This window comes from Tachyglossus aculeatus, chromosome 2 (genome assembly GCF_015852505.1).
Source record: "Tachyglossus aculeatus isolate mTacAcu1 chromosome 2, mTacAcu1.pri, whole genome shotgun sequence".
Classification (NCBI taxonomy): domain Eukaryota; kingdom Metazoa; phylum Chordata; class Mammalia; order Monotremata; family Tachyglossidae; genus Tachyglossus; species Tachyglossus aculeatus.
The window spans coordinates 34389131-34631069 of record NC_052067.1 but is presented as its reverse complement, the minus strand read 5'-3'; the positions used below and the strand labels follow the sequence as shown (position 1 = coordinate 34631069).

The 241939-nt window shown below is 44.4% G+C and overlaps 2 protein-coding genes across 2 annotated transcripts; one reads left to right on the top strand and one right to left on the bottom strand.

The window, feature by feature from the left end:
* The first annotated feature begins 62944 nt into the window (after positions 1-62944).
* Positions 62945-118501, top strand: PIK3R4 (phosphoinositide-3-kinase regulatory subunit 4). Its single transcript, XM_038766524.1, has 20 exons — positions 62945-63029; positions 71596-72370; positions 78111-78244; positions 78378-78960; positions 81895-82029; positions 86654-86875; positions 87753-87926; positions 93002-93147; positions 96078-96281; positions 98922-99120; positions 100945-101144; positions 102026-102236; positions 105046-105211; positions 108551-108715; positions 109228-109439; positions 112426-112557; positions 114497-114597; positions 115626-115714; positions 116562-116670; positions 117937-118501. The coding sequence occupies exons 2-20, from the start codon at positions 71641-71643 to the stop codon at positions 118105-118107; spliced, it is 4083 nt and encodes a 1360-aa protein (XP_038622452.1). The 5' UTR covers positions 62945-63029; positions 71596-71640; the 3' UTR covers positions 118108-118501.
* Positions 118502-119578: 1077 nt separating this feature from the next.
* LOC119921851 (collagen alpha-6(VI) chain-like) lies at positions 119579-194529 on the bottom strand. The gene is made up of 36 exons (XM_038741859.1): positions 194463-194529; positions 192960-193550; positions 191632-192252; positions 189555-190115; positions 186728-187285; positions 185633-186208; positions 183394-183963; positions 177422-177765; positions 177204-177282; positions 174317-174471; positions 174008-174100; positions 172942-172995; positions 170221-170292; positions 170092-170118; positions 169895-169939; positions 169748-169801; positions 169290-169352; positions 168405-168470; positions 164969-165022; positions 159002-159037; positions 158719-158781; positions 157172-157234; positions 149865-149927; positions 147094-147156; positions 146779-146829; positions 145730-145765; positions 145059-145121; positions 140372-140434; positions 139297-139332; positions 139164-139200; positions 138395-138406; positions 135665-136158; positions 129701-129797; positions 124972-125643; positions 122686-122779; positions 119579-120171 (listed from the first exon to the last, which is right to left on the bottom strand). The coding sequence occupies exons 1-36, from the start codon at positions 194527-194529 to the stop codon at positions 120102-120104; spliced, it is 6663 nt and encodes a 2220-aa protein (XP_038597787.1). The 3' UTR covers positions 119579-120101.
* Positions 194530-241939: the final 47410 nt, after the last annotated feature.

Sequence of the window (241939 nt, the reverse complement as noted above, 5' to 3'; positions counted from 1 at the left end):
TCTAACATACCTACCTTGCTAGTAACCTCTTGTGGATCCCTCATCCTTTAATTTATTCCAACCCCTCTTTAACCTTACCTACTGATATTTTATATCAACACCATCTTCCCAGAGCAATAAACCCCATATACTTACCACATTCTGTCTGCCTGCCTCTAATCAATCATATTTATTGAGCGCTTACTGTGTGCACAGCACTATACTAAGCACTTGGGAAGTACAAGTTGGCAACCTATAGAGACGGTCCCTACCCAACAGTGGGCTCACAGTCTAGAAGGGGGAGACAGAGAACAAAACATATTAACAAAGTAAAATAAATAGAATAGATACGTACAAGTAAAATAGAGTAATAAATACGTACAAACATACATACATATATACAGGTGCTGTGGGGAAGGGAAGGAGATAAGGCAGGGGGGATGGAGATGTTTCCATCCAACAGTGGGCTCACAGTCTAGAAGGGAGAGACAGAGAACAAAACAGAACATATTAACAAAATAAAATAGAATAGATATGTACAAGTAAAATAAATAGAGTAATAAATATGTACAAACATATACAGGTGCTGCGGGGAAGGGAAGGAGGTAAGGCGGGGGGTATGGGATGTTTCCTGTTTTACCACCCTCAATCATCAGTGAGTGTCCCTTTATCCTGGGATTGAGAGATTCATGAACAATAATTCACCCTGTCCACACCTTTCCATCTCGCATGGACATGTAAACTTCAATCATGTCCCCTGTCCTTTTTAAAGCTATTCTGGTGAAAATCCAGGTTTAAAGTGCCAAACCAGTTTAAATAAATAAAAAAAAAAGAACTCTTGCAAAATTGAGAAATCTTGTGATTCTAAGAACCACACGCTAACGTTAGATCCTTTTGGGAAGAGTTTAATAAGATTTCCTTTTTTAGCAAAATGTTGATTTGAACTTTAGAGAGATACAAAAGTGGAATCTATTCTCTTTAGAAGCTAACTGTGCAAAATTACAACTAGGGCATTTTCTCATAAAAAGGGCAAATCGCATGTCATTCTTTTAAAAAATATATTATCGGGTAAAGCAGATGAAGCCAGTGTCTAGTAACTTGCAGCTAGAATTGCTCGAAATCTGCTTGGTTTCCAGTTTCAAAGGGGCTGAAGAGTAAAAAAAGTCTAAGCAGGAATGGAAATCTGAACAGACGGTCACCAGGAAGCAGCAGGTGGTTTATTTTTATAGCATTTTGGGAGGCCTACCTGAGTGTTTTTACAGGTTCAAAAAAGGAAAACTGCTTAATACCAAACCAACACACAAGTATTATCTTCCTGAAGCCACAATTATGCAAATTAATATGCCTTTGTCATCTAATAATAGTAATGATGGCATTTATTAAGTACTTACTATGTTCAAAGCACTATTTTAAGCACTGGGGAGGTTACAAGGTGATCAGGTTGTCCCACGGGGGTGAGTCAGCCAGTACTGCCTTAGCTTGACATCTAAGTGGCCACAGTGGCTGTTCAACCGGTTCATTGGAACTTGTCCCCACTGTCGCAAGAGGCCCCGCACCCCTCTCGTAAAATAACAATGGACAACATTTGGGCGGGCACCAGCATCTTGGCAGCCCCGGGCAAATTGGCTTCCTGTGACCCTAGATGGGGTATGGAAGGACAAGGGGAAAAGTGGTTATGTGTGAAAGTACTTGCTGCCTCATGGAAACTGGGGAAGATGAGGCAGGAGAAGGACCAAGAAAGTAGAGTAAGGGGTATGAGGGGGCGGAAAAAAATCTGGAGCAAAATGCCTGTATGATAGTTAAGGGAAAGGAAAGAATGGAATGGGTTGAAAAATTGAAATTAAAGAATGGGAAGAATTTGTCTTTTGGAATACCAGAGAAGAAAGAGGGAGTTCTCTTCTCCTTATGCCCTCCCCCACACGGAGATGGGGTGATTTAGGAGAATTTGCTCTTTAATGCTCATTAAACCACCCTCTCCCTGCACAGAACCTTGGTATGGGCTCCTGGAGTCAATGTGTTGCAGATTCAGATTAGTAGATGGTAAGGTAAGATTTCATCATAATCATCAATCCTATTTATTGAGCGCTTACTGTGTGCAGAGCACTGTACTAAGCGCTTGGGAAGTACAAGTTGGCAACATATAGAGACAGTCCCTACCCAACAGTGGGCTCACAGTCTAAAAGATTTCCATCTTCCTTCCAGGGCAAAAATTCCCTCCCTCTTCAACACCCCTGCAAAAATTGCACTTATCTATGATTCTGATATGAAATGGAAGGAGGAGGTACAAAAATCCAAGACAATCACTAGCATAAGATGGTTGCATTAACATTCAGTTGTGAATATTTGAGCCCAGAACCAAAAAGTAGCCTGATCGTTAGGAAGTTGATATCAACTTTTCTTGCTTCCTGGTGATGGGCTGGAAATTCCAGGGCTTCTGGAAGAAGACAGGTTCTTGCTAAATGGGAGCAATGTAATAAAAGTAGTTTGGACAGAGCAAGAGAGGTTTGATTGGAGCACGAGTTTCCAAGTATCTTTGGCCCTTATTCTTTCCACTCACATGTTGATAAAAGTATGTGGCAGAAACCATTATGGTCTGACCAACTAGGGTTTTAGCTTAAACTATTGAAATTCTATTAACTTAGTTTAATATTACTGCTGGGCTGTCATATTAGAAGTATGAGTCATGCAATGATATGTCACGAGTTACCTCAACCAAAAACATGGTCATGAAACTTCAAAAGGAGCAAAACATTTGGGGTGTGCTGAAGTACATGCATTTTACAATTCCAGTTTCTTAAAAATAAAAATGAAAAAAGAGAGAGGAATTCTCTGCCTTGACTCTAGAGTGTCTGGGAGGTGATTGTGAGGATTCTTTCCACCAGCATTATTTAATCTACTCCTCTCTATTCTGTCTTGCCTAGATTACTGCCAGAGAGCAGGATGTAGCAATAAGCTAAGGAGATGTCTTCCTCCAGAATAGCTCAAGGTTTCACTAGGAACTCTAAGGCTTGACCAGGGAAAGGGTGTTTCAATGGAAACATCAGAATTTGTTTAAATGGTCATGCAGGGAAGATAGGCCTTATCAATTTTGCTGTTTGGGAGAGAGTAGGATGACCTCATGTGTTTAACAATCTTAAGGGAAAGATCCATCAAAACTTTCATAGAAATGCAATTTGGAAAATAGTTTTTAAAATTATTCCTAAAATTTGCTTTGCTTACTTTTCAAAAACCCACTTATTACCCAGCCCATTATTTTTCTTTACTCTCTCCTCCTCATTCCATAAATGCAGCTTTTTTAATGCTTCATCCCCACAGCTCCCTGCTGGCTTCCTCCCCAACACTTGTAGGCTCTCCTCCTTACTGCAGTTTTGTGTGTGGTTTTTTTTTGTTTTGTTTTTAAATAACTCCTTCCCTCTACCACACTTTTCTCTTACAGCTGCACTTCCCGGGATCCCCAAAGTTGCAAAGGTGGGACCAAAAATCAGCCACCAGGCTCTTCCCAGACTAGCCACCACCTCCCTCCAGTCCAGTAAGTAACTGCTTAAAATGAGATGAGAATGAGGATTCCATACCATAAAAAGAGATTGGCATAGTGCTTTCTTTAACCTAAGGCCCTGAGGATGAGAAGAGGAGACTCTGAAAACTAGATTATGCTAGTAAGCCAGCTTGACTTAAAAAAAAAAAAAAGTGTTTCTAAAAATAAACCAATACCTAGTTAAAACAGGTTGTATTGCTTAATGATTTGTAGAGAACGGTGTGAGTTGAAAAAGTAACAGGAAGGTATAATTACTAATACAGACCAATATACCCCTGCCCAAAGTCTTTTAGCATTAAAAGCCAAGCACACCAGTACAGGCATGAACAGAGCAATAATGCTGACCAGATTTAAAACATTAATAGCCTAATGTTGCTCTGCCCCATCCTCAGAATATCATTTACAATCAGACCCTTAGAAAGAAGTTTTTTGAGAAAAGTACTGTAGGTTTACACATCACCACATCTGTAATCTCTCGGTAGAGTGAACATTTGAGATTAACCCACACATGGGCTGGGCCACTGAGGAATAATAGGGGAATCATCCAACTGTACAATCCTCTCTGATTCTAAACCACTGTGGCACATTCTTGCGAACCACCCTCAGACTCGGTGCGCTGACCTTGCTACATAATGAATGAGGGCTATTGAAGCATAAATATTTATTCTGACAATCCCCAAAGCAGAATGAGTTCACCACGCTCAAGGTTTGTCCTCATTTTTAAAATCACCAAGATCCAGGATTGGAAGGTTTCTTGGTGTTTGCAACACTCTGTATCAGGAGGTAAATGAACCTGTGCTGTATTAGTATATATTTTTAATTTTTCACCTGAAGTGCATTAAAAGGAGTGGAATAATAGCATCCTCCTCCTAAACAGAATTATTTTTATCTTCCAAATTGTAGCACCAGCAGTTTTGCTTCATCTCATTTTAGGGACATATTTTCTATCTGCTGACCTTTCATTTACTTGGAGTATTTGGTTTAGTTAGCACAAATGTGTTGGAAAAAAACCCAAAGCACCCCTCCACCCCCCGCCCCCCAAAAAACCTAAAAGAGCATTGGAAACCAAAGTGGTGTGAGGTTTTCAGCTATTTTTATGGCATTAAAGACCTTGATAGAGAACAGAGAGGAAAAAAAAAGCCCCTGGAGTCATTATGGCAGATTTCTGAATCTTTCCTCCTTTCACCCCACCGCCTCACCCCCAATCCGTAATTATGCCTCCTAAATTAGTCACATACTTTTTTGTCATTAAAATAGACCATTTATTTTAACAATTTGGTACGACTAAAATAGTCTATTTAAAAGCTCTTTTATATTTCAAGTGTTCAAATTAAGATACATCCTCATTAGTGTAAAAATTATTTTGAAGTGAGAAATGACCAATCAGATCAATTATAAAAAAAACTAGACACAATCTAGGGTACTATAAAGCTAGAACCTACTGTTTAAAAATCGTGTTTAGATGGGGTAATGGGTAGTTAAAAAGTCTAACCCGAAATTTCAACAGATTCCTGCTTTGTTTGGCTTCCAAGTGATCACTGTGACCCTAGGAAGACCTGTCATTCACACATGGTGGGAGAGCCAGGAAAAAACAAGATCACCTCCACTTGTACCTCAGACATTTTTACACTTGCATTCACATGTGCACACACAAACTTTTGAAAATTTCTAAGCAGCTGTCCTGATGAATAGATTCACTATATTCAGCTATCTTAAAGGCCTTCAGATAAAAGTAGATATTAGTCAATAAACCAGCCTAAAATAAAACAAAAGCATTTGTTGCCCAAGTGCAAAATGACTCCAGAATGTTTGCCTAATTTCAAACTCAAATGTACAGTGAGTTTTACTAACTTCCGTAGCAGAAACTTTCACCTAAAAAGGACAATTTTGTCAAATAGAAGTCACATCGCTCCTACAAGACTAGGAAAGCAACAGCCATATTTATAGGAAGCCAGAATATCTCACGCTTACCCATAACATTCCCATTTCACGTACAAATAAACCAATTTGTTTTTGAAGCAATTTGAAAAGTTACCTTTTCTTCAGTTCGCTGATCTCTTAACATTGATAAGTGCTTCCTAATTGCATACAGAGGAAGCTTCATGCGATAGAAGTTAGTTTGATGCATTAGGTTTTCCATAACGAAGAAAGACAATTCTCATTCATTCAAGGCCTTTATAGCCTTGTTTTGTGGGCTGTTTCAAGAACACACAAGTTCCCCAAACTCTAGCTCAGCTCCTGAGTGGTACATTTGAAAATTCCTTCCTCACGAACACTGCTGTAAGTGTCCTCTTCTGCCGTATGACTGGTGAAACCAGAAGATCAAGTACAGTGTCTTGAAGCAACCAGGGTTGAATTGCCACAAGGACAACATGAGCTGGAAGGAATTTAGGGGCAGCCCTACAGAAAATGAGCTACCCAGCTGACAGTAATATGACAAGCCTATTTGTAACGAGAGCATTCTGCTGCAAGCTATATTAATGTTAGATACCTGATGACTTTCTACACCCACAGAAAGCTTTTTTAGTTCTGGAGAGGGGATAAGGAACTTGTGATCTTTCCTCTATTCCTCTCACCCCCCCCAGCTCTGTTACCTATACCAGCTCTAAACTGTTAATTTAGTCTCATGGAGAGTCACTTTAGGTGAATTTGAAGCGTAACAAACCACTGTATTCATTTCTGAGTAACCTACTGGTTCATACCGCTGAAAGTCAGCTAATGCTCGTTGCTACCTATTAGGCTGCATGAGCAGTAACTGGGGACTTTAATTGAAGAAGAGGTGTAAAAAGATTTTCCTTCAAGTTTCACTACTCATCTTTTCATCGCTAATCCATTAACTGAATCCAAGAATATTAGATTTCCTTTGGCTTTCTGCTGAGAAGAGAAGTGAAAGCCACTTCTCACTTTTTTTAACCTATTTTTTTTTTTTAAAAAGAGTCCTTTGCTCTTGAAAGGGCATGAGGCTTGTATTAGAAGCAGCGTGGCCCAGTGGAAAGTGCATGGGCTTTGGAGTCAGAGGTCATGGGTTCGAATCCCTACTCTGCCACTTAGCTGTGTGACTTTGGGCAAGTCACTTAACTTCTCTGTGCCTCAGTTCCCTCATCTGTAAAATGGGGATTAAGACTGAGCCCCCTGTGAGACAACCTGATCACCATGTAACCTCCCCAGCACGTAGAACAGTGCTGCAGCGCTTAGAACAGTGCATTGCACATAGTAAGCACTTAATAAATGCCATCATTATCATTAAAGAGGGCAAGGGAACCATACTTAAAACTCTAATTTTTGTATTTTAGTGTCTTTCTCCTCTTCTAAACTCCTTGTGGACTGGGAACATGTCTACCAACTCTCTTGTCAGTCATTTGAGTACTTACTGGGCACACAGCACTGTACTAAGTGCTAGGGAAAGGACAATCCAAAGTTAGAAACATTCCCTACCCAAAAGCTCACAGTCTTGAGTCCTGTCCTCTGCCAAGTACAGTGGTTGGGATGCAGTAAATTCTCAATAAATGCCACTGATTGATATTCGTTCATTCACTCCATTGGATTTGTTGAGCACTTACTGTGTGCAGAGCAGATATGCAATCCATACCCCTGTCTTGGGACATGTCTAAAGGGCTTGTGAACTCAGTATCACTGTATTGGTTTCCTTATCCTTACTGTTTCAATTTGGCAGAAATTGATTCATTTGGTAGAGACATTGAGTCATTTCTAGCAAAGTTTGACAGCTATGTAGAAACACACCAGCCTAAAATAATCAGGCGTTGAAAATTGGTTTTAACATGGAGGCAGAAATCTATTCTTTCTCCCATCAAATTTAATACTGCCTAGAGGTATAGAACCCGCATTTCAGGCTGAGCAGCTCAATGCAGACAGCCATTCTGGCATTCCTGGCTCAAACCCCTGCTTTCAGTGAATACGTTTGATGTACTTAAATGAGTGCTGGGCTACAAATGCTCCAGCCCATCTGTCAGGATGGCATCGGGCCCAATCACAAGGTGATCTTCTAGTTCCACTCACCAAGGCCCAGCTGCCAATCCCAAGTAGTAATATATAACATTGCCAATGACATCTCTTCAGGAGGCATTTCTCTCTCTCTCTCTCTCTCACACACTAACACAGCTCACTCCAAGAGTGCTCCATCTCTCATTCCCTCTGTGTTAAAGGCGGGACACTGGAACAGTAAATAACCGTGACCAACCCAGAATTCTAAATGTAGCTGCTTTGGGATACATTTTCCATAAATCTGTTAGCACGTGGCCTAACAGAACAAAAGACTTGGAGAAGCAGCATGGCATTGAGGATAAAATGCATGTCTGGGAGCCAGAAGGATGTGGGTTCTTATCATGGCTCTGCCACTTTGTCTGCTGTGTGATCTTGGACTTCACTTCTCTGAGCCTGTTACCTCATCTGTAAAATGGGAATTAATAACTGTGAGCTCCATGTGGGACATGAACTATGTCCAACCTGATTAGGTTGTCTCTACCCCAACACTTAGTACAGTGCCTGGCACATTGTAAGTGCTTAAGAAGTATCATTATTGAAAAAAAAAAAAAACCAAGAGAGAGACTTGTGTTCATAAAAACTCTGGCCAAATGTAAGCCCCCGGAAACAAGAGGCTACTCAAATTTAGAAGAGTCAGAGTACAGGAATCATCTTCATGAATTGTTTCCTTAAAGAATCAACAAAAACAGGGTTTTAAACATTCTTCTAGCTTCACCCAGCTAAAAACCACTCAGATTCATGTTAGGAGCTTCAAACCCTTTCCAATGGAGAGTGACAAACCTGACTTCTGAGAGAATGGTTCTGATATTATCATGTCGGTTAAAACAGAACAGGACTCGTGAGGTCCCTAAATTTCCCACACAGCAGGACTTTACTAGGAACCTTTCATCTGTACTTTTCAGCAAAATCAATCATTTGAGCAATGGCAATGTGAAAGAAAGATGCAGTAGTGCAGAGGGGAATTTTGTAAAGGTCAAATGCTTTTCCCCATATTAGTGTGCACTGAAAAGATAGTTCTGGGAAAAACTGTCTACTTTGAAATGGTGCACCTGCATGTATTCTGGTTCAGATCTGGGGATCATTTAGAAACAAAGTCCAGCCTAACTTTACAGGATACCTGGGAAAAAATTTCCCTTGAATTAAAAACTACCATGTCTTAGCAGTCTACATGCAGGCTATTAACATAAATAGAAAATGAGAAGTGCTCTTGAAGAACCTATTGTTATGGGAAAAGTTGCATTATAGTAATCATTGAGTCAATAGGTATTAATGTAGTAGGGAAACGTTCAAAGAGCTCACCGTGATTTACATTTGTCTATGTAAATTTCTGTATTTCCTCACAAGCAGAGTGCTTTATGTCCTCGCTACTCATTGCTACTTTTCTGTGTTCACTATGGTAAATTTGCAAACACAGAATACTATATGGTACACTACACTCACTGTAAATGATAGCAGCATGCCTTTACTGAAATCACATATATGCACTATTGTGCTTTCCTACACAAAACACTTGAGACAACTTGTAGGCTGTCATTCTACAACAGATATTTGTGTTATGAGAAACATCTTCCCTAATTCTTCCATTGAGTTGCATCCATATGTACTGAAGACATCTATTACAGCATATCACTGACTGCTTATCAGTTGGGATTGAAATCTGTCAGGTTGGTTTTAGTATTTGGAGTCCACTTCTGGACACCCATCACTATACAGACTCCCCCAACCACCCACCCAAGCCACCAACTCCCTTTCCAGAAATCTAGGTTATATATTCTATGTAGTTTTGGGTTTTTTTTACCATTCTTGCCAAGTACAGAAAGGTAATTGGTGGATTGCTACCCTACATGCATCTTGTAATCATAAGTCTTTTTCCTAAAATTTTAAGGGGCCTTAGCAGTGTGCAAACAGTAGTCTCCTTGCGGAGACAAAATAACCCTTGCCGAAGCATTAGAACTCAGTCATCTAACCGTAGAATCAGAAGACCAGAACCCTGGGTAGGTTTTCCAAAATGTCCCAAGTGTGTATCCTTGGACAAATCAATATCTTTACAACCCAGCTACCACCATCCAGGGCAAAAAGTCAACAGGAACAGCATCCTGGATTTCTAATCATGGGAGTGTATTAAACAAGACAAGCTTTTAAATACAGAAGATGGCAAAGTGATTGGACTATTATTATATTAGGGTAGTCTCAAGTATTATGTACCATTTTGTATTCTCTCGAGATCCTATGATCTTGGATTAAAAAAAAAAACCACCGTGTTCTGATTTACATCCCCTTGAGTAACATGTCAATCACCTCCATTCTGTAAATACATTTGTACTTAACATTTTGAAGTGCTCAGTGAAGGGACACCAACCAAATTAGGTTATGGTGGTATCTCCTGTAAGCACATAATGCACCTTTAGTCAAATATTTCTGTCAAATGGCTCAAGGAAGGGGTAAAAAAACATAAGGTCCCTTTTAGCCTTAGAACATTTCTTTGAGATTTTTGCTCTTATGCCACTATCACATTTACTCTAGGTGTCATTTTAAAATGTATTAAACACTTTTTTTTTGCCAGGTGCCATATATAATGTTTGGAAGAACATGGACCTGCTTTCAAGGAGTTTATTATTTAAGAGCCAGAGGATGGGAATCCCCATAGGAGTTTCATTTTACTGGGCGTGAAGTGAGTAAATCTTTCATTATTTATGTCTTTCTGGGTGGGAAGAAATGGCAGGCATGGAGTACAGAAGAGGAAGAAAGGAGAAAGATAAAGAGGGAAGCCGTGTAGGGGAAATAACAGAATCAGGTCAGAAGAGGAGGATGCTCATTCTTGGTCAAACCCCCCCTCCCCAAAAAACAAACAAAAAACAAAAACAGAGAACTTTCCTGAAAAATGACCCCTTAAAAGACAAAAGCACCAATTTAACTCCTGTCCTAAGGGAAACATCAGAGGTAATTCCAGTTGCCCAGGTGTCTCTGTCAGGTGGGCAGAGAAGGGTTTGGGTTGGGAGTAGGGAGGAACCAAGTAACCAGGTGAGGTGATTAACAGCACTTCATACATTTTTCTTCTCTTACTTATAGCTGTGCTAGCCTGCTGTCTTTCACGTTTCCATTTTGGCTGCTGCTGGCCTAGTAAAACTGCTATCGATGCCATTAAATGCAGTAGAGAGGAAGCAGGAGGGAGGGGAGGTAGTGAGACTAGGTGTGTTTAGTGCGGCTCAACACAGCGCTCTTCTTACCCAACTGTGAGCCCAATGTGATTACCTTGTATCTACCATAGTGCTTAGAACAGTGCCTGGCACATAGTGAGCACCATCAAAAAAAAGAATACATATATAATGTACCTCTGAAGAAGCCAAAGGCATTTCATGAAATTTGGCTCTTGAAACCAGACATTGTGGTTGCCCATCCACTAGTGCAAACAAAAACTCATTATCTTTGGCTTTAAAGCACTCAATCATCTTGCTCTCTCCTACCTCACATCACTTCTCTCCTACTACAATAATAATGACAATGATGATGGCATTTATTAAGCACTTACTATGTGCAAAGCACTGTTCTAAGCGCTGGGGTATATACAAGGTAATCAGGTTGTCCCATTTGGGGCTCACAGTCTTAATCCCCATTTTCCAGATAAGGGAACTGAGGCCCAGAGAAGTGAAGTGACTTGCCCAAAGTCACACAGCTGACAAGTGGCACATCTGGGATTCGAACCCATGACTTCTGACTCCAAAGCCCGGGCTCTTTCCACTGAGCCACGCTGCTTCTCTGCCCTAGTGCCAGCTGAGCTCTCAGGGAGTCTCGCTTCACGCCTCTCCCTTTCCTCCGACAGGCTCCGACGAGCCCATGATCATAATCACTGGGGTATTCGGTAAGGACTTACTATGTGCCAGGGACTACACTAAGTGCTCCGGTGGTTGGGTAGGGACTGTCTCTGTTGCCGAACTGTCCTTTCCAAGCGCTCAGTCCAGTGCTCTGCAAACAGCAAGTGCTCAATAAATACGATGGAATGAATGAATCCAGCCCGTTGTTGGGTAGGGATCATCGAATTGGACTTTCCAAGCGCTCAGTACAGTGCTCTGCACACAGTTAAGCGCTCAAATACGATCGAATAAATGAATCCAGCCTGTTGCTGGGTAGGGATCGTACAACCCAGTCCTCACACTTCGCTCCTCTAATGCCAACCTTCTCACTGTACTTCGATCTCATCTATCTCGCTGCCAACCTCTCACTCTCGTCCTGCAACACCCACCCTCCTCATAACCTACAGACAATTACTCTCCCCACCTTCAAAGCCTTACTGAAGGCAAATCACCTCCAAAAGACCTTCCCTGACTAAGCCCTCCTTTCTTCTTCTCCCATTCCCTTCTATGTTGCCTTGAATTTCTCCCTTTATTCATCCCCCCTGCTCCCAGCTCCACAGCACTTATGCACATATATGTCATTTTATTTATATTAGTGTCTGTCTCCCCCTCTAGACTATAAGCTCACTGTGGGAGGGAATGTCTGTTATATTGCACTCTCCACAGCACTTAGTACTCTGCACACAGTAAGCACTCAATATGATTGACTACAGAAAACCAGAATCCAGAGGCCACACATATACTATTTAAAGCCTCAAACCAGCCACCCTGATGTTTTTAATTGCTCTGTGGGCAAAGAGCTACTGATAGACCTTGTCCTGGTTTCTAGCTTTGGATAACCAGCTGCTTTGCTTTGTTCTGCATTTCATGGCTGAAAAACTCAGGCACTTACTGGGGAGGGCTGGACTAAGCAGCGTCTCTGCCTGTGGCAAGCATGCCAAGCTCCCATGAAGTAAAAAGGAGGGAGCTTGGATTTTTACTGGGAAACCTCCCTCACCCAGAGAGCAAGATTTCCATCTCAACAGTTATTGAGCTAATCCATCTTTCCTTGGGATGGCTGCCAAGTTCTGTCTTCCCCTGGTCATTACTGTGAATTGTTATCAGATTGGTATTGAGCTGACATTCTGTTCCTCTCATCAAGCCGCCATTTCGCTGTCGTTGCCTGCATCTTAGACAATCATAGCCCATTTCTGCATTCAGGTACCTGCATTCGTGTCAGACCGTGTTTATAGTTTCTCAGCTCTTAGCAATTCCAGCTGGCACTGTATTGGGAAAACCCACAGAGAATCAATACCCCAGGTCAGTCTAAAGCTTTGGTGGTTACATTGGCCCTCTTCCTACCTCTAAAAATTGGCAAGGCAATTTTCAGATAGGATAGATTGTAGCACAGTGGAGCTGAGAACAGGGAGGGGAGAGAGTAGAGGCTATTTAGTTGGCTACTTAATCACTTTGCCCCCTCTTAGCTCACCACTTTCTTACTACAACCCAGCCCACACCCTTTGTTCCTCCAACGCTTACCTTTTCACTGTACCGCAGTCTTGTCTCTATCTTGCCGCCAACCTCTCGTCCACATCCTGCCTCTGGCTTGGGACGCCCTCCCTCTTTATATCCAACAGAGAATTACTCTCCCCACCTTCAAAGCCTTATTGAAGGCATATCTCCTTCAAGAGGCCTTTCCTAAGGCTTTCTTTTCAAATCCCTTCTGCATCACCCTGCCTTGTTCCCTTTATTCATCCCCACGGCACTTATGTACATATCTGTAATCTTATTTAAAATCCATCTCTCCCTCTGGACAGTAAACTTGCTGGGGTCGGGGAATGCATTTGCTATATTGTGCTTAATACAGTGCTCTGTACACCATATGTGCTCAATACATGTTATTGACTGACACAACAGAAGGCATCTTGACACTTCCAGTGGGACCCTTGGGGCTGAGATTCCCCTTGGAAGCCATGAGGAGCAATTATATGCCTATGGCTAGAGAATCCCTAGACATCTTGAAGGCCATTACCCAGTTGCTCCCTGCCTCAATTCCTCCTCCCCCAGACTAAAACCTTTATCCACATGTGTAGACCTTCACCAGTTACTGCAGCCAATACCACATTTTTACATCTGACGAGGTCAAGAAATAAGACCACTAACTGCTCACCATTTTACACAACAAAACAGTCAATAGCACTTTACTGAGCAATGAGTTAGGGTCTTCCATGCATTAAATATGGATTTAAAAAAATGAGGCCCCTGCATTCAGGCCCTAGAGGAACCCAACAGCCAAGATAACATGGGAAGGCTGTTAGCAAATAGATTCATCACCTTTCATTTCCTTTCTTCCCAGATTTTTAAGAGCAACAATGACTCAACTCCATGGAGTACATGTAAAGCTTACAAGTTTACTTTCCCTCAATTATTTTCATCACTGAATACCCAGCACCTGCTCAGAATGAATTTAAACAATAGGGGAACACCAACAGGTCCAGTTGCTATTGTAAGGACTCACAGAATGAAACTTTAATCATAAACAAAATCCAGCAAACTTACTTCTTCTGGCAGCTTTCCCTGTTGACTCATGGCACTTCCTTTCCTCCTCCTCAGGAGCCGACTCTCCTCCAGCCCCTCCACAAGAACCATGATTTCCCTCTGCCAAGAAGAACTAGCTATGACCTAAACCCCTTTTCCTCTATACAGGGCAAGAGGAACATGAAAACATTAATGGGAAAAAAATAGATGGCTAACTCAAGGAATTGTCAGAACAAGCAGAATTGTTCTACCCTGTACTGCTTCCTTTCACTTTCTACGGAGTAACCAAAGGCCCAACTGAGGCAATCTTTAGTCTGTGGGGTTGAGGTGTGGGTTTCTAATGATTGGCTCTTTACAAAGAGTGTGTGTGAGAGGGGGGTGGTAATTGAAAGCAGATGGCTGATTGGGCCAAGGCCACCTCCACAGGTAATCCAAATTCCTAGGTAAATCAGACAACCCCCAACTTCAAACCCACCTCTCCTCTTTACTACAGTAATAAATACTGCATTTGAAGGATTCCAAAAGAGAGAGCAACAATTTGAGAGGCTTTCCTAAAAAGGCTGCTACAGTATTTATTCAGTGCTGGGAGAAAATACACAGGTGAGAATTAAACACAGTTGCCATCCCTGAAGGAACAGATTCACCCTCAAGTTGGTTGGGGACGGACTGCCAGTCTCACAGTCTTTTTCAGCCATATTCATCATTCATTCAATTGTATTGAGCACTTACTGTGTGCAGAGCACTGTACTAAGCACTTGCCCAGGTCCCAAAGAGCACTGATAACCTCATTACTTTTAATCCAAAGACATGGATGCTAAATATGTAGATTGGGGTGTTTTTCAATTCCAAGGAGCATTGATACCAGTGTGCTGTAATCTTAGGTGTATCAAGTAGTTACTTGGGAAATTCTCATACCAAAAAAAAAATCATTTTTTTTCTTAATTTGCTACAGAGAAAAGTTCTGTATTAACCAAGTATTTCCTCTACCTCCACCTCACTTTATACTAAGCAGAGAGCCACAGCAGGTGACTTATATCTAAATTAGAGTTAAGTGTTTTCCTGCAGACTGTAGCTCAGCCATGCTCTCTCATCATCTCCCTTAATAATAATAATAGCATTTATTAAGTGCTTACTATGTGCAAAGCACTGTTCAGGTTACAAGGAGATCAGGTTGTCCAATGGGGGGCTCACAGTCTTAATCCCCATTTTACAGATGAGGTAACGGAGGCACAGAGAAGTTAAGTGACTTGCCCAAAGTCACACAGCTGACAGTTGGCGGAGCCGGGATTGAAACCCATGACCGCTGACTCCAAAGCCTGTGCTCTTTCCACTGAGCCGCGCTGCTTCCCTTGACAGGTAAGATTCCTTAATGACCTCTGGCTGAACATTTTCAGGGTTGAAATGGGAATGGGATAGTCTTAGGGCAGGGTCCTTTGATTGGTGGTTCATTTTCATTTTCCCTGATGGGCAAGGTGAGCAAGGTCATAAACCCAATGGGTACGTAACATCTTTGTGCTTTGCATTTAAAGGCAAAGAGTTGCAGGACGCATTATCTGGCATAGACCCAAGAGAATGAAAAAGTACCTTTTACCCAAGTTGCAAGTGTCATTGTTCACAGTGCTCCCCAATGACGGGATTTTGACTATTCTTTCACTCTCTGGTAGCAGTCAGTTCCTTCAAGCCCCTTCAGATCTGTGGGGAGTCTCTAAAATTCAGAATCAGCATCGCACAAACTGGAGAACGTTCTCTGTTTAATTCCAAGAGTGTATTCTTTCTGTTGCTGCCATTTCCCAGTTATTACTGTCTATATAGTATAGCCCCAGCCTCTATTGATAGATACACTGTGTGAGGAGTTGGAGTGATTGGGGTATCATGGCAGAAGGGCCCTCCCCTATGTTCCACCTGACTCCATCGTGTCGTGTTTTGAGTGCACACATCATCACAGAACTATGCCATAGTTATCATTTTGCAGGTGAACATCTCACTTCTGCCCCTGCCCCGTAACTGCAGTGATCTCACAGCTGCCCCTCAAACCGAGCACTCCCAGCAACTCAGTTCTGAGTCCTTGGCGCCCCACTAGTGGATCACCTCCTTCCTTCATCATCATCAATCGTATTTATTGAGCGCTTACTGTGTGCAGAGCACTGTACTAAGCTCTTGGGAAGTACACGTTGGCAACATATAGAGACAGTCCCTACCCAACAGTGGGCTCACAGTCTAAAAGGGGGAGACAGAGAACAAAACCAAACATACTAACAAAATAAAATAAATAGAATAGATATGTACAAGTAAAATAAATAGATAAATAGAGTAATAAATATGTACAAACATATATACATATATACAGGTGCTGTGGGGAAGGGAAGGAGGTAAGATGGGGGGATGGAGGGGGGGACGAGGGGGAGAGGAAGGAAGGGGCTCAGTCTGGGAAGGCCTCCTGGAGGAGGTGAGCTCTCAGTAGGGCCTTGAAGGGAGGAAGAGAGCTAGCTTCCTTCCCACTGTCATCTTGGATAAGGGCACCGGTGACACCATCTTTGAGAAGGGCCAGGCGACCGTCACCTTTAAACGGTCTCAAGCATCATCCCCCTCTGTGTGACTCCCTGAGACAACAGCGTACCTCTCTCACCATCTGAAGTTGGCCCTATATTGCACCTTAGAAGGGACAGTCCTAGAGAAAATTAGAGCAGTGGTTGCTTTTCAACCTTTCTTTTTTGAGAATGCGCTGCCGATGATATGTGACACCCCTGGAGTGCTGGGGTACTATTTCATGAAAGCACAACTGAAGAGATCACCCTTATCCTCCCTTAGCAAAACAAAGTCTAAAGTAATTTGCCTATTGTGTTTGAACTATGTCCCGTGGCGGGCTGAGAGAAGGACGAGTAATGCTGACTGGAAAGAACTGTTCTAAAAGTCACGTGGACTTTTTCTCCACCTGGCACGTTAATCATAATAGCCATTCTAATCTTCTATTTTTCCTTTTGAACTAGCTCAAACAATTGTTGTCTTTCATGCTTACACATTTTAGACTCCTACAGTTATAGATCTGAAGCCTTTGCTTGTGTAGAAATTTTTAAAATTTCTATTTCTGTAAAACTCTGTGGATACACTTCCAGAGCGATTGCTGATAGAGGTGGGGTGTTCTGGGGAGAGATGTGTCCACGGCGTCACTATGGGTAGGAGACGACTTGACGGCATGAGACAAGACATAATTTTTTTTTACTCTTTTTATCTCATGCTTGTGGAATCAGGGTACTGAAAACAGTATTTCAACTGTGCCCTTGCCTTTGTCAGAAGAGGGGAGAAAATATGACTGAAAAAGATTAAAAAAGAGATAGAAACACTTTAATTTTGTTTCTCCGCGGAATCTGAAGAAGAGCTCAGTATTTTTTGTCCCTTCTTTATTTCACAGTAAATTCATCATATAACTTGTCATTGAAGATGACTGTTGGACTATTTCAAAAGTTCTGCTTTCCAAGAATCTTTTACATCCTGTATATTCACGTGTTTGAAAACAAACTTGGGTCACTGTGTGTGCCAAACTCTCAAACTTCATCTGCTTTGTTTATTGAGCTACCTTCCTTACTGGGAACTTCTTATCTTTTTTCTGTTTTCAGAAAGGGCCAAGCTATTAACTTGTAGCCACACCGCAAACAACACCAATAGGGCTGGTTCTGTCTTTGCAAAACACTGTGGTGTAGCTTGCAACTGTTCACGTTAAGAATGTTCTCAATAATGTATCAGATATCCGTGGATATTTTTGATCCACATTTAATTTTAATCCCTTGCTTATTCAAAAAATGTAAGAATGGAGTTTCTTTTTTAAAATACTTTTTTTAGGAATATTAGCTTTTCAGTTACTGATGGAATGGTGCTTTGAGTACCTCGCTCCCCAAACTTCTCCAAATGAAATGAAACGTGATGACAACTGTCCTGTTTTTACTGCCATCCTGAGCCAGGATATGAGTAGCACCATGTGATACTGTTGAGTAAATCTCACGTGGCCTAACAGTTCCCAGGCGACACAATTCTCTGTCTGACACCTTAAGAGCTAAAAGAATAAAGGCATCTCAGCTAATGCATAAGAGCAATCTGGGCAGAATAAAAAAGTCAGCTCTTTGCAGTCACCCAAACACAGAAAAATGGCCAAGTGGTCTTCCTGATTTACCTGCAATTCATTTGCTAAAATCCATCAAGCAGTCAATCGATGGTATTTCGTTGAGCGCTGGTTCTGTGCAGAGCACCACAATAGGTGATTGGGAAAGTATAATACAGTAGAGTTGGTTTGTTGAGCACTTACTTTGTGACAGACACTGTACTAAGCACTGAGGTGGATACAAGCAAATCGGATCCCTGTCCCATGTGGGGCTTTCAGTCTCAATCCCCATTTTACATATGAGGCAACTGAGGCACAGAAGAGTGAAGTGACTTACCCAAGGTCACACAGCAGATAAGTGGCAGAGCTGAGATTAGAACCCATGACTTTCTGATTCCCAGGCCCATGCTCTATCCACCATGCTATGCTGCCTCATATGATCCCTGCCCTCCAGGAACTTTCGGTCAATGAGTGGTCACCCCGGTGTATACTTTGCATCCTGACTCCTTGTCCATGTTTTCCCTCATTTTATCTAACATTTTAGTGTTGTTTTTTTTCTAATAATTTTCTATTATAATTTGGGTACAAGCAGGAGCCCTCGGTACAGATTCCTATTAAACTTCATAAGCTTCCAAGCCATTCCTTAGTTCACTGATTTTTTTGATGTTGAGAGGTTTTTTTAGTTATTTATTAGTTGATTATTACGTGCCAGGTACCCTACTTAACTCTGGGGCAGGTACAAGCTGATCAGGTTGGACACGGTCCCACAAGGGGCTCACGGTCTTAATCTCCATTTTATAGATGAGATAACTGAGGCCCAGAGAAGTGAAGCGACTAGTCCAAAGTCACACAGCAGACAAGAGGCAGAGGTGGAATTAGAACTCAGCTCCTTCTGACTCTCAGGCGCATGTTCTATCCCGTGGCGCTGCAGCTCCTTCTATTATTCTAGAAAGTTATTCCACCTTTCTCTGCCTGAAGAGAGAAGAGGCATCATTCACCTGCCGGCATTCAAAGAACTGGAAAGAATAATTTTGAGGTCTCTTTCAACTCTATGACACTTCACTTGCTTTAATGGGATTTTAGTCTGAGGAAAGGATGCAGTAGCAAGCTCACACTGTATACATGGTGTATTGTCTTCCATGTACATCCATGATGGATCACTTGGTAGACTTAGGTGTGCACCCCAGAGGGGAATAGGGTGTGATTGTCCTGGGGTTTTCTGAGATGCACTCCCAGATTTGCTCATCCCAGGACTCTGACTAGGCCTGAGAGTTTCCAAACCAGGGAACCCCCCGCCGCCACCAAAAAATGGTAAATTTCTGACCTATTTTCTCTTTGAAGTCTGATCCCTCCCAGTCTTCATTCCCCTTAAAATCCCTGACCCTCTGCAGTACACTGTAACCAAGACTGATCCACTAACTGCAGGACATCACCGAGTAACCAAAGGGGTTAGGTTCCTGGAGGAAAATGGTTGAAATCTTCACTTCTCAAAAATGTTGAAACACTTTGGACAGGCCAGCAGACCAAATATGGACATCTTTCTTTGGTAAGGAAAGAGGGGATGTTTCTGGGGAAGTTAGGTGGGATTACAAACGCCTGACATATGCAGGTTGTGGAATTCTCCATCACTGGAGAGGAGACTTTGCCCCGGCCCTGACCCTGGGGCTTATGCAGGCAACATCTCACAGCGTCTGCACAGGTTGGGTAGGGACTGTCTCTATATGTTGCCAATTTGTACTTCCCAAGCGCTTAGTTCAGTGCTCTGCACACAGTGAGCGCTCAATAAATACAATTGATGATGATGATGACAGTCCAAGGTGGAGTCACTCCCCACCCCACTCTCCATAGGATCAAGCAGGACACTGCCCGCAGAGAGGACTTTGACCCAAGATTCTTTGAGCTGTGTTACTTGCCCTGTGCCAGACTGGAAACTTCTGCAAGTCAACTTCTCCCGATCGGAACTGATCAATCAATGGTACTTATTGTGGGCTTACTACATGCAGTGCACTGTACTAAGCGCTTGGGAAAGTACAACATGACAGAATTAGCGAACATGGCCCCTCCCCACAGCAAACTGATCTGGAGAAAAGGAGAACACTCAGATTGCTTCACCATGGCGATCCCATCCCAAATAACTCCGGCTAATGACTCTGCAGACACATTTTCTCCTTAATATCCTATCTTTGCTCTTCACTAGTCATTGTGGCATGTATAGCCATAGAGTTTTCTTGGTAAAAAATAAGAAGTGGTTTACTATTGCCTTCTTCTGAGCAAGAGAATTAGGCAATAGAAACTTGAAAGCAAAATCCTGGTTTAAGCTTATTGTGGGCAGGGAACATTTCTACGAGCTCTCTATTATTGTACTCTCCCAAGGGCTTATTGCAATGCTCTGCACAGAGTAAGCGTCAATAAATACGATTGTTTGATTGATTTCACCACAGACTAACCATAGTCGGGTGTTGGCCTTTAACTTAATCTGGGTAAACTCAAAATTTAGCAACATCCATTTATCTTTTGTCTTCTGGGGTAGGCCCTTTTCATGGCCGTCTTTGGCCCCAAGCCCCAGCAACTCTGCAGTTTTGAAGCAGAAAGGCAAGTGTGAGAGCGATTTGTCCCATGTCTCCTTTATTTTACCTTTTTCTTCATACTTCTCCTGACCTCTCTGACCTCTTCTTGTCCCCATCCACCCCTGGAATCAGCTAGGCTCATGTTTATGACACCAGCTGAGCGGGCCAATCCTAGAGTATTTTGCAGAGCATACTCTGCCTCATGTCAGAAAAGCTGTCCCTCCTGCTGCCAGGTATGATCCATGTTTGGGCTGGCCTTGAATGGGTCATCTCATGGTTAGCCCTGCAAGTGGTTCAGAGGATAATCTGGAGATGGGGTTCAGATCAGGTGAGCAGTATACAAGCCAGGAAGCCGAAACTTTGCCTCTCCCTGCTGGCACCAATTTGTGGATAGATTGGGAACCATAATGATCAGTTGAGACCTCTCTTCTGATGTCTTGGTGAGCTCAGTTATTTTCTTAAGTTGAGGAAGTGGGTAAAGAGCTTGCCATCCGACTGGTTGTTTGGACTCATCCATTTATGAGACATAGTGGATAAATTCAGTCCTAATCACGAAGGCCTACACACCAGGTTCAATCAGAAGGACCTGGGTTCTAATCCTGGTGTGGGCAGGGATTGTCTCTCTTCATTGCTGAATTGGACTTGCCAAGCGCTTAGTACAGTGCTCTGCACTCAGCAGGCACTCAATGAATACCGATTGATTGAATGAAAAATCCTGGCTTTGCCTCTTGTCTGCTGTGTGACTTTGGCCAAGTCACTTAACTTCCCTGTGTCTCAGTTACCTCATCTGTAATCAATCAATCATATTTATTGAGCGCTTACTGTGTGCAGAGCACTGTACTAAGCGCTTGGGAAGTACAAGTTGGCAACATATAGAGACAGTCCCTACCCAACAGTGGGCTCACAGTCTAGAAAATATGTACAGTCTGTACATATTTTACAGTCTGTAAAATATGGATTAAGACTATGAGCCCCATATGAGACATGGATCTGATCTGATTTGCTTGTATCTGCCCCAGCACTTAGTACAGTACCTGCTATATAGTAAGTGCTTGAGAAATACCATGAAAAAAAATCTTTCTTTCACCCTAAGGGGATGAACATCATCCATATTTTCACAAGTTGTCCATTCATTCAGAGTGCTCCTCTAAGTGGCTATTGTTAAGAGGAGATTGGGTTGGGAACATTTTTCTTCAGAACTTCCTTCTGGGGCCTTCTCCCACATAGTTCCAGGCTACCCTGAATTTCTACCTGAACCTTTCCCAGAATACTTCTACATTGAGTCGTTCTCACACCACATTAAATAAGGCGAGTCTTAAAGGTTTTGGCTCCAGGATGAACCATTATAAAGGCTGGATTTTGTTTTCATTTCCATAATATTGCATTCTTCACTATTCCAACTTTGTCTAGCCCTCTCATTCACACTTTGGAATGGAGAAAAATGAGGAGAAAAGAGCAGGAGTTAGAAATATTAACGGAAATATTCAATATATTAAAGAAGCAGAAGATGCACCTCTCCATGAGTTCAACCTGGCACTGAGAGGACAGTAAATGTTTCCTGTGTCTGCTTCTATTTCATTCCAAATTCTTCTCTTGGCTAGTCACCTCTTTTTGGTGTCTACATCGCAATTTGAATATGTTACAGCAAAACTGCATGAACGATTCACATGGTTGAACCTGAAGGGTCAAATTCTAACTGGTGCTTAGTAATGGGCATAATTCCAACCTTCAGCTGGTTTGCTCGATTGCTACCATGGCAGACTTTTAACACGCATTCCCATTCTGACAGGGACCAAAGTTGCCCAAGTTGCCTCGTGCATCCCTTGCTCAAATCCCATTTCCTTAGAGCCGTCCAACTCACATGTGCACAGACGTGTGTACGTCTCTTTAGAGACGTAGCGCTGTGAAGCGGCGTGGCTCGGTGGAAAGAGCACGGGCTTTGGAGTCAGAGGTCATGGGTTCAAATCCCGGCTCCACCGATTGTCAGCTGTGTGACTTTGGGCAAGTCACTTAACTTCTCTGTGCCTCAGTTACCTCATCTGTAAGATGGGGATTAAGACTGTGAGCCCTCTGTGGGACAACCTGATCACCCTGTAACCTCCCCAGCGCTTAGAACAGTGCTTTGTACATAGTAAGTGCTTAATAAATGCCATCATCATCATTATTATTATTATTACCTATGAATTGGTCCTTAATGCTGATGGAGCATCCCAGCATTTTAAGGTCTGCCACCTGGAGATCTCCAGGAACTTTAGAAGTAATAAATTCTCATAGGACTACTGTCAAGGGGTTGGTTCTCCTGTCAGTTTGCAGTCACCTGTAGAACCAGAGGGACTGACCATTATGGATAATGCAAAATGATGGGTGAGTCTCAGTCCTGCCATGCCCAGCATGTTGGAAAGTGGAAAGAGGCGCAAACGCAGTGCCGACCTCTGTGTCTGCAAAGCTTAATACTGTGTGTTTCACAGGCCTTGAAACTGTCTTTTCCCTAGTGCATCCCTCCTCTGCCTCAGCAAAGCATTTTCCTCAAAGAGCCGAATCAGCCCAGCGGCAGATCTGTCCCCAACGGGCCTCCATCTCTGGCTGTGAAGTCCCAAGCAGAGGTATGACTGGAGTGTGCCCCAAGGGTAACAATAATAATAATAATAATAATAATAATAATAATAATAATAATGGCATTTGTTAAGCGCTTACTATGGGCACAGCACTGTTCTAAACGCTGGGGGGGATACAAGGTGATCAGGTTGTCCCACGTGGGGCTCACAGTCATCATCCCCATTGTACAGATGAGGTAACTGAGGCTCAGAGAAGTTAAGTGACTTGCCCAAGGTCACACAGCAGACACGTGGCGGAGCCGGGATTCGAACCCATGACCTCTGACTCCAAAGCCCGAGCTCTTTCCACTGAGCCATGCTGCTCAGGGGGGTAGGGAGAAAGGGTGTCCATAATCCCTAATAATAATACTGGTATTTAAGTGCTTACTGTGTGTCAAGCACTATTCTAAATGGTGGGACAGACACAAGCTAATCTGGTTGGACACATTCTCTGTCCCACATGGGGCTCCCAGTCTTAATCCCTGTTTTCCAGATGAGGGAACCAAGGGTGGCTTCAGTACTGCTGCTGTTCCTTTACCTCCGGAGGCTGCTCCTACTCCGAGCACTCCATGAAAGATCATCCTTTCACCATCGTTTTGTATTAGATAACAGTCATCACCATCGTCTCCTTGCCCGTGTTCCCACAGCATTGCCGGACCTTGGTACTCAGGATAAAATCTTGCTTTCTGCCTCAGGCAGAGCAGATGGAACTGATCTAGTTGATTAATGACCGGGCAGCGTATCAGTATGGTGTCCATGCTGCACAGCCATATGACCATGTTGTGAAGACAACAACAACCCAGTAGGCTGACTCTCCTTTCTTTCTAGGGCCAATTTTCCAGCTCTTCATTCATTCAGTCATATTTATTGAGCGCTTACTGTGTGCAGAGCACTGTACCAGAGCTTTTCAAATGCTGCCCTGGCCATGTCAATGCATCTTAGGATGCCATCATAAATAACAGCATTTTGCAAAAGCCCATTGTCCAGATAGTTGAATTACCTGATAACCGTAAGCAGCACATCATCGATGGATACCACTGTAGCAGGGTTTTGGTTGGAACAATCAATCAATCAATCAATCATATTTATTGAGCACTTACTATGTGCAGAGCACTGTACTAAGCGCTTGGGAAGTGCAAATTGGCAACATATAGAGACAGTCCCTACCCAACATTGGGCTCACAGTCTAAAAGGGGGAGACAGAGAAAAAAAAAAACCAAACATACTAACAAAATAAAATAAATAGAATAGATATGTACAAGTAAAATAAATAGAGTAATAAATATGTACAAACATATATACATATATACAGGTGCTGTGGGGAAGGGAAGGAGGTAAGATGGGGGGACGGAGAGGGGGACGAGGGGGAGAGGAAGGAAGGGGCTCAGTCTGGGAAGGCCTCCTGGAGGAGGTGAGCTCTCAGCAGGGCCTTGAAGGGAGGAAGAGAGCTAGCTTGGCGGATGGGCAGAGGGAGGGCCCTTTTCAGACTATCATCACAAAGCATTTCATAGCTTGCACAAGACAAAAAGTAGAGCCAACAGGTCTCCAATTTCCCTCATTTCACCGCCTTCCCCCCGACCCCCGTATTTTGTGCCTTCACTTTTTCCAGGTTGCTTCTTTACGGGCTAGGTCTAGATTAGCCATGAATTAATTGGCACTATTTCAGTGCCTTGAAGCCCTACCACATTATAAAAGCCAGAAAAACATTGCAAAACCCAAAACCCGAACACGGCATCTCGTCACTCTCTCTGGCTGTGCTCTATGACAGATTGAATCAGATTCCCCCATCTTGGGAGCAGTGCTGGAAGGGAGCCGGAGTGGGCCGGCGCTCAGCCCCAGTGGAAGAAGAAGTGGTGGTGGTCGTGGGGCACCTGGGGAAACCACGGTTGGAAGGAGGAGTGTTGGTTGCCGAGCCTCGCCCTCCTGCTTTCTGTTGGGGGACCAACAACTGCCACTGCTCCCCTCCATTCTTACTCCACCCTGAGGATCTGGGCTCCGTGCCCGGTGTTTTCTTCAATTGTTGGCCGAGTGCTGGTTCGGATCACTCACGACTGCAGCCACTGCTTCCATGCCCTCCACTCCCCCGGAAAGCCCCTGGGGTGGTGGGATGTCGGGGGTGGCAGGGACATCCAGGTTCCCCTTAGAATTTTTTTTTACTTTCAGCACAGCACATAAGTGATAATAATAATGACATTTGTTAAGCGCTTACTATGCGCAAAGCACTGTTCTATGTGTTGGGGAGGTTACAATGTGATTAGGTTGTCCAGGGGGGCTCACAGTTTTAATCCCCATTTTACAGATGAGGTAACTGAGGCCCAGAGAAGTTAAGTGACTTGCCCAAAGTCACACAGTTGGTGAAGCTGGGATTTGAACCCATGATCTCTGACTCCAAAGCCCGGGCTCTTTCCACTGAGCCACGCTACCTGATTCCTAAATTAAGCAGGATTAGAAGCTGCATTAATTCCTCCGGACTGCTGGGATTATCATTTAATTCCCTGAAGTAGCAATTTACCCCAAGGGAACACAGCATGACACTGTCAGGATGACACTGACCAGGCCACAGTCAAAACCGTCCTGAAGGGATGTAGGTAGTAGCAGGTGACCAGAGGATTAGGAACATTTGGCACTCGGAGATTTCCCACCTCCACCACGAACTAAGACTCAGTAAATTTTGTTGCTCTTAATCAATCAATCAATCAATCATATTTATTGAGCACTTACTGTGTGCAGAGCACTGTACTAAGCGCTTGGGAAGTACAAGTTGGCAACATATAGAGACAGTCCCTACCCAGCAGTCTAAAAGGGGGAGACAGAGAACAAAACCAAACATACTAACAAAATAAAATAAATAGAATAGATATGTACAAGTAAAATAAATAGAGTAATAAATATGTACAAACATAGATACATATACTTTATAAGAGAAGCAGCGTGGCTCAGTGGAAAGAACCAGGGCTTTGGAGTCAGAGGTCATGGGTTCAAATCCTGGCTCCACCAATTGTCAGCTGTGTGACTTTGGGCAAGTCACTTCACTTCTCTGTGCCTCCGTTACCTCATCTGTAAAATGGGGATTAAGACTGTGAGCCCCCAGTGGGACACCCTGATTACCTTGTAACCTCCCCAGCGCTTAGAACAATGCTTTGCTCATAGCAAGCGCTTAATAAATGCCATTATTATTATTATTATTTATAATAAGGAATAATTATGGTGCTTGTTAAGCATTTTGTACGTGTCAAGCACTGTTCAAAGCACTGGGGTATCAGATTGAACACAGTCCCTGTCCCACATGGGGTGCACAGTCTAAGTAGGAGGTAGAACAGGTATTTAATCCCCGTTTTATAGGTGAGAAAACTGAGGCACAGAGACTTTAAGTGAATTGTCCTATGTCCCACAGCAGCCAATTGGTGGAGCCAGGGTTAGAACCCAGGTCCTCTGACTCCCAGACACGTGCCGTTTCCATTAGGCCATTCCGCTTCTCCAACCTTATCCCTACAATCCTTAGACCTCAGCCCTGCTGGAAGTCCAGTGGAAAGATCAAGGAAATTGGGAGATCCGGCTTCTAGTCCCTGCTCTGCAAGTAAGGGAATGCCCACTGCGGCTGTGCCATCACTGCTGATGTTTTCTGACTGAGCAGCGAAGGACAGGGGAGACTGCCTGATGCTTTACACAGCAACACTCTGCTCTGATCACGTCAGTCATAAATGGATCCTGCAATGTGGAAAAAAACCAAACCTTTGCATGCACTGCAAATTTACTGGTTAAACTCTGTCCCTTTAGAGAACATGATTGTCATAGATGAGAGGGTGTGAAGGGCACAGATCAAACCACTATCACTACAATCAATTTCTTCATGCCGATTCTCCGCCCTGAAGTCTCAGGGCTGAAGTTTGTCTACCATTTTGAATGCTCCTGTTACATCCTGCAGACCTCACAACCGCCTTAGGGAGAAAAGCTTCTCCCTAAGAAGAGGTTCTACTCTTCCCATTTTGCGGATGAGGAAACTGAGGTGCAACTGAGTTGGTCTCCTGGGCACAACTGGAACCTGGTCACTCATCGTGAATTTTTAGTCTAGGGTTTAGTCGCTGAGCCATATTGCCATCTGGTCAGATAATATATGAATCAATGGGCAAAACTGTGGACCTGAAGTCTCCCGATCCAACTCTTTCTTCAGCTAAATATGCTTGAAAACATTCCGGAAAGATCCCTGTCCTCTGTGGGAAGGAATTTCAGTCTTTTCCTTAGACGAAATCTCGAGTTGCAATCGCAACAGATAATTCAGACAACCTCCCCTCAAAATATGATTTTGGCCGAGTTATCCCGGTAACCCAGTAGCTCCTACTCCCTCCCCACTGGAGCCCTGAGGCTTGCAGAGGGCCCAGAAACCATGGAGCCTTCCAACCCTCACCCCCACCACCTCAGGAGAAGACGCTGCTCCTGACGCCAACCCATTCAGACATTTGCAACATTGGGAAGGCTGTGTCTGATGAACTCTGGGCTGGCCTGCTGCATCATCATCATCAATCGTATTTATTGAGCGCTTACTGTGTGCAGAGCACTGTACTAAGCACTTGGGAAGTACAAGTTGGTAACATATAGAGACAGTCCCTACCCAACAGTGGGCTCACAGTCTAAAAGGGGGAGACAGAGAACAATACCAAACATACTAAGAAAATAAAATAAATAGAATAGATATGTACAAGTAAAATAAATAAATAAATAAATAAATAGAGTAATAAATATGTACAAACATATATACATATATACAGGTGCAGTGACAAAATACCTGAAAGCACCTCCCTTATCCATAATGCACATTAGAACTTAGTGTTTTTACCGTCGTTGTTGTCTTATGTTATTTCAATCTTTCCCTGTGAGTCTGTTGCTTTTCCTCCACATTTTTAGATCCCGAGTCCCTCTGTGGACTATGGCCTGCATTTAATTCATCCTCTGAGGTCTTCTTGCCCAACTCTTCATCCGGGTGCCTACACAGAACAGACTCTCAAAATACTACTGAATGAATGAATGAACTCAACTGGAAAAGCTTTATCAGTCTTTATCGGTTGTCTTTGCTCCCAGCTCTCTCAAGAAATTGGTGTTTAGCCCACCCCGCAGCTGATCAAGTCAGTTAGTGCCATTTATTGAGTACTTTATGCAGAGCACTGTACTAAGGACTTGGAAAAGTATAATAGAGTAAGTAGGCATGATTCCTGCTCTCAAGGAGCTTTATAACTCAATGGATCTTTCAGTCAGGAAGGTTCTCCTTGCTAAATCCCTTACGTTGCAGTTTCATCTTGTTTCGACCCCATTCATCCGTCTAACCAGACAATTTCCAGCCAGACCACCAAACGTCTCCCATCCCTGCACTTACCTCCCACAGCCGGAATTTTCATTGCTTTTTTTTCTGGAAATCAGTAGGCATTCACCCTCTCTTCCATGAGTTGGGTGGCCTGCTCTCCCTCTCTCTCTCTCTTCAGGTAAGGTTCTTGTTAAAGGGTTGGCTGATGCCTCTTTTCCCTTCTTTGCGCAGGCAGGTAATTCTCAGTTTTAGCAAGCCCTCCCTTCCTAGCTAGGAGAGAAAATAGAGCCGGCATTCAGCATTGAGGCTTTAATTTTTTTAAGAGTTCAGTGCCACAGAGCAGCTGCCTGGATTTTTTTCAGGGTGCAGTGTGAGAAAGGAATATGCCTAAATGACTGTCATCACCACACAAGAAGATCTAAGATGAACACTTTTGTCTCGATTCCCAGAAGAGAGAGGCAGGTGCAACAACAGCAGCAGCAGAAGCAACAACACCAGAGGCAACAATTTGTTGGGGATGAGAAATAACAAGGTTTGTCCCTCCAATTTTAGCATTTGATCGCTTTGTCCTTTTTCAGTATGTATAGAAATGATCCAACTTTTCTCTTTCTGCCTTATTTTCTCAGGGCATTTTAGGAAAACTTCAGCTCCAATTATTCAGTGATTTACCACTCTCTCTTTTGCTTTTCTTCTTCCTCATTTTCAGAGTACAGTCTGCTAACCTCTTGCTCTGTTGTCTCAAAGCAATTTCCCTTATCATCCCAAAGGAGCTCAAGCCCTATCTTCTCCGGGTGCTTATGATTCCGCCTTAAATAATCATTTTTCTGGTTGATCTTTTTTTTCAAAATGATTTCCCTGCTCCCAGTTGGAGAAAGGTGGGTATATAAATGTGATATGAGGCTCCAAACTTAATAATAACTGATTAAAAGAGCAGTATATGCCATTCTCCTGAATCATTATTTGGCTTCTTAGGTAGCCAGGAGCTTTGGCGCATCTGTCATTTATTATTGCCATTTCCTGCCTTTGTCATAGGGCTAAAGCTGAGGACTGCCTATTTCCTGTCCAGAAATCTCAGCAGTACACTTCGTTTAAAGCAGACATGAGAAAAGTATATGAAGAGCGCAAACATATATTTATATTGTAATGACAATCTAATATATTTCAGGGGTTTCTTTGTTCTTTACAATGAAAGTTTTTAAACATACAGGGTCACTGGGGCTGACCCTTTCCATAAAAAATGTTTCTAATGAATGTAGAGGCTGTGAAAGGAATGAGAGGGCAGCCCTGGAATCGAAACCGCCTATTTTTGGTAGTTGGGGTAAAATGGACAGCTCCCCAGGGCTCACTGCTTACAGAATATTCTGGACATCTGTCGATTAATCAATCAATGTCATTTATTGAGCACTTACTGGTGCAGAGCACTCTATGAAGCGCTGGGGAAAATACAATGCTGTAAAATAGGTTGATGTGATCCCAGGTTCCAGGATGGGCCATCGTAAGCCACCAATTCTGTCAAATGCCCATCGCACCCTTTAAGAAGTCGGCCAATACTAAATTTTCCCTTCCCCAAGTCAGAATCATTCACAGTGGCAGGTGATGATGGAGAGCACTTGGGAAGATGGGCAAATGCATGTTCTGGGAGGAAAGGGTTTACATTCCTTAGTTTCTAGTTTCCAGGGTTCACCAATTCCTTCAACTGGCACTGCCCAAAGTAGATTCATTAGAGGTAGAAGCGGACTATGTTTCCATCTTAGACTGTGAGCCCACTTTTAGACTGTGAGCCCACTGTTGGGTAGGGACTGTCTCTATATGTTGCCAACTTGTACTTCCCAAGCGCTTAGTACAGTGCTCTGCACACAGTAAGCGCTCAATAAATACGATTGATTGATTGATTGATTGAGCTCACCCCCCCACTTCATATCAGCATCGTTGTCAGCAATGCCATTAATACAACAAGCAGTCCTATAGCATTTCTGATTTGCACACCATTAAATACAGGCATAAGAAATAGCTAATAGACATGAAACTTAAAAGTGATTCTCCTTTATTTTGAAGGGGGAATAAACTCCTTAAAGGTGTTGTAAACCCATATATATCACCAGCTCATTCTAATGAATTATCATTATTAATATTGTTGTCATTATTATTATCACTGTATTTGCTAAGTGCTTATTATGTGTCAAGGACTATTCATAGTACTGAGGAAGATACAGGTTAATCTTATTGAATTTATTAAGCAGTTATTCTATTTCAAGCACTGTGCTAGGCATTAGGGTAAATAGAAGATAATCAGATGAGATAGTCCCTCTTCCATATGGCAGTCAGGATCCAAGAGATAGGGAGAGCAGGTATTTTATCTCCATTAGAGAAGCAGCTTGGCTCAGTGGAAAGAGCCCCGGCTTTGGAGTCAGAGGTCATGGGTTCAAATCCCAGCTCTGCCACTTGTCAGCTGTGTGACTTTGGGCAAGTCACTTCACTTCTCTGTGCCTCAGTTACCTCATCTGTAAAATGGGGATTAAGGCTAAGAGCCCCACGTGGGACAACCTGATCACCTTGTAACCTCCCCAGCGCTTAGAACAGTGCTTTGCACATAGTAAGCACTTAATAAATGCTATTACTATTACTACTAAAATAATTAGTACTTACTAGTAATTAGTAGTAATAATTACTACTAAAATGCTATTACTATTGCTATTACTATTGTTATCATTTTACAGATGAGAAAATTGAAAGAGAAAGAAGCAAGGTCACTCAGCGGGTCAAGGGGCAGATTGGGCATTAGAACCTATGTCTCCTGACCCCAGGGCCCATGCTCTCTCTGCTTAGGCCTTAGAATCAGCAACTCACTTCTATTCTAGATTATAATATAATCTAGAATGTAATATAGATTATAATCCCTAGATTATAAACTTCTTTGAGGGCAGGAATCTTGTCTATCAACTCTGTTGTCCTCTCCCAAGTGCTTAGTTCAGTGTTCTGCACAGAGTAAGCACTCAATAGATACCATTAATTGATTGCCCCTTCCTCCCCCAGCTCTTGTGAAACGTTGCTAATCCTGTTTAAAAAAGGGAAAAGTTTCTACATCTTGCTATGGGTTACACATATATGAGAACCAGAACCCGCCATTAGACTCTTGTACCTGTGTCTTCCATCCACTGATTCTCCCATCAGACCAAAGATGTGGTTTGGGGGCAACCCCCAGAATCAGAGGCTTGTTCATTTCCCTAGCCCAGGCACCACCTGGGCACTACCGATTCCATAATGATTTCTAATAATAACAGTGCGGTATTTGTTAAGTGCTTACTATGTGCCAGGCACTGTTCTGAGCCCTGGGATGGATACAAGCAAATCAAGTTGGACACGGTCAGTCCCTGTCCCACGTGGGGCTCCCAGTCTCAATCCCCATTTTACAGATGAGGTATCTGAGGCACAGAGAAGTGAAGGTACTTGCCCAAGGTCACACAGCAGGCAAGTGGTGGAGCCGGGATTAGAACCCATGACCTTCTGACTTCTGACTGTACTCTATCTTAGGCACCAGTTCTCTGGGAACCAGAGTGAGACCTCCAACTTTGATTCATAAATTCTTTTAGACTGTGAGCCTACTGTTGGGTAGGGACTGTCTCTATGTGTTGCCAACTTGTACTTCCCAAGCGCTTAGTACAGTGCTCTGCACAAAGTAAGTGCTCAATAAATACGATTGATTGATTGATTGATTCTCACCAAAATGCCACTGTTGCCACAAGCAAATTAACCCAGAGAGAAACCAGAATTCACCAGTCGGGTAAGCAAGACATCCCATTAAGCCAGAGACCTATGGCCCTTTTTCATGCTTCAGACTCCTTCAGAGAGATGCATAGAGCTGGTAGAGTTTCTGGACAATCTCTCCCTAGTCACTGGTTTCATAAAATATTTCATTCTGCAAGATATTCGATTAAGTGCAAGCACTAAATTGACAGCAGGGGTGTTAGATATAGCAAAGTCTGGAGAAAGAAACCCGTGTCTATGGATCAGAAGATCTGAGTTCCCCTCCAAGCTCTGCTCATTGCCTTCCTTGTGACTTTGAGCAAATCACTTTAACCTGGCTCTGTTTCCTCAACTATGAAATGCCTCTTTTTATGGTATTTATTAAGCACTTACTATGCATCAGACACTGTAGTAAACACTGGAGTAAAAGGTAATCAGGTTAGACACAGTCCACGTCCCATACCTGATTAGCTTGTGTCTACCCCAGTGCTTAGGACAGTGCCTGGGACATAATAAGTGCTTAACAAATGCCTTTTTTAAAGAAAAAAAAAAGAATCCACCATGCTAGCTCTCTTCCTCCCTTCAAAGCCCTACTGAGAGCTCACATCCTCCAGGAGGCCTTCCAAGACTGAGCCCCCTTTTTCCTCTTCCCCTCCCCACAGCACCTGTATATATATATATATATTTGTACAGATTTATTACTCTATTGTACATATTTACTATTTATTTTGTAAATGATGTGCATATAGCTTTATTTGTTCTGATGATTTTGACACCTGTCTATATGTTTTGCTTTGTTGTCTGTCTCCTCCTTCTAGACTGTGAGCCTGTTGGTGGGTATGGACCGTCTCTATATGTTGCCAACTTGGACTTCCCAAGCGCTTAGTACAGTGCTCTGCACACAGTAAGCGCTCAATAAATACGATTGAATGAATGAATCTTAATCACAGTCTTAATCCCCAGGCAACTGAGGTACAGAGAAGTTAAGTGACTTGCCCAAGGTCACACAAGCAGACGAGTGGCAGAATTGGGATTAGAACCCAGGTCCTTCTGATTCCCTCCCAGGGATGTTGTGAGGCTTAAATGGGCTAACTGATGTGAAAGTGTTTTGATAAACACAGCAGCGCTATACAAGTTCATAGATGTCTTGGGAAACCCATAGAGCTCATGAAACCTCCTCCAGGAGGCCTTCCCAGACTGAGCCCCCTCCTTTCGCTGCCCCCTTCCCCCTTTCCATCCCCCCCACCTTACCTCCTTCCCTTCCCCACAGCACCTGTATATATGTATATATTTGTACATATTTATTACTCTATTTTACTTGTACATATCTATTCTATTTATTTTATTTTGTTAATATGTTTGGTTTTGTTCTCTGTCTCCCTCTTCTAGACTGTGAGCCCACTGTTGGGTAGGGACCGTCTCTATAAGTTGCCAAGTTGTACTTCCCAAGTGCTTAGTACAGTGCTCTGCACACAGTAAGCGCTCAATAAATATGATTGATTGATTGAAACAGGTGACCAGTGCAGGTTAGGACTACAGAAACCTGGAATGTCGGAGCAGTGGGAGAAACAACAACCTCTAAGGCACAGCCAGCCACTGCTGTCATAGAGCCAACATGCACATAGCTCATTTTTCCTCTATCACCCTTTCTTCAATCAATCAGTAGAATTTAATGAGTGCTTACTTTGCACAGAGCAGTGTACTAAGTGTTTGGGAGAATAGGACAGGGGATGTATCTGTTTATTGTTATAGTGTACTCTTTCAAGCGCTTAGTACAGTGCTCCACACACAGTAAACACTTAATAAACACGATCGAATGAATGAATGAGTGCAACACAGTCGTGTTGGTAGACCTGATCCCTGCCCACAGAGGACTTATTTCAACCACATCTCTCTTCCTCTGCCCTTTCCCAAATGACAAAACAACCAAAATAATGTTTCCGGTGCCAATCTCCTCATCTGTAAAATGGGAGTTGAATAATACCTACCTCCCTACCACGAGTGCAGTGTTTTATGGATTCATTTATTAATCGAACCCATACAGAAATCTGTAAACTCTTTGGCTCCTTAGAGATGTGTGCTACGTAAATTCAAAGCATTACTATTTTGTATGTCTGAAAAGGGATTTCAATCCCTTTTATTAAAGTTCCTATAAACACAGAGTATATTATTTTCCAACTGGAAGCAGCCTTAAGAAATTCATGTTTAACAGCTTTTGAATTCCTTTCCCAATGAAACATGCTGTTTGGAGACTGGCGGGGTGAGCAATCAGGACTCTAATAAAGAAGCTTTGGACAGTTGTGATTTCAGAATGACATCATCCCTAGATGCTGGAAAAATAGCTTCAAAATTTCTATTTGATAATTCTGCAATAAAGAACGCCCTAAGTTTGTGGATGCACCTGGCCTTTCCTGAGCTTCTCCTTTATTTTTTCCAATATTGACAGTAGGGTCCCGACTCAGTAGGCAAATTCTTTTGAAAGCTCTATCTGCTGCTTATTAGTTTATGATTTTATTTCTAAGAAAGCTCTGCAGTAACATAAAATGTGCTCAAATGCTGCATCGCAGATTGATTCAAACTCATCCAGATGCATAAAATCAAACTCAGGAAGGCAATAACCACCCACATTAGTCTCCAAACAGAATAAAGATTATTTTAGCAGCCAGGACCTTTTATGGCAAACAGAATCTGAAAGAACAAATAATTTACAGTATATGAGCACACACCACAGCATTCTTATCGCCCAGTTCCTTGCATCCTATCTCTGACTTAACCTATTGGTAGGAAGGACTATTGAAAGAGGGGAACATGGTAGGACTGGTGGAGGTTAGCAGGGATGAATCTTTAAATCTGTATGCACAGCACACTTTGTGAACAGGAGCAGAAACAACCAGTGATTTTTGCACGAGGAAGTTTCATCTGGAGAATGTGCGATTCCAAATGGTAAGAGCCATGTCATTCTAATATGCAGCTTTTATAGCTGTACCAGGAAAGGGCGGCTTTGTGAAGATGCAATAATTCAGAAAGGAAAATGTTCAAGAGGTGGTGGAGGAAATAAATGGTAAGGATGATTGCAGTGGCTTTGAGCAGCTGGAAACTTGAGTGAGGTCAACTCTAAGAGGTTAGGTGGTGGAGGGAAATTATTATGCTTGCCTTTCCAGGATGCTTAATTTTTGTCCTAACGATTCGCACCCTGATCTCTGCATATCAAAAAATGGCCAGTGCAGGCTGGCATAGCAGGCCTGAACGGCCCCCCAGCCTCCTGGGGTACCACAGTGGGAATCATGGGGATGGGGTGAGTCAGGGATAGAGTGCATTTGCAATAGAAAGGAAGCTTCACCTGGGCTGGCCGGATCCATCTGTGGCAAGGAGGGGAGTGCCTCTTTTCTGAGCACCAGTTTGTTGAGAAGAGGCTGTGTGTGCCAATTCAGAAATGCTGCTGATGCCTAATTTCACTGCAGACAGGGTGTGTTGCCAGCAAGTTTTCCCACCCCAGTGTTCCAGCAAGGAAAATTAGAGCACAGGGAGGTCAAGAGACTTGTCCAAGATTATCCAACAAGCCTGTAGAAGAACTGGGATGAGAGTCCAGGCCTCCTCTTGACTCCCACTCCTTTGCCAAAAGTGCCAGATTCTTCTCCCTCTCCTCAACTTAAAAAGTTTTTAAAAATATGGCCGATTCACCCACCTTGAACTTAACCAGTCTGTCTAGACTGAAGAGCATGAGCAAGTCAGAATGCTTACAGTATCGTTGCCGTCCCCTCCCGAAAGAGTTTGAAATGAAAGTGGGAGTACGGTAGTCTTGAAAAATGCTAAGGCTCTGCCCATTTCAGCCAACACTGCTAATATTGAGACCTAAGCTTTGCAAACATAAATGCCGACCTTGTGAGGAAATGTTTCATCCTTTAGATGATTTGAGGCGGATATGACCCCTGCAGCCTCGTTCCCAAAAATAGTTCAGATAAATCCCATCATCCAAGAATTGACTGGATCGAGGCATATTTGAATTAATGGAATTTTTGCAGAGAAGAGGAATGAATGAGGTTGAATCTACCCCTGGAACAGCTCCTTTCTAAGGGCTGGGAAACATGCAGTCATCACTGAGGCCATCTCCCCAGCCTGGGAGACTTTCAAGACTTTGCAGATGTAGCTTCTTCAGCTCTAGCCTCAGCAGAGAGAGGAGGTAAAGGTCTGGCAACCGGGCAGACTGCTTCTGGAGAAAGGACATTTCTGGAGGTACGCTGGACAAATGGGATTTAATTGCTTATTTTGAGCACCGTATGTGCCTAGCACTGAGGCAAATTAAAGTGACTCATCCTTGTCCTCAGGGATCTTTGTTTTGTGGTATTTGTTAAGTGTTTTCCGTGTGCCGGGTACTGTACTGAGCCCTGGGGTAGATACAAGCTAATCAAGGTGGACACGGTCCATGTCCCACATGGGCCTCATAGTCAAAATCCCCATTTTATAGATGAGGTAGCCGAGGCCCAGAGAAGTTAAGTGACTTGGTCAAGGTCACCCAGGAGACGTGTGGCAGTGTCAGGATTAGAACCCAGGTCCTCAGAATCCCAGGCCCATGCTCTTTCCACTAAGCCATGCTGCTGGATCTTACAACCAGAAATATACAGACTAATGAAGGATTCACCAATGAACATGCCCCCTGCTATAAAAATGCCCAAAGGGAGTACACAGGCAAGAGGGCAAACAAAATTGAAATATATCTGTGTGTTGCAGCATTAGCATCACTTTGTGGTTTGAATGAGGTAGCTACTGGTGTTTGGATAGCGGGATAAAATTGCTACCTTCAACTGAGTCAGGGAAGAGACGGCATCATTTCAAAAACTATTTGAGCGGTGGAAGGGGTCCCGAGTTCAAGGAGAGATATGCATGAAGGGAAAAGCACCAATATGTGAATGATCAGTAGGCTTGATGGGGAGAAGTGGGAGAAGCAGAGACAAGGAAAATTAGGTAATCTGGCGAAGGGCCTGGAAGCTGAAGGTAAGAAACTTGGTCCTGAGGCACAGCAGGATTTTCAAGTGGATGGTGACGTAGCCAAACCTCAGAGAGGTTCTCTCTCCACTGGGACTCAGGGTTGAGTTTTTCTGGCCGTGAGCCTTAGCTCACCAGATGGAGGAATAGGAAAATGGCAGGATTGAGGTGGCGGCAGGGACATTCTAATCAAAGGAGAGAGATACTGGACGTCGATTCACGAGTCTGGAAATGTAGATCTGAACTGCGGTGAAATGGAGCCCATTATTCAGAGGAAGGAACTGCCACATGCAGCTTCTTGCCTGGGATGGGGAAGCAGCGTGGCTCAGTGGAAAGAGCCCGGGCTTTGGAGTCAGATGTCGTGGGTTCGAATCCCGGCTCCGCCACAAGTCTGCTGTATGACCTTGGGCAAGTCACTTAACTTCTCTGAGCCTCAGTTACCTCATCTGTAAAAATGGGGATTAAGACTGCGAGCCCTACGTGGGACAACTTGATCACATTGTATCCCCCCCAGCGCTTAGAACAGTGCTTTGCACACAGTAAGCGCTTAACAAATGCCATCATCATTATTATTATTATTATTATTATGGGGGCTTGGTTCTATCCAAAAACCTGGATGTTTGTCAAGCCTGAGGCAAAAATGAGCCCACTGTATTCCGATTGAAGGTCTCTCATCATCATCATCAATCGTATTTATTGAGCGCTTACTATGGGCAGAGCACTGTACTAAAGCTTATTTACTGCTCTCATCAGAGCAGTAAATAAAGCCTCAATTCAAATTCCTATAAGAATGAAAACCATTCCCCATGACTGAATGGAATTCTTATGATAACGTGAGCTTCCACTCTTCCAAGGCTCACTGAGCTCTCCTCCTCTAGACTGTCAGCTTGTTATAGGCAGGAAATGTGGCTGCTGATTCTGTTGTGTTGTACTCTCCCAAGACTTGGAACAGCGCTCTGCACATAGCAAGTGCTCAGTAAATACCACCGAGTGATCAATTGATCGTGTGATTGATTCTTCATTGAGATTTCTCGCTGAAATGCAAAGAGCAGGGTTTTGTAGACTTTATCAGGAAAAGACATCTCTCAGTTGTGCCTCTTTTATTTTCCCTTTAGGCTTAAGCCTACATTTGTTTTGCCCAAAGAAGGTATCACAGTGTTAACTGCATCTCTCGCCATCCAGTAATCCCCCAGAGCAGATTTTTGGTTAGCAACTAAAAAAATGTTCTTTAGAGAGGGGCGATGTTTAGAGCAGTGCGTATGGGCAGGGAATGTTTTGGCTTATTGTTATATTGTACTCTTCCAAGCACTTAGTGCAGTGCTCTGTTCACAGTAAGCACTCGATAAATACAATTGACTGACTGACTGCTATGGTAGCCCCTTAGAGCTAGGCGCCACTTCCCCATGCTGGAGTCCTGCACCAGCCAAAAATCTGGGGTCTGGCCTAGCATGACGTGATCCTGGGTGGGCCTGAATTGGCCTGGTGCAGTTGGGGCCCCTTGACTGTGGGCCCATTCCTGTCCTACCTCCTGACTTCTGAGATGAATGACAGGGAAAGAGGTTTAACTACATGCTATATTATCCATGCACAATTGTCCCTATTGGCTCCTGAGGCTTCTGTGCCTGCATCATCATCATCATCAATCGTATTTATTGAGCGCTTACTATGTGCAGAGCACTGTACTAAGTGCTTGGGAAGTACAAATTGGCAACATATAGAGACAGTCCCTACCCAACAGTGGGCTCACAGTCTAAAAGCCTGCATAATATATCCTGCTTATGTCGTAACACTATCATCATTGGACTTGCCTTTTACTACATCCCACATCTCCATGAAGCCTACAATTATGACGATCCTGGGCCATGCACATCAGCCCCAGCTTGGCTTGCCTTTTTACGGGCAGGGTCCTCTTCCTGGGCCTTTACTGTCCCCAACAGAGTCCCTGAAAGGTCCTATAAATGACCTAGGCCAAGTCACTTAACTTCTCTGTGCCTCGGTTACCTCATCTATAAAATGGGGATTTTGACAGTGAGGCCCATGTGGGACATGGACTGTGTCCACCCTAATTAGCTTGTATCTACCCCAGGGCTTAGTACAGTACCCGGCACATGGTAAGCACTTAACAAATACCACAAAAAAAAGGGTTGAGGTTTTCCAGCCATGAGCCTTAGCTCACCAGATGGAGGAAACACAAAAGGCAATGGCCTCAATAACAATGGGGAATGAAGTATCTTTCTGTCTGCACTACTTCATCAGTTTTCTCACTGGTCTCTTTGCCTCCAATCTCACCCTTCTCCACTTGACTGCCCAGATCATATTTCTAAAGCATCTTTACTCCTCTGAAACCATTCCTCTTTGCCTCAAGCAGAAACACTTGCGCACTGGCCTTCAGGCCCTCAGTCAGCTCTGTCTTACTCCTGCTAGCCACTGTCTTCTCTCACTTCACCCCAATTTACACACAGCTCCTCTCAAGCTACCTATTTTCGGGGCCTCATTCTTGTGCTCCCTCCACTGAATTCTTGCTCACAACCTTCTCAAGAGCCCAGGCTTGGGAGTCAGAGGACATGGGTTCTAATCCCGGCTCTGCCACTTATTAGCTGTGTGACGTTGGACAAGTCACTTAACTTCTCTGTGCCTCAGTTGCCTCATCTGTAAAATGGGGATTAAAACTGTGAGCCCCATGAGGGACAACCTGGTGACCTTGTCTCTACCCCAGCACTTAGAACAATTTTTAGACTGTGAGCCCACTGTTGGGTAGGGACTGTCTCTATATGTTGCCAACTTGTACTTCCCAAATGCTTAGTACAGTGTTCTGCACACAGTAAGCGCTCAATAAATATGATTGATTGATTGATTGATTGAATGGCACATAGTAAGTGCTTAACAAATACCATCATTATTATTTCTAGACTGTGAGCCCATTGTTGGGTAGGGACTGTCTGTATATGCTGCCCATTTGTACTTCCCAAGCGCTTAGTACAGTGCTCTGCACACAGTAAGTGCTCAATAAATATGATTGATTGATTGATTGTCTACCCTGCTAGAAAGTAAACTCCTTGGAGAGGAACCCCCTTTACTTGTCTTTATTATAGTCCCCCAAATGCTTCGGACAGTGCTGTGCACAACAAATTGTATTAATCAATAAATTAGTTAATTGAAATGTTTATAATGGCAGCCACCTGGGCTTCCCCCCCCCCCCCCCCCCCCCCCCCCCCCACCTGGACTCAACGCTGGCTTTGGAAATGCCAGTGAGGAATAGGTGAGGAAACAGACAGAAAATCTGCTCCTTTTAAATGTGCTGGAGTGCCTTTTCCTATTCTGGTCTAGAAGGTACTCCCTCTGAAAGCTCCTACCTATTTTGGGTTTTTCTGAGGGACCAGAGTACATTATGATAGCCTCCACCCTCTACTAGGCCATGGGGAATATGGCTTTGTTGGTCAGTCTCTGCTGTAACAGAGAATCTGGGAAAGAGTCTAAGGAGGCTTTTTCCTATGCAACCAGAAGAGGTATAACAGCTCTTTTCCAAACTCGAAGGTGAGAATACTTAAGGGGAAACCTACTGTTTTGGTGTGCAAGGGTGACTACACTGCTGCTTCCTTAGAGTAAAACCTATTTGTGTGTTAGGAAATAACCTTCCTGGGGGTCAGTAAGCCAAGGAGAACTTTGCGAGTGATGATTTCCAAAAGAATCTTCGGAAGAGCTCCGTCTCACAGGAGGGAGCGTTTTCCTCACAAAAGATTATCTCCCTTGAGTCTTTCTAATACCAAGACCCATAAATTTAGTTTATGTGGCGGACATCCTGGAAGCGTTTTGAGAATTTCATTTTCCTATTTAAACTGACACATTTCTACAATGATCTTTGCTTTATGTTGAGGGTTTTTTTAGTGTTTTTCTTTTTTTTAGTGATTTTATTTTAAGTTTCTAATGAATTTTTGGAAATGAATATACATAGAAAATAATGGGCCCTGGGATAAAATTTAGCAAAAATGTTTTCATTAATAGTGTATTTGGGGATTTGTTAAGTATTAAGACACACTATAGCCATAATCGCTCACTGAAAGTAGAATAGGACTGACTGTACAGCCACTTCAATGTGCAGAGGTCATGCCCTCTCAGTACCCTGTGACTCCAGAAAAGGAAAAACAGTATTTGGAGGGCCAAATGATGGAAGATCTATTTATAAATTATCAAAAAGATACCGCAATTTGGGTAAAAAAACAGCTTTCCTTGCAAGCAAAGAAAAAAAGGAGTCACATCAGTATATCATTTTGTGCTTCCGTAAGGTGACGCTTCCCTGAATTTTGTTCTCTTTTTTCCAGACCAGATTTTTTATTTCTCCTGTTCCAAGCCATTCTAATGATGATGTGCAGCCTAATTATTTTCTTGTCATGGCTGTAACCGTTGCCCTTTATCCCTGTTTAAACTTGACTTCATTTACATTTTTTTAACTATTTCCAGGTGAATTGAATCTCAGTTGTGCTTCCTCTGACTGCTCTGAAAGCAAAAGGTGTCCCTTAAGGAACCCAATTTGAGTACCAAAGAAAGGTAGCTCTATAGAGGACATGATTGATGAATCAAAGAATCCAAACCGATTTACCTTCGATGATTGGTTTTGTGCTGTATTAACTACCACCAGCACTGGCCAGGTCTTCGTTAGGCCCCACAGAAATGCCGAGCTGCATTGTGTCGTGGCCTATCCATTTTAAAAGGGATGTGGAGAAACCAAAGACGGTGCAGGCCAGAATAGAGGATCAAGCTGATAAAATGGAAAATAGGATCAATGAGAAAAAATGATAAGATTTAGCATTTCTTAATTTGGAAAAGGCAGTTATTTCTCCTGACAGAATATGAAGCACTGGTAGAAGGAGGTAAGAAATAATAATAATAATAATAATAATTGTGATATTTGTTAAGCACTGCCAAGCACTGTTCTAAGTGCTGGAGTTGATACAAGATAATTGGGTTGGACACAGTCTGCTGCTTTCCAGCTTCATTTAGGAGAGAAAAAGGTTTAAATGGTGGTTATGTCATTTCTTAAGTGCTTACTATGTGCAAAGCACTGTTCTAAGTGCTGGGAAGGTTACAAGGTGATCAGGTTGTCCCATGTGGAGCTCACAGTCTTAATCCCCATCTTACAGATGAGGTATCTGAGGCCCAGAGAAGTTAAGTGACTTGCCTAAAGTCACACAGCTGGTAAGTGGCTGAGTCAGGATTAGAACCCACGACCTCTGACTCCCAAGCCTGGGCTCTTTCCACTGAGCCACGCTCTGCCACCCACAACTGACAACTAGATTTATAGTATAACTTGATTGCAGGTGTTATTTTAATTCATTTATTTATTAGCTACAAGCAGTATGTTAAAGAAGCTTTATACTACGTGATTCATGTCCAACCTTTTATTCCAATATGTTCTGCTGAGAACAAAGGACGAACCTCAGTCCTGACACTTCAGCGCTTAGAACAGTGCTTGGCACATAGGAAGCGCTTAACAAATACCATTATTATTATTATTAGTATTAGTATTAGTATTAGTATTATTATTCAGGTCTGAGGCTCTGCCTGAAGGAATGGGTTGTAGTGCTAGTGACTTGTGCGGCATCACTCGAGCTCTCTAACCCCTGCCAGTGTAGTTTCCACTAAGGCATGGAGAAAAACTATCATGTAGGCGGGTAGTAGCGCCACACATTTTCAAGAGTCCACAGGGTTTTTTTTAGGTGAAGGGCCTTGGTCTCTAAAAGAGATGTAATAGTAATTGTGGTATTTGTTAAGCGCTTACTAAGTGCCAGATCCTGTACTAAGCACCAGGGTGGATACAAGCAAATGGAGTTGGACACAGTCCCTATCCCACATGGGGCTCACAGTCTCAATCCCCATTTTGCAGATAAGGTAACTGAAGCCCAGAGAAGTGAAGTGACTTGCCCAAGCTCACACAGCAGGCAAGTGGCGGAGGTGGGCTTAGAACCCACGACCTTCTTACTTCCAGACCTGTGCTCTATCAGTTTCGCCGTGCTCCTTCTAATCCACCTTCTAATTTGATATGAAAAAGTAAGGCTAGTTCAGAAGATACTACCCAGCCAAATATCATAACACTGCAGGCTGGACTTAATTCTAATTTGTCTTCTACATACATATCATTTTATACAAGCTAGAAAACCTACACTCCATATGCTGCCTCTCACAGTTTAAAACCTAACAATACTTATTAATAAAAATGTTGGATTTTCTTATGCTAAATCCCAGTTTCCTAACCTTTATGTGGCCTTCCTGGATGTAATGGTTCCATTCTGAGGTTTTTGGACAGGATCACTGGACTTTAACCTCTTCTCCAATATTTCAAAGGCTTCCCTTCCTTGACCTAAAATTGTTGTCATATTGGCTGTCCAAATTGGTGTCCTGCCCCATCTGCAGTTGTTCAGTTGATTACCACTGGTTCATCTCTGAATCCTGTTAGAGTTTCAGCAGAGCTCTTGCTCCTTGACACTTTCTCCCACGCTGAGCTATCACAACCATCGTCTATCAGACGGGGGAACTGCTCAAGAAAGGTGCCAGCTGCCTCCTATTTGCTTGTCTGCTGCCTGATTTGAGTATCGGCCCAATATTCCTTCATGAAGCAGGATGGCCCGGTGGAAAGAGCACAGGTCTGGAAGTTAAGGGACGTGGGTTCTAATCCTGGCTCCAGCATTTATAATAATAATGATGGCATTTGTTAAGTGTTTACTCTGTGCAAAGCCCTGTTTTAAGCCCTGGGGGGGATACAAGGTGATCAGACTGTCTCATGTGGGGCTCACAGTCTTAATCCCCATTTTACAGATGAGGAAACTGAGGCCCGGAGAAGGTAAGTGACTTGCCTGAAGTCACACAGCTGACAGTTGGCGGAGCCTGGGCTAGAACCCATGACCTCTGACTTCAAAGCCCGGGCTCTTTCCATTGAGCCACTCTGCTTCTCACTTCCCCGGTGATATTAGGGTAAAGTACATCCCTGATCTATTTAAAGGGTTTTACTGTTCATTTTGATTATTTTAAAGGAGGTGACTGCTATCACCTATTTTGGGGAAATCTACAAAGAAATGACTGTTGTTTAATATATCAATAGTTGTCATAACTTCTGTCCTATCCCCAGAGTGCACTTTCTGAACCAAATCAGTGTTTCTAAGTTACAAGCTTTTCTTTCCTTTCTGACTCCCAAGCCCGTGCTCTTTCCTCTGAGCCACGCTGCTTTATCTGCTGTGTGACCTTGGGCAAGTCAGTTAACTGCTCTGTACCTCAGTTCCTCATCTGCAAAATGGGGATTCAATACCCATTCTCCCTGCTGCTTAGAATGTGAGCCCCATGCGGGACCCGATTCTCTTGGATCTACTGCAATCAATCGATCAATCGATACTGCTTACTTTGTGCAGAGCACTGTGCTAAGCACTTGGGAGAGTACAATACAACACAATTAGCAGACGTGTTCCCTAACCATAATGGCTTAACCCAGAGCTTAGTAAAGTGCATGGCATACAGTAAGTACTTAACAATAACTACGATAATGAGGGGAGCATTCTTTTTCCAGCAGGGAGCATTCATAGTTACTCTGACTTTCCAATACAGTTTGCTTCAAGAGGAAACTGACCATATCTTTAAAAATAAAACTTGTAACTCCCAGAAACTTTAGGAGATTAATCATTTAATTGAGCTTTATGCATGGCTTGCTAGAGCAGCTGTAGATAGAATAGGAAACTGATTTATTAATTCAATTTTCCTTCCAACAGCACATGTGGCTGTGTGCTCTGAATAGCACCAGCGATGGAAAAAAAAATACTGTCAGGTCTTCAAAATCGAAAACCATAAACAAAGATACACTTTTTGCCTTGGGTTTTTAAAGACATTTTAAAGACATGGCTACAGAACTTCCAAAAAAAACCCCCCTTCTGTCTAGTTGTCTATACCCAAATTGTGAGCCTGCATTGAGTTCTCACAGTATAGATCCTGTCATTTCTAGTGTCGTGGCCAGTTATTCTCTTCTGTTCCTTAGGAATGTCTGTTGCTTTTTAAGGTAACATAGGAGTTTTGCAAATAAAATCGGCCACAAGCTCTAATTTCTACACATTTCTAATTAGTTTGCTGACCCTCTTCCTCTAAATTTGCTAGAGAATCAAAGAAGTTGCTCACACAGAGTTTTCTACTGAAAACCCAAATGTGCTCTAATCCTAATTTCATCCTTGCTACCCCTGGTTACAGCATCTGGCTCCATAGACACGTATCTAACTTTCAACATTTAGTAGCGGCTGGACGGATAGTGTAAAGAGAATCCAATTTTCTAATTCCAAGAGCGGCCCACATCTCTATCCATTTGCCAGGTTGGGAAGAGGGAGTTGGACTTTCCCAGTCCAGGCTAAATTGGCTAATAAACACACTTACATTTTATGATTCGTCGGTGGTGCTGTCCTACTAGTGAACTGAAATCTCCAACTCATATTGTTTTAATCGTTCATTTTGCAATTTAAGTTACTTTGTACCTTTAATCCAGTTCCTTTATCTCCTTACTTAGTGACTGGATTTGTGTGGGCAAACCACTTAACAATTTGAAGAAAAAAAATTATAATTATTGCATTTATTAAGTACTTTTTCTTAGTTAAGTAGGGCTAAGAAATCAGAAGCAGTCCCTGTCCCTCATGAGGCTCACCGTCTCTTATCCCTATTTCACAAATGAGAAAAGTGAAACCCCGAGAGGCTAAATGACTTGTTTCAGGGCACTCAAATCCTTTATTTCTGAATGCCAGAAATAGCTATAGCCTCATCTTTAATGCAGTGAAGATTTTGAATGGCAGCTTATACATCTCAGCTGCTATCTACCTTAGTTTGCCTGTGCAGAAAAGGGTCTTTTGTCTGGTAAGTGCGTCTCCTTTGTGGGAACCTCATGATTAGGCCTGAAATCCTTCTGATTGACTGTTGCTGCTTGTGGATGCTGGCAGCTTTGTGCCACTCCCATCACCTAAGGGGCTCAGAAGTTTTTTTGTGGTCCCTCTCCCTTCTCAGCTCTTATTTCATTTTTCTGCTTTGTATTTCTCTTCCCAACCACTTCTGCCTCCTTACCTTTTCCTACTATCTTCATGACCTATAGCTCTTTATCTCCTCCCTTGCTCCAGTTTGCATACCACAGTGATCTCAAATCCCCATTCTTCTCTACTCATGTCTTGGCATATCCAGATCCTTTTCTACTTTGTACTAATCACTGGGGTCTCCCGATTTAACCATACCCCTCCTATTCCCAGTTCCCTCCATGTTTGTTCCCAATTCTTTTTGCTCATCCCAATGTCCTTATCTTCCTCTACTGTCATTCCTTCTCCCACATTACTGACCCTGCAGACCAAATTCCCAAGCCAAAGAATCCCAGAGATCGTTTATGTGCAAAGTTGTAAAATTCATTCGTTCAATCATATTCATTTGAGCGCTTGCAGTGTGCAGAGCACAGCATTAAGCGATTGGGAAAGAACAATGCAACAGTAAACAGGGACAATCCCTGCCCACAACGAGCTCATAGCTTTGAGGACTCCAATCTCAGGTTTCCGTATTCATATTGGCCTTTGTGACAAAAACAAGGTTTTATTCCAATTAGCACTCATGGGACAATAACTTGGTTTCCATTCTACATCATAAACTAGCAGAAAAACTACAGTGCCCTTGCCCATTTCCAATCTTTATTTCTGGCCTTGAGGAACTCTGATGCATTAGGAAACTCAGTGGCCCTAGCCATTCGACACATAATGCCTCTTCCAAAGCTCCTAGACTTTGTCAGAATCTTCATTGCCATTTTCAGATTTCTTTCTCTGCATGCTGTCCAGGGGACAAGGAGACATCTAGTCTGTTCATTATGGTCTTGAGAGGGGACTTCTCTGTGTTAGTGTCCTCAGCTGAAAAATGGAGAAAACAATGCTAGGCTCCCACTGACCTACCTTAGAGTGGAAGTGTAAAAGTGATGATTTGAGCTCTTCGATGATAGCCTCCTGCCAAGTACAAGGTGGAGCAATTATTGCCTTTCTGATTGGAAATGTTCCACACTGGAACTTCTCGTGCCCATGGGTGTCTGCTGACTATCAACAGGCAGGGACTTTCCTTCTTTTCTTTTTCTTTCTTTGTCCTTCCTCTTTATCTTTCTTCCTGATTTGGGATTTTTTATGCTGTTGATGCCTCTGGCCCCACATTCACTAGCCTGACCACACGACTGAAATCAGAATGGCCTAGTGGAAAGAATATCAGTCTGGGAGTCAGAGGACCAGGGTTCTAATTCTGGCTCCACCACATGTCTGATGTGTGACCTTGAGCAAGTCAAATCTTCCTGTTGTGAGATCTTGGGCAAATCACTTACCCTCTGGTGCACCTCGGTTTCCTCATCTGTAAAATGAGACTAAATAAATTGTTTTTTTTCCTCCCTTCCTGTGAGCACCAGTGGGCTAAGAACTGTGCCAAATCAGATTGCGCATCACGTGTCTACCTCAGCTCTTAGCACACTGTTTGGCACACAGCAAGTGCTCAGTAAATAATAATAATAATGATAATGGCATTTATTAAGCTCTTACTATGTGCAAAGCACTGTTCTAAGCGCTGGGGAGGTTACAAAGCGATGAGGTTGTCCCACGGGGGGCTCACAGTCTTAATCCCCATTTTATAGATGAGGTAACTGAGGCACAGAGAAGTTAAGTGACATGCCCAAAGTCACACAGCTGACAAGTGATTGTTATCATTATTATTTTGTGGGTTATATAGAGGGTATAAAGCTGTATCTCGTTTAAAAACATTTTTCTTTTCAGATTCTAGTCCGTCGGTGGGTTTTAGGTGAGAATTTGCAGGCTAAGTCTGGATCATGACCCCCCAGAAAGCCAAAATTCTCCACTACCAAAAAGAATCAAAACTTCTAAAAAGTCAGTTTGATGGGGATAATTAAACAGTGCAGGTCAAATGCAGGGCACAATCCATACAACCCCTTAAATTTTTCATCAGTGTAAACTCTGAGAAACATTGTTGAAGCACTAAACATTTTTTTTCCGTCTGCGAATGTAGCTGAAGGAGAAAGTTTACATTTTTACCCTATCAACAACACCCTTCTGTTTGTTAAGAGCGATGTCAAGAAAGTCATTGAGAAATGCTAAATAAGCTGTTGTAGTCATAAGGAGGGGGTAAAAATACAGCACTAGCTATGCTGAAGGGAATTCAACATTTCTGCCATTCAAAGATAAGGAATATTTTTAAAACAGGTCCCAAATGTTCTTTCCTCTCAATGTAAAATTTTAGCATCCAGGACCAAGACATAATAGAGTGTAAGCTTTCTCTCTCTCTCTATCTCTCTCTCTGTGTGTGTGAGTGTGAGTGAGAGAGAGAGAGAGAGAGACCCATTTCCATTAGAAAAATCCATTTTTCAATTTTGGATAGGGCAAATCAGACTCTTGGGGCCACTAACATTTACAGGGAAAGCACCATGCAGCCAGGATCACAGTTGTGGAGTCACACAGCATTAGCCCCTGGCCACACCCTGTCCTTTAACTCAGAAGTCGGCACAAACAGTATCTCTTTTTCTTTTTTTCGGCTCCCGGCCCTGACCTCTGGGCTCATTCCCAACCTCAGTGGGTTTTGGAGAGTAGAATATACCCTCCTGGGCAGAATTGCAGAATCGCCATCACCTTCCTAGACAATAACCACAGCCAAACCCTGGACTTGCCAGGGTTTTTTTTTCTTCTTGTTGGTCTTGTTGTTTATGGAATTTGTTAAGCACTTACTAGGTAAACAGTGCTTGGTACAAAATAAGCCCTTAGCCACTACTACTACTAATAATATTACCACTATTATTATTATTGATATATTCCAGTCACTGGACTAAGCGCTGGAGTAGATGTAGCGTGACCAGGTTGGATGCAGCCCTTGCCCCACATTGGGTTCACAGTCTACTAAATCCCCATTTTGCAGCTGAGGCAACTGAGGCACAGAGTAATGAGGTGACTTGCCCAAGGTCACCCAGCCGTCAAGTGGTGGAGCCAGGATTAAAACCACTGGCCTTCTGACCCCCGGGCCCGCGGTCTATCCACTAGACCATGTTGTGTGAGTTTGATTCATTCATTCATTCAATCAATCAATCAATCAATCAATCGTATTTATTGAGCGCTTACTATGTGCAGAGCACTGTACTAAGCGTTTGGGAAGTACAAATTGGCAACACATAGAGACAGTCCCTACCCAACAGTGGGCTCACAGTCTAAAAGGGGGAGACAGAGAACAGAACCAAACATACCAACAAAATAAAATAGGATAGAAATGTACAAGTAAAATAAATAGACAAATAAATAAATAGAGTAATAAATATGTACAACCATATATACATATATACAGGTGCTGTGGGGAAGGGAAGGAGGTAAGATGGGGGGATGGAGAGGGGGACGAGGGGGAGAGGAAGGAAGGGGCTCAGTCAGGGAAGGCCTCCTGGAGGAGGTGAGCTCTCAGCAGGGCCTTGAAGGGAGGAAGAGAGCTAGCTTGGCGGAGGGGCAGAGGGAGGGCATTCCAGGCCCGGGGGATGACGTGGGCCGGGGGTCGACGGCGGGACAGGCGAGAACGAGGTACAGTGAGGAGATTAGCGGTGGAGGAGCGGAGGGTGCGGGCTGGGCAGTAGAAGGAGAGAAGGGAGGTGAGGTAGGAGGGGGCGAGGTGATGGACAGCCTTGAAGCCCAGGGTGAGGAGTTTCTGCCTGATGCGCAGATTGATTGGTAGCCACTGGAGATTTTTGAGGAGGGGAGCAATATGCCCAGAGCGTTTCTGGACAAAGATAATCCGGGCAGCAGCATGAAGTATGGATTGAAGTGGAGAGAGACACGAGGATGGGAGATCAGAGAGAAGGCTGATGTAGTAGTCCAGACGGGATAGGATGAGAGCTTGAACGAGAAGGGTAGCAGTTGGGATGGAGAGGAAAGGGCGGATCTTGGCAATGTTGAGTTTATGTACTCCAACAGTATTTGTCCAGAATGGCAGAGAACATTTCCTTGAGTTCAAATGTTTTAACTTTTTAGTGGTGGGTAACTTGATTGCATTATTCTCCAAACTGAGCCACAAATATTAGGGCCCTGGCAAAGGTTCCTAGTAGCCCCAGGGATAGCTCAGCCATATAGACATAGTAGACAAGTGGCTAAGAGCACACTTGTGACTCCTTTCCAACTTCTTCTTCTCGCCTTTCATTCATTCATTCATTCAATCGTATTTATTGAGCGCTTACTGTGTGCAGAGCACTGTACTAAGCGCTTGGGTAGTACAAGTTGGCAACATATAGAGACGGTCCCTATCCAACAGTGGGCTCACAGTCTAGTCGCCTTGAGATTCAACTGCCCCCTTTGTCCCTTCCTTTCAGCTAGGGGTTAAAATGTCTTCAGTTGACCCTGAGCAGCACTCTGTGATTTCCTCTCTTTCCTCCTGCCTGTGTATTGCACCCTCTTCTCTCCTATGTACTTCTGGTGGAATAGATCTGGGTCAGACTGGATGAAGTAGAAGGACTAGATGGGGAGAACACAATCAGGAAGAAACAGCTTTTGGGGTTAAAAAAATCAAATTTTAACTTGAAAAGTTTGTGAGTAGACTCTCTTTCTTCTTTGGCATATTGAACTATTTCACCCATTTGCATGTGGCCTTGGGGAAATTCAAGTGGAGAGTTTTATTCTAGAGGATAAGAGAACTAGGTGGGACATCAGAGATTTGCCTCCCAATAGTATCTCCACTGCAGCTTCACTTAGTAATTTTAGGGAATTACCGTTCCAGAAATCAAGGTCTCCATTTTGAAATGGTGATAAAACCTGAAGGAGTGTTGGGAAGGTAAGCAAGTTATTGGCTGAGTTTGGAGTTCCTTGAAAAGGGCTATGCATAAAATGGAAACCATTAATACTCTTTTCCTCGATTTAAGACTATGAAGATTCACATGGTATTTCTCACCACATATTTACATTCTCAAGATAAGGATTTACATCTGGATTTCCTCCACCAAACAGCCCTCCCCCACTGTCACTTTTTCCTTTCTTCTTGGTCCAAGGTCATTTGGCTAAACCATCCATTTTCAGTGTAGGGAATACACGTAACTTCATTTTTTTCTTTTTTGTACCCACCCCCTGTATGATTCCCAGGTAGTTAAATAAAGGATAGCCCTTTGATTTAAAATTAGAAAGTAGAGTTCTTCACCACTTCCCTGCTATAAATTGTCATCAAGGCACGAGGGCCAGGACTACTTATAGCACTTCTTAATCCACCTTAAAGCACCAGTGAAAAATCAATCAGCCAATCAATCAGTTGATTGTATTTATTGAGCACTTACTGTGTGCAGAGCACTGTACCAAGTGATTGGGAGAGTACAGTATAACAGAATTGGTAGACACATTCCCTGCCCCTAACAAGCTTACAGACTAGAGGGGGAGACAGACATTAATATAAATATATAAATTATGGATAGGCACGTAAGTGCTGTGGGGCTGAGGGATGGGTGAATAAAGGAAGCAAATCCAAGTGCAAGGGTGATGCAAAAGGGAATGGGAAAAGAAGAAATGAGGGGTTAGTAAGGGAAGGCCTTTTGGAGGAATGTGCCTTCAATAAGATTTTGAAAGTAGGGAGAGTGATTGTCATATTTACTGGGCACTCACACTGTACAGAGTAGTGTACTAAGCAATTGGGAGAGTACAATGTAACAGGGTTGGTAGGCACATTCCCTGCCCACTCAAGCAAGATTAATAGAAAGTGACAGGATCCCAAAGACTCAGTATCGAGGGCAGAGTTTCGAGTCTTTGAGATGAATGGATTTATCTGCCCAAATCAGAGGCTATAGGCATCCCCACCTTCGAGATTTCATTTTTCATTCATTTAATCATATTTATTGAGCACTAACTGTGTGCAGAGCACTGTGCTAAGCGCTTGGGAAGGACAATTCAGCAACAAATGTATTACCACGTATGCCGGAGCAGTGGCAGAATTGGCAAAAGCCACCCTGAGTGTTATGTGGCAAATCTCCTTTTGTGCTTGCTCTCACTCGTCCTTTTAATTTGTTTCACCCTGAGCAATGATCATAAAATACGATGAGAACTTTGGGTAGAGTCAGTCTGATTTATCATTCATCTTCAGAGATGGCTAACACACAAGCAGTGGATAATTCTGTGATTCTGCTTTGGCCACATTCTAGAAAAGGCATTTAAATGATCAAGCCGTGGCCTGGCAAAGCTTCGTTTCCGAAAACATGGATGTGAAAGCAAAGCTTTCCACTGTTCTGGGGTTTGTTTTTTGTAGCTCTAGGCGGCCTAGGAAGTGGAAATGGAATGAAAAGAACTTTCCTCTTCCTCCCATAAGAAATCAAGCAAATGAGCCACAGTTTAAAATCAAATCACTTGCTCTTAAGATCACATTCACCCTCAGGCCCAAGATCAACTATATCACCCCCAACAAAGTCTCGCCCGCACCAATAAGGGAAGGAGCTGAAAGCTGGCAGCAAGAAATCCACATTCTTCTTGTTTATTCTAGACTAGATGAGAGTAACTCCTTCCTCGTTCAACCGCTGCCAAGATCTTGCGGCCAGGCTAGTATCCCCGGGAGAGGAACGGCACATGTCAAGGCCATAATGAAACGTTTCAGCTCAGAGCCCCTGATGTTGTAATGAAGTCATCAGTAGGGAGTGGGGAAGCGCTTCATACTATGTCTGTATATATGTATATATGTTTGTACATATTTTTTGCTCTATTTATTTATTTATTTTATTTGTACATATCTATTCTATTTATTTTATTTTGTTAGTATGTTTGGTTTTGTTCTCTGTCTCCCCCTTTTAGACTGTGAGCCCACTGTTGGGTAGGGACTGTCTCTATATGTTGCCAATCTGTACTTCCCAAGCGCTTAGTACAGTGCTCTGCACATAGAAAGCGCTCAATAAATACGATTGATGATGATGATGATGATGATGTCTGGAACTATTTACAACCATGGGGAGTCACAGGTAAGTTAAAGCGTTGAAGGACTGCCAGCACTGTTTCGTTTCTCCTAGTCCTTTTTGTTGACAGATATTCCATTTTTTAGCTTCAAAAGGTAGAACTGATGACAGTGGAAGTTTTACATAGTGATGCCTGAGGAATTTTGGATAAAATAGGGTCAGAACGGAAAACTGGATGTTTTCGAAGACGGATAATTCGTCTTTATTTCTGGAATCGATGTTAGCAGTGGAAGGAAAAAATTGCCCCTCGTTGCTATGATTTACTGCCCTCTTGTGGAACCTATTCATGAAAGAAAATGAGAGAAATAATAATAATAATAATAATAGCATTTATTAAGCACTTACTATGGGCAAAGCACTGTTCTAAGTGCTGGGAAAGTTACAAGGTGATCAGGTTGTCCCACGGGGGCTCACAATCTTAATCCCCATTTTCCAGATGAGGTAACTGAGGCACAAAGAAGTTAAGTGACTCGCCCAAAGTCACACAGCTGACAAGTGGCGGAGCCGGGATTTGAACCCACGACTCCTGACTCGAGGGGATTGATGCATTGAATGTGTTATTCCCTTCTCTCCCAACTCCACCCTCTCGTCCTCATTAACTATATTCCTTGGGGAAGTGAGACAGGAGAAGGGTTGGTAGTAGAGCTGAGAGTAGAATTCGGAGTTCTTTGTGTTTGAGTCAATGGGTGCTAGTGTTCTGAAACACTGTGCTTTTTAAAATAATAATAATAATAATGTTGGCATTTGTTAAGCGCTTACTATGTGCAAAGCACTGTTCTAAGCGCTGGGGGGATACAAAGTGATCAGGTTGTCCCATGTTGGGTTCACAGTCTTAATCCCCATTTTGCAGATGAGGGAATTGAGGCTCAGAGAAGTTAAGTGACTTGCCCAAGGCCACACAGCAGACATGTGGCGGAGTCGGGGATTCGAACCCATGACCTCTGACTCCAAAGCCCAGGCTCTTTCCACTGAGCCACGCTGCTTCTCACTAGTCTCTCTCTCACTAGTCCCTTTGTACACTAGTGAGAGAGAGAGAGAGAGAGAGAGAGAGTTATGCTGGCCTTGACAGTATTATGCTGTCAAGACGATTCTGGAATTCTACTCCTTCAATTCTTAAAATACAAGAAAAGTAAATAGTTGACAAATTTCTCTCCCCACTCTCCCAGGTTTGTCTTAGCCAACTAGTGGTACTGGGGAGAGGGTTTCCCCACACAGGTGCCCGTGTTTCATAACTTGTCAGCCGTGTGACGTTGGGCAAGTCACTTAACTTCTCTGGGCCTCAGTTACCTCATCTGGAAAATGGGGATGAAGACTGTGAGCCCCATGTGGGACAACCTGATCACCTCCCCAGCACAGTGCTTTGCACATAGTAAGCGCTTAATAAATGCCATCATTATTATAACTGAATTCAACAGGACTTGACTTAGTCCAGCCGACTGTGTGTGTCCCTGTTGTGGGGCACTAGAGCTATATTTGTACTCTCACAAGTGCTCTGCACACAGTAAGCGCTCAATGAATACGATTGATTGATCGATCACCAGGTCAGAAAGTAAGATTTCCCCAACTAAGCCCTCCTTTCCCCTATTTCCTCTCCATTCTGCGTCGCCTTGGCACTTGGATTTGTACCCTTTATTCACACTGCCTTCAGCCCCTCAGTACTTATGAACATAACCACAATTTATTTTAATGTCTGTTGTATTATACTCTCCCAAGTGCTTAGTACCATTCTCTGCACACAGTAAGCGCTCAATAAATACAGTTGATCGATTGTGTCCATATTTGTAATTTATTTTAATGTCTGTTATACTCTCCCAAGGGCTCAATAAATACAGTTGATCGATTGTGTCCATATTCGTAATTGATTTTAATGTCTGTTATACTCTCCCAAGTGCTTAGAACCATTCCCTGCACACAGTAAGCACTCAATAAATAGTTGATCGATTGTGTCCATATTCGTAATTTATTTTAATGTCTGTTATATTATACTCTCCCAAGTGCTTAGTACCATTCTCTGCACACAGTAAGCGCTCAGTAAATACAGTTGATCGATTGTATCCATATTCGTAATTTATTTTAATGTCTGTTATACTCTCCCAAGTGGTTAGTACCATTCTCTGCACATAGTAAGAGCTCAATAAATACAGTTGATCAATTGTGTCCATATTCGCACTTTATTTTAATGTCTGTTATATTATACTCTCCCAAGTGTTTAGTACCATTCTCTGCACACAGTAAGCGCTCAATAAATACAGTTGATCGATTGTGTCCATATTCGTAATTTACTTTAATGTCTGTTATATTATACTCTCCCAAGTGATTAGTACCATTCTCTGCACACAGTAAGTGCTCAATAAATACAGTTGATCGATTGTGTCCATATTCGTAATTTATTTTAATGTCTGTTATACTCTCCCAAGTGCTTAGAACCATTCCCTGCACACAGTAAGCGCTCAATAAATACAGTTGATCGATTGTGTCCATATTTGTAATTTATTTTAATGTCTGTTATATTATACTCTCCCAAGTGCTTACTACCATTCTCTGCACACAGTAAGTGCTCAATAAATACAGTTGATCAATTGTGTCCATATTCGTAATTTATTTCAATGTCCGTTATATTATACTCTCCCAAGTGATTAATACCATTCTCTGCACACAGTAAGCGCTCAATAAATACAGTTGATCGATTGTGTCCATATTCGTAATTTATTTTAATGTCTGTTATATTATACTCTCCCAAGGGCTTAGTCCCATTCTCTGCACACAGTAAGCGCTCAATAAATACAGTTGATCGATTGTGTCCATATTCGTAATTTATTTTAATGCCTGTTATATTATACTCTCCCAAGGGCTTAGGACCATTCTCTGCACATAGTAAGCGCTCAATAAATACAGTTGATCGATTGTGTCCATATTCATAATTTATTTTAATGTCTGTTATATTATACTCTCCCAAGTGCTTACTACCATTCTCTGCACACAGTAAGCGCTCAATAAATACAGTTGATCGATTGTGTCCATATTCGTAATTTATTTTAAGGTCTGTTATACTCTCCCAAGTGCTTAGAACCATTCTCTGCACACAGTAAGCACTCAATAAATACAGTTGATCGATTGTGTCCATATTCGTAATTTATTTTAATGTGTGTCTCACCCTGTAGACTTTAAGCTCCTTATGGAATGGGAATATGCCTTCTAACTCTGTGGTATTGCACTCTCCCATATGCTTAGTACAGTGCTCTGTGCACAGTTAGCATTCAATACCTATGATTGATTAATTGAGAAGCAGCGTGGCTTAGCGGAAAGAGCCCGGGCTTGGGAGTCAGAGATTGTGGATTCGAATCCCGGCTCCACCACTTGTCAGCTGTGTGGCTTTGGGCAAGTCACTTAACCTCTCTGTGCCTCAGTCACCTCATCTGTAAAATGGGGATTCAGACTGTGAGCCCAACGTGGGACAACCTGATCACCTCGTGTCTACCCCAGTGCTTAGAACAGTGCTTGGCACATAGTAAGCGCTTAACAAATATAGTTATTGCTATTATTATTATTATTAATTGCCTGATAGCTTACTGCACTGATGCTTTCACAGTCTTGAAAACCGGTGGAGCATCCAGGTAGTTAGGGGGAGAGATTTCCAGGCTCAATTTTTCTGTTTTGTTTCTGCGAGTCAAAGCTCAACCCCTATCCAGTACTTAGAGGAGCAGCATGGCTTAGTGGAAAGAGCCCGGGCTTTGGAGTCAGAGGTCATGGGTTCAAATCCCGACTCTGCCAATTGTCAACAGCTGTGTGACTTTCGGCAAGTCACTTGACTTCTCTGTGCCTCAGTTCCCTCATCTGTAAAATGAGGATTAAGACTGCGAGCCCCCCGTGGGACAGCTTGATCACCTTGTAACCTCCCCAGCGCTTAGAACAGTGCCCTGCACATAGTAAGCACTTAATAAATGCCATCATCATCATTAGTACGGTGCCTGGCACGTAATAAGCACTTAACAAATACCGTAATTATTATCAATCAATCGTATTTATTGAGCGCTTACTATGTGCAGAGCACTGTAATTATTAGAACAGGGAATGTCCCAGGAGTCGAGGGGAGGGGATTAGGGGCTGCTGTGTAGATGATCTTTAGAGCAGGGAGAGGAGTAGGAATGGCAGGGAAGCTGTAACCCGGATTTGCATCACTGCAGTGATGCAGAAGGATTAGCAATTGCTAGACGTCTCCATAACAAATCATCTCAGTTCTTTGCACTATCCCCACTGCAGTTCAGTGTCTTCAGAGACCCAAGGAACTCCAGCATCCTCAAAGATCAAGCAAAGGGGAAGGCGAATGATTCTACACAGCTTTCTGTGAACTGTTGAACTGTTTCCAAAGTCTATTTTTTCATGCTTATAAATAATTGAAGAGAACAAGCCGGCAGCAGTGAAATTCATAATCGGTTGTCTTGCTCCTTCTATGAAGAAGGAAATAAAAGCTAATACTTGGACTTCATGGTTGAGGTTGAAGCAGCGGAGATTGATTTTTAGAGGTCTGGGGACATTATTTATCTCTTGTTCATCAAAAGATGGCCCCCCAAAACCAAACTGCTGATGCTATCAGTAGGGAATGGGCCCGTCTGAGCAATAATTGCATTGTGTGCGGCTGGCGATGCATGTTGCCGTGCGTTACCATGGAGGAGCTGGCTGGCTTTATAAGCAGGCAGGCTATTAAATCGGTGATTTATTTCTGTACCTGGAGGATTGCAGAGATAAAACAAAGAGGCAGCGCACGGAGTTTTGCGTGACATGCCCCACACTTAACCGAAGGCAGGTCAGTTAAAGATCCCGCACACTGGGAAGCTCTCCAACTATAAGCTCGCCCGTTGCAATTAGGGCCCCCGTTTGCTGGCCTCCTGGTTGGCTGCCCCTTTTCCCCTGCTTTAAAACATTGTTGCCCCAGTAATCTGGACCTAACTTGGCCTTGCGTTGTAGTTAAGGTTTGAAATCCGAGGCGTCTGAGATGAAGTGCTTTTTGTTGCAGTGCCAGAGTGTTTCACAGTTAAGGGGGTGGCTTTAAATGAGATGATTATTTTAAGCTTGTCACCCCTGGCAATGTGCCCAGCTGATGTTCGTTCTCTGATTTCTGAGGCATCACATTTTAAATGGTTTCTACAACTCATTGAAGTTGACCGCGGGCAAGGTTGAAGACGTAAGATGAATGAAACTGAGGAAACAAACTTGTTAAAGCGTAAACGACAGGTTTACAAAACTACGAGGTCAAGAGTATCAAATGATGGAATTTCAAAATATGGCTCGACTATTCCAAGGATGATGATGATAATAATTGGGGTATTTGTTAAGTACTGTATTTAACAGCATACTAAAAGCTGGGGTAGACATGAGATAATCAGGTCAGAGACAGTCCCTGTCCCACATGAAGCTCACAGTCTAAGAGGTAGAGAAAACAGGAATTTCACTCCCCCCATATGTCCCCTGCACCACACTCACACCCACACTTTAGAGAAGAGGAAAATGAAGCACAGAGCAGTGAAGTGATTTACCCAAGGTCACACAGGAGGCAAGAGACAGAGGCGGGTTTAGAACTCAAGTTTCCTGACTCTCAGGCCTGTTATCTAGGTCATACTGCCTCCAAAACAGCCAAGCCAGACACCTGGCTGCATTGGGATGCCCTTCTTTTCTCAGGGGAGGTTTGTAGGCCCTTTCTGAATCCTTGTATTTACCTGCTTGGGTAATTGACTACCAACAACTCAATCTGAGGCGGTGAAGATACCGGGAGGAAAGAGGGAGCAGAAGGCACGGAGCCCTGAGACTTAAGCCCCTGGAATTTTTCATTGGCACCCTTTGGATTCTCTGGGACTCTCGAATCTTGCCCTCAGGTAATGCTTCCTCTGAGTGACTGCAAACCTCCAGGTACACACACAACAGACACAACAGACGACCCAAAAGCCCATATCACCTAGGGAATAATAACACCTAGCATTTGTAGACGACTTTTTTATTTTTTTGCAAAGCATGTCCACGTCAATAATCTTTTTTTTATCCTCATTGCATCCCTGCGAAATGGGAAGAGGCAGGTATTCATTTGCTCAGTTATATTTATTGAGCACTTACTGTGTGTGGAGCATGGCACTAAGCGATTGAGAGAGTACAATATTTATTCATTCAATCGTATTTACTGAGCACTTACTGTGTGCAAAACACTGTACTAAACACTTGGGAGAGTACAATATAACAACAGACACATTCCTGCCCACAATGATCTCACAGTCAAAATACAACAATAAACGGACACATTCCCTGCGCACGACTAGCTATCTCATTGCCATTTTACAGATCAATCGCATTTATTGAGCGCTTACTGTGTGCAGAGCACTGTACTAAGCGCTTGGGAAGTACAAGTTGGCAACATATACAGTCCCTATCCAACAGTGGGCTCACAGTCTAGAAGATCATGGCAGAGAGAGGCTTATTGGTTTGACCAAGTTCACATGAGGCGAATGGCAAACCCAAATCTCCAGATTCACAGCCCCAAATGCTTTCTACTAGCCCCTCTCACCTTCTTCTACAGATAGTTTTTCCAGAGCTGGTAGAGGCTCCCAAGAATTATTACTTTTGGGAATGAAACATTACGGAACTTTGTTCCTGGGTAAAACATCTTTGAGAAAAGTCAGTCTTAGGAGCAGTACGCTCCCTCCATTTAGAATGGAGACTTCTTGCAAATGGTTTAACGCAGCACGGTTGCCATAGCTGGAATTTAGTCCAAAAGTATCAAAATTGATATTGTCGAGAAGATACAATACATTTAAAACATTGAAATGAAACTTTAAAAAAATACTTCGAAGGCTACGACGTATAAATCCTTTCTGCTTTCATACATCTTCTCGAGTTACTGACGGGGGAGGTTCAAGAAGCTGTGAAGCTTCTCCAATACCTAGAACAATTCTATTTTTTATTTTATTTGTGAAAGCTTTGCTGGGGATCCAAGTGGAGAAACTTCCCTGCAGTCATTGTAGAGATCATGTGCTCTAGTTACCTCCTGAGAGCACAGAACTGAGAGTTAGGAGACCCAGTTTCTAATCTTGGATCTGCCGCTTGACTGCTGTGTGACCTTCGGCAAGTCAGTTGATTTCTCTGGGCCTCAGTTTCTTCATCTGTAAAATAATAATAATAATAATGGTATTGGGAAGAATGTCTCTGTACTCCCACTCGTACTCCCACTCGCTTAGATTGTGAGCCCCATGTGGGATGAGTACCGTGTCCGATCCGATTATTTTATATCCACCCCAGCGTTTAGCACAGCACTTCATTATCATCATCATCAATTGTATTTATTGAGCGCTTACTGTGTGCAGAGCACTGTACTAAGCGCTTGGGAAGTACAAGTTGGCAAAATATAGAGACAGTCCCTACCCAACAGTGGGCTCACAGTCTAAAAGGGGGAGACAGAGAACAAAACCAAACATACTAAGAAAATAAAATAAGTAGAATAGATATGTACAAGTAAAATAAATAAATAGAGTAATAAATATGTACAAACATATATACATATATACAGCACTTGACACATAGCAGACACGTAAATACCACAAAATATTCCAGGCCCCTGATGAGGGGATCTCCCATTATAAAGGACAGAGTGGAGCCTTGATCCAGTCACAAAGACTTTGAGATTGAGGACTTCTGTGAAGGAACTGATCATTCGTTCATTCCTCCAATCGCATTTATTGAGCGCTTACGGTGTGCAGAGCACTGTACTAAGCGCTTGGGAAGTCCAAGTTGGCAACCTATAGAGACGGTCCCTACCCAACAACGGGCTCCCAGTCTAGAAGGGGGAGACAGACAACAGAACAAAGCATGTGGACAGGTGTCAAGTCATCAGAATAAATAAGATTATATTGCTAGTGGTCTGCACAGCATCATTCGCACTCACGTCTCTGACGGTTGTGCTCCTGCTGAGGCAACGGATGCAAAAAATGAATTACGGGCAGACGTGGACGCAACCATTTTAAAAGGAAAATACATCTGAGGGCAAAATGACCCCAGTATTATGCTGCGGTGTAGTGCCGGGTATAAATACTGAGATCTCTTCTAGACTGTGAGCCCACCGTTGGGTAGGGACTGTCTCTATATGTTGCCAATTTGTACTTCCCAAGCGCTTAGTACAGTGCTCCGCACATAGTAAGCGCTCAATAAATACGATTGATGATGATGATAAATACGATTGATGATGCTGCCAGCGTTAGCCAGTTATTTTCAGGATTCCTGCTGGGCCTAACTATCTTTCATACATGTCGACCTAGGTGGTTCTTTGTTCAGAAACCTTCACGATTGATTCTCGTAACCCTCGAAGCCATTTTCTTGCTTCTATTTCACCCGTCGGCTGAGGTGAGGTGCGGGTTAGACCCGATCTGCGGGGTGTCACCCCGACTGGAACAGCATTTGGCAAAAGAATTGAAGAATTAAAGAATTACTAAAGAATTGAAAAGGACAATTTTCAATTGCCGGAGCAGGGGCAGGCAAAAAAGTGGCCACCCACGGCTCAGAGCTCCCTTGTCACTGGGGCTCCGGGGCAGAAGCAGCGTGGCTCAGTGGAAAGAGCCCCGGCTTTGGAGTCACAGGTCGTGGGTTCAAATCCCGGCTCTGCCACTTGTCAGCTGTGTGACTTTGGGCTAGTCACTTCACTTCTCTGAGCCTCAGTTCCCCCATCTGGAAAATGGGGATTAAGACTGTAAGCCCCCCGGGGGACCACCTGATCCCCTTGTATCCCCCCCAGCACTTACAGTGCTTTGCACGTAGTAAGCGCTTAACAAATACCATTATTATAATATATATATATTTATGTATTTATATCCCCTTTAATAAAGGGAATGAAGACTGTGAGCCCCCGGTGGGACAACCTGATGACCTTGTAACCTCCCCAGCGCTTAGAACAGTGCTTGGCACAGGGTAAGTGCCTAACAAATACCGTTATTATAATATATATATATATTTATGTATTTATATCCCCTTTAATAAAGGGGATGAAGACTGTGAGCCCCCGATGGGACAACCTGATCACCTTGTAACCTCCCCAGCGCTTAGAACAGTGCTTTGCACGTAGTAAGCGCTTAACAAATACCATTATTATAATATATATATATTTATGTATTTATATCCCCTTTAATAAAGGGGATGAAGACTGTGAGCCCCCGGTGGGACAACCTGATCACCTGTGCCTCAGTTACCTCATCTGGAAAATGGGGATGAAGACTGTGAGCCCCCGGTGGGACAACCTCATCACCTTGTAACTTCCTCAGCGCTTAGAACAGTGCTTGGCACATAGTAAGCGCTTAATAAATGCCATTATTATTATTATTATTATTATTATTATTGTAACCTCCCCAGCTCTTAGAACAGTGCTTTGCACATAGTAAGTGCTTACTAAATGCCATTCCTATTATTATCATTATAATTATTAAATGCTTAGAACAGTGCTTGGCACATAGTAAGCGCTTAATAAATGCCAGTTATTATTATTATTATTGAATGATTATTATTATTATAGTAGGAGGCCCCGCCCACGGGCATTGACGAGGGCGTCGCGCCTCAGCCCCGCCGGGGCTCACGTGGGCCTCCTCGTTCCCTAGCAACGGGGCGCGCGGGCGTCACGTGGCCTCCTCGCGCCCTAGCGACCGGGCGCGTGTGCGCACGCGCGCGGGGCGGGGCCTTCCCCCCCGCCCTTCCCCGTGACGCCACTTCCGCCCGAGTCCGGAAGTCGGGCGAGCGCGTGACTTCGGCTCGCGCTGCCCGACGCCTGGGCCTCGGCTCGCGCCCGCGCCTGTGCTCGTGCCCGCGCCCAGGCTCCCCCCGACCCCCGGGGAAATCCCGCCCCCTGCTGGACAACTCAGAGCAGCGCGCCTGACGGGTAAGACCGGGGCGCGCTCGGGGACCGGCCCTCTCTGATCAATCAATCAATCATCATCATCATCAATCGTATTTATTGAGCGCTTACTGTGTGCAGAGCACTGTACTAAGCGCTTGGGAAGTACAAGTTGGTAACATATAGAGACAGTCCCTACCCAACAGTGGGCTCACAGTCTAAAAGGGGGAGACGGAGAACAAAACCAAACATACTAACAAAATAAAATAAATAGAATAGATATCAATCAATCAAACGTATTTACTGAGCGCTTACTGCGTGCAGAGCACTGTACTAAGCGCTTGGGAAGTACAAGTTGGCAGCTATGACGGCCCCTACCCAACAGCGGGCTCACAGTCTAGAAATGACGCCCATTAGGCCTCTCCCAAGCGCTTAGAGCAGTGCTCTGCACACTGTCACCGCCGAATAAGTACCACTGAATGAATGAACAAATGATGATGGCATTTATTAAACGCTTAGTATGTGCAAAGCACTGTTCTAAGCGCTGGGAAGGTTATGAGGTGATCAGGTTGTCCCACGTTGGGCTCACAGGCCTAATCCTCATTTTACAGATGAGGGAACTGAGGCCCAGTGAAGTGACTTGCCCAGAGTCACACAGCTGACAAGTGGCAGAGTGGGGATTTGAACCCACGGCCTCTGACTCCAAAGCTCGGGCTCTTTCCACTGAGCCAAAATGCCATTATTACTATTATTCATCTTCTAGACTGGGAGGCCCATTGTGGGGTCGGGATTGTCTCTCTCTCATGCCCATTTGGCCTCCCCAAGCGCTTAGAACAGTGCTCTGCACACTATCAGCGCTCAATAAGTACCATTGAATGAATGAACAAATGCCATTATTACTATTATTGTTCATCTTCTAGACCGGGAGGCCCGTTGTCGGGTCGGGATTGTCTCTCTCTCATGCCCATTTGGCCTCCCCAAGCGCTTAGAGCTGTGCTCTGCACACTGTCAGCGCTCAGTAAGTACCATTGAATGAATGAACAAATGCCGTTATTACTATTATTGTTCATCTTCTAGACTGGGAGGCCCATTGTGGGGTCGGGATTGTCTCTCTCTCATGCCCATTTGGCCTCCCCAAGCGCTTAGAACAGTGCTCTGCACACTGTCAGCGCTCAATAAGTACCATTGAATGAATGAACAAATGCCATTATAACTATTATTGTTCATCTTCTAGACCGGGAGGCCCGTTGTCGGGTCGGGATTGTCTCTCTCTGATGCCCATTTGTCCTCCTCAAGCGCTTAGAGCAGTGCTCTGCACACACTCAGCGCTCAATAACTATCATTGAATGAATGAACAAATGCCATTATTACTATTATTGTTCATCTTCTAGATTGGGAGGCCCGTTGTCGGGTCGGGATTGTCTCTCTCTGATGTCCATTTGTCCTCTCCCAAGCGCTTAGGGCAGTGCTCTGCACACAGTCAGCGCTCAATAAGTCCCATTGAATGAATGAACAAATGCCATTATTATTAATCTTCTAGACTGGGAGGCCATCTCTGTTGCCCAGTTGTCCTTCCCAAGCGCTTAGAACAGTGCTCTGCACACAGTCAGCGCTCAATAAGGACCATTGAATGACTGAACAAATGCCAGTATTACTATTATTATTCATCTTCTAGCCTGTGAGCCCGTTGTGGGGTCGGGATTGTCTCTCTCTGATGCCCATTTGTCCTCCCCAAGCACTTTGAGCAGTGCTCTGCACACAGTCAGCGCTCAATAAGTGCCATTGAATGAATGAACAAATGCCTTTTTATTATTATTCATCTTCTAGACTGTGAGCCCGTTGTGGGGTCGGGATTTTCTCTATATGTTGCCGATTTGTCCTCTCCTAAGCGCTTAGAGCAGTGCACTGCACACACTCAGCGCTCAGTAAGTACCACTGAATGAATGAACAAACACCGTTGTTATTATTATTATTCATCTTCTAGACAGTGAGGCCCGTTGTGGGGTCGGGACCATCTCTCTCTATTGCTGATTTGTCCTTCTCAAGCGCTGAGGGCAGTGCTTTGCACACAGTCAGCGCTCAATAAGTCCCATTGAATGAATGAACAAATGCCATTACTATTATTATTCATCTTCTAGACTGTGAGGCCCGTTGTCGGGTCGGGATTGTCTCTCTCTGTTGCCGATTTATCCTTCCCAAGTGCTTAGGGCAGTGCTCTGCACACAGTCAGCGCTCAATAAGTACCTTTGAATGAATGAACAAATGCCGTTATTACTATTATTAATAATCTTCTAGACTGTGAGGCCATTATGGGGTTGGGATTGTCTCTCTTTGTTGCCAATTTGTCCTCTCCCAAGCGCTGAGGGCAGTGCTCTGCACACAGCGCTCAGTAAGTACCATTGAGTGAATGAACAAATGCCATTACTATTATTATTATTCATCTTCTAGACTGGGAGGCCCGTTGTCGGGTCGGGATTGTCTCTCTCTCTTGCCGATTTGTCCTCTCCCAAGGGCTTGGGAGAGTGCTGTGCACACAGTCAGCGCTCAATAAGTACCATGGAATGAATGAGCAAATGCCATCATTATTATTGTTAATCTTCTACACTGTGAGGCCTGTTGTCGGGTCGGGATTGCCTCTCTCTGTTGCCAATTTGTCCTCTCCCAAGTGATGAGAGCTCTGCACACAGTCAGTGCTCAATAAGTACCATTGAATGAATGAACAAATGCCATTACTATTATTATTAATCTTCTAGACTGTGAGGCCCGTTGTGGGGTCGGGACCGTCTCTATCTATTGCCGATTTGTCCTTTCGAAGCGCTGAGGGCAGCGCTCTGCACACAGTCAGCGTTCAATAAGTACCATTGAATGAATGAGCAAATGCCATTAGTATTATTATTATTCATCTTCTCGACTGTGAGGCCCGTTGTCGGGTCGGGATTGTCTGTCTGTTGCCCAGTTGGACTTCCCAAGCACTGAGGACAGTGCTCTGCGCACAGTCGGCGCTCAATAAGCCCCATTGAATGAATGAACAAATGCCATCATTATTATTATTATTATTATTAATCTTCTAGACTGTGAGGCCCGTTGTCGGGTCGGGATTGTCTCTCTCTATTGCTGATTTGTCCTTCTCAAGCGCTGAGGGCAGTGCTTTGCACACAGTCAGCGCTCAATAAGTCCCATTGAATGAACAAATGCCGTTATTATTATTATTATTATTCATCTTCTAGACTGGGAGCCCGTTGTCAGGTCGGGATTGTCTCTCTCTGTTGCCGATTTGTCCTTCCCAAGCGCTTAGGACAGTGCTCTGCACACAGTCAGCGCTCAATTCATTCATTGTCGTATTTATTGAGCGCTTACTGTGTGCAGAGCACTGTACTAGGCACTTGGGAAGGACAAGTGGGCAACATATAGAGACGGTCCCTACCCAACAGTGGGCTCACGGTCTAGAAGAAGTACCACTGAATGAATGAATAAATGCCATTATTATTATTTATTATTATTATTATTATTATTATTATTATTATTATTAACCTTCTAGACTGAGGGGCCCGTTGTGGGGTCGGGACCGTCTCTATCTATTGCCGATTTGTCCTTCCCAAGCGCTTAGGGCAGTGCTCTGCACACAGTCAGTGCTCCATCAGTACGATGGAATGAAGGAACAAATGCCATTATTATTATTATTATTATTGTTATTATTAATAGTAATAATAATAATAATCTTCTAGACTGTGAGGCCCGTTGTGGGGTAGAGATGGTCTCTGTTGCCGATTTATCCTCTCCCAAGCGCTTAGGGCAGTGCTCTGCACACAGTCAGTGCTCCATCAGTACGATGGAATGAAGGAACAAATGCCATTATTATTATTATTATTATTATTATTATTATTGTTATTGTTATTATTCATCTTCTAGACTGTGAGCCTGTTGTGGGGTAGGGATTGTCTCTCTCTGTTCCCAGTTTGTCCTTCCCAAGCGCTTAGGACAGTGTGCGGCACACAACGCTCAATAAATATTCATTCAGTCGTATTTATTGAGCGCTTACTGTGTGCAGAGCACTGTAAATACGATGGAATGAATTGAATGACCAAATGCCGTTGTTGTTGTTGTTATTATTATTATTATTATTATTATTATTATTATTATTATTCTAGACTGTGAGCCCATTGTGGGGTCGGGACCGTCCCTATCTGGTGCCGATTTGTACTACCCAAGCGCTTAGGGCAGTGCTCTGCACACAGTGCTCAATAAATGCAATTGAATGAATGAACAAATGCCATTATTATTATTATTATTATGAGCCCATTGTGGGGTCGGGGTCTGGTGCCGATTTGTACTACCCAAGCACTTCGGGCAGTGCTCCGCACACAGTCAGCGCTAAATAAGTGCAATTGAATGAAAGAACAAATGCCATTGTTATTATTATTATTATTAATAATCTTCTAGCCTATGTGTGTGCCCATTGTGGGGTAGGGACCGTCTCTTTCTGGTGCCGATCTGGACTTCCCAAGCTCCTAGGACAGTGCTCTGCATGCAGTCAGCGCTCAATAAGTACAATTGAATGAATGAACAAATGCAATCATCATCATCATTATTATTATTAATAATAATAATCTTCTAGACTGTGAGCCCTTTGTGGGGTAGAGATTGTCTCTATTTGTTGCCGATCTGCACTTCCCAAACGCTTTGGACAGTGCTCTGCACATGGTCAGCGCTCAGTAAGTGCAACTGAATGAATGAATGAACAAATGCCATCAGTATTATATTATTATTATTAATCTTCTAGACTGTGAGCTCTGGGTAGGGACCGTCTCTGGTGCCGATTTGTCCTCTACCAAGTGCTTAGGACAGTGCTCTGCACACAGTCAGCGCTCAATAAAGATGATGGAATGATTGAAGAGCCCAGGGTAGACTGTGAGCTAGACTATTACTCTATTTATTTATTACTCTATTTATTTATTACTCTATTTATTTATTACTCTATTTATTTATTTATTACTCTATTTTGCTTGTACATATCTATTTTATTTATTTTATTTTGTTGGTATGTTTGGTTTTGTTCTCTGTCTCCCCCTTTTAGACTGTGAGCCCTCTCTTGGGTAGGGACTGTCTCTATATGTTGCCAATTTGTACTTCCCAAGCGCTTAGTACAGTGCTCTGCACATAGTAAGCGCTCAATAAATACGATTGATGATGATGATGATGTGAGCCCATTGTTGGGTACGGCCGTCCCTATATGTTGCCGACTTGTCCTTCCCAAGCGCTTAGTACAGTGCTCTGCACACAGTAAGCGCTCCAAAAATACGATTGAATGAATGAGTCAGAGGTCATGGGTTCTAATCCCGCCCCCACCGCTTGTCTGCTACCTCGGGCAAGTCACTTCACTAGAGAAGCAGTGTGGCTCAGTGGCAAGAGCCCGGGCTTGGGTGTCAGAGGTCATGGGTTCTAATCCCGGCTCCACCACTTGTCTGCTGTGTGACCTTGGGCCAGTCACTTCACTTCTCTGGGCCTCAGTGACCTCGTCTGGAAAATGGGGATGATGAAGACTGGGAGCTCCAGGTGGGACAACCTGATAAGCTTGTATCTCCCCCAGAGCTTAGAACAGTGTTTGGCACAGAGTAAGCGCTTAACAAATACCAACATTATTATTCTCTGGGCCCCAGTTCCCTCATCTGTAAAATGGGGATGAAGACTGAGCCCCACGTGGGACAACCTGACCTTGTAGTAATAATAATGGCATTTGTTAAGCGCTTACTATGTGCCGAGCACCGTTCTAAGCGCTGGGATGGATACAAGGTGATCAGGTTGTCCCACGTGGGGCTCACAGTCTTCATCCCCATTTTACAGATGAGGGAACTGAGGCCCAGAGAAGTGAAGTGACTTGCCCAGAGTCACACAGCTGACAAGTGGCGGAGCCGGGATTAGAACCCACGACCTCTGACTCCCAAGCCTGGGCTCTTTCCACTGAGCCACGCTGCTACCAACCCCAGCGCTTAGAACAGTGCTTAGCACATAGTAAGCGCTTAACAAATACCATAATAATAATTATTATTATTAAATAAACCTTCCTCCCCACCCCACCTTCACCCCCTCTGCCCACCAGGCACCTTTCCAGGGGAACCAGGTTAGCGTCTCCCCCAATTCCCCATGGTCACCCACACTGTCATCCTGTTTTCACTTCTCTAATCTTCCGGACAACCAGGTTTAAAGGGCTTGTAATAAGTGTGTGGGTGGGTGGGGGTGTGTGTTCGTTCTAATCAATCAATCAATCAATTGTATTTATTGAGCACTTACTGTGTGCAGAGCACTGTACTAAGGAAGGAGGCAAATAGCAGTCAAATAATAATACTAGTATTTTGTTGATAATGATGGCATTTTATTAAGCGCTTACTATGTGCAAAGCACTGTTCTAAGCGCTGGGGAGGTTACAAGGTGATCAGGTTGTCATCATCATCATCATCAATCATATTTATTGAGCACTTACTGTGTGCAGAGCACTGTACTAAGCGCTTGGGAAGTACAAATTGGCAACATATAGAGACAGTCCCTACCCAACAGTGGGCTCACAGTCTAAAAGGGGGAGACAAAACCAAACACAGTCTAAAAGGGGGAGACAAAACCAAACATACTAACAAAATAAAATAAATAGAATAGATATGTACAAGGAAAATAAATAAATAAATAGAGTAATAGATATGTGCAAACATATATACATATATACAGGTGCTGTGGGGAAGGGTAGGAGGTAAGATGGGGGGATGGAGAAGGGGACGAGGGGGAGAGGAAGGAAGGGGCTCAGTCTGGGGGGGCTCACAGTCTTCCTCCCCATTTTACAGATGAGGGAACTGAGGCACAGAGAAGTGAAGTGACTTGCCCAGGCTCACACAGCTGACAATTGGTGGAGCTGGGATTTGAACCTATGACCGCCGACTCCAAAGACCGGGATCTTTTCCACTGAGCCATTCTTATTCTCTAAGGACTGACTATGTGCCAAGCACTGTTTTTCTTTTTATAATTAGTAATTATGACATTTGTTAAGCGCTGACTATGTGCCAATCCACCGTTCTGAGCGCTGGGGGAGACACAGGGTAATCGGGGTGTCCCACGTGGGGCTCACAGCCTTCATCCCCGTTTTACAGAGGGAGGTAACTGAGGCACAGAGAAGTGAAGTGGCTTGCCCAAGGTCACACAGCAGGCAAGCAGTGGAGTCAGGATTAGAACCCACATCCTCTGATTACCACTCTTGCCCATAAACTACACTACTTCTTGAGTCTGGGATGATTGGAGCTTGCAATTAGTTCTCACATTCATTTCGTACTATTTTATTTCTGTGTTCAAAAACACAGAACCCTGGACCAGTGCAACTGTGGAAAGGATGCTGCTTGACCTGATATATACCCATATTGATTATTATTATTATTATTATTGTTATTATTATTATTACTACTACTACTAAATGCCATTGAGTCGTTTCCGATTCATAGCGACTCCATGGATATTCTTTCTCCAGAATGTTCTGTCCTCTGCCTTAATCCGCAACCTTTCTAATCATCATCATCATCAATCGTATTTATTGAGCGCTTACTGTGTGCAGAGCACTGTACTAAGCGATTGGGAAGTACAAGTTGGTAACATATAGAGACAGTCCCTACCCAGCAGTGGGCTCACAGTCTAAAAGGGGGAGACAGAGAACAAAACCAAACAAACTAACAAAATAAAATAAATAGAATAGATATGTACAAGTAAAATAAGTAAATAGAGTAATAAATATGTACAAACATACATATATACAGGATAATAGTTCTAATAGTTCTTTTGTTATCGTTGTGATGGTCTCTATCCATCTAGCTGCTGGTCTGCCTCTTCCATGTTTTCCCTGGACTTTTCCTAGCATTGGTGTCTTCTCCAGAGAATTGAGGCCTCAAAATATAATCCAAGTCGAGTCATTTGGCCTTCCGAAGACCACCGTGCTTTAATTTGCTCTAAAATCCATTTATTCGTCTTTCGGGCAGTCCGCGGTACCCGCAAAAGCCTTCTCCAACACCGCATTTCAAAAGAATCGATGTTCTTTCTACCCTGTTTTTTCACTGTCCGGCTTTCAGACCCGTACGTTGTCACTGGAAGTACCATAGACTTGACAATTTGTATTTTAGTGGCATTTCAAACCGAGCCCGTGGCAGTTGATGGCGTACGCTCTCCTGGCCTCGAGTGGTGTTAAAATGGTGGGCAAGAGAGGGAGGGAAAAGGGAACATAAACTATCTGTGGTTTATTTCTACATTTTAAAGTTTCTTTTCGGAAACTTTTTCCTCAAGAGGGACGTCGACCTACATAGGAAAACCACCTGAGAATTAAGCTTAAGTTTAGAAAAAGTTGCAGGAACCTCCACTTGGGCCTCAGGACCCCTGACTGTCGATCTCCTCTCCCCTAGGACAGTTCAACGACATCCAAACGGCACATGACATTAACAGTAGACTAGGGCAGACACTTTGGCTTTTATTCTGTGGTCCCAAGTGCCCGGAACAGTACTCTACACACGGGGGGTCAATGATGACTGAATTCAGCATCGTTTACTTCCCGAGATAAAAGATACCTTTTTTTTCCCCCATATTTTTGTAGATTTTGCCCTCTGAGGAGACATTCGCGGCCGCAAGTGTTGTCATCATGGGGAATCAGCTAGCCGGCATCGCCCCCTCCCAGATCCTTTCAGTGGACAGTTACTTTTCAGACATCCACGACTTCGAATACGACAAAAGCCTGGGGAGCACTCGGTTTTTCAAAGTTGCCCGAGCCAAGCACCGAGAAGGCTTCGTGGTGGTGAAGGTCTTTGCCATCCAGGATCCAACCCTACCTTTAACTAGCTACAAACAAGAGCTGGAGGAGCTGAAAATCCGGCTTCATTCGGCGCAGAACTGCCTGCCCTTTCAGAAGGCCACAATGACCGAAAAGGCGGCCATGCTCTTCAGACAGTACGTGCGAGACAATCTCTACGACCGAATCAGCACCCGCCCGTTCCTCAACAACATCGAGAAGCGGTGGATCGCATTCCAGATCCTGACCGCCGTGGACCAGGCGCACAAATCGGGGGTCCGTCACGGGGACATCAAGACCGAAAACGTGATGGTCACCAGTTGGAATTGGGTCCTTCTCACCGACTTTGCCAGTTTCAAGCCAACTTACCTGCCGGAGGACAATCCGGCGGACTTCAACTATTTCTTCGACACTTCGCGGAGGAGGACCTGTTATATTGCTCCCGAGCGCTTTGTTGACGGCGGCATGTTCGCCACAGAGCTAGAATATATGCGAGATCCTTCAACGCCGCTGGTAGATTTGGCAAGCAGCAACCAGAGAACAAGAGGAGAATTGAAGCGTGCGATGGACATATTTTCCGCAGGTATTCAAGTAGGATCACCCGGAGAGGAATACCGAATGTGTTTTTATTTTTATACTGAGAATTGAAAAGCCTTAATATAGGCTGTAGGTCCGTAAGTCACCTAGTAGAGTTGTATTTTTTAATGGTATTTGGTAAGTGCTTATGCTAAACACTGGGGTAGATACAAGATCATCATCATCATCATCAATCATATTTATTGAGCGCTTACTGTGTGCAGAGCACTGTACTAAGCGCTTGGGAAGTCCAAGTTGGCAACATATAGAGACAGTCCCTACCCAACAGTGGGCTCACAGTCTAAATGGGGGAGACAGAGAACAAAACCAAACATACTAACAAAATAAAATAAATAGAATAGATATATACAAGTAAAATAAATAAGTAGATAATCAGTCTTGCCCCACATGGGGCTCACAATTGAGTTGCTCCTTGGTTCCCAAATGACCCTGTTGATTGTGTGGGAGACTATCTCGGAGCGTGAGTGGTGTTGAGAGAGAATCTGTTGCACGCCGAGTCCCGGAAAATTCAGAAGATCACCTCTCCGGACTCCTTGCCATTCAGCTGGCAGTAAACTCTAAAGTTTTTCGAAAGCTACTTTCCCTATTAACCAGTGTATTCGTTTGTATTGAGAAGTGTATTCTCCATTTACTCTGAGAGTGATTATTTCTGTTGCAGTGCTTGTTTTAGTTAATAATTTTAGGTTCAGTCCTCCTGTTTGGCATCTACAGCATTGCGAGGGACTAAAGTGTTTCATAAATAGGCAGGTCATCACTACGCTCTAGTCTGTAGCAATATTGCCCCATAAAACGCCGTTGCATCTGGGCTTCCCCATCCCTAAAATGTGGAAGAGTCAAGCTTATTATCCATTTTAATGTGACATGTTTTCTGTGCCTTTTTATTACACAAGAGGCAATTAGTAGTAGTAATAATCTTAAGTGTTTACTGTGGGTGGAGCATTGTACTCAGTCCTTGGACAATTTATTACTCTATTTATTTATTTATTACTCTATTTTACTTGTACATATCTATTCTATTTATTTTATTTTGTTAATATGTTTTGTTTTGTTCTCTGTCTCCCCATTCTAGACTGTGAGCCCACTGTTGGGTAGGGACCGTCTCTATATGTTGCCAACTTGTACTTCATCATCATCATCATCATCATCATCATCATCAATTGTATTTATTGAGCGCTTACTGTGTGCAGAGCACTGTACTAAGCGCTTGGGAAGTACAAGTTGGCAACATATAGAGACAGTCCCTACCCAATAGTGGGCTCACAGTCTAAAAGGGGGAGACAGAGAACAAAACCAAACATACCAACAAAATAAAATAAATAGGATAGAAATGTACAAGTAAAATAAATAAATAAATAAATAAATAAATAGAGTAATAAATGTGTACAACCATATATACATATATACAGGTGCTGTGGGGAAGGGAAGGAGGTAAGATGAGGGGGATGAAGAGGGGGACGAGGGGGAGAGGAAGGAAGGGGCGCAGTCTGGGAAGGCCTCCTGGAGGAGGTGAACTCTCAGTAGGGCCTTGAAGGGAGGAAGAGAGCTAGTTTGGTGGACGGGGTACTTCCCAAGCGCTTAGTACAGTGCTCTGCATACAGTAAGCGCTCAATAAATACGATTGATTGATTGACAATCAAAAGCTAGTGCTACCTACCCAGTTTATGTGACCACTAGATTTCTAGGACCTTCTTTATTCCCACTCTCATCACAGGGGAATTAAAATGGAGTTTTTCAGGGATTCTGAAAGACTTGTTTGGCCCATTAATATCACAGCTGAGGCACTCTTAAAAAAAAATACCTGGGGTATTAAGAGTACAGATGTTTATGAAGATTCACTGTCAGTTGTTTCTAAGAACAAGACCTTGGAACCTTGATCATCTGTTCCCCTGGAGTTCAAGGAGGGTTTTGGAAAAGAGATTATCTTATTTTTTTAGCCCCAGATTATGACTGATCTAATATGTCATCCATAGGACTAGAAGATATTTCTAGCTGCTCACTTAAATGCACCAGACACTTGAGCTTAACTAAATCTAGGAAATCCTGCTCATTTGTTTCTAAGAACAAGACCCTGGAACCTTAATCATCTGTTCCACTGGAGTTCAAGGAGGGTTTTGGAAAAGAGATTATCTTATTTTTTTAGCCCCAGATTATGACTGATCTAATATGTCATCCATAGGACTAGAAGATATTTCTAGCTGCCCACTTAAATGCACCAGACACTTGAGCTTAACTAAATCTAGGAAATCCTGCTCATTTGTGTTTCTAAGAACAAGACCCTGGAACCTTGATCACCTGTTCCACTGGAGTTCAAGGAGGGTTTTGGAAAAGAGATTATCTTATTTTTTTAGCCCCAGATTATGACTGACCTAACATGTCATCCATAGGACTAGAAGATATTTCTAACTGCCCACTTAAATGCACCAGACACTTGAGCTGAACTAAATCTAGGAAAATCCTGCTCATTTGTATTTCTAAGAACAAGACCCTGGGACCCTGATCACCTGTTCCACTGGAGTTCAAGGAGGGTTTTGGAAAAGAGTTTATCTTATTTTTTTAGCCCCAGATTATGACTGACCTAACATGTCATCCATAGGACTAGAAGATATTTCTAGCTGCCCGCTTAAATGCACCAGACACTTGAGCTGAACTAAATCTAGGAAAATCCTGCTAATTTGTATTTCTAAGAACAAGACCCTGGGACCCTGATCACCTGTTCCACTGGAGTTCAAGGAGGGTTTTGGAAAAGAGTTTATCTTATTTTTTTAGCCCCAGATTATGACTGACCTAACATGTCATCCATAGGACTAGAAGATATTTCTAGCTGCCCGCTTAAATGCACCAGACACTTGAGCTGAACTAAATCTAGGAAAATCATGCTCATTTGTATTTCTAAGAACAAGACCCTGGGACCCTGATCACCTGTTCCACTGGAGTTCAAGGAGGGTTTTGGAAAAGAGTTTATCTTATTTTTTTAGCCCCAGATTATGACTGACCTAACATGTCATCCATAGGACTAGAAGATATTTCTAGCTGCCCACTTAAATGCACCAGACACTTGAGCTGAACTAAATCTGGGAAATCCTGCTCATTTGTTTGTATACGATAGTCTTTATTTTGTTTCTGAAATACAAGCTGTTAACTGCCTCAGTGAAACTGCCCGGATTCCCTGGAAAGACAGGGTAAGCTTTCCACCACCTCATTTACGCTGCTTGTAACAAAGCAGGGAAGGAAGGGTGGTGACTCTGAGGGGATTTGGGTGTCGACACCTAGGATTGGCACGTGTGGAACAGCCATGACCCGGGGAGGTCGGGGGTCTTTGCGCTGCTCGAGCCCCCTTTTCTGCCCCTCACTGTGGTATGGCAGAGCCCATCCCTGCAGGACCTAGGGGCCCGCAACAGCCTGGACCCTCTAGCCCGGAGTCTTTATCATCATCAATCGTATTTATTGAGTGCTTACTGTGTGCAGAGCACTGTACTAAGCTCTTGGGAAGTACAAATTGGCAACATATAGAGACATTCTCTGCCCAACAGTGGGCTCACAGTCTAAAAGGGGGAGACAGAGAAGAAAACCAAACTAACAAAATAAAATAAATAGAATAGATATGTACAAGTAAAATAAATAAATAAATGAATAGAGTAATAACTATGTACAGACATGTATACATATATACAGGTGCTGTGGGGAAGGGAAGGAGGTAAGATGGGGGGATGGAGAGGGGGACGAGGGGGAGAGGAGGGAAGGGGCTCAGTCTGGGAAGGCCTCCTGGAGGAGGTGAGCTCTCAGGAGGTCCTTGAAGGGAGGAACAGAGCTAGCTTGGCGGATGGGCAGAGGGAGGGCATTCCAGGCCTGGGGGATGACGTGGGCTGGGGGTCGATGGCGGGACAGGCGAGAACGAGGTATGGTGAGGAGATTAGCGGCAGAGGAGCGGAGGGTGCGGTCTGAGCTATAGAAGGAGAGAAGGGAGGTGAGGTAGGAAGGGGCGAGGTGATGGACAGCCTTGAAGCCCAGGGTGAGGAGTTTTAGACAGGACGAGTTAGATCTCAGGGGGACTGTGGCCTTTGAGATCCAAGAGAAAGACTTGGCGACTGCCACCGCTTCTGTCCCGAGCCGTGCCCCCACTTAGGGATTCTTGTGTTTCTCAATGTTCCAGGTGCCTGTACATTGTTGATAATTTACTGTTCTTTTCTATGCATCTGTCCTCCCCCACCTAGATGTGGGTGTCAGGGATCACATCTGAATTGTTTATTACTCTATTTATTTATTTATTTATTTATTTATTTTACTTGTACATATCTATTCTATTTATTTTATGTTGTTAGTATGTTTGGTTTTGTTCTCTGTCTCCCCCTTTTAGACTGTGAGCCCACTGTTGGGTAGGGACTATCTCTATATGTTGCCAACTTGGACTTCCCAAGCGCTTAGTACAGTGCTCTGCACCCAATAAGCGCTCAATAAATACGATTGATTGATTGATGTAGCAGTTCAGGGGAAGCAGCATGTCAGAGTGGATAGAGCCCGGGCATCAGAAGGTCATTGGTTCTAATCCCGGCTCTGCCACTTGTTTGCTCTGTGACCCTAGGCCCACTGTTGGGTAGGGACTGTCTCTATATGTTGCCATCTTGTACCTCCCAAGCGCTTAGTACAGTGCTCTGCACACAGTAAGCGCTCAATAAATACGATTGATTGATTGATTTCCCTTTTCTGTGTGTCAGTTATCTCAGCTGCAGAAATGGGGATTGAGACTGTGAGCCCGACGAGGGACAGGGACTGTAGCCAACCCAATTTGTTTGTATCCACCCCAGCGCTTAATGCACAGTATGTGCTTAACGAATACTACAAAATTAGTATTAATGTACTCAGTATTAATGTGTACTAAGAGACACATTCCCTGCCCACAATGAACTGCAGTATTCACTGAACCCCTACTATGTGAGCCCACTGTTGGGTAGGGAGTGTCTCAACTTGTACTTCCCAAGCGCTTAGTACGGTGCTGTGCACACAGTAAGCGCTCAATAAATACGATTGATTGATTAATTGCAGTTCATTGTGGACGGGGAATGTCTCTTATATTGTTGTGTTGTAATCTCCCAAACAGTACAGTGCCATGCACACAACAAGCGCTCAATAAATATGATTGATTGATTGATTCATCGAGCTAAGCAACTGTAAGCGTCAGGTGCTCCTCCAAACTTTTCCTTTTTACATCAACACTTTGAAGGTTTTGTCCTTCTTTGATGGGGTTCGGTTCAAAAGTTGTTGCCCGGTGTAGAACTAAAAACATTGTTTTCATAAACAGAGCTGGAATGGATCTCAAGAGATTATCTAGCACCCAACTCTTCCCAGACAAGTGAATGACTAACCCAGATGGCAGTTTATTCTGTAAAAACCCCCAAAAAACAAATTTAGGGGATGGAGGTGCCATAGCATCTCCAGGTAGCTTATTCTAGTTATCAGCCTGATAGTTGAGAAGTATTGTAAAAGTCAAGTTTTTCCATTGTTTCTCAGTTTTTCTGTAATTCGTAGAATGAGAAAGATCTAAGAAAGGCTGGAAATATTTTTCCATCCGCTGGTTTGGGCTATTTGTAGCCTTTCATTTGATTTTACAGTTCAAGTTTTTAAAAGGTTTTCATCGTTCTGTCTTAATGTGAACAAGATGTGCTTAATGTCTCGTTGCCGCCTTTATGACTGTTTTTCATGGACTGTTTCTTTTCTGTGATGCTTCCCAGGATGTGTAATTGCTGAGTTGTTTACAGAAGGTGTACCACTGTTTGACCTGTCTCAGCTTTTGGCCTATAGGAATGGACACTTTTCCCCCGACCAAGTATTAAATAAGATCGAAGATCACAGCATCAGAGAACTGGTAAATGTCGGGTGTGCTGTAGAAGCATTGCTTTGCTACTAAGAATTTTAGCCTCCTTCTATACAGTTGCTCAACTGTATTTTATTTGCAGTTCTAAAATCTGTCCCTCATTCTCTTACTTCTCCCGGTCCAGGTTACTCAGATGATTCGCTGTGAACCAGATAAACGTTTAGGGGCAGAAGATTATTTAAAGCAGCAACGTGGCAATGCCTTTCCCGAAATATTTTACACTTTCCTTCAGCCTTATATGGCTCAGTTTGCCAAGGAGACATTTATCTCCGCAGATGAGCGTATTCTGGTCATCCGTAAAGATCTGGACAACATCATTCACAATCTCTGTGGGCACGACCGAACTGAAAAGGCCGAGGGCGAGACCAAGGAGAATGGGCTGGTTATTTTGGTGTCCGTGATAACGTCCTGTTTACAGACCCTCAAGTACTGTGATTCGAAACTTGCTGCCCTGGAGCTCGTTCTTCATTTGGCCCCCAGACTAAGTGTGGAAATCCTGCTGGACCGCATGACGCCTTACCTTCTGCATTTCAGTAACGACTCTGTGCCCAGGGTGAGGGCAGAAGCTGTGAGGACGCTGACCAAAGTTCTTGCCCTTGTCAAAGAAGTGCCACGGAACGACGTCAATATTTATCCGGAGTACATCTTGCCGGGCATCGCACATTTGGCTCAGGATGAGGCCACGATCGTCAGGCTCGCTTATGCTGGTAAGAGTTGACCTTGCAACTACTAAAGCGTCTTGTAGATTTTGAAAAGTAATCGCTCAGCCTTCGGTTAGGACTCTGATTTCAGTGGGCATTCCAGGCGAAAGTGAGGGTCCCGTACAGTGCGAGATACCTTTCAGATTTTGAGAAATTTATTGGTAACGGTTGGAATATCTCTTGGCTCAACTCCGTGTTAGCCTGCTGCTTTTGAATGTTCAGCATCCCGGGTGATAGTGATCGTGAGACTCTTACCAGATAAAGATTTGACAGAAGAATTTGACTTTCACAATTTAAATTTAACGCAGTGGTCCCAAGAAGTTTATTTTATAGGGTCATTACAGTCTCACTTCAAGTGCTGGAATTTTGTGGAGTCTCGGATTTAAGCTAATAAAAGGCAGCTGGATGTAGTGGTAGAGAATGATTTGTTGTGACTGGCAGTTTGATAGTGAAGCACGCTGACTTGCCTATGACTCAAGGGTCTCCGTCCTCCAGGCTCTTTCGGGATTAAGCCAGAATATACCAAACTCTGTCAGTCTGCTCTACCTGGCATTAAGGCAAGTGAGTTTTGAGTCCAGCACAGTCCCACACTTGAAATGAACTCCGGAAATGTTTCTGTCTACATGGGAAATGAACTGTTATTAATGCTAATCAATTGTTGCAATGCTTTAAATCATAAAGACTGGGTTTGAGAATTTATCCCAAGATCGTGTGCCTGCAAGCGCACAACTAAATATCTTCGAAAACACGATGGTTTAAACAGTATTTGCCCCACTGATTCCTATAGAAGCCTGGGGACAGCGAGGCTCAGTGGAAAGAGCCCGGGCTTTGGAGTCAGAGGTCATGGGTTCAAATCCCGGCTCCGCCAAATGTCAGCTGTGTGACTTTGGGCAAGTCACTTACCTTCTCTGGGCCTCAGTTCCCTCATCTGTAAAATGGGGATGAAGACTGTGAGCCCCCAGTGGGACAACCTGATCACCTTGTAACCTCCCCAGCGCTTAGAACAGTGCTTTGCACATAGTAAGCACTTAATAAATGCCATCATTATTATTAGTGGTAGTATTATATAAAGGATTTTAATCTTGGTTTATGTCCTGCATTCAGTAAATAACAGTATTCTTGGATTTAGGTGCTTTGGTGTTCCCCGAGAAGAACTGCAGGGGTATTTGTAAATACGAGAAGCCAAGAGGAATTGAATCTGCTCAGTGGCTATTTTTTGAGCACCTGCTATATGCAGAGCACTGAAATAAGCATTTGGGGGAGTGCAGTACAACAGAGTCCATTGCCATTGCAGTCTTCTGAGAGAGGGAGACATTACTGTAAATTGCAAGTAGGGGAATAGAGATTAAGGATGTTTACGCTGTGGGCTTAGGCTGAGTAACGAAGAGCTCGAGAGCTACACAGCCAAGTGCAGAGTCGATGCAGAGGGGCGAGTAAATGGGGAAGTGTTGGACAGGAAAACCTCTTGAAGGATTTTTAGTAGGGTTTTGAAGTTGGGGAGGAGTAGTGTATTGTTGGATGCGAAGCGGGTGAGAGGCGATGTAAGCAAGGGGTTGGCGGTGAGGCGGATGAGAGGGAGGTACAGCGAGAAGGAGCAAGGGTTCTAGGAAGATGAGAGGTGATGGGGCCAGAGGTAGAGGGATCGATTTAGAGAGCAGGTAGGATATCCCTTCTTGAGAAACAGTGGGGAAGGACAGTAGAGTGAGAAAGTTTACATGTGAGAATAAGTAAAACAGATCATTTTACCCCAGAAAAGTACTTGATCAGGTCGGGGATTAGGGACACTGGTGGTTTCAGCAGGGAGTCAAAAAATTCTCAAATAGCTTGGTAGGGGCTGAAGGTTTGGAAGCTGAAGAGGAAGCCATAGGATAGTTGCCTTGTAGAAAAAAACAAGTGAATTTTAACAGGTGGACTGGTAATGGTAAACATGAATTGATAAATGTTCCATAATGTGGATGAGAAAATAGATGGTTATCCAACTCAATCTCAGGGAAAGGCGACCCCCCCGCCAAAAAAATGGAAAAAAAAAAGCACGGGTAGTCCAAAAACCCCTCTTGCAGCAGAGTTTGGTAGCCTTTTGGCTTGGGCTGACCGCTGTGTTCTGCATACAGGCTCTGTGACCGTTGCCCCCAACTAATGCACAATGAGTAAATGTGGTTACGTGCAGCCAAGTGGGCAGGGGGTATCGGCCCTTCCTGCTGCAAGTGATGAGGGACCCGGAGGGGAATGGGTGGCTGAGCCAGGAAACCGCAGCCTTCTCCAGGAATGTTGCAGTTTTGAGCCCAGCTGACCATCACGGGTTCCACTTACCGCACAAACCCTCGTGGCAAAGGCCAGTCACCTCTCAGCTCAGGCATGGCACTGCCTCCTCTTTCCTCTCAAGTGGATAATCCGCAGCCAGATCAACAAGATTCGACTGTATAAATCCTAGACCCAAGTGATGGAAAAATATAACACATATGTACGTTTATAGGTATATATTCCTCATTGTAGAGGTGCTTACTGTGATGATGGCATGGCTGGCCAAATGGGAGAATGAGTTGGAATTCTTCCTGGAGGTGGAAAATCTCCAGGAGGGCTTCGAAGGAGGGATGGGATGTGGTTTGGTGAAGCCTAGTGGGGAGGGCTATCCAGTTCCGTTTCTCAGAACACTCACTGGACAAGAACCTTCCCCTTGGTTGTTTGGCCGCGAAATGATGCGCCGCTTTTCTCAGCACGTGGAAGAAAAGAGCTGCCGCTTGGGTCATCCATGTGTATTAGTAGGAAAGAAAAACAAGGCAAAGAGAGGATGTTGCATTCTTGGCGGTGGTAGAACCTTTGAATTAAGGGACAGTGCTATTGTGGATCAGGTGCTTTTAGTAACATGCCACTTTTGTAAGCTCTGAATGTTTCTACTAGATTTTCATATCACTATGCATCCCCTTATGTTTCATCTGACAGAAAACATAGCGTTGTTAGCAGAAACAGCTCTCAGATTCCTGGAATTGGTACAGCTGAAAAATTTTAATATGGAAAATGACCCAAACAGTGAAGAATTAGATGAAGTAACACACCCAAGTGAAAATTATGACACAGGTAATGTATTTCATCTTTAAATTTCCTTGTTTGACTACTGTTTGTTAATTAGAACCTTTCCTGCATTTGAAGTTGGTCAAACCCAGAAACGAAGATGAGACGGATTGGACACAGAGTTCCCGAATACCCTGCATGGCTTTCTCTTTGTTACCGCTCCTGGGTTAATTTGTTGGAAAATAACCATATTCTCCAAAAGTCAATCAATCAATCAATCAATCGTATTTATTGAGCGCTTACTGTGTGCAGAGCATTGTACTAAGCGCTTGGGAAGTACAAGTTGGCAACATATAGAGACAGTCCCTACCCAACAGTGGGCTCACAGTCTAAAAGTCCTACCCACCATCATCAGGATTTTGATATGACTGTTTGTTCAGATTTGAATTGCACTTCTCTGATAGCAGATTAATAGTCTGTATAATAATTTTATAATAATGGAATACTTTATAGTATATAAAATAATAATTATATGTAATTTTAATCTATCCGAGGTGGGACGTCGTCATGTGGTATATTTCTTCCATACATATATCCTAGTAGGGTCTCCATGATGATTATACCACAGCAATCTCCCATGACGACTGTCCAACCAGCAAAGAAGGATGATGTACAAACCTGAACAGGAGTTCAGTTTGTCACTGTCAGTTCCGAGCTAGTACTGCCAGATGGGGGTCACCTCTTGTGACAGGAACACTTTGTGTATGCAATAACTCTATGAACGATGTAAGATTTAATCGGAAAACTGTTCAACTTTCAGTTTGCCTTCTCAAAGGGAAAGTATTGAAGAAAGGAAGTGGTAAAAATAACAATAATGGCATTTGTTAAGTGCCTACTGTGTGGAAGCCCCCTCCTTCCTCTCCCCCTCCCCCCCCCATCCGCCCCACCTTACCTCCTTCCCTTCCCCTCAGCACCTGTATATATGTATATATGTTTATACATATTTATTACTCTATTTTACTTGTTCATATCTATTCTGTTTATTTTATTTTGTTAATATGTTGTGTTTTGTTCTCTGTCTCCCCCTTCTAGACTGTGAGCCCACTGTTGGGTGGGGACCGTCTCTATATGTTGCCAACTCGTACTTCCCAAGCGCTTAGTCCAGTGCTCTGCACACAGTAAGCGCTCAATAAATACGATTGATTGTTTGACTGTACTAATCACTGGGTTGGATACAAGCAAATTGAATTGATGACACAGTCCCTGTCCCACATGGAGCTCGCAGTCTCAATCCCCATTTTACAGATGAGGTAACAGAGGCCCAGAGGAGTAAAGTGACTTGCCCAAGGTCACACAGGAGACAAGTGGTGAAGCCAGGATGAGCGCTAGTAACTTTCTGACTCGACCCGACCCCTGTTCACTAGGCCATGTTACTTTGCTCTGTTGAATTATTTAATGGTGGCGTGGATTCCTGCAACTAAACTTTTTTGTAATGAATCAGTCAGTCAATCAATCGTATTTATTGAGCGCTTACTGTATGCAGAGCACTGTGCTAAGTGCTTGGGAAGTACAAGTTGGCAACATATAGAGACAGTCCCTACCCAACAGTGGGCTCACAGTCTAGAAGGGGGAGACAGAGAACAAAACCAAACATACTAACAAAATAAAATAAATAGAATAGATATGTACAAGTAAAATAAATAAATATAGAGTAATAAGTCATCATCATCATCATCAATCGTATTTATTGAGCGCTTACTGTGTGCAGAGCACTGTACTGAGCGCTTGGGAAGTACAAGTTGGCAACATATAGAGACAGTCCCTACCCAACAGTGGGCTCACAGTCTAAAAGGGGGAGACAGAGAACAAAACCAAACATACCAACAAAATAAAATAAATAGAATAGATTTGTACAAGTAAAATAAATAGAGTAATAAATATGTACAAACATATATATACAGGTGCTGTGGGGAAGGGAAGGAGGTAAGATGGGGGTGATGGAGAGGGGGACGAAGGGGAGAGGAAGGAAGGGGCTCAGTGTGGGAAGGCCTCCTGGAGGAGGTGAGCTCTCAGTAGGGCCTTGAAGGGAGGAATAAAGGGTAGGTTTAAGATAACTCTAGGATGGGTTCGACCTGATTAGTGGGCTAGTGGACCCAGCGGTATGTCAGTCTCTGGTAATGTCCACATTATAGAGTGGCTGAGAAAGAATCGGTCAGAAACTTAGCTCACCGCAGGACCATATCTAGTTAGTTTTCATTTTGTGGTCCGTTAAGTAGAAAACAGGCCCTAAATGGGACAAAACCAGTAGCGCCGCGAAGATCTGTCTTCACTTTTAAGCCCTGCGGATTGGTCTTATCAGCCACGCTTGAAGGCACGGCTCGAATCTCCAAATTGAAGGACTGCTCTGCGGAGTCGTGGCCGAGTGCTGGGGAAAAGTCCCAGGGGGCGGGGGAATCCACACTGCCTTGGCTCTCACCGGGGTCTCAGCCGTTACGAGTGCAGGAGCAGGGGATGCAGCAGCTACAGGAGGATGGTGTTTTTCATTTCAATCAATCAATCAATCGTATTTATTGAGCACTTACTGTGTGCAGAGCACTGTACTGAGCGCTTGGGAAGGACAAGCTGGCAACATATAGAGACGGTCCCTACCCAACAGCGGACTCACAGTCTAGAAGGGGGAGACAGACAACAAAACAAAGCATGTTAACAAAATAAGATAAATAGAATAGATATGTTCAAGTAAAGTAAATAGAGTCATTTCAAGAAGGAACTTTTATTTCTCTGGCGGTAATAGTGATGAGGTTATTGGGGGTTTTAAAAAACATTTCTCTCACCTGTGGACTAGTGAAAGACCATTGGCCTGGGAGGCAGAGGACCTGGTTTCTAATAATAATAATAATGATGGCATTTATTAAGCGCTTACTATGTGCAAAGCACTGTTCTAAGCGCTGGGGAGGTTACAAGGTGATCAGGTTGTCCCACGGGGGGGCTCCCAGTCTTAATCCCCATTTTACAGATGAGGTAACTGAGGCACAGAGAAGTTAAGTAACTTAATAATAATAATAATAATAATGGCATTTATTAAGCACTTACTATGTGCAAAGCACTGTTCTAAGCGCTGGGGAGGTTACAAGGTGATCACGTTGTCCCACGGGGGGCTCACAGTCTTAATCCCCATTTTACAGATGAGGTAACTGAGGCACAGAGAAGTTAAGTAACTTAATAAGAATAATAATAATAATAATGGCATTTATTAAGCACTTACTATGTGCAAAGCACTGTTCTAAGTGCTGGGGAGGTTACAAGGTGATCAGGTTGTCCCACATGGGGCTCACAGTCTTAATCCCCATTTAACAGATGAGGTAACTGAGGCCCAGAGAAGTTAAGTGACTTGCCCAAAGTCACCCAGCTGACAAGTGGTGGAGCCGGAATTTGAACCCATGACCTCTGACTCTAAAGCCCGGGCTCTTTCCACTGGGCCACGCTGCTTCTCCTAATTAGGGTTGTAATTTCGGCCCCTCCACGTGCCTTCTCTGGGCCCCAGTTTCTTCATCTGTAAAATGAAGAATTATTAGAATTAATAATTAGAATTATTAAGCCCTTGATGTGTGTAAGGGACTGTACTAAGTGCTGGGAAAAAATATACAGGTGGCAATTTGATACGATCCTTGTCCCTCGAGGGGCTCAAATCTACAAAAGGGGCTCATGATCTCTGCTCAGTCTTGCAAGAGCTATTAATTATTGATAGCAGGATAATAATTAGTTTTTGCCCCATCAATATGGTCAGAGCTGTAGTGTCCATGGTTACAGCAATTACTAGTATGTGGCTGTAACAATGTGTCTAATTAGACCCTGAGCCCCATGAGGGACAGGAGCAGTGTCCTACCTGATTATTTTATAGTTACCTCAGTGGTTTGTGTAGTGCTTGGCACACAGTAAGTGCTTAACAAAAATTATTACTATTATCGTTGTTGTAAATCATCATCATCATCACCACCACCACCCTCTTTTAACCCACAGTTATTTGATCAGATTGCTAGTGGGATTTAAGGGATTCAGTTATTAGTAATAGGGTTTTCACTGACAGTTTTAAGTGAGGTTAACTTGCACGAATTTTTCAGAGCAGGTATTATCCCAAATTCCCGAGAAGCCTAATTAGGTTAGTTAATCTGGGTAAAATTCAGAAATGGTGTGCCCATTAACCGTGTGCCATTATTGGGGGGAACACAAATGAGCCCTAGTCATTTTAAGCTCGTGTACTCTGCCTTGGGTGAATATTTTTCTAAACGAACATGGAAGATTTTCGGTTAAGTCTACAATTAAGTGAATTCAAAGGTGCCTATAATGTGGAGGGGAGGAAGTGATAGTTCTATAATTATGGTAGTTTGAGTTTGTTGGTCATTGTCGAGTAAACAACCTTTCCGCACTTCCCCATGGTTAGCTTTTTGATCCTTATCAAAAGGAACTAGGTTGCAACTGAAGGATAGTAATTGTATCTGAGGTGTTTGTTGATCAGTGGGTGGTTACCCTTTCATCTGAAGTGGAAGAAGATGACCCTGGCACTCTCCCAGTTCTTGCCAACCCCAAGACGTATTATTTAGATTGCCCCCCAACTAGGTAGAGGCAGGGAGTAGGCGGTTTTGCAATCATGAGACCGGGCTAACTACTGACATTTTTTGGCTTTTTCCAGAGCTCCAGGCCTTACATGAAATGGTTCAGCAGAAAGTTGTCACTTTATTGAGTGACCCAGAAAACATTGTGAAGCAGACACTAATGGAAAATGGAATAACACGTCTCTGTGTGTTTTTTGGACGTCAGAAGGCAAATGATGTACTGCTATCCCATATGATTACTTTTCTAAATGATAAAAACGATTGGCATCTCCGCGGAGCTTTTTTCGACAGCATAGTTGGTATGTTTCTGATTTCCGCTTCGTCTTTGAAATTCAGTGACGTCTATATTGTAGATGGTATTTATCAAGGAAGTGTGATGCAATGCTAGTAGCCAAACGAAAAAGCTTTTGCTATACTTAAAATTTGCGGTTCTTATCGTAAAAATGAGATACTTTGTCTCACTCTCGCACACCGAAGTACTCCTAAGTAATTCGTATTCATAGAGAATTGTTAATCGCTATTATTCCCAGCAGTTGTGTTTCAGAGAGTCCATCTTGTGTGGTAATGTAGAATAGTAGCCCAGTGTGAAATGGCCGGAGATTCCCAAGAGAGTAATTAATGACTGAGACCGACATACTATTAAGTTGTTTAATCACAAAGGGCACTTTTACCCAAGGTTTTCCATCTGTGCTTTTCGTCAGGGTTCAAAAACCTGGTCATTAATGTGGTCGGGTTTCCATTTGAAACCAAACCAGCTAAGGAGGACAGGAAGGATTTGTGCATTTCCTATCAACTGCCTCCCTCTCCTTTCCTCCTTTCAGAGAAAACAGTGCAGAGCAGAGTCTAGCTCAGGCTAAGAGAACAGTGGTTAGTCAGGGAAGACTTCTTGGAAAAAATATGATTTGAGTAGGGCTTTAAAGAAGGGAAGAGTTTAGGCTATTTGATGTGAAGGGGGAGAGAATTCCAGGCCAGAGAGAGGACTTGAGCAAGGGGGTGGGGATGAGAGAGAAGAGAATGGTAGTATCTATTGAGCACTTACTGTATTCAGAACACTGTACTAAGCACTTAGGAAAGCACAATACAACAGTTGGTAGGCTCATTCCTTGCCCACAACTGACAGTTTAGAGAAACATTGAGTAAGTTGATGTTACTGAAACCCTGGTTATATTGTTTTAGGTGTTGCTGCCTATGTCGGCTGGCAGAGCTCATCCATCCTGAAGCCTCTGTTGCAGCAGGGCCTTAGTGATGCCGAGGAATTTGTTATCTTCAAGGCTCTCAATGCCCTCACTTGTATGTGCCAGCTAGGGTTGTTGCAGAAACCCCACATCTACGAATTTGCCTGCGATATTGGTAAGTTCCTGTCTCAAAACAGCACGAAGTTAACAGAGATTGGTAAGCTTCCGTAAAACCTTTTGGAGCTTCAGTTTCAGCGCCCCTGCCATATGTGGTAATGCGATTGCTAGTTGGAACATTTACCTTCTGGGGTTTTAGTTTCCCGATGGAATCAGTGGTGTTTATTGAGCGCTTCCTGTGTTGTAAAGTGCCAAACTAGTATTCCTAGTTTGAAGATGTATGTTCGTAACTTGGTTAAATGATAGAAATGAGGGTTTTCCTCTAGTAAATGTAAAGTTAAATCAATTTATTGCATTTAATATGTTCGGTGCGTGGTCAGAGCTATCTTTTTTTTTTTGCTTTCTGTGCCATTGGCATTAATTGGAAAGACACAATATTAACGGTTCTGCTTGTGGTTCCCACGGCTACCATCAGTTATCCCCCCATCTCCCTCCTGCCATTCCCCTCCAAACTGCTTGCGCGAGTTATCTACACCAGCTTTCTCAAGTTCCTCTTCTCTAGTTTTCTCCTTGACCCCCTCTGATCTGGCTTCTGTCTCCTTCACTCCACAAAAATTGCCCTCTGAAAGGTCACAAATGATCTTGTTCTTGCCAAATCCAGTGGCATCTACTTCATCCTAATCCTCCTCAACTTCTCAACTGCCTTCGACACTGTAGACCATCCCCTTTACTGGAGACATTATTCATTCATTCAGTCGTATTTGTTGAGCACTTACTGTGTGCAGAGCACTGTACTAAGTGCTTGCGAAGTACAAGTTGGCAACATATAGAAACGGTCCCTACCCAACAACAGGCTCACAGTCTGGAAGGGGACAGAAGACAGACAACAAAACAGAACAGGCCAAAGTCGGCTTTACTGACACTGTCCTCTCCTGGTTCTCCTCCTATCTCTCTGGCTGTTCATTCTCAGTCTCTTTCACAGGCCCCTCCTATGCCTTCCTCTCCTTAACTGTGGAAGGTTCAGTTCTGGGTCCCCTTCTGTTCTCTGTCTGCATCCGTTCCCTTGGAAAACGCATTCTGTCCCATGGCTTCAACTACCTCCATGCGGATGATTCCCAAATCTGCATCTCCAGCCCTGATCTCTCTTCATCTCTGCAGCCTCACATTTCCTCCTGCTTTCAAGACATCTCTAACTTGGATGCCCTGCGCATACCTCAAACTTAAAATGTCCAAAACAGAACTCCTTATCTTCCCACCCAAACTCTGTCGTCCTCCTGATTTTCCCTTCACTGTAGACAGCACTACCATTTTTCTTGTCTCATAAGCCCGTAACCTTGGTGTTACCTTTGACTCATCTAGCCCATATATTCATTCTATCACTAAATCCTGTTGGTTCAACCTTTACAACATCGCTCAAATCCACCTGTTCCTTTCCATCCAGACTGCTACTCTGTTAATCCAAGCACTTACCCTGTTCTGCCTTGATTACTCTATCAGCCTCTTTGCTGACCTCCCGGCCCCCTCTTCCTCCCCACTCTAGTTCATACTTCACTCTGATGCCCGGATCATTTTTCTACAAAAATGTTTCCACACTCCTCAAGAAACTTCAGTAGTTGCCCATCCAGCTCCGCATCAAACAGAAACACCGTGCTTTAAAGCAGTCAATCATCTTGCCCCTTCCTGTCTCACCTCGCCACTCTCCTGTTCCAACCCAGCCCATACACTTTCTCCTTTAATGCCAACCTACTCATTATACCGCAATCTCGTCTATCTCACCACCAACCTCTTGCCCATGTCCTGCCTCTGGCTTGGGACGCCCTCCCTCTTCCTAGCCAACAGTTACTCTCCCCACTTCAAAGTCTTATTGAAGGCACATGCCTTCGACACTGTGGACCACCCCCTTCTCCTCAACACGCTATCCAACCTTGGCTTCACAGACTCCGTCCTCTCCTGGTTCTTCTCTTATCTCTCCAGCCGTTCATTCTCAGTCTCCTTTGTGGGCTCCTCCTCCCATCCCCTTACTGTAGGGGTTCCTCAAGGGTCAGTTCTTGGTCTCCTTCTGTTCTCTGTCTACACTCACTCCCTCGGTGAACTCATTCGCTCCCACGGCTTTAACTATCATCTCTTCGATGATGACACCTAAATGTACATCTCTGTCCCTGCTCTCTTCCCTCCCTTCAGGATCGGGTCTCCTCCTGCCTTCAGGACATCTCCATCTGGATGTCTGCCCGCCATCTAAAACTCAATATGTCCAAGACTGAACTCCTTATCTCCCTCCCAAACCCTGCCCTCTCCCTGACTTTCCCGTCACTGTAGACGGCACTACCAACCTTCCTGTCTCACAAGCCCACAACCTTGGTGTCGTCCTTGACTCCGCTCTCTCATTCACACCTCACATCCGATCTATCACCAAAACCTGCCGGTCTCACCTCCACAACATCGCCAAGATCCGCCCTTTCCTCTCCATTCAAACCGCAACCTTGCTGGTTCAGTCTGTCATGCTATCCTGACTGGATTACTGCATCGGCCTCCTCTCTGATCTCCCATCCTCCTGTGTCTCTCCCCACTTCAGTCTATACTTCACACTGCTGCCCGGATCATCTTTGTGCAGAAACGCTCTGGGCATGTTACTCCCCTCCTCAAAACTCTTCAGTGGCTACCAGTCAACCTACGCATCAGGCAGAAACTCCTCACCCTGGGCTTCCAGGCTGTCCATCCCCTCGCCCCCTCCTACCTCACCTCCCTTCTCTCCTTCTCCAGCCCAGCCCGCACCCTCCGCTCCTCTGCCGCCGCTAGCCTCCTCACTGTACCTCGTTCTCGCCTGTCCCACCGTCAGCCCCCAGCCCACGTCCTCCCCCTGGCCTGGAATGCCCTCCCTCCGCACATCTGCCAAGCTCGCTCTCTTCCTCCCTTCAAAACCCTACTGAGAGCTCACCTCCTCCAGGAGGCCTTCTCAGATTGAGCCCCCTTTTCCTCTCCTCTCCCAGTCCCCCCGCCCTACCTCCTTCCCCTCTCCACAGCACCTGTATATATGTTTGTACAGATTTATTACTCTATTTTATGTGTACATATTTACTATTCTATTTATTTTATCAATGATGTGCATCTATCTTTATTTCTATTTATTCTGATGACTTGACACCTGTCCACATGTTTTGTTTTGTTGTCTGTCTCCCCCTTCTAGACTTTGAGCCCGTTGTTGGGTAGGGACTGTCTCTATATGTTACCAACTTGTACTTCCCAAGCGCTTAGTACAGTGCGCTGCACACAGTAAGTGCTCAGTAAATACGATTGAATGAATAAATGAATCTCCTCCAAGAGGACTTCCCTGACTAAGCCCTCATTTCCTCTTCTCCCACTCCTTTCTGCATCACCGTAATTTGCTCCCTTTATTCACCCTTCCCTCAGCTGCACAGCACTTACATACCTATCCGTAATTTATTTATATTAATGTTGTTCTCCCCTTCTGGACTGTAAGCTCACTGTGGCCAGGGAATGTGTCTACCAACTCTGTTATACTCTCCCAAGTGCTTAGTACTCAATAAATGTGATTGACAGGTGGTGATATTTTTCTGTCATTAAATGGTTATGTTCTTGATCTCCAAAGTACTGGGACATTTTCTTTTAGTTTGTTTATTCTAATAAAATACTGATGGAACTTAAATTTAATTGGCAAGTTTTTTAATCTGGTGAAATCAGTCAGTGGCATTTATTTAGCACTTACTGTGTGCAGAGCACTGTACTTAACATTTGGGAAAGAACATTGGTAGAATGTTCACTGCCCACGAGGAGCTTACACTGTAGGGGGGAGATAGATATTGAATTAAATAAAACAGCGTTGAAACATTTTTGGCCTTACAGAATACAATTCATTTATCGTAAGAGTAATATGAGAGACCAATTGGCCTTATGCCTAGGGAAAAGTGGGAAAACATTCTTCTTTAATTTTCCAAGAAAAATTACAAAAGCTGAAATCAGCAACACTTAAAAGGGGTGAGTTTCCATTCATTAATTTCCCTGGTGAGGAGAGATGATGATGTAACTTTTATATTAACTGCCATGGTTGGTCATAGGGAACAAACATTACTGGGATTAAAATCTCACAAGGTTTCTATCCCAGATCTTGAACTACCACTTAAAACAAATTGCCAGTATGTGGGATGGATAGCGGTATAATAAACTCAGTTCCGAATTGCGATGGGGTTGAGGAGGAAGAAACAGCAGGAGTGGTTTTTACCGTGACCAAAGTATTATACTTTTCATAATGATTCACAATAATCCAGTGTAAAGTTAATACAGCAAAAACCTCATGAAAGTGCTTCACTTTGGATAGAACTAGTTGTATCCGTCTATCTACGTCATGTTCATTGAGCACGTACTGTGTGCAGAGCACTGTACTAAGTGCTTGTTCTCCCAAGAGTGCAGAATAACAGAGTTGGTAGACACAGTGAACTTATAACTTATAGAGTGCAGAATAATAAACCAATTCTAGAGCAAAATGTCATTGAATAATGGTTTTTTCCATCTGGAGAATGACCCCACAGTGGGATGTCATCCTCATATCTGGATCTTGAGCCCAATGTTTGACTGAAAGGTGTCATTCCTGGGGCTAGAACATTGCTGTTGGCCTTAACTGAGGATGGGTGTTGAAGGGAAAGAGAGATGGTCAAGTAGGGGAGAAGTTGTTTCCTTAATAACAAGGGCCTTGTTGGTTTTCATAGTTACACTGTTAGTTCTAGTTGCCTCGGAGAGGGAGAGATCATGTCTAGATCAGAACCAGCTTGCCGCTCTAATGTTTGAGCAAGGAAGATATTTGCTTCTGTTAAATAGTCTCTTGCTGCCATTGAATTGATGATCAGTTTTACTTTTCTCCATCCTAATGCCATTTTAAAAATCTCTAAAGTAAGTGAACCACGTTTTATGAATAATTAAGTGGACATAAGTACAGAAAATTCTGGCAGGGATGGTTAAAAAAAATACTGTTGACTTAAGCTGTAAATGATTCTGTGGGACTGCTCCTGGGACCGAGTTATCTTCATGGGAACAGGACTGGTGAAAATTTTGCTTGGGGATAGATTTTCTTTCAACTAATTTCAAAACATGATTATTAATTCTTAATGTTTTCCGTTTCAGCACCGTTTCTATGCCATCCCAATCTTTGGATACGCTACGGTGCGGTGGGATTCATCACCGTGGTAGCTCAACATTTAAATATTGCTGATGTCTACTGCAAACTAATGCCCTTTCTTCATCCTTTTATAACTCAGCCAATAATACAGGTAAATATTGCTCGCCCATAGAACTCTAGTAGTGATACTATTTATTTAAGTGCTTAGTAGGTGCAAAGCATTGTCCTAAGTGCTGGGAGAGAGAACGCAAATGAGATATAAACAGTGACTCCTGGTCCTCACGGGGCTCCCTGTCTAAAAATAAAGGAGGCAGGGGGTTGGGGGCAGGCCCCGAAAGATAAAAGCAAAATATAAATGACAGACACAAGATGAGCAACAGGATTTCAGACTCCTCTTGGCTCAGACCGTCTCAGCGGGCTAAGTGTTGAGACGGCTTCACGCCGACACTGTTTGAGACATTTCCAGACTGGAGCGGGGACTGATGGGCGGTCTGGTCCAGCGCTTAGAACAGTGCTTGGTACATAGTAAGCGCTTAACAAATACCATCATCATCACAGAGATGGGGCAGCCTTGCTCCCATGTGTTTGGGCCCCAGAGATGGAACGAAAGGGGTGTGGTGGAGGATTCACGCTGTCGGCTATGGAAATCATTCAGTGGGTTCAGACATACGTGTAAGCCCATTGTGGGTAGGGATTGTCTCTCTTTATTGTTGTATCATACTTTCCAAGGGCTTAGTACATTGCCCTGCACAAAGCAAGCGCTCAATAAAGACGATGGAATGAATGAGTGAATGAATGAATGTGTTTGTTTTGGCAAAAGTGAGTGTTGTAGATTATGCTGAAGTTCAGTTGGGTCACAACCTTCTCACAGCAAGATTAAAGGGAGATACCCTGCTTTGAGCGACCAGAGGAGCCCGATGGTGAATACGGCATTGTAAAAGCATAGATATTTAACAAATCAGATTACAGAGTATGGTGTTCTCCCGCCCAGTTCATTTTTTGATGCACTGTATTTATTACCTTGAGCCAGTATTTCGTGATATAACAAAGTGTCCAGTGTGAGAGGGAGCAAAAAATAACTGCACAGTAATTCTGTGGTATCTGCAGCGGAGTGGTTGGAGAAACCCCAGAGAATGAGGTGAAACCACAAAACACCATCCACCCAAACCCAATGGCAAGGTTTATTCAGCGTCTCGAGCTCCTTCAGGCATTCTGGCCGGCGGGAATGGCTAGTCAACCACGGAAGAGGTGGGGCTGCAGGTTCTGGGCAACCAGAGAGACAACAGGGCTTGTGCAGGGAGCGCAGCACCCCCAAAAATATAGGTGTAACCAGCTGGGAGTAAAGAAACCACACACCAAAAATCCACGAATGCAAACAGCTACTGATGGTCGGTATATTCATTCAGTTTTCAGGGTGAGAGACATAATTGGCTTTGGCAGAAATCTGCATTTACATCGAGTTAGGAAAACAGTCTCAATAATGGTTTACAGTTGGACCGCTGACTGGTTAGGTGGTTGTTTCGGGCACCGAATGAACCATTTTAGCACTTAGTAATCTTAGGGCCTGATTTTATGTACGAGAGAGGTTGCCCACTTGTTCCAGTTTTTGAGAATTTAGTCCTGTCTTTGAGAAAGCCCAAAGGATCAAGCGTAAAAATTGCTTCCGGAGATGAAGGGGCACTGCCAGTGAACCTGAGATGTATCATTCACACCATTTGAAGCCCTGGCGCCTGTTAGCTCAAGAAAGACTTCCTCACTTTTTCCCTTCTACCCCTAATTTTTATGGCATTAGAGTGAAACTCTAGTTGGATATCCTTGGGAAACAAATCTTCTCAAACAGTGTTGGGTGCCCCAGCTGACTGATTGATCCCTAGGCAATACCGTGCTTCCGTCAAAACACTTTCTTCTTTGATATGTGTGCAAGGTTAGGGACTGCACAGTGTCTTTTGTGAAGAATGGAAAATGGAAAGAATGTTTATGGCAACCTTCTTTTACACTTAAATTTCTGGAGAATTCCATGTTCAAATTTGCCGTGTTCCACTGGATTCATCCATTCATTCATCCAGTCGTACTGAGCGCTTACTGTGTGCAGAGCACTGTACTGAACGCTTGGGAAGTACAAATCGGCAACATATAGAGACGGTCCCTACCCAACAACAGGCTCACAGTCTAGAATGGATCCCATTCTTCATGTCCCTTTTGTTTATTGAACCTTTCTCTTTGATATATGCATCCAAGGCAATATAGTGGAGAAGGAAGTTTAGGAAATTAGACGTGGAATAGAATTCATTTGTAATTTTCTTTGACGTTAGTGTAATATAGGAATAAATCAGTTGCATACAAGATTTATTAGTGAAGTTGGCACAACTATTCCCTCTTTCCCCAAATCTCCCTTTTTTGCATTTACGTTTCCAGTATCTCTCTAAGTCAGGAAGCAAGTGAGTGCAGAACAGGGAGAAGAGAACATTTGTAAGCCCTTGCTGTTACTGTACAGGGCTCCCCAAAGAACCTTTCCTTATATAATTTAGCTCTAACTAATGAATCCATCACAGAAGGGCTGAGGGCTCTAAGGGGAATTAGCACCACCAGATCCAGGCAGGAGGGCAGAGCTGCCCCCCGTTTTTACTGGTTATGTTAAGTCAGAATCTTCTTGGCTCTGGAAAGTTTGAGCAATGGACATTTTTGAAACTTGGCAAGTCATCTTGACATTTGGGTAAGTTTTACCAATTTATGTAGCAGAGATAATTTAGAGATTTCTTAGCCAAGCCATTCCTTAGTAGAGTTCCAGATTCCAGCTGACAAATAAACCTGGCAGTGAGGATACCGGTTTCACACCCAGAGAATCCAGCTGCTGTCTATTAAAAGGAAGGGATATTTCTCCCTTAGTTGTTTAAGGGCTCGCTAATGTTTCCAAAGAGTGACAATAGACCTGTAAATGTCAATTGCCAGCCAAGGCCTTTTGTAAAATGAAAATACCCAGTAAATCCCCAAGCATTTTATTTTCATTGGACTAGTCAAATTCATTATTTCTGTGTGCTCCCTGCCATACTTGACTTCTCATCTTTCTCTTTCCAATTGCAGATTGATAAGGAAATTGTTCTACTGAGTGTTCTGAAAGAGCCAGTAACCCGCTCCATATTTGATTATGCTTTGAGGTCCAAAGACATCACCAGTCTTTTCAGACACCTTCAGATGCGTCAGAAGAAGCGCGTTGGAACTGTTTCTGACTGCCCTCCTCCAGAGGATCCTGCCATTGCACAGTTGCTCAAGAAGTTGCTCTCACAGGTTTGATCACTTCAGAAAACCTTTTGTCTAAAGTTAAACTCGATTTCAAAAGTTTTTTAGGCTCAGTAGCCAGAGCAGTGGGATGTTAAATCGCATTCACTGATTTTTGCACAGTTGCTCAAGAAATTGCTCTCACAGGTTTGATCACTTCAGAAAACCTTTTGTCTAAAGTTAAACTCGATTTCAAAAGTTTTTTAGGCTCAGTAGCCAGAGCAGTGGGATGTTAAATCGCATTCACTGATTTTATGGAAGTTTGTGACAGGAGGAGACATCACTTTTCTCTAACTGTGCGTTACATCATGGGACTTTCTGTAAGGCTTTGTTTGGTAGGAGCAGTGTGGCATTATGAGTGGAATGCTGAGACTTGGAATCAATGGGATTTTATTTTCCCAGCATCACTTTTAACTTGGGGTGATTCCTTCCCACACTATTTGTCCGCTGGGCTCTTTACAGAAGAGGTAATGAATACTCTCCTGGTAGATGAGAGGTGCTCATGATAAATGCTTTGAATTCTTTGGATAAAGGTGCTAAATAAGTTTGAGTACAAGGAGTAGCTGTTACAAGCACTTCGTACGTAAATAATACCGTGACTGCTACTACATCTTTTAATGTTATTTTTTAAATGATATCTGGTAGTCCTGACTTCCTGTTGCATCTGAAAATGTGGCCTGCTTAATGAAGAGCAGAATTTACTGCCACTGTAAAATCACTCACCGTGACTGTGGTGATCCCTTAGTAGAAAAGGAAAGAAGAAGTCTTTTAGACTGTGAGCCCACTGTTGGGTAGGGACTGTCTCTATATGTTGCCAACGTGTACTTCCCCAGTGCTTAGTACAGTGCTCTGCACACAGTAAGCGCTCAATAAATATGATTGATTGATTGAATGTCTCTTCAATACAAAATGAAAAGTAGTCTCAGGTTAATGTTAGAGCATGATTTATTCACAGGACATCAGCTGAAGGTCCCCATGGGATATATTTGAGTCTCTCTACAGTTTGATTTAGTATATTCATTCTTAACCTAGTAACTTTGGTAACCCTTTATAAGGAGTAGTTATTGTATTTGTCTTGTTTTTGCTCTTTGCCCCGTTACCCAGATCTGGGCTAAGATCCTGAATTACCTTAAAAGAATGGGCCTTTTCCTTCAGTGGACTCAGAGACCAAACTTTAGTCCTGCTGGAATAACTCAGTAGTTGGAATGAAGTACGGGTTTTTTTTGGTGGTTTTTTTTTATAGTGGTATTTGTTAAGTGTTTACTATGTGCTAGACACTGTGCTAAGTGCTGGGGTAGATACAAGCTAATCACGTTGGACACAGTCCATATCCCACATGGGGCTCCTGTTCATAATCCCCATTTTGCAGATGAGGTAACTGAGGCACAGAGTAGTTCAGTGACCTGTCCAGAGTCACACAGCAGACAAGAAGCGGAACTGGGATTAGAAACCAGGTCTTTCGGACTCCCAGGCCGAGTTTTATCCACTAGGCCCTGCTGCTTCTCATTATATACTGTTCATCAGAATGCATAGATATCTATGTACGTCTGTGTATTTTCCATTCTTCCTGGCATAATTGAATTGCCCTTCATTTCGTTCCGAAGCCCACTGGGTGGGAAGTAAATTTCTCTTTGGGGTAGTATCCTGCATGTGGTTCACATCCAAATGCTAATTGATGATTTCCTTTTCTTTGCTTCTCTCCTCTTCGCTACCCTAACATCTGTTAAGCTAGACTCATTTTTGTATTACCCCCTTCATTTCTGCTGCCTCTTGAGCACAGATGGCCCCAATCCTGATTCCTTATTCCTAACCTTGCACATTGTATCCCGACTGGCATTTCTTCATCTTTTCAGGCCATCTCCTAAAATCCAAATTTAGGTCTCATCCTTTCTTTTCACCTCCTCTCAACTTCTGTCGGTCTGCAGCATCTTTGTCCTCCCAGTTCTCCTTAATCTGGGGATCATCTCTGATTCCCTTTTCTGTTTCACCCTCCACATGCAGGGCGTGACCAGGACTTGCCATTTCAAGGATTCTTCCTGCTGTTCATCTCTTCCTCGCCATTCACTCTGCTGCAGGTCTGCTTAGTTCCTCATCACCTCACACTTGGTTACCTGACATAGTTATTGTTACTATTATTTTTATTGTTAATTGCCAGCTCCCCTACCTGAGTCTCTTCCCCACTCCAAATCCATTCAAAGTTAAGCACCGTGAGTCTTCTTCCTCAAGCAGTGTCTGATGTCTGTGGCCTTCTCAGAAACCAGAAGTGGTCCCCAGTTACCCGTAAAAAACTCTGAGCATGGGCCCCCTCTTAACTTCTTGCCTCCCCCCTCTTCCCTCTCTTATAGATCTGTCCTCCCAGTATGCTTCAACCCAAGCCATTTTACTTCTTCTCATGAACACTCCATCTGCCTCTTTGCCGTTGAATATATCATTCTCCCTGATTGGGGCTGCCTTCTCTCCTTGCCCTTCCCAACCTCACCTTTAAATTTTTTTCTGAACTCACCCTCTCCAGATCAGCCCTTCCTGCTTCTAGCCTTGCCAATTTTTTCACCAGCCCCTTAGCATTTGTTTCTGATTCTGCCTGATTACCTCTCCAAATGCTGGTTTTCGTGGAAATATTAAATAACGGGCATTTTTATTTGGTTGTAGGGAATGACAGAGGAGGAGGAAGACAAGCTGTTAGCCTTGAAAGACTTTATGATGAAATCCAATAAAGCTAAAGCCAATATCGTGGACCAGAGCCACCTTCATGATACTCAAAAAGGTGTCATTGACTTGGCCGCCCTAGGCCTAACCGGGAGACAAGTTGACCTTGTTAAAACCAAGCAAGAGCCCGACGACAAACGGGGTTGGTATAGTCTCGCTTATTTTGGCTTACTGTTATTCGTGGTTTGGTAAGAGAACATTTTTCGTCTCTAGACTGTGAGCTCGTCTCTAGACTGTGAGCTCATTATAGATAGGCAGGGACTGTGGTGTTGTTGTATTGTACTTTCCCAAGTGCTTAGTACAGTGCTTTGCACACAGTAAGTGCTCACTAAATGCGATTGATTGATTTTCAACCCATCGAGGTTTTAAAAAAGTGACATTTGACATAACCACAAATATAGGGCTTTTTAACCAAGTAAGATATTCGTTGTTTGCTTGCTTTATGCAGTATGGGGCTTTTCATCTGAAAATAATCACGTTTGAGTCCTGGAACCCCACCCGAGGTCCACAAATAGCCTCTGGAAAATGTTTTCTGTTTCTGTCCTAGTGGGTAAATGTCCAACAGGTTCATTTGGATACTTCAGTTATCACTCCCAGAAAGAAAACATAGGAGTGGGGTTGCCATTCTGTAGTCCCTAAATATTCTTTCTCCAAAAAATGTTCCCGATTATATCATGGGCATAGTGGATCGGGACCGGGTTTTTCTCGGAATCAAACCGTAGTATTTATTAAGCACTTACTCTGTGCAGAGCCCTGTACTAAGCGCTTGGAAGAGTCCATTATAACAGAGTTGGTAGACACTTTCCCTGCCCACAACGAACTTGCAGTGTAGAGTGGGAGAGAGACATAAACTTTTAAACACATAAATGCATTTACAGGTTCAGGGAGACCAGATCCTGGAGAACTGGCCTGGTTTAGCCCAGAGCTGATACCAGGCAAGTTTGGAGTAGGGTTTTGCCTTACCCTCCTTCTCCTGCTGTTTGTCCACTGCCAGCTAGACAGAAAAGGGGAGAAAATAAATATGTGTTTACCTGCTGCAGGAGCCTGGTCCTCAGCAGCTGTTAACACTAGAGACATTTTAGCAATCAATCAATCAATCAATCGTATTTATTGAGCGCTTACTGTGTGCAGAGCACTGTACTAAGCGCTTGGGAAGTACAAGTTGGCAACATAGAGAGACAGTCCCTACCCAACAGTGGGCTCACAGTCTAAAAGGGGGAGACAGAGAACAAAACCAAACATACTAACAAAATAAAATAAATAGAATAGATATGTACAAGTAAAATAAATAAATAAATAAATAGAGTAATAAATATGTACAAACATATATACATATATACAGGTACTGTGGGGAAGGGAAGGAGATAAGATGGGAATGGAGAGGGACGAGGGGGAGAGGAAGGAAGGGGCTCAGTCTGGGAAGGCCTCCTGGAGGAGGTGAGCTCTCAGTAGGGCAGTCACACCTCCTTTGGCCCCCGAAGAGCTCTTAGTTGTGACTAGATGTTTCTCAGTCGTTTGCTCTGCTCCTCTTTTCTGTATCCATTTCTGCAGAGTGTAGAGGAAGTTCCTGAATGCAGCAGGCACAGGGTTAAGTTGTAAAATTCAGTAAGACTCCAAGTCAATCCCGGATAATTGAAAATGTGTGATTCAAAGCAGTTGGTACTCCCCAGCTGACCCGGGAGCTCTGTTGTTCTTGAATCGCAATATTGGGTAATCTGGTCCCAGTTCATTCAGAATCCAATCTTTCTCGTTGCTTGGATCTTTATTACAGAGATTTTTATTGCTTAATATCTTGCGTGCCAAAACCGTGTCTGTCTGTAATAAAGGCGCCACAGCCAAGGTCTTTTTCCACTTTGGAATGCAGTACCACAGAAGTAACTATAGTCAGATGATTTCCAAGTGTGTATTTTATTGTATTAGCTCTCACTTTGACACCGTTCAGTTACGTTCATATTTCTGGTCATAGCTAGAAAACATGTAAAGCAAGATTCAAACGTGAATGAAGAATGGAAAAGTATGTTTGGATCATTGGAACCAGCTAACATTGCTCAGCCACTACCAAAAGGCCACGGACCAGCTAGTGACCAAGAAGCAATTCAGACAGGGAAGTCTTTTCGTTCTGAGTCGTCGGTCGGCCTGTGCGTTCCTCTGTCGTCATCTCCTCAGGTAGCTGGACAGTCATTCATTCATTCATTCATTCAATCGTATTTATTGAGCGCTTACTTTGTGTGGAGCACTATACTAAGTGCTTGGAAAGTGGCTCAGTGGAAAGAGCACGGGAGTCAGAGGTCATGGGTTCGAATCCCGGCTCCGCCACTTATCGGCTGTGTGACTTTGGGCAAGTCACTTCACTTCTCTGGGCCTCAGTTACCTCATCTGTAAAATGGGGATTAAGATTGTGAGCCCCCCGTGGGACAACCTGATCACCTTGTATCCCCCCAGCGCTTAGAACAGTGCTTTGCACATAGTAAGCGCTGAATAAATGCCATCATTATTGTTATTATTATTACAATTCGGCAGCAAATAAAGACAATCTCTCTGAGCCCACTGTTGGGTAGGGACTCTCTCTGTATGTTGCCAATTTGTACTTCCCAAGCGCTTAGTACAGTGCTCTGCACATAGTGAGCGCTCAATAAATGCAATTGATGATGATGATGTATTTTGTAATATGGGGCAGCCTTAGTTCTGCTGGTGTTGACGTTAGTTTTAGAACTCTATAACTAAACTCCTTCCTCTCCCTCAGGCTTATATAGCAGTTGTAACAGTGCGTTTCTGGGAGATTTGTAGTAAAAAAAAAAGAGACAAAAGACTCATTATTGCTGTGCTGTTGGAACTTATTAAAACTCTGTGAAAAGTAGCTTTGTAGAGAAATCACCCTGTGTCAGAAGAAGAACTACAAGGGAAGTAGTCAGAAGCCATGATGGGGGAGCATGTCACCCCCCGCCACATTTCCAACCCTGGCAAAACGCCTGGGGGAGGGGACTTACCTTAAGGAGTTGAGAGGAGAGGAGGAGGAAGCTATGATCTGTTACCTGTGTGATTTTCAGGCCACTGAAGTGGCAGCTGTCCACGCTCGGAAGCCTCAAGTCCAGGTTTTGAGCAGTACCGTTTTGCCATCCAGCTACCAAATCCGCATCACGACTTGTAAAACCGAACTTCAGCAGCTAGTGCAGCAGAAGCGCGAGCAGTGCAATGCGGAGCGGATAGCCAAGCAGATGATGGAGAATGCGGAATGGGAGAGCAAACCACCCCCGCCGGGTAAGGACCACACGGTCATTTCAGTCCACCCCCTTGTTACTGAAGGACAAATCTGGGGGAAGTTGTTTTTAAACAGTCAATTCCTTTACCACTTTTTGGTGGGATTTTTTTTTTATTTTGCTCAATGAGAAAGCTAAAAAGAGAATTGATGTGATTCAGAGTAGAAATAAATCTCTGTTGCCATTTTCCTTTAGTTTCAAGGTACCTTGAGAACATTAATAATAATAATGTTGGCATTTGTTCAGCGCTTACTATGTGCAAAGCACTGTTATAAGCGCTTGGGGGGATACAAAGTGATCAGCTTGCCCCACGTGGGGCTCACAGTCTTAATCCCCATTTTACAGATGAGGTAACTGAGGCTCAGAGAAGTGAAGTGACTTGCCCAAGGTCACACAGCAGACATGTGGCGGGGCCGGGATTCGAACCCATGACCTCTGACTCCAAAGCCCGTGCTCTTTCCACTGAGCCACGCTACATTAGCCTGCTCCCCGCTATGCAAAGCCTGCTACCTCCTCTCCCCTCCTCCTGCTTCCCCTTATGTGATCGTTCATCTAGCGTGGCTCAGTGGAAAGAGCCCGGGCTTTGGAGTCCGAGGTCACGGGTTCAAATCCCAACTCCGCCAGTTGTCTGCTGTGTGACTTTGGGCAAGTTACTTCACTTCTCTGGGCCTCAGTGACCTCATCTGTAAAACAGGGATTAAGACTGTGAGCCCCCCGTGGGACAACCTGATCACCTTGTAACCTCCCCAGCGCTTAGAACAGTGCCTCGCATGTAGTAAGCGCTTAATAAATGCCATCATCATTATTATTATTACTGTGGCTGGGTGTAAGGAATGGGAAAGAGAACAGCCAAGAAATGACAGGCTTTGGGGAGCGGTGATACAGTCTTAACTTGAAAACTGTCACGGCGCTCACTTGAGGCCTCCTGTCCATTTCCCATCTGTGGATGCAGCCCTTGGGGAAACCTTGGGGAAGACACTGGTTTTAAACAGCCAGCTATTGATTTTTTATTAGCAGAGCACATCTTCCTCTTGTATTGCTTCAGAACGACCCAGCGCTCCTGGCTCTCTCAAGCCGCTCCCTGACGGTTGTCGTGCTGGGCGCGTGTTCTGGTTTTTCTCCTTTCAAATTAAGAATGATTCCTTCCAGACCATTCTCTGGGTCAGTACCTTTTAAAGCATTCTCCGTGACTTTATTAGTACTGGAAGGAAAGCAGTCAAATTTTATAATTTAAGAAGTGGGCCCCTGCAATGTAATGGGTTTTTTTTTACCCCTCAATGCCTTTATAATGGGTACGTAAACGATTTTTCTCCAGAGGGGAAAATGTCGGTCTACCCTGGCACCTTGATTTGATGACAGACTTTCTTGCTTGCCTTCAAATCCAGTGTATTCACCTCAACAAACACAACTTAGCTGTTCTTTCCAGAAGTCTGATCCAGAACCTCGGGGGAAACAAAAGAAAAGATTTATTCTTTATCCCTAGCGTAGGCAGCTCAGCCAACGTTGGCGATTGTCCCTATTTTTTTCTCTGTTCCTTAGTGAGAAATGATGTATTTCTCAAAACATTAGCGTTTCCATATGACTAACTAAAATGTGTGCTGCCAAAGCAGGGTGATCTTTAGGGGGCCTTTTTGGTTGTAGTATGTGTAACTGGCTGTCAGTGTTGATATCTCAGGGTTATCTAGCCAAAGGTAGGCATGTCAAATCAGTGACATCTTACAGATACTCAGGCACTGAGTTCGTAGGATGTTATTTGAAGAATTGAATGAAGGGTTGGACTATTCTGTAGGGCAAGAAGTGGAGATTTTGTGGCCATGAGTCTCCCTCCTACACATTTTTCTATTTGCAAATGGCACTTGTCAATTTAGTTTTACCACCTACCTAGAAAATTCATTCATTCATTCAGTCGTATTTATTGAGCGCTTACTGTGTGCAGAGCACTGTACTAAGCGCTTGGGAAGTACAAGTTGGCAACCTATAGAGACGGTCCCCACCCAACAGCGGGCTCACAGTCTAGAAGGGGGAATGTGGTTTCTAGAGCCACAGTTTGGGCCCCTGAGAGATAACAAAACTATATTTTATCCAACGAACCTTTTCCTTCCCATCTTTTGTCTTTACTGCCTGCAAATTTGAGGGGCATTATGAGACTGGAGCCTAAAACCATGTGTATCAATAACAATAATGGCATTTATTAAGCGCTTACTAGGTGCAAAGCACTGTTCTAAGCACTGGGGAGGTTACATGGTGATCAGGTTGTCCCACGGGGGCTCGCAGTCTTAATTCCCATTTTACAGATGAGGGAACTGAGGCACAGAGAAGTGAAGTGACTTGGCCAAAGTCACACAGCTGGCAAGCGGCAGAGCCGGGATTTGAACCCATGACCTCTGATTCCAAAGCCCGTGCTCTTTCCACTGAGCCACACTGCTTCTCTTATAGCAGTGGTGTGGGGCCGGTGCCCTGTTGAAAGTGGTGTTGTTTTATAATCGTTTTCCCCAGTTTAAGTTGGCCTGGTGACTTCTGTAGCCCTCTTTTTGGGCTGATCTTGTGGCCAGTAAACCTTGTGTTCATAAGGGTATTCTTATAGTCTCAGGAGAGTCATAAAGCATATATAAGTGCTGTGATTTGGCCTTTCTTCTTGGCCGTGTTCTCACTTTGTTTTCCTTATATTGGTTGCTCAACTCCTGGATCTGGCGAGTGACTTAAGGATTAATACTCTCTTACTCCCGATCGGGAGCAGGGGAGAAGGGGAAATCTTTTCTCTGATGGATGGGAATGAGCCCCCAAAACCAGATGTGCTGCTGTTTCCTCAGGTTGGCGACCTAAAGGACTATTGGTTGCACATCTTCATGAACACAAATCCGCAGTAAACCGCATCAGAGTCTCTGATGAACACTCCCTCTTTGCAACGTGCTCCAATGATGGGACTGTGAAAATCTGGAACAGCCAAAAGATGGAAGGCAAGACCACTACTACCAGGTACTGACCTTAGAGAGGTAGGGCTTCCTGCCAAGGAACTCGAGGAGCTTGAGCCCCACCACAAATCATAAAAACTCTCAGGCATTTCAGGGCTGAAATCTGGAAAGTTCTTTCAGTGGGAATGCTTTTAAAATGCCTTTCCTACAAACTGATGACTGAAAGCTGCCCTGGGTGACTGTCCAGTTTGCTGTCCTGAAACTCGTGAAATGAATCATCAAAATTAAGAGATGGAAAAGATGTAGGCCCCAGCTGCTCATCCCTAGGTAATATCATGCACACACCATGGCATCTTTTAGAGTTCCAGTCCCTTTTGAAAATCCCAGATGCAGGGATTTTCAGTCATTCTATTGAGAGACTATTTCAGAGCCCAATTTCTTTGCTGACGGTTTTCCTGACATTCATCCCACTGTCTTGTTTTTTTAACTTCACCCTTCATCTCAACCTCGTGCGGATCTAAATGATTTGAGGTCTCTTAGTTTGTGTTCAGCCCGAGTAATGTAATTTACTCTTTAGCTGTGTCGGACTCTACCTTTCTCATTTTTCTGTACTGGCCTACGGTTTTCTGAGTCCCGACACCAAAGCACCTGAAATGCCATTTTAATCTGTCCCCGGGAGATGGGTCTTATTCTCAAGCTGATACAATACCTTTAGTCTTGGGCTTTGAGAGGAAATTTTAGCTGTCTCATTTCACACTGACTTAGCGAATAGGAACCTGCCAAAGCTAGGCATCTTTTGGCGTTATTCAATCAATCGATCATATTTATTGAGCGCTTACTGTGTGCAGAGCACTGTACTAAGCGCTTGGAAGTACAAGTTGGCAACATATAGAGACAGTCCCTACCCAACAGTGGGCTCACAGTCTAAAAGTCTATTCAGTCTATTCAGATCAGTAAACACCTGGTTGAGCTGTTTCTTGTGCATTTTTATTTAAGCTGGTTTTACTTCTGCCAACTACTGTCCTTTTGTTTCCTTTCCATTTCTGCAGATGTTTTGTAATCCCAACTAATGTAATATTTTATCCACTTTGTGCACACCGTGAGAAATGGAGAGTTGGTCTCTCTGCTTATTATTTTGTATTTTGGGCCACCCGCAGCATTCTGTTCCTTATTTAGTGGAGAATTGCATAAGGATCTGAACCCACTGGGTATACAATTTAAATGAGACAGAAAAACACATAAAATAGCAAGGCAGGAACTGAATGGATGCTAGAGTGTTTGGAGGTTTTTGAGGCCATCTTTATGGGAAAGCAGAGGATGAGGAGACTTCCAAAAGAAGTATAGTTGGGGAACAGAGAGGCTGCAGGCAGGGAGGTTAGCAAGGAGGCCGATGCAGTAGTCGATTTGGGATGTCCCAAATGCCTGGAACAACAAGCAGACTGTTTGGGTGGAAAGGAAGGTGTGGATTCTAGACACCCGACAGGATTTGGGGAGACTGGACATGGGAGTTGGAAGAGAGAGCGGCGTCAAGGATAGCACCAAGGTTGCAGGTTAAGAGATCTCGAGAGCAAACTTTTCCAGATCAAGTATTTTTCAGACTTCCTTACTGTGAGCAGGAGTCGTTACACTTGATATGGTCCAGCAGCCTGGTGAGGTGAGGGATGGGAGGAGGCCAGAGCGACCTTAAATCGAGACTCTCTCAGCCACAGTGATGTGGAAAGGAGATAGAAACAGAGTAATAAAAATGATGTTGGGCAGCAGAGGAAGCCACAGGATGCAGGGGTAACAGGAGCCCTGATGTAGGGGTGGAAAAGTGGGAAAAAGAAGGAAACCAGAAAGTAGTCACACTAGGAATCTCCACAGAGGAACACGATAGCCATGATGGGAAGAAAATAACCACCATGGAGGAGTCTACATCTTCAGCTGACTCTGCTGTGCCGTGAAATAATCCATTTCACGCCCTAGGCCCGTTTAAGCCATGGAAAATAAATGTTGTCTCTAGCTTTAGAGAACAGGCCACCTGGAATCATGGAGGGGGCACAGATCCCTGCTTCCTTCCTCTTCCCACCTAAACTCTGTCTTCCACCCTCTTATTAAAGTCTCGTGGCAAATCTGTGAGTCCATCATACAGGAGGAGAGGAGAAAGGGGAAAGGGAGGGGAAGCTGTTTTGCTGGGCCCGCGTCCCAGCCCAGGCTCATTTCCCAAAGGCTGGAGGGCAGATCTGTGGCAGCGGGGCTGAGCAGGATGCAGTTACCCCTCTAATTCAGATGGCTTTTATTGCTAAAAGTAGATCAAAATCTAAAAATTGTAGCTCCCTGGATTCAGAGTAATATGGTACAGTTTAAATTGGTAACCAGTAACTGGAAAGAGGGAGGATTCTTATTGAAATAAAGGTAATGTAATGTTCTGTTTTTACTGTGCTAGGGAGAAGCCCAATTTGCCCGGTGGCTGCAGTTCCTCCCTGTTAGTGAGAAAACAAGTAGTTTGGGAGGGGCTGCTAGGCAGGGCCAGCTTCACACAGGGAAATATTTGTCACCCTCCTTTCTGTTCTGTGTATGTCATTACATTATGCTGCTTGTGTGTGCTTCTGATGACATAGTGGGGTGACAATGCGCCGCTCCACCTCCCCCTGCACCCCAAAACCAAGGCCGGTGAGAGTCTTCTCAAGTCCCTATTGATTCAGAGTTACTTCCTATGAGTGGGGGCCACTTTCAAATTTTTCAGCATGACTTCCCTGTGGTTGCCGCAGCTCTGGAGGGGTACCCTCCCGGTTACCACCTGGAAGCCCGCCCTGCCACTCGGAAACCGTTTACTGCATTGCGGCAATCGTGTCTGCACTGTCTAGGCAGCAGTGCACTAAACAGTCTGGAAGTGATTTGGAAGAGATAATGCCTTTTTCGGGGTCTGGTCTACTATCAAGGAGGACCTGTAGGCTCTGGAAGAATTACAAGTGAACACTAAGAAGTTTAAAGACCCCAAAGTAAAAAAAAAAAACCCCAAAAAACCTTGAAGTGAGTTTTTGGGTTGCAACTTCAATGTGCCGAGATCGAACAATAGTATTTTTTCAATCAGTCGGTGGTATTTAGTGGGTGGTTTGTGCGTGCAGAGCACTGTACTAAGCATTTGGGAGAGTACTATACAATAGAATCAGGAGACATTCCCTGCCCACCGGGAGTTTCCCACTGGATTAAGCGCTTGGGGTACAACACAACAGAGTTGGTAGGCGCGATCCTGCTGTCAAGGAGAGTGTACACTCTCATGGGATATTTCTGGATAGTTTCATTGTGACTTTTCATTGTGCTCTTGGCCGTTGTGATTATTTAGCAAATATTGTCCATATCACTAGATGTGGTAAAACTTCATACTGATCTTGCCGACACTGTTTCATGTTCCTTCTTGTAGGTCAATCATAACATACTCTCGCATCGGAGGACGTGTCAAGACGCTTACATTTTGCCAGGGCTCTCATTATTTGGCCATAGCGTCTGACAATGGAGCCATTCAGCTTCTTGGGATCGAGGCCTCCAAGTTACCTAAATCTCCAAAAATACATCCGCTGCAAAGCAGGTATCGGTTTCCAGATTTTAACAACTCCTAAGAGCATTCCCCCCCACCAGGCTTTGTGGCTTCTGGGCATATGAAATGAACAGACTTGCTCTTCCATCTCAAAATCAGTGACATGCACTGTGTCACTCAGTTCTTTTTGCTTCCGATCGTGTCAAGAAATCAGGTGACTGTGAGTCACATGAATTCAGGCTCATTCCAGTTTGGAATAGGCTTGAGTAATTTAACTATCAACAGCATTTTTGATCTGAAAATTGGAAACCACAATCCTGCCTTGGAGGATTAAAAAAAAGCACGTTTTTGATTAAGTAATGTCAGTCTTCTGTCTCCTGGCTATAAACAAAGTGAATGCAATTGATGGGAAGAGGGATTTTTATGCACATATTTTTCCACCCCATGCTAGTTAAGTGAATTCCTCGGGATACGTTTATGGTGCTGTGAAATGGAAAAATCACTCTATAAAAACGTTCTGTGTGCGGGCCTCTGACAGTTATCTCGTTTACTCATCGATTTAGGCTTTTAGACCAGAAGGAGGACGGGTGTGTTGTAGATATACATCACTTCAATTCTGGAGCACAGTCAGTGCTGGCCTATGCCACCGTGAATGGTTCCTTAGTTGGTTGGGACCTCAGGTCTTCAAGTAACGCGTGGACGCTAAAGCACGACTTGAAGTCAGGCCTCATAACGTCATTTGCCGTGGACATCCACCAGTGCTGGCTGTGTATCGGTAAGCTCACTTGGACTTTTCCTGGCTCTCCTTCATTTCAGGAATCAATCAATCAGTAGTATTTGTTGAGAGCTTACTCTGTGCAGAGCACTGTACTAAGTGCTGGGGAGAGGAGAGTAGAATAATTGCCAGACGTGTTCCCTGCCCTTAGCGAGCTTACAGTCTAGAGAATCCACGCCAGACTTCCAGCTAACTCACTCTCAAGTTCCCATCTTGGTAGAATCCCACCGTTGTGCCCAAATCGCATTTTAGCTAATAGCCTCATCACTCCTCCATCAACCTGCATTTACTGGAGTTGCTAATCAGCACTGAAATCGACTCGTATGAAATCCTCTTCCTCTCCCTTTGACCCCCGTCGTCAGGTAGAGGTGGTGAGCTACTAGAGACATGGGAAATAGGGTAGCAAAACTGAGAAATATCAGGACACGGGCCCAGCCCCTGTTCATCAGGAAAGTCCACTACTCGGGCCAGAAACAGTTACGCACTCATGGACGCATGCACACACACTTTCTCTCTCTCCCTCCCTCCCTCCTTACTATGTGTCAAATACTGTCCCGCATGGGGCTCGCAGACTAAGAGAATGTGTATCTATCCCTGTTTTACAGTTGAAGAAACTGAGGCAAAGAGAAGTAAGCAACCTACCCAAGGTCACACGGCAAGCAATTAGTAGATCCAGAAAACCCACGTCCTCTGATTCTCAGGCCCGTGCTTTCCACGAGGCAGTGCCGCTTTCCTGATTGTGGAGTGAATCCAAGGCCAAATCTGGCCATCCCCAAGCTATCAAGTGGAGGCAGAATGAGGTAGAGAGAAGTCGTGGCCAGCAGGGCTAGGGGGACATCTCAAGAAAAGAATGGGAAAGCAAGGCAGCCGTGTGCCTTTACTGTAATCAGGAGCTGATGTTGAAAGGCAACTTCCCAACACTGCGGGTAGAGAGAGAGTCCAGTACTGGCTGAGTGAACAAAGTAGGGACATTTCCGTTTTAACCCGAGAGGCAGCTAAGGTCTGAGGTTTGGAGGGATTTTTACCTGGTCCCACAGTTTGCTGGGGATAGAGCCAGGATTTGAGCTTAGATCTTTTCCTCTCTAATGCTTTGTTCCCTGTCCCCTCAGCATGATCGTTAGCTATTCCCTAACTGCCCTCCATTGCATATCATCTGGATCAGCCATTTGCCATCATCTCCTCGGCCATACTGTTATTTTATGATCACTCCCCGTTCCATTTTCTGAATCGAGGCAATGAAATTAGTAAGACAAAGTCAGCGGCCCCTTTCTTTCCTGCCCCTTCTTGTTTTAGTTAGCTTGTTTCCTTTCTAATCACTCTCCTTGTTCCAGGGTCCTTTCATCCTGCTTTTTAGTTCATGTCCAGTGATCTCGCTGGCTCCCTTCTGCTTCTTTCTAACATGTTTTTTCTCTTTCCCAGACCTTTTAAGACCGTTTGCACTTTGCCCCCTCCATCAAAGGAATTTTAACCTGCTGAAACCTTCTGGGTTTCAAAACTTAACTTTCATGTTGCCTTTTCTTTTTCCGTCTCATGCCTGTAATGGTTCTGTTCATCTGAATTGTCTTAATTTAGAAACAACTCCTAATTTCTTTTGCTCGTTTCCCTTTTGGGTTGCATGCGATACCGAGGAAGTTGTGGTTTAGTAAGATCTTCATGCAGCTTCTACAGGGGAGCACCAGCAGTTAAACGCAGTAGCACTAGATGCCTATCAGAATTCAGGCTCCGTTCATAAGGCACGAGTCCTGCACTGGAGTTATTTCCTTTTATTCATCGGTGTTTTCTTCCCAATCTTTCTCAGCTTTTGCATGAGTCCATTTATGTCTACTGACTCCCCTGTTAGATTGAAAGTTATGTGCAGAGAAGACAGCTTTTACACGTGCTTAGAATGGTGCTCAGTAAAAACACTGCTGATATATTGTAACACCGACTCCCAACCAGAGGAGTTGCAAAACCGCCCGACATACATCCTGACTCCTTCAAATTTAGGAAGTTGGAGCCCTGGCTAGATAAGTTATAGACTCCGTATTCCCAACCGTCAGCTCTCATTATACTAGAAATCCTGAAGCCTTTGGGATTCAGACCTAATCTACCTAGTCTTTTAGACTGTGAGCCCACTGTTGGGTAGGGACTGTCTCTATATGTTGCCAACTTGTACTTCCCAAGCGCTTAGTACAGTGCTCTGCACACAGTAAGCGCTCAATAAATATGATTGATTACCACCAATTTGCTCGTATCACCCCAGTGCTTAGTACAGTATCTGGCACATATTAAGTGCTTAACAAATGCCATTATTATTATTATTACCACACCCTTCTTTGTGGAATTTCCAATAAATGCCCATTCCGATTAGTGAGAAGCGGCCTGGTGTAGTGGAATCAGAAGGTCGTGGGTTCTAATCCCGGCTTCGCCACTTATCTGCTCTCTGACCTTTGGGCAAGTCATCTTCTAGACTGTGAGCCTGCTGTTGGGTAGGGACCATCTCTACATGTTGCCAACTTGTACTTCCCAGGCACTTAGTACAGTGCTCTGCACACAGTAAGCGCTCAATAAATACGATTGAATGAATGAATTTTACTTCTGGACCTCAGTTACCTCTTCTGTAAAATGAGGATGGAGACTGTGAGCCAATGTGGTATTGGGACTTTGTCCAGCCAGATTTGCTTGTATCCACCCCAGTCCATGGTACAGTGCCTGGCACATAGTAAGCACTTAAGTACCTCATTACTGATAAAACGTCATTTAAAATAGACTTTTGGAATGGTTCCGTAACTAATATCCTGCATTTCTTATGCAGTTGGAGCTCCTTTTGATCCTGTCCAAGGAAGTGGAGAGCCAGTGTCTTAAAAAATGACTTCCATCTATCTCTGCAATGCAGCTAGCCTTTCCATTATATTAATTCAAAGCAAGTACCAGGTTTTTGGGAGCGGAGGAATTGTGACTAGCAGAAGGTTCAGTAATCTTTTGTGCTTTTTCCCCGACTTACAAGGAACAAGCAGTGGTACTATGGCCTGTTGGGACATGAGGTTCCAGTTGCCGATTTCCAGCCACTGCCATCCTTCAAGGGCTCGGATCAGACGCCTCCTGATGCATCCTCTGTATCAGTCTTGGGTCATTGCAGGTAAAGTGACACTCTTCCTGTCCAAGAGCTTGGGAACTGGGGGAAAAGTGATTACGTTGCCACCACTTTTGTTTCTTTTCCTTAGGGAACAAATGCTTAATTGTGAAGTAAACTCTTATTTCAGTTTTAATGTAGAACTACTCTGTAGTAGTTTTAGAGCTGCTATATTTGGAATGACCCACAAAGACTTCCCTTGTAGACTTAAGATTATTCTTGATCCTCCCTTCTTTTCTTGCAAAATTGGGTAAAAGTGAATGGATAGGTCAGGTACCTTTGATCTGATTACTACTTTTTCCCAACCAAAAGAAGTAATTGCCAATTAATCGGACAGCTCTTTGGCTGCTTTTCATTAGAATCAGCGGCACTCTACCGACTCGAAGTGTCTGGCCATCTGCACATTAAAGCCATACTTATCCTGGCGATTTTGGACTAATTAGGTAGCATTTCCAGGAAAGAACAAGGGACAGGCAAGCGGTGTTCTATCTCCCGTCGAACCACGTGAACTCAGCCTGCCTTTCCGATACTTCCAGAAAAGTAAAGTGGAGGCTATAATCTCCGTCGGCCCCCCTAAGGGAGGGGAGGGCCCCAATAGAGGTCCCCCTCAATGCTGAGACAAGGTAAAATCTAGTAAAGTGCTGTAAACTCTATGCTGTTCTGACCGAGAGTGGACTCAGTGGATATTTAAAACCACGGGTCCAGGTATCCTTGGTGGTCTGTCCAAGTACTTTCTGGCAGATGTGGTGGCCGTTACGGGAGCCTAGTGGCTCCTGCCACAGCAGCGTTGCTCCCAACTGATCCGATGAGAAGGCCAGGAAAGCACAGCTCCAGAGAGTGGTACAGGAGCCTGCTGTGGGAGTGGTTTGTCTCCCGTGCTCCGCTTCTCGCTGGAACCGTCTCTCACCTCCGAGTCTCCGAATAATCCCCCGTGTGAGTACGGAGGAGGCAGAGGGAGAGAAAAGAGATCATCAGGTGAGACCCTGAGACCACCGCAATTTGATTTCTAAAATAGGTGAAATCCCCGGGATAAAAGAACTGAATAGATTTGTCATTCAGCTCCCAGAAAATGACAATCTCTGAAAGTGCTTATTGAGTTCAAATGGTGGGCAACCACGCTGGAATAAAATGAAATGATACGGGCTAAGTCAACCATGCTGGAATAAACTAAAATGATATGGGCTAAGTCATGCTCAGAGTTGGGGGTTTTGAGGTAGAGGTTTACCTTCTGGCCTGGATAACAAGGTTTTGGGGTCTCTTCTCGGTCTCTCAGTCTTTTTGGCCCAGCGTGACCCTAAAATCGCCAGTTTCCATGATAAATTACCTTCAGTGATGTGCATCATACTAAAGGAAAAAGCAGAGAGGGCCCTAAAGGACTTTGGAATGCACAGCTGCATTGTCTATTCCTCTGCTTAACACACATGGCCCAAATCTAGCTTTTGGTACTAATATGTTAGTGGACAGGTTTTTTTTAAAGCCAAGGAACATTCTGGAATGGTCTAATGCATCCAACCCCTGAGGGAATGTGACTTACCCATCCAGAGTCTCTTTTTTGTCCTTAAGTTGCCTTCAGAGCAAGAGTTCCCAGCCTTTTTGGGCCCTTCCCTCCTCCGTCCAACCGCCGTCTAGCTGGGCGACTTTTCTTTCACCTACAGCCCCGCTACCACCGTGCCAGCCCATTTCTCCAGCAGAGAACTCATGGTCGGAGACCGGCTGTAACGACTTACTGATCGGGAGGGGTGGAATATTAAAAATCGTCTGTCCGTTTTATGCTCGGTCAGTGTCAGTGCAGGAGCATTGAATTACAGAGTTGGAAAGGAGCACCATTACAAAATCTGTTTCCGAATCCGAAGTGCTGACTTGCTCTTTTGGCCGAGCGGTTGCCTGAACGTCTCAGCCAAGTCATCTGCTGTGTGTAATTGTGTTGGCGGTGCTTTCCCTGTAGCTGTTCAAGGCAACAATGAAGTGTCCATGTGGGACATGGAAACCGGTGACAGACGATTCACCCTCTGGGCCAGTAGCGCCCCACCTCTTTCTGAATTACAGGTTTGGCTGCCTTATTCTACTTTACGTTTCTGGTTTTTTGGTGGGGTTTTTTGACTCTAAAACCAGTTATTTCCCCACCTCTCCCCGTATGAGTCCGATGGCCTACTTATGATCTCAACTGGGCTCGTGGGCCACGTTTATTAGAATAAGATGTCGGCAGGGGGGGGGGGGGGGGGGCATTCCATCTTGCGGCTTGCGATTTCCTCATTTCCTTGGAGCTCTGTGGAGGTAATGTGATCTCCTGAAAAGAACAGGGATCGCGTGCTTGAGACTGCAGCTCTGCGCATCTGGCCTGCCCTGTGACCTTGGGCAAGTCACAAAATATCTCCCTGCCCCAGTTTCCTTATCTGAAATGAAGAACGGTGGTTCCTCCCTCTCCCCTCTCATTCTGACCTTAGTAGCCCAATGAAGAACGTAAAAGTTGCTGTGAGAAATAAGTATTATACAGATTTTAATTGTTTTTATAAATATGTGGCTGCCGGTTCAGGAAGCCTGGACAGCATCACCTAAAGTAAAATTGGAATTTCCTTTTAACAAGTAGTCCATCTCTGTCTTGGAGGACTTATTGACCCAGTTTTGCTTTGAGAAGCAGTGCACACAAATGCGGGTGGTCTTTAGCTTTCCATTTAAAGGAAGTTATAGTATAGTGCTCTCTTAATTTCTCCATTTTACCTCGGGACTTTACCAGGGCAGATAAACTAAGATAAGCAGCCAGAGCAGATGGGAGTTGTCTTCCTTTGAATTGTGGTCTCATTTGCAGACTGCCCTGCAGTGAGAATGGAATGAAATGCCTGCAGCACAGAGAGTTCAAACCTATAGGGAAATTAGAAGACAAAGGGAAAACGCGTGCTTGCATATTTTATCTCCCATCTCTGGAGGCAATCAATTTATAATCCGATGTTGCTTAGGGTCAGGTTAACCCATGGCACCAATAATAGTATTCTCCCAAACCAAGTTCCCGGGTTTTGAACTAGCAGCAAGCCTGCAGTGGCAACACTAACCCGCTCCGTTTTACTGTCTCCGGCCAGCCGTCCCCACACAGCGTTCACGGGATATACTGCAGTCCTGCCGATGGGAACCCGATCCTGTTGACGGCAGGCTCCGACATGAAAATAAGGTACGGCTCTTGGGAAGAGGAGGGAGCAAAATTAAAAGTATTTTCCTGAATCTCTTTTGCTGCTCTAACCGAAGGGATTGCATTTTTACTAAGCGCTTAGTACAGTGCTCTGCACACAGTAAGCGCTCAAATATGATTGATTTTTAGATACAGCCTAGCTTTCGGGACGTGCTTGAACTTACGATCGTGGGCCTCACTTTCGACTGAGATCCTTGTCGGCTGGGAACATCTCTACCACCTCTCTTGTTTGCTCCCAAGGGCTTATTCAGTCAGTCGTATTTATTGAGCGCTTACTGTGTGCAGAGCACTGTACTAAGCGCTTGGGAAGTACAAGTTGGCAACATATAGACAACATGTGTGTTGCCAACTTGTACTTCCCAAGCGCTTAGTACAGTACTCTGCACACAGTAAGCGCTCAATAAATATGATTGACTGATATAGAGATGGTCCCTACTCAACAGCGGGCTCACAGTCTAGAAGTGCAGTGCTCTGCAAACAGTAAATGCCCAAGGACCATTGATTGATTTCAGACTCATGATCATAAGGCGTTTGGCAATGTGATGCTTGTCCCAAGCGCTTAGTACAGTGCTCTGCACACAGTAAGCCCTCAATAAATACGATTGAATGAATGTGAGAAATGCAGATTTTTGGACATCTGGTATTCTGCATAGTAGTCTCTTGCTGCAGTCTTTTTTCCACAGTGTTTCTAAGAACTCTCAAAGCTTTTTGATACCCTTTTAGTAATGGGATGGGGAGGAACATATTTCTACATTAAAAATCTAAGACAAGTTGCACACTTATTTTCAGTGATTTTTGGAACTGATCAACTTTTTAAATCCTCTCTTAGATTTTGGGATTTAGCTTACCCTGAGCGATCCTACGTTGTTGCAGGAAATACAGGCTCCCCAACGGTGTCGTACTACAGGAAGATCATTGAAGGCACCGAAGTAGTCCAGGTATAGTATCCGTCGTGCTGTTTTCCTTCAGGTTCTGTAACTAAAGAACTAACAAAATACCTCTCAATCACTGAGGATGCATTTAGGGAAAAAAAATTATCGGGGCTAAAAGCAGGTTGTTTAATGTTTCACATACTGGTTTTTCCTTTGTATTTTCCTTTAGAACCCTCTCTTCCCTTCCCTCTATTCCCCCCCACCAAGAAAAAAATGCCTAGATAGGTGTCTAAAAGGATAAGGTTTATTAGCTTGAAACTCGTCTCCAACCCATTCAGTCACATGTAGAAAAAATTGACATCTCATGGAATTCAAAAGGCAAGAAGAACCAGCTGATTAGGAAGCAACAAAATTCAGCAGGTAAAAAATATCCTCCCTGTACAGTTAGTTCCGCCACAACATGCATTTTGGGTAGAACAGTGCTTTGCACATAGTAAGCGCTTAACAAATGCCATTATTATTATTATTATAGAACATTATTGAGGAATAAGGGACTGTCTGCATACAGTGGCAATAAGGTGCCAGAAGAATTGGTTTTGCACATTGCAAAAGGCGTCAGCTAAGGCTTGGGTTCTGTAATGAGAGTTTCTTCAGGAACACAACGCCCCATGCTAAAGCAGAGTCAGCTGAAAGTGATGGTGGTGGGAGAGGCTTAAGTAAGCCCACAGAAGTCATTTTAATGGGGTTTGGGGAAAGTGGAAGTGGGAATCTGGGGCCAAGAGGAGTTTAACCTCGGCACCCAGAACCACCCGACACTTGGCAAAGGTCTTTAAAATGTTTCCGGAAAGGATAATGGCAAAATGTATTCATTTGTACTTACACAGTTTTCTTTTGTAGCCAGTTCTGCCGTAATGTGTGTTGTCAGTAGGCATCTTGGTGAGGAGACTGTTGGGGAATTAGGGAGCAGTCATCTGACAAGGAAAGCCCCTTGGGCTCCAGGGCACTGAGAAGTACTACAGCGTAGGGCTCTGCAAGAAGACGGCCTCTGCCACAGGGGAAACTCAGTGTAGCTGCACATCTTTCAAGCTCAGGACCTCCATAATCAAAAAGGCGTTTTGCAGTTTCGCAAAATTAGTCTGGCTTCTAGGTTGGTTAAGCTCATAAAAGCATTTTACTTCCCCAAGTGCTTAGAAGTACAGTGCCGTGCACACAGTAGGTAGTGAAGAAAATTCCGTGGATTGAGTGAATACTGTCAATAATGTAACAATAGCATATGAAATATTCCTCTCATCATCCAACCCCTGTCCTCTTGTCTTCCCGGTCACCGAACAGGAAATTCAGAACAAGCAGAAGATCGGGCCCTCGGACGATACCCCACGGAGGGGTCCGGAATCTCTACCCGTTGGCCATCACGACATCATCACCGACGTCGCTACGTTCCAGACCACGCAAGGCTTTATCGTAACTGCTTCTAGAGATGGGATCGTTAAAGTATGGAAATAGAAAAACTGCACTCATTTGTATAGCTGTAATAAGGAAATAAATATTATATTGCATTTTTTTCCTAAAGGCGTAATCCTGTGATATAAAGTCGAAGGCAGTCTCCGTAGGGCTTATCATTTGGTTGACCTACTGACTGAACTCAGTGTATTCTATTATTACTGGACATGCCTTCCGGGGCTCTTCCTCTTTCTTTCTGCTGGAATCACAAGGAAGGTAATAGTTGCTGGGAAGTTTTAGTTCCTAGCTCATGAAGGTAAGGCTCTGGTTCTTGCAATAGTCATGGAATTTTTTTTTTTCCTCTGAGAAGACAGCTGGAATGAGATTCACATTATCATTCATACATTCTGTTAAGCACACTAAGTGGTCCCCCAAAATAAACTCCATTAGAACTCTTTCTTTCAGTGGTATTTTTTGCACGTAATGCTTCCTCCCGAGCAACTTGCTCATGTGGTTCATTGGCTGAGAGCTATAACGCCTGCCCTAACTGCTTTGCTTTTGAAATCGAAGGAGCACATAGCTACAGTTGGAAAAGATCATATCTGATAGTTTTGCTGGATAATTTGTTACCTTACGTTTAAGCCGAGCTTCCGTGTACAACTGGGTAGAAATGCCTATATAGACCAAGGGATTTCCTGACTCAGGTAATCTTAAGGAAACATAAAATGACTACAAGGAAGAAAGCACGTTATGAAGTAAGATGCTTAGGTTGTTTCTCTCTGATATTAATCATTCCCCTACAGCTCAGCGATACATTGCACCTCAGGTGCTAAAATTACCAATTTGATTCTTGACCTGAAAATGAATTTTCTTGAACAAATGAGAACCCATTACCACATCAAGGTTTTAAGAACGACTAACCATATTAAGATCACATTTACTCACAAGAATAATAATGATAATAGGGCATACAATGTGCCAAGCACTGATAAAACCAAGACATCTGTATATGAGAATTGTCTCATTTGGACAAAGCTCTGATTTCCAGGGGCTGCTTTAGGTGTCGATTAGAGCAGAATTGCAAAACTGACAGACAACCCCCACCCTCCGGGCTATCTTCTCTCTGGGTGTAAATCCCACCCAGAGAGCAAATGTCACCAAGGGCCTGATTTAACAACTGGTCCCTAGTGACCTGATGGCAAGAAGCGCAACAGGAATAGATCATGTTTGTCTTTCCCGGATGTCACAAAAATGAAAAAGCAGACCTTAAAGATGCAATATAACATGGAAAAGTACCCATTCATTGCTGTGACATTAGAGAGATCTACCTGATTCGCTCCGTGGTTGTGAGGGAGTTGTGCCTTCATACAGGGAAGAGTTTTAAGGTAGGTCAAGAAGCCAGGTAGCAAAAAGCACCTAAAAATAGTTTCAGGTAGTGTCTGTGGGTATTTAAAAACAGTGTGATGTAGTTAGGAGTAAAGTTGGTGTAGAGAATACAGAATGGAGGGAATGGACAAAATACTGTTCATAATTCTTAGGTACTTACAAATATAATGTGATTTATTTTGCTACTTTATCTTCTTCCCATTTATACCCTTTAAGTATAAGTCCTACATTTTAGAATTTTTATCCATGCATATTTTGATTTCCTCTTTCACCTTCTTCCTGTGGCAAGCTGAGTTCCTTGCTAGGTAAGATGAGGGGTGACACGGAGAGTAGATCTTCCTGATCATCCATTAATACTGTTCATCAAAGTGTAGTTCAGCTCTGGTTTTCAAAATGCAGGAAGTAGTCCACATGAATATTCTTGCTTTCGGCCATTCTGAAAACTCAGATGATAAGATGTCCAGGTTTTGGAGCTGGCTGCAAAAAGGCCCTCACCCACAGGGTCTCCATATGATTAAATTATACTTGTGCTTTCTGCAAGATGAGGTTTGAAGGCAATTTATGCCATTTTGTTTCCAGTTTGAAAGATGCAATGTGAATTTGTGGTTAAAACTTCAATGTTCAAGTCGGCATCGGCTCTGTCTCTTTGCACATACTCTTGGGCGATGCATCTAAGAAACAAGTTTAGCGTTCCGGATGCCAGATTTTCTGAATGCAGATCCATGAGATCCTCGAACAAGTCTACAGAGGGAATAACAATGATAATAATTATAATTACAGTATTTGCTAAGCGCTTACTACGTGCCAAGCACTGTTCTAAGCATTGGGGTAGATACAAGGTAATCAGGTTGTCCCACGTGGGGCTCACAGTCTTCATCCCCATTTTACAGATGAGGTCACCGAGGCCCAGAGAGGAGAAGCAATAAGACACCTTTAGAGTAAGAATCCAGCCATATATCGTGTAATATGAGTAAACGCTAAGTGATTTGAACCATCCCTAATGTATTTTTTAATGTAATTTGGGGCCTTCACTAATTTAAGTTAAGCACCAAGATTAGTAAATATCCCAATCAGGTGCATAGTAATATGCATTGTGAATGTGTGGCTTTCAAAACACAATTAATGCTGTTTGATTGTCCACTTTATGGCTTATCCAGGCCCTTTTCAGTACCTCTCCTCTTGTTCCATTGCCGCTCATATGCTGGGCTGAGAAAAAGTACAAAATTCAACCTCATCCCGTTTGCTACAAATGAGCATCTCTGGAAATAGGTTTGTTGGGGAAGAGGGGCAGTTAGCTTTCACTGTTGGACTTCCAATTTGAAACTGAATTTCAAAGCACATCTGCTAGCTTTAAGAGCTAGCACAACTATATTTGCCTATATTTTCCTGTAATAATAGTAATGGCATTTATTAAGCGCTTACTATGTGCAAAGCACTGTTCTAAGCGCTGGGGAGGTTACAAGGAGGTCAGGTTGACCCACAGGGGGCTCACAGTCTTAATCCCCATTTTACGGATGAGGGAACTGAGGCACAGAGAAATTAAGTGAAATTAACTGTAGGCCGCAGAACCTTCCGTTACCATTGTCGTCCTCACTACAGATGCCCTTTCTGCCCAGAAGACAAACATTTTGGAAATTGGGTTTGGGACAGGTACATTATTCATACGTTGGTTTGTTACTGTTTTCATTTTTCCACTTATTTCCACTTGGCCCTATCCTTCACCCATCTTATGGTTCCCTGACCAGGTAATTTAAGAAACAGGTGGCTGCTTGAATTTGATTGCCTCAGGGACTGATCAGTGCTCTCACTAAATGGCTTCCCAGGAATTTCACTCCGGCTGGCCATCTGTCTCTGAGGTTATTCAACGTCGGATACATTTCCCCTGGCTTTTATCCTGACAAGAACCCGCATCCTCCTGGATTTCTCTAAAGTTCAGAGGTAAGAGAGACAACAACTGCTTTAGCTGTTTCACGTTGTTGCTAAGTCACTGCTGTCAGGTGTGATCCTACTGCTCACATGCATGCCTTGCTCCTGCCAGGCCACAGAGGAGGAACTTTTCCACAACACAAGTAAGGAGAATTAGAGGGTCTGTGTCTGTCGTCTTCTGGGGCAATCAGTTACCACATTTACAGTTACATGACCAGCGGGTTGATAGCCCGAGGGTGCGGTTTCATCTCAAATCTTGCCATCCTACCAGAAGTTTCCACCAAATTGCCAACCCTCATGAGATGCACCAAACGCCCTGAATTTGGACAAATATCCTTAGGCACAATGTGGCGGTGAGGCCACAGCGGGGTTGCCCCAGGACCCTGGAACAGATTCCTCCTCTTATGAATTCAACAGATCAGGCTAGGATCCTTCTGCCTGCTCCTTCCTCTGGGTTCAGCCCTACACGAGGGAGGCTAGAAATACTTGCAGTCCCCCGGAAACACCAGTTTCCCAGTTTTCCAGTTTCCAGGATAATCTGACATTTGCCTTGAGGAGGCATTTGCTGCTGGACAGCTCCCTGCTGTCTGGTGAAAAAAACTTTCTGAATCCAGGGGCATTATGCTACATTTCCAGAGGCTTTGGCAAGACGGAGAAACTCCTCTCCTCCGGCCGATTCCTCGGTATGGGCCGGGGACTGGAGATCGGGAACAACCCCCGGTTCAAGCCCCACAAGACACACTTCTAACCAACACTAATCATTCCAGAATCACAGAATCATTAACTAATTCACTAATCACAGAAGCAGCTGTGGCTTAGTGGAAAGATCATGGGCTTTGGAGTCAGAGGTCATGGGTTCGAATCCCAGCTCTGCCACTTGTCAGCTGTGTGACTTTGGGCAAGTCACGTCACTTCTCTGGGCCTCAGTTCCCTCATCTGTAAAATGGGGACTAAGACTGTGAGCCCCATGTGGGACAACCTGATAACCTTGTATCTTCCCCAGCGCTTAGAACAGTGCTTTGCACATAGTAAGCGCTTAGCAAATACCATCATTATCATTATTCTTATTATTATTATTCCCAGAGGCAGTAATGAATGAGCGGCACCCGCTTCTCCAACCGCTTGCTCGGAGAAATAGGGCCGAGATGCTAGAACTGGAAAAATGGGAACAGCAGAGACAAAGTCACAGCAGCGTACGAAAGACAAGGGGTTGGGGAACAGGAAAACATGCTTCCCTTAGAATCCTGGTGAGCATTCACACCCCCGTGAAGTAGCTGTAGAAAAGTAAGAGTCATTGGAGAGCATCAGGAAGGGGGTTCCCTCACTTACAGGGTGTTTTGTTGTTTTAGAGGGAGCTTCAGGTCGGAGCTGAGTTGAGCACATTTTGTCCTGAAGTGATTCGGTGGGTACTTGTTGATCTCACCTGATGGAAAAACATGGTACGTTTAGTCAACATCTAACCCTAACATCTAATCAGTTGGGGAGCAACCTGGTTAAGTGGATAGAGCACAGGCTTTGGAGTCAGAGGTCATGGGTTCTAATCCCAGCTCCGCCACTTGTCAGCTGTGTGACTTTGGGCAAGTCACTTCTCTGTGCTTCAGTTCCCTCATCTGTAAAATGGGGATTAAGATTGTGAGCCCCACGTGGGACAACCTGATCACCTTGTATCCGCCCAGCGCTTAGAACAGTGCTTTGCACATAGTAAGCACTTAAATACCATTATTATTATTACTATTTTTATTAACCCCACCAACCCCACTGCCAAACTTACTAAATGAATAACATAGCTCATCCCTTATTTCAGCGAGACACAGAGCCTGAGTGGGAAGGGTACACGCAAGTGGAATTTCCACGAGTCGTCTCGTCTTTCCAGGAGGTTTTGCCACAAGGTCGTGAGATCTCTGGGAAACCACAAAGCCCCTTTGGCTTCTCCAGATGGACAATCACATTCACCCCCTTCTAGACTGTGAGCCCACTGTTGGGTAGGGACCATCTCTATATGTTGCCAGCTTGTACTTCCCAAGTGCTTAGTACAGTGCTCTGCACACAGTAAGAGCTCAATAAATACGATTGATTGATTGATTCACCCCCTCCTTTGTCAGCTGGGAAAAGTGGTCAGAGTCTGTTTTCTATGTTATTCTTAATTTCCATTGATAACACCTTGATAACTGTTTTTAAACAATGTATTTCTGGAGATGGTTCAAGAGGGTCACACCTTAGCTCACTTCTCGTTCCACTTTCCTGCTGCTCCTAGTTAGTGATTCTTTACAGTTCCTTCATAATCTCCTTCCCCTTCTACCCTCAGTCCCTACTAAAGCTTCAGTATCTTCCCCAGATTTTCTCTTTGGCAATGACTTCCTCATCCCCCATTTCCACCTTTCTACCCCTCTTCCTCCCTCAGGTACACAGCTACCTAAAAGCAGGATTTCACCCAGAAGACAACTGCAGGCTGTACAGAATAATAATAATAATATTTGTTAAGCATTTACTATGTGCCAAGCACTGTTCTAAGCACTGGGGTAGATACAAGGTCATCAGGTTGTCCCACATGGGGCTCACAGGCTTCATCCCCATTTTACAGATGAGGGAACTGAGGCCCAGAGAAGTGAAGTGACTCACCCAAGGTCACCCAGCAGACGAGTGGCAGAGCCAGGATTAGAACCCATGACCTCTGACTCCCAAGCCCAGGCTCTACATCAGGTTCAGAGCCCCATTTTCCGCCTTACTAAGTTGATATACGTTCGACATGTAACAGACTTTTCACCTAAACTTGACAATCAAAGAAACAGGTGCAGATAGGGACACAAAAATGCCCAAACCCAAGGCAGTTCATTCATTCAATCGTATTTATTGAGCGCTTACTGTGTGCAGAGCACTGTACTAAGCGCTTGGAAAGTACAAGTTTGCAACATATAGAGACGGTTCCTACCCAACAGTGGGCTCATAGTCTAGAAGGGGGAGACAGACAACAAAACTAAACATTTCATTCATTCAGTCATATTTATTGAGCGCTTACTGTGTGCAGAGCACTGTACTAAGCGCTTGGGAAGTACAAGTTGGCAACATAATAATAATAATAATGGCATTTGTTAAGCACTTACTACGTGCAAAGCACTGTTCTAAGCACTGGGGAGGATACAAGATGATCAGGTTGTCCCAGGTGGGGCTCACAGTCTTCATCCCCATTTTACAGATGAGGTCACTGAGGCACAAAGAAGTGAAGTGACTTGCCCAAAGTCACCCTTCTAGACTGTGAGCCCGTTGCTAGGTAGGGACCATTTCTATATGTTGCCGACTTGTACTTCCCCAGCGCTTAGTACAGTGCTCTGCACATAATAAGCGCTCAATAAATACAATTGAATGAATGAAGTGGCGGAGCTTTTAGTCCCTTTTAGACTGTGAGCCCACTGTTGGGTAGGGACTGTCTCTATGTGTTGCCAATTTGTACTTCCCAAGCGCTTAGTACAGTGCTCTGCACATAGTAAGCGCTCAATAAATACGATTGATTGATTGAAGCTGGGATCTGAACCCATGACCTCTGACTCCAAAGCCCGGGCTCTTTCCACTGAGCCACGCTCAATTCACCCGAGGAGAAACAATTTAAAAATCACTCACGTCTGATGGAGTTTATAAAGGATTTAATGAACTTCACACCGTATCCATGGTCGGGCTTGTGAACTCGGCCAAGCTGGAGCAGGTGATGATCCAGGGGGTGGCTGGCTAACTCTTCCAGTTCCGTGGCATTATGGATGGGGCCCAGGGAAAATACAAATATGGCATAGCCCCGACACTTGGCCCTCAGAGACTCGATCTTTAACGCTTCCTTGTCCCGAGGGCTCGTTTCCCCCGCCGATATCACGAAGATGACTTTGTATTTTCGGGGGTTGGGGGTCCTCCTGAAAAGGTTATTCACCGTCCACTGAAGGGCATGGCCGACAAAAACATCTCCGTCCAACGGCCGCACTGATTTTTGGATGTGCCTCTTCATTAGGAGTTTACTGTTGTAGGTGGTGAAGTTGAACTCGGTCTTCACTGGACTCTCCTGAGTGTTGGGTGCGAAACTCGGCGGAGAAAGACCGAGCACCGCTACCCGGTCGCCTGTGGCGGAGGTCAGCGGTTCCGTGGCCACGTCAAAGTTGTCGAACAGGACGCTCAGGAGACCTTTAACTTCCTCAAACTCAGCCCTTCCCGCATTCCGGGAGCCTTCGAAGAGGAGCGCGGCGTCTATGTACGACTGTCCGGGGAAAGGTCTGTCCTGTTCACAAGACGCATCTGGTCTGCATTTGTCTACAAAGAAACAATCGAGCGGGTCGTGAACCCAAAGTACGGATAGGACGGGGCGGGGGGATGTCTTAGACCTTTGAAAATCGCAGAGCGCTGATGTCAAAACATTTGGCTTCTAAATAAGAAACAGAACTATATGCAGAATTAAAACTTAAGCATTTCTGTTAGGATCTAGTGTCTCGGGAGAACGGCGGCGTTAGTGAAGCTTCTCTGGGGGCATGAACAGAGAGGTTGTGATGTCTGACTCCGTGGCTCAGTGGAAAGAGCCCGGGCTTTGGAGTCAGAGGTCACGGGTTCAAATCCCAGCTCCGCCACTTGTCAGCTGTGTGATTTGGGGCAAGTCACTTCACTTCTCTGGGCCTCAGTTCCCTCATCTGTAAAATGGGGATTAAGACTGTGAGCCCCCCGTGGGAAAACCTGATCACCTTGTAAACTCCCCAGTGCTTAGAACAGTGCTTTGCACATAGTAAGCGCTTAATAAATGCCATTATTATTATTATTATTATTATTATTATCCCATCCATACCAAGAACTCAATTTCAACTCTAACTTCTGACCTCTGTCCCTATGGATGGTAACTGTTTGCGCAGAGGACTTGAACAAGAGCCAGCAGATTTAAACAATTCACTCATCATTTTAGGTTAGCAGGAGCACCTGGGAATCCCGAATCCCAAGAGTCAGAATAGAGTCGAGTAGAAATGGAATGCCTTCACACAGCAACAGCAGCCCAGGGCTTCTCCCCATTTAACCACAATGTCTTTGGCAGTAAAATGGTAACACTGGCTAGGATTTCCTCAAACTGGATTCAGTGGCTAAACCCCCAAAGCCTAACTCTAGAAACATGAATAAACTAAGCAATTCTTGTTGAGGAACAGGAAAATATAAAATGCAAACAAAATGGACAAAGAACAAAGAAAATGGGAGTAATTTTAGAAATAGTCAGGATGTGGAAGGGAAACTCACGTTGGGGGCGGTGGACTGTGGGCCCCAAATGTTTCTAGGAATGCAGTGCTAAGCGCCACTGCTCATTTATGGCACAGTGTGACTAGGACTACAGGTCCCTGGAAAGCTTGGAATATAGTCAGCCCACCCTTCCTCCCTCCCTTTCTCTCTTCGTATGTCCGGCCTTGGGCCTCTACGTTCCCCAAGAGACATCTGCCCCTCGAGGTGGCTTCAGTGTGAGAAGCAACATGCCAGCTTTCTAAGATTTTAGCAGAACGGAAACTGTTTGTGAACACGTACACACTTTGTTGAAGACATAGATGAATAAGAAGGTACTCTATTGTGCAGGCCCAGTTACAGGGTTTATCCCTTTAACGTTGTGTCTCTGTTTTAAAACAGTAGGATTCTTTTCAGTGGTACTGGCTAGTTTAATTATGGCTAGTGGCAGCCAGAATTCCTCCCATTTTATGAATCTGTAAGAAGCAAAAGGGCCAGAGCCAAGAAAATTGAGCCAAAATGCATCCCCATATGTGCAAGTTTTTCTAATTCTGCAGCATAATTATGGTTACTGAAATGATGGTAGTAATATATGCAGGGTTGAATTCTCCCAATCAGAAAGAATTGGAGGCATAATCAGCTAAACTATTAATATAGAATGAGAGAGAAAGAGGGCACACAATAGAAAAGGACAGAAGGAATGGTAAAAGCAGAGAAAAAGAGGTAATGAGGATGGGTCAGAAAGCTAGAAGTGGTGTAGACAGGAAGAGAGAGCACATGTTGAATTTTTGCTGGGAAACTAAAAGCACTTTACAGAAATTAAACTCGACTCTTCCGGCACTCCCTAAGAGGCAAGCTCATTTTTGTGGGATTACGTGGGGATAAAACCCTTATACGGCATGGCAATCACCGCTCTCTGTGCTCTATTACTGAGCTTTCATGTCCTCATTTTACAGTAGACGAGCACCAACCTCATCACTTCACAAGGATTAAGGCAAGTAGTGTTATCTGGATTTTAGGAATGAAGGAAAAGGCTTATATCCAGATGGAGCCTCACATGGGCGAGAAACCTGGAGTCCACAGACTGATTTGGTGGCTCAGTGGAAGTGCTGGGAGCTGAAATAGGAGGAGGTTGGAACTTCCCTAGAGTGCAACTTGTAACTGCTCAAAGGGCTATAGGCTGGGGCTGGGCAGGTGACGATTTACCCACTCTGTGCCAGCCCTGGCGTCTGCCCACTGCCAGGGGAACCCACAGACTCTCTGGTGCTGGGGCTGTGTTTTAAGTAACTTACTCAGGGCTACACACATTGCAAATTGATCATAAACTCCTGCTAGACACCGAGGGTGGGAATCTCACCAGCTTACTCTACTGCACTTTTCCGGGCACTTAGTTCAGTGCTCTGGACCCAAGAAATGCTCATTTCTTGATTGAAATCAAGATTCAAATTGATTGGAACAGGAAGGATGCCTTGATTGAGAGAGTATAGGTCCGTGCCCATCATTGCCCTACTCTCTGAGCTGTTAAACAACACAATAGACTGTAAGCTCCTTGTGGGCAGGGATTGTGTCTACAATTCTGTTGTATTCTCACAAGATCTTAGTACAGTGCTCTGCTCTGCACACAGTAAGCACTCAATAAATACCACTGACTGGTTGATCATGCAGGTGAGAAGGAATTAGGCAGGGCCTGTGATTACCAAGAAGCAGCGTGACTTACTGGCGAGAGCACAGGCTTGGGAGTCAGAGGTTGTGGGTTCTAAATCCAGCTCAGCCACTTGACAGCTGTGTGATTTTGGGCAAGTCACTTAACTTCTCTGTGCCTCAGTTGCCTCATCTGTGAGCCCCATGTGGGACAAACTGACTACCTTGTATCTACCCCAGCCCTTAGAACAGTGCTTGGCACATAGAATTTAAATCTTTTTTAAGCGCTTAGTACAGTGATCTGCACACAGTAAGCACTCAATAAATATGATTGATTGATTGAATTCAGGCAACTGAGGATATTTTTCCAGCTCCTGAAGGCAATTACTTGGTAGTATTTAATCAATCTAGACCTTTACTTCTCCAGAATCAGAAGCACCTACTGCTGTGCACTTTTGAACGGGAACCACGTGATTCCTTTCTAAAGTCTTTTAATCACATCACAAGACATCAAATTCATTCATTCAGTCACTGGCCTTTACTTTTTTAATGGTATTTGCTAAGCATTTACTATGTGCTAGGCACTATATTAAGCCCTGCGGTAGACACAAGCTAACCGGGTTGGGCACAATCTTAATCCCCCATTTTATAGATGAGGTAACTGAGGCAGAGAGAAATTAAGTGACTTGCCCAAGGTCACACAGCAGGCAAGTGGCGGAGCCGGGATTAGAACCCAGGTCCTTCTGACTCCTATGCCTGTGCTCTATCCAGTAGGCCTCACTGCTTTCTCACTCTACTGGGTGCTTACTGTGGGCAGAGCACCGTGCTTAGTGCTTGGGATAATGCAATAATTTGAGGAAAGCTGTCGCACTTTGTTGGGCCGCATCGGACCGGAGTGAACGCACTGCTAGTGTTACTTTTATCTTAAAAGAGGCTGAAGGACATACTGAGTGAAAAACTATTCCAAATAGGAACGTTTATGGTGGGTAGTTTACAGAATCCTGCATATGAGCTGCAGCTTTGGGAGACTCGGGGGCTTTTGGGTTCCGTACAAATAGGCTGCCACGGCAAAAAAACCCCATGTACATACTGCAGGATCTATATTTTTAAAATCAAGCAATCGATGGTATTTATTAGGCACTTACTGGGTGCAGAGCTCTGTACTAATTGCTTGGGGAAAAAAACCAATACAACAGAGTTGGTAGACGCAATACCTGTTCACAAGGAGCTTACAGTCTGGAAATGCGATGAGGTGATAAACCGTCCTCTGATGTAACGTGTCCCCCACCTGCCCGCAAGAACTACACACCTCAGAGATTTAATTCAGTGCCACTCAATTTGCTCCGGGTTAGTTTAAAATGCCCAGGGAAATCTTCTCCGGGTGGTTTGTCACCACTGCCAAGCTGTCTCTGCCTGGGCCAAAGAGTAACTCCGTATATATGCGACTCTATGAAAACAACTGGCTTTTAATGGGTCTTACCATAGCAGAATGTGCACCGTTGGAGTCTTTTTAACACGGGCTTGTAATCCGATTCGGGTGGAACAGTTATCACCTGAAATGTGCCAGTATCATCAATCTGTGCAGAACAAAATCAAGAGAGAGTGAGATTAGCAAAAATGATCAGCGTCTGAAATGGAACAGTTCTTTGAGATCCCGGGAAGAGTGGGGTGATAGAAAGAACAAATGTTTTTACGAACCCTTCTTCCAAGGAATTCAGGAAACCCACGTTCCCTCCCCTCCCACCCCCAAAAAGAGAAAGGGAGCAGGGGGCTGTCCCGATCCCTATAGCCTCTCCTCCTCCCCTTCCACCAAAACCCCTTGCCTGCTTGTGAGAGAGCCTGTGTGGCCTCATTGAAATCACACCTGGGCGGGAGGGGAGGCTGCTGGATGCAGATCAGAAATGGTCATTCTACGGTTTTCACAAAGCCCCCTGTTCTTTTCCCATCTGAGGCTTTGTTCCACCACCCTCAGTGGGATCGAGAAAGCTCGCCACCAGACACCACGAAGTTCTGCCGCTCCTGGCCCACACCCGGCTCCACTCCTGAGCCTGCCCACTCACTCTCCCTCCTGCCAGGGTCTTCCCTGGTTTTTGCTCAGAGTCCTTTCCCAGCAGCCGTGCATCTAGTCAGACCCATCCGATTCCCCACTAAACATCCCAACCATGCAAGGTGGTTGGCAGCAGCAGGACGTTTAACATCAGAACCACCGCCTTCCTTCGGCCTGAACGGAGAAGATGGGGGGAGAGAAGGGTGGGGGAGTGGAATGGAGTCGGATAGGAGTGGAAGAAAAAGTGTGTGTATAAGTGTGTAGGGGCGGGCGGGGGGACTGGGTAGAAAAGGAGCTAGAATGTTGATTAGAGGATACGCCTGTAGCGGACAGACGAGGCCTTCTACTTCATCAATCGTATTTATTGAGCGCTTACTATGTGCAGAGCACTGGTATCTACTCCACCTCTAAACATACAGCAATCCACTGACTAAGTAATGACCGCCTCCTTTCCCAGCTGGGTGCCTTATTTTTCTGAATGGATTTCCTAGAGTTACACACCCTATCATTATAGTTGGCACCACGACCACTGGAAATACGCAGAAAACACATGCCTTCGCCACTTTACTCAAAACATTTGATAATCATCAGTTACTTCCCACAACAACTCTGCAAGGATTAGGACAATATGTCACAGGCAAAACCACATTTAGAAAGGGCTGCAGAAAGATGCTTTTGGTGTTTCCAAAAGGACTGAAATTGGGATAATCACTGATTGCCAAAATGGACAGCACTCAGGTCTGGCTACAGCCAGGTTACTAAATATTTGTCTCAAGGGAAGCTACCCTAACTTCTTACAGAGAAGCAGTGCGGCTTAGTGGAAAGAGCACGGGTTTGGGAGGCAGAGGTTGTGGGTTCTAATCCCAGCTCCACCCAGTTGTGTGACTCTGGGCATGTCACTTAACTTCTCTGTGCCCTCAGTTACCTCATCTGTAAAACGGGAATTAAGACTGTGAGCCCACGCGGGACACCCTGATCACCTTGTATCTACCCCAGCGCTTAGAACAGTGTTTGGCACATAGCAATTACTCAACAAATACCATTATTATTACTATTATTACTACTCATTGAGTTTTAAAGTATTCTTCACTTTCTTTTGAGCTTGGAAAGGACGTATGGCTATCAGATCAAATAAGGAGAGTGTGGGAATTATGATTGTGAGGAAAACTAAACTGCATAAATCTGCATAAATCTGAACCACAGAACGTGGAGTTCTGAGGCTCTCCACAGAGAGAACCTCCTCTGAGTCCACAATGTGGAGCCGTTAGAAAATGGCATGGATAGGTGCATTGCTGTCCTTCCTTTCTGAAGAGGGGTCATCTCTTGCAGACTTTCCCCTACTTAAGGGGACTTAGGGGCCACCTGGTTCATTTTCGTCCGCTACCCTACACTACACAATTCCAAGATAATAATAGTAATTGTGGTATTTAAGGGCTGACTCTGTGCCATGCGTTATACTAAGCTCAGGAGTAGATACAAGTTTAGCAGGTTGGACACAGACCCTATTCCACATGGGGGTCACAATCCCCATTCTACAGATGAGATATCTGAGGCACAGAGAAGTAAAGTGACTTGCCCAAGGTTACCCAAGCAAACAAGTGGCAGGATTAGAACCCATGACCTTCTGACTCCCAGATGCATGCTCTATCCACTAAAACCTGCTGCTCATTCTCAGTTACACTCTGCTCTAACTGGTGAATCTGTTTCTTGGATAATCCACCTGTTGCCTCCTTTGCCTGCTCCAAACATTTGATAGATGGCTGACCCACAAACCCTGCTGAAAGGCTCACTTAAGGATAAACCTTGGCTGCGCTCAGGGATTGATCCCATCCAGAGGTGCTCCGAGCCTGCTTTCTGCCACCCCTGTCTTGGCCAGGCAGTCCCACTCCTGACAGCTTCACGCCAAGCTGCTGAGCTCTTGTTGAAGATGGTGCTTTACTGTATCTTAAAATCCCTGATTTATATCCCTAATTCCTAGCTCACGTGTGCTTCCTTTCTGTTCCCCATACAGCCGCTGCTTCTTTTATGGTCCAGCCCAATGGAAAGCATCTGGGAGCCCATGAAATGACCAACGCTAGCCAGATCCATCTGGAGGTTGCGACTGGCTCCGTAAGTTAAGGAGGGATCTGGAAACACAGATTTCAGAAAAAGAGCACACAGGTGGGAGTTGGGATAGGTTAGGTGACCTCTCTAGGTTCCTTCCAGCCCTGGGACTCTACATTCCAACTGGGGTGTCGACAGTTTAGGTTGGTCTGTGCTTCACAGTGACATTCTCAGTGATGTTCTAGCATCAGTGAAGCCACAATCCCACTTGTCTGTGAGGGGTATCGAATGCCTGGTTTGGCCTTAGGACATTTACAAGGGGTTGGAATACCTCCTCATTGCTCTCCTGGGGAATAATATAGACTTTCCCCTGCATAAGGGGACTCAGGGGTCACCTGGTTTGTTTTTGTCATCAATCAATCGTATTTATTGAGCGCTTACTATGTGCAGAGCACTGTACTAAGCGCTTGAGCACTGTACTAAGCGCTTAAGGGCTTAGGGCTTAAGCCCTAAACCACACCCTAAACCACACCATTCCAAGATCATTCAGAGTTAACTCTGCTCTACCTGATGAATCTGTTTCTCTGACACTCAAGCTATTGCCTCCTCTGCCTGCTGCAAACATTTCCTGACGGTAGGACCTCTCCGCCCCTGACTAAAAATCCTCCTCACCTTGGACGCTTTAGATGTCCTCTTCCCCACTGTGCATCAACCTAGTCGTTGAGTTTTTAGACTGTGAGCCCACTGTTGGGTAGGGACTGTCTCTATATGTTGCCAACTTGTACTTCCCAAGCACTTAGTACAGTGCTCTGCACGCAGTAAGCGCTCAATAAATACGATTGATTGATTGATTGAGTTAAGGTGGACTGTGATGAGACCTCAGATGGGGAAGAGGGAGTACTGACCTACAGGGGCCCTTTCCCTCTTTGTTGATTAAGATCAAGTTTCGTGATGTCTTGAACCTGAACTCTAGCCGTTTGGCAAATGGGGTTCTGACTGAGAACTGTGAGAATTAATTTTCCTTCTTGCCTAAGCCTTGAGGGGAGCTGCCGTTAGCCCATTTTACAGAACTGAAAAGAATCACTAATATTAAGGATAACGCTCTTAGAGTAAGTTTTCCCTCTAAGGGCCTCGCAGTCCACTCTGCAAAACTGAAGCTTGAGAAATCCCTAGAAAACAGAGAAGCTAGGTTTGGCAAGTGTTGAAAGGTCTTAAAACTTCTGATCAAAGTTCTGCCTGATCTCAGATGTTAGCAATTATTAGGCAGCCCTTTTCATTTTCATTATTAGATGATTTATCTTTAAAAAAAACTCTTGTGAGTTTACACTACGGCGATATTGGTCACAAACAATTTCCGTATACAGTTATGTTACAAAAAGCCACACTCAAGGGGAAAGTCCACACACAGCTAGTGCAAATGTACTAGCAGTAGAATAGCAGCTGCCAGAGAGATCCCGAGAGTACAATCTGGGGCCAGAGTGAATCTGTGAAGTTTTCTGCCAACAGCCAAATCCCTTTTCAGTGCTGAGTAATGGCCCTGTAACGTACGGCTGTACCATAGCTGGATTTCCAAGAACCCCATTCCCTGTCACCAAGGAATGCTGGCATATTGTCCGACAGTAACGAACAATGCTCCTTTGACGGCTTTGGGGGATGCCTTGCACCTGATGCAAAAAAAATTCTATTATGCTTTCCTCAGCTTTGATGCATCAGGTCTTGGAAAGAAGTATATGAGTTATTGACTATCCCAGGAGTCTTAAAAATGTTGTCCTAAACAAAAACAAGCAATAGATTTTGAAGGCTTGGTGCCATCAGACTTTGCTGTACTGCAAAACAAAAGCCAACGTTTAAGTCTAACTGAAGTTTTCATCAAGGAGGGTTGGGTTTTATGAGAACCCTATAATAACAATTCATAATTGTGGTAATGTGGCAGAGAAGCAGCGTGGCTCAGTGGAAAGAGCATTGGCTTTGGAGTCAGAGGTCATGGGTTCAAATCCCAACTCCACCAATTGTCAGCTGTGTGACTTTGGGCAAGTCACAACTTCCCTGGGCCTCAGTTCCCTCATCTGTTAAATGGGGATTAAGACAGTGAGCCCTCTGTGGGACAACCTGATCACCTTGTAACCTCCCCAGCGCTTAGAACCGTGCTTTGCACATAGTAAGCGCTTAATAAATGCCATTATTATTATTATTTGTTAAGCGCTTACTATGTGCCAAGCACCGTACTAAATTCTGGGGTAGAAAGGAGTGAGAACAGGTTTTGCATCCCCATTTTACAGATGAGGGAACTGAAATACAGACAGGTTAAGTGATTTGCCCGAGGTCACCATAGCAAGCAAGTAGCAGAGGCGGTGTTAGAATCCCGGTCCTCTGACTCCCACGATCTTGCTCTTTCCACTAGGCCTTGCTGCTTCTCTATTATATCAATCAATCAATCAATCGTATTGATTGAGCGCTTACTATGTGCAGAGCACTGTACTAAGCGCTTGGGAAGTACAAATTGGCAACACATAGAGACAGTCCCTACCCAACAGTGGGCTCACAGTCTAAAAGGTGCTTGGTGGGATATCCCAATCAAGCACCAGTGAAGTCCCTCCCCAGGCTGAGGAAATCCCAGAGGGGTCCTGGATGAACTGAGAATTGGTCGAATGAACAAAAACCTGGAGCAAGAACTCAGATATGGCTCTAGGCTTCTGGGATGAGAATCATTTAAAATGAAATGGCTGTTTTCAGAGAAGATGGAAAGCAACTGGCCAGCCCTTTTTAAACAATCTCCCTTTGTCTGCCCTCTTCCCTGCTCTCAGGCTGCCTGGATCCTCGTTTCTGTTGCCTGAAAACTGGCCAGCCTGCGAGCTGTTTCCATCATCACTTAAATACTTCATCGAAGCATTTACCAACCCGGATGCTGCACAAAGTTAGTTCACTGATAAGGGCTTGTCCTCTGGGAGTTTGCAGTCTAACCCAATTCCTCTTGTATTCTCTGCGGTCTACTCTAAGACCTTTGAACACATGAGCCTTTCTGCAGCATCAAAATTTTTAGATCCAAATCAGGGAAATTCCGCCTGATGCTTCTTTTTAAAAAAATTAATATTATATGAGCACAAGGAAACTGGTTGGGACTGGAATAAGCCAGGCTGAGGGTCCCAGCACAAAAAATAAACAGTAAATAAAATAAATAAATAAAAAATAAATATTCTTAGGGTACTGACCGTAAGAATATCTCCAATACGCCGTCTTTGGATGCTCTGCCAGCTAAAGATAAAAGCTGTTTTGAAGACTTTAAAGCCCATAGCTCTTTTCAGAGGTTGGTTTCTCCTCGAGGGAAAACACTAGCAAAATGACCAATTCTCTTACCATGAAGGCCTTTTTGACAGCAGGCATGTTGCTGAAGGCGATCACAACCGGAATGATGTCAAGGGCGCTGAACTCCAGGGTGGCTGTGGTGATCGAGGACAGGTCAGAGGAGGGGCCGTGGCTGAAAACCGTGGTGACCTTCCTCACGAGCGGTCCTCGGAGAGTTCGCTTGAAAACGTTCTTGGCCACAAACCTCATTGCTTTGCCAATTTCCCTGCCATTTGATGAGCTCCCATAAGGGATGGCTTTTATTTCCCTGAGAAGCTGATTCTTGGTAGGGGAGTCTGTCAGGCGGATGTGATGTCTGATATTGGAATCGTAGGAAACGACGGCGACTCTCGTTCCCGCCGGACAGTTGCTTTCCCGGATTTTTGTGTCATTCACAATTGACAGAATCATGTCCTTCATTCGCTCAAATGACTGCTCCGTAACACCCCGGGACAGATCTAGGGCGAAGGCCAGCTCCGTAGGATGCACGGGACATCTGGATTTTTCTAAAAAGGGAAAGAAGTGTGTGATGTGGGGTTGATCTTTTTTTCCATTCTTTTCTATTCATTTTGTGCATGAAGAAATAAGTTCTGAATCTACAAGCTTGGCTCTATCTCTAGATGAAGTTCAACAAAACAAAACCTGTATAAACTAGCCATTTATTTATTAGTCTTTTAAAAGATCAGAAGTATTTGAAACAACAAAATGACAATATAATTTTATATCTCTTCCCTTATTCTTTCAAAGGTGGGCTATGGATGGATTGATCGATATCAGTATCTGTACCTCTGAAGTTCGATTCAACTGACTTGAATCTCTGACTCGGTAGAGAAAGATGGAGAGGAACATGAAAATTAGGAGTTATGCTGTGAAACTCTGGTGAGTTGGAAAAGGGTTGGAAAGGCAAGAAGGAAAATGACACCTAGAAACACAGTGCAGAGGAACTTTTTTTTGCAACCGGAGAAGTTCCAGTGATTCAAAAAACCAATAGTAGAAGAAACGATGATGCAAGAGTAGTTCCAAATGACCCACGTTTTCCTGACATAATTATTGGGTGGGGGGTGGAGGGCTTCCTGAAGGGAGCCAGAGAAAGATGTATCCATGAATTCAGGAGGGGTAGGAGCAGAAACAGGACTGTAAATCATTACCAGGGGACCCATACCAGGTAGAGAGGATGAGACAGGAAGAGCGTAAGTGGGTTGGGGAGATGAGGGGGAATGGTTTATGGTGGGGAAGAAATGGAAAGGAGGGCAGAGAGCAAAGCGGGACAACTGAACAAATGAAGGACCAAATTTGGTCAGGAGACCAAATATACATGGTGGGGGGGCTGTGGGGACCCTACATCTCCATCTAACTCATTCATTCAATCAATTTTATTGAGCACTTATTGTGTGAAGAGCATTGATACAGAGCACTTGGGAAAGTGGGATACAACAATAAACAACTCCAGCCCTGACCTCTCTCCTCTGCAGTCTTGTATTTCCTCCTGCCTTCAGGACATCTCTACTTCGATATCCCACCAACACCTCAAATGTCATTCATTCATTCAATCGTACTTATTGAGCACTTACTGTGTGCAGAACACTGTACTAAGTGCTTGGGAAGGACAAGTTGGCAACATATACAGTCCCTACCCAACAGTGGGCTCACAGTCTAGAAGGGGGAGACAGAGAACAAAACAAAACATATTAACAAAATAAAATAAATATGTACAAATAAAAGAGTAGTAAATACATACAAACATACATACAGGTGCTGTGGGGAGGGGAAGGAGGTAAGGCGGGGGGATGGAGAGGGGGAGGAGGGGGAGAGGAAGGAGGGGGCTCAGTCTGGGAAGGCCTCCTGGAGGAGGTGAGCTCTCAGTAGGGCCTTGAAGGGCCTTCTGTCCAAATCAGAACTCCTCATCTTCCCACCCAAACCCATTTCCCCCTCCGACTTTTCCATCACTGTAAACAGCAACACCCTGTCTCACAAGGGAGGCTGCAATAGCATTAAGTGAGTTAATACTGGTGTTCCTCCTATGGATTAACCAAAATTTTCCTCTTGCAGTGAGTCACACCCACTAGAAGTGGATAAGCAGAGTGAATTTAGAAGTGGGAAGGGAGGAAGAGAAAGAGAAGGGATAAAGGATGGGACTTTAAGACAGAAAGGGAGGGAGAGAGGGGAAAATAAAGAGGGGGAAAAGACCAGAAAAGGAGGAGGAAGTGGGAAAGATAACTCTATTTTACTTGTACATATTTACTATTCTATTTATTTTGTTAATGATGTGCATGTAGCTTTATTGCTATTTATTCTGATGACTTGACACCTGTCCACGTTTTGTTTTGTTGTCTGTCTCCCCCTTCTAGACTGTGAGCCCGTTGTTGGGTAGGGATCGTCTCTATATGTTGCCAATTTGTACTTCCCAAGTGCTTAGTACAGTGCTCTGCACACAGCAGCGCTCAATAAATACGACAATGAATGAATGATCGAAAGAAACATTGAGAGTTCCTAAAATTCAACATTTTGTAACACCAAGTGAATAGCAAGATTAGAGCAAGGAAAATGCCTATAGCTTTAAGAAATTGCTATGCAGCTCAACACATAATCTTTAATTTGAGGCAGGATTGAGCAGCTAGAAAATTGGAGTTCAAACCAATTCCATTTAGCTGCTATTTCTACCTAAAACATCTTTCCAGATGTAGGAAACCACTTCAAAATTTTATGTGAAATCAAATGTGTTCTAATTGGGAGTGTACTCACCTTGTGAAGCGGCTAAAAAAAAGAAAAAAAAAGATTTGGTGTTAATTTTAAAATAGGAGAACAGAGAACTAAAATCATTTGAAAGTCTACAAGCAGCAAAGATGCTCCTCAGCTTGTTTTGAAGGCCAGGTACTACAAGGTTCTTCTGTCAGGTTTACAGGCAGCAGCAGGGTTGGGAGAGTGAACTCAGCATCCTGTTTCATTAAACCACATTTAAAGTCAGAGAAGAAGGAGCAGGACGCTGTGGGAGGGATGACAGGATGGCCAGGAGCCCAAAACACAGGAGTCCTATGTGATGGGGGGAGGGAGGAGTGGGAGGAAGAGGAAGGGGAAGGAGATGCTAATTGAAAGGAACTAGAGGCATCAGACCACCCTGAAATCCATAGATCCATAGATAGGGTTGAAATATTTTTTATAGTTTCACAGAAATACACACAGAGCACTGCAGTGCTTCTAGCCACAACACACTATTCTGTTGTACTAATATAACTCGACTACAGCAACTACTGAACCCAAGAAATATTTATCTCTTGGGGAAGGATTCTGAGTTCACCTCTCGGGTTCCTTGAATAAAAGCTCCTGGATTCAGCTGAAGAGACACCATTCACTGGTGCTCGGCTGCCTGGAATACATGCAGTTACATCTGCCTTGAACCCCCTTTCCTGGGCCACTCTGAATTCCATCCTGCGAGCCGCTACTGGTTGTGACCCCCAAGAACACCACCGTGAATACAACCACCCGGTGGGCTAGTTCACGGCTTGGTACTCACGGCTGTGGTCTCGCACATACTGAAGGAGGCTACAAGACTGTAAAAATCAAAATAAGAGAAGTCAGTACACACAGCGCCCAGGGCTGAAGATGATGGTCTCGCAATAAACGGGCTGGATTCTAGAGCTACGTACAGAAAATGAAGTCCGTCCTTTTGCTCCTTTCACGCCCTAGAAAAACAAGTGTGCAGGTTTTCGGGCTGATGCAGGGCACGCCCCCTCAGCTCCCCACCCCTTAGTCCCCCATCTCCATGCTCTCCCCATCCCAAACCCACCGACCCTCCATCCCCGTGACCCCCAACTCCTCATCCCCCCAGCAAGGCACAAAGACTTTGAATGGTCAGAGATGCACAGACTCAAAGGGTGGAATTGTACTTTCTAACCTCTCAGCGCTGGAGACACAAGAACCTCACAAGAGGGCCCAGAACCCCATGTGAATGGTGTGACTGTGAGAGCTTGCTCTCAGGTGGTTCTTGGGCCCTTCTTGGGGACTTCTGGCAGGGACAGAAGTCAGGAGAGGGTCTGAACCTGCAGCCAAACCCACATCTGGAACAGAGTAACTAGAAAAGCCGGAAAAGGCGAGTGGAAGGCCCCTCTGATAAGCCTCAGAGCAGTGGGAGGGAGCATTAATCTACCCCTTGGAAGTGTTGTACCTAAATGATCAGCCCCTGAGCTAAGAGTGCCAGAAAATGGACCATGTAATGTGTCATCAGAAAAGGGACACAATGTTTTTGTCTGGGCTGTGGGGAAGAAGGAAGAAGTGAAGCCAGCATATCTGAGCTAGCTGTGCCTTGGTGCACTGCATAGTTTAACTTGGCTAAGCAAAGACATGTGTAGAAATGGAATGCATTTGCTGCCTTCCCCAAATTAATACAAAGAATTCCCACCTATAGCCATCTCTCAATTATTTCTGGAAGTTAAGCAGGATAAATGAAATTCTCATATAATCCAGGCCCCTCACTTTAGCTAACAGATTTTAGTCTCCTACTAAATATCCACACCTCCCACACCCAGAGATTCTTGTAGCATCCCAATGGACTGATTTGAGATTTCCTTTACTCTCCCTGACTGAGGCCACCGGTAGTGGTGAAACGACCAATTTTTAGGCCGCAGGTGGGAGAAGTCAGGATAGGAAGTTTCCAGATAACTGAGAGTTGACTGCTTAGGTTTTTCATGTGAACAAGATCTTGAATAGCTGACATCATCCTACCCTACGTCCTGAAGGTCCCACTGTTCCAGGAGATCCTGGCTCCCCAGGTAAACCCACGGAACCCTAGAGACATTGACATAAATTAAAAACCATATGCAGTTACAAATGAATATACGTTATGGTTCAGCTTTGGATTGCAATCTTTGCATTTTTTAAGGTTTACAAAAGAGTAGAAGGATTTGTAGTAGGGCTCAACGATTGCAACACCATACTCTTTTTTTTTTTTTTTTTTTGAGTCTGAGGGATCCCTAGTGTCTTACCTCACTCACGCCACTTTTAAAAGTACACCAGATAAGAAGGAGGAAGTACTTCCTGCAGTTGGCCTGCTATAGTTAAGCAGAGATATTTGGGAAGGGGGGCAAGGGAGAGATGTAGCACATGTAGCACGCTATTCACTACAGTGGGGTTACTTTGGCTTCCTGACAGGCTAAAATTAGCAAGGGTCTCCTCTCCTTGCTCTCTATCCCTCTCTCCCTCCACTTTCAAACCATTAGTCTGCTTCATCACTTAATTGAATTGACACATTAAGAACTTTCTGTGTGCTAAGTCCTGGAATAGATACAAGGTTATGTGATTGGGCAGAGTCCCTCTCCCACATGAGGCTCACAACCTGCATTATCCCCTTTTTACAGAGGACTAAGGCCCTGAGAAGCTAAGTGCCTTGCCTAAGATCACACAGTGAGCTAGCAGAAGAGCCAGGACTTGAACCCAGTTCTTCTGACTCACAGTCCTTCGCTCTTTCCACTAGGTCCACGCTGCGTCACTGAGAGAATGATTTGGCCCAAGGTCTGGGGCCCTTCTGACAGCCCCGAGGAGCCCCTAATGCTAACTGAAAGGAACTAGAGGCATCAGACCACCATGAAATCCGTAGATTTCATAATCTAGAGAAAGACAGGGTTGAAATTTTTTTTTTATAGTTTCACAGAAATACACCACAGAGCAGTGCAATGCTTCTAGCCACAACACACTATTCTACTGTACTAATATAACTTGACTACAGCAACTAGTCTCTGGACCTCAGGGAGGTTCTGGAATCCTTGGAGCAAAGAAGTTATCTCAGCCTGGGGTGTGAGTTAAAGCTAGCCTCCTGGGGAACTCCCTCCCTTCTCAGAAGAACCCTGCTGCTGACACCAGAAGGGCCGGGGCAGCCTGGTGCACCAGCAAAAAGAGAGCCACAAGCAGGGATCATGCCTACTAATTCCCCTGTACTACCTCATACGCTTTGGGCAAGTCACTTAACTTCTTTGTGCCTCGGTGACCTCATCTGTAAAGTGGGGATTAAGACTGTGAGCCCCCGTGGGACAACCTGATCACCTGGTAAGCTCCCCAGCGCTGAGAACAGTGCTTTGCACATAGTAGCGCTTAATAAATGCCATCATTATTATTATGCTTGGTACAGTGCTCGGCCAAAAAGGAAATGCTCAATAAATGCTACCAATTGACTTTGACTGAGAGGTTTTCAGAGCAGATCAGAAGAGAACCCTTACCCGTCCAAGGTTGCCTAGGTTTGGAGTACATTATCTGGGTGGCAATGGATTGCACTCCCAATCCCAAGCAGTACTCCTGGGGGTGTCAGCAGTGCAGAGGTAGGATGCTTTCTACGACGGCCAACGGGCTTCCCCTTACCCCTGCTACAATGTTCTGTTACTCCAACACTCACCTTCTTACTATCCCTTGAGCTCTTGTCTATCTCACTGCCGACCCCTTGCTCACGTCCTCCCTCTGGCCTGGAATTCCCACCCGCTTCATCATCATCAATCGTATTTATTGAGCGCTTACTGTGTGCAGAGCACTGTACTAAGCGCTTGGGAAGTACAAGTTGGCAACATATAGAGACAGTCCCTACCCAGCAGTGGGCTCACAGTCTAAAAGACTAATGGCATTTATGAAGCGCTTACGATGTACAAAGCACTGGGGAGGTCACAAGGGGCTCACAGTCTTCATCCCCATTTTACAGATGAGGTCACTGAGGCCCAGAGAAGTGAAATGACTTCCCCAAAGTCACACAGCTGACAAGTGGTGGAGCCGGGATTTGAACCCATGACCTCTCACTCCAAAGCCCAGGCTCTTTCCAGTGAGCCACGCTTCACATCCAAACACCTTCAAATCACATCTTCTCCAACTAAGCTCAAACTAAGCCCCCCCTCCCATCTCCATTCTGGGTCTCCTCTGCACTCGGATCTGTACCGTTTACTTGATGTTCACTCTTGCCCTCAGCTCCCATTTATTATTATTAAATAATAATAAATTTATTATTTAAAATAAATAACCATAATTTATTTTAATGTCCGTCTCCACTCTAGATTGTAAGTTCCTGGTGGGCAGGGAAAATGTCTACCGATTATTTTATATTTTACTTTCCCAAATGCTAAGTACAGTGCTCTGCACAAAATAAGCACTCAGTAAATACCAATGACTGATTGATTAACCCCCAGTGAGCCTCTGGTTGGTTGCAACCCTGGATTAAGACACAGCTGATGCTGGGTCATTTGGAGTACATTTTACCACACATTTTCAAGACAAAATACTGAACCATCATTCTAAAATTATGGGAGGCATTTCGGAAACCGAAACAGAATCACCCAAATTGGGTTTTAGGCAAAAGTCTGGTTTTAGAGGGAGGCTAACCCTCCCTCTCCATTGTAGTTGTCCAGAGACCTGTAAAAGGCTGGAGAGATGAAAGGCAAACTCTGCCCTGCTAGGATTTGAACTTCTTCAACAGTGGAAGATAACACATCTCAGAAATTGGTAATACACTCTTGGCAAAGAATTGGGCTTTACATTCCATATGTTTAAGTTACGCCCACGTTAAACACATACATACACACTATAAATAACAGGCTCAGTATATACTCCCTGAGTAGTCAAACCTTCCTACAGAATACTATAATGTAAAAAAAACAAAAACAAACCATGAAACAATCACATTAATTACATTTCTCTCAAGACTGACACAACTTGGAATATTAAGATAAAGATTTGGGGGAAATAAACTAGGGACTGACGAGAACTGAATGACTGAAGAGTAGTTCAAGGTGAGAGGCAAATTCAGAAATCTTTCTTGCTCTACCCTGTCCTCCAACGGGCAAATTCAGCTTCTTTACTCAGCTCCCCTGAAGTGAAAATCCTGTCCTTTGAGAGGATGGAGCAAGACCCTCAACTTGAAAATAAGGCACTTACAGTGAGATGAAATGGAGGAAAGGACGGTAGTGGGGGGGGAATACAAATTGCAACAAAAGACCAATGATTCCGACGGTCAAGAAGATAAGAACTTGTTGCTTCCCTGTAATTTGCTTGGATATCGGAAGCATGGCTAACTGTTGTTAGAAACCTACTGTGACATTTAGAGAACCTTTTGATCCTGTGATGACATTTACTTTTCAAGGCTAAACACCTATTTATGAAGCTAGGGAAGCAGTCCAAATATATTTCATCATCATCATCATCAATCGTATTTATTGAGCGCTTACTGTGTGCAGAGCACTGTACTAAGCGCTTGGGAAGTACAAGTTGGCAACCTATAGAGACAGTCCCTACCCAATAGTGGGCTCACAGTCTAAAACGGGGAGACAGAGAGCAAAACCAAACATACCAAGAAAATAAAATAAATAGAATAGATATGTACAAGTAAAATAAATAAATAAATAGAGAAATAAATATGTACAAACATATATACATATATACAGGTGCTGTGGGGAAGGGAAGGAGGTAAGATGGGGGGGATGGAGAGGGGGATGAGGGGGAGAGGAAGGAAGGGGCTCAGTCTGGGAAGGCCTCCTGGAGGAGGTGAGCTCTCAGTAGGGCCTTGAAGGGAGGAAGAGAGCTAGCTTGGTGCATATTTCAGTGCAGATGGTGTCTAACCAGGGTTGCTGTCACCATTTCTCCCAGTCACGACATGAACAGAGCTGTCCCTCAGTGTATGAATCCACACGTGTATGCCCCCTGTCATGTGTGGATGTGGGCACCCATGTCTGGTGCCTGGTTTAAACCATGTCATGGTTTAGCCTGTCTCCCTCTTTGGGGGTGAGGGGAGTCTGTTCCTATCAGTGTATATCCATGTGTGTAAGGGTGTATTCGCACATGTGTATGTGAGTGTAGATGCATTGTGACCTTCTACATGTGTCCATCCATTGGGCAGATGGGCCTAGTTCAATCATGTTCTCACTGGATTCTTGGCCTGGCTGGTGATAAGGCAGGCTAAGCTGCACTACTGTTCATCTGCCCCAGCATGAGGATGTTTGGTGGGCTGAAATTCACTGTGGGGACCAGGCTAGCACTGATGGGGGCCTAGCCACCTCCATTTGACCCCAGGCCCTGCCCCTTCTTTCTCCTTTTGTGTGCAGGGGTGCACAGACCTTGTGGCCTCTTTGCCCTGAAGCAGCCCTGTGCCCTGCCTCCAGATGGGTCCACAGTCAGGGTGGAAGGCAGAAGGAGCGGTCCCCCACTTCTTGTTCATCTGTGCAACCGAGTCAGCAAACTACGGCTTCTGCCCCACGAGCCTAAGCAGGCAGTTTCATTATAAAAATTCTCCACTTTGAACATAACGTTCTGAAAATACTCAGGTTGTCCTGGAGGGCAAAAGACAACCAAAATGACTTCTAAATGCATCAGCAAAAACTCCCCACCAAAGGAAATGGGATTTTATGAAGGTAATTTATAAAACGTAGGTGGTAGGAAGGCAGCTTACCGTTCTTCCTTCATATCCCTTTGGGCCAGGCTCCCCTGGAATGCCAACATCACCAGCTTTCCCCTAATTAGGTGTGTTCAAAGAGAAGATGTCATCATTTAGGGAATGAATGTTGCAATTTATTTTTGCAGTCAGGCATCTTATTTTAAAGCATATCTAAGGGCACTCGGTCCAATTTCAATAAGCTAAGAGGCTTTAATGTGCATTTTTATTCATGAAAGATGTACTTCCATAAACCCAGAAAGCTTAGAGAAAATAAAGTTTGTCACCAAAAAACTTCAGCAACTACCCAGGCCTAAAGGAGATGGTTAAATTAAACAGAAAAGAAAATGTGATTAGCAGGAATTCAAAAGCCTTTAAATGTTCCTCATTCCTCTATAAAAAGGAAAGAAGTTCAAAATAAAGAAAATGCCAAGTAAACCTAAAGAATCAAACCAAAAGGACTTCTTTGGTCTCTCTAACCTACTATAGGAGGTTTCCAACTGAAGAAATGTGTGTTGATTTGATAAATCAAGTGTTCACAAAAATAGGTTTCTCCTGTGTAGCTGGTAGTCAAATGAATGAAGGCAATACACTTTTCTACTGGCCCAGCATACATTGCAAGATTTAGACAAGTACTTTGATGACACTTCCCAAGAACTGAAAAGGAGTTAATATGAATTATATACTACCTTTGGTCCACTGTCTCCTGGGAATCCTTCTTTTCCCTGAAATATGCAAGTAAGAGATGAAATTGATACACACACGACATATGTACAGCTTTATTGAGTTGGCATTGATCTTTCTGAATCCCAGTAAGCAGTGAGCCTATCAGTATAACCATGGAGACTGCACTTCGGTGTTTCAAAAGCAAATGGTAATTAACAGATAAGCCTAATGGGCAGGCTTCAACAAAATGTCATGAGGATGGGCAAAAAGATGATTATTGCACGTGTGGCCCAACCACAATGCCACAGCTGGCATTCCCCGGGGTAGGGCACCTTTTGACACTGTGGCAAGCATACAGTAGTGGTTGAATTTGCTGCCAGCCAGAATAAAGACCATTAGGGAGCCTGTACAATCTCAACTTGGGCATTCTTGTAGTCTGTACTACAGTGAACCCATTGATTAAAAAAATAAAATGGTGACTAACAAGAAACACTTCAGAAAGCCTGGAGATACTCCCACTCTTGACAGGACAAAAATTATTAAGACTAGATCAGGGGAAAAATAACAAGAAACAAATCCATATCAGGCTCAGTAATGCTGATCCCACCATTTAAGGATGCTAAAATTAAGCATTTAAGAGGCGGAAATATGAGTCCCTCTTTAAAGCAAAGGTCCATATTGAAGAGAAAAATCTGGGATGCTAGAGAGTACATCCGTACCCATAAGCTTAGATGTCAAGGAAAGCAGCCATCACACTATTCCTTCAAATGTCTTTGTTGGAGAAAGACACCATGGATGGGAAGGAATTAAATTGTTCTAAAAATATGATTCTACCTGTAGTCTTATAAACAACCCTCCCGCTCCTCCCCACCACCCTACACACCCCTGCCCAAGGAACTTTACTTTGAAAATTTCAAACTTTAGCTCAACCTCTTCCACAATCTCTCTTACCAAGAAATACCTTGAAAATATTTCTGTTTAAACTAATTGCTTTCATTTTTGCTCTAAATGATGCCAAAGTACATCAAAATGAGGAAAGAGGTTTCCAGTTGGCTTGTAAATAGAAATTTACCTTTGATCCTTTCTTTCCAACTCCACCATATCCCACGTTGCCATCTTCTCCCTATGACAACACATTTAAAACATGCTTATTTTACATGCAGGATTGCTTTTGGCAAGACTGTTATTAAAAAAAAAAAAAGACTGGTCAATAAAGCCTCTCTCCCACCGGCAGGAGCTTTCAATGCATCCATTTTAGCCAACTCCTGCAACCATTCTTTGCTCAAATCAAGTTCTTCACAAGTTTAGGACTTTGGCAGTTACTACATTGGCAGGTCGCCAACAGGATTCCTCAAGGTAGAAACAGAATAGGTATAAAAATTCAAACCCGCATTCCTCGTTGACCAGGCAACCCACGGCCTCCTCTCTCTCCAGACTCCCCAGGCTCTCCCTGTTAAAACAGAATAAAAAGACATCAGATCGGTGAACAAATCCCCTGTTGGCACTCTGTTCCAGAACAGAAACCAGAAATAATCCTACATGGAAGTGTAGAACTGACTGTGGGAATGGAAAGAGAACGACTGTCTTGTACGCTGAACAGAAATTATTATTCCCTAGCTTCCGAAGATACATTATAAATTATCTTCAGTAATCCATCCCTCGGATAACTAGCCAAAAAGGCTCAGGTACACTTGAGAAAATGACTCGATATGACTGAAATGGTGAGATCATCCTTGTTTAAAGAAAAAGAAAAGCCTCTTTTCATCGCCAACTTCAACTGGTGACTTCAAAGATAAGCAAAACAAGTATTTATCCTTTGGGTTGGAACTGTGCCTAGCTATCCAGTAGCTTTAGACTTGACAATTTAGTAGAATTTGTGTAATGCTAGCACAACTAAAAGACCTTGGTGGCCTGCTGAAAGACATAACATGTGTTTAGCTCGTAAATTAAGTGCTTAGTGCAATGTTCTCCGCCCTCTAGACTTTTAGCTCATTGTTGGGAGGGAATGTGTCTGTTATATTGTTATCATTGTACTTTCCAAAGCTCTTAGTACAGTGATCTGCACATAAATAAAAATGAAAGTGCTCAATAAAAGTGATTGATTGATGTTTTGCACACAGGAAGAGCTCATTTTATCACTGACTGATAAATTGCCTACAGAATATGTTGTTTATTTGGGACAAACTTTAGTTTAAAATGACAAAAGAATGGTAGAATCAATGATTTTTGACAGACCAAATAAAATCAGGCTCATTTAATAATAATAATAATGATGGTATTTGTTCAGCGCTTACTATGTGCCAAGCACTGTTCTAAGCACTGTGGTAGTTACAAGGTAATTAGCTTGTTCCACATGGGGCTCACAGTCTTAATATCCATTTTATCTTAATTCCCATTTTACAGAGGAGGTAACTGAGGCACAGAGAAGTTAAGTGACCTGCCCCAATTCACACAGCTGACAAGTGTGTGAAGAACTAGAGAAGCAGCGTGGTTCAGTGGAAAGAGCACAGGCTTTGGAGTCAGAGGTCATGGGTTCAAATCCCAGCTCCGCCACTTGCCAGCTGTGTGACTCTGGGCAAGTCACTTAACTTGGCTGGGCCTCAGTTACCTCATCTGTCAAATGGGGATTAAGACTGTGAGCCTCCCGTGGGACAATCTGATCACCTTGTAACCTCCCCAGCGCTTAGAACAGTGCTTTGCACACAGTAAGCGCTTGATAAATGCCATTTAAAAAAAAGTGGAAGAGCTGGCATTAGAACCCATGACCTCTGACTCCCAAGCCTGTGCTCTTTTCACTAAGCCACGCTAATATCAGGGGGATTGATTGATCTTGGTATTTTTTTAGTGCAATTGTGCATGGGAGGACCAGAAAGCATCAGGATGATACTATGCAGGGAGGGATATTTTCCCCGGTACGATTAGGTCCTCATGAGACCCTCCCTGATTCCCAGGGAGACAAGCCCGATAGACACCTGCTACCCGAGGGTGCTGGCTGCCCATCCACCTTGAGGACTCCCAGGGTGGAAATGGGGTGGAGAGGCAGATCTGGAGACTGGAAAAGCCCAAAAAGTGATCTGTCAGAATGCTGAATTCAGCTCCCTCAGATTGGACTCTGAGGCAGGACCTTGCCTGGATGCTGCAATCCCTCCTGGTGTTGGCTTGGCCACTGAGGCTACAGTAACCTAAGAAAACTCTGGTCAAGATCAATTTTTCCACTAGAAAAGTCCTTTCAAAAACGACTAGCACCTCCATGCAGGTGAAGCCCTAGGTCTCTCAGCAGGGGACAGAGTATTAGCCTAGCAATATTGTGGTGGGCTACAAACAGCCAAAAGGCATCCTTGTGTCCCACTATCCTGGAGATCTGTTTTAGAGCAGATGGGTGATGGGCCACAAAGTGAATGTCATACGGGTCTGGTCCTGGAGATGAGTCTCATCCTGCAGATGAGGGAACTGAGGAACAGAGAACTTAACTGACTTGCCCAAGGTCACCCAGCAGATTAGGGAAGCAATGTGGCCTAGTGGATGGAGTGAGGGCCTAGGAGTCAAAGGATCTGGGTTCTAATCCCAGATCTGCCACTTGCCTGTTGTGAGATCTTGGGCAAGTCACTTAGGTTCTCTGTGCCTCGGTTCTCTCATCTGCAAAATGGGGATTCAGTACCTGCCCTCCCTCCCACTTAGAATATGAGCCCCAAATGAGACCTGATTATCAGGTCCTCTGTCTCCCAGGCTGCCACGATTTCCACTAGGCCACACTGGCATGGATGAGACTGGACCTGAAGGCCAAGATGGTCCACCACTGACTTAATAGGCCCGAGATTACTGTTGGGACCAAAGTCTCGGGATCCTCTTCAATCTAATTCCACATCCCAGAGACATCTCTGGCTTCCTGCAAACCCTCCCCACCTCTGTTAGGCCAGTGTGCTTTGGGATGGCAGGTATTTCTGCTTTTGATAACAGTAAATGGCTGCTACAGTTACAACCTTATGGTCGTTGTAACAGAAGAAGAAACAGTCAGTCACAATCAACACTGGGAATCTCACACAATAGGATCCAGAACCTGGCGTGATGAAACATCTTGGATAAATTGGGGGTTGCAAAGGGATGAGGTAGTGGGTTAAAAATTCAGGAGTTCCCAGAATTATAACCGATGAGACTTACTTTATTTCCTCGGGGTCCTAAGCTTCCAGGACTCCCTTTGGCACCCACTGGCCCTGAGGGACCCTGAAATGAAAGCCAAAGATGTCAATATTAGAGCAGAACATGGAGAAACTCTCTCAAAACTTTGGCCTTCTGCCCTTCTGAATGAAAATGAACCACAGCTGGAGAAAGAATTAGGACAACTTTAATCCCTCTCTGGAAAGGGCATCGTTGCTGTTGTGAAAGGAAGAGTGCATAAGTTAAAGAAATTGAAAGCTTCTTCATGCCACCAGTTATGTTAACTATCAGGTTTCCCCATAGTTTCCCTGCTTCAGTGAGCTAACGGGGTGATTGTCTTCTAAGCCTAAGACAAACTCCAGAAACTAAAACATGCCTTAGCCTTTCAAGTTATTGGTCTTTTGGAACGCAAGCTTAATCTAAATGAATTAAAAATAGCACGAGTTATCAAACTCAGTTCAGAGTTCAGGCAAATGTCTTTGTTAATAAAAGTTGAAATCTTATTTTCCCTTTGTGATCTCAGCAGGCAGGAAAGCAACATTCTATTTTGACTAAGTTTGTGAAAATAACAATGGTAAATAGCTGTAACACCAATGAATTAGAATCCTTTCCATGTTCTTTTTTCCATAGTTGTTTTACTCCAAAATTAAATACAGACATCGATCTGTTAGTGCCATACATTTTTAAAGGGTCCAGTCCTTCCCTGGGAGTTAGAAACATGATGAATCTGCTTCCACTCCTAATACTGATATATTCCAGTTTGGCATTTATAGTCTCATTTTTGGTTTTATTTAGAATATTCCTTAAAAACTGGAATGTTTCATAAAGTGAAAATATTCTAAACAAAAGTTACTATGGAAAACTTTACAAGGGCCTCAAATTATTTGAGTGCAAGAAAAGCAATTTAAATGATTCAATTTTCTCCTGAAAAAAAATAGGATCTCTAGCCCTAAATGCTGACAACCATCGTTTATTCCTTAATCTTACATGAACACAGATTAACCTGTAATACTTGGTTATTTTGAAGGTGGATTTAAGGGCCAAAGATGGACAAATTAGAGACAATGAGGCAGTAACTATTTTTGCTGGATGATAACCGGATAGATTCATTTTAGACCTCTCAAGGGTCTTAATGAGAGGATAAATGATAGGAAAACCACAAAGAGGTAGCCCTGCCCATAAAACGCATAACTGGTCTGTTTAAGAACCAGGCTTATTAATTACCTGCTTCAGAGACACAGAGCTATGGTAGTAGATGACGGAATTAAAACAATAAACCAGCCCTTGAAAGATGCTCCTCGCTGCATGAAGTTGTGGAGTTCATCTGAAGATGAGCCACAAAACACAACGATCCTTATTTAGTTTGACGGCCAGAAAAAAAGCCGGTCAAAAACTAAGCCAGGAAAAAGTTCCTGCACTGCTCTAAGCAGCCAAGTGTGGGGAAGGCAGAAATTCCCAGGAAGATGTTTTGAAGTTTTCCAGCATCATCTGTAGCTGGCACGGGGGTTGAGCCTGCCATGATCCCTCCATTCCCAATGACCAAGGTCACCAATTAGGAAGTAACTTGTTTGCGCAGAGGTGGCCCCTGTTTCACAGTTTCTACCTGTACAACCTCCAGCCCACCTCATTTTGTGTTCAAATCTCTGGCCATTCCATTTCACACTGAAGGGTGACTCTGGAACAAGTTCCACACTTATCACACACTCTTCTCCTCAGCACCAGAGGACACGTTATGGAAATACTGGCTTAATTTGCAGCAGGGGAGATTCAGATTAGATAGGGGAAACATGGAATTGATTTTTGGAAGAGGCTCTGAGGTCGGCAGCAATGTGGTCTGGTGGAAAGAGCATGAATCAGAGGATCTGGGTTCTAATCCAGAAGCAGCGTGGCTCAGTGGAAAGATCGCGGGCTTTGGAGTCAGAGGTCGTGGGTTCAAATCCCAGCTCCGCCAATTGTCAGCTGTGTGACTTTGGGCAAGTCACTTAACTTCTCTGGGCCTCAGTTATCTCATCTGTAAAATGGGGATGAAGACTGTGAGCCCCCGTGGGACAACCTGATCACCTTGTAACCTCCCCAGCGCTTAGAACAGTGCTTTGCACATAGTAAGCACTTTATAAATGCCATTATTATTATTAATCCCAGTTTCACCATATGCCTGCTGTGCCACTTAACTTTTCTGTGCCTCAGTTACCTCTTCTGTAAAATGGGGACAATACCTGATGTCCGTCTTATTTATATTATGAGCCCGGTTTGGGGCAGGGACTGTGTCTGACCTTATTATCTTGTATCTACCCCTGAGCTTAGTACAGTGCTTGACACCCAGTTAAGTGTTTAACAAATACCACAATGATTATCAGTCATCATCATTATTATTATTATTAGGAGAGACTCTCATCTATCTGGCAAAGTTTAGTGCAGTCCTCCCCCAAGGCTGGAGGAGGGCCAAGAGCCAAGTTTCTTTCCAGCCCACTGCCTCAATGAACAGGCTCCAATTTTCAAAGGCTTCTGAGTAATTTCCAAAACTAGGCTTACCCTGTATACCCTGACAACTGAAATCTCGCTATTGTGAAATCTCCATTCCCAAGGGATCTTCAAGAAAAGAATAGAGCATCATCTGTCCTAGCAGATTTAGTCAATCATCAGCCTGAAGGCACGAGGCTGGACTGAGTGATTTCTTAAAGTGCCTTTCGGTTTTAGGATATCATGATCCCACTTTGTCACTGCATGATTTATAACAAACATTTTCCAGGTTTTCATTTAGGATCTTCTAGCAAAAATCGGTAGCTGTATGTTTTATGGCTAGTATCTGAATAGCACCAGTAAGTCTCAAATGCACACATTTCCCATAAATCTGATGCCATTAAGACTGAGCAGGCCCAAACCTCTGGGATTAAGAATGCATTCACAGAAAATAACTGATTAGAAATTTGAACGAGGGCCAAGTGAGACTTGCAGAAGTTTTCTGAGAGAAAGAGGAAAATTCTCCTTTCCTAAGTGTTATAAGGGAGGGGAACCAGTGGTAGGGAAGAAGAGGAACTTGATTGCAGGAATGGCAAGTGGTAGATGAAGGGAATTTGATCACACCCATCAGCTATCTCCCTTACCTTCCTGCTCCTCTCCAAACTCCTCACATGGTTTGAATGTACCTACTGTCTTCTTTCCTCCCAACCAACTCCCTCCTTGACCCACTCCAATCAAGGGCTTGCCCACTTCACTCCACTGAGCGTGTGCTCTTCCAAGTCATCAGTGGTCTCCTCATAGCTAAGGCCAATGGATGGACCCTTCTCTGTCCCAATCTTTCTTGATTTCTTGGCTGCCTTCAACCCTGTTGATCTCTCCTCCAACACGGAAATGCTGTTTGCTTCTGTGACCACTCCTCTCCTGTCTCAGCAACCTCAACTGTGAGTTCCCCAAATGGCTCTGTTCTGGGTTCTTCATTTCTCTCACTCTACACTCATTCTCTCAGGGAGCTTTCATTTGCTTGCATTGTCACCTTTATGCAGATGATTTCCAAATCTACTTCACTTACTGCAACCTCTCTCTTGCTTTACAATCTCACATGAATGACACAAAACTCATCTTCCCACCTTCTAACTTTCCCTCCTCAGTCAGTAACATCATTCTCCCCATCTCAAAAGCCCAGACGTTCGTAGTCACCTTCTACTATTCATTGTCTTTCAGTTTTCCTGTTCAGTACAACACGATTTTGCCTGTTTCTCATCCACTTTTCTGAATCTGCCTCTTCCTGGCCCTGAAAATGGACAGCACCCTGGCTCAAGCTCTCATCACCTCCTCACTAGTCTGTTAGCCTCTCCCAATCAATCAATGGTATTTATTGAGCACTTATGTGCAGAGCACAGTACTAAGTGCTTAGGAAGTCACAATATAACAGAATTACCAGTCATAATGAGTTAACAGTCTACAAGGGGAGACAGGTATTAATATGAATAATTTATAATAGATAACAAAGATATGTACATAAGTGCTCCCCTCTTTACTGTATACTACACATTGTTTTCCTTATTTTTTTCCCTTGTTTTTATGGTATTTAAGCACTTACATGTGCCAGGCACTGTTCTAAAAGCTAGGGTAGATATAAGAGAAGCAGTGTGGCTTAGTGGAGAGAACACAGGCATCAGAGTCAGAAGGACCTGGGTTCTAATCACAGCTCCACCACTTGTCTGCTGTGTGACCTTGGGAAAGTCACTTCACTTTTCTGTGCTTCAGTCCCCTCATCTGTAAAACAGAGATTAAGGTCACACAGCAGATGAGTGGCAGAACCGAGATTAGAACCGAGGTCCTTCTCCAGGCCTGTGCTCTTTCCACTAGAACACACTGCTTCTCTTGAAATGTCATTCAGCTCACATCTCTCCAACATCTCTGATGATTACCTTCCTCCCTCTGCATCGAACAAAAATTCCACACAATTGGCTTCAGAGTTCTCCATCAGCTTTACCTTCTACTTTCCTCAATGTTATCGCCTGGGCTCACACCCTCAACTCTATTCCAGCCCAACCTCTAATGGTATCTTGTTGTCAGTTCTCCTACCATCTCCTATTCATGCCATTTCCCCTACCTGGAACTTCCTCCCCTTTCATACATTTCAGGCACAGCTCTGCTCTGCCCATCTTCAAAGCCCTCCTGAAATCCCATCTCCTCCAGGAATCATTCCCCAATTAATTTTCATCACATGTAAGCCTCAGAGCTACCCTAAGCTCTTATAATAATAACGATGGCATTTTTTAAGCACTTACTATGCGCAAAGCACTGTTCTAAGCGCTGGGGGGGATACAAGGTGGTCAGGTTGTCCCAGGTGGGGCTCACAGTCTTAATCCCCATTTTACAGGTGAGGTAACCGAGGCTCATAGAAGTTAAGTGACTTGCCCAAGGTCACACAGCAGACATGTGGCGGAGCTGGGATTAGAACCCATGACTTCTGACTCCCAAGCCCGTGCTCTTCCACAATCAGACTCAGCAATTATTTGTTCAGTTATTCTTCCCACGGAACAATAGTTTTGTTTCTTCAAATCCTCCTATCATCCAAAAGTAATTTTGTATAATCAACTGTGACTACAGAATGAGGGCTTACATTAGAATAGAAGTGAAATATACATGGCTTCTATCACAACAGATGAAATTCAAGAAGATTGTTAAAGACAAATGAAGTCTTATGACACATTCCAGATTTCTTAAAAGTAACACGAAGTGAACTACTGTATTTTACTTTTTTCTTTGACCTTTCTCTGGCATCATTGATGGTATGGCTCCCAAAGTTATTCTATCTGCTTAACCAGAACTAGAACCCAATTCTCCTGATTACAATAGCCTTGTTCTTTCCACCAACAGGGCTGCTTTCACCGCACTCTCCCAAGCACTATCCATAATAGGCACTCAATAAATGCTACTGATTAATTAAAATTTTGAGGAGCTGCAAAGTGTTATAGATGCCTTCCATGCTTTGCAACAAAAAGTAATTTTCAACAAGCTCATAGTCATAAAAAACAACAATGATAACATTTTTTGGCCTCCATTTCAGAGAGCAGTTTCAGTCCTCTTAACAATGCAATGGCATTTTGAGGCCCAGCATCCATCATTCCTGGACACAGAGAATCCTACATGTTTGACCCTGAATCTCTGTACCGTACTTCAAGAAAAATAAGTCTGAAAGTCTCTGTTGTGTATCCAGATAAACTTAAGAGGAAGAAAGATGCTTTTTCCATGGACTCTGATGATGCCAAGAGCTGAATGATTTATAACTGTAATCAAACAGCCCAAGCAAGATGAAAGAAAATGCATTAAGATGCCCTGCAGGGAAACTAGACTATGTTCCTCATAACAATTCCTTTAATAATAGTTCTGGACAATAGAGCAAGGAAATTAAGGAATTGTTGAGCTTCACTTAACCCACCCCAAGGAACTTATCTTTTGACCTAAAATGAGATAATTACATTGGATGCACTTTGTCAAGCATTTATCCTTTTCTTAACTTGTTAGGGTGCCAGCTAGTTTCTCATTATTCAGCTTGCAAAGCACGAGAGTGTAAAATGCTTCAGTTAATTTAGATTAATAGTCAAGTGGCTAATAAAGTTGGCAATTTTCTGAAGAACTCCATAATTATAATTGAGGATTAAACCACAAACCACAACAGATTAAGAAAAAAATGTGAGGAGAAATTTAGTGCTGAATTTCATATACTTTCCCATGTGATTATAAGAGATATAATAGCACTGAGACATTTCCTTCGCATGACAGGACAGAAGATAACGGACTTCCCCACTCCCTGGTGTCAGTGGAAGGCTTGATATGTAACAGTACGTGCATTCTGCTTGGCATACTAGCCTTGGGCTGCATTGGTGCCACTGTAACATATATCCAAACCCACGGTGCCATTTCCACTTAGGGTGGGCTATTTGGAAGGCCTGGCCACCCCCACTGCCCAAGGTGGGCACCAAATCTCAAGGTCAGTTATGTACATGTTTCCACTCAAACCACTCAAAACCCACAGGGAATGTGCCTACCAACTCTGTTATACTGTACTTTCCTAAGTGCACAGAGTAAGCCATCAATAAATATAATTGACTGGGAAGATACTGTAGGATTTCCTGGATCAAAAAGCAAAAAACAAAAACACCCACATCAGCATCACTGATATGTTCTGAGCAACATTCTGTGCTGAACCCTCTGTGGGAAATTAAAAAGAATAAGTCACTGCCCTCGGAGATTTTATAATTTCCTAAGGCTAGGACAAACATCTTCCTCCTCCTCGTCTCCCCTCCACACAAAAGAAAAAGGCAGGAACCTGCTGTTGGAAAAGCTATGGGCAAGAACCATGGGCACGATATTGCTGGTGGAGATGTTAATGATGATGATGATGAAGGAGGTTTCTTTCAGGAATGACAGATGAGTTTTGGTTTTGAGATCAAAACCCTGCTCGGAGGAATTGATTCTAGTTCTAGTGGCACAGTTCCCCAGCTACCTTTCTGCGTACTCACTGGAGCATAGAGTGCAACGACTGAGTAGGCAGACAGGAGGACAACATCGGGTGAAGTGCACAATAAGGGCTTTTTAAATACAGAACCCATTTACTGCCCAAGGTGGACAGGCCCAGCAGGAGTCCAGAAAAATATCTGGCCAATGTGGGTGGCAAAGTGCACCAAGGCAACACCTGTTGGGTCCTGGAGTTACGGCACGGCATCGTCACTATGCTGCGGTTGGGGGCATAGACCCAGAGTATAAATAACAAGAAACAAATGCATCAGATTACAGAGTTAGACCTGAGTGATAAAGGCAAGCGCTGTGTTCCCACATACCTGCTGACCTTTGTTTCCAAGGTTTCCTCTTTCTCCCTTCACCCCAGAAACTCCTTTAGGGCCCTAGAAAGTACAATATAGTATATTAGCATATTAAATGATGCCAAAAAGAGAAACGACTCCAATAACCTGAACATAGCCAAAATGGAAAACTTATGTTCTTAGACACTGATGGAAATTCAGTGGAGTAGAACTGATGTGCCACAGATCAACCTCTCTTTCTCCTTATACTTGTGGGACAAAGATTCCATTAATGCAGTGTCACACATACGGACAGATAACATGCAAGCCAGCATGGTGAGAGAATTGGGTATTCTCTGTCTAATAATGATGCTTGTCTCTCAGATAAGCCAAACCTAGACAGGGAATAGTGACCCACTCTGAGTCTCAATAATGGAAAATTAGGTGGCTTTGGATAATGATACTGCTTGTTTCTGGTGACTTGGGGCTAGGGAATCCCCCGACATGCTGCTTTTCAATCCCACAGCCCCATAGTATTTATTCTTGATTAGATGTTTTTCATCTGGTAAGTCATCACTTACCACTGAAGTGATGGTAAGTGAAAACACATCAAACACTGAAAACACATACAAGTTCAAGGGGAAGGATTTTTATTGGGGGAATTCCTCTGATGGAGGTCAAAACTCTTCTCAGCAGCTCAAAGATATTTCATCCACTTCAAAAGAATAGAAAAAAATAGTATGGCGACTTTCATTTTCTTTAACAATAAAACCAAAAACCTAGATAGAGGACAAGTTTTGAAAAATGGCAGCCCGGTTGACGGTCCTTCTCATTTCTCCAAAATTACAGGTAGTTTCCGGGGGGCAGGGGGGGAAGAAAAAAAAATCTATGTTCATTGTTCCTTAGGCTTTTCCCCTGCATCTCTCACGTTCCCATTGAATTCTAGCCTGTGCTTTTACTGCAACCTCCTTTATCTAGAGGGGTGAGTTTTGCCCTCTTTGGAGCATAATATAATAACCCTGTACTTTCCCCTGTGTAAAGACAGAACCGCTCTATACAACTTTTCCAAGATCAGAATTAAAGGGAAGTTGGAGTTCTGGCAGAGAAGCCTGAGGCATGCAGCCAGGACATTACTGGGCTCTTGGACAGTGCCTTCCTGCAGCAGAGTCCAGGCCCCTAATCCCACTAGGCAAATTCCTGACAATTCCCACATACTGGGTTCAAAATTTCCCTTGGCCTCAGCCCTAACCGGAACAACTGTTTAGATTTGAGAGCACAGCTGTTAGTGTACCTGCCTCTCACCTTTAATTCCTCAGGTTACCAAGAAATTTGCTTTATGTCGTAGATACTTCACCTCACTGAACAATTTAACCCAAGGAGTCATCTTCAGTGGGCCTAGACCCAAAGAAGGAACAGAAAAGATTCTGCAAATCAAGAAAGGGGAGTAACTCACGAGCTCAATCCACCCATGGTGATTGTTGGTGAGAAGCGCTAGGGGACAGATTGTAGGTTTCTTGATTGGCTTTGATTTTTCAATTCTCCCTCTCCCAAATTTTCATAATTGTTCTCTGAAATTTAGTACTCACCTGGGGTCCTTTTAATCCTCGTGCTCCTTTCTGACCATCCAAGCCACGAGCTCCTATTCCTCCCTGTGGCAAGAAAGAATCCCATAATTAGATCATTTCCTGATGCAGGAATTAGGAAGTCCACACTCCACTGTTTTATCATTATTACATGTATTGGTTATTCAGGTTTTTGAACTTTAATGACTTTCCCCTCGTAATAATTTGAAATGTACAACTCCGTGTATGAATGGTCCTTTACTAGCATTTTCATGCACTTAATAAGAGAGAAATGAACCAATTGTACCTGTGGACCTGCATGACCTCTCCGTCCACTAAGAGCCTAAAGTGGAAAAAAAATAACACGGAATCCATCAACTCAACCAAAAACATTTCTTGGGATTAACTGATATTAGCAGTGCTCATTTCTCATTGTTTTCAGACAACAATGGTTCCTTCTAGACTGTGAGCCCATTGTTGGGTAGGGACTGTCTCTGTTGCTGAATTGTACTTTCCAAGTGCTTAGTACAGTGCTCTGCAGACAGTGAGCACTCAATAAATACGACTGAATGAAATAAAACTAAAACACTCCATGCATATGATATTCTAACATATTCTGCACTGGGAAAGCAAACTCCAGCAGCTTTCAAGCCCAGATAGGGTGGTGTTTCAGCAGCTTTCAAGTCCAGATAGGGTAGTGTAGATTGTGAGCCTTTATGCCTCTTTTACATTTTTTGCTTTTTCAATCCCACTCCGTCACTCTCCACAAGTGCCGCTTGCACAGTTACCCTTCAGATCAGGGAGAGGGGGGTGATAGGAAAAAAAATCAACTCTCAGAAAGAACATCCTTACTTGAAGCATTAGGGCTAGCCAGATGGGGAGTCAATATCACAGTACTGGGCGAGGTGGAACAGCCTGCTGAAAGGTGGCTCACCCATATTGGGGTGCTGGATGTACCTGGTTTTGCCGAGGTCTCTCCTCATCACAGCAGCGGGTTTCTGGTAGAGGTTTTACAGTCACACTATTGCTAGAAACAATCCTTCCCAATCTGCCCCGAGGACGTAACGATTGTCTGGGTCCCTGCAATGCACCTTAGAACTGCTGCCCTTACTTGCATGCACCTCACTTTGATGCTGCTACCATTCTCCAGCTCTGGCCCACTTAGTTGTGTGGAAGACACTGTATTTTCTTTGTGGCTGTTGCTTTTCATGAACACAGTGTGAATGGCTCGCAAGAGAATCCTGGGCAGAGATTTGGACTCTCCTTGGCCCATCGCCATTATTTCTTCCACTGCCAATTCTTATTTCTGCCACTGCTGCTCCCATACTACAACGCAGCCTGCAAACCTCATGCCTCAACTGCCAACCTACTCACTGTACCTCGATCTCATCTATCTCGCCATTGCCCTCTCGCCCACGTCCTGCCTCGGGCCTGGAACGTCCTCCCTCTTCTCATCAGACAATTACTCTCCTCAGCTTCAAAACCCTATTGAAGGCACATCTCCAAGAGTCCAAAAGTCCTGCCTTCCCTAAGCCCTCATTTTCTCTTTACCCATTCCCTCTGGACTGCCCTAATTTGCTCCCCTTATTCACCTCTCCCTCTGGCCTTCAGCACTTACGTACATAGCTGTAATTTATATAAATGTCTGTCTTCCCGTCTAGAATGTGAGCTCACTGTAGGAAGGGAATGGGTCTACCTACTCTGCTGTTCTGTACTCTCCCAAGCGCTTAGTACAGTGCTCTGCACACAGTAAGTGCTCAATAAATATGATTGATTAATTATGCAAAAATGAGGCCTGGCAGTTCTGAGCAGGGAGCATCAAGATGCGAGCAATCCTGCAGGGAGGTCACAAAGAAGGGCCCATCAGAATTTACCACCACCTACTAAATAATCAGAATTGCTCAAAAGAGGCAAAAATAACTCGCTTAAGTTTCATCCCCTTTCATTTCCTCTGTCTTTCAACGGTGGTATGAGCAGTAAAATAGTAAAGTGGCAGCCAGAGGGAAGTGTGAAGAAGCTAGGACCAGGCTAACCTTAAATGTAAAATCATTTACTAAACCTTAAATGTGAAATAATTCACTAAACATCAACAGTCTGAGCGTTATTTTGGACCCAAAAATATTCAAAGTGTTATTTCCTGTTAAATATACATACTGGGCACAATCTTAAATGTGACTATACTGTCCACCTCTGAAAAGTGACTGAACCCTTCAAGGTAGTAGGGCATTATTTGGTACATTACTACTTTCTGAGCACCCAAAAATATCCAACCGAATTAAACTACCTGCACACTGAGACAGTTGTTTCTCAGCATTCTGACTGCTCTTGCATCATCCTACTGACCTCATAAATTCAGGTTAGAGCAAGTGGCATTATCCTTATTTTAATGGATTAGAAAAAACACATCTGCGCCTTCCTATGACTACCCATTCATTCATTCAATCGTATTTATTGAGTGCTTACTGTGTGCAGAGCACTGTACTAAGCACCTGGGAAGTACAAGTTGGCAACATATAGAGACGGTCCCTACCCAACAATGGGCTCACAGTCTAGAAGGGGGGAGACGTACAACAAAACATGTGGACAGGTGTCAAGTCGTCAGAACAAATAGAATTAAAGCTAAATGCACATCATTAACAAAATAAATAGAATAGTAAATAGGTACAAGTAAAATAAGTAGAGTAATAAATCTGTATAAATATATATACAGGTGCTGTGGGGAGGGGAAGGAGGTAGGGATGGGGAGGAGGAGAGGAAAAAGGGGGCTCAGTCTGGGAAGGCCTCTTGGAGGAGGTGAGCTCTCAGTAGGGCTTTGACTGGAGGAAGAGAGCTAGCCTGGTGGATGTGTGGAGGGAGGGCATTCCAGGCCAGGGGGAGGATGTGGGTCGTCCTCCCTACCCAAAAAGTCAGTGGTTGAAACAAGACAAAAATCTAGGCCTTCACAGCTTCTCTCATCCAGCAAACTAACAGTGGCTACTACCCTTAAAAGACTATCCTTTCCACACTTCTCCACAGCCACATAGTCAGCCCTGCATATTTTCGTAGGAACAATTCTATACCATTTTGATGAGAAGAGAAGGGGTCCTGTAGGATTTCAGTTGGGCCAGAGCTGCTTCCAGGTACTTTCTGTGTGAGAATCTTCTGTTTCCCCAGTCCTCCCTTCCTTGCCTCGACTCCTTCATCACATACACCAACAAAACAGCCAAACACTAACAGTGCCTTGCCATGACTTTCAAACCCCCAATATGTGAGGGGGAGATTTGGATGATGAAAAAAACTGCTCAGGAAGCCGGTATTATATTTAAAAGGGATCCATTTTAAGCAATACTCACTAAGATTACTTACCCTCTTTTAGAATGATCTAATATCTGCAACTTTGGCATTTCATTCTCCCCAAACCAAGCTGGCTATTGTCAGTTAATGTTTTTTTAAATTGAGAGCATTAGTCACACTCTTCAGGGCAGAAAAGCATTGGTTAATGCAATAATGTGTCCTCAGCAGCATTTAGCGTTATCATAATAATAATGATAATATTTGTTAAGTGCTTTCTATGTGCCAGGCACTGAACTAAGCTCTGGGTGGATGCAAGCAAATTGGGTTGGACACAGTCCCTGTCCCACATGGGGCTCATACTCTCAATCCCCATTTTGCAGATGAGGTCACTGAGGCCCAGTGAAATGAAGTGACTTGTCCAAGGTCACACAGTAGACAATACAGTGCTCTTTTCGTTGACTATCTTGTTATATGTTAAGCCTGCACCCTGTACTGTCTTCCATTTACTTAGTCGCACCAATAAGACGACTATACATTCAAGGCAAAACAAGATGCCTTTCTGATGGGCAGCAAGGCCAATTAATTCCACTATTCTCTTCTGGTTGAAAAATGCTGAAGTGAAATTGGTTTGCATTTCTTTCCCCTTGTGTTAACTCTTATTTTTCAGTTTTGAGGGAGGAAGTGGATCTGGCATGGAAGACTAAGAAACAGACTGAGAATGCTAAAGAATGCTGCAATATTTCCAAGCAACAAAGAAAAAAAGAAAGAAAAAAAAAAAAGAACAAATCCCATATGGAATCCACAGCTAAATACCCAAAATTCAAGCACTTCTTATACACGCCTCATTAATAATATTTTATCCTACAGAACGTCGGGTTTTTGCTTTTCTCTTTAACAACTTCCATACTTGGAATATGAATTCATCTGAAAACACATTCCTTGCAGAAGGAACTTCAGCTCCATCTCTATGTGGGAGACCAGATTATCTCATAATACCGAGGGCTACGATTTGCTCTCAGACACTCACAAAGAACATCTACTGCTAAAGTCAAGCTTCAGAGGGTAGAGTATGGTATGAATATTGGCGGGGCGGGGGAGGTGGGGAGCAACACCCACTTCAAGCCTCAGAGGCCAGAATTCCATTTTTTCCTCAATATTTATCTTGCTTCTGTTCCAAACTGATTAAATTCTACTGCAACACCCTTCCAGCATGGGCTCTGAAGAGTATGCCAAGCTCAGAGAAAACTTCTTAGAGCTTGCCAACATCATTTAATACGGACCCAGCGAACAATCAAGATATTTTGAGAATTATATCCACTCTCTCAGACGAAGCCAGTGATTCTCAATTTTTTCATTTTGTACCACCATAAATGCTTCCAACACTTTGAGCCCAAATACTTCCCACCAACTTTTCATCAAAGAGAAAAACAAAACAAATCCATACCACACAGATCATGGTTTAGGGAACAATTCCCTTTTGGTCTCCCAGACCATAGTGTTAGACCACAGTTTTAGACTGTGAGCCCACTGCTGGGTAGGGACTGTCTCTATATGTTGCCAATTTGTACTTCCCAAGTGCTTAAGTACAGTGCTCTGCACACAGTAAGCGCTCAATAAATATGATTGATGATGATGATGATGTTAGGAAGGGGAGTTAAGGAAAGAGCCTAGAAGGAGGGCAACTAAAACCACTTGGGGATGGTCTCTGGAAAAAAGAAAAAAAAAAAACAGTCTGAGATTCTGGAAAACCATAATGGGTGAGAAAAGGATGGCTCAGAATTGTTGCTTTTCAAATCTCAAAACTCGGACTAGGAGGTGCTTTGAAGACAGAGTGGGCAAGACGATACTTCTTTACATAGTTAAGTGTAAATCAGTAAAATCCATTTCTACACTGAGTGGTGCAAGCAAGAAAATATGAATATGCTCAAAGGGCTGTGGCTAAATCCCTAGGGGTGGGTCTTCAGTGGGTTCCTTGCGGGTGGAATTAAGACCCAACCCCCTTGAGAAGGGTGTAGCTAAATTCAAAGATGATAGACCCATAATGGGTAAGGAGGGGAAAATGTAGACTGCTTGAAGGTGCACCATGTGAATGGATGCTAAGAAGGACAGCCATCTAGCTCACTGTCCTTAGTATGGCCCCAGAAGATTCTTGGACTGACACCACACGGCTCTTCTCGGGTCTGTAATTCAGTTCCCTGCAAGTTATATAAATAACCCTCCTGAAAGGCTAGTCAGAGCTCTGCATTCCCAGATTCCCTCCAAATTCCTATCCAACTTCTCTAGATAGCCCAACCTCTAGTTCGAGACACAGGGTTAAAACTAAATGCATCTGCTTTAGCAGAAGCTGTGCGGCCTAGTGGAAAGAGTAATCGAACATGGGTTCTAATCCTGGCTCTGCCACTTGTTTGCTGGGTGAACTTGGGCAAATCATTTAACTTTTCTGTGCCTCAGTTCCCTCATCTGCAAAATGGGGATTCAATAACTGTTCTCCCTCCTACTTAGGTTGTATGCCCCATGTGGGACCTGATTATTTTGTATTTATCATTATGCTTAGTATAGTGCTTGGCACATAGTAAGCACTTACTGAATGCTACAATTATTATTATTATTACTACTACTAATATTACACCACGATAATATCATTAACACAGCAAAGAAGCAGCAAGGCCTGGAGGAAAGACCACAGGATTGGGAGTCAGAGGACCTGGGTTTTAATCCTGCCAATTACCTGCTGTGTGACCTTTGGCAAGTCATGTGACTTTCCTATGCCATAGTTTCCTCATCTGTAAAATGGGGATTAAATCTATTCTCTCTACTACATTGACTGTGAGCACCACAGGGACAGGGACCACGTCCAGCCTGATTAACTTGTATCTACTCCGGCACTGATAACAGCATTGGAATCACAGTGAGCACTCAAACATAACAATAACAAAAATAATGATAACAACAACAACACAGGTCAGAACCATATTTGATCTAATTGTAGAGGAGTTCTTACATGGTTTCCTCTGGAGCCTGGTATTCCTGGTTCTCCTGGTTGACCTCTTGTACCCTATCAAAAACAAAACAAAAAAAGAGTTGTGCATTCATTCATTCATTTGATTGTATTTATTAAGTGCAAAGCACTATACTAAGCACCTGGGAGAGTACAATAACAGACACATTCCCTGCCCACAACGAGCTTACAGTCTAGAGTGCATTAAAGTGACACCAAATTCTTTACTCTTTCCTGTCAAAATATAAATATGCAGCACACCAAGATGGCAAGTGGGTATGTGCCAACATAAATTATTTATTTATTTTATTAGTATGTTTGGTTTTGTTCTCTGTCTCCCCCTTTTAGACTGTGAGCCCACTGTTGGGTAGGGACTGTCTCTATATGTTGCCAACTTGTACTTCCCAAGCGCTTAGTACAGTGCTCTGCACACAGTAAGCGCTCAAATACGACTGATGATGATAAATTATTTTCTTTTTTGTTTTTTCCTCCAGCTGATAGAGCTCAATTCCCCATACGTGGAAAAGAGAACCAGAGGGGTAGAAAAACGACTGAATGACTTCATCCAGTTTTTGTTGCCGTCCAATGTCTTTCTTTACACAGTACAGCACATTTCAATCAAATTGGTTCCTTTTTCAGGAGATATTTCTTGTTGATGAACTGTGGTAGGTGTCAGTCAAAATGTTATCATTTTTTGGTTTCTGTCATGTGGGTTACGTGTCAGTCATCCAGGACTTGGTCCCTTTGGCTAAACCAGTGTGTCACTCACAGTGTCTTATCCAAGAGAGCAGAGAAGATGCTTTACCTGCCTTCTATCCTTATTCACGCAGGGCTATCATTTCTAAGGAAACCCTCGAGGTCAACTCACAAAAGAAGATAAGGAAATGGAAGCCGGCCCAAGTTGGTCATCATTTAAGATTTTTACAAAGGTAAATAAACTCCATAACTGCAAACCCTACTGCCAATCTTCAATAATAATCCATCCAATCATTCACTGAATTTTTATGACTGGCTGCACCTTACTCCCCGGAATTCCTTTATTGACAAGAAACACTACTCTCAGGGTTGACGGCAATATAGTGCAGTCCCAAAATTGTGCAGCTGAATAATAATGATGGCATTTGTGAAGTGCTTACTATGTGCCACGCGCTGTTCTAAGCGCTGCGGTAGATACAAGGTCATCAGGTTGTCCCACGTGGGGCTCACAGTCTTCATCCCCATTTTACAGATGGGGTAACCGAGGCCCAGAGAAGTGAAGTGACTTGCCCGAAGTCACACAGCAGACAAGTGGGGGAGCCGGGATTAGAAACCCCAACTTCTGACTCCCAAGCCCGGGCTCTTTCCACTAAGCCACACTGCTTCTCTGAACTGCCCCTTCCTCTTCAGTCCTGCCACTGATGCACGTTTGGGTCCCAGTCTCCCGGTGGATATAAGGCATTTTGGGTTCCCTGGGCCAGCCGGAGTTGTGGGGAGCTCCAGGAGTCCACAAGGGTCTCCCTGTGCAGGACGGCTTCTGGTGGTCCTGGTGCCCTCCCACCCCAAATTCATTCAATCGTATTTACTGAGCCCTTACTGTGTGCAGAGCACTGTACTAAGCACTTGGGAAGTACAAGTCGGCAACATATAGAGACCATCCCTACCCCACAGCGGGCTCACAGTCTAGAAGGGGGAGAAAGACAACAAAACATGTAGCCAGGCGTCAGAACAAATAGAATTATAGCTATAGGCACATCATTAACAAAATAAACAGAAAAGTAAATCTGTACAAGTAAAATAGAGTAATAAATCTGTACAAATATATACAAGTGCTGTGGGGAGGGGAAGAGGTAGGGCGGGGGGTTGGGGGAAGGAGAGGAAAAAGGGGGCTCAGTCTGGGAAGGCCTCCTGGAGGAGGTGAGCTCTCAGTAGGGTTTTGAAGGGAGAAAGAGAGCTAGTTCGGCGGATGTGTGGAGGGAGGGCATTCCAGGCCAGTGGAAGGACGTGGGCTGGCGGTCGACGGCGGGACTGGCGAGAATGAGGCACAGTGAGGAGGTTAGTGGCAGAGGAGCGGAGGGTAATGGCATCTGCATATTTACTCAAGTCTCTTCTTAACAAGGCTCATTTAACATGCTCTGCCAACTGTATGCCATGTGACCATAGGCAAGTCATTTCACTTTTCTGTGCCTCAGTTTCCCAGTTCTGCCACCTGTCTGCTGTGTGACCTTGGGCAAGCCATTTAACTTCTCCAGGCCTCAGTTACCATATCTGTAAAATGAGAATTAAGACTGCTGAGCCCCACGTGGGACAACCTGATTACCTTGTATCTACCCCAGTGTTTAGAACAGTGCTTGGCACACAGTAAGTGCTTAACATATACCATTATTATTATTATTATTATTATTATTTTCCCATTCAATACCCGTTTGCCCTCCTACTTAGACTTTGAGCCCTTTGGGGGACAGGGTAGCGACCGTCTCTATATGTTGCTGACTTGGAGTTCCCAAGCGCTTAGTACAGTGCTCTGCACACAGTAAACGCTCAATAAATACGATTGAATGAATGAATGACTGTCTCTCTCTCCATTGCTGACTTGTGCTTTGTCCTTCCCAAGCACTTAGTACAGTGCTCTGCACACAGTAAGCGCTCAATAAATACGATTGAAGGAGTGAATGAATGACTGTCTCTCCATTGCCGACTTGTGCTTTGTCCTTCCCAAGAGCTTAGTACAGTGCTCTGCACACAGTAAGCGCTCAATACGATTGAAGGAATGAATGAATGGCCGTCTCTCTCTGTCCGTTGCCGACTTGTGTTTTGTCCTTCCCAAGCGCTTAGTACAGTGCTCTGCAAACAGTAAGCACTCAATAAATACGATTGAAGGAAGGAAGGAAGGACTATGTCCAATCTAATTAACTTGCATCTACCCCAATATTTAGAACAGTACTTGACACAAAGTGCTTAAAAAATACCATCTTAAAAAAACGTTCTTCTATCTGCAAATTATTTAAGTGCCTATCTCCCCATCTAGATTGCAAGCTCTTTGAAGGCAGAAGTCACTCCTGTTAACTCTCCTGTAGTCACTTAAATTCTAAATAGTGTTCTGAACACAGTAAGCGCTCAATAAATACTACTGATTGACTGATAAACCTTTCAAGCAGCCCTGATCTCCTATCACCCCCCATACTCCATTGAAGAGATACTTGTGTCCAGGTTACAAATGGAGCAACTGAGGGAAAGAATGGTACAGAAGCTTCATAAATTCAGAGTTGGAGCGAGGAACAAAAACCAACTATCTTGTTTCCAAGGAAGTAAGATATACTAGAACATGGTGCCCCTGCGATGACTGTTGACCTTCTAGTTCTAAGCAATTCTGTCTCCTATTCCAAATTTCATTTCTCTTAAGCTCATATTTAAATGACGCAGTTGTTACCCAGCCAAATTTCAAAGACAGAGTCCTGCTTACTTGTGTTCCCCTTTCTCCTTTAGAGCCTTGGGGTCCCTTGACATCACTGTCCAATCCAGGATTACCCTGAGAAAAGAGCAAGGCGTTTTAGGGAATTATCAGTCACTTTCATTTCTTTCAGGGCATATCGTTATATGCTTTCTCCTTCATAATTACCACGTAGTTAAAACCCTCGGAAAGGAAGTCAGCAGTAAGAGACCCATGCACTTAGGAGCCGCCATAGAGAAAAACGGACAGTTTGAAGAGGTTTGCTTGCTTGGAGAGAGCTCCATAAAGCAAGCATATTTTCCCTCCAGTACCCACTAGCTCTTTCAGCCTTTTTGAATCTTCAGTGGATGAGTGAGAACCGTGCAGAGTTTATTTTCATGAGTTCCAGCCCAACAAAGTTTTACTTAGTAATGTGACATACTAACTTACTAATGGCAGTCCAAGAGCTGGAAACAGTCCATGCAGCTGCCGAAAGGCTCCCCACTTCAAACCAGAGACCACTTGACCCCACATCTCAATGAACACCTTATAATTAGCCAGTGAGAACCATCCTGGAGAATGTTCTATGGAGGAAGTCTTTTGAGTTCTAGGGCAGGAAGAGCCTCAAATTCAATCTGTTCATGTTATTATTCTATCATTTAAGCCCAGGAAGCACAAAGTAGATTTCCAGTCTCACAGAACAATCCTTAGATATAAGTTTGGGAATAACCTTTGTCAAACTAATTACATTATGTTTGGATGAAGGATTTTTTTTTGTCCCATCCGCATCAAGCCTTCTTTGAACGGGTTGCCCTATTTCTGCAAGGTTATTGCTTGGGATTGAGGCAGCTACTAGACTTTCCTTCGTGAGAAAAGCTGACGCTGTATTAGAGCACAGATGCTGCTTTGGAAACGTACAGGCTCTCCTCTTATGCCTTTCTGACCGCGGTCACCGGGGAGTCCTCCGAATCCAGGATTGCCCTGAAAATAATAAAGTGCTGAATGAGAAACAGGAGGAGTTAAGCATTTTTTCCCCCTAACGCACATTTCCCTCTGATTGAAATATTTTTTTCCTGACAAAGATCCAGCAACTAGCTTCAGGAATTTCTATGACTCTTCTTAAACGTGATTATAATTGTTCATCTAGAGCACAGTTCTTTATGGGTACCCAAAGACCTGTTCTTGAATTCAGGAGCCCAAGCCCGTTGGTGGGTAGGGACCGACTCTATATGTTGCCAACTTGTACTTCCCGAGCACTTAGTACAGTGCTCTGCACACAGTAAGCGCTCAATAAATATGATTGAATGAATGAATGAATGAAGAAAGGGCCTCTAGGAATGTAAGCTATCTAAAAGAATAAATGTGGAAAAAGTCACCTGGGAGCCATCATCACCCTTTTCCCCTTTCCTTCCAGGAAGTCCATAGTAGCCCTAAAAGAATAGAAAAAAATGAAAAAAATTAAATTCATCTTTTCTCAGTAAGAGAGTATGTGCCTCTACAACACAGAGAGGAAAAGGCTCTACCTGTTCTCCACTTAATCCATCAATCCCACCATCTCCAGCTTCTCCCTGAAAAGTCAAAAGAAAAAGCCACTCAATCCTGGACTAACTAAAATGAAATAGAAGCGCATATGGTTTACACCAGATACCTCTGCCAGGAGATCCTATTTGGCAATACGAACCTAAAACTGAACAGTGATTTATAGAACTAGCTGCCATACCTTTTCTCCAAGAAGTCCCCGGTCTCCCTGAAATACAAAAGGGATTTGTTTAATTTCAGGAGTTGAACTCAGACTATGTTAAAACCATCATGGGTTGGTTTAAAATTGTGTTTTCAAACAGATCCTTACCTTAGGGCCTTGGGTCCCAGAGCATCCCTTAGGGCCTTGTTCTCCTATCGGCCCATGCACTCCTCTTTCCCCCTAAAACGAAAAGGCAAAATACAGTGTGAATCTGCTGTAGAACTTAACTTTAAACCGTTGCTACAACTCACCCATATGCAGTAGCAATGGAACTGTCCCTCATACCAAAGTAAGAAATGTTAGAAAATTGGACAGGCTGCCAAGACGATACCATAATCTGGACTGGGGCTGGCCAAAAAAGGACAAAGAAACCAGACCCTAAACACAGACGATTTTCAAGTGACCGAGGAAATAGTGAACACATATTAAGGCACCTACACAAGCAAATATGAGGTGCAATGCGTGCATTTTGTAAATGAACAGTGGTGTTTTTAATCCATCCTGTTTCTAGGAAGGATTCCTGGAGAAGATGGGACTAGTGGAAATGAGAGTGACTTGTGAGCTGGAGGAGGGAAAAGACTCTCGAGGAAAATGGGACAAAGAGAATATTGGGTATGTTTGTCTAGAGGAAAGAGGAGTTGAAAGAGACAAGGCAAGAACGGACCCCCAGAGTGGTTCTGAAAGCCATTCAGAAGCTAATTGACAGCTTCAAGTATAGGGGTAGCATAGTTCAAGTGCCTGGTTCAGTCAGTCAATCATATTTATCATTATTACTAATGATGTAATTAATGATATAATGATACAATAATAATAGTACTTGTCAAGCACTCACTATGTGCCAAGCACTGTTCTAAGCGCTGGGGGAGATACAAGGTCAGCAGGTTGTCCCACTTGGGGCTCACAGTCTTAATCCCCACTTGACAGATGAGGTAACAGGCACAGAGAAGTGAAGTGACTTGCCCAAAGTCACACAGCTGACAAGTGGCAGAGTCAGGATTAGAACCCGTCACCTGTGTCTCCTAAGCCTGGGCTCTTTCCACTAAGCCACACTGCTTCTCTATCGAGTGCATACTGTGTGCAGAGCACTGTACTAAGTGCTTGAGACAATACAATATAACAGAGTTGGTCAACGATTTCCCTGTCCACAAGAAGCTTACAGTTTAGAGATAGTTTACAGCCTAGAGGGCTTAGGAGGAGAACAGAGTCAAGGCTGAGAAGGGCAGCTTGAATTTGGCCCTCCTCCTGGGGGCAGGAGAGGTGGTGTGGGGTGAGCGGCTTGGGGTGACCCCTCCTTGTGTCCCAGGGTTCATGGGGGAATGGGAGAAAAATAAGCGAGGGTGGCTGGTTATCATCATTTTTACTACAATTGGACTAAAAGGCTGAACACTAGGAGACTCCTTATTTTAAGAATTTAAGTTTTGATGGTTCACAAAGACCTAACTTCAGGGCAGGGTTATCTCCACAGGCATCCCCTCGCAGCCTCCAATGAAAACCCCTCTTCACCCTCGAAGGCTCCAGCAGGAAACAGGTCCAGAAAAGAGAAGACTGAACTCCTTGTCTTCCCTCCCAAACCCTGCCCTCTCCCTGACTTTCCCATCTCTGTTGATGGCACTACCATCCTTCCCGTCTCACAAGCCCACAACCTTGGTGTCATCCTCGACTCTGCTCTCTCGTTCACCCCTCACATCCAAGCCATCACCAAAACCTGCCGGTCTCAGCTCCGCAACATTGCCAAGATCCGCCCTTTCCTCTCCATCCACACCGCTACACTTCTCATTCAAGCTCTCATCCTATCCCGTCTGGACTAGTGCATCAGCCTTCTCTCTGATCTCCCATCCTCGTGTCTCTCCCCACTTAAATCCATACTTCATGCTGCTGCCCGGATTGTCTTTGTCCAGAAACGCTCTGGGCATGTTACTCCCCTCCTCAAAAATCTCCAGTGGCTACCAATCAATCTGCGCATCAGGCAGAAACTCCTCACCCTGGGCTTCAAGGCTGTCCATCACCTCGCCCCCTCCTACCTCACCTCCCTTCTCTCCTTCTCCAGTCCACCCCACACCCTCCGCTCCTCTGCCGCTAATCTCCTCACCGTACCTCGTTCTCACCTGTCCCGCCATTGACCCCGGCCCACATCATCCCCTGGGCCTGGAATGCCCTCCCTCTGCCCATCCGCCAAGCTAGCTCTCTTCCTCCCTTCAAGGCCCTACTGAGAGCTCACCTCCTCCAGGAGGCCTTCCCAGACTGAGCCCCTTCCTTCCTCTCCCCCTCGTCCCCCTCTCCATCCCCCATCTTACCTCCTTCCCTTCCCCACAGCACCTGCATATATGTATATGTTTGTACATATTTGCTACTCTAATTTTACTTGTACATATCTATTCTATTTATTTTATTTTGTTAGTATGTTTGGTTTTGTTCTCTGTCTCCCCCTTTTAGACTGTGAGCCCACTGTTGGGTAGGGACTGTCTCTGTATGTTGCCAACTTGTACTTCCCAAGCGCTTAGTACAGTGCTCTGCACATAGTAAGCACTCAGTAAATACGATTGATGATGACTGATGATGATGACAGCACGGTTGGGGCCGTAACATCTCAGTGCAGTGCCCTGATCTCCATGAAGATTGGCAAAGGAAGGCAACCTGAGAACCCTTCTTTCTCTGATGATCTTGGGAAGCTCTACCAACTCTCTTTCTCCAGAGGTGATAACGACACTGCAGGTCTTCACACCCACGCTAATAGGAGGGCAAGAAGGAGAAGTGATACACACCCCCAAAGGACTTCTGGGTAGACATGTTCTACAGAGTAACCTTGATCAGCAATAAAAACCGACTTACAATTTCTCCCTCTTCTCCTAGGTACCCTTCACTGCCTTTAAATCCTGGATGTCCCTAAAAAGAAGAACCAGGAGAACACATATATCATCAATCTACTAGGTATTACTTAGATTATTTTCAAAGAAGAGACCGTAAATCATTGACAAAAAAATTCCGAGATCACGCTGTCTAGATATTCCACTTCCAATGCTTAGAGTTCTGAGGCAGGCAAACAGCCTACTGAATTGAGGATCGATAAAGACCACATATATATTCTGAGGTATTTTTTAAAAATATTTTTTGCAGTTTGAACACTGAGTAGAAAAAAATTATACTCTTCAAATTACACAAAAATCAAATTCTCAGAAAAGACTATAAAAATATTTTGCAGAGACATACCCAATCTGACCGGTAAATAACCAAAGGATGCAATGAGTTTTTCAAATAAGGAAAAAATAAACCCCATTTGTAATACATGACCATGATGCATGCATGTAGGTTCATAAGATAACATACCATTTTTAATGATTTAAAAATATTTTCAAATAGATATTTTAAAATTATGGATGTGGGAGCATTTGGCACTTCACCTGAATTCTGTATCAGAAACGTGTTACTATATTTTGGGTGAAATAAGATGAAGAGTTTTCTGCTACTGATGAATTATGAAATTGAGCATACTTTTAATTAAGACTGGTCAAATTATATTTTCCCCTTCATTTAAAAAACCAGTTATGGGTTTTAGAAGAAAAACCTAAATGAATAGTAAACCCTGTGCTGTAGATTGTTAAATGAGCGGGACAGACACAACTTTCCTATTCTGACAAAATCTGTACAGTAATTGCTGGTCAATTATTTTCCCGGCAGCAATCATTCTTGAGTCTAGTGTAAAATTTATAGAACAGTAATTTATCTCAGAATATCAAGAGCCATTTATTGGCAATGGAAAGGTCAACAGAGTTACCTAAAATTGGTGGTCAACAGAATACTACAGAGTAGAAGAGAACAAAGAACTCTATTCCTTAGCTAATACTGTCCTACTCTGACAGACAGATTCAATCCCAAGGGAAGTTCAAATCTGACTCACCTTTTTTCCTGGTTTCCCCAGCTCTCCAGATAAACCATTTCCTCCGGAACATTTGCACAGCAAACAGCAGCACGTTCTCTCAGCAACATTGGCCTTGAAGGAGAGAATTTCTTTTGGTAATATATTCTTTCCAAACTGCAGACATTTCAGCACATTTCAAACACGCAACAAGCATACTACACTTTGAAAATTGGAGAGGTGCCTTAAAAATGATAAACCCTTTACAATGAACTCTTTGTTTCTCCCCCAGTAGAGATAAGATACCACAGGGAAAAAAAAAAATCTAAATAATGTCTTCGTATAACTCACCAGGTGTCTCGACAGCCTGCTATCCAGATCTCTCATTCCAAGTGTCAACCGGGTTCTGTATTCAAATCCTTTCCCAAATTCAATGTACAGAAGTTCATCTAAATCACGCGAACCAGAGGCTCCTTCCAGGGCAACAGTTATCAGAGCATTTAGCCCTATTAAAAAACAGAAGTTACAGTTCTCTAAGAGTGGTTAGCTTTATTAACGGGAGCCACCTATACATTAATATCTTAACGTTATTCTTTTCAGAAAAGAGATGTGAATTAGATGTAGCTAGCAGAACCTACTTCATATTCTGCCTTGAAATTACTTCCAAGACTATGGGGTGTAATTGTCAAATGACAACTCTGTAGTAAGATTCCATTTGAATTAGTTTCTTGCAAAATGGCTAAAGAGGTGTTTATGGAAGTGCAGAATAGAATTTTTTGGGTCCCCAGGGGCTTGACATTTACCACTGTAGCATACAAAGATTAGACATTCTCCCTCATTACAACGCTTTTACCTGAAATCAACATAATAATAATAATAATAATGGTATTTATTAAGTGCTTACTATGTGCAAAACACTGTTCTAAGCACTGGGAAGGTTACAAGGTGATCAGATTGTCCCACAGGGAGCTCACAGTCTTAATCCCCATTTTACAGATGAAGTAACTGAGGCACAGAGAAGTTAAATGACTTGCCCAAAGTCACACAGCTGACAATTGGCGCAGCAGGGATTTGAACCCATAACCTCTGACTCCAAAGCCCGAGCTCTTTCCACTGAGCCACGCTGCTTCAGAAAGCTGCTTGGAGTTAAGCCTGAAAAAATGCATTGATTTTTCATTGTTATTTTCTTACGTTATTTGTTGAGCACTTACTATGTGTCAGGCACTGCTCTGTGCGCTGAGATAGATACAAGCTAATCAGGCTGGACATGGTCCCTGTCTCACACGGGGCTCGCAGTCTTAATCCCCACTTTACAGATGAGGTAACTGAGGCACAGAGAAGTTAAGTGACTTGCCCAAAGTCACTTAGCAGACAAGTGGCAGAGATGGGAATAAAACCCAGGTCCTTCTGACTCGCAGGCTGTGCTCCATCCACGAGGCCACACTGCTTCAGGCCTGCTGCTCCATTAGGTTCCAGTTTGCAAAAATCGCAAGGATCATGAGAACCATAGAGCTTTTGATGGTGACAAGTGAAATTCTCAGGTAGACCGTATTTACAGCACCCCCTCTCAAGGATAGGGGTGCAAGGTGTTTCATGTGGCCAACTTCAGAATCAGAGTTCAACACTAGGAAAGGGACCACCAGGACTGAAAAAATATAAACTTTGAGATGTGATCTCCTCTTAAAAAACAGATCAGAAAGAAAAAAGGCTGATAATTAGGAAAGCAACACATAGGCTATTGAGTCTTGGATAAAGTTCACTGACTACCCTCATAAAAGGCAAATTCACCGTCCGCGCCATGGATTTTCTGTCATCATCTGTTCTGTGACACTCACCCAATCTGGGTTAGAAGTAGGGTCACTGTAGTTTTAGATCTTAAACTTGGGGAAAGGATAACAAGCAAGGAGGGAAGGATTTATAACACGCTGTCAGTGCAAAATGCCTATCTCAGAAACATAATTTGGAAAGGTCCTGAAGGGGCTGAGAATGGGCGTCAGGGAAAAGGGGGTGGGGAGGGAAACTTCTACTCGATCCTTCTCACAGTCCTCCCGGATCAGGAGGCCGGGTCGCTGCCAAGACTTCTCCCGCTGACTGAGAATGTTTTCGGGACTGTTGCTTCCCAGCTGCTGCATAATTGTTTCAGTTATAATTACAGCCAGAGGACCCCAATAGGCCCTTAAGCATTTGGTCCACAGCTGGGTTGAACAGCCAAAGACTCCAAACTAACTCTTGGTTCCCAAAACCATTCATTCAATCGTATTTATTGAGCACTTACTGTGTGCAGAGCACTGTACTAAGCGCTTGGGAAGTACAAGTTGGCAACATATAGAGACAGTCCCTACCCAACAGTGGGCTCACAGTCTAGAAGCCATAGCCCAGTGACACACATTTAAAAGCTGTTGTATACTTCTGTTGGTTCATCTGAGGAGCACAACACAACACACTTTTTGCAGTTTGGGCTACAGGGGAGGACTGGTTAGAGAGCTCTCAGCAGTTAGTAAACATCACTCTTGGAAAACATGAGTGAAGATAAAGAATTCCCTCCCCTGCAACTGACTACATTAGGGATTTATCTTGCTCCGATTAGGGGAAACATACTGAACATTTCTGCTGCTGCTTCAAAAGAAGGCACAGTGGACTGAAAACTATACATGCGTGGCAAGGATTTAGGGAGGAGAAAAAAGGAAAAGCATTGCTGAGATGAAAAACTGGGAAAAAATAATAGTAGTAGAGGAATATGAGACAGCCTCAGGCTGTAGTGCTTCCCGTACAGAGAACAGGATGTGGATGAAAGAGATACGTGTCAAACAATCAATCATCATCATCATCATCAATCGTATTTATTGAGCACTTACTGTGTGCAGAGCACTGTACTAAGCGCTTGGGAAGTACAAATTGGCAACATATAGAGACAGTCCCTACTCAACAGTGGGCTCACAGTCTAAAAGGGGGAGACAGAGAACAAAACCAAACATACTAACAAAATAAAATAAATAGAATAGATACGTACAAGTAAAATAGAGTAATTACTGACCACCTCTGTGCAGAGGTGTTTCTGAGAGTTCAACAGAAGTAGTTATACATGATCCCTGTCCTCAAGAAGCTTACAATCTGATGAGAAACCTGATACTCCTTCCAAATGGGGCAGTCAGAATGAACAGGTGCCAAAATCCTTTGTGCGTTGCTTTGGAAGCCCAAGAGCTAATATGCACTACACATTTTTTCCCCCATTCAGTACCTTCTCTTCTGAGTTTATCTGATTTTTGTTCAAGTTTTTCAACATCATCGTCCAAGCCATCCGAAAACAGAAGTAGCACCTAGAAAAAGGTTGAAAAGGGGGAGATGAAAATAAAAAAAAAAACCAGCTCCAAAACAACAACGACAACAAAAATGAAACACACTGGGGAAAATAGATTACTATCATCAGAGACCCGTGAACAAGACAAGACAAATTACCTTTCCTCGACTGGCCGATTTATTCTGAAAGGAATCCCAAAGCAAATCTAAGAAAGCTTCATTTAGTTGAGTGGGCTCCACGATAACAACTTGCTTCAAGTCGGTCATAATGCTCTCACTGTAGATCTGCAACTTTGAGAGAGACCTCTTTTGGGGGTCCTTCACCTGAAATGCCACACTGACTTGGGTCTGGGACCCCACCTTGCAACTCACGCTGCTTAGTGAAGTGATTGCACGCAATACGCTTGAAAGGGAAGATTCCAGCCAGGGCTGGCCTTGAAACAAGGAATGCCCCACCTTCTGGGAGGAAATATCAAATCCTATAACGACATCCACGAAGCAACCTGAGGACAGAGGAATAGGATCACCCATTAGTGAGCCAGCGAAAAACAGTGAAAGAGGGAGACAGTGACAATCAATCAATTAATCAATCGTATTTATTGAGCGCTTACTGTGTGCAGAGCACTGTACTAAGTGCTTGGGAAGTACAAGTTGGCAACATATAGAGACAGTCCCCACCCAACAGTGGGCTCACAGTCTAAAAGGGGGAGACAGAGAACAAAACCAAACATACTAACAAAATAAAATAAATAGAATAGATATGTACAGGTAAAATAGAGTAATAAATATGTACAAACATATATACATATATACAGGTGCTGTAGGGAAGGGAAGGAGGAGGAAGGAAGGAAGGAAGGAAGGAAGGAAGGAAGGAAGGAAGGAAGGAAGGAAGGAAGGAAGGAAGGAAGGAAGGAAGGAAGGAAGGAAGGAAGGAAGGAAGGAAGGAAGGAAGGAAGGAAGGACGGAAGGAAGGAAGGAAGGAAGGAAGGAAGGAAGGAAGGAAGGAAGGAAGGAAGGAAGGAAGGAAGGAAGGAAGGAAGGAAGGAAGGAAGGAAGGAAGGAAGGAAGGAAGGAAGGAAGGAAGGAAGGAAGGAAGGAAGGAAGGAAGGAAGGAAGGAAGGAAGGAAGGAAGGAAGGAAGGAAGGAAGGAAGGAAGGAAGGAAGGAAGGAAGGAAGGAAGGAAGGAAGGAAGGAAGGAAGGAAGGAAGGAAGGAAGGAAGGAAGGAAGGAAGGAAGGAAGGAAGGAAGGAAGGAAGGAAGGAAGGAAGGAAGGAAGGAAGGAAGGAAGGAAGGAAGGAAGGAAGGAAGGAAGGAAGGAAGGAAGGAAGGAAGGAAGGAAGGAAGACTGATCTATCTCCCACAGAATTCAAATCAATTCAAATTAGTTCCTAACCACCTGCTGCTTCTTGGAAAGTAGTGAGGTTCCTGGTATACACTTGAATGGGAGTCAGATGGACCTTCACGGCCCCATCTACGGTGCTCGATATCAATCAATCGTATTTATTGAGTGCTAACTGTGTGCAGAGCACTGTACTAAGCGCTTGGGAAGTACAAGTTGGCAACATATAATACATAGTAAGTGCTTAACAAATACCATCATTATTATTATTATTATTATTATTATTATACAGAGACAGTCCCTACCCAACAGTGGGCTCACAGTCTAGAAGGGGGAAACAGAGAACAAAACCAAACATAGTAACAAAATAAAATGAATAGATACATAACATTACTATTTCTCAACTTCTCAGGTGCTTCTCTCAGCTGCTTCTGTGTGGCTCAGTGGAAAGAGCACGGGCTTGGGAGTCAGAGACCCTGGGTTCTAATCCCAGCTCTGCCACTTGTCAGCTGTGTGACTTTGGGTAAGTCACTTCACTTCTCTGTGTCTCAGTTACCTCATCTGTAAAATGGGGATGAAGACTGTGAGCCCCACGTGGGACAACCTAATTACCTTGTATCTACCCCTGGAGAAGCAGCGTAGCTCAGTGGAAAGAGCACGGGCTTTGGAGTCAGAGGTCATGGGTTCAAATCCCCGCTCCGCCACTTGTCAGCTGTGTGACTTTGGGCAAGTCACTTCACTTCTCTGAGCCTCAGTTACCTCATCTGTAAAATGGGGATGAAGACTGTGAGCCCCCTGTGGGACAATCTGATCACCTTGTAACCTCCCCAGCGCTTAGAACAGTGCTTTGCACATAGTAAGCGCTTAATAAGTGCTATCATTATTATTACCCCAGCACTTAGAATAGTGCTTTGCACATAGTAAGCGCTTAACAAATGCCATCATTATTATTATTCTCCTCAGATTATGACATTGACAAAGAGAAGGTGACCACAGATATGCAAACGCATTGAAGCAGCATAGCCTCCTGGAAAGAGCATGGGCCTGGGAATCAGATGACCTGGGTTCTAATTCTGCTTCTGCCACTTAGCCTCTATGAGACCTTGGGCAAGTCATTTAACTTCTCTGTAGCTCGGTTCCCTCATTTGCAAAAATGGGGCTTCAAACCTGTTCTCCCTCCTACTTTGATTGTGATCCCTGTGCGGTACCTGATTATCTTGCATCTGCCCCAGTGCTTAGTGCAGTGCTTGGCACATAGCACTCAAATATAGTTATTGTTATTATTATTAAGATCAATAATAAAAGTTGTCATTTTTTGAGTGGTAAAATTTAAGCCGTACAAGAATATTTTTTGGCAGCAGTGTTGTATTATCCAAATTAGTCCTATACAAATTAAAGCAGGAAAGAGGCTGCCATTGTCTACAGGCTTTACTGCAGCTTTTGGAGGAAGAATCCAGAATCATCTTTGGTTTGTTCATTTTTTGTTAATTACCTTGCAAAGAAAAAAGATATTCATGCTGTTACTTAGCAAGCTGGAGTCACTCAATGGGCAACATCAATCAAGGAAATGACAAGCCCAACTCTTTAAGAAAGAAGCAGTTGACTGTACCCTTCTGGCCCAAGCCATTAGTGATATAAACTAAAGACTCTGTTTCTGTTTCTTTTCCAACAGATTTTGGCCACTTCTTTTTATGCTCTTTCCAATCCTTCCTGTCCTATATCTTCCAAAAGGATTCCAGATATTCACAAAAAATGTGCCAGTTTCCTGTAAGATTCTCCCTTAAATAAATCCTGTAGGAAAAAAAAAACCTGGGCACTAGGGTGATGCAGTTATACATGTATGCCCATTTAGGCCTAATTAGGCACATGGGGGTGGCACAGCTGCAAGAAGCAACCTGGGAAGGAAATAAAAAGGAAAGTCTTTCATTTTACTTTTCTGGGAAAGCTAAAGCATTAATGGGACAAGCACTGTAAGTACGTAATATTCTTGGCAGTAGAAGATTCTGGTCTAAATCCAAATAGTGATAGTGTTAGGAACAAAGGTAGTTCATTCATTCAATCGTATTTATAGAGCGCTTACTGTGTGCAGGGTACTGTACTAAGCATTTGGGAGAGTCATTGAGCACACACTGGATTTGTTGCACTACACTAAACGCTTGGGAATGTACTGCCTGAGAAATTCTCCCTACCAAAAGGAGCTTATACTAAAAGCGCCATTAAAATATTTACAAATACGAAAATCAGAACAAGTACAGACGATCATACAGACATGTGGAGGGAGGGTACACTATCAAATATACAATTGCTAGAGGTGGCTGACGTGGGATTTAGGAGTTAACTAGGAAATGCCTATTGAAGAAGGTGGGATTTGATGATTTTTGAAGGTGGGGATATGTGTGGTCTGTAGGATTTGGGTGGGGGTTGGTAGGTAGGTTCTCAGCTCGGGGAACAGTATGAACAAAAAGATGGAGGCAGGAATGCTGAGCCGGAAGGTTGGCTTGGGAGGATGTGGGTGGGAGGGAAGCCCATGCCACTTTGGCCAGCCAACTGGCCCAGAGAACCCAAGACGAGGAAGAGAAAGAAAGAATGCACCTGTGCCCTCACTTTCAAGAGTTTATAATTTGGCTAAATCCATCAGTGGTATTTATGCGGTGCTTACCGCATGCCAAGTACTGTACTAAGTGCTCGGGAGAGCAATATAAGATACCCTTTCTCTAGGCCTTCTCGACACATACAGTCAAGGCCTTCGTAGAATGGAAAGGCAGGATGCTGACTTGCACACTTGTCTTATTCCATCGTATTTATTGAGAATTTACTGTGTGCAGAGCACTGTACTAAGTGCTTCTAAAGTACAATTGTGTTACAAAGGGCATTCCAGGAGGCCTGGAATGCCCTCCCTCTGCCCATCCACCACACTAGCTCTCTTCCTCCCTTCAAGACCCTACTGAGAGCTCACCTCCTCCAGGAGGCCTTCCCACACTGAGCCCCTTCCTTCCTCTCCCCCTCGTCCCCCTCTCACCTCCTTCCCTTCCCCACAGCACCTGTATATATGTATATATGTTTGTACATATTTATTACTCTATTTTACTTGTACATATCTATTCTATTTATTTTATTTTGTTAGTATGTTTGGTTTTGTTCTCTGTCTCCCCCTTTTAGACTGTGAGCTCACTGTTGGGTAGGGACTGCCTCTATATGTTGCCAACTTGTACTTCCCAAGCGCTTAGTACAGTTCTCTGCACGCAGTATGCGCTCAATACAATTGACTGATTGATTACAAAGACAAGCCATTGTGCATTTAAGTGTTTACTTGGGACAGTCTCTGAACAAAAGACAGGAAGAACCAGTGTGTAGTTATAATAATAATTGTGGCTTTTTTATAATAATAATAATAACAGTATTGGTGATACACTTACTATGTGCCAAGCACTGTTCTAAGCTCTGAGGTAGGTACAAGATAATCAGGCTGTCCCACATGGGGCTCACAGTCTTAATCCCCATTTTACAGATGAGGGAACTGAGGCACAGAGAAGTTAAGCTGCTTGCCCAAGGTCACACAGCAGACTAGTGACAGAGCCGGGATTAGAACCTACAATAATAATAATGATGATGGCATTTGTTAAGCGCTTACTACGTGCAAAGCACTGTTCTAAGTGCTGGGGAGGTTACAAGGAGATCAGGTTGTCCCACAGGGGGCTCACAGTTTTAATCCCTATTTTACAGATGAGGGAACTGAGGCACAGAGAAGTTAAGTGACTTGCCCAAAGTCACACAGCTGACAGTTGGCAGAGCTGGGATTTGAACCTATGTCCTCTGACTCCCAAGCCCGTGCTATTTCCACTGAGTCCTGCTGCTTCTCATGTGCCAATCACTGTTCTAAGTGCTGGGGTAGATAAGAGGTAATCAGGTTGGACACAGCCCCAGTCGGGGCTCACAGTCTTAATCCCCATTTTAGAGATGAGGCAACTGAAGCACAGAGAAGTTTAGGAATTTGCCCAGTGTCACACAGCAGACACGTGGCAGAGCCAGGATTAGAGGACACATCCTTTAACTCCCAGGCTTGGGCTCTTTCCACTGGGCCATGCTACACCTTGAAAATACTCAGAAATGCTATTTTCAAACATAGCTCAGCAGATGATGTCCAATCTCAGTCTAGCTGAAAGAAAACAAACGTGATTTTCTTGAAAGTTATTGTTACTATGAACCTCACTCCTGTGCAATGTTTCGTTTTGTAATGGCATCGAAGAAACGGTCCATTTCTGTTGCTTCCCACTTCCCACAAAAAGTATTTTCCCGGTCCCCCCGCCAGACCTGGACCAACTCATGGATTCTGAATCTGTGGGGAAGAGTTGGGCTGCCACAACAGTATTTCCAGCCAGGTTTGGAGAGGCTCAGGCATGGCCCTGACTTGTTCCCCCCCACCACTAACTGGGAGGGGGAGGATGGGAACTAAATGCACATTTAAATGATCTTTTTTGCTTTGACTTTATCTCCCTTTGATCTGAACTGTCAGTGAGGAATTAAGTCAGAAGCACAACTACATTTACCTTCCCTACTAAGGCCTTCTTAAGGGGCCTTTTAACAATTGCACATACAAACCTTTACAAGCCTTAGGTTTTAAGATATGCTGGGCCCACATTTCCGCAGTTTCTCTGAGACCTGGGCTGGGTCTGGGCTGAGGGAGGTGGAGACCTAAAAATCCAGTCCTCCCAGGGCTAAAATGTGTGCTGAGTTGCTCACCTGCCCTTATTCCTGATACATGCAAAGTTCTGGGAACAAAAAAGACACTTACTGCTTTCGCCGCCGGAAGTGCAGACATCCCGAACTACCCTTTTCTTGATCTTGTCCAGTTCATGGAAATTATCAACGGTTAATTTCTTCTTTGCACTCCCAGATATCTGAATGAGCTGTTGGTCGTCCACTTGACCAACTCCCAAACAGTAGATATCAATCCGTTTATTTCTCAAGTCTTCTGCAGCCTTAGCCACCTCATCTTGAGACTGCCCATCTGTGACGACCAGCAACACCTGTTGCACGCCGGCATTTATTCTGCTGCCAAAATCAGGCCGAAAGTAGCTGCCTACATTTCGAAGGGCGGCTCCAATTAGGGTGTTCCCAAATACTTGCTGAATCTTCCCAATCTGATTTTTCACCTCTCTTTTGTCCCGGAACGGTATCAGTGAAAACTCTGGCCGGTACTCATGGCTGAACTGGGCTATCCCTACGTGCACTTTTCCAGGTCTGATGTCAAAATCATCCACCACCGTCACCAAGAAATCTTTCATTACCTTGAAGTCCTTTTCGAGTATGCTAGTAGACCCGTCAATGAGAAAAACAAGATCTGCCATTTCAAGTTCACAATCTGCACAGAAACATTTTTAAAAAAAGGAAAATTCAGCATGATCGTCTTCAGAGTGAAAATGCAGATTTCTGATGGTTGCATTAAAACTAGAAATGCCCCTATGAGAAAGTACTTCTCCTCTTCTTTAACTAGATGCAGAGCTCTCTGTCTCATGAAAGCAAGAGTTGGACTCAAGATACAATACTTGCAACATTCCCAAAACACTCCTGATCATCCCCACCATCCATGGCCACAACCTTTTAAAAACCACTGAATCCTAAGGAACCTTGGAATGTGAACAAACTAAAAATACTTGGCTTTAGTTCTCAATTTCTTGAGCACTTTATCTCTCTCCAGAAGTGGGAATCCTTTGCCAATGAGATAAGCTGGTAGAGGAAATGGATCCATTATGATCCAGTTGGAATCATAAACTTGGAAGAAGGACCATCTGCTCTAGTGCCTTGAACTAATCTGTCCAGGTCAGGTAAATGCCTTTTCTTTTAACAATAATAATAATAATAATAATAATAATAATGGTGGTATTTGTTAAGCGCTTACTATGTGCAAAGCACTGTTCTAAGCGCTGGGGGGACTACAAGGTGATTGGGTTGTCCCACTTGGGGCTCACAGTCTTAATCCCCATTTTACAGATGAGGTAACTGAGGCACAGAGAAGTTAAGTGGTTTGCCGAAGGTCACACAGCTGACAAGTGGCGGAGTTGGGATTCGAACCCATGACGTCCGACTCCCAAGCCCTCGCTCTTTCCACTGAGCCATGCTGCTTTCCCTACTAATAATAATGGCATTTGTTAAGTACTTACTCTGTGCAAAGCACTGTTCTAAGCGCTGGGGGGGATACAAGGTGATCAGGTTGTCCCGCGTGGGGCTCACAGTCCTCATCCCCATTTTACAGGTGAGGGAACTGAGGCTCCAAGAATTTAAATGACTTGCCCAAGGCCACACAGCAGACATGTGGTGGGGCCGGGATTCAAACCCATGACCTCTGACTCCAAAACCCAGGCTCCTTCCACTGAGCCACACTGCTTCAAGACCTTCAGAGTTTGATGCTTCACAATTGCCTTAGGAGGCATTTCCAGTGTTTCACACCCTTGTTTCTGACAATCTCTCAGTTTGGGATTTTAAGAGAGTAATCACATACCGTTTCAAGAAATATTTATTTCGGCCTGTTGGAGAATTTCCATAATAGAGAATGAAATACTGCCAGGTTCAGAAAGTTGTGAGGCAGAAGTAAGTACCAAGGAGGTGAGACTTTTTTTTTCTGAGTGCAACATTACCCTAATGTCACGAATGGAAAGACAAAACTTAAAAGGAATAAAACCCACCACAGTGGTCTGTGCTTACTCTCCTGACTGCCCTCCAAACAGAAGTAAGGGGGCAGAAGTTATAGAACACAAAATAATGGAGACAGTTCCCTGAGAAACCACAGTATGCTTTGAGCAGCTCCTCTCCTCTCCCTAGGGGAAACTGTGGAAAGGGAAAATATTTCTGCCCCTCAGGGCTCGCTCCCCCTCTCCTTCTGAAACCTCCAAATTTTCTAGACTGAAAAACGAAGCAGTGAAATTGACCACAAGTGAAATGGAAGCTTGGTACTTGCATTTTTGCTCAACGAAGCTATGATAAAGGTTAGGGAAGACAGGTGGGGAAAAAAACAAACCACAGGAAGATCTTACCTACTTTTGAAGTGTTACAGACACTGGCAGATACATTTTCAAATATGCCTTTCAGCCCCTCAAAATTCTCCACGAAGAAGTATCGGTCGGCAGATCCGGCCATCGCTAAAAGCTCTTCACGGTTGGCTCCCTCAATTCCGACGGCGAGAACCAGAATGCCCTTGTCCCTGAGAGCTTTGGCTGTGGCATTGAGTAGATCGGCATCGTGAGATTCTCCATCAGTGATCACAATTAACACCTGAGGGACCCCTATGTGCATTCGGCTGCCCAGGCTCTCGGAGAACAGGTGAGTTGAATGAGCCAGAGCTTGGGCCGTATAAGTGCTGCCTCCTCTGGGCTGGTCGTTTTGGATAAATGAGATGATTTCTGACTTCGTGCTGAATTCATTGAGGTTGAAAAGTACCTCTGGGGAATCAGAATACTTCAGAGCTCCAAACTGAACCAGATTCTTGCCAACGTTCGCCTTTTTCACCAAGTCTATTATGAACGTTTTCATGACGTTATACTCATCAAAGTCTATGCTGCCAGAGCTATCGATCACGAACACGACGTCCAAGACCTCAATCTGCTTGCACACTGAAGGGAGATTAGAAAGAAAAGATGTGCTGCGATAAATCACTGAACATCAAGTGACACCGAACTGTAGTCGTTGACTGTTTTAAATAGGCTTTCTCCCACCCGGGACCTCGATTTTGACAGAATAGATTCTGTTGGATAGTTTTGATAAGAATGAATATAACCACAGCACAGCATATTTCAAAGTCCATTGGGACTGCTTTCAAAACAGGGTAGTATTCAGTATAAGCTTCTGGAAAGAGGCCATGGTTATGCTCTCAATATCCATTAACAGAGAGTTATGTTCATTAAATGGAAAGAAAACTATGTGTACATTAAAAGCCTTTGTCACTTAGATTCTCCATCAGGGGATTCATCTCTGTAGTGCAATACGCAGGTGACTAAGCTGGGACTCAAAGAGAACCAAGTTAGTAATTTTTACTGAATGTCCTGGATTCAGTAGTTACCTAGGTAAAATGGCCCCTTTCTGCATACAGGGGCAGATGGGTTTGAGGCAGTGATGAAAAAGGATTGGTTTACCTTCATAGGGGCTGCATATGCCAAACACAAGATTATCTTCAACCGGCTTCAGAATATCAAAGTTCTCAACATAAAAAACCATGGCAGAGCTGCCGCTGATTTCCTGCAACTGGGAATATTCAGAGCCAAACACCCCCACAGAATAGATAATGACGCCGATCTGGCGGAGAGCTAAGGCCGCTTCTTTCACCGCATCCTGTGATTTCCCATCTGTGAGGAGGACAAGAAACTTTCTGACACTGGGACGTGCGCCCTTGGAGACGCCGAAGTAGTCAGACACGAAGGTCAATGCACTTCCAGTCAGAGTGCCCCGCCCGATCAGCGACAGACTGTCTATCGCATCAAAAATCTTTGTTTTGGTGTTATACTGATTGAGCTGGAATCCTTCTTTGTTGATGTCACTGAACTGCACGAGACCAACCTGCACTTGGTTGGCACCAATCTTAGTCTTGTTCACCACATTTTTCATGAATGTTTTCATTTTTTCAAAGTTGTCTTCTCCTATGCTCCCAGAACTATCCACCAGAAACATGATGTCGGCGATCATCTCTTTGCAAGCTGCATAAGACGAAAACATAAGTATTCACTCAGGTCTAATGAAAATGAATGAGCCGAGGTAATAGTGAATCAGCATGCGAACATCCAAAGAAAAGTTCAAACCACAATCTCTATTAAGTTTGTGTGGTCTGAACTCAAAAAGGAAACAAAAAGTAAAACAATAACTTTAGCCACGAACGTTTTCAAATTAAGAAAGTTTTGAATTATTTAGAGGTTCCCTTTTACCTTTACTCAGTATCTCAGAGATGTTACAACAGGAAGCAGTGTTGTCTAGTGGGTAGAGCTGGGCTTGGGAGTCAGAAGGACCTGGGTTTTAATCCTGGCTCTGCCTCATGTCTGCTGTGGGACCTTGGGCAAGTCAGGTCTTCTAGACTGTGAGCTCATTATGGGAAGGGACTGTCTCTGTTGCTGAATACAAGTGCTTCGTACAGTACTCTGCACAAAGTAAGCACTCAAATATGATTGAATGAATGAAAAGGTCACTTCCCTGGGCCTCAGTTCCCTCATGTGTAAAATGGGAATAAGAGTGTGAGCCCCATGTGGGACAGAGACTGTGTACAACCTGATTAAGTTGCATCTACCCCAAGTGCTCAGGACAGTGTGTGGCACATGGTAAGCGCTTAACCGGTACCATACTTATTATTATTATAATGAGGATACATTTGAGATGGACGAGATCAGTCAGGTGTCTGGATTTTCACCAACAGTGTTTCACAGTTTGAGGATGGGAATGGAGAAAGCATAGACAGTGGAGGTGATTTAGGTTTGCAGGCTCCAGAGACAGAACACCACCAAAAGTAAATACAAAAGAAGTAGCAGTGGCAAAATCCACTTCCCAGAAAAGAGGATTCTTCAAAAAACTGTTCCAGAAAAGGGAGACAAGTTGGGCTGGGAAGGCACACATCAGAACATCAAGAAAAAAGAAAGCAAGCTTATAAATATTAGAAGAGAGTATGGGAGAAAGTCTGGATGCTCTGATTGAGGGATAACATCTCACAGTGGTGACTTTTAAAATGTCAGTTTAAGAAAAACTATTTAAATCTCTTAAAATAGGTCTTCAAAATGATATATTTCCAAATGTGATAAGGCAAATCAAGCCAAAAATCAAAAAAGCATTCTATTTTTTTCCTATCCCTAGGCACACATCTTCAAGGGGCAAGAACTTCTACATTATGAAGCTAAGTGGCTTCCTAAAAAACTGTGGTATTTGTTTAGTGCTTAGTATGTGCCAAGCACTGTACTAAACACGGGGGTAGACACAAGATAATCAGGTCTCATATGGGGCTCACAGTCTAAGGAGGGAGAAAACAGGTTTTGTGTCCCCATTTTGCAGATGAGGGAACTGAGGCACATAGAAGTTAAGTGACTTTCTCCAGGGTCACACATAAGTGAGATATGTGGTAGATAGGTGGCGGAGCAGGATTAGAACCCAGATCCTTTGGCTCCTAGGCATTTGCCCTTTCCATTAGGCCACACTTCTTCTCACGTCTCAATGCAGATGTGTTAAGCCCCACTAATCTTTGAGACCTTCCTGCTAAAGCAACCTGAATGAAATCAGAATTCACAGCCCTCCTCTACCCAGGGCATTCTAAAGAGACGGAGGAGATAAGAAGTCTAGCCAGGATCTAATGGGAACTCTATATAAGCCTTGATGAACGTGACAGAGAGAATTTCCAAACAAAGTAATGGCTCGTGGTTCACAGAGAATATGAACTCTATATAAGCCTTGATGAACATGACAGAGAGAATTTCCAAACAAAGTAATGGCTTGTGGTTCACAGAGAATATTTTATTCAGGAAGGTTTACTTGAAAGGAAGGCAAGAGGAAATTCAAATTTAAACCCTAAAAGTCAGAAATAAACCTTCAAACTCCTACTCCCTTAGCCTACTTTTCCCCAAATCTGATTAGCTGGTCAAGGGCAACTCACCACGTGGCAGGCCTGTTCCGGACGCTGCAGTCCGAGACAACCTCTTCACAGAGTCCCAGCAGAAGAGAGGGCAGAAGGGGTCTTTAATGCTTGCACAGCCCCTCCGCCCCAGAGACAAATTCTTCCTAGGAAACCCCAGTGGTTGCTGGAAAATGTAGGCAATCAGCCCCTTTACCTACTGGGAAATGCCATTTCACTTTTCCTCCCTATAACCTTCTTGCCAACCTCCAACGGGACCACTGAATGATTTTAAAAAAAAAATGAGTTCTCATCTAATGTGGTGTTGCCCAGGATGCCACTTATTAGCCAACTTAAAAAGGTAAAACAACTGTCTCTCTCACCTTCTTCACTGCAGATGCTTCGAACAACTCGATTTTTAATATCTTTCAAGGAGTCAAAGTTGTGCACGTAGTAAACTCTTTGGTCCGATCCTGCAATTTCTTCCAGCTGTGTTTGATTTGCCTCTTTCACACCAATGGCATAAACAGTGATGCTACCATCCCTCAGTCTTCCAGCAGGTTCTTTGACGCTGTCGTGTGACAGTCCATCCGTCAGGACGACGAGGTGTTGTGGCACCTTATGTGTCCGCTGCTGCCTTGCTTTTTGAAACAACGGCAGCATTTTATCCAGAGCTGCCCCAGTATCAGTATTCCCACCTAGCTGCCTGATGTTCTCCACAGCCTTCACTAAGTCATTCTTGTTCGAGTATCTATCAATCTCGAACTCGCATTCCCACAGGTGGGAATACTGAACAGCTCCAAATCGAACTTTCTGCAGACCTACATTAAACATCCCTATCACTTCTATCAAAAACTTTTTCATTTCATGGAAGTCTGCTACTTGGATACTTCCCGAACCATCAATCAGCAAATAGATGTCAGCTTCTTCAGTGTCCGCACAGCCTACAAGAAACAAAAATTAGTGCAAGGCGGCAAAAATAAAATCAAAAGAGAAGATCAATGTCTCTCCAAATTAGCACACTATTTTTTTTAATGAAATGATTTGCTTCTGAGAGTTCATCATCATTCATGTCTGCTTCCTAGGCAAACTGGGATATTTTGCAAAAGAGTTCAGAAAGGATGCAAACGCTGTGAAGACTGGAGGCAGACGGAATTGAGGTTTCTTTCAATACCTTTATAATAGCTTTGTTTTCTTGAAAAAAATATCACGGGTGCCATGGAGATGATATTGGGCTATTAATCCGGAGATATGGATTCTCCCCCTTGTGTCCATGGGATAGTTACCTAGCCTCTCTCAGCCTCAATTCGCCCACAAACAAATTTTACCCCCTCTACCTCTGTCTCTTCCCTAGACAACTGAAAACTGCGGGGATAATGTGCTCTGAATTTGTCGATACATAAAATGATAACTACATTCAGGGAACTGCCATATTGGCTGAGCAAACTTCCAAACCCATTAAAAAAAATCCTTAGCTGTCTGGGAACTACTCCAGCTAACTGGGATGCTCCAGGCTAGGATGCCATGGCCAGGAAAAGGCATTCCAAAGGCTGCCCTTAACTGGCCTGATCCACTAGGGTTCATTCATTCATTCAATCGTATTTATTGAGCACTTACTGTGTGCAGAGCACTGTACTAAGCGCTTGGGAAGTACAAGGTGGCAACATATAGAGACGGTCCCTACCCATCAGCGGGCTCACAGTCTAGAAGGGGGAGACAGACAACAAAACAAATTAACAAAATAAAATAAATAGAATAGTAAAAGGCAGCCAAAAGGTATCTCCTGATAATCTTTCGCAGGCCACAGGCCATTGCTCCTGGTAGATATTTCAACTGACACCATTTATTAAATGTCTACTGTGTGCAGAGTACCATAATAAGTGCTTGGGAAAGTACCTTAAGGGTCAAAGAAGAAATCCTTACCCTCAGAGAAGGACCTCAAAACCCACTGAGTGACATAAATAATTTTCAAATAGAAGAAACTGCTTAAACAATAGAGTAGCTACATTGTTAAGCACAAAAGGGCTACCAGGGCATGTTATGTAAGCTTGTGGAGGCAGAGAATGTGTCTACGGACTGTTTGATATGGTACTCTCCCAAGCAGTTAGTACCATGCTCTGTGCACAGTAAGCCCTTAATGAATACCACTGATCGGTTGATAGCGATGACTGAGTGCAAAAGTGCTGAGGGTATGACTTGAGATGAAAAATTAATGGGGAAAAAGCTCCTAGAGGAGAAGGAATTTCAGAAAGGCTTTGAAAAAGGCAAAGCACAATTTGTTTGGCATGCTGACAACACCCCTGCATTTCCAAAACTTTTATGCATCACTGAGTAAACACAGAAAAGATCAGCAACTCTGCTTTTTCCCCCAAATCTGTAATGCCTGAAATCACAAGGAAAATATATCTGGCTGCTTTTCTTTCGGAGTAATCCAGAAAGAGGATCGGTATAGAAGCTTACCAGATTTGAGGTGTTCAGTCTGTTCAGAGGCGACAGATACTTTGTTCTGTATCTCATTCAGGAGTTTCTTCCGAAAAGTCTGAGAGTAAGCTTCCATGTCTGAATAGGTCTCCACCATGGAAATGTATTGCTCCTGCGGGTAAGAGGCTATCAGACCTAGCTGGGTCTCGTTGGCACCTTCCATGCCCACGGCAAAGACAGTCACACCTTCCCGGCGCAGGCTCAGAGCTGCCTCGCTCACACTGTCTTCTGAAGACCTATGAGTGATCAGAACGGCGACCTGCTGAACCCCTTGAGACTTTCGACTGCCAGCTCTTCTGCTGAACATTTCTCTCCTGGTCACGTTGATGGCGGCTCCAGTGAGAGCTTTCCCAGCCTTGGGAGACAGGCTCTCGATCTGCTGCAGAATGTCAGACTTATTTGTACCTGTCCCCAGGAGCGATACCAATTTTGTCTCATCGCTGTACAGCACAAGACCGATCCTCATGCAGTTCTCCTTCACATCAAAGGAGGCTATGGTTTCACCCAGGAATCCTTTAAGGTGTTCAAAGTTTTCGTCTGTGCCATTGACAGCTTCATCCACCAGGAACACGATATCCACAACTGACGCATCATGACAAGCTTTGATGGGAAAAGGGGAAAGAAAAAAAAAAAGTACAAGAGTCAAAGTTCCCTCCTTGCTTTCCACCAAATTGCAGATCATTTCTCATGATTTCCCAGTTTAGCAGTATTTCACACTCGGCAGATGCAACAGTTAGCAGCACTAGTTCAGCTGAGTGGCCAGTGGGACATAAGAGCGTGAGCATTCATTCAATCGTATTTATTGAGCGCTCTCTGTGTGCAGAGCACTGTACTAAGTGCTTGGAAAGTACAATTCAAGTGTTGGGAGTTTTCTCACATCCAACATTTTTGCTCATACTTCTTGTTTTCCAAAAACAGAGGATGGCACATCCCCAGGTGGAGACTAATCTGTGCTTTCATTCCAGAAGGCCCAACAATATAGGATGGAAACTGTATAACTCTTTTCTTGAGAAAAACCTCAAAACTGGAGCATCGTTTTTCAGCCCTCCCGCTGCACAGCCCATTTTTGGAATTCAGAAATAAGCATGCACTTATTTCAGCCTCAATCGCCAAATTTAGGATTATCAAAGTGACAATTATGGTTCGTTTTTGTTTTTTAAACACAAGCAAGCTCAGAATCTAGCCCAGCATTTTCTTCTTTTTGAAAAAGATGGTGGGAATTATAACATTTTCAGTTCCCTGTCCTGGCTCATTCATTTTTCACAGACATGTAATGGTTGTTCTGGACTTCAAATCGTATTCCTCACCTTGTATCTGAGGGTCTTTTTCTTCCTCAAATTTTACTATATCTTTAATGATCTGCGTCATGTTAGGAGAAAACATGCTGACTTCTCTGACCGTGCGAAGGAGGAAATCAAACTGAGGGGTTGCCATGGCTTTCATATCTCTGTCGGAAGCCGCCTGCATCCCCAAGGAGATGATTTTCACCCCGTCTCTCTGCAAGGCCTTGGCAGGCTCTTCCACGTCATCTTTGGATGGGCCTGAAGCCAGGATCACCAGTACTGGGGGAAACTGTTTGGGGTCTCTGCCGTTGGTCGGCCCCGAGAAGTAGGTTTCGCGAGCTCTCTGGAGGGCTTGGCCGAGCCGCAGGGATCCACCCCTGAAGGCAAAGTTCTTCTTCAGGTGGTTCAGCATAGGGTTCTTGCTCTTGAAGGTGCTCAACTGGAATTCACTGTGCAGATCGTCACTGTACTGGGCCAGAGCAATGCGATATTTGCCGGCCTCAATCGGAAGAGCGTTGATCATCTTGTTAATGAACACCTTCACAAAGGGAAAGGCCTTGCTTCCCAGGTTATCGGAGCTATCGACCAAAAACACAACGTCGGCGAACTCGGGGGCTGCGGATTCAAGATTTTTTTTTTTTTTAAGAGAAAAAAATGTAAGTTTTTTTCTGAAGAAAAATCTTCAATTTCACGGTCATATTTTAATATCATTAAGATCTGCAAAGGTACTTTATCTTCTACGGTTTAAACTGCTTTCCCAACACTGCCAGTATACATTGTGAGCCTCTCGAGGGACAGGATTCATGGCTAATTCCCACCTGCACACTCTTTCCCAGCACTCAGTAAGTGCTTCATAAATACTGTTACTACTAAATGAAGTCAAATAAGTTGTAAGTACACGGCATTTCTAATAAACAAGTGCAGGTGTTCTCTCACTTGAATAAACGGCCTCCAATATTTTCCCCAATGTTGTCTGAATTAAGGTGGACCACGGATTCTGCATTTTAACAGGCTGAAGCTACAATTAGTAAATTTTTCCTGCTCACTTTTCCTTAGCCCTCCTCATTTGCTTCAGAAAAATACAAAGCACTCTAAGTTCAACCAACTTCGGTTGGGTCCTTCAGGCAAATACACTGATTAGGTTATTATGTCAGGCTGTCTTTACAATCAACACAATGCCACAACATTAGGAGAAACAGTGTGGCCTAATGGATAGAACACAGGCCTGGGAATCAGAAGGGGGTTCTAACCCCAGCTCTTGCCCCACTACCTGCTGTGCAACCCCGGGCCCGTCAGTTAACTTCTCTAGTCCCCAGACTAACAGGCTTCTCTGAGTTTTCATAAGGAAAACTCATGACAGTGAGAAGACGAAAAACTACCTGAACCGCAAGTCAAAAAAAAATCAACCACTTTATACACAAAGGAAACCTTGTGACAATGAAAAGATGAAAAATTACCAGAACTTCAAGTCAAAAGGTCAACTATTTTATACCCAAAGATTAAAGAAAAAAAATGAGTCTCCAGTACCAGCATCCTGATTCACAGAAGTACGGGAATACATTAAGATGAAAAACAATATCAGAAGCATCTTCATTTCTGGGGCAGAAATTCTCAAAATTTAATTTCTGAAGAAAGAACAAAAAGCACAAGCATTCATCATTACCAGTGAGTTTAAAGAGGACCCTGTTCCGTTAAACCTCAGGAGTTAGAATTGCCACCACTCCCACCCAGAAGCAGAAATATGAACAGCCTCTCAGGCTGAACTTTTTAGGGCACCAGAGATAGGTCTCATTGCCTGCTGAAGCCGAAATAGCAAACCGATCATCTTTATGGCCGTCAACATTCGCCTCTGGCAGCATAAACACAAAAGTGACTGTCCCCCCTTGGAGACTCCCTGATTATTTGGCTGACCTACATTTTCCAGTTTAGTCTGGCCCATCCTCCATTTTTGAGATAGTCTGAAAAAAAAAAAGTGGAAGGCTACTCAAAATGACCCAGAATTGGGTTGGTCCTGTCAAACTGGTCATACTGTATTTCTTCATTCTTTACCAGATACAAATAATACCCTCTCCCTGGGGATGGAGGCGGAATATAGTTTTTATATGTTAGCCTAATCTAATAGTGTAAGCATTAGCATGATGCATTATAACTATTTCCTGTTGATATTAAAATCTTCTGGTTGTAGGAGATTAAAATCTTCTGGTTGTAGGACAGAAATTCAGAAGACCCTGAATCTTCATAGTTGTTTCAGCTCCTCTATGTACTTACAAATTCATCTTTTCAGCATATGCTCTTGGATGAAGTTTGTTTAGGGGAATAAGAATTTCCAATAACTTCCTCTGTTTTTTCAAGTGCATAGTCACAAGATTGATGAGCTGTGGCCAGATTTATTGGTCTTTTATCAAGATTCTGCCAATACAATTTGAAAAACCTGCTTCCTATCATATTCTTGGATTAACACAAGCAGTGTTAACCCATTCAATGATTTTCAGTTACAAGCTAACTGCTAATGCAATCTTGACAAATTTCAGCTTCCTCGCTAACCTCACTCCTCTAATACTAACCTACTTACTGGGCCTTCATCTCTTCTCTTTTGCCATCGGGCCCTTGCTCAAGTCCTCTCTCGTGCCTGGAACTCCTGGCCCTTTCTGACAGACCACAATTCTCACCATTTTCAAAGCCCTGCTAAAAATAATATTTCCTCCAGGAAGCCTTCCCTGACTAATCTCCTCTCCCTACCCCAATGTACTTCCCTTCTGCATCACCTATGCACTTAAGTCTGTACTAACTAAGCACTCTGATACTCAATCCACTCCCACCAAAACAGCACTTATGTACCCATCCTTCCTTCCCCTACATATATTTTATTTTAATGCCCGTCTCCCCTGCTAGACTGTAAGAACCCTGAAGGCAAGGGATTGTGTCCACTTATTCTATTGTTCTCTCCCAGGCGCTTAGTAAAATACTCTGCACACAGTAAACATGAAAATACCACTGATCAGTAAAATTAATTCACAATATCTGGCGCTCTAGTCAATTGTATTGTTAACTACAATAGTGCCCACATCGATCCTCAATGCAAGTTTTTCCTCAGTGAATACTTTCTATAACTTTCAATTCCCGCTACCCTTGTGGATTTTACAGTTCAATCAGGATAAGATAAGTAGACAACTACACCGTAGTGAAGAGGAAGAATTATAAACACAAGTGAATGATTAGGAAAACAAACAGGCATATACATTAAGGATTCAAGAAGCAGCACGGCCTAGCGGATAGAGCACAGGCCTGGGAAGCAGAAGGACCTGGGTTCTAATCCCTCTTCTACCATTTGTCTTCTGTGTGACCTCAGGCAAGTCACTTAACTTCTCTGTGCCTCTGTTACCTCATCTGTAAATGGGGATTAAGATTGTGAGCCCCACATGAGACATGGACTGTGTCCAACCTAATTACCTTCTATCTACCCCAGCTCTTAGTACAGTGCCTAGCACACAGTAAGAGCTTAACAAATGCCATTTAAAATAGATTACTGAGGGGTGGCAGCCAGCAAGTTTGGGGAGCCACCAATAAGAACAGGATCTGCCATATCTTTGCCCGGGCCATGCAGCCAACAAGCCAGGACGTTGTTCTGGATGCAGCCAAGGGGAGACAGCTTTGGGGCAATCACGGTTGTATCACCAGAAATTCTGCCATTCTTCACATGTTCTCTAAATGCCTTAGAGGGGACAACAGTGGGCGGGTTACAAGGTGGTGGGGAGTGAAGAGGAGAACAGCTCAGTTTATTGCCATTCAGGGAAACGGCCTCCATTTGAAGCCTGTCTGCTTCAAGCAGAAAAGACTGGAAAAAGTAGAGGGACGTTGCTTTCCTTTTCACAACCTCCAAGGATTCCTATTAATGTAGGAGCATCAGTGTCTTCCCTCAAAAACTACCCCTTCCAAAACTTGGGGGAAGTTGGAAAAAAATGCTTCTTAAAACCCCAGTCCTGAGGAAGCACAGCACTTGAGTTAGCTAGTAGCCCACGGCCTAAACAGTCTGCATCAGGAAGAACACACAGAGTTCATTTATTCTTGGAATAGAGGTTCTCAAGGGCCACTGACCTCTTGTTCAAGTGCTTTCTGCAGGCTTCAAATCATTTGGACCATCTGGAGTCACAAAAAAGGCATAACAGTTTTATTCCTCAGGTCCTAGAAAAATAAAAGAAACCTCAGGTGGCCCATCCACAAACAGCACTATTATAGCATCATCAACACCACCTTCATCTCTGCCATCTGCTTTTTTTATAGTTCTTATCACAATGATCACTGCTAGATGACCTAGTCCAGCCTACATTGCTTGGGTTTGTTGGACAATTGAGGACTTGGGCACACATTTCCACATCAAAGTAACAGCAGTAACAGTATTTCTTAAACACCCACTGAGCGCAAGGCACTATATTAAGCATTTGGGAAATAATAATAACAATAATGATGGCATTTATTAAGTGCTTACTATGTGCAAAGCACTGTTCTAAGTGCTGGGGAGGTTACAAGGTGATCAGGTTGTCCCACGTGGGGCTCACAGTCTTAATCCCCATTTGACAGATGAGGGAACTGAGGCACAGAGAAGTTAAGTGACTTGCCCAAAGTCACACAGCTGACAATTGGCAGAGCCGGCATTTGAACCCATGACCTCTGACTCCAAAGCCCGGGCTCTTTCCATTGAGCCACGCTGCTTCTCAAAGCGAATACAAATACAAAACAAGCAAGGCACATATTCCCAATCACAAGAATCACACTTTCGGGTGACAGGTCTGCCGAGGTGTAACAAAACTTCTTGCCAGTACTGGGAGTGGAAAACATTTTTCTTTATTCTTGGATTTCAGGAGACTCTAAAAGTGCATTTGTCCCACAAGGCACTTTGAGTTTTCTAATTTCAAGCAGATGGAGTCTACTGCATCTGCCTCCCGCTGACTTCCCTCTTCCCACTCAAGTTCAAACTTCACTCCACTGCCCAGTTCATTTTCCTTATCATTCCTGCTCACATCTTCCCATTCCTCGAAGTACTCCAATAGCTACCCGTTCTTCTCCACATCAACCAGGAACTCCTAACCATCAACTTGCAGGCATTCAGTCCTGCACTCTCATCCTCCCATGGCACTTACATAGATATCTTCATACCCTGTCACTTAAAGCACTCTCTCCCCTATCTATCCCTTTCTCTCTTTCTATCTGAAAATCACTCTAGATTTGCTAGAGTGCATGCTCCTGGAGGGCAGCAAGTATGTCTACTAATTTTGTTGCACTACCCCCAGCCCTGTGGGCAGGGCTCAGCATACAGCAAGCCCTCAAAACTTACTAGTGATTGATTGAATCTTAAAGTCCAGAATGAAATGGTTCCTGAACATGGGTGTGGTTGTTCCCACCTCTCTGAGGTAGGTGACGAAAATTATCAGCTATTTACTGAGCGGGCACTAAGTTTTAGGGAAAGTACAACAGTAGCAAGGAACAATTCCTCTGCACTTGAGAAGCTGTCTGTTTATTGTACTTTACTCTCCCAAGTGCTTAGTACAGTGCTCTGCACACAGTAAGTGCTCAGTAATACGACTGACTGATTCCACTGAGTCACATTTCCTCACAGACAGAAACTTTAACACTGCTAAGAACTGTATGCTGGCCATTAAAAACCCCCCTCCACCACCCAGGCCCTTCTTTTATGGCTTATCTGGTCAGCAGAGCAGGAACAGAAAACACCAGAGGGGAAATGTGTGAGGGAGGGAGGTGCCATCTGGCTAGAGAACTATGGCCCTCATCCTCACCCAGCTTAAGATTTTTAAAATCTTAATTTTCCTGCATCAGCAGCCGACAAGGGGTTTTATATTTTTAATTATGAATTATGCATTTTGATTTGCCATTCATTAAAAAAATCTGTACAAAGGAACTGCTAAGTACCCTGTTTCCCTTGAAACAGGAATTGTTTTTACTTTCCTAAATTTTTTACTCTGCTTTGATTTTCCTATAAGTATTTCCTTTTCTGGTATAGCTACCAAAATCCTTGTTTCTGCAGTTTCTGCTCTCTTCTTCTTCTTGCATCCCTCCAATATAGGCAAAACATTACCCTTAAGGATGATTATTTTCTGCTTATCAGCCCAATTAATTCTCCCCTTTCCCAAAACTCAATTGCCCTTTAGTTTTCCGTGTTAAGAATAAACTATGCTGGCTTTGTGCTACTGCTGTAGGTGCACTAAACACTCCACAAACATCAAAACATTAAAAGTTCCAAACTTTTTTCTGCCAATCTTTGGCTATAAAATTTTATTTGTTGTCAGGGGTTCACTGTCTTCAAGCACTCTGGCTGAGGTTGCTCTTGCAGATAGCAGGTGGAGAGGAGGACTAAGGCGCAGAGAGCCACTGTCCCCTATTCCCCAAAATAATTCTGCCCTGTAGCCGAGCTCCTGGGAGGGCAGCAAGTGCAGCTAAATGGGCTTTGGGGGAGGAGGTGCCAGTAATAATACTCATCAATACTATCTGTTTAGCACTTATTATGTCCCAAGCACTGTACTAAGCTCGGGGATAGATAGAAGATAATTAGGTTAGACAGTTTCTACCCCATATAAGGTTCACAATTTAAGTAGGAAACTGTACGCTCATCATGAGCAGGGAATAGGTCTACAAACTCTGTTGTATAAGCACTCAAACACCACCGATTGATTGAGGACACGTATTTAATCCCCATTTTACAAATGGGGAAACTGAAGCATGGTCACTCAAGAGGCAAGTGGCAGAGTCAGGATTAGAACCCAGGTCCTCTGACTCTTAGGCCAATGCTGTTTTCCACTGGGTCCTGCTGCCTTCACCTTCTCTGCCCCTCAACGTGGGTACACACCTGCCAAGCATGGCCATAACCACCGCTCAGCCAGCTTCCCAGAGGTGAGAGATACAGATGGCAACCAAAGATCTGGGTTCTGTAGAAGTGCTACTTTCATCATCATCATCATCAATCGTATTTATTGAGCGCTTACTATGTGCAGAGCACTGTACTAAGCACTTGGGAAGTACAAATTGGCAACATATAGAGACAATCCCTACCCCACATTGGGCTCACAGTCTAAAAGGGGGAGACAGAGAACAAAACCAAACACCCTAACAAAATGAAATAAATAGAATAGATATGGACAAGTCAGTTTGGCTTTGAAGGGAGGAAGAGATGGCGGCTGTGGGGAGGGAGGGAGGGCGGGCATTTCGGGGCAGAGGAGAAATGGCGTGATGAGGAGGGAGGGGAAGCGGTACGGGGACAGCAGGAGACAGTCTATTCCTCAACAAGGTGGCACAAGCAGTAGCAGCAATTGATTCCTTATGCCTTCTTTATTCCTTCACATCCATTCCCTTCATCTCTGTCAACCCTGTATGAAACTTGAGCCTGTTTACTAGCCCACTATAAATCCTTAGCTTGTCTCTTACTTGTAAACATACTCTACTCCTCTGCCTTTATACACATATATATACCTTTATATACCTCTCCCCCTCCTCCCCTTCTCCATCCCCCCGCCTTACCTCCTTCCCTTCCCCACAGCACCTGTATATAGGTTTGTACATATTTATTACTCTATTTATTTTACTTGTACATATCTATTCTATTTAATTTATTTTGTTAATACGTTTGGTTTTGTTCTCTGTCTCCCCCTTCTCAGCTCACTGTTGGGTAGGGACCGTCTCTATATGTTTCCAACTTGAACTTCCCAAGTGCTTAGTACAGTGCTCTGCACTCAGTAAGCACTCAATAAATACGATTGATTGATTGATATACACACACACCTCTCCACTTTTCCAACCCCTGGTAATTTGCACACCAACTAGACCAGATTAAAATTCTGGGAGAAGCAGCATTGCCTGTGGATACAGCACAGGCATGGGAGTCCCCAGGACCTGGATTCTAATCCTGCCTGCCACTTGTCTGTTGGGTGACCATACATTCATAAAATGGGGATTAAATACCTGAGCTCAATCACTCCATCAACGGGCACTTGTCTGCTGTGTGACCTTGGGCAAGTCACTAAGCTTCTCTGTGCCCCAGTTCCCTCATCTGTAAAATGGGGATTCAGACTGTGAGCCCCATGGGAGATATGGAGTGGTTGCCTATCAACCTTCGAATGAAGCAAAACTCCTCACGCTTGGCTTCAAAGCTCTCCATCCCCTTGCCCCCTCCTACCTCACCTCCCTTCTCTCCTTCTCCAGCCCAACCCACACCATCCGCTCCTCTGCCGCCGCTAACCTCTTAACTGGGCCTCGTTCTCACCTGTCCTGCCGTTGACCCCCGGCCCACGTCCTCCCTCTGGCCTGGAATGCCCTCCCTCCACACATCCCCAAAACTAGCTCTCTTCCTCCCTTCAAAGCCCTACTGAGAGCTCACCTCCTCCAGGAGGCCTTCCCAGACTGAGCCACCTTTTCCTCTCCCCCTCCCTCCCTCTGCCCTCCCCCCTTCCCATCCCCACAGCACTTATGTAAATTTGTACATATTTATTACTCTATTTTATTAATGTGTCTATAGTATAATTCTATTTATTCTGATGGTATTGACACCTGTCTACTTGTTTTGTTTTGCTGTCTGTCTCCCCCGTCTAGACTGTAAGTCCGTTGTTGGGTAGGGACTGTCTCTGTTGCCGATTTGTACTTCCCAAGCACTTGGTACAGTGCTCTACACACAGTAAGTGCTCAATAAATACGACTGAATGAATGAATCTACCCCAGCGCTTAGTTCAGGTTTTGGCACATAGTAAATGCTTAACAAATACCATAAAAAAATTCCAAACTCTTGGATCATTTGGGGAGGAATTGCAAAAAAATCCTTTTCCCTTTCTCACTGGTCAAAGCACATGCCTCCCCGCATTCAGAATTCTACTAAAATCTCAGTCTATCATAGCAATTCTTCTAATTAGGGGGAATCTTATCTGCCCAAATCTCACTCTGCTAAGTTAGGTCCATGACAGAGAGTTTCTAACTATGAACATTACTACATCTTCCAAAAGAACTTCCCAGATTAATCCCACTTGAATAAGCATTCCAATCACTTCAGCTCTTCTCTTCCCCATAGGATTTTCTCTAAAAATGATGAACACATGCATCTTTTGCTTGCAATTACATGCCTTAGCTTGGTCACTTGAGATTTTTTTGGTGTACTTTCATGCGGTATTACCCCCATCTGTTTCCAGCTGTGGGGCGAAGTCACTGTTTTCAATCTCACAACTTTTTGGGCTGGGCTCCCAGCCTCAATCATCCCAGGTCTCTGGCAAACCTGAGAGCCTCCAAGCAGTGCTAAAAAGAACTGAACTGAAGAGGACTAAAAAGAGATCCAAAATCAAGTCACAGCTTTTCAAACCAGGTCTTCTGTTCCTAAGCTGTCCCACTCTCTAAAAGCCTCAACTCCTTTATACTTCCTCAAGGGCTGGGACTGTGTGGTTACATATAAAGCTGTTAGTCTGTTATGCTCCCTTCATACTGAATTGCACAAGAAGGGTTGGAAAAAAATCTCTTCCTTGATGTTAACTGCAGTATTATTTTTAATTTGGATCATTTTAAGACAACTGCCCAGGAAACCAAATATTTCTAATATAAAATACAGATGTAAAACTTATGTCCTCCTACATCCCTTGGCTTTTTGCCTAGAGTATTTAGAATCGATTCCTTAAGGCTGTCAAGCATCAGTTGTATTTGAGAGACCTCAAAAATACACTTATTGTTATTACTACTATTATTATTACATTTGTTAAGAGTTTACTCTGAATCAAGCCCTGAGGTGGATTCAATTTAATCAAGTTGGACACAGTTCCTCTGCCACACGGGGCTTTCAAACTAATTAGGAGGGAGAACAGGTATTTAATCCCTATTTTACAGTTGAGGAAACATATAATTGCAGACACCACATTTCCTCTCGACAGAGGGAGGATAAGGTTTGAGTGGGAAGATGAGAAGTTTCATTTTGGCCACATTAGTCTGAGATGTCGGTGAAACAGCTAAGCAGAGATGTACTGCGAAGGCGGGGGAAATATGAGACTTTAAAGAAGAGAGGTCAGGACTGAAAGGGTAGATCTTGAAATTACCCACTTAGAGATGATGGTAGTTGAAACCATGGAAGTGAATATGGATGGAAAATAGAAGGGAAGCCAGAACTGAGCCTTGAGGACTCCCACAGACTGAGGAGCAGCCAGACAGGTAGTGGGAGAACCAGGAGAGGACAGTGTGAGTGGAGCCGAGGCTGGAATTGTGAAGAACCAAACATAATATGTAGAGTGATAGAGTAAAGCCCCACATATTTGGCAAGGAAGAGGTTATAGGTGACTTTGAAGAGTTTGGTCTGAGTGGGGGTAGTGGGAAATCAAGAAGGGAGTTGGAGGAGAGGACAGGGAAGATGTTGGGAATCATCAGGGATGAGGAAGGGAGAGTTTAGGAGGGAAGGTGAAAATTTCAGTTTGGGGCATATTAAATTTGAGGTGCCCTGGGCCATGCAAGCAGAGATGTCCTGGAGGCAAGCACAGAAGTGGGGAAGGCATTGTGGCTATCAAGGCAGACTTAGAAATCATCCACCTAAACGGGGATGGAAGCAGGGAAACGGGATGATAGTTGGGATGTCGCTGTTGATTCTTGACAGTTTATGGAATTCACTCAGCACAAATTAGTCTTTACACAAATTATCAATCCTTAGCTCTTAGCTGATTTTGAGGCGCAGTTCGTAATAATCATTTGTATACTTTTTTGTGGTGTATGTGAGCTTCCAAAGTACAGTCACCTGAGAAAAAGTGCTCTGCATGAATGATTCAAGGACTCCTGATGATGCTTTGACTGAGTTGGTTTTTCTAGAGGATCAAAATTGGAAAGGAGATAGAAGACTGAACCAGGAAGGCTCAGAGACGAGAGTATGGCACCAACACGGCTTCAAGATTCGATCAAAACTGAAGGCATACTGAACAATTTAGTCTCCAACCTTTATGGCTATGCAACTTAGCACAAGTAACACATTACACCCCTAGAGTACTTCCATCAATGCTGTCTACATGCAACACTTAACATGATGTGGCCAGAAAGGATCAATATGGTCCTAAAATGCAGTCGCAGCATCAGTTCTGAGGCATTGTTGTTACATAACCTCTTTCTGCGGAGGGGCACGTGAAAAGAAGTGGTGACATCACCGCAATTCTCCTCATCTCACCAGCCTGTAACCTTGGCATATTCTCTCTCACTCAACCTCCATATTCAATCTTTCACCAAATCCTGTCGGTTCTACCGTCTCGACATCTCTAAAACTGCCTTTTCCTCTGCACCCACACTGCTACTCTGCTGATCCAAACACTGATCCTCTCCCACCTTGACTACTGCAATCAACCTACTTGTTGCCCTCCCTTCCTCCTTGTCACTCCCCACTCCAGTAGTTACTTTACTATTCTGCCCACATCATTTTTCTTGAAATAAAAAAGCTTAGTCCACATCTCCCCATTCTTCAAGAACCTCTAGTAGCTGACCATACACCTCCACATCGAAAAGAAACTCCTTACCATCAGCTTTGAAGCACTCAATCAGCTTGCCCCCTTCTACCTTACCCTACTGATCTACAATGACTCTGCCTTTGGTATTCTCTAACGACAACTTCGGCACTAAACCTGTATCTCGTCTATCTCACTGCCAATCCCTTGCTCATGTTCTCCCTCCGGCCTGGAACTCCCTCCCCCTTCAAGCCTTATTAAAATCACATCTCCTCCAAGAGGCCTTCCCTACTATACTCATTTCTCCTACTCCCTTCCATGTTGCCCTTGGAATTACCCTTTTAAGCATTTGACATTCACCACACCCTCAACTCCACAGCACTTATGTACATATCTGTAATTTATTTTAATGTCTGTTTCCCTCTCTAAACTGTAAACTTCTTGAGGGTAAGGAAGAGGTCTATCAGCTCTGTTTTATTATATTCTCCCAAGCATTTACAGTAAACACACAATAAATACCATTGATTGCTTGATTGATACTCATTTCTTCTCCCACCTGACACATTAAGAAATACCCAATACCCTTTACAAAAATTTACATTTACTTGTTTAGTAGAATTTGTTCCTTTAAGCTTAAGAGATCACTTCACCTTCTTGAGGAAACATATATTGCAACACCACACCTATCATTCAGCTCTCACATTAAATCAACTACTAAATTATACCATTTTTTTTCTTCCACGATATTTTCTGGATCTGCTCCTTCCTTTCCATCCACAAAAATGACCACTCCTGTCCACACTCTTGTCATATACAGGATACGGGCTCAGTAGAAAGCATATGGACTTTGGAGTCAGAGGTCATGGGTTCGAATTCTGGCTCTGCCAATTGTCAGCTCTGTGACTTTGGGCAAGTCACTTAACTTCTCTGTGCCTCAATTCCCTCAGCTGTAAAATGGGAATTAAGACTGTGAGCCCCCTGTGAGACAACCTGATCACCTCGTAACTTCCCCAGTGCTTAGAACAGTGCTTTGCACATAGTAAGTGCTTAATAAATGCCATTATTAGTATTACCTTTGTTACTGGTCTCTCTGCCTTTAGTCTCTCCCTCTTTAGTCTATCTATGTATGCAACACTGTACTGCCCAAATCATCTTCAGCTCACTCAGAACATCATCTCTCCACTCCTCTCAATCTCCAATATCGCGGTTTACATCAGGCAACAATTACTCAACAATCCCTCATCTGTAAAATGGGGATTAAGACTATGAGCCCCTGTGAGACAACCTAATCACCTTGTAACCTCCCCAGTGCTTAGAACAGTGCTTTGCACATAGTAAGTGCTTAATAAATGCCATTATTAGTATTACCTTTGTCACTGGTCTCTCTGCCTTCAGTCTCTCCCTCTTAAGTCTATGTATACAACACCGTACTGCCCAAATCATCTTCAGCTCACTCAGAACACCATCTCTCCAGTCCTCTCAATCTCCAATATCGCAGTTTACATCAGGCAACAATTACTCAACAATCCCTCATCTGTAAAATGGGGATTAAGACTGTGAGCCCCCTGTAAGACAACCTGATTACCTCGTAACCTCCCCAGTGCTTAGAACAGTGCTTTACATATAGTAAGTGCTTAATAAATGCCATTATTATTATTACCTTTACTCCCTGGTCCCTCTGCCTTCAACCTCTCCCTCTTAAGTCTATCTATGCAACACTTTGCTACCTAAATCATCTTCGGCTCACTCAGAACACCATCTCTTCACTCCTCTCAACCTCCAATATCGCTCTTTACATCAGGCAACAATTACTCACAGTTGGCTTCGGGACTCTCCATCAGCTGCCTCATCTTAGCAATCAGCCCTCTTCACCCTTAACTCTCCAGCACTCACTCTTCAGTCCTCCCAAACTCAGCTTCTGCGTCTTGCTCTTGACTCTCCCACCTCACTTATGAGGACCAGTGTGGGTTAGTGGATAGAGCAAGGGCCTGGGTTCTAATCCAGACTCTGCTACATATTTTGGGCAAGTCACTTAACTTCTCTGGGCCTCAGTTACCTCATCTGTGAATGGGGGAATTAAGAGTGTGAGACCCAGGTAGGGACTGTATACAACCTGATTAATTTGAATCTACCCCAATGTTTAGAGTAGTGCTTGGCACATAGAAAGCACTTTACACACACCATCATGTTTTTTTATGCAGCTTACCTCTTCACCAAATCTGCTAGACCACAGCACCCCCCATTTCCAAAGTGCTCCTAAAATCATACCTCCTCCTAAAAGTCTCCCCCGATTAATTTAACACATTCTAGTAAATTATGGAGAATAACAATAACTATGTGCAAAGCATGGTTCTAAGCGCTGGGGGATACAAGGTGATCAGGTTGTCCCACATGGGGCTCACATTCTTCATCCCCATTTTACAGATGAGGGAACTGAGGCATGGAGAAGTTAAGTGGCTTACCCAAGGTCACACAGCTTACAAGTGGCGGAGCTGGGATTCGAACCCACGAGAAGCAGCAGGCGTAGTGGATTGAGCACAGGCTTTAAAGTCAGAAGTCTAATCTTGACTCCATCACTTGTCTGCTGTGTCACCTTGGGGAAGGCACTTCACTTCTCTGGGCCTCAGTTACCTCATCTGCAAAATGTGACGAGACTGTGAGCCCCACATGGGAGAGGAATTCTGTCCAATCTGATTTGCTTGCATACACGCCAGTGCTTAGTACAGTGCCTGACACACAGTAAGTGCTTAAATACCACAATTATTATTATTATTATCCACCCAGCAGTCACCCTTACCATCTATTTTATTCCAATTCTCAGGTCCTACAGAGATGTATAATTACTGTATAATCAATTATTTGTTCTACTATTGCATTCGGATATATTTCAAACACTGCCCGATCTATCCTTGTTCTTCCTTAATGCTCCCACACTTTGTACATAAAATTTGTTGTCTCCCCCTTTGGACTGTAAACTCCCTGAGGGCAGGGAACATGTGACTTTTGCTTTTCTCTCTGAAGTGCTTAGTACGTTGTTTTGCACTCAGTAATTACGACTGATTGCCTGAACTCCCCAGACTGGAAATTATCATCATTATTATGGCATCTGTAAAGCACTCTGAGCCCACCAAGGGACCATGTCAAATTCCCTCATGTATATTCTTTCCCAGAGCTAAGTACAGTGCTCTACACACAGTAAGCACTTAATAAATATTACTACTACTACTAGAGATAAGAACAATCTGAGATTAGCCTGGACTTTTTCCATCAACCATTATCATCATCTGTTCTTGATTAGTGTGCCAGTGTCCACTGGGCAGCCAAACCAGTAAGGTAAATTACAGGATCTCTGACACAGTTTGAAAATTGAGACGCAACATGGCCTGGTGGAAGGAACACAGGCTTGGGAGTCAGGGAACCTGAGTTCTAATCCTGCCATCACTTGTCAGCTGTGTGATCTTGGGCGAGTCACTAAACTTCTTTGTGCCTCTGTTACCTCAACTGTAAAATGGGAATTAAGACCGTGAGCCCTGTGTGGGACAGGGACTATGTCCAGCCTGACTAACTTGTATCAATCCCAGGGTTTAGTACAGTGACTAGCACATAGCAGGCACTTAACAAATATCACTTTAAAATTGTTACAATAAATTTGTAACAACTTGTAACAACAATTTGTACAATAAAGGAGAAGCAGCATGGCTCAGTCGAAAAAGCCCAGGCTTTGGAGTCAGAGGTCATGGGTTCAAATCCCGGCTCTGCCAACTGTCAGCTGGGTGACTTTGGGCAAGTCACTTCACTTCTCTGGGCCTCAGTTCCCCCATCTGTAAAATAGGGATTAAAACTGTGAGCCCCCCGTGAGACAACCAGATCACCCTGTAACTTCCCCAGTACTTAGAACAGTGCTTTGCACATAGTAAGCGCTTAACAAATACCATTATTATTATTATTATAAATTTCTTTAACACTCTGTACTGACTCAGGTGGCAATTTCCAGAATCTTGAAGACAGACAACTAGGCAAATAGCTCTGGTCGCCACCCTTTGGGATAATTTAAATACAAGAATTAGAATAAGACAGAAAGGGATATTTATTGCCCTATTTACTAGATTTCTGAGTTTAGCAGAACAAAAGTAGAAATAAAAAGCATGGTTCACTGAAATATAAAATGATCCAAACAAAATAATTGAATGGGAAAAAGAAAGATCAATTTAAACACAGATCTCATGGAAACTTGTCCAGGAGGCTGTTACTGATGAGTATTTAAATGATTAGTACAGTTCATTTTCATTTAATCTTACTATGTTTATGGGTTTAAATATTTGTCTTCAATCCTACAGGAAGATTGGAAACTTCAGAAAGCCTCAGAGAAAGGATTCAATTTTACCAGCTGCTCATTTGTTGTAATATGTACTGAGGATTTAATTAGAAAAGCAGTCATCCATGAGTGACTATTGTTGAGAAAGTTACATTTCATGCAACCTTTCACTTCCAAAAGACTATCAGGGGAAACTCATATATTTTCTTCTCTTTTAATCAGTGGCTGCTTCCATTGTTCTTCTTTGATACCCTGGGGGAGAATGTTTCTGGAACGTCAGGGTCTACAGAAATTAGACAAGCCAGCTGCTCATGGCTGAAGCTCTGCAGTGAAATTCACAAAGCCCATATGTAAAACTGGGACTGTTACATTCTTTCAATCGTATTTATTGAGCACTTACTGTGTGCAGAGCACTGTACTAAGCGCTTGGCAAGTACAAGTTGGCAACATATAGAGATGGTCCCTATCCAACAGCGGGCTCACAGTGTTACATAACATTGTGAGGTGGTTTAGCCTTAAAGAAGTGGTCATTACTGTAAAATGGGGATTAAGACTGAGCCCCCCGTGGGACAACCTGATCACCTTGTAACCTCCCCAGCACTTAGAACAGTGTTTTGCACATAGTAAGCACTTAATAAATGCCATCATTATTATTATTTTTATTATTATTCAAGAAAGACCAAAGAAAGGAGTATCAAGAATTGTAAGTTACCGCCTCAGTGCACTGGCAAAGTAGGAGAAGAATGGTCCGAGCCGAACGCTGGGAAACCTCTGCGACCTGCGTGCCTGCGCAGTTGGTTTTCCCTGGGCCGACTGCTGAAGCCACTGATGATCAGGGAGAAGGCATGTTGCCTCCTTCAGCTCATTGCCTAGTGTGGCTCGGTGGAAAGAGCCCGGGCTTTGGAGTCAGATGTCATGGGTTCAAATCCCGGCTCCTCCACTTGCCAGCTGTGTGACTCTGGGCAAGTCACTTAACTTCTCTGTGCCTCAGTTACCTCATCTGTAAAATAGGGATGAAGAATGTGAGCCTCCCGTGAGACAACCTGATCACCTTGGAACCTCCCCAGCACTTAGAACAGTGCTTTGCACATACTAAGCGGTTCATAAATGCCATTATTATTATTATTATCCTGCATCCTGAATTCAAGGACCCCGGGACACACCAAAGGTGTAAACTGGGGTGGCCAAACCATGGTTCATGAGTCACATCATCAACATCATCAATCGTATTTATTGAGCGCTTACTATGTGCAGAGCACTGTACTAAGCACTTGGGAAGTACAAATTGGCAACATATAGAGACAGTCCCTACCCAACATTGGGCTCACAGTCTAAAAAAGCTGTTCTTCAGTTGTCATGTAGCACAGACACACAAGCATGCATGCAAGCCAAGTAGGGCAGGAACGTTTTCAGTCCCGACTCCCTCCTCCTGCTCCAGCTGTCTCTTACTCACCAGTTACTCTCCACCCTGGGCACACCTACTCTCTGCCCCAACCCCTCCAGAAGGCCGGCTTCACCCGGTGGGTTTCTGCGGTTCTCGTCTGTATTAGGCTTTAGGTTGCCACTCTTCAGCCGTAGGCTTTGCCAGCCATAGCTTAGAAGGAGCTTGGGAAACCTTTGGGAACTCACAGGAGGAGGAGAAAAGGGCCCACTTTGAGACAGGCCTCTCCCAATCCAGGAAACCCTGGTTTGGAAGATCCCCGATTTATCAGGTTCTTGATAAGAAAAACAGGGTTAACTCCATGTTCATCCAGTCCCTCTGAGGACTCTCCATCCACTGGGATTCAGTCATAGACTTACTCTTAGCCAATTCTATGGCTGTCATGCTAACCAATATTTCAGTTTGTTCCAAGACACTGTAAACTTCCAGGACTCCGCAGTAGCAAACAAATAAATCATGGAGACAGCCACGTTCACTGAGACAGTCAGGAATACTGAGGTCAGGGAGAGGGCCCCTGAGCTCCTCGGGTGCCATGAAGCTGAAAGTAAACTAATAACTCCTCCACGGAAATTTACACATACCCTAAAAAAACAAACACATCTTTCAGCTAAGTACCACTCGCCCTGTAATCCTGTCTGTTTCAAATCCATAGACAGCAGGGACCTTTGAAAAAGTGATGGAGGCTGATGGGGAATGTTCAGCCACCTAGTTCCCTCCAGGCCCCTGCTATTCCTGCTAAAACTGTAGGGTTGTGTGCTCACTGTTGGACCACTATTCTCTCCATCTCCTCTCCAGGAATCCCTGCTACCAACAGAAGTAACCAAAGCACGGGAGAATCCAGTGGGTTTCCCAGACTGACAATGAGGTTACCGACTTGTACTTCCCAAGGGCTTAGTACAGTGCTCTGCACACAGTAAGCGCTCAATAAATATGATTGAATGAATGAGGATCCCCAGGGTCTTTTATTCGGTTCCTGTAACAACAACCTATTCCCTGAACCTCAATCTCATCTATCCCATCCCCAGTCCCTTGTCCAAATCCTCCCTCTGGCCTGGAACTCCCTCCCCCTTGAAATCCAACAAATCCACCCCCTCCCCCTTCAAAACCCTCTTAAAAATCACAACTCCTCCAAAAGGTTTTTCCTAATTTCCCCTATCCACCCTCCCCTTTGCATCACCTATGTACTCAATCAATCAATCAATCGTATTTATTCAGCACTTACTGTGTGCACAGCACTGTACTAAGCGCTTGGGAAGTACAAGTTGGCAACATATAGAGACAGTCCCTACCCAACAGTGGGCTCACAGCAGACTGACCCTAAGCTCTATGATACCCTAGTCCCCCAGCACTTATGTAAATATCCTTATACTCTACCGTCTCCCCTATCTGTACTTTATTGTCATCTCTCTCTCTCCCTGTTAAGACTGTAAGGTCCTTGTGGGCAGGGATTGCATCCACCAACCCTAATATACTGTAATTGCTGGACTCAGTATAGTGCTCTGCCCACTGTGAGCAAGTGGTCAGTATATACCCCTCTCCCCCTTTTAGACTGTGAGCCCACTGTTGGGTAGGGACTGTCTCTATATGTTGCCAACTTGTACTTCCCAAGCACTTAGTACAGTGCTTTGCACACAGTAAGCGCTCAATAAATACGATTGATTGATTGATATACCATTGATAGATTGATTCTGTGACTGTGCTATAATATGGAGAAGACCATTCCTCTCAAATCCACAGTCTAGTCAGAGTTTGCTAGAAAATACCAGTTTAGACAACTATACTAATCTTTCCATTCAAGATCAATCAATCAATGGTATTTACTGACTGCTTACCGTGTGCAGAGCACTGCATAAAGCACTTGGGAAAGTACAACTGATTTGGTAGACATGCTCCCTACCCACAAGGAGCTTACAGTCTACAGGGGGAGAGTAACGAACATGCAAAAGCATGCAATTATTCTACCGTACTCTAACATTTGCCGCACTGAAACAGTAACTCTGGTAACACACAAATAAGTGTCAAACAGCTCCTTATAAAGATTAATTCCTTTACAACGATTTAAAAGTTGCATTTCCTCAGTTCTCTAGGAAACTAAAGGGCCAGAATGATCTGGAGTCTGTCTCCTTCTAAATGTGTAAAACATTTGAAAATACTTTCTCGAAATTGAATTTATGGCATTACATCAGCTGAAAAGGATGCAGGAGCCTGGAAGATACTCACTGGAGAGAGTGGACATTCAATGTTTCCATCTCCCAATTAATGAATGGCAATTAATTAGAATCCTGAATGGATGGGTCCAAGTCAAGGGTCAAGCAAAGGTTTGAGTCTAGACAGTTCATCCTTCCATTACCCCTGTGACACTCTTGCTTGGGAACCCAAATTGGGACACTGTCTTGTGTAGTGCTACTGTCCCCTAAATTGCCAGTGCTACAGCCTCCACCAATCCATGGAATGATGATGACGATGATGGTATTTGTTAAGCGCTTACTACGTGCCAAGCACTGTCTAAGCGCTGGGGTAGATACAAGGCGATCAGGTTGTCCCACGTGGGGCTCACGGTCTTCATCCCCATTTTACAGAAGAAGTAACTGAGGCCCAGAGAAGTGAAGTGGCTTGCCCAGAGTCACACGGCTGCTATGTGGCGGAGTCGGGATTAGAACCCACAACCTCTGACTCCCGAGCCCGTGCTCTTTCAACTAAGCCACACTGCTTCTCACAGGCAACTGCTCATGTGCAAAACCACTACAGGGTTTGTTTTTTAATTTAGCCACAGACTTTCAGATCAAAGAATTTTTGCAGCCTTGAAGTGTTAGGCGAATGACACACAAATTATAGTTAATTAGTTAATTTAACTATAGTTAATTTAATCCTTTTCTAGGGAAAGGCATTCATCCCTTCATAGTTAATGAGCACTTACTGGGTGCAAAGCACTGTACTAAGCGCTTGGGAGACTGGTGCTTTGTTTTATTGGTTTGAGATGAGACCAGAATCCATTCTGGTCTAATTCTGCCGCGCCTTCTGCTCTAATAGTTGCCCCAGGCTGGATCCAGACCCTGCACGCTGGGCCTCCGCTCAACCAGGCCAGGAGTTTCTGGCCCGTGCCAGGCTCAAGTCCATGCCCTACCCCAATGATGATGATGACGATGGCATTTGTTAAGCGCTTACTATGTGCAAAGCACTGTTCTAAGCGCTGGGGAGGTTACAAGGTGATCAGGTTGTCCCTCATGGGGCTCACAGTCTTCATCCCCATTTTACAGATGAGGGAACTGAGGCGTAGAGAAGTGAAGTGACTTGCCCAAAGTCACCCAGCTGACAAGTGGCAGAGCCGGGATTTGAACCCATGACCTCTGACTCCAAAACCCGGGCTCTTTCCACTGAGCCACGCTGCTTCTCCAATACTAGGGTAGGGTGGCAGAAACTTGCTGAGTAGAAGAATCCTACAGTGCCTATGCTAGGAGAATCGGACTCAATGTGTAGCTCTGAATGTCCTCAGAAGAGGAGCCCTAAATCAGCGGTTTGACATTTTTAATAAAGATTACCATAAACTAACCAACCAATTCTCCCATCCCAGTTCCCCACCCGCCTCTCGCCTAAACTTCCAGCGATAACCAGATTCTCACATGGCTGCCCACCAAGTAGCTTTGCCCAGAACTTGGTAAAAAGGCAGCCCTGCGCTCGCCAAAAGGAAATGGAGAAAACTCAGCCCAGGGAGCACGATACAGAGAAGACAGAAAAAAAATTTCCTTCTGCTGCCTCATTTGTTAAATGCTTACAGGGGGCCAAGTACTACCCTAAGTACTGGGGTAGATACAAGTTAATCAGGTCAGATAAGGTCCCTGCCCGGACGAGGGTTACATCCTAAATAGAAGGGAGAACGGATATTGAATCCCCATTTTATAGATGATGAAATTGAGGCACAAAGCAGTTAAGTGAGTTGCCCAAGGCCACTTTATCCGACACCCCCGCCCCAGCCCCACAGCACTTATGGACTTATCTGTAATTTATTTCTGTATTTATAAGAAATATAAATATTTCTTATTATTTCTTCTTATTATTATTTCTTCTTATTATTATTTCTTATTATATATATATCTGTTATATATATTATAGTGCTTAGAACAGTGCCTTGCACATAGTAAGCGCTTAATAAATGCCATCATCATCATCATCATCATCATATTACTGTCCTAATGTCCATCTAACCCTCTAGACTGTAAGCTCACTGTGGGCAGAGAATGTGTCTGCTTACTGCTGTACTGTACGCTCCCAAGTGCTCAGTACAGTGCTCTGTACCCAGTAAGCACTCAATAAATGACTGAATGAATGTCACACAGCAGGGCTGGGATTAGACGCTAGGTCCTTTGGCTACTGGGCCACTCTACTTAGTTTTGCCACACTCAGATATTGGATGGCTAGGTGGAATTTCCTAGTTTAGGCACTGATGAAGAAGGAAAAATTCTTTCTCTCCCTCTAACAACTCATTTACTCCTGTCGAAGTTGAGACCACCGACTCTATCCATAACTTGGCAGAGAGAAGAACTCGGCTTTTTAGAGGGAACAACTCCCCTGATCAGCAATCATGTCAAAAAATATTACAGAGATTCAGTCATGCTGAATTTTGAGTCATTTTAAATTCACAGTTTCCTGCCGAACAATCATCGGGTTATTTTGGAAAAGTTAAATTAGTGATTAGCCAATTAGTTTTGCAGCCAGCATTTTGAAGCTGTTGCGTGAAACTTTGGCAGGCAGTCCACCGTGAACTTCCCTATACTTAGGGCATTCCAAAAACACTCCAGAGAAAAATTAACAGATTATTGTCCAGCCATGGCTGTAGACTGCAGCGATAATTCAGAAAAACAACTCCCTCAAGACATAAGGAACATATTTAAGATAAGGTCCACATTCATTTTTTCTTATCATGCCTAACATGAAGGCAATATTTGATCATGCCAAGACGATGACACATTTTCATTTGATCATCTCCTTTGAGACTACTAACTACCCTTCGTGTCCATATTACACATTAAGATGAATTCGATGCGACGATGCCACCCCACACAATGAGAGAGCAGACTTGAAATAATCATAAGGCTTTATGACAGTGTGGCATATTCCACCTTTTGTTGAGATGAGATTATGGAGGTGGACACCCCAGTTGGCTTACCCATTTTTCCATTTTAGTATTTTTTCATTTCTAAACTAGGATTATTATTATTTGTCAAAGATTCTTACAAGGGCACTTTCGTACAGTGCCTCTAACAAATGGAAACTCTGCAAAAGGAAAGTCAACCGCGCAATGTTCTGTGCAGGAAACCATGAAAGGATGGAGGAAACGTTTCTTAATGGAACAGTAGAAATACAAGCATTTTCTATGGATTAATCTCTGTAAACTGGAAAGATTCCTGTAATATATACATAGTTTCAATTTTTTGGTGGTTCATTTATATCATAATTGATCGTGAATACACTGGCATAAGTTAGCAAAATAGGATAAGCTGTACGTTAAAGAAGCAAACGGTATTGTTTTCACACAACTTCCAAAAGGGGCCACCATTTTGATGCCACATCACTCACTTATTTTTGAGCAGAATAAACTGGAAAGATTCCTGTAATATATACATAGTTTCAATTTTTTGGTGGTTCATTTATATCATAATTGATCGTGACTACACTGGCATAAATTAGCAAAATAGGATAAGCTGTACGTTAAAGAAGCAAACGGTATTGTTTTCACACAACTTCCAAAAGGGGCCACCATTTTGATGCCACATCACTCACTTATTTTTGAGCAGAAGATACAGTTTGAGCCGTTTCTGTTTTGTTCTTTCAACATTTTATAGTTATAGAAAGTAAGCTCCTTGTGGGCAGGGAAAATGTCTACCAAATCCATAATATTCTACTCACCTAAGTGCTTAGTACAGTGCTCTGCTGACAGTAAGCGTTCAATAAATGCTTGATTGACAGAAATGGGAGAAGCAGTTAAAACAACTTAAGCTCTTATTTGCCTAGAAATAATTTTCAGAAATATTCAACTGGAATTACCAAACAGTAAAAAAAAAAAAGTTAAATAACTGGTTTGCTAGGCAATTAATTGTTAACTCTTGAAAAAGCCTCCCTGGACATGTGCATAAAAGAGTTTAAAATGAAGTTTAATACAGTACATACAGCCCCGAGCATGGATACAGTGCTGGAAAATATATTATACATAGAAACAGCTACATTTTTATACAAAACCTCAGCTAAAACAAAACTTTTAGGAAAGTATTTCTTCCATAATTGCAAGGAATCCCCCAACCCAAGAACCCCAAAGGAAAAACTGCCTTTTCTGATGCTAAAATGTCCTAAAATGTTAGGATTCAGCGCTTAGAACAGTGCTTGGCAGGAAGAAAGCGCTTAAAGAATACCATAGTAATAATTATTTTATTATTACTACTCCCACCTTGAGTAAATCCTCGAGCAATCCCTAAAATCCCCAAAAACAACCCCTTGAAGACCCAACCGACTGTGAACCCACTGTTGGGTAGGGACTGTCCCTATATGTTGCCAACTTGTACTTCCCAAGCGCTTAGTACAGTGCTCTGCACACAGTAAGTGCTCAATAAATACGATTGACTGATTGATTGATTGAACACGCGCCGAGGGACTCTCTCCTCAATCCTATGGGATATATGTATGTTTGTACATATTTATTACTCTATTTATTTATTTTATTTGTACGTATCTATTCTATTTATTTTATTTTGTTAGTATGTTTGGTTTGTTCTCTGTCACCCCCTTTTAGACTGTGAGCCCACTGTTGGGTAGGGACTGTCTCTACATGTTGCCAATTTGTACTTCCCAAGCGCTTAGTACAGTGCTCTGCACATAGTAAGCGCTCAATAAATATGATTGATGATGATGATGGGATTGAGCCGAATCTATAATCAACCATATTGAGTGCTTAATAAGTGTGCAGGGCACTGTACTAAGTGCCTAGGCAAATACAATGCAACCGAGTTGGTCAAGTTCCCTGCCCACGGTGAGATTACCCGTCTAGAAGGTTAATAAAATAATAAATAATAAAATAAATATAAATATAAACCAATCAATTCCGGCTCTGTACGTGAGTGGGATATAAAACAAGGGAAGGGAAATGACTTGGAAAAATGAAGCCGAGAAGAGCAGCGCAGAGACCCTCCCCTGCCCACACCGGTTTTAGCCCACTGTCGGGTAGGGACCGTCTCTATATGTTGCCAACTTGTCCTTCCCAAGCGCTCAGTACAGTGCTCTGCACACAGTAAGCGCTCAATAAATACGATTGAAAGAATGAATGATGTACAATGCTCTGCATCCACCATAAATGCTCAATAACAATAATAATTACAGTATTTGTTATGAGCTTACTATGTGCCAGGCACTGTTCTAAGCGCTGGGGTAATAATAATAATGATGGCGTTTGTTAAGCGCTTACTATGTGCCGAGCACTGTTCTAAGCACTGGGTAGATACAAGCTAATCAGGTTGTCCCACGTGGGGCTCACGGGCTTCATCCCCATTTTACAGATGAGAGGCCCAGAGAAGTGAAGTGATTCGCCCAAAGTCACACAGCAGACAAGGGGCGGGGCCGGGATTGGAACTCACCACCTGAATTCATTCAATCATATGTATTGAGCGCTTAGTGTGGGTGCAGAACACTGTACTGAGCGCTTGGAAAGTCCAGTTCAGCACCAAATTGCTGGGCACATAGTGGGCGCTTAATAAGTGCCATTATTATTATTATTATTATCATTATTATTATTATTATTATTATATGGGGGGGCATGCATGGGCATGAATGAGTGTCTGCATGTGTCTGTCCCCTTCTAGACTGTGAGCCCGCTGTTGGGTAGGGACCGTCTCTAGATGTTGCCAACTTGTCCTTCCCAAGCGCTTAGTACAGTGCTCTGCACATAGTAAGCGCTCAATAAATACGATTGAAGGAATGAATGACCGTCTCTCCGTTGCCGACTTGTGCTTTGTCCTTCCCAAGCGCTCAGTACAGTGCTCTGCACACAGTAAGCGCTCAATAAATACGATTGAAGGAATGAATGAATGAATGACTGTCTCTCCGTTGCCGGCTTGTGCTTTGTCCTTCCCAAGCGCTCAGTACAGTGCTCTGCACGCAGTAAGCGCTCAATAAATATGATGGAAGGAATGAATGAATGAATGACTGTCTCTCCGTTGCCGACTTGTTCTTTGTCCTTCCCAAGCGCTTAGTACAGTGCTCTGCACACAGGAAGCGCTCAATAAATACGATTGAAGGAATGAATGACCATCTCTCCGTTGCCGACTTGTGCTCTGTCCTTCCCAAGCGCTTAGTACAGTGCTCTGCACACAGGAAGCGCCCAATAAATACGATTGAAGGAATGAATGAATGAATGACTGTCTCTCCGTTGCTCACTTGTGCTTTGTCCTTTCCAAGCGCTTAGTACAGTGCTCTGCACACAGTAAGCGCTCAATAAATACGATTGAAGGAAGGAATGGACACAACCCCTGCTCAGCAGGATCGAATGAGTGAATGGATGAGGCCGGGCCGGTCCCGGGGCCTGGGGCGGTTATTCCACCACTTGTCAGCTGTGTGACTTTGGCCAAGTCACTTCACCTCTCTGTGCCTCAGTTACCCCATCTGTAACTGAGTCCCCCCATTTTCCTCTGCTCCTCCTCCCTCTGCCCTACCCCCTTCCCCTCCCCACAGCACTTCTGTCTATTTATACTTATTTATTACTCAATTTACGTTATTAATAATCAATCAATCATATTTATTGAGCGCTTACTGTGTGCAGAGCACTGTACTAAGCGCTTGGGAAGTACAAGTCGGCAACACATACAGTCCCTACCCAACAGCGGGCTCACTTATGTGCATATAGCTGTAATTCTTATTTATTCCGATGGTGCTGACACTAAGCAGAGTGGCTCAGTGGAAAGGGCCCGGGCTTTGGAGTCAGAGGTCATGGGTTCGAATCCCGGCTCCACCACATTAATCAATCAATCAATCGTGTTTATTGAGCGCTTACTGTGTGCAGAGCACTGTACTAAGCGCTTGGGAAACAGCGTGGCTCCGTGGAAAGAGCCCGGGCTTTGGAGTCAGAGGTCATGGGTTCGAATTCCGGCTCCACCACATTTATCAATCGTGTTTATTGAGCGCTTACTGTGTGCAGAGCACTGTGCTAAGCGCTTGGGAAACAGCGTGGCTCAGTGGAAAGAGCCCGGGCTTTGGAGTCAGAGGTCATGGGTTCGAATCCCTGCTCCACCACATTAATCAATCAATCAATCGTGCTTATTGAGCGCTTATTGTGTGCAGAGCACTGTACTAAGCGCTTGGGAAACAGCGTGGCTCCGTGGAAAGAGCCCGGGCTTTGGAGTCAGAGGTCAAGGGTTCGAATCCCTGCTCCACCACATTAATCAATCTATCAATCGTGTTTATTGAGCGCTTACTGTGTGCAGAGCACTGTACTAAGCGCTTGGGAAACAGCGTGGCTCAGTGGAAAGAGCCCGGGCTTTGGAGTCAGAGGTCAAGGGTTCGAATCCCGGCTCCACCACATTAATGAATCAGTCAATCGTATTTATTGAGCGGTTACAGTGTGCAGAGCACTGTACTAAGCGCTTGGGAAGTGCAAATCGGCAACAGAGAGACAATCTCTACCCCATTCATTCAATCGTATTTATTGAGCGCTTACTGTGTGCAGAGCACTGTACTAAGCGCTTGGGAAGGACAAGTCGGCAACGGAGAGGGGGACCGTCATTCATTCCTTCAATCGTATTTATTAAGCGGTTACTGTGTGCAGAGCACTGTACTAAGCGCTTGGGAAGGACAAAGCACAAGTCGGCAACGGAGAGAGAGACGGTCATTCATTCATTCAATCGTATTTATTGAGCGCTTACTGCGTGCAGAGCACTGTACTAAGCGCTTGGGAAGTCCAAGTTGGCAACATCTAGAGACGGTCCCTACCCAACAGCGGGCTCACAGGCTAGAAGGGGACAGACACACATGCAGACACTCACTCATGCCCATGCATGCCCCCCCCCTCACATAATAATAATAATAATAATAATAATAATAATAATAATAATGGCACGTATTAAGCGCCCACTACGTGCCAAGCCCTGTTCTAAGCGCTGGGGTGGATACAAGGTGATCAGATTGTCCCACGTGGGGCTCCCAGTCTTCATCCCCATTTTCCAGATGAGGGAACTGAGGCCCAGAGAAGTGAAGTGACTTGCCCAAAGTCACACAGCTGACAAGTGGCGGAGGCAGGATTTGAACCCATGACCTTGGACTTCAAAGCCCGGGCTCTTTCCAATGAGCCATGCTGTACAAGTCGGCAACATTCATTCCTTCCTTCAGTCGTATTTATTGAGCACTTCCTGTGTGCAGAGCACTGTACTAAGCGCTTGGGAAGGACAAAGCACAAGTCGGCAACGGAGAGAGACGGCCATTTATTCATTCATTCCTTCAATCATATTTATTGAGCGTTTACTGTGTGCAGAGCACTGTACTAAGCGCTTGGGAAGGACAAAACACAAGTCGGCAATGGAGAGAGAGGGCCATTCATTCATTCATTCATTCAATCGTATTTATTGAGCGCTTACTGTGTGCAGAGCACTGTACTAAGCGCTTGGGAAGGACAAGTCGGCAACGGAGAGGGGGACGGTCATTCCTCCCTCCAATCCTATTTATTGAGCGCTTACTGTGTGCAGAGCACTGTACTAAGCGCTTGGGAAGGACAAAGCACAAGTCGGCAACAGAGAGAGGGACGGTCATTCATTCCTTCAATCGTATTTATTGAGCGCTTACTGCGTGCAGAGCACTGTACTAAGCGCTTGGGAAGTCCAAGTTGGCAACATCTAGAGACGGTCCCTACCCAACAGCGGGCTCACAGGCTAGAAATAATAATGGCACTTAGTAAGCACTTACTATGTGCAAAGTACTGTTCTTTGCGCTGGGGAGGTTACAAGGTGATCAGGCCGTCCCACGGGGTGGCGGGGGTGCTCACAGTCTTCATGCCCATTTTACAGATGAGGGAACTGAGGCCCAGAGAAGTGAAGTGACTTGCCCAAAGTCACACAGCTGATAATTGGTGGAGGCGGGACTTGAACCCATGATCTCTGACTCCAAAGCCCGGGCTCTTCCACGGAGCCACGCTGTACAAGTCGGCAACATTCATTCAATCGTATTCACTGAGCGCTTCCTGTGTGCAGAGCACTGTACTAGGCGCTTGGGAAGGACAAAGCACAAGTCGGCAACGGAGAGAGAGACGGTCATTCATTCATATTTATTGAGCGCTTCCTGTGTGCAGAGCACTGTACTAAGCGCTTGGGAAGGACAAAGCACAAGTCGGCAACGGAGAGAGAGACGGTCATTCATTCATATTTATTGAGTGCTTCCTGTGTGCAGAGCACTGTACTAAGCGCTTGGGAAGGACAAAGCACAAGTCGGCAACAGAGAGAGAGGCGGTCATTCATTCATTCCTTCAATCGTATTTATTGAGCGCTTACTGTGTGCAGAGCACTGTACTAAGCGCTTGGGAGGTACAAAGCACAAGTCGGCAACGGAGAGAGAGAGAGGGTCATTCATTCATTCCTTCAATCGTATTTATTGAGCGCTTACTGTGTGCAGAGCACTGTACTGAGCGCTTGGGAAGGACAAAGCACACGTCGGCAACGGACAGAGAGACGGTCATTCATTCAATCTTATTTACTGAGCGCTTCCTGTGTGCAGAGCACTGTACTAAGCGCTTGGGAAGGACAAAGCACGAGTCGGCAATGGAGAGAGACAGTCATTCATCCATTCAATCGTATTTATTGAGCGCCTACTGTGTGCAGAGCACTGTATTAAGCGCTTGGGAAGGACAAAGCACGAGTCGGCAACGGAGACAGTCATTCATTCATTCAATCGTATTTATTGAGCGCTTCCTGTGTGCAGAGCACTGTATTAAGCGCTTGGGAAGGACAAAGCGCAAGTCGGCAACGGAGACGGTCATTCATTCAATCGTATTTATTGAGCGCTTACTGTGTGCACAGCACTGTACTAAGCGCTTGGGAAGGACAAAGCGCAAGTCGGCAACGGAGACGGTCATTCATTCATTCCTTTAACCGTATTTATTGAGCGCTTACTGTGTGCAGAGCACTGTACTGAGCGCTTGGGAAGGCCAAGTCGGCAACATCTAGAGACGGTCCCTACCCTAAAACGGGCTCACAGCCTAGAAGAGGACAGACACACATTCATGCCCATGCATGGCCCCACACATAATAGTAATAATAATGATGGCATTTTATTAAGCGCTTACTATGTACCAAGCACTGTTCTAAGCGCTGGGGAGGTTACAAGGTGATCAGGTGGTCCCACGGGGGAGGGGCTGACAGCCTTCACCCCCATTTTCCAGATGAGGGAACTGAGGCCCAGAGAGGTGACTGGCCCAAAGTCACCCAGCTGATAATGGGCGGCGTCGGGATTCGAACCCATGACCTCGGACTCCGAAGGCCCGGGCTCCTTTCCACTGAGGCGCACGCCAACTCGGCCCCGCACACCGGCGGGCGGCCCGGACGGGCTCCCCTCAGGGCGAAGGGCAGGGTGGGCGGCCCCTACGCTCCCCGCCTCGCTCGCTCTCTCGCTCGCTCGCTCGCTCATCCCATCGTCTTTCCGGAGCCCAATCCAAGCACAGCGAGGCACCAAGCGCTTGGGGAGAAGTACAGGTCGGTGACAGACAGACGGACGGACGGACAGACAGACAGACAGAGAGGGGCGGCCCCCACGCTCCTCGCCTCGCGCCCCCCCCCGCGCCTCGCGCCCCGCCTCGCGCCCCCCGTCCAGCCGCGCCTGGCGCGCAGCCTGGCGCCCCCCACGTCTCGCGCGCCCCCCCCCCCGCCTCGCGCCCCGCCTCGCTTCCCGCCTCAACCTCGCTTCGCGCCCCGTCCAGCCGCGCCTCGCGCCCCTGCCCTCCCCGCGCCCCGCCGCGCCTCGCGCCCATCCCCGCCCCGCGCCCCGTCCAGCCCCGCCTCGCGCCCCCCACCCCGCCCCGCGCCCCGCCGCGTCTCGCGCCTCGCGCCTCGCCTCGCGCCCATCGTCGCCCGGCGGCCCCTCCCGCGCGCCCGCCCGCGCCTCGCCCGGCGCCCCGCCTCGCACCCCCCGTCGCCCGGCGGCCCTTCCCGCGCGCGCGCCCGCCCCCTCCCCGCCTGGCGCGCCCCCCCCCCCCCGCCCAGCCGCGCCTCGCGCCCCGCCTGGCGCCCCTCCGCGTCACGCGCCCCCCGCCTGGCCGCCCCGTCCGGCCGCGCCTCGCGCCCAGCCTCGCGCCCCTCCCCGCCTCGCCCCCCGTCCAGCCGCGCCTCGCGCCCCGCGTCGCCTGGCGGCCCCTCCCCCCCCCCCACGCCCGGCGGCCCGCCCAGCCTCGCTTCCCGCCTCAGCCTCGCCTCGCGCCCCGCCGCGCCTCGCGCCGACCCCCGCCTCGCGCCCCTCGCCGCCCCGCGCCCCCGCCCTCCCCGCGCGCCCCCCCCCCGACGCCTCGCGCCCCGCCCCGCCCGGCGCCCCGCCCCGCCGCGCCTCGCGCCCACCGTCGCCCGGCGGCCCTCCCCGCGCGCCCCTCCGCGGCTCGCGCCCCGGCTCGCGCCCCTCCGCGTCTCGCGCCCCCCCCCCCCACCCGGTCCAGGCGCGTCTCGCGCCCGTCGTCGCCCGGCGACCCTCCCCGCGCGTGCGCGCGCGCCCGCCCAGCCGTGTCTCGCGCCCCTCCGCGCCCCGCGCCCCTCCGCGTCTCGCGCGGCCCCCCCTCCCCCCCCCCCCCCCCGCCCCGCCGCGCCTCGCGCCCACCGTCGCCCGGCAGCCCTCCCCGCGCGCCTCTCCCGTCCAGCCGCGTCTCGCGCCTCGCCCGGCGCCCCGGCTCGCGCCCGTCGTCGCCCGGCGGCCCTGCCCGCGCGCGCGCGCCCCCCCCCGTCCGGCCGCGTCTCGCGCCCCCCCCCCCCCACCCGGTCCAGGCGCGTCTCGCGCCCGTCGTCGCCCGGCGCCCCTCCCCGCGCGCGCGCGCGCGCGCCCGCCCAGCCCGGTCTCGCGCCCCTCCGCGCCCCGCGCCCCCTCCGCGCCTCGCGGCCATGGTCGGACGGCGGCCCTCCCCGTCGGGCGGCAGGTGGGGGATGAGCCCCGCCCCGCCCCGCCGGGCCCCACCGGGCCCCGCCCCCGCGGCTCCGGACCGGCCGCTCCCCGCTCCCTCCCTCCCTCCCCGGTAAGTCCCCCCCGCGCGGCCCCGACGGAGGGCGCAGCCTCACCGGGCAAGGCGCGGAGACGTCGCGGCCGTTCCGGTGAGGTGAGGTGCGGTGGGAGCGCGCCGCAGCCCGCGCTATAAGGCGGGTCCGGCCCGCCCTGAGGGGAGGCTGCCCACGGCGACCCCGCCCCGCCCCGCCGACCCGCGCTCACAGTCCGTCAAACCTCCCTCCATTCACCCAATCGTATTTACTGAGCGCTTACTTCACTCCTCCCTTCAATCCTATTTACTGAGCGCTTACCGTGTGCAGAGCACTGGACCGAGCGCTTGGGAAGGACAAGGCACAAGTCGGCAACAGAGGTGGTCATTTATTCATCCCTTCAATCCTATTTATTGAGCGCTTACTTCACTCCTCCCTTCAATCCTATTTATTGAGCGCTTCCCGTGGGCAGAGCACCGGACCGAGCGCTTGGGAAGGACAAGGCACAAGTCGGCAACAGAGGTGGTCATTTATTCATTCCTTCAATCCTATTTATTGAGCGCTTACTTCACTCCTCCCTTCAATCCTATTTATTGAGCGCTTACCGTGGGCAGAGCACCGGACCGAGCGCTTGGGAAGGACAAGGCACAAGTCGGCAACAGAGGCGGTCATTTATTCATTCCTTCAATCCTATTTATTGAGCGCTTACTTCACTCCTCCCTTCAATCCTATTTATTGAGCGCTTCCCGTGGGCAGAGCACTGGACCGAGCGCTTGGGAAGGACAAGGCACAAGTCGGCAACAGAGGTGGTCATTTATTCATTCCTTCAATCCTATTTATTGAGCGCTTACTTCACTCCTCCCTTCAATCCTATTTACTGAGCGCTTACCGTGGGCAGAGCACCGGACCGAGCGCTTGGGAAGGACAAGGCACAAGTCGGCAGCAGAGGCGGTCATTTATTCATTCCTTCAATCCTATTTATTGAGCGCTTACTTCACTCCTCCCTTCAATCCTATTTATTGAGCGCTTCCCGTGGGCAGAGCACTGGACCGAGCGCTTGGGAAGGACAAGGCACAAGTCGGCAACAGAGGTGGTCATTTATTCATTCCTTCAATCCTATTTATTGAGCGCTTACTTCACCCCTCCCTTCAATCCTATTTATTGAGCGCTTCCCGTGGGCAGAGCACCGGACCGAGCGCTTGGGAAGGACAAGGCACAAGTCGGCAACAGAGGTGGTCATTTGTTCATTCCTTCAATCCTATTTATTGAGCGCTTACTTCACTCCTCCCTTCAATCCTATTTATTGAGCGCTTCCCGTGGGCAGAGCACCGGACCGAGCGCTTGGGAAGGACAAGGCACAAGTCGGCAACAGAGGTGGCCATTTATTCATTCCTTCAATCCTATTTATTGAGCGCTTACTTCACTCCTCCCTTCAATCCTATTTATTGAGCGCTTCCCGTGGGCAGAGCACCGGACCGAGCGCTTGGGAAGGACAAGGCACAAGTCGGCAGCAGAGGCGGTCATTTATTCATTCCTTCAATCCTATTTATTGAGCGCTTACTTCACTCCTCCCTTCAATCCTATTTATTGAGCGCTTCCCGTGGGCAGAGCACTGGACCGAGCGCTTGGGAAGGACAAGGCACAAGTCGGCAACAGAGGTGGTCATTTATTCATTCCTTCAATCCTATTTATTGAGCGCTTACTTCACCCCTCCCTTCAATCCTATTTATTGAGCGCTTCCCGTGGGCAGAGCACCGGACCGAGCGCTTGGGAAGGACAAGGCACAAGTCGGCAACAGAGGTGGTCATTTGTTCATTCCTTCAATCCTATTTATTGAGCGCTTACTTCACTCCTCCCTTCAATCCTATTTATTGAGCGCTTCCCGTGGGCAGAGCACCGGACCGAGCGCTTGGGAAGGACAAGGCACAAGTCGGCAACAGAGGTGGCCATTTATTCATTCCTTCAATCCTATTTATTGAGCGCTTACTTCACCCCTCCCTTCAATCCTATTTACTGAGCGCTTACCGTGTGCAGAGCACTGGACCGAGCGCTTGGGAAGGACAAGGCACAAGTCGGCAGCAGAGGCGGTCATTTATTCATTCCTTCAATCCTATTTATTGAGCGCTTACTTCACTCCTCCCTTCAATCCTATTTATTGAGCGCTTCCCGTGTGCGGAGCACTGGACCGAGCGCTTGGGAAGGACAAGGCACAAGTCGGCAACAGAGGTGGCCATTTATTCATTCCTTCAATCCTATTTATTGAGCGCTTACTTCACTCCTCCCTTCAATCCTATTTATTGAGCGCTTACCGTGGGCAGAGCACTGGACCGAGCGCTTGGGAAGGACAAGGCACAAGTCGGCAACAGAGGTGGCCATTTATTCATTCCTTCAATCCTATTTATTGAGCACTTACTTCACTCCTCCCTTCAATCCTATTTATTGAGCGCTTACCGTGGGCAGAGCACTGGACCGAGCGCTTGGGAAGGACAAGGCACAAGTCGGCAACAGAGGCGGTCGTTTATTCATTCCTTCAATCCTATTTATTGAGCGCTTACTTCACTCCTCCCTTCAATCCTATTTATTGAGCGCTTACCGTGGGCAGAGCACCGGACCGAGCGCTTGGGAAGGACAAGGCACAAGTCGGCAACAGAGGTGGCCGTTTATTCATTCCTTCAATCCTATTTATTGAGCGCTTACTTCACTCCTCCCTTCAATCCTATTTATTGAGCGCTTACCGTGGGCAGAGCACTGGACCGAGCGCTTGGGAAGGACAAGGCACAAGTCGGCAGCAGAGGCGGTCATTTATTCATTCCTTCAATCCTATTTATTGAGCGCTTACCTCCTTCATTCCTTCAATCCTATTTATTGAGCGCTTACTGTGCGCAGAGCACCGGACTGAGCGCTTGGGAAGGACAAGTTGGCAACATAGAGAGACGGTCCCTACCCAACAGGGGGCTCACAGTCTAAAAGGGGGAGACAGAGAACAAAACCAAACATACTAAAAAAATCCTATTTATTGAGCGCTTACTGTGTGCAGAGCACCGGACTAAGCGCTTAGGAAGGACAAAGCACAAGTCGGCAACGGAGACGGTCATTCATTCATTCCTTTAACCGTACTTATTGAGCGCTTACTTCATTCCTCCCTTCAATCCTATTTATTGAGCGCTTACTGTGTGCAGAGCACCGGACTGAGCGCTTGGGAAGGACAAAGCACAAGTCGGCAACGGAGACGGCCATTCATTCATCCCTTCAATCATATTTAGTGAGCGCTTACTTCACTCCTCCCTTCAATCCTATTTATTGAGCGCTTCCTGTGTGCAGAGCACTGGACTGAGCGCTTGGGAAGGACAAAGCACAAGTCGGCAACGGAGACGGCCATTCATTCATCTCTTCAATCATATTTAGTGAGCGCTTACTTCATTCCTCCCTTCAATCCTATTTATTGAGCGCTTATTGTGTGCAGAGCACCGGACTAAGCGCTTGGGAAGGACAAAGCACAAGTCGGCAACGGAGAGAGAGAGACGGTCATTCATTCATTCACTCGTATTTATTGAGCGCTTACTGTGTGCGGAGCACCGTACTAAGCGCTTGGGAAGGACACGTTCAATCGCATTTATTTTTTTTTCATTCCTTCCTTCCTTCAATCGTATTTATTGAGCGCTTACTGTGTGCGGAGCACCGTACTAAGCGCTTGGGAAGGACAAGTTCAATCGCATTTATTTTTTTTTTCAACTCACTTCCTTCAATCGTATTTATTGAGCGCTTACTGTGTGCGGAGCACCGTACTAAGCGCTTGGGAAGGACAAGTTCAATCGCATTTTTTAAATTCCTTCCTTCAATCGTATTTATTGAGCGCTTACTGTGTGCGGAGCACCGTACTAAGCGCTTGGGAAGGACAAGTTCACTCGCATTTATTTATTTTTTCATTCATTCCTTCCTTCAATCGTATTTACTGAGCGCTTACTGTGTGCGGAGCACTGTACTAAGCGCTTGGGAAGGACACGTTCAATCGCATTTATTTTTTTTTCATTCATTCCTTCCTTCAATCGTATTTATTGAGCGCTTACTGTGTGCGGAGCACCGTACTAAGCGCTTGGGAAGGACAAGTTCAATCGCATTTATTTTTTTTTTCAACTCACTTCCTTCAATCGTATTTATTGAGCGCTTACTGTGTGCGGAGCACCGTACTAAGCGCTTGGGAAGGACAAGTTCATTCATTCCTTCCTTCAATCGTATTTATTGAGCGCTTCCTGTGTGCGGAGCACTGTCCTAAGCGCTGGGGAAGGCCAAGTCGGCAACGTCGAGAGACGGTCCCTACCCAACGACGGGCTCACAGTCGAGCAGTCTTTTACTTGTACATATCTATTCTATTTATTTTATTTTGTTAATATGTTTTGTTTTGTCCTCCGTCTCCCCCTTCTAGACTGTGAGCCCGTTTTAGGGTAGGGACCGTCTCTAGATGTTGCCGACTTGTCCTGCCCAAGCGCTTAGTACAGTGCTCTGCACACAGTAAGCGCTCAATAAATACGATTGATTGACTGATCGATTGAGAAGCAGCGTGGCTCAGTGGAAAGAGCACTGAGGTCATGGGTTCAAATCCCGGCTCCGCCAACTGTCAGCTGGTTGACTTTGGGCGAGTCACTTCACTTCTCTGGGCCTCAGTTCCCTCATCTGTAAAATGGGGATGAAGACTGTGAGCCGCCCCCCGTGGGACAACCTGATCACCTTGTAACCTCCCCAGCGCTTAGAACAGTGCTTTGCACATAGTAAGCACTTAATAAATGCCATCATTATTATTATTATTATTAGAAGCCCCCTCTTCCCAGACTGAGCCCCCTCCTTCTTCTCCCCTTCCTCCCCTCCCCCCCCTTACCTCCTTCCCCTCCCCACAGCACCTGGATGTATGTTTATATGTTTGCACTTATTTATTACTCTATTTATTTATTTGTACAGATTTATTACTCTATTTATTTTACTTGTACATATTTATTCTATTTACTTTAATTTGTTAATACGTTTTGTTTTGTTGTCTGGCTCCCCCTTCCAGACTGTGAGCCCGCTGTTGGGTAGGGACCGTCCCTAGATGTTGTCAACTTGCCCTTCCCCAGCGCTTAGTACAGTGCTCTGCACACAGTAAGCGCTCAATACATACGATTGAATGAATGAATGAATGCGGAGGGCGACCCCACCCCCCCACCCCGCGGGCCGCCACTCATCCAATCATTCATTCCACCGTACTTCATTCATTCAATCGCATTTATTTTTTTTCATTCATTCCTTCAATCGTATTTATTGAGCGCTTCCTGTGTGCGGAGCACTGTGCTAAGCGCTGGGGAAGTCTAAGCTGGCAACATCGAGAGACGGTCCCTACCCAACGACGGGCTCAGAGTCTAGAATAATAATAATAATGTCATTTATTAAGCGCTTACTATGTGCAAATTACTGTTATAAGCGCTGGGGGGATACAAGGTGATCAGGCTGACCAACGGGGAGCTCACAGTCAATCCCCATTTTACAGATGAGGGAATTGAGGCACAGAGAAGTTAAGTGACTTGCCCAAGGTCACACAGCTGGCAATTGGCGGAGGCAGGATTTGAACCCATGACCACTGACTCCAAAGCCCGTGCTCTTTCCATTGAGCCACGCTGCTTCTGAAGCCCCCTCCTTCCTCTCCCCCTCCTCCCCGTCCCCATCCCCCCGCCCCCGCCTTACCTCCTTCCCCTCCCCACAGCACCTGGATATATGTTTGTACAGATTTATTACTCTATTTATTTATTTTACTTGTACATATTTATTCTATTTATTTTATTTGGTTAATACGTTTTCTTTTGCTGTCCGTCTCCCCCTTCTAGACTGTGAGCCCGCTGTTGGGTAGGGACCGTCTCTAGATGCTGCCGACTTGTCCTTCCCGAGCGCTTAGTACAGTGCTCTGCACACAGTAAATGCTCAATAAATACGATTGAATAAATGAATGAATGAATGCGGAGGGCGACCCCACCCCCCACCCCGCGGGCCGCCACTCATCCAATCATTCATTCCACCGTACTTCATTCATTCAATCGTATTTATTGAGCGCTTCCTGTGTGCAGAGCACTGTACTAAGCGCTTGGGAAGGACAGGTCGGCAACAGAGCGAGACGGTCCCTCCCCAACAGCGGGCTCACAGGCTAGAAGGGGGAGACGGACAACAAAAAATGAAACAGGAGAGAGAAGAGAGATGGAGATAGACAGAGAGAGGAAAGATTTCATTCATTCATTCAGTCGTATTTATTGAGCGCTTCCTGTGTGCAGAGCACTGTACTAAGCGCTTGGGAAGGACAAGTCGGCAACATCTAGAGACGGTCCCTACCCAACAGCGGGCTCACAGTCTGGAAGGGGGAGACGGACAACAAAACAAAACATGAAACAAAAGAGAGAGTTGGAGATAGACAGAGAGAGGAAAGATTTCATTCATTTATTCATTTGTATATATTGAGCGCTTCCTGTGTGCAGAGCACTGTACTAAGCGCTTGGGAAGTACAAGTCGGCAATATATAGGGACAGTCCCTACCCAACAGCGGGCTCACAGTCTAGAAGGGGGAGACGGACAACAAAACAAAACATATGAAACAGAAGAGAGATGGAGATGGAGGGGAAAGATTTCATTCATTCATTCATTCAATCGTATTTAGTGAGCGCTTACTGTGTGCAGAGCACTGGACTAAGCGCTTGGGAAGGACAAGTCGGCAACAGAGAGATGGTCCCACCCCACAACGGCTCACAGGCTAGAAGGGGGAGACAGACAACAAAGCAAAACATGTTAACAAAATAAAATAAATAGTAAATAATAATGATGGCATTTTTAAGCGCTTACTATGTGCCAAGCCCTGTTCTAAGCGTCGGGGAGGTTACAAGGTGATCAGGTGGTCCCACGAGGGGCTCACAAAGATGTACAAGTAATGAGCGCTGACTGTGTGCAGAGCACTGCCCTAAGCACTTGGGAAGTCCAAGTCGGCATCGGATAGAGACGGTCCCTACCCAACAACGGGCTCACAGTCTTGAAGATTAATAATAATAATAATAATAATTTGGTCATTCATTCCATCGTACTTACTGAACGCTGACTGTGTGCAGAGCACTACCCTTAGAGCTTGGAAAGGACAAGTCGGCTCCAGATAGAGACGGTCCCTACCCAACAACGGGCTCACAGTCTGGAAGATTAAGAATAATAATAATAATAATAATCATTTGGTCATTCATTCCGTCGTACTTAGTGAGCACTGACTGTGTGCAGAGCACTGCCCTAAGCGCTTGGGAAGTCCAAGTCGGCACCAGATAGAGACGATCCCTACCCAACAACGGGCTCACAGTCTGGAAGATTAATAATAATAATAATAATAATAATAATAATAATAATAGCATTTGTTCATTCCATCGTACTTAGTGAGCACTGACTGTGTGCAGAGCACTACTCTAAGAGCTTGGGAACTCCAAGTCGGCACCAGAGAGAAATGATCTCGACCCCACAACGGGCTCACAGTCTAGAGGATAAATAATAATAATAATAGACTGTGAGCCCACTGTTGGTTAGGGACTGTCTCTATATGCTGCCAACTTGTACTTCCCAAGCGCTTAGTACAGTGCTCTGCACACAGTAAGCGCTCAATAAATACGATTGATGATGATGATGATGGCATTTGTTCATTCATTCAGTCGTATTTATTGAGCGCTGACTGTGTGCGGAGCACTGTCCTAAGCGCACGGGGAAGTCCAATTCGGCAACAGAGAGAGACAATAACGGCCCCAAAGCGGGTTCACAGTCTAGAAGATTATTATTATTAGTAGTAATAATAATAATAATAATGATGGCATTTGTTCATTCAGTCGCACTTATTGAGCACTGACTGTGTACAGGGCAGTGGACTAAGTGCTTGGGAAGTACAAGTCGGCGACACAGAGAGACAATATCTACCCAACAATGGGCTTACAGCCTAGAAGATTAATAATAATAATAATGGTATTTGTTCATTCATTCAGTTGTATTTATTGAGCGCTGACTGTGTGCAGAGCACTGCCCCAAGCGCTTGGGAAGAACAAATCGGCAACAGAGATAGACAATCCCAACCCCACAACAGGCTCCCAGTCTTCCTATTAGTTAAACGCTTCCTATGTGTCAAGCACTGTTTTAAGCGCTGCGATAGATACAAGGTGATCGGGTTGTCCCCCGTGGGGCTCGCAGTCTTAATCCCCATTTCACAGATGAGGGAACTGAGAAAAAAGAAGTGAAGTGACTGGCCCAAGGTCACACAGCTGACAAGCGGAGCCGGGATTAGAACCCACGACCTCGGACTCCCAAGTCCGGGCTCTTGCCACTGAGCCACGCTGCTTCCACTGAACAAACACTAGAATTATTGTTATGTAATAATAATTTAGACTGTGAGCCCACTGTTGGGTAGGGACTGTCTCTATATGTTGCCAATTTGTACTTCCCAAGCGCTTAGTACAGTGCTCTGCACATAGTAAGCGCTTAATAAATATGACTGATGTATAATGCACTATAATAGTAGAATAATTATTATATGGCATAATTAATTTTAATAATATACAGTATAACATTATTATCATTATTATGACCCCAGCCCCCACACCGCCTGCCCAGCTGGCCCGGTTTGGTTCAGAGCAAACCAAAACCAGGCCCTGCGGCCCAGCCCCCCCAATCAATCAATCAATCAATCAATCGTATTTATTGAGCGCTTACTGTGTGCAGAGCACTGTACTAAGCGCTTGGGAAGGACAAGTTGGCGACATTTAGAGACAGTCCCTACCCAACAGTGGGCTCACAGTCTAAAAGGCCAGAGAGAGTTGAAGCCCTCCACCCCGTCTGGTTCACATGGAGCCCCGTCCGCCCTTGCTGCCTCTCCACAACGGTGCTCCCCTTTCTTCTCCAAACACCTCAACCAGGACCGACTTCTCCCCGGCAGACACCCCATCTTTGAGGAGAAATTCCCGAGGTTGCGGCACCTGGTCAGATTTTTCAAACCCCGGATATCTAAAATGAAGGGGAAAAAAAGGGAAAACCCAGGAGGCAGGACGTGACTGAGTTGATAATAATAATAATAATAATAATGTTGGTATTTGTTAAGCGCTTACTATGTGCAAAGCACTGTTCTAAGCGCTTGGGGGGGGGGATACAAAGTGATCAGGTTGCCCCACATGGGGCTCACACTCTTAATCCCCATTTTACAGATGAGGTAACTGAGGCTCAGAGAAGTTAAGTGACTTGCCCAAGGTCACACAGAAGACACGTGGCGGAGCCGGGATTCGAACCCCTGACCTCTGACTCCAAAGCCTGTGCTCTTTCCACTGAGCCACGCTGCTTCAAGTTGATGTATTCTTACCAAGAATACGTAGCCGCCGAATTCAGTGGTGATGATGATGATGATGGCATTTATTCACTGTCCTAAGCGCAGGGGAAGGCCAAGTCAGCATCGTCGAGACGGTCCCTACCCAACGACGGGCTTACAGTCGAGAAGTCTTTTACTTGTACACATTTACTATCCTATTTTATTTTGTTTTGTTCTGTTGTCTGTGTCCCCCTTCTAGACTGTGAGCCCGTTTTAGGGGAGGGACCGTCTCTATATGTTGCCAACTTGTACTTCCCAAGCGCTTAGTACGGTGCTCTGCACACAGTAAGCGCTCAATAAATACGATTGAATGAATGATTGATTGAGAAGCAGCGTGGCTCAGTGGAAAGAGCACCGAGGTCATGGGTTCAAATCCCGGCTCCGCCAACTGTCAGCTGGGTGACTTTGGGTGAGTCACTTCACTTCTCTGAGCCTCAGTTCCCTCATCTGTAAAATGGGGATGAAGACTGCGAGGCCCCCCCCCCCCCGCCCCGTGGGACAACCTGATCACCTTGTAACCTCCCCAGCTCTTAGAACAGTGCTTTGCACATAGTAATCGCTTAATGAATGCCATCATTATTATTATTATTATTTATTAAGCACTTACTACATGCAAAGCACTGTTGTAAGCGCTGGGGAGGTTACAAGGCGATCAGGTTGTTCAACGGGGGGCTCACAGTCTTAATCCCCGTTTTACAGATGAGGTCACTGAGGCCCAGAGAAGTGAAGTGACTTGCCCAAAGTCACGCAGCTGATACTTGGCGGAGCTGGGCTTTGAACCCCTGACCTTTGACTCCAAAGCCCGGGCTCTTTCCACTGAGCCACGCTGCGCGAGAGGTGGATGAAGCGGAGGCTCAGGCAGTTCTGGCCCGGGGTAACCTCAAAGCTTGACCCCATTGTCCTGCCCAATCCTGGCATGCCTGCATTTTCCAGCTGCGATTACACGCTTCAAACTTGGCCTCGCACTGGTTCCCACCGGGTCAAATCTAGTGTTTCATGGTATGAAAATCGAAGGGTGAGAGCCCTACCTTCTTGTGGTAAGCTTGTATCCCCTCCACCACCTTGCCCTATTGATCCTATCCCCTACCTTTGTATCTTCTGGTTCCTCCCCCTATGCCTCTTGGCCCTTGATCCCGGCCCCTCTAGTCCCAGACCTTTCCCTCCTCCTCTTTTGTCCGACTCACCCACCGTCCTCATCCCCCAAATCCCTGGGTTAGAGCTGAAGTTAGGGTTTGGGGGAGGAGGAAAGGAGACGGTAATAAGAACGAGAATAGTAATTGTGGAATTTGGTCAATGATTATACAGCGTGTCTGGCACTAAACTAAGCCCTGGGGTAGATATAAGATGTGCGTATTGGACAGAGTACCGGTGGCACATGGGGCTCACACTCTGAGGAGAAGGGAGAACAGTTATTTCATCCCCATTTTACACATGAGGAAGCTGAGGCACAGAAAAGTTTTAAGTCACCCATCAAGGCAAAGTGGCAGAGCCGGGATTAAAATCCAGGTGTTCTGACTCCCAGTCCAATAGTCGAGATAGATTTGGTATAGTGGCAGTGGTAGTGTTTACAGGGGAAGGGCAGACAACAGGCTCAGGATGAAATAGTTAAAGGCTGGGGGCTCAAGCCCGGCCGTGGCAGAGTCAAATGACCCATACCCCTGCAGCCCCACATTCTGCACAACTCCATTAGGGACTGTCTCTATATGTTGCCAATTTGTACTTCCCAAGCACTTAGTACAGTGCTCTGCACATAGTAAGCGCTCAATAAATACGATTGATGATGATGATGATGATTATGTCAAACTGCACACAATGTAACATATCTTCTTACCCAACACTGCACAAAAGTGCATTTCTCAGCCATTTTTTTAATGGCATTTATTAAGCGCTTACTATGTGCAAAACACTGTTCTAAGCGCTGGGGAGGTAACAAGGTGATCAGGTTGTCCCAAGGGGGGCTCACAGTCATAATCCCCATTTTACAGATGAGGGGACTGAGGCACAGAGAAGTGAAGTGATTTGCCCAAAGTCACACAGCTGACAAGTGGTGGAGCCGGGATTTGAACCCATGACCTCTGACTCCAGAGCCCGGGCTCAGCCATTGCAACCACCCTGGGCAACCCCAAGACCCCCACTTAGACCCACTAATGGATTACCCCCATCTTGGAGAAGGGCAATGACACCGTCATTTTGGAGAGAAGCTGCACGGTTTCCATTTTGGGAAGGTCCCAGTTGGCCACCGTCTTTGGAAGGACTTACGCAGTTACCTCCTGGTGCCCGGCTCCCTGAAGTTCCGGCTTTCCTCGCTTTCCTTCTGAAGCCATCCTTGGGCTCAAGTATTTTTTATTCATTTATTTATCTACTTACTTTTTAAATGGGTAGATGGAGTGAGGGAAAGCAGGGTTCAGTGGGGATGTAGAGTTGTGGAAGGCAAAGGGGAGTTAAGAAATTATAATAATAATAATAATAATAATAGCATTTATTAAGCCCTCACTGTGTGCAAAGCACTGTTCTAAGCGCTGGGGAGGTTACAAGGTGATCAGGTTGTCCCACGGGGGGCTCACAGTCTTCATCCCCATTTTACAGATGAGGGAAGTGAAATGACTTGCCCAAAGTCACACAGCTGGCAATTGGCAGAGCCGGGACTTGAACCCATGACCTCAGACTCCAAAGCCCGGGCTCTTTCCACTGAGCCATGCTGCTTTTCTGTTGCTTACCCCGGAACTGAGTGTTTCTTGCTCCGAGTGGCAGCGACACCTTATGAGTTTGCCCGCCTGACGTGGTACCACTCCCTTCCCTGTGCTTACTTTTATTAAAAATTCCACAGCATGCAATGTACACATTAGGACACCACCAAACTCATTGTAAAGGCAGAAGCTACCGCACAACACCCTGAGAAGCCCCATTTAATTAATTTTTCGGGAAGCAGCGTGGCTCAGTGGAAAGAGCACGGGCTTTGGGGTCAGAGGTCGTGGGTTCAAATCCCAGCTCTGCCAATTGTCAGCTGTGTGACTTTGGGCAAGTCACTTCACTTCTGTGGGCCTCAGTGACCTCATCTGTAAAATGGGGATGAAGACTGTGAGCCCCCCGTGGGACAACCTGATCACCTTGTAACCTCCCCAGCGCTTAGAACGGTGCTTTGCACATAGTAAGCACTTAATAAATGCCATTATCATTATTATTATTATTATTATTACTAAGAAAGGGAGTCACCACCAATTCCCAAACCAAATCACACAGCAAGATTGAGAGGAAGCATTTCCCTCTACCAGCCTTTGGGTTCTGCACTCATCATACAGGTAGGATGCAGATTTAAGCACCTTTCCCAGGCCAGTCAGCTCATCCCAATCAGTAGGAGAGGGCAGGCGAGAGAGAGAAATAGAGAGGAAGAGGAAAAAACCTCGCACCACAGTCCTGCAAATGAAGCTGGTCATCTGGACTGATCCAACACTTTTTATGTTTTTCCTCGAGACATGATTCTTGGACCAGAGAAAGAATGGGCATCTGTCCAGTTGTTCCACAGCAGCAGAACACACCCAGCTGGAATCGTAGGCTTTCTCGGGAATACCAGGAAACTCACAAGAGAGGGTGAATACCACATGCATTTGTGGGGCTCTGGGGTCGGTCCATGTTTATAGTTTCTTGCGTCCGAAATGGTCACATTTAGAGTGATTACTGTTCGTATATGGGGCCGGGGGGGGGGGGAACGCTGAAAAGACCACCACATGCTCATCATTTCGAGTTCATTCTGAGTCAACATTCCTCAGCCCGACCTGACCTGCTGTGGTCCTCATCCCAGGCTTACTAAACCTGAGCAAAGTCCAGGACACAGTGACGAGGTCTGACCCGGTCTTGAGAGGTAAGGAAGGGGCCCATATTGCACATCCAAGGAGTAATGCCACCTCACAGGCATGGTGGGTTTATTCATTCAATCGTATTTATTGAGCATTTACTGTGTGCTAAGCGCTTGGGAAGTACAAGTCGGCAACATAGAGAGACGGTGCCGACCCAACAACGGGCTCACGGTCTACACACATGCTGTCCCCCTGGAGTGAGATGTAGTGACAGGATCCCATGAAATGATTGTATATGCATGAAGTGCTCTGCACATAGTAAGCGCTCAATAAATACGATTGATGATGATGATGAACCGTTGAATTGGAGGGAAGGACCGTAGCGCTCCTCTGCACGACCTCCCCTGGCTCTGGAGGCCCTAAACCAAGGGGATGCAGAAGTGCCACGTTCTCACCGACAGACCCCTCATTCGGTTATTTAGATGAGAAGCACCGTGGCTCAGTGAAAAAGAGCCCGGGCTTTGGAGTCAGAGGTCATGGGTTCAAATCCCCGCTCCGCCAATTCATTCATTCATTCATTCAATCATCATCATCATCATCATCATCATCAATCGTATTTATTGAGTGCTTACTGTGTGCAGAGCACTGTACTAAGCGCTTGGGAAGTCCAAGTTGGCAACATATAGAGACAGTCCCTACCCAACAGTGGGCTCACGGTCTAAAAGGGGGAGACAAAACCAAGCATACTAACAAAATAAAAAAACTAGAATAGATATGTACAAGTAAAATAAATAAATAAATAAATAGAGTAATAAATATGTACAAGCATATATACATATATACAGGTGCAGTGGGGAAGGGAAGGAGGTAAGATGGGGGGATGGAGAGGGGGATGAGGGGGAGAGGAAGGAAGGGGCTCAGTCTGGGAAGGCCTCCTGGAGGAGGTGAGCTCTCAGTAGGGCCTTGAAGGGAGGAAGAGAGCTAGCTTGGCGGATGGGCAGAGGGAGGGCATTCCAGGCCCCGGGGATGACGTGGGCCGGGGATCAAAATAAATTCAATCGTATTTATTGAGCGCTTACTGTGTGCAGAGCATTCATTCATTCATTCAGTCGTATTTATTGAGTGCTTACTGTGTGCAGAGCACTGTACTAAGCGCTTGGGAAGTACAAGTTGGCAATATATAGAGATGTTCCCTACCCAACAATGGGCTCGCAGTCTAGAAGGGCGGCACAGACAACAAAACAAAACATGTGGTCAGGTGTCAGGTCATCAGAATAAATAGAAGTAAATCTAGATGCCCATCATTGACAAAATAAATAGAATCAGTCAATCAATCGTATTTATTGAGCGCTTACTGTGTGCAGAGCACTGTACTAAGCGCTTGGGAAGTACAAGTTGGCAATATATAGAGATGTTCCCTACCCAACAATGGGCTTGCAGTCTAGAACGGGGACACAGACAACAAAACAAAACATGTGGTCAGGTGTCAAGTCATCAGAATAAGTAGAAGTAAATCTAGATGCACATCATTGACAAAATAAATAGAATCAATCAATCAATCGTATTTATTGAGCGCTTACTGTGTGCAGAGCACTGTACTAAGCGCTTGGAAAGTACAAGTTGGCAACCTATAGAGACAGTCCCTACCCAACAGTGGGCTCACAGTCTAGAAGGGATACCGCCTGACTTGGGCAATCTAGTTATATTGCTGGATGCATTACAAATGAAGGCTAATCAGCTCATTTTTAGCACACTGAGTGTGGTCCTACCCTGTCTGATAGTTTTCCAAATAAAGCAGAAGCAAGCTCACTCCATATGGGGAATTGAAGCGGAAACCCAGGGAGGCTTTCTTTCGTTCTGCAGCTTCAGAGGGCACGTGGCAACTCAAGATACTTTATAAACCCTACCTATTGCCAAACTGTTCTCCCCATTTTACAGGTGGAGAAAGAGAGGCAGAAAAGTTTAATTGTAACAACCAAAGTAATAAGGAACTGTGAAAAGAGCAGGGGTTACCAGATGTACTACTGGGCATTACCCACATCACTTCTCTCTAACCTCCTCATTTGCAAAAGAAGTGAATTGTCAGCTGTGTGACCTTGGGCAAGTCACTTCACTTCTCTGTGCCTCAGTTCCCTCATCTCTGAAATGGGGATTAAGATTGTGAGCCCCCTGTGGGACAACCTGATCACCTTGTAACCTCCCCAGCGCTTAGAACAGTGCTTTGCATATAGTAAGCGCTTAATAAATGTCATCATCATTCTTATTATTATGTTGTGAGAATCTGTGGCCTACCATACATTTTTTAGACTCAGATACACCTTAGACTGAAGAATTTGCCCACCCCTACGTTACAGTTTCACTGTGTAGGGACCTGAACCCTACATTCTTCAGGATTTAGCTCCTCCCTCCCCCTAGTTGGGATACTCAAAATAAGATCATCATCATCAATCGTATTTATTGAGGGCTTACTATGTGCAGAGCACTGTACTAAGCACTTGGGAAATACAAATTGGCAACATATAGAGACAGTCCCTACCCAACAGTGGGCTCACAGTCTAAAAGGGGGAGACAGAGAACAAAACCAAACATACTAACAAAATAAAATAAATAGAATAGATATGTACAAGTAAAATAAATAAAGTAATAAATATGTACAAACATATATACATATATACAGGTGCTGTGGGGGAGGGAAGGAGGTAAGATGGGGGGGGATGGAGAGGGGGACGAGGGGGAGGGGGAAAATAAGATGCTGCAAGTACCCGCCCAGAACATAAGGGATCAGGATTGGTTTCTAGGTGGAATTGCCAGTTGTAGATAGAGAATGAGTGGAAAAGGAAAAAAAAAAATTAGAAATGTGGGGGGCCCTACGGGGAGTTACAAGCTCTCCTCCACGTTAGCCAAGGCTGTCAAAAGGGGTTTATATTAATGTCTCTCTTCCCCTCCATACTATGAGCACGTTGTGGGCAGGGAATGTGTCTATCTGTTGCCCTAGTGTACCCTCCCAAGCGCTTAGTACAGTGCTTTGCACCCAGTAGGCACTCAATAAGCAGCGTGGCTTAGTGGAAAGAGCACAGGCTTGGAAGTCAGAGGTCATGGGTTCTAATCCCGGCTCCGCCACGTATCAGCTGTGTGACTTTGGGCAAGTCACGTAATCAATCAATCAATCGATTGTATTTATTGAGCGCTTACTGTGTGCAGAGCACTGTACTAAGCACTTGGGAAGTCCAAGTTGGCAACATATAGAGACAGTCCCTACCCAACAGTGGGCTCACAGTCTAAAACGGGAGACAGAGAACAAAACCAAACATACTAACAAAATGAAATAAATAGAATAGATATGTACTAGTAAAATAAATACATAAATAGAGTAATAAATATGTACAAACATATAGTTTCTTCACCTTTAAAATGGGGTTTAAGACTGTGAGCCCTACATGGGGCAACCTGATTACCTTGTATCTACTGCAGCACTTAGAACAGTGCTTGGCACATAGTAAGTGCTTAACAAATACCATCATCATCATCATTATTATTACTATTAATAATAATAAATACCATCGAACTGAATGGAATTGAAGTAGAGGAGAAAAATCACATCAAGAAGACGGGTGCTTTAGGCTGTTTGGGAAACTGACCACTCTGTCAGACTGTAGAGCAACTGTAGTTACGAGAACTGCTCTGACAGAAGTCACGTCCAACTACTTGGAGGAATGCTCTTAAAACCACCTACGCGTGCTCTGCTTAACAACACACGGACAGACGGGATCACAAACGATGAGGTCGAATCTGGCTTCTGATTCACCAACATCAAAACCAGGCGGATTGCACCGTGCCGTCATCCGAACAGGATAATGGGAAGAGAACAGACTCCCTCCGAGCATCCATGCGGCTGCTGGATGGAAAGCTTGTCAGCAGGGATGAGAGCAGTAACATTTTAAGGATATAATGAAGCAAAAATTTGAACAATATGGCAAAGCCATGGAAAGTGGGGGGTGGCGGCACAGGAAACGTGGCATACAGCACTTGGAAATCGAGTGAATCTAGAGCATAGCTTAGAGAATATTGTGATTCAGAGCAACTCAACCAGCACCAGGAACTGCATATGCAAAAAGACAGTATTTACACATGGGTGATGTGGAATGAATTGTTAGTTAATCAGTCAACAGTATTTGAGTGCCTACTCTGTGCAGAGCACTGGACTAATTGAGTCGGTAGACACATTTCCTAAGCACAGGGAGCTCAGAGTCTAGAGGAGGGAGCCAGATTTAAAAATTAATAAATAAATTACAAATGTGTGTGTAAGTATTGTGGGGCTAAAATCAAGTGCTGAAAGGGTCCTGATCCAAGTGCAGAGATGATGCAGAAGGAAGAGGGGGTAGGGGGAAAGGTGGCTTAATCAGATAAGGTCTTTTGGAGGAAATGTGATTTTAATTAGG

What these genes read in the sequence shown, in the direction of transcription:
- PIK3R4 (XM_038766524.1), top strand. Translation starts at nt 71,641, where the DNA reads ATGGGGAATCAGCTAGCCGGCATCGCCCCCTCCCAGATCCTTTCAGTG. An exon ending in TAACTCAGCCAATAATACAG is followed by an intron (nt 93,148 to 96,077) that starts GTAAATATTGCT and finishes TTCCAATTGCAG; the next exon opens with ATTGATAAGGAAATTGTTCT. An exon ending in AAGGCACCGAAGTAGTCCAG is followed by an intron (nt 116,671 to 117,936) that starts GTATAGTATCCG and finishes GTCACCGAACAG; the next exon opens with GAAATTCAGAACAAGCAGAA.
- LOC119921851 (XM_038741859.1), bottom strand. Translation starts at nt 194,529, where the DNA reads ATGAAGATGCTTCTGATATTGTTTTTCATCTTAATGTATTCCCGTACT. An exon ending in AAGGCATAAGAGGAGAGCCT is followed by an intron (nt 168,471 to 169,289) that starts GTACGTTTCCAA and finishes CTCTTTTCTCAG; the next exon opens with GGTAATCCTGGATTGGACAG. An exon ending in CTGTCAAAAAGGCCTTCATG is followed by an intron (nt 129,798 to 135,664) that starts GTAAGAGAATTG and finishes TGTTCTGCACAG; the next exon opens with ATTGATGATACTGGCACATT.